General features: G+C 57.7%; 8 protein-coding genes and 3 long non-coding RNA genes across 19 annotated transcripts in view; 6 read left to right on the top strand and 5 right to left on the bottom strand.

Moving 5' to 3' along the window:
- Positions 1–4472: 4472 nt before the first annotated feature.
- Positions 4473–82725, top strand: ZFPM1 (zinc finger protein, FOG family member 1). The gene is made up of 10 exons (XM_030925492.1): positions 4473–4850; positions 36377–36481; positions 39248–39370; positions 62889–63022; positions 72510–72612; positions 73705–73911; positions 77752–77985; positions 78380–78475; positions 78554–78700; positions 78913–82725. Exons 1-10 carry the CDS (start codon positions 4811–4813, stop codon positions 80730–80732), a joined length of 3009 nt encoding a protein of 1002 aa, XP_030781352.1. The 5' UTR covers positions 4473–4810; the 3' UTR covers positions 80733–82725.
- Positions 82726–99098: 16373 nt separating this feature from the next.
- On the bottom strand, positions 99099–101818 carry LOC104656050. Its single transcript, XR_004055311.1, has 2 exons — positions 101652–101818; positions 99099–99427 (listed from the first exon to the last, which is right to left on the bottom strand). It is a non-coding gene; the product is annotated as an uncharacterized LOC104656050 (long non-coding RNA).
- A 1418-nt stretch (positions 101819–103236) lies between these two features.
- Positions 103237–106238, top strand: LOC115895253. The gene is made up of 3 exons (XR_004055461.1): positions 103237–103293; positions 103918–104100; positions 104972–106238. It is a non-coding gene; the product is annotated as an uncharacterized LOC115895253 (long non-coding RNA).
- Positions 106239–118058: 11820 nt separating this feature from the next.
- ZC3H18 (zinc finger CCCH-type containing 18) lies at positions 118059–186600 on the top strand. Its single transcript, XM_010355570.2, is given in 19 exon segments — positions 118059–118258; positions 125425–126038; positions 135744–135828; positions 149087–149235; positions 149528–149620; positions 150702–150859; positions 160176–160293; positions 162514–162782; positions 176299–176490; positions 177618–177743; positions 178363–178467; positions 178997–179140; positions 179608–179673; positions 181954–182114; positions 182252–182382; positions 182384–182452; positions 183062–183158; positions 185121–185217; positions 185735–186600. Coding segments are annotated over 18 exon segments (2859 nt in total). The 5' UTR covers positions 118059–118258; positions 125425–125438; the 3' UTR covers positions 185934–186600.
- An 11057-nt stretch (positions 186601–197657) lies between these two features.
- IL17C (interleukin 17C) lies at positions 197658–199538 on the top strand. The gene is made up of 3 exons (XM_010355565.1): positions 197658–197715; positions 198072–198400; positions 198890–199538. Exons 1-3 carry the CDS (start codon positions 197710–197712, stop codon positions 199146–199148), a joined length of 594 nt encoding a protein of 197 aa, XP_010353867.1. The 5' UTR covers positions 197658–197709; the 3' UTR covers positions 199149–199538.
- Positions 199539–201999: 2461 nt separating this feature from the next.
- Positions 202000–210017, bottom strand: LOC104655986 (cytochrome b-245 light chain). The gene is made up of 6 exons (XM_010355564.2): positions 209861–210017; positions 206936–207005; positions 205997–206071; positions 205648–205731; positions 204952–205033; positions 202000–202284 (listed from the first exon to the last, which is right to left on the bottom strand). Exons 1-6 carry the CDS (start codon positions 209916–209918, stop codon positions 202069–202071), a joined length of 585 nt encoding a protein of 194 aa, XP_010353866.1. The 5' UTR covers positions 209919–210017; the 3' UTR covers positions 202000–202068.
- Positions 210018–210796: 779 nt separating this feature from the next.
- Positions 210797–222724, bottom strand: MVD (mevalonate diphosphate decarboxylase). The gene is made up of 10 exons (XM_010355562.2): positions 222596–222724; positions 217676–217746; positions 216946–217060; positions 216467–216613; positions 215127–215326; positions 214683–214757; positions 214226–214444; positions 213725–213840; positions 212121–212232; positions 210797–211416 (listed from the first exon to the last, which is right to left on the bottom strand). Exons 1-10 carry the CDS (start codon positions 222663–222665, stop codon positions 211336–211338), a joined length of 1206 nt encoding a protein of 401 aa, XP_010353864.1. The 5' UTR covers positions 222666–222724; the 3' UTR covers positions 210797–211335.
- A 188-nt stretch (positions 222725–222912) lies between these two features.
- On the top strand, positions 222913–235552 carry LOC115895244. Of its 2 annotated transcripts, XR_004055446.1 has the most exons (3): positions 222913–222983; positions 233529–233766; positions 234960–235552. It is a non-coding gene; the product is annotated as an uncharacterized LOC115895244 (long non-coding RNA). The 2 variants fall into 2 exon arrangements; XR_004055445.1 differs by having other exon boundaries at positions 233529–235425.
- Positions 235553–237905: 2353 nt separating this feature from the next.
- Positions 237906–246524, bottom strand: SNAI3 (snail family transcriptional repressor 3). 3 transcript variants are annotated; one of them, XM_010355561.2, is made up of 4 exons: positions 246368–246524; positions 240960–241580; positions 238631–238832; positions 237906–238512 (listed from the first exon to the last, which is right to left on the bottom strand). In XM_010355561.2, the coding sequence occupies exons 1-3, from the start codon at positions 246441–246443 to the stop codon at positions 238651–238653; spliced, it is 879 nt and encodes a 292-aa protein (XP_010353863.1). In that variant the 5' UTR covers positions 246444–246524; the 3' UTR covers positions 237906–238512; positions 238631–238650. The 3 variants fall into 3 exon arrangements, with proteins under 3 accessions (XP_010353863.1, XP_030781027.1, XP_010353862.1); XM_030925167.1 differs by having other exon boundaries at positions 238648–238832; XM_010355560.2 differs by having other exon boundaries at positions 237906–238832.
- A 10292-nt stretch (positions 246525–256816) lies between these two features.
- On the bottom strand, positions 256817–266858 carry RNF166 (ring finger protein 166). Of its 3 annotated transcripts, XM_030924333.1 has the most exons (7): positions 266614–266855; positions 261582–261738; positions 260879–261247; positions 259925–260037; positions 259275–259389; positions 258809–258916; positions 256817–257937 (listed from the first exon to the last, which is right to left on the bottom strand). In XM_030924333.1, the coding sequence occupies exons 4-7, from the start codon at positions 260020–260022 to the stop codon at positions 257872–257874; spliced, it is 387 nt and encodes a 128-aa protein (XP_030780193.1). In that variant the 5' UTR covers positions 260023–260037; positions 260879–261247; positions 261582–261738; positions 266614–266855; the 3' UTR covers positions 256817–257871. The 3 variants fall into 3 exon arrangements, with proteins under 3 accessions (XP_030780193.1, XP_030780192.1, XP_030780191.1); XM_030924331.1 differs by lacking the exon at positions 260879–261247 and having other exon boundaries at positions 256818–257937; positions 266614–266858; XM_030924332.1 differs by lacking the exons at positions 260879–261247; positions 261582–261738 and having other exon boundaries at positions 266614–266849.
- A 47-nt stretch (positions 266859–266905) lies between these two features.
- The window catches only part of CTU2 (cytosolic thiouridylase subunit 2), a 9441-nt gene continuing 1125 nt past the window's right edge, over positions 266906–275221 (top strand). For 2 of the 4 annotated variants that reach the window (XR_004055322.1, XM_010355554.2), the window contains exons 1-10: positions 266906–267035; positions 267580–267654; positions 270884–270962; positions 271169–271228; positions 272705–272765; positions 273320–273429; positions 273742–274025; positions 274304–274439; positions 274647–274778; positions 275158–275221. The exon at positions 275158–275221 is cut by the window's right edge and continues 28 nt beyond it. Coding sequence is in view for 3 of the 4 variants with exons in the window: in XM_010355554.2 (XP_010353856.2) it covers positions 266968–267035; positions 267580–267654; positions 270884–270962; positions 271169–271228; positions 272705–272765; positions 273320–273429; positions 273742–274025; positions 274304–274439; positions 274647–274778; positions 275158–275221 (1069 nt within the window). In the remaining variant the exon portion in view is untranslated. Of the gene's footprint in view, positions 267036–267579; positions 267724–270208; positions 270848–270883; positions 270963–271168; positions 271229–272704; positions 272766–273319; positions 273430–273741; positions 274026–274303; positions 274440–274646; positions 274779–275157 lie in introns of those variants that run through there. The other 2 variants (XM_030924329.1, XM_030924330.1) reach the window with 2 other exon arrangements.

Below are 275221 nucleotides of genomic sequence, written 5' to 3'. Positions count from 1 at the left end.
CTCAGGGGATTCCCTCAGGAGGGGTGGGCAGGCCAGTCTAGGCAACAGAGGGAAGGGTGCACCCAGCAGCTTGTGCCAAAAGGGACCCCTGGACCCACATAGAGGGAGGCTCCAGGATGAAGGAAGGGCAGAGCCTGAGGCTATCACACATGGCTCTTAGGAGGCCCCACTGGCTTCAGCCTTCCATCAGGGACCAGCCAGGGTTGGGGAGAGTGGGCAAGATGAGGCTGATGAAGGTTTGGAGCAGGGTGGGAGGGGCCTCTCAGAGCCATAAGGAAGTGAAGTCACCGATCCTGGTGATGGGCCAGCTGTGGGGAGTGGTGGGGAGCAGAGGAGTTGGGCACAGCCTGGTTCCGAGGCCCTCACATGGCCTGACCTCCAGGCGCACCAGCCCTGCAGCTGCTGGGGCCCCAGGTCCACCTTCTCCAGCCTCCAGCTTCTGCCCCTGCACCCTCTCTGCCAGAAATGCCCTTCTCTCTCCCATCACTCTTTTTTGAGCATCCTCCTCATCCTCATCCTTCAAGGTCCAGCTTAAGTTTCTAGAACATTCTGTGGCTCCTTGAGTCACAGCTTAACAGTCGGCCTGGCACATAGGTGGTGCCACAATTAGCCCCTCACCCATCCACAGCTGCTGCCCAGCCCCCGGCAGCCCTCCTGGGCTGGGGCAGCTAGGCACTGGCCTGTCAGAGGAGCCAGGTCCATGGCTGATAGCCCACAGGTCGGAGGGAAAGTGGCAGAGCCAGGACTCAAACCCAGTTTTCCCAACGTCCCATTCAGGGTGAAGAACATGGGCTCTGGAGTGAGAGTTCCTGGGCTCCCTCCCAGTTCCAGCACTTCCAAGCCGTAGGACCCCGGAAAAGCAACTGGCCCACTCCAAGCCTCGGTTTCTACATCTGTAATATGGGAATAACTTGAGCCCCCACCCCAGTCAGTTGTGCAAAGGTGGCACGGACCTGGCACAGCCTGGAAGCACAAAGTCAGTGCTGTGCTGGTGATGCTGACACAGGTCCCGGAAAGGGGAGGGGAGGCTGGGAAGTGGGGAACCCTTAGGCCATCTCAGAGTGCCTCCTCCCTTACCTCCAAATGTACAGGGTCAGCAACGCACAGGAGAACTCCCCCCAAAATCAACCCAGCATGAGGGACAGGGCTGAGGCAGAGTAGAGGCATAGTAAGGCATTTGCCTCCTCACACCCCTCTACCGCAATGGAAGGCTGGACTTCCATGTCCACTGGCGCGGCCCACCCCGGCACACCCTCACTGCTCAAACCCCCAAAATGTCTTCTTTGGGCTGAGGTTGTTTTCGGAGGGGAGGTGGTCTCCAGGCCACTGCCAGACAGCACTTCCTATGTGTTCCAGGCCCTGCTCTCCCTGGGAGCCAGCAGGGGAGAACCCCATGCGGCCTGAATGCAGTTCCAATGTCCCCACCAGTGACTGGATGTGAATCTCAACACATCCCGAGAACACGCAGGGGCAGATGGAAACTAGGGTTCACAATGGGCAGCAGGTGGGGGGCGGAGGTCCTAGGTGGGCTCAGCCTAGGCAGTCTCAGCAACCCCACACCCTGTTCCTCTCCCACCTGATCAGGGACCCCTGAAAGCCCCCCTTGTATGTTACCTCCTCCAGAAAGCCTTCCCTGATTTCCCCAGGCAGAGATGGCCGCTCCTGCTCTGGGCTCCCCCAGGCCATCATCTAGACAGCATGTCTTGTTGCTCTTCCTCAGCGTATGGCTATCGTCATGACCTCCCTGAGGGTTTAGTGGTGTGTGCAAGGTCCTGCGGCTTTACCACTCGACATCAGCAGGCAGCCTCCCCTCTCGGCTGTGGTTTTCTCATCTCTAATAATGCCTCCCTCCGGGGCAGGTAGAGGGACAGCGTGTAGAAGGAATGTGCTACAAAAGCAGCTCTGGCAGGGTTAGGAGGCCTGTGACCAGTGCAGGGCCACAGGGCCTGAGCTGCGAAGGGCACCACACTGGGCTCAACATCCTGCCCTTGATGCCCTGGGGTTTTGGGGTTTTGATCCAGGCGGCACCACATTTTCATATTTTCATTTTGCATGGGGCCTTGCAAGTGACGAGCTAGGGCAGCAGGCTGTGGTCTGGACCTGCCGCCAGCCCCCTTTGCTGGCTGCCCTGGGAGTGTCCCTCCATGTTTTCATCTATATATGGGCTCATAGAAATCTCAGCTCAGGCAAAGAAGCAGCCAAAATGATCCCATCATCTCCTCCTGCAGCCTAGACAGACATCAGTCATGGATGATCATGGCTGTCTCCTGCTGACCCTCAGAATCCACCCCAACACAGATCTCCACCCGCTCCAGCAGCGCCAGCCTGGGTGCCACTTGCTGTGCGTGGAGTTTCAGACCCAGCCCAGGTGCCAGCCCATGGCCACCTCCTCCAGGAACTGCCCTAATTCCCAGGTCCACATACTCTAAAGTGGCCTCCTTTTGGGAAGGAGGTGAGGTCCAGTGGGAAACCCAGACAGGTAGGGGCTCCATCCAGTTGACAAACATTGGGTGGGGTGGGGGCGTGGGCAGAGGTCCTGGGTTGAGTGAACCAATCAGACATGGGCCCCACCCCTTCCAGAGAGCAGCTGTGGGAAAGCTGTGCCCACTGGACCCTGGCAGAGAGCAGGAAGGGCTGGAGGACCTGTATGCCCCTGGGCAGCTCTCTTGGCCTCCTGGTCTCAGTGTTCCTGTCTGTCTATGGTGGTGCGGCGGGAGAGAGGGGGGGCGACGCGTATCCAGTGACGTACCTTTTTTTTTTTTTTTTTTGAGACGGAGTCTCGCTCTGTCGCCCAGGCTGGAGTGCAGTGGCCGGATCTCAGCTCACTGCAAGCTCCGCCTCCCGGGTTGACGCTATTCTCCTGCCTCAGCCTCCCGAGTAGCTGGGACTACAGGCGCCCGCCACCTCGCCCGGCTAGTTTTTTGTATTTTTTAGTAGAGACGGGGTTTCGCCGTGTTAGCCAGGATGGTCTCGATCTCCTGACCTCGTGATCTGCCCGTCTCGGCCTCCCAAAGTGCTGGGATTACAGGCTTGAGCCACCGCGCCCGGCCTGCCCTTGTCTTTCCTACCCACCCGCCACTCTCCTGTGCTAGGGAGAGAGACCACTTCTCCCGTTCCTTGGAGCCAGGGAATAGGTCACAGAAGTTGGCATGAGATGGGGTCTCAGGAGCTCCTAGCAGGCTGGCGGGTGGTGTGACAGACCTGCTGTGCCATGGTCTCATCGCCACATGGGAGGGGTCCTTCCTGTCTGCCTCTGGGCCCACTCACCCCCGTTTCTAATGAGTATGGGGATGGGGAAACAGGCAGCAAGTGCAGGCCGAGAACATTAAAAGGAAATTACACAACTCAGCTGGGAGTGGGGGACAACCCCCCAGTGCGTGACCTTGAGCAAGTCCCCGAGCCTCCATGAGGTGGGGCTCTTGGGCGCCATGAACACACCCCAGAGGGCAACAGCCCGGTTCTCCATTTCCAGGCCTGAGCTGACAGTACCGCGCCCACAAACCTCGCTGACCTCTGACTGCTCCGAGAGGGGGCTGTGGCCCGGGCGCTGTGGGCACCTCCTTCGTGGGTCTCCTGCGGGGCGCCCTGGAGAGGCTCGGTGAGGAAAGAGGCCCCAAGGGGCAACGCCCAGGGCTGCCGGCTCCCGCACCCCCTCCTCGATTTCCAGCCTGGTCTGAGCTCAGAGGGGAAGACCCGAGATCCCGCTCTCCTGGCTGTCCTGAAGGTGCGGACTAACACCATTTGGGGCTATGGCAGGTGGCGGACCCCGTGCTGCTTTCACCGCAGTCTGGGACGGAAGCCCCTCCCCGGCCCGAATCCGCTCCACACCCCAAGTCTGGCCCAAGACAAACGTGAGCGTCAAGGCCTCGGGCTTCCCGAGCCGGTCATCACTGCCCCACTGCGCACGTGGAGCGGGCGGCGGAGCTCAAGGGTCTGGGAAGGGACCAAGGGCTGGGGGCGGAGTTACAGGGCGGGGGCGGAGCCTCGACGTCTCAGGGCCCAACCAGGTCGGGTCAGGTTTGGGGGCGGAGCTGGCGCCAAGAGGCGGGGCGCAGGATGTCGTGCCGCGGGGCAGAAGAACAGAACATAACAGAACCGAATAGGTCTCAGAGTCCCAGTCGGGCCTGGGACATGGCCTCCGGGCAAAGGAGGAGTCGTGGCGGGGAGGCTAGAGGTCTCCCGGGGACTGGGGCAGGGCCGAACCAGGAAGGGGCGGGGCCTAGAGCGGGGCGGGGCCAGTGCCTTGAAGGCCCAGACGGACAGGGGCGGGGCTGCAGCGCTGGGGGCGGAGACAGTGCCATCAAGAGCCTGGCGGGCTGGGGCGTGGTCGCGGCGCTGGGGGCGGAGCCGGAGCGGTGCAGGGCCCAGCAGGCGGAGCGGGGCGGGGCCAGAGCTCCGGGGGCGGGGCGGGGCGGGAGGTGCGGCGGCCGACAACGCTCAGGCCCCGCCCCGCCCCGCCGCGCTCCGGAGCGCCCTCGCAGTGGCCGCCTGCTCCGCCGCTCGCCGCCCGCGGGTTCCATTGAGAAAAGCTGAGCGGCGGCGGCGGCGAGTGCGCGGGAGCGGAGGAGCCGGCACCCGCCCGCCGGGCAGTCCGCGCACCCGCAGCGCAGGACCGTGGCCTCTCGGGCCTCCGCGGCGGCGCCAGCGGCTCCGGGGCTGGACGTGCGGGCTGGGGGCGCGGGCCGGGGCGGCCGCGGAGACCGGGGGCCGGGGGCATGAGCGGCCCCGCGGCCCCTCCGCGCCCCCGCCGCCCGCCGCCGCCCGCCCGGGGCTAGAGGCGGCCGCCGGGAGGGCGCGCGGCGCCGGAGACATGTCCAGGAGGAAACAGAGCAACCCCCGGCAGATCAAGCGTGAGTCAAACTTTGCCGTCGTCCCCGCCGTCCCCGCCGCGCGCCCGACCCCCGCCGGGGCCCCGCCGCCAGCACCGCCCCCGCCCGTCCCCGCTCTGCCCCAGGCGCAGGCGACCTTCACCCCGCGCCGCGCCCCCCGCGCTGTGCCAAGCGCGCCGTAATCTAATCTCCGCCGGCGGCCTGGGCCCCCGCGTCTCGGCTTGGGCACCAGGGGGTCCAGCCCAGGAGGGGAGCCGCCCGGAGGCCGAGAGGAGGGTTGTTGGGGGCGCGGCCCGGGCAGCGCTTGGCCCCTCGCGGCCTGCCCCTCCCCCGCATCTGCGAGATGGTGCGGCGATAGGGCGGCCCCGATCTGGGCTCAGATAAAGTTTAAAATATTCCATTCTGCAAGTCCCGTCCTGATAAGATCGTTCTGTCGGGACGGGCTGAAATTGTGATCTTATCTCGCGCGGTTGACTCTCCCAGGCTTTGTATCTAGAAGCGGAGAGAGACCTGGGAGGGAGAGGGGACACCCCGGACCGCATGGAGATGCCTGGCCAAGTGGCAAGGACCCGCCCGCGCCCACCCCCACCGGTGCCGTCGCAGAGCCGCAGGGCAGGGGAGTGGGGAGCGCGCAGCTGCTGCAACCTAGGCACTTGGCTCCAGACCCCCAGACATCCCCACCCCATGCCCTAGTGCTGGGGTCCTGAATCCAGCCCCTGCCTGCCTGGTGACACCTCCTGGACCCTGCAAATGTCCCAGCCAAGGCGGCATGGGCAACGAATGGTGCCCTCGGATGCCCGCGGGTACCCCCTGGCATCCCAGGGGGCTGCTCTGAGTCAGAGAAGGGCCTCCCAGGACGCAGCCCCAGGCCGGGGTCGCCCCTGCACGCAACCAAGTTTCTTGCTGGTCCGGCTCCCTGCCGGGTCAGAGGTTGCGGCCTCGCCGCCACATTGCCAGTGTCCCCAGGAGAACTGCGCTCTCGGGGCCACTGTCTGGCCTGGGCCTCTGGGCTGTGCCAGGAGGGAGCAAGAGCACAGGAAGCTCCCATCCCCACCCTACGCCAATAATAACTTTGCGCCTCATGGTTAGGGCCCAGGCGCAGGTCTTCCTCCCTGGAGCGCCTCCCCGGAGCCTGACGGGCAGGTCGTCTGAGCCCTACCAGGAGGCCACGACGAAACCGGCCCACTGCCCAGCCGCAGGCGCCCGGGCACTGCCTCCTTTGTCCACACAACCACTGCCACCAGGACCCCTTGCGCGGGGCCTGTGGGAGCTTCCCTACTCAGGAGGTCTCCTGAGGCGGGGGTCACAGGCGTGAACCAGTTCCCGTAACCCAACTCCCTCAGTGCAAACGGGACCTGTTTTCCGAAAGTCGCCTTCTATCGTGTCAACTCAAGTATTAAAAACCACCCACAGGTCCCGATCCGCGCTTATGCTCTGGTTTCTTTTTCCTTCCTCCCCTGAGCGCCTGTGTTCGGTTCTGGGGTGTGTGTGTGTGTGTGTGTGTGTGTGTGTGTGTGTGTGTTTCGCTGTGATGAGAAATGCAGATAGCTCGGGCAGGGAGATCGCAGGTTGGGAACCGATTTCCAGCGCCGATAAGGCAGCCAGCGCCAGCGAGAGCCCGTAGCCCAGCCCAGGGGGGCGGGCAGAGCGCGCGCACTTTGGGAACTGGGACCGCGGCGGGTGCACCGTGAGCCCTAGCGGCCCATCCTCGTTGCGGCCTGGGACCGGGGCAGAGGAAGGGCCCGGACGAGGGAGGCGGGGCCGCGGACCCTCCCTGTCGCTCGCGGCCCGGGGCTCCTCCTCCCCCTGGCAGATCTCAGCACGTTAAGATGCGAAGGCTGATTGTCACCCAGCGGAGGCGCCCGCCCGCCCTCTGCCAGCGCCTGTGCGTGCCCGCTGCCCTGGCCTCACCTGCGGCCCGGCCGCGAGTGCAGAGCGGAGGGGGCCGAGCGCTTCGGGCCGCCCACCCCCCACCCGCGCCCCCATCAAAGCCCTGGCGCAGCTGCCCGCGCCTCTGTGCGCCTTTTGTTCCGTGCGGAGATAGATGTGCCGCGCTGATAAGGCGCGCAACCGATGGTGGCAGCGATAGGCGCTTCCATTTATTAACTTCAAACGTGGGAGCGGGGGCAGGGCGAGGCGGGAGCGCGGCCTTGGCCGGCCAGATGGCGGAGGCGATAGGCCGGGCCGCCGACGGGGAGCGCGGGGCCGGGGCAGCTCGGGACCCCCGGCGCCCCCAGCCCGCTGGGCTTTCCTCCCGCCCGAGTCGATGTGAGCTCTGATAAGCGCCTGGCCGGTCGGCTCGATGGCGATCGCCAAGAGCGATAAGAGGCCTTATCTTTGGCCACCAGGCCCGGCCGGGTTGGAGAACAGCGCGGGGGCGTCGCGACCGGGGCGAGTGGGGGCTTGGAACCGGCCTGGTTGGGGCCGGGGAGCCGGCGTCCCTGCGCTGGTCTGTCTGGGGGAGTTTTCTCCCCAAACACACTTAATTGCCAAGAAGTTGATCCTCCCCTGTGGCCGGTGGTACAGTCCGTCAAAATGAAAGAAAACTGACTTCGCCCGGCCAGGAGGGGGAAGGGGGAGGACACTCCGCCCCGATTCCTCATAGACGGTGCGAGAGGTGGGTTTGACACCTCCAGAGGGAGAGGGTGTTTTCCCCTTGAATCCTGATGGTGTTGCTGGTAGTTCCTGGCAAGAACCAAGTGTACACTGCTTGGAGTTTTCTTGAAAAAAAAAAAAAAAAATCAGGGTGGTTTCCATGGCCCAGGCTGCTTTGGGGGAGGCCAGTGTGCCCTGGTGAGGAGGCACCGCAGACCTGCCTGGGCTGAGCACTGTTTGCTGAGCACTACTGCATACAGGCCCTGGGTCCCAGTGGCAAATGAGAGGGGCAGAGGGGGCAGCCAAGGGGAGCAGGGGGCACGTCCGGTGGCCAGAGACACTTCTTGGAAGGGGGTGAGCTTTGGCATTGTAGGCCTGGCCTCAGTTTTCCACTGCTGTCGGGGGAGAGCAAGGGCTGAGAGGCGCCTGGGGCTGGGGGCCAGCATGTGCCAGCAGGTGTGAGTGAGGTCAGGAGTCTGGGGCTGGGGGCCAGCATGTGCCAGCAGGTGTGAGTGAGGTCAGGAGTGGTGGAGTCAGGCAGGACCTTGGCCTCCCACTCTGAAAAATGGAGTCAAGAATAGGTCCCCAGGGCTGTGGGGGTCCCTGGGTCAGTCTGGAGATACTGAGGGTCCACAGGGGCATTTTGCAGTGGAAGGGCCCATGGATCCCACAGGCCAGACAGAACCCCGGGCCGGCTGGTTAGGGCCTTCCGGAAGGAGCCCGGGTGTGGGGCAGGGCAGGGCGTCCCTGAGCCCCTCCTGTCCCAGCCCAGGCAGCTGCTGCAGCTCAGAGGAAGGTGCTTTTCACACACTCTCAGACTTTGATTAAACAAATTATTGGTAGCCACAGGATGACTAATTCACTCCAAGCTTCAAAGTCACCCACCTGCTCTCCCCAGCAGCCCAACGCCCACCCATGGGGCTGGCAGTGCCATCTGGCAAGGGCCAGTTCCAGTTCCAGAGAGGGCTGGGTTAGGCCCAGAGGGCGATGGGGTTTCTGTGATGTGTTACGAACATGAGTGGGATGTCTACACAGAGCCATCCACGGTGGCCTTCCATGCGTGGGAGGCGCCTGCGTGTCGAGGCTCTCAGAGGCCACCTTACCATGCCCATGACCCAGGGTGGTAGCAGAGCATCCAGGAAAGAAGGAGCTTTGGCAGCCTGGCTGATCCTGGTGCCGAACCACAGGAGACAAGTTACTGTGCCTTCCATAGCTCTCAGTTTCCCCCTGTTGGAAAAACGGGTATGATAGTGTCTGCCATCCAGGGACTGCAGGTCCTGCCCTCAGCTTACTTGGTCCTTGGCCCAGTTGCCCCATTGCCAGTCACCACCCTGAGGGAAATGGTGCCTGCAGCTGGCTTGGTGCTTAGGCTGCAAAGCCATCACTGTCATCTCAGAGTCCTGATCCCAGCCACGTTTTTCTCCCTTTCTCTTTTTCTTTTTAGTTAATTTTCTTTTAAAAAAATAGACATGGAGTCTCACTATGTTGCCGAGGCTGGTCTTGAACTCCTGGGTACAAGCTATACTCCCAGCTCAGTCTCCCAAAGCACTGGGGTGCCAGACATGAGGCACCGCACCTGCCCTCAAGCCACATTTAGCAGAGGGAATTAGAGATCGGGAGGTACTCTCGAGGCCCCCCACCCCTAAACCTGGACTCCAGCAGGATCTGGCGGACCCCGGAGCCCACACCATTACCCACCTCTGAGCCGGTTGTGGTTTGCCCGAGTTCCTGGGCCTCAGGGAAGGCAGACAGCTCATGTTCATTTGATAGTAAGAATAATATTCATAACAGCCAATGCTTAAGAGCCCTCTCTATGCCAGGCTGTGTATTAACTTAAAGCAGGTCCTCTTCTGATCACTATTTTACATCTGGGGAAACTGAAGCACAGAGAAGTTTCTTGCCCAAGCAAGTGATGGAGCCAGAGTTGGAACCCAGGTGGCTGGGCCTGCTCTCCTTAAGGGTGTGTCCGTGAACACCACACTGCCTTCTCTCCATCCTCTGGCTTCTGTCTGCCCTGCCGCCTGGGCCTCTCTCAGCCTCAGTCTCCACATCTGTGAAATGGGCCTTTGGGACCAGAGGCCCTCTGAGGTCTTTCCCCAGCCCCGCCCTGGCTGACCCCCAGATGGCCTCCTTCCTAAGACATTACTGCCCCAAGGGGGAGTCCCCTGGGAGGCTTATCCGGGCCCTCCCTGGGCCTGGGACTGCCGTCAGCCCTGCCAGCCTCTCCCCGGAGGTCACCAGGAACCCAGCGTGGCATCCAGCACCGCTGGGGATTTAAATGGGTCAGTTGGGGAAGAAAGGAGGAGGGAATGTGATGCCATTAATTGTGCCCCTTATCTCCTGTTTCTATGCCAACCAGACGTTCCTGGGCTTGACGGGCTTGTGAATAATACTCCCGCTGGCCTATCTGCCATCGACAGCCTCCTCCTGGAGGCAGCTGTTGCCTGGCCGATTGGTATCGCCAACCCCATGGACCTGGCCCGGCCACACTTGGGGCCCTGGTGGGGCTCCTGCCCACCCGGCCACCATACCCCTGGGTATTCCTGGAGGTGCCCAGTGGCTCCTGACCCCATTTCACAGAGGGGGAAACTGAGGCTACAGCCACAGGTCTGCTCTCCACACCTCGTTTGCCACCCTACACTCAGGCAAGAGTGGCCCAGACTGAAGGGAAGGGGGTTCGAGAACCTGCAGAGGGGGTCGCCTGCACCCCGCCTGGCTGCGCAATCTTCATGAGTCCCACCGCTCTGGATGCGCTGTCTTTGCTTGTGTCATTAGGAGGCAGATGACCCCATGGGTGAGGGATCAGCCACCTACAAGCTGCAGGCAATGCGTGTGGCCTTATGGACCAGGGGAGAGCCGGTACCCGTCGGGGGTGAGCCCCTCGTTAGGGCCTGTGTGCAAGTCGAGACTTGGGTGGCTCCTCGCTGGCTCCTTTTGGTCTCTGGAATTCGCCTGTATGCAGGCGGCCCCCATGCAGCTCAGTGCTCCTTCGGAGGCCCCGTCCACACCTGCCTGATGGCCTTGCCAGCCCGTCCCATCACCCGCTCCCCACTCAGGCCCGCAAGCTCCCTGAGAGCAGGACTGGGTCAGTCCTGTCCCCACAGAGTGGGCCTGCCGGAACTCTCTGTCGGATAAATGACCAGATGGACGCTCGGCTCAAAATAGACATGGCCTGCACACACCACAGCTCTGCCACTTACTGGCCATGGAACTATGGGCAAGGCCCATGTGAGCCTCCGTTTTCCCATCTGCAAAGTGAGCGTAATGATAGTACCTGCCCACTGAGCACTGTTGTGAGAATGGAAGGAAAATGCCTGTTACCCACGACAGCTGCTACTAACCCTCTCCCCCTCCTCCCTTTCCCCTTCCCCTTCCTCCCCTTCCTCCTCCCCTTCATTCCCCCGCCCGCTCCTCTTCTTCCTCCTCCCCCTCCTCCTCTTTCTCCTCCCCCTCCTCTCCCTCCTCCCCAGCAGCCTAACGCCCACCCATGGGACTGGCAGTGCCTTCTGGCAAGGGCCTTCCTCCTCCCCCTCCTCCCCTTCCCCTCTTCCCCTTCCTCCTCCTCCTCCTCTTTGCCTTCCTCCTCTCCCTCCCCCTCCTCCTCCCCTTCTTCCCCTTCATGGTCAATCACTTGGGTCAGATCTATGATTTCCAGCTTATCTGAGATGGAGAAATCCCTCTTCCCAAGCTGTCTCCCAGGACAGTCCAGCATATGAAACACAGGGGCAGCCCCTGACACCCACCCTCTAGCTGGCTGCCCTTCCCTCCAGTGTAGCCCGACTCCCGAGTCTGTGTGGCCCTCTCTGGGCTGGGGCTTCCCTTTGGCGAGGGCAGCATGGAGGGGCTGAGATGATGCTCCTGCGCGTGCCTCTCCACCTCCCCGCCCGGCTCTAGGAGGGTCTGGACCAAGCCAAGCCAGAAGGGCTATGGGGCCAGGCAGCCAAGTGAGAGGTCCAGGGCTTATCAAGGGTCCCCAGCCCACTGTTGGCAGGGCCAGGAGAGAAGGTGGGTCGGGAGGAGTGGGGGTCCTCGCAGGAAGGCACACTGGCAGTTCCTGGGAAGCTGCCATCTTTCTGGGCCCAGGCGACGTCATGGTGGTGGCCCTCCCTGCCTCGGTTGGTTCAATGGGCACACCCATTTTTCAAGTGAGGATGAGAATGTCCTATGAGGGCAAGACTCGAGTCCTGCCCCCCGTGCGAGGAGGAAACGGGGGAGGTGGTCTGGTCCTGCCCTCTGCCTAACACCAGCTTTCATGTTTAGCATGTGGCCCTGACTTATGGACCCCAGAGTGAGGACAGGGGGTGTGGCTCTCAACCAGGTGGCCTCAGCCAGTGTCTCCCATATGCCCGCCTTGGAGACTCCTCTTTAGAGTGGGAATAACAGGGTCCCTCCTATCCGAGGTGTGTTGGGTAGTCTTAACAGGGCTGGTATACAGTAGGTGCTTAAATAGCAGCTGTTTGGAGCAGACCCAGGGTCCCGGGTCAGGAAGGGGACCTGAGTTGCTCATGCCAAGTGACATGCTGCTCCTACCCCCATGGGCCTCGGCCTCCCTGTTCATGGGGCCACTGGGTGGGCTGAGGACAGAGGGGTGGGAGGCCCGGTGAGGACCAGGATGCTCGCTGGGGAGGCCCCAGGTTCCCACCCCATCCCCACTGCAGGGGCTTTGCCCCACCACCTGGGCTGCACCCTCAGGGCTCCGGGCTGATGCTGGTCTTTGACTCTGGAGAGGGAGGTGACCAGTCTGGGGACCACTTTGGACAACAGTGCAACCTCATGTCCTGGCCTGGCCTTGCTGTGACCCTGTGGACAGTGGCTGTGTCTGGGGCCTCTGTTTCTCTCTTGATGGAGGAGCTTAATAGGAACACCTCCTTCCCGGCTGTTGTGTGGGGCGCAGGCTAGGAAGGGCTGTCCTACGGGCACGTCTGTGAGGGACTTTGCTGCCTCTGGAGCTGCTGGTTGCATCATTGATATTTTGCCAAAAGCCCTGAGGGCTGGACATTTAGCAGAGCCCCCTGGCCCTCCCCTCCTTCAGGTGTTAGGTTTTGAAGGGAGGAGGGACTCTGCCTGAGTGTGCCACACCCTGGGCTGGGCCGGCCTCACATCCCAGCCCCAGCCGTCCTCTTCTTGCCTGCTGCTAAGATCTGGCCCGCTGCTAAGATCATCGTTGGCATTGGCCAACCCATTTTACCGGCAAGAAACGGAGGCCCTGGAGGCGTGACATGAGTGAGGTTACGTGACATGGGAGCTGGGGCCATGGACCCCGGGAGTGGGCCCAGGTGTCTCTGGGCAGTGCCCACTCAGCCCCCTCAGGCCACCAGCCCCAGTGCAGCCTGCAGCCCGGAGAGGCCCAGGTTCCTCCCCATCTCCTCCTCCCTCCCCAGCTGCCTTGTGTTTTGGGGGAAGGCAGTGGCCCTGCTGGGGCAGGAATGTGGCAGCTGACCTTGGGCAGAGCTGGGTTAGCAGATAAGCAGGCCCCTCCCCTCAGCCTCCTGTGCCTCCGTCTGCTTCCCCAGCTTCCCCTGGGCCACTGGCTGTGCTCTTGCGAGCCTCAGCTTCCCCAGCTCTGAAATGGGTGTTGGGGGCTGGAGGGCAGCTTCCGAGAGCCCAGGCCCTGGCTCTCCTGGTTCCCTCAATTCCCCACCTGGGGCTGGAGTGAGTCCGGTGTGCTGAGGGCTCCTGTCTGCTAAGCGACTTATGGGCATCCCCGTCCTGCCCTTCTCCAGACACCACTTAGCTTTGGGTTCTCCACCCATTTCGCACATGAGAAACTCGGGGGTCAGAGAGGGTGGGTGGCTGTACTAGAGTCTCGCAGCACACAGTGGTGCTCTGGCTGTGGAGGCAGGGGCCGGGCAGGGTGGCTCTGCCCTAGCTCCCGGACCGGCTGCCTGTGCCTAGGACCTCCTGGACTGTCAGGGGTGTGGCTTCCTGAGAAGGAGGGGGCGGCCACTGCGGGCTTCCGGGTTCCTCCGGGAGCTTCCCTGTGAGCAGCCATGTTTGGAATCCTGGAGTGGAGAGTCCTAGATTCTCTGTCATTCTAGGGAGGTTACCTTGCTTCTCCAAGCCTCAGTCTCCATCTCTGCAAAATGGGGGTATTGTGGAGCACCAGGCTGGGTTCCAGGGTTGCCCGGTCCTCGTGCAAGTCACTCAGCCACCCTCAGTTTTCCCACTATAAAATGGAGCAGTGATGCTCACCTCACGGGGCTGTGAGGAGGATGCCACCCAACACGGGAGGTGCAGCCTGGGCCAGGGCCCCGTGTGGTCTGTGCTGTGTAACAAAATCCACACACACAGGGCAGGGGCCCCCCTCCCCTCCCCAGGTTGCTGACGTCCCTCAGGTGTCTCTGTCACGGCCGGCCTCGCGTGGGCCCGCTCCTTCCCACTTCCTCCTGGGCACTTGTGCCCATCACTGTCCCCTGCCCCAACTTCCCTTTCTTCCATCAAGCCCCAGCTCCCCAAGTCAGACCGAGGGAGCAGGAGCAGAGGAGGCCCCAGGGCCGGGTGGTCGTGGCTCCTTCCTGAAGTGGTGCATGAGGAAAGACCTGCTGGGGAGTCCTCCGGGGACAGGGGACGGGGCCTCACGGTTGTTGGTGCGTCTGTCCTGGACATTGTCAGCCCCCAGTGAGGGACCAGGTGCCTGCAGCTGCCCCCTCAGCCTCTCTTGGGGTTCCTCTGGCATCAGGCGCCCAGACCCTGGTGATGGGAGGGGAAACCGAGACTCAGAGCCATCGGTGGCCACAGGGCCCTCCCCCGATGTGATCCCAGGGCCTAAGCCCCTCTCCACACTCAGCCCCCAGCTCACCGGCGTCACAGCACTTACTGGGCATTTACTAGGCCCCTGACTCGCACTCGGCCACCGCACCCAGGATTTGATAGATGTGGCTTCATGTCCTCCCGGCAGCCTTTGAAGGAGGCCCAGTGTGCAGATGGGGAAAATGAGACTTAGAGAGTTTCAAGGTCAGCCCCAGCCCTGGAGCTTGAGCTCCTAGATCTGGGCGGGGAAACCACCCAGCAAACATTTTGAGGAGGGAGCGAGAGGAGGGCAGCAGTGGTGGTTTTTATAGGAGAACTTTCCCTGCTCCCTCTGGGCCAGGGGACGCCCATCTTCCGGCTGAGGAAACTGAGGCCTTCCTGTGTCTCCAGGCAGATCCAGCTCTGGCCTCAATATTGTGTCCTCTGGCTGTGTGACCCTGAGCAAGTGCCTTCCTCGCTCTGGGCCAAGGTGGCCACTGCAGAGCCTTAGAGATGTAGGAAAGAGATCAGAGCCACGACTAGACCTGGCCCACGTAGGGCAGGGCCAGCCCTGGGCATTTCCAGCCAGCCAGGAGCCCTTGATCAAGGCTGTTGTTCTGCACCCTGTGGTCCATCAGTCAATCCTTGGGGGCTGGAAGGAGTGGATTGGAGGCTCCTTCTTCCCAATGGACAGAGGTGCTCTGTTTAGAGCCTGGGTGCCCCGTCTCAAGGAGGGGCCCTGAGGACAGGCGAGCAACCCCTCAACATTTAGGGGTTCGCTGAGCACACCTGGGCCCGAGGGGCCGAAGCGTGTGAGCCGTGCCTCAGGTTGGGACCCACAGGGGCAGGGCCCCCAGGTGCCCCCAGGCTGCCTGTTTATGATTAATAGTTCCCGATCCCGGGCCTGGGCCCTGGATATGCTCCCGGAGGGGACGGGACACCCTGCAAGTTCCAAGGCGGGAGGATGGGGTGTTTGCACCTCAGTCCTGCTGCTGTCCCCAACACCACCTACCCTCTTTCCACTTCATGGGCTTGGAACAGCTCAGGAAGGCTTGGGACTACCCCAGCCTTCTTGGGACCCTGAGGCAGTTGGCCTCAGTTCCCCCATTGCTCATAGGCCCACACCCAGCTCCACCCAAACATTTTCCCAGAGAGCAGAGAGATCCCCTACCCCCGCCGTGGCAATGGTCAGTGGGCACCCAGGCCCTCTGGGGCCCGGGCTCAAGCCGACCATCCCCATGCCCTTCTAGCTCTGCGGGCTGTGGCCTGGTCCGCCCTGCACTGTCTCCTGCTCCGGGCCTCTGGCGGGCACAGGTTTCAGCTCCTGTGATAACTGGGAAAGCTGAACTGGCCCCATTACTGCGCCAAGATGGTGGGAGAGATACAGCCTTGATAATGGAGGAGATACCAGCCTCTCGGTGGCCAATAGCCCAGCCTCTCCACCCATTAACATTCCCCACCAGCGATCCGCCGCCTATCTCCTCCATTTCCACTCCTCCCAAAGATAAGAATGGAAATTCTGACTTCATAGCTCACTGATTAAAGTGTCTGGATTTCTTGATAATACACAGATAAATTATGTTTTTGAAAAAGAAGGTAGGGAGGAGGCTGAGGAGGATGGGGGCCTGGGGTGGGTGGGAGCCCTTGGGCGTCTCTCCCAGTCTCTTTTGGCCTCTGGGCCAGGCCGTGAACCACAGAGTGTCCGGCCTACACCGCTGCGGCCTCTGCACAGACCCCGTGTCCAGAGGCGCAGAGTGAGCTCACAGCAGGGCCCAGGCTGGGGAGGCACAGGCAGGGTGCAGAGTCTGCTCAGAAGAGAGACAGCAGGAACACGTCGGAATGCTGGAAACTCGGGAAACTTGGGAGCTAGTAACCATGGGCCACAGGACTGTGAGGAAGCCGTCTGTCGGAGAAGTGCTCCTCCCAGCAGCCTGGTGGTGGGCAGAAGGTGGACGAAAAGCCAGAAGTCTGGGCCTGGCTGGCTGCGCCATGTCTTGGGCCATGTCTCCGTGCCTCAGTTTCTCCACCTGTCAAATGAGTGGGAGCACGGGGCCCTCCTCACAGCCTTGCGGGCCATGCAATGCCCCAGAGTGGGCATTTCACCTGTTTGGATCCCTGGTATCCCCCTGGTGCCTAGAACAGTGCCGGTTATACAGTAGGTACTTAATAAATGTGAAGGGCCCAGGCAGAGCCCCACTGGCCAGCTAGGGAGGGGGAGGGGCTTGCCTGCATTGAGAAGCCCTGTGTGCTCCCCAGACGGGCTCCCACCCTGTCCCCAGCCATCTCTGGCCCTGCTGCTGCACCTGACAGCTGCGCCCAGATGGGACTCAGGTGCCATCGCAGCGTCTGTCTGGATAAAGCCGCCTCCTTCAGCTGATCCGAGATCCGGCGCTGATGGAGCGATTAGCGGCGATTAGAGCCCGGCGTGCAGCTAATCCTCCTGCTGAGGGACAGGTGAGGCAGCCATAGGGGTGGAGGGGGCCAAGGGTCCCGCGGTGCAGGGGGGAAACCGAGGCCCCGCAGCTACGATGTCTCCTTGAGGCGGTGGCCCAGCCGCTCTCTCCCTGGCAGAAAGCCTTCCTGTGGAGCTGCCTGAGGTCCCAGTGGGTGCAGGCCAGTTTGCCATTTCCCGCTTCCTGGATTTTATTTTTTAAGTGACTCTTGAAAAATGAGATCCGGCCAGGTGCGGTGGCTCAAGCCTGTAATCCCAGCACTTTGGGAGGCCGAGACGGGCGGATCACGAGGTCAGCAGATCGAGACCATCCTGGCTAACACGGTGAAACCCCGTCTCTACTAAAAATACAAAAACTAGCTGGGAGAGGTGGCGGGCGCCTGTAGTCCCAGCTACTCGGGAGGCTGAGGCAGGAGAATGGCGTAAACCTGGGAGGCAGAGCTTGCAGTGAGCTGAGATCCGGCCACTGCACTCCAGTCCGGGCGACAGAGCGAGACTCCGCCTCAAAAAAAAAAAAAAGAAAAAGAAAAAAAAAGAAAAATGAGATCCTCTGGGATCCCAAAGGCAGGATCCCTGGGGCGGTGTGGATGGTGACTGTTCTGGGTGGTTCTGGGACCCCCAGTTGTAATAATCCTAACGGTGGCCGTGGTTAGGCAACAGCTCCGTTACCCAACCCTGGCAGTTCTGGCATGGAGTACTCTGCAGCCCTGGGAGGGGTGCCTATGACCTCATTCTCCTTGGAGAACTGTAGGCTCAGCGAGGTGAGTAACTCACCCGAGATCACACAGCATGAGGAGAACAGAAGGGACCCTGGCTTCTGGCTTAGAGTCTAGCCGAGGTCAGAGTCTCCATCCTGGCTGGAGGTTCTGGGGTGTTTGCAGTGGGGGGCAGCCCACGAGCCTCCCAGGGGGCTCATCCCTCCCCTTCAGGGAGAAAGGTCAAGCACAGAGAGGACAGGACAGGGGACGGCTGAGGGCCACACAGCCTGTCCTGGCAGTGGGAGGGGATGGGTGGAGGCTGGCCTGCCTCTATTCTTGTTTCTTGGGTTCATCTGTCCCCAGAAAATAAGCTCCTCTGGTGAGAAAGTTGGTTTCTTTCTAACTTTTGGGTTTGGTTTTGTTTCAATATTCTAAAAGGAAGTCAGCTATTTCCAGTACAGTGGGGTGTGTATGTGAGGGAAGGGGGTAAACGTCAGCTCCAGTGACCAGCGTTTAAATCCTGCCCCCTGGCCGGCAGCCTCTCAGTTTCCTCACCTGTATCACGGGCATGATCACAGTTTCAGCCTCCTTGGCCTTTGAGGAATTAGACAGGGCAGAAGTGGGAAAGCATCTGGAGCCCTTGTACAGTGGGTCTCAGTAAACCCTGAAACAGCGGTGGTATTAATGGGGGGACACATGCCAGGGCAAGGGTCCCTGGGGTTGGGCCACCTCTCCAAAGCCCTCTCTGCCCGCAGCCCACCCTCTCTGAATCCTGCTGGCATTCTTCCTGCACGGTTTTCGGCCAGTGGCTCCAGTGTGCAGATGACCTCAGTGATGTCACCTAGGGCCTCATCACATCACACAGCGGCCAAAATGGCTCCAGAACATTTGTCCCTGTGATCCAAGAGTCCACCCCTTATCAGTCCCCCATAGTTGCCACAGTCACCCAGACCGGGGGCCACAGCAAACAAGCAGGGGGTACAGCATTTGCCCCCATGGCCCTGGTTCTCACACACATCCCAGAGGCTCAGGCCTCAGTTTCCACATCTGTCAAATAGGGCCGATGCCGCTAAGCCTGCCCTGCAGGCCATGGCCGACGCCCCTGAGGTCTCCCCGCCCCTCCCAGCTGTTGCCACCAGGGCTTCTCGAGAAAGGAGCTCAGCACCCGCCCCAGTGACACTTCACTTCTCTGGGCCTTGCTGTCCTTTTCTATAAAATGGGAGGCTGGTCCCCCCTCAGAGTCCTTTCTTTTTCTTTTTTTTTTTTTTTTTTTTTGAGACGGAGTCTCGCTCTGTTGCCCAGGCTGGAGTGCAGTGGCCGGATCTCAGCTCACTGCAAGCTCCGCCTCCCGGGTTTACGCCATTCTCCTGCCTCAGCCTCCCGAGTAGCTGGGACTACAGACGCCCGCCACCTCGCCCGGCTAGTTTTTTGTATTTTTTAGTAGAGACGGGGTTTCACCGTGTTAGCCAGGATGATCTCGATCTCCTGACCTCATGATCCACCCATCTTGGCCTCCCAAAGTGCTGGGATTACAGGCTTGAGCCACCGTGCCCAGCCTCGGAGTCCTTTCAAGGAGCTGATGGTGTAGACCGTGAGACCTGCCCTACAGGGCACGTGTGCGGCTGCTCCTGTCATCCTGTGACCTTCAGACCCCGGGCCTCGCAACCACCTTGGATCCCCTCCCTCCTCCCATCATGGGCTCTGGGCTGCCTGCTGGTGTGTTGGGCACGCCGGGCCCTGAGCTGACCCGCGCCCTTTGTGGCTGGGGCCTGAGAGGGAGAGGCCCCCATCCCTAGTTCCATGGCTTTGGAGGTGGGGATGGGGTGTTTTCTACCCTACCACCCCCCAACGAAAAAGAAAAAAGGGGAACTTGATGAAAAGGGCGATGCGTGCTGTGTGGTAGAGGAGGTGCCATCGCCGTTATCAGTCTGCCTGCTCGCGCTGAGTGGCCCCCTTCCCCTTATCTCACCCCACCCAAATGCCAGGAACAGAAGCGAGAACACACTTTCACCCGCACACCCACCCGCGAGCCCACTGACCCTGACACACCCGCGAGCCCACTGCCTACAACACACACAGCCTAGAGGGAGAGCTGAGCACTCAGGGTGCTCTGAAAGTATCATCATCATCGTTTTGCAAAGAAAGCCCCCAAATAGCCCTCCCTGAGATAAGGCAGCCAAAAATAAGAAGTTGCCCTAAACAGACCCCCCCAGGAGAAAAGAGGCCAGCCTTGGAGAGGGGCCGGGACTTGGGGCCAGGTCCCAGCTATGCTGGCCTCTTGGCTGTACGACCTTGGGCCAGCATCTTTCCTGCTCCGAGTCATTCCTGAATGGGTGTCAGGGAGCCTTCGAGGAAAGGGGAGAGCCTACACTGTAACTAAAGCCCCCCAACGCCCCCATGGCAGCTTTCTGACCCTAGACTTGGGGCTGGGAGGAGTCACCCAGAATCTGATACCCCCAGGGCCCCGCCCCCCAGGGCCCCACCCCCATGGCCAGGGCACCACTGTCCTAACCAATGGACAGCTGGCAGCCAATGGAAATGGAGTATGCAAATGACCAGGGGTGAGGCTCAAGGATTGGCTGAGCTGCTGTGTGGAGGCGGGGCCTCCTCCAGAGGCTGCCCTTGACCTGGGGGAGTAGTTCCCACCCCGGACCCTGCCCCAGGAGGGACCACCACCACTGGCTCTGGAAGGGCCGGCCTTTTAGGGGCCTCACTGCCTGGGCACAGGTGGATGGACAGGCTGGCCTCTGGAGGACCTGCCAACCCTCAGAGCCCAGATCCACATGGCCTGAGTTGGGGGCCAGGACCCAGGAGTTCCCGAGAGTAGTGCAGGCAGCAGCCACTCCCAGGTGGGAACAGCGAGTTTCACAAACCGGTAGGGACGGCCCGGGGCCAGCCAGCCTCCCTCCCGCCCCCATGTCTGGGCCCACTGCAGATCCTCCTGTAGGCCGCACCCCACCACTCCACCCTCTCCCCGCCCTGACTTCCGTCCGGAACCTCATTCTGCCAGACTTCTGAAGTGCTGGCTGGGCTGGGAACGTGGCACCATCTTAATGAATGACAGTCCCAACCCCTTTGCCCACCTCAGCTTCCCGCTCTGTAAAATGGGAAGGCGATCTAGTAAGTCTGCCTCCCAGGATAGTTTCTGAGCTCTTCAGCAAGTCCCTTGCCAGCCTGGGCCTCAGTTTCCCCTTCCACACCATGAGGCTGAGGTGGCAGGTTCTCTGGGGGTCCTCCTTCTGTCTGTGGCTGTGACATAGCCTGGAAACATGGGGTCTTCCAGATTTCCCATTGTCAGAAATTCACATGCCAGGAGACCATGTCTATAGGGGGGCTCAGGATACCTTGGGGGCATGCGCCTGTGTTCTGAAACCACCTGTACTGCACGGTGGGTCTTGTTGGCAAGACCAGGCTGAGGTAGGCTCCACCGGCCTGAGACCTGACTGGAGGCCCTGTCAGCTCCCACAGCACCTGAAAATCAGCCACAGGTGTGGGTGTTTGTGGAAAATGTGTAAGTGGAAAATAGTGGCGGGGCGAGGAGGGAAAGAGTCTGGGCTGAGATCTAAGGAGAGGAAGTAGGGAGGGGCTGTCCGACCAGAACCAGACATCACTTTGGCCAGGGCCCCACCCCCTAATATGGGGTGTGGTGCCTCTCACGTGGTGAGGGTCAGAGGTGCGTGCCCAGCCCAGAGGATCTCCCCATCAGCCCTCCCAGTCTGCAGGGGGGTCTCCACGCATGCGGGCAGCTCTGTCCTCCCCAAGGACAGTTTGGGGCATACAGTAGGTGCTCCATAAATACTCCCCCGCTGATTTCTGGATCTGCTCCCTGTGCCTGGCCCTGTCCCCAGAGGCCGAGCAAGCAGAAGGAAAAAGGAAATGGAGAAAAAGCCAGGGTCTCCAGAGCCAGCGTTGTGGGCAAAGGCCCCTCCAGTGTGGGGGCATCACCTGTGGAGAGCCAGGGTCCTTGTCCCTGTGCCGGGGCTGTGACTCACTCCTTCGGGGTCCTTGCTGTCAGGGCCACCCCACATGTCCTGGGGAAGGGGCTGCTGGACGGGCCGGGGCGGGCAGCCCCTGGATGCCCACGGGTGTCCCCTGTACTCTCCAAACCTGTACTGAGTGCCTGCTGTGTACTGGGCATGGACCAGGGACCCCAGGTGACCTCATGGAGCCCCAGCCTGATGGGGGAGAGTGACCACAGGGGTCTGTGTGCTCTGTGGCAGAGCCACTGGGGAGGCTGTTGTTGGGGGACTGGTGGTGTGGAAGACCGGGTGGTGACACTGAGTGACAGGTGAGGATGTGGCATGGGGAACACGTCCTCGCCGAGCACACAGTGGGAGCTCCAAGCAGGGAATGAGGTCACCCAGGAAAGGGCGGGAGACGCAGCGCGACGCACTGACCCAGGGCCCAGCTCAGATGCCAGCACCTCTCCCGGCGGGGTCCAGCCTCTGCGACAGGCATTCCCTTCCCTGTGTGCCCTTGCCAACTACATAGTGGGCTGCCCAGAGGCTGCCTTCTGAAGGAGCAAGGGGGCCGGGAAGAGGAAAGCCCAGCTCCCCTGCAGCCATGGTAGACCAGACTTTTCCTCTCTACTTACTCTGCCCTGACTGCGATGGGTGCTGGGAATTCAGACAAGAACCGGACTCCCTGAGCTCCCAACCAGCTGACCCTCCAGGGCTCCAGCTGTGTGTGACCTCCTCCCTCACTCCCAAAGGCCAGCAGCCGCAGGGTCTGACTCGGGCTGTAGCATCTAGGCTCTGAGATGACCATGGTTGCGGTGGCTCCCGCTCACAGTTCAGGACCCTGAGATGACCGTGGCTGTAGCAGCTCCCACTCACAGAGGTGGGGTCAGGGGCCCAAGATGACCGTGGTCGCAGTGGCTCCCGCACACAGCGGAGGGGTTGGGACCCCCAAGATGGCCGTGGCCATGGTGGCTCCAGCACACAGTGGAGGGGTCAGGGCTCCCGGCTCTGAAGCCAAGTGGCCTGGGCGTGAATCTCTGCCTACCACTTACTCACAGTCGGATCTGCCACAGACACCTGAGCCTGTGACTACGACTAAGGCTGCGTCTCCATCTCTGTGAATGGGGGTGCGCACGGGCTGGGAGGGCTCTGAGCCTTGGGCTGGCTCTGCACCCCGTTTCAGTGGGTTATTCTTGAGGGGAACTGCAGGTCCACAAGAGCCTTGGGTGGGCTGGGGCAGGAGCCGTGTGGGCTGCAGGGAGTGGAGCCAGAAGCTAGGGCCTCCCTGGTAGGAGCCCGGCAGGGCCAAACCCTGATGGGTATCGCAAGTTTGTTGGGACCACTCTCAGGACAGGTTACCTTATCTGGGCTCCCACCACGCATGGCCACCGACAACCCCACCCTATATGCGGACCCACAGTTCACAGAAGGGGGTGCAGGACTGAACCCCAGCGAGCCCCAGCCTCAGTGTCCACATCCACAAGTGGCTGGAGGCACGGTGGTGGGCAGGGCAGGTGCCCGCAGGGTGGGGCGCACAGGCAGGGATGTGCCGGCTCTGTGCCTCGGTCCTAGTAGAAAGGGAAGAGGCACCCGGAGCGCCTGCTGCACCCACAGCACAGAGAGGGTGGTATTTCCTGCTTTTTTGTTTGAATTTTCTTTTTTTTTTTTTTTTTTTTTTTTTGAGACAGAGTCTCTCTGTGTCGCCAGGCTAGAGTACAGTGGTGCGATCTGGGCTCACTGCAACCTCTGCATCCTGGGTTCAAGCGATTCTCCTGCCTCAGCCTCCCGAGTAGCTGAGACTACAGGCGCCCACCACCATGCACAGCTAATTTTTGTAGTTTTAATAGAGACAGGGTTTCACCATGTTGGCCAGGAAGGTCTTGATCTCCTGACCTCGTGATCTGCCCGTGTCAGCCTCCCAAAGTGCTGGGATTACAAGTGTGAGCCACCGCACCCGGCCTGAATTTTCTGTTTTTTATTGTGGTAAAGTGTACATCACATTTGCAATATTAACACTTTCCAGTGTGCATTCGGTGCTGAGAACCCAGCAGCAGTGGGTCCCCAGAACTCCACACGCTCCTGGCACAGGCTCCGCCTGATGGTGACTCCCACCCTTGCTGCAGCCCCACTCCGGCATCCTAGGCTCCGCCCCCATGGGTTGGCGGCTGATGTGTTAACTCCTGGTTTCAGGCAGGGAAGCAGGCCCAGGGCAGGCCTGCATCACAGAGCTCAGAGCTCTAGTGTCCCACAAGCTTCCAGGATGCCGCAGCCCTGGGCCCCACCGGGACGAGGGGTCAGCTGGGCAGGAGGTTTGGGCGCAGGCCCTGCAGCTCTGCCATCCCCCCATGGGACCAGGAAGCCTCTGTTTCTGCAGCTGTGCGGTGGGAGCAGTTGATTTGCTGCCTGGGACCCTGGAACAAGGAAAAGGCTGAACCGAGTCAGAGGGCGTGACTTCCTCCTTTCTGAAAGGCATCTGAGGGTCTGGACACTAGAGTCCCTGGGTCTGGGGTGAATCCTGCTCCTGGCCCCTGGGAGTCTCCGGGATGGCCCACTGGGAAGAGGATGGCAGGAACCACCCACCCTCGGGCTGTGGTTCAGTTCTGTGAATGAAAGCCTGAAGTCTTCTGGGCTCGTGAGCTCACCCGCTGCCCCTCAGGCCTCAGCCCAGCTGTACAGCCGTTGATGAGGGGCCCCTCTCACCGTGGCCTTGAAGGGCGGAGTGAGGTGAACCCACAGGCATGGCCTTGAGGACCCCAGGGCAGGAGGAGGGTCTGCTGCTAGGAAGGTCCATAACCCCCCGCCGCCCCGGGGTCTGGGCGCTGCGCCCCACCTCTCCCATGGCCGGGCCGTCCTGCTGGAGCCCTGCCCCCTTCCAGGGAGCCAGCTGCCTCCACCCGTCTGACACAGGCTGTGACAGCTCCATGAGTTGCGGCCCCCGCCCCGTCTGTCAGCCCTTATCACTCATCGGAGGATGGGTTCGCTCCCCAGCCCAGATACTCGGGGCCCTGCTGGGACCTCTCCTCCTCCCTGGGCCTCTGGCGGGCTTGCAGCTGTGTGCAAGGCCTCAGCCACCCTGCCACACATATGGCCTGACCCCACCCTCACCTCCACCCTGTACCGTGGTCTTTGTCCCCCACGGCCCCACGCGGCCTCGCCCATACCCCCACATCCCATCCCTGGGCACCCCCTCGGCGCTTCCCCAAGGGGGTTAGGAATCGGTTCTCCGGAGTGAAGCAATCTTATGTAATCTATCAGTGGCTATCAGGCCCATCGGAGGGCCGGGAGTGGCCGGGCCCAGAGATGGCGCCAACCTTCAGCGTCGATAAAGTTTCCGAGTTCAGCGGTGATGAATGTTGAGTAAACGCAGGCCGCACCGATAGGATGTGGACTTGGCAGGCCGCTGCTCCGGCTGAAACCAATCTCTCCCCTATCAGCCGGGCTGGGCTTTCTCAGGCCCCGGCTCTTTCTTCCCTCCTCCTCCGCCTCCCTTTCTCTCTGCCTTGCCCCGCCCGGGCCCCTGCCCCTGGGGACACGGGTGGGAGACAAGCCCACTGGCCCTGGCCCCAGAGAAGGGGCAGGCTCAGGGCAGGGGGAGGATCCAAGGGAGCCCAAAGAGATGGCCAGAAGCTGGTGGGCTGCCTGGAGGTGGTGGCAGATACAGCAGCTGCCGGGCCAGGGCTCCCCCCAGCAGCCCAGTGACCCTAACACAGTCTGACAGATTTTGGCATTCTGCTCAGTGTCTGATGGTGGCTTCCCATGGTGCCCAGAATGAAACCCCAGCTCCCTCTGAGGCCTCCAGCCCCCTGCCTCCCCACCACCCACCTCCTCCCATTCCTGGGCTGTGCAGGGCTCCTTCCCACTTCAGGGTGGGGGCTCTGTCTTCAGCGCTCTCTGCCCAGGGCTGTTCTCAGCCGCAGGTAAAGGTCACCTTCTGAGAAGCCCTGGTGACCACCTCGTCTGAAGACAGCCCTCCACGCCAGCCCACTCTTCTCTGTCCCGAACACTGTTCGAGCCTCCTCGGTGTCCTCCATCCCCACACACAGGACGTTCATTTGCTCCCCTCTTACCGCCCCTGCTGCAGAACCCCCAGGGCTGTTGGGAACCCGCATCTGGGGCCCCTCTGCCTCCTGCAGAGCCTCCCATCCTCTGTTCACAGCAGCTCTTCGAGACTGATGAGTCCATCCCCATCGGCCAGATGTGTAAACCAGGACCTGGGCAGCCCCTATGCCCAGAGCCAGGCACCGGCTAGATTCCACTTGTCCCTGAATGGCAGCTGGCCTGAGGCCCGTGTTGGGACCATGCAGGGACAGGTCTGGCTGTTCTCTGCCTCAGTTTCCCTACAGGCCTGTGCTTGATCCTGGCAGAGCTTCATAAACTCTGAAGAGCTGTGCACCCATGTTGATGGGGATCTGGTCAGAGGCAGTCACAGCTCTGGGAGGAGACGTGCCCGGTGCCAGCCCTGCACCACAGCAGGCGAGGCAGGTGGACGCTCCCATGGGGTGTCAGGGTGCCCTGGCTTCAGCCACGCAGCGGGCACCTGGCAGGGCCCAGGCCTTGGGGAGCTGTCAGAGGGGAGGGTGGGCAGTTGCACAGGGACCATGGTGAGGGCAGGAGCGCACATGATGGGAGGGAAGGTGTGGGACCAGGAAGGGCCTTGCTGAGCTGTGATCCGCCTATGACACAGAGCCAGGAGGGGAAACTGAGGCCAGCAAGGGGAGAGACCAGACCTCGGGCCTGGGAGCTGCATGGACCTGTGTCCCAATTCCACCCAAGTAACCCTGAGCAGGGGCAGGCGTCGGGGGCACGGCCAAGAAAAAGGGAAGTGGAGGAGGAAGGGAGAGCGAGTTGGGCCTGAGAAAGCCCAGGTTCTCTCTCCTGGCTGTGAGGACCCCAAGGACAACGCCAGGTACAGGGCAGAGCTCGGGAAAAGGGTGCAGGCAGTCTGCTGGGTCTGGACACCTGGATCTGTGCTATCTGTGTGGCCACCTCAAGGCTTGCTGGCCACTGCCTACTGTCCGCTGCCCACCACTGTTACTTCCTCTGCCCAGGGAGGGGCCGGGCTCAGAGGAGCCCCATCAGCCTGCAGCGGATGCTGCCTGGGACACACAGGTCCAGGAGTGCCTGGGCCCACCCTTGGCCCTGCAGACGGCTGCTCAGCCTGGACACCATGCGGCCAGAGGCCGGGCGTGGCTGTGGGCCCAGGGCAGTTAAACCCACCAGGTCCACCCCTCAGTTACTGGGTCGGCCACAGGAGGAAGGAGTGGGGCTGAGGGGGTGTAGGTGCAGGATCCCCTCCCAATGTTGGTGCCCTATGACGCTGAGTCTCATCCCTTTCCTCGTAGTGCCCCCACACCTACCCAGGCCTCAGACCCCACAGGGGCAGGCAGCCAGGCAGGACTCAGTTTGGCTCACCCACTCCAGGGTGAGCAGGCTGAGACCCAAAAGCCCCTCGCTAGAACCAACCAAGCCCCCATCCCTCTGCACAGCCTCCCTGCTGGGGGAGCCCAGGATGACCTAGCCACACCCCCTCCAAGCCAGCCACACCCCACCAGCCTGTTTCCAGCCCTGACCCTTCCTGTGTCCACCAGCATTTGCTGGCTGCCTACTGTGTGCCAGGCACCGTTCTAGATGCTGGGGGTGCGGCTGTGAGCAGAGGTGAAGGGAAGGAAGGAGGGCCGCTAAGTGGCAGGGCAGCCATCGTGGGAACTGGGGAGGGCTGAGAGAGGGAGCGGGGAGGGCCGAGCAGGTGCCTGCTGGAAGTTCTGGCAGAGGGGGCAGCCGGGGCAGGGCCATTTTCAGAAACCAGGCAGGAGCTAGGTAGGGGTTTGGCTTTTGCTCTGAGATCCCTGGGGGCCCATGGGAGGTGTTTGAGCAGAGGAGGTGAGGGGTTGGGGACTGCTTAGTGAACATGACCACACGGCCAAGCGTGGCTGGGGAGACCGGGTGACAGTCCTTCACACAGCAAGTGTGTCGTGGAATCCAGGCTGTTGGCACCGAGGGAGGGAGCTGGACTCAACTCGAACATACAACGGGCCAGGGAGGGCTTCCCAGAGGGGCAGGGAAAGGCAGGGCGTTTGAGGGCCCAAGATGGTCAGAAGCTAAGCCGGTGGCCTGAGGTCTCCCCACTCCTGGCCGGGGACCGCTTTTGGCTGCAAGACCCCAGCCCCTTAAGGCAGTGCTTACGCTAAACACCCAGCATGAAAAGGATGGAGAGAAGATTTGGACATGTGCACGCCCACATGCCGGGTCCCTTCTCCACACCATCTGCAGACCGGGGCCATGCAGAGCTTCCCCACAGCCCTGAAAGTGAGTTCTGGTCTCTGCCAGCCCGGCATCCCTGCGTTCCATGAGGGAGTCGGAACATGGACATAGAGGGAACCACAGGAGAGGAGAGGAGGCAGAGAAGTGGGCACAGTTCACGTGAGTGCCGGGAAGGGAGAGCTGCGCAGCCACGTGGGCTGGGCATGTGAGCTTCAGCCAGTGAGGGCCCCGGGTCAGCGGAGAAGGGCACGGGAAGGCGGCTGATGTTGGAAGGAGTAAGATTTTCAGTGGCTCCTTTAATACTCTTGAAGAGAAACAAGCGCACCTTTGGGGCACTTTGGTGTGTTTCTTTGCATGAGACTGGGCCAGGTGGGGCCTTTTTTGTGTTTAGGTTGCATGTTACCACCATCCCCATTTTCCAGCAAACTTTCCTGCCTTTAAAAGCCAAACACGGCTGGGTGCAGTGGCTCATGCCTGCAATCCCAACACTTTGGGAGGCTGAGGTAGAAGGATTGCTACAGTCCACATGGTGGCATGCACCTGTGGTCCCAGCTCCTCAGGAGGCTTAGGCCAGAGGATCGCTTGAGTCTAGGGGTTTGAGGATACAGTGAACTGTGATTGCACAGGCGTACTCTAGCCAGGGCAACAAAGCAAGACCCCAACTCAAAGAAGAAAAGCCAAGAGGATGCTTTTGGGGATGCAGTTGATTGTGTGTGAATTCCATCTCCATTGAAAATTTATAAGACTCTCACTGGGGGTGAGTCAGGGCTCAGGGCCCCTGTACAGCAGCCACCTCCTTGAGCCTGGGGACATTCGGTTCAGCAGCAGCACCCCAGGCATGGCCTGCAGGGCGTGTTGGGCTCTGAGACTACCTGAATTGGCTTGGCCCTCCTGGAGCCCACAGCCTGAGGCCGACCTCGGAGGGGAGAGCAGGGAGAACAGACCTGCGGGCGGGTGGGTCTGGGACTCAGAAGAGGCAGGAGCTCCCCATGGCAGGGTGTGTGCAAACTCCGTCTGTTCTCTTGGTGGAGCCACTCAACCCCCATGTCTCCCCTGATCCCGGCCTGCTGGCACAGTTGAGGGGCAGGATCCATGGGGGAGGGTGTCTGGGCCCAGAAGGCACAGCCCAGGTGGTGGGCTCAGGTCACGTCCTCAGCCTGCTATGACCCTCTGGGACCCTGGAGGTTCAGCCGCATGCTCCCGAGCTGGTTAGAGCGCTGCTCTAGTAAGCCGCACTCTCTCACCAGCATCCGCTTTTGTGGTTGCCCTGGCTGACACTGAGTGCCGATCCCGAACTGATGGAGCTGCTGGTGGGCCAGGGGTGGGGCTGCTGTGGGGCACCCTCCCAGCCTGGGCTTCTCATAGCCCCCAAGAGCCTCTTCATTCTGCATCTCCATCAGCGTCTGCGTCTACACAGCCATTCCTGTGTTCTTTCTTTAGCGTCTCGCACCGGCATCCCTGTAAGGGGGGTCGCTGTCAGGGTTGCCCATCCTGCCTCCCGCAGGGCTCACTGAGCTGCTGTGCTGGGCCCACGGGGGCACACATGCCCCCTCCCAGTCCAGCAGGTGAACCAGTGTGACCTGCAAATAAACGCGAGGCTCCAGCTGAGCTGGGGCGCTGGAAGGGAGGCCTGGACCACGGCGGACGGACCTAGACTGGGAGAAAGAGCCTCCACCGGAGGAATGAGGAGGCCTCAACTGCAGAGAGGGGTGAGGGTTCCCGTAGAGGGGGCAAGGGGTGCTGAGGCCCTGAGGCAGGGGCAGCAGGGGAAGGAATTGGGGGCCAACCTGAGGACCTGTGGGTTTAAGCAGTCAGGTGACAAATGCTACCTGAGGGAAACAGGGGCGGGGACTTGCCCAGGGGCCTGGACCCCACATGGCAATGGCGGCTCCAGGCCACACCGGGGTGATGTGTTGGATGTGAAGGAAGCATGAGAGTCCAGGGGTGTGTGCTGAGCCTGGGCTCCCTGGTGGGTAGGTGGGTAGACACAGAAGGCGCCGTCTGCTCTGGGCTCTCCCAGGCTCTGCCGCCCACTCCCTCAGCTGCCCTTGTGCCTGGAAGTCAGCCTGGCTGCTCGATGGATTGCGTATGAGGTACTGGCCACTTTTTCCTGAGGGTGTGGGCGGTGAGTCCTGAGTCCCTGCCACGGGGCTGGGTTCCCCACACAGGTGGTAATGGGCTGTCGTTGCCAGCAGACCCCACTTTTACGGCGGGGCTGGGCTGCTGCTACTGCTGCTCTCTGTGCCTCGGTTTCCCTGCTTGGCGAGATTCATGGGATGAGAAATGCTCCTAGCTGGGCTGGGGGATGTGGAGAGCATCAGCCACTCACCAGAGACCCGGGAGGGGGCCATTCGGCCAGAGGTCAGCTGCCTGCCGGCCAAGAGGTCGAGCTGTAGACTCAACTCGGGTCAGCTTGGGGGACCCAGGCCCTCTGTGATGGCTCACCATGGCCCCCAGACCCAGCCTGGGCCCCAGTCACCCTGCACTCCCATAGTGTGGCCTCCATAGAGCGAGCGGGGCTGTCCCGGTCTCCTCTCTGTCCCCACCGTGGCCCGAACTGCCCAGCTGGTGGGAAAGTCTGAATCTGTTGCCGTTTTCTCTCTGTTATCAGGGCCTTATCTGGCCGCTGTGTGCCGCCAGAGGCCAGGGTCTCTCTCCTGGCAATGCTGTGACCCCCGCCCCCCCGCCGCCGACCTGCTGCCCAGGGCCAGCAAGACCAGGAGGCCAGCCCTGGGGGTCTGTCTCTTCCGCCTCCCCAGCCCCACTCCTCTTCCATCTCCCCGTCCCATCCTCTGCCCTGACCTGTGCCCCTCGCCGCTCCCCTCCCCTTCCCTCCCTCCCCCACGCGGCCCCCCCACAGCACTCCCTCCCCCAGCCCTGGTCTTCACCCACTCACACCCTCTGCCGAAGGGGGAAGATGCGGCACGTCCCTGCAGAGTAGAAACAGTAACAGCAGCTGTGGTGACAACCTCACATCTGCGCCCAGCGCCCGCTGCCAACACCTGTCTGAGTCCTGACACCAGCCTTTGGCAAGACAGTTTCATCCCCTGAAACCAGGCTCAGGGAGAAGCTGCCTGCCCTGTGCCAGCCTCAGCTCCTGCTGTTCCCTCCTTCCAGAGTGCTTTTCCCTGGACCTGGTGCTGGCAGCCTCCTCCTCTCCCCATCCAGATTGCCACCCACTTGCTACTTCCTCCAGGAAGCCTTCTTGGATGGCACCTCTGACTCTTTCCTGTGGTGCCCACACTGGCATCTTCCACTTTTTCGGGGGGGTGGGGCCGGTCACTGCAGGATCTCCAGCACCTCGTGAGGGTGGGGCACGCCAAGGGCTCAGGAAGGGGAAAGGAGCCAGCAAAAGCGAAGGAGGAAGAATTGAGTGCGTGAGGGGGCGGGCGAGGGAGGGAGCCCATGAATGAGTGAAGGAAAGAGCCGTGGTTCTGGTCGGGGAGGAGCGGGGCTATGTGGCCGCCAGTGGCCACCCACCCCACCAGCTGCTCGCATGGGGCCTGGGCAGGCACCTATACTTCCACTTCCTCCCCCCAGACCGAGAATGAGAGGACCCCCAAGAGAGGCCAGCATAGGCACCTGTGTCCCCTGCAGGCACCCACTGGGGACTTAGGCTGCTCTTGAACCCTGAGCTGGGGCAGGGTGCTCCCTGGGCCAGGACCCTGGTTTTCAGGAGGCTTGCGCAAGGCCACAGAGCCAGGGACACCTCAGGGGCCTCCCCAGGGTCCTCAGACTCCTCATCCACAGCCCCCATCTGCGTCCCACCTGGCATGGCCACCCTGGGGCCCACAGTCTGAGGGGTGTCTCCCCTCTCCTCAGCGACTGGCTCTGGCTTTCTGTAAGGCAATCGTTCAAAGGAGCCCCCCAGTGCCTCGCCATCAAAGCTGGGAGGGGCCACCTTAATCGTCAGCACCGGGACTTGGAAGGGAGCTGGGATCATCCTGCTGCACAGAGCCAGCTCCATAATTCAGTTTTAAAGCATGAAAAAAGGGAGTTGATGAAATTCCGCTATCAGCGCCAAGCCAATATGCAAAATATCTCACCCCCAATCAAATAGCTATTATGTTTTCATTTCCATTTTGGCGTCCGGCTTAATGAGCAGTAGACGGACGGGCGCGCGGGTGTCTGCTAGTTGTGATAACCAAGGGGCTCCGGGCACCACAGGGGCTGAGCCCAGCGCTGCCCTGGCCACCGGTGACCACCACTATGGCCTGTGGACACCCCCAGGCAGGTGCGGCCTTGGCCACTGACCTCTGCCAGGCCATGCCATGGGGCTGGCATCACCCTCACTGCAGGTGGGCCCGGGGTGAGGGAGGTGAGGGGGCTGTGTCTGGCCTGGGGAAGGGCTGTGTGCTGGGTGCAGGTCTGAAATCTAGCCCCAAGTTCCTATCCCACTGCCCCCACCACTGCCTCCTCACCAGGGGCCCTGGACAGGGCAGCTCACAAGTTGGCCTTGCTGGGCCTTGGTTTACTCACCTGTAAAGTAGGCATGACTTGGCTTCCCGCTGTGGGTATTGAGATGTGGCTGGAGAGTGGGATTTCCACGATGGCTGCCCCCAAGGTCCTGCTTACCCCACTCCACTCCACCCTGCCACAGCCATCACCAAGTCCCTGTCCTGGTACCCCCTCCTCCATGCACCCTGTCCCCATGCACTTTCCTGACCGCCCCTACTTGCTGAGGTCTGAGTGGGCCACCACCCTCCACACCCCAGGTTCCCCATCCGAAATGAAATTGGAAGACCACCTCGCTGGGCTACGTGGGTGGGGGCAGTTAAGGGTGGGCATTTGTAAAGTGCTGAGCGCCGCCCGTCCGGTCTTAACCATTCACACCCTCGCCCGTTTCCCAAAATCTGTACTAGCCACGGTTCATGTTCACTGAGCACCTGCCCTGTGTCGGGCTCTGAGGATGCCGGCAGGCTGCACGTTTCATCTCCTGAAGTGGGAGCTGCTGTGGCTTCATCTGTAGACCAGGAAACAGCACAGAGAGTGGAGTGACTTGCTCAAGGTCACACTGCAAGGACGCAGCAGCTGTCAGCCTGCCTGGCCATGGGTTGGCCTGCTCCGGCTGTTGGCACAGAGAGAGGGTCCCCAAAAAGGCTAGGGGGAGTCTTTGCTAGCCCAGGGGGGAAAGCAGCAGAGAGAAGATGTGGCTCACAGATGCCCCCAGCCAGTGGGGGCCCAAGTGCTCTGTCGCCCATCTGGACAGTCCCCACGGACCCCCAGTGGGCCACAGATGGGACCAGTGCTGACTCGGGCTCGGCAGGGACCAGGCAGCTGCTCTCAGACACCGAGGCAGGCCCAGGGCAGCATCCGCCTCGACACACCCTATTTGTGGGCTGACAATTGTCTCCTGCATTATCAGAGCTGTTTTAATTGTGCTGGAACTGAAATTACCCTGGCAGCCTCTTTCTCCACGCTCGTCATCATGGCTTTGTGTAGAGCAGGCGCCTTTGTTCTCCTGTAAATAGGAGAACCCATCACCAGCCCAGCGCCCCTCTGGGTGTCTGAGGCCCACCTGGGTGGGGCATGGAGAGCCAGCCTGCCTTCCTGGAGCTGCGGCAGCTATGCACAGGGCTGCGTCTCCTGTGGACCCCAACCCCAGTGCTCTGGTCCCCAAAGTCCTTGAAAGCAGGTGGCCTCGAGCCCATTTGCCAGAGCAGGCGACTGAGGCCCTGAGGCCCTACAGCTGCTCAGCAGGAGGGACCTCAGCTCCTGGGCAGCCCCTCTGAGCTCCATGACAGCCATGGAAAGCACAGGCCTCTAGAACGGGGAGGAGCCGGGCTGAGCTGAGTGCTTCACATGCTGTCGCCAAGGTGGGGACGGCTGAGCACCTCCTGGCCTTGTGGATGGCACTGCCTGTTCAGGGCCGACCCCAGAGGTGGGGAGGTGGGGCCGTCATGGCTGCTTTTCTGCCCTGGCGTGTGCTGAGGGAGAGCACTCGGGTTGGGCCTCCTGTCCCAGGGGCAGGAGTTGGACCAGTCAGGCGTGTGCCCAGCCCGCCCTGGAGCCTGCCCGTGTGGGTGCTTTGATGGGAGGCTGCGAGTCCTCGCCTGGGGCTGGCTCCTGTGTGGTCTGAGCCCAGCCCCCTCCTGTAATTACAGCTCTGAGGTGCTCTAAGGAGGCCAGGACTTGTGGGTCCCAGGTAGAACCCCGAAGGCTGCAGTTGGGAAAGTCCAGCCTGTCCCTCCTGTCCAGGACTCCCCCATGGCTCCCCAGTGGCCCCAGGATGAGGGTCGCCTCCTCCCCGTGGTCTCTGAGGTCAGCACGGCCAGGACCCTGCCTGCCCTCAGCCTTAGCTGCCAGCACACCCTGGCCCCCAACCTCCCCTTCCTCCACCACCTCTGTCCCCACCAGGGGCCTTTGCCCCTGCGGCCCCCTCTGCCAGAGCTGTCTTCTCAGGGGCTGGTCTCGCAACAATCACACTGTTCCCTCCGAGATCTGCTGGTGGCAGCCCCTCCCCTCCCTGTGTTTTTTTCTCTTTCTCTCATGGCTCCTTCCCTCACTGTGCTTCTAGAACTTGCCATTGTTTTTGGTCGGGGCCCATCTGTTGTTCTCTGACTGTCCCCACAGTGGCCTGGACGCCCCGGGCAGTGTTCAGCGGTCTGGTGCACCCCTGCATCCTGGAGCGGCACCTGGCCCTCGGGTGTCAGCAGAAGGCAGAAAAGGCGTCTGCCCGTCTACGAGCAGTTTGGTTTGATGGCATCAGCCAGCCACAGCCTGCTGATGATCAGAGAGGGGGCTGGAGTCCAAACACAGAAAATCCACCTTCCCACCTCCCTGCTGCGTGGAACAGCAGGGTCAGCCTTGGACATCAACCTGAAACTCAGTCACAGCATTTCTCATTCTCTCGCATCTTTGGGGGTCTCTGACATGAGGCAGCCTCTGCACCCGGCGTTGGACGCTGGCGGGTGGCACGTTTGTTACTGGCTGGGCAGGTGTTTCAGGCGTCAGCAGGCTCCACCTCTGACCTGCCCTTCTCTCTCCCATCTTCCGCCTTTCCCTGGAGACACGGAGCAGAGCGGGGAGCATGAGGGGCTGTGAAGGAGGGTGGCAGGGATTCGGAGAGAAGCTCCTGAAGCTGGGCCCGTGTGGGCGCCTCAGTGTTTTTCTGGGGAGGAGTCACCGGGTTTCATCAGATTCCCAGAGGGGCCATGAGGCAAGAAAAACCAGGAACCACCAAGCCAGAGGCACACACGCCGAACAGTTCTCCATCCATGCGGCTTGCTCGCCTCCAGGGACGGGGAGCTCAGCCCTCAGGAGGTGGTGGCTCCAGCCTGCAACGCTTAGGCCTTCCTTCTGGTGTCTTCTGTTCTGCCCCACCCCACCCCCCGGCCAGAGAAGCCCACTCTGTCCCCTTCAGCTCCCCTGACACATGAACTCACAGAAACTGATGCGGTTTCTAGACTTTTCTTGTTCGTATTCTGCTGTGACTTGGGAGCTGCAGGACGTGGGGCCTGGGCTCAGGAGGGCCTCGGCCCCTCCCACTCCTGAGTGGGTCCGGAGGCTCTGCCCCCATCGTGCCTCACACAGGACAGTAGAAGGCTGGGCAGGCCAGGCCTTGCGGAGGGGGCAGTCCCAGCACGCCGACTGAGTCAGGGCCTGGGGGCCCAGGGAGCAGTCAGGCAGGATACGGAAGGACACCTCTGTCCTTTGTTCACACTGGACACCATCACCCATCACCAGCCCCGCGGGCAGACATCAGCACGCACGCCTGCACTCAGCGCCACTCCACAGCCACTGTGGGGTCCGGGGCAGCTGCCCCCACACTTGGGCCACATGGCCTTGTCTCAGTCTGCCTTGTCACCTGTAAGGTGGGCTCCTGGAGTCCCCCACCCTGATGTGTGAGTCTCTGAGGGGCCCAGGCCCTGAGGCCCTCCACCCACCGGTGCTGCAGACACCTGTGCCCTGCTCAGTTTGTTCGCTCAACAAGTCCGTGAGCGCCTGCTTTGTGCAGGGCCTGTGCTGGGTGAGGGCATCACCCCAGGGAGTTCCCAGACTGAGGGAATAAGTGTGAGGGAAGTGCACAGGGACTGGGCCGCTGGGCGGGGCATTGGAGGGTGATGCCGGGCGGAGGCCGTGGTGATGGCGACCCTCGGGGCCTGGATGGGCGCTGGGCCTACGGGACAGGGAGGGCCCCATTGCTGCTCCACGGCTGCCAGAGCGGGTGGGGACCTGTCCCCTGGTGCTGGGGGGAGTAGGTGGGAAAGAGACACAGGGGTTGCGACTCTTCTCTGGCAAGAGTGGAATCCGTGGGCCCAGCGGAGGCCAGGGGTCAGGGCAGGTGAGGGTGGGTGGAGGTGATCCTGCAGCTTTGGAATTGTTGCAGAGGATGGGGGTTCGTCAAGGATCATCAGGTCGTTTTTTTTTGAGACAGAAGTCTCACTCTGTCACCCAGGCTGGAGTGCAGTGGTGCAATCGAGGCTCACTGCAGCCTCCAACTCCCAGGCTCAAGTGATCCTCCCACCTCAGCCCTCCTAGTAGCTGGGACTAGAGGCGTGCACCACCACACCCAGCTAATTTTTGTATTTTTTATAGAGACAGAGTCTTGCCATGTTGCCCAGGCTGCTCTCAAACTCCTGGACTCAAAGCAATCCTCCCACCTCGGTCTCCCAAACTGCTGGGATCACAGGTGTGAGCCACCATGCCCAAATGTCAAGTCTTGAGGGACCTAGAGGGAGCCCTCGGCTAACAGCCACCTGGTCTCTGACCTCATAGGGGTGGATGACCTCACCCCTGCCCAGCTGCCAACTCCACCTGGGCACCAGGGCTGTGCCTATGCCAGGAGGGGTCAGGAGGCAGAAACTGTCTCCCCAGAGCTCCTCCCGAACCGCCTTTGTCTTGTGTCCACAGGTTCCCTTGGAGACATGGAGGCCGGAGAGGAGGTGCAATTGGTAGGCACCAGCCACACGGAGCAAAAGGCCACGGCGCCTGAAGCCCCAAGCCCTCCCAGTACAGGTGAGTCAGACTGAGCCCTCTCACCATGCCTCCAGCTGGGGCCTCCACTGCTTACCCGTACCATGCACTCAGAATTCAGTGGTGTCCGAGTGGTGTGGGCCAACCATATGCGAGAGTCCAGGACAGGCGTCTTCCAGCCGGAGGCCTGTTGCCCAGAGGCCCTGGGTGGGGCTGGGGGGGTCTCCGGGGAAAGGGAGATGTGCACACCTACCGCATATGCGGCCTGAAATCCTGCCCTCATACAGATGAGCAGACCGAGGCCCAGATGGGGCAGGTCTGGCCCAGGGTTGGACAGGAATCCATGCCCCTCCCAGCCTCAGTAAACCCTCTGTGAAGTGGGGACCACGAGGCCCCCTCCGTGGGGCTTGGTGAGCTGTGGCCCCTGCTGGCATGCTGCTTGGGCTGAGTGCACAGTGGGTGCTGGGTGCAAGTGAGTGCTGGGTGCATAGTGGGTGCTAGGTGCACAGTGGATGGGTGCTGGGTGCACAGTGGTTACTGGGTGCAAGTGGATGCTGGGTGCACAGCAGATGGGTGCTGGATGCATAGTGGATGCTGGGTGCAAGTGGGTGCTCGGTGCACAGTGGTGTCTCCTGCTAAGGCACCACACCCCACTCACAGACCAGAGAAGTTTGGTGACTTGCCAGGGTCATTCAGCTGGCAAGTGCCCTAGTGGGGTGTCCCACCCAGGTCTGGGTTTAGCCTGATTTCCTCCACTCTCACCGGCACCTCCACACTCCCTGGCCCCTCCTGGTGGCCAATTCCATGGGGCAGGGCATTTTGCAAGCCGAGAAGAGGGCCTGCCCTCCCGGGAGAGAGTTAACCTGCCGTAAGGAGGTCTGCTGGAGACAGCTGTACCCCAGACACACCCAGAGACCCTGGGAGAAGGGGCCTCCCCGGGACAGAGGTGCCAGGAGAGGTCAGCATGCTCACCCCCTTTTTCCAAGGTCTGAGAGAGACAGCAGCAGGTTGTGGGGTGGGCTCTGCCCAGCTCCCCCACACTCCACTTGCAGCCCCAGGCACCAATCTCATACCATGCCATGAAACCCTTTGCACACAGACTGTGAATTACCCCCACTCCAACGTGGAGGAGATGTGGCCATACCCGGACCGTTTGGGAGGGTGCTAGGTGGGTGACGTGAGCTGGGGTGGAGGAGAGATGGATGTGTGGGACTGTCCCTGATGGGCGGAGGGATGCCAGGAGGCAGTGACAGCAGGTCCAAAGGCTCCAAGGCCAACGGGGGTGGGGGAGAGGTTACAGAGCGGTCTGCAGCCGAGGGGCTGGGGTGGAGATCCCAGGCAGACCTTGGTCCCTCGCTTGGGAGGGGGACTTCTCAGTGGGGACCCCCACCCTAGCATTTCCCAGTCTGAGTGTTAGAGTCCCCTCTGGGTGGGCCACAGCCCCAGGAGCCCAGCAGGCCTCATCACCCCATCTGCACACGCCCAGCCAGCTATGCCTGGGCCCCTTTTTCTGGCAGCAGGCCCCGGGGTCACCAGAGCCAGTGGGACTTGACCCCAGGGCTGGGTCCGCCATCTCCCCCAGCTCACCCAGGGACATCCCTGCCCCAGGACGGCCAGGCTGGGTGCAGGTGTCCAGCCCAGCCTCTGGTGAGGCCTGGGACCCACTGGCTGCCACTCCTCCCTGCCCTTGCTCCCATCACCATTGGCAAACACTGCTTGTGGTGCAGTCAGAACTCTCCCTGGCCGGTCCCGGGGCTGGGCCCTTAACCCTTTTGGAGCCTCAGTTCCTGCACATGTGAGCCGGGTGCCAGTCCCTCAGTGGCTATGGGGAGCGAGCACGTGTGGCACATGTGGACCCCATGGCCCTTGGCTGTCACTGCCGCCAGCCTTAGTGCTGCACACAGGTGCTGCCAGCCAGCTGCAGGAGCCCTGATGGAGGGGCCACAACAAAGGGCAAGTGGTGGACTTTGACCCAGGCCAGCTTCCCGGGGAGCCAGGCTCCTTATCTGATCTAGGAGCCAGGGCTGCATGGGGGTGGGGGTGGGGGTAGGGGTGGGGGTGGGGGTGGGGGTGGGGCCCGGGAAGGAGCTGGAAAAAACAACCAGGGCTGCACCTGGCACAGGCCTTAGTGATAGCGTGGCGATGGGCACGATAAGACAGCAGCGCGGGAGCTGTGTCTGCCGCTTGGCGGGTCCAGTGAGGCTCCCTCACAGTGGCTGGAGCTCAGATGCCAGCCACTTTGATTTATAGCCAAAAATAATAGGACTTTTATACTGTGTGATTGACTTATTTGATGTTAATCACAGCCCTTATCGCGGGTATTAATAATCTGTGGGCATGTGACGTCACAGGGTGGGGGGGCTTTATGGGATCGCATCGATCGGGGCCAAGGTGGTTATCAGGCCAGCTGGGAAGGCAAACATGCCCTTTGGGCTGGAATCAGTGCAGAACCTGGTGGAGGGGCCCCCAGCTGCCAGCAGAGGGGACAGGGGAGCTGGCGGCCGCGTGTGTGCCTGCTGGCTGGGGCAGGCCGGTCGGGTCGGCCATCCTGTGCCCTAATTATCAACAGCAGCTGGAATAACAATTATCATTGCAACAATTAATGAGGGATGAGGGGTTTTAAAAGACCAAGAGGAAAACTTGGATGTCTGTCTTACCCCAGTGAGAGTGAGTCAGGAGGTGGGTGTGGCTCTGGGCCCGAGCTCCCCAAGCCGATGCCCAGTGCCTCAGCATCCCTCCTGGCCACAGGGAGGGGCAGCTCAGGGCCTGGCGCTCAGGAGGGATGTGACGGTGTTTTCCTCTCTGCAGATGTTAGCTCACCCCCACCGCCGCTGACCCCCACATCCCTAGGAGGCCCCAAGGAGCTGGAAGGACAGGAACCGGAACCCAGGCCCACGGAGGAAGAGCCGGGCAGTCCTTGGAGCGGGCCAGGTAACCATGTGGGCAGTGGAGGCAGCAATATCGCCTCCCGGGCAGCCTGGCCCGGCCCCTGGGAACAGGGCCACGTGGGTGCTGGGGCGGGTGCGTAGGTTGCTGGAGACCCACCAGGCCCAGGCCTGTGCCTAGTCCAAAGCTCAGCCAACCTGTGCAGCTGGTGGTATCGCTGCAGCTTGGCACCCTCGGGCCAATCTCTGGGCCTCACGTGGTGTACAAGGAAGCTCTGGGGGGTTCCCTGGATCAGAGCCTGGCCTGGGCCGCAGAAGAGGAGCTAGTGTGATGGCCAGGAAGGAGTCCTCAGAGGTGGGAAAGGCAGCGAGGTGGGAACAGGAGGCTGCATCTCAGCTGCCTGGGCCCGTGGCCTTCCCAGCTGGGCCCAGATTCAGAGCTGTGCTGAGGTGCCCAGGCAGGCACTCAGGCCTGAAGGGCAGGAGAGGACCCCACCCCACTCCAGAGTGGCTGTAGGCTGTGGGGGACGGAGTCCGAGCCACACTGCCCCGCGGGGCCTGGGCCACAGGGTGTGTCCTAGAGGGTGATTTGGTGACTGCTCCGTGATTTGCAGCTGGAGTTCTGACCCCAGAAGTCCCACGAACGGCTTCTCCCTGTGGCCCCTTCGGGGACTGCGAATTCCATCCATTTATGAACGCAGGGAACACCGGCAGTCAGATTGTGTCTATTGTTCCTAATAAATCCCGTGGCCCGAGGAACCAGAGGAGCGTCTGGGGGTCTGGGGTGGCTTCCCAGGGTTGCCCGACCGAGGCCGTCATGGGAGCTGGTGGGTGAGGGAGGGAGGAGGCCCAGCAGAGGTGGAGTGGGGGTCGCAAGGTCCCCGTGGAGGAGGGACGGCGTGAGGAGGGGCAGGTGCTCAAGCCAGACGCATGTGCAGATGCAGCAAACATTTATTGAGTGCCTGCTGTGTGCCAGGCATACAGCCGGGAGAGATGGCCGTCGCAGAGTGCGCAATCGGCCGTAATGACACCAGCAGGGCCCCCATCTGTGGAGAGAAGCGTGGTGAGGCGCTCGCCGTCCTGGGGAGCAGGGAAGGCTTCGCTGAGGCGGAGGGACCCCATTCCTTCCCGGGGGCCAAGATGGAAAGGGGTCAGCGAGGTCCCAGCAGCAAGGGAGCGTGAAAGATGGGTCCACGGGCCCGCTGGTGCAAGTAGGCAGCGGCACGTGCGTGGAGAGGCCTCTTGTTCAACAAGGCCCCTTCCCACAACGGGACAGCCGGGACCACAGAGAGAGGGGTGGGTCTGGGCAGCCACAGCCAGGATGACCCGGCCCCAAGGGGAAGCCGAGTCACACCTGCACGGGCTGTGGGGCTGCCCGAGGCAATGCTGGGGCCTCGTGGCCACCGGTCCTCATGGGCTCCTCCTGCTGTGCCCCAGGAAGGGGGGACCAGGCATCCAGCACAGCAGACGATGTGGCTTACCCACCTGGGACCCAAAGATGGTGGGGGGCCCAGGTGCCATGGCAGAAACTTGCTGGCTGCGTGCCTTCTCCTCAGGGACACCAGGTGGGGGGCAGGCCCAGGACACACCTGTCAGGGGTCGGTCAGGCTCTGGTGTCTTCAGGGGTCTTGGTCAGGTGCTGGTGCCTCAGGCCCTCGCTGCAGGGTCAGCCTGACAGGCCTTTTCACCTGCAGCGCTGTGGGGTTGGGAGGGGCCGCCCTGACTGCCTCAATGTCCCCAGCTGTAGAATAGGGTAGCGGGGAAGGTGCACACAGGCCCCCTTGGGCCCTCAGAGCTCCCACACTCTCTCAGTGGAGACCACCCACACAGTGGCAGGGACCATTGTGTACCTGTGGGACCCAGTTAGCCACTGGGCAGACGGGGTGCTGGGCGGTCCTCACGCCAGCCCCAAGAGGGGCCAAGATGGTGACCCCAGTCTCTGGAGGAGGAGGCCCAGCCCGGGGATGCAGCACACGTCCACCATCATGCGGCTGGGAGGTGGTGGAGCTGGGTTTGGGCCTGGGGTTCACAGACACTAGTTTGATCGTCACCCCACGGGTCCCTGTCCACCCCTGCAGTGTTGAGAGGGGTTAGATCATCCTCCTGTTCTCCAGACGGAGGAGGCCCTGGGGGATGGAGCCTGGCGCCGGGAAGGGCTGGGCCACTGAGGCCGGCCGTGGTTTGGGGCTGGGGCGCACCCCCGAGCTTCCTGTGCTGTGTGCATCCTCTGGACCGGGCGGTGCCCTATCGGCTCCCGCAGATACGAATTTCTGTGCAGCGGGCGGTGATGAGCTGATACGCGGCTGCTGGCCAACCGCTGCAGTGGCCACGGCCTATCAAGCCCACACAGGCCGAGCTATCACCCACGAGGAAGCCAAGGAGGCTCTGTGGGCTCTTATCTCTCGGGGCGGCCCGTGCGTCGATGGCCAGCAGGGTCAGTGGCCCCAAGGGTAGTGCCCGGCCAGGTGACCGGTCCAGTGGTTGGGGAGCAATAGGGGATTGGCCACATTTGCCCTGCTCGGCCTGAGTGTCTCTCCCTTCTGTCTCCAGACCCTCTCTCTGATGCTCTGTCTTGTGTGAGCGCCTCTCTCTCCCCTCTCCCTCCCCGCCTTCTCCCTCTCTCCCTTCCTCTCTCCCTCTCTCTTTGCCGTTCTTCTCTCTTCCTCCCTCCCTGCCTCTCTTTCTCTCTCTCTCTCTGTCTCTCTCCATGCCTCTCTCCCTCACCCCTGTCTCTGCCCCTGTCTCTCCCAATTTCTGTTTCATGGTCTCTGACCCATGGCTGCTCCCTACCCCACCCATCCCCAAGTATGGGAAACAGTGCAGGCCCCAGCCCCTCTGAACCTGCCCCAGCCCCTCTGAACCTGCCCCAGCCCCTCTGAACCTGCCCCAGCCCCTCTGAAGCTGGCCTGGGGCCCTGTTCTCCAGGCGGCCTGGGAGGCACCATCCTCCTTTCCTATCTGGGGTGGAGGGAGCCCCAGCTTGGACCAAGGTGCACTCTGCACCCTGTGGCTTTGGGGAAGTGACTGGGCCCTGAGCCTGTTTCCCATCTGTCCTGCCTGTGGGTGGAACCCGGTGGCGCTGCAGAGCCTGGAGCCCAGGGCCCTCATCTGCTGGCTGGACCCAGGCTCACAGGTGTCCTGGGAAACCCCCCAACCCCAACCCCGGTTAGACCCATTTCCCAGGGAAAGTGATGGGGAATTGTGGACGTCCAGAAGGTGGACAGGGTTAGCCTGGAGGAGAGACCCGGCCTCGGCGCCTCCCCCAACTGCTCCACCATGGGTCTAGCCAGGCTGCCCTATCCCTGGTGGTCAGGGACTCCCTGGAGGCACCATGTAACACTAGGCAGAGGGGAGGCCTCCCAGCCCCTCCCCTCCTCCCAGGGGATACCCAAGAGGCCCCCAACACCTACTGCAAATGTAAGTGAGGTTCTGGGCGCACAAGGACTTTGTAAGCACCAGAGAGCTGTCCCAAGCTGTGGGGAGCTGTCCCGGGGTACAGAGAGCTGTCCCGGGGTATGGGGAGCTGTCCTGGGGTGTGGGGAGCTGTCCTGGGGTGCGGAGAACTGTCCCGGGGTACAGAGAGCTGTCCCGGGGTACGGGGAGCTGTCCCGGGGTACAGAGAGCTGTCCCGGGCTGCGGAGAACTGTCCTGGTGTGCAGGGAGCTGTCCCGGGGTGCGGTAGAGCTGTCCCGGGGTATGGGGAGCTGTCCCGGGGTGCGGAGAGCTGTCCCGGGGTGCAGGGAGCTGTTCTGGCGTGTGGGGAGCTGTCCCGAGATGTGGAGAACTGTCCTGGTGTACAGGGAGCTGTCCTGGGGTGCGGGGAACTGTCCCTGGGTGGGGAGAGCTGTCCCGGTGTGCACGTGGCCATTGTCTTGACTTCCTATGATCTCCTGGCCCTGTTACTGCCCCCACCTCAGCCCCCTCCTGGCCCTACCTGATACCTGGTGCTCCCAGAGCCCTAAAAAGAGATCAGGGAGGCACTCAGTGGGTGCTGGTTTTTGTTTTCAAAAGTTCTGAGCTCTGTCTGCTGCAAGCGGCTTGGCTCTGGAGCGCCACGGCTTCAAATGGGGGCGCCTGGAGCTGTTCTGAGATGGGAGCACGGGCTCTACAGCCCAGCCTCGCTGAGTGACAGCAGGCAGGCCGCCTGACCTCTCCAGGTCCCAGTTTCCCCATCTACAAAATGGATGTAAGGAGAGCCACAGCTGCAGCCGCAGGAAGCCTCCATGAGGAGGAGGACTGAGGAGTGTGTAGCGCAGAGTGTGGCTGGAGCCGCTTCCCAGACCTCGGCTGTGGGCCTTGAGCTTGTCAGCCACCCCGGGGCGGCCTAGGTTCTCTTGGATTAGGGGGTGCAGGTAGGTTCTGCGGGGAGAAGCCACCATCTGCAACCTGGAACTCCCCTTTTTGCGGCCAAGAGAGGCGGCCAAGCAGGGGCCTGGAGCAGCCACCTTGCGCTCCCCTGTCAGTGGCGGTCACCATGGCCTCATGGCAGGAGAAGCTCACCCCCCAAACCCCGTTACCCGCCCGGTACCAGGGAGGCTTCCAGGCGGGAGCCGGGACCCACCAGTGGGGTCGTTGCCTCGATGTCCAAAGCAGGACACCCGCCGGGGTGAGAGGCTGCCTGCAGGCAGAGCCTCCCGTCACAGGGACCAGTCACACCTCACCAAACCCTGCTGTCACCACCCAAACCAAACCCGGAAGCAAGGGGGAAGCGGAGAGAGGAGCTGATTCCAGGAAGGGTGTCCGCAGGCCTCCAGGGCGAGTCGGGGCCCTGCAGTAGGGAGCAGAGGCAGCGGGAGAGGGCACAGCCCTGCATGGGTAGGAGGCTGCAGGGCCTGAGTGGGGGGCGAGGCAGACGTGGACAGGCAGGAGTGCAGCCTGGTCACTGGGCCTGTGGTCTTGGACTCCAGTGAGGCAGCAGGAGGTGCCGGCAGGAGGAGAGAAGGGCCAGGGTCTGAGCGCGATCCCAGGAGTGGCCACAGAGAAGGGACCTCGGGTGGAGGCAGAGCAGGGGCCACCAGAGCCTGGACTCCCTCTTCCTCCCTGGAGCCACCAGTCCGGATGCAAAGGGAAGGATGGGCGGCAGGAGGCGGAGAGCTCCTATTTTATCTTTGAAATGACCTTGTTTGCCGGAGGGGCAGCTGCTTAAGATTCTACTATGCAAATGGCTAAGCCATAATCTATAATCCTTGCACGTGCTCAGGAGCAGCTCGGCCATGGCGCATCCTGCAGGACTGTCCCACTGTGGGATGTGGGGCTGAGTCCTGGAACTCCTGGGCATCCCACTCCTGCCTTGGAAAATGGAGGCGCTCAGACATGCCATCCCACTAGGACTTGGAGGGGTGGAGCCGGGGTCCCATTCGACTCCCTGGGTCCTGGGCTGGCCCATTTCACGGGCCCTGTGTGGCCGTCTGCCCGGAGAGTAATCGTGCAGGCTGGGCCACAAGGAAACAGGTGCAGGAAGAAGCTGAAGAGCATGGGAGCTGGACCCTGGAGTGTGGAGTCCCCTCCCCCTGGAACAGACCTCCCCCACCTCCCTCTGTGAGGCTGGGCAGAACTGAGGGGAACTGGGCTCAGAGGAAAGCTTCTTGCCCAGGGCCACCTGCAGCACCAAGGAGGCCTCACTTCTCCATCCTGGGGCACCGAGGGGGCCTCATTTCTCTGTCCTTCCTCTGGCCCCATACCTGCCCACCTGTGCCAGTGCAGAGGAGGTGTCTGGTCTGCTGGGTGGGCAGAGAGTGAGTCTCCCCTAGCTCTGCCTGTGTCTGTCTGGGAAACAGTGTGGTGCAGGCACCAAGGGTGGGAAGGATGGCCTAAGACCTGATGCTAAAGGCAGGACCGTGCCAAGGGTGCCATGCTAGCTGGGGAACGAGGAGGCGGCCTCAGAGGCCCATGGGGCTTTCCCACCACTCTGTGTGTGAAGTAACATGAGGACAGCCTGGGCTCTATGGCCCCAGACGGAAGGTGAGCAGCCAAGAGCCCACTTGGGGGCCAGGGTGGTGGGGTCCCCTTCACCAGGAAGCATCTCGGGGCCTAGAGCTTTTTCCTGGTAACCAAATGTGTGAAAAAAAATGCCACTGGGCCATGGGGAGGGGCTAAGGCAAGAGGAGCACAGGGGTCCGCCTATGAGATGGGAGCTGGGGTTGTCTAGGGCAGAGCGTGGCCGCACTGCACATAGGCTCCGGGGCAGGCTCCCAGCAGTGACACCCACAGCTCCCGCCTGAGCCTGGGCTCCATGTGGCCCCACGGCCATCCTCGGGCAGGGCGGGATGCTCCATCCCAGAGTCCTCTGGAGCCAAGGGAGGAGGCTTCTGGAGGCCACCCGGCAGTGGCGTCCACTGCCCTTGGGGGTCAGCGAGAACTTTCCCAGTGGGCTCAGCACACATCCCCTGCCTGGCCTCCTGGAAGGGTTTTCCATGAGGAGGTACCAGCCTGGGCAGAGGTGAGAGGCCCAGGATGTGACAGCAGCGGGGCTGGCTTTATCCTGAGAGCACAGAGCTGGGGGTTCCAGGCTGGAGCCCAGCCTTGGAGACAGGCTGGATCGGAGAGGGAGGGCAGAGTGGGGTTGGGTTGGTGCTTGGGAACCCGACCCAACCTTGGCCCTGGCCTGTGCGGTTCCCGGGTGAGCAATCGCCATGAAGCCCAGACCCCGCCCCACTTCACTGACTCCAGGGGCAAAGCGGGGCCTGGGAAGCCGGGCCTTTGATGGGGGAGAGGCCTGGGGTACCCTGGGGCTGAGACTGAACAGGGGGCTCCCCTGGACCCTGAACCCCCCATATGGGGGCTTCAGGCTGTGGAACAAAAGTCCCCACCTGCCCTGGCCCAGGGTGTGCCACAGGGGAGAGAAAGCAACAGAGAGGGGGCTTGGGGTGGGGACAGGGACCCTCACCCACACACTGCTGGGCATAAGAGCACATCAGCATGGGTCATGTACAAGGGACTTGAGGAGATCACCTCTCACTGGGCATTTCCTGTGAGGGGAGCTCTCGACTCCTGGCACATAGGGCCTCTTGTGTCCAGCAGCCAGTCCTGCAGGGGAGGTCTGAGTTGGGTCCCTGCTCTACAGTTAGGGAAACGGAGGCTCAGCGAGGTGAGGCGGCTTGGCCACGGTGGTCCAACCCTGAGTGGACATGGGGCTGGGACTTGAGCAGCGCTGCCTGTGGGCGGGGGGCTGGCAGGCCTGCCCTTGCCCAGGATCCGCAAACACCTGCTCCTGGCTCGCTCCACCTGTAAGTGCCTCAGGGCCTGGAGCTCTTTCCCGGGACCACTATGGACAAGGTGAATTCCAGCTGATCATACAAGTCATGACTTTTCCATCCCCACTCTGTCCTGGGCCGCCCTGGTGGCAGAGATGGGAAGGCTGGCCATGTCTCCAGGGCACTGCTGGCCAGCAGAAGGGACACTCAAGTGTCAGGCTGAGTGTGAGAGATGGGAGGGGCAGCAGGTGGACAGCCCCGGCCCCAGCCCCACGCTGAGCCATGACGGACACAGTAGAATGGGGTTGGGTGTACACAGGCAGCTAGCTCAGGGCCTGAGGTTCAAGTGGTCAGTCGTGGCTGGAGCATTAGGGCCCAGGTGTGGATGGGGTTCAGAGGGGTCAGGGCAGGGGCTCAGTGCCAGGGACTGCAAGGAGCCGTCTCGGTTTTCTTGGCTGTAAAATGGGTATCCTGAAGGGTTTTTGGGGGGCGTTCGTCCAGATGCTGTGCCGTGAGCAATCTGGTACAGCATCCCGGCGCTGGGAGCAGGCGGCTGCTGTGAGTCCGGAGGAGGGCTCTGTCCGCTATTTCCTGCCTGAGGCCCACAAAGGGCCCCCCACCCAAGGGTCCTGACAGGGCCTGCCTGAGGCTGGGAATCCTCACCCAAGTGTGTGAGGGCGTCGGGCTGGTTATCTGGGCTGAGCTCCATCTGACTAATCTCGCTGGCCGAGCGTCTACGCAAACCTCAAGGCCTGCTATCGGGAGGAGGCTGAGGCGGGGGCCCAGCCTGATGGACAGCGGGGAGATGGGCCGATAGGCGGCGGCGCTCCCTCCCCACCCGGCGTGCGTGGGTGGGAAATCATTCCAGCTATTCTGCCTTATCAGCAGCCCGGCGCTGCCCCCGATAGCACTATTAGTCTTAGATTAACGGGGGGGAAGGGACCCTGGCGGATGGCAGGGGTCAGCCTGGGGTCAGCTCCATAGACCAGACCCAGTGCTGGGTCAGGAGCCACCACCTCTGGCTGTCCTAGGGAACAGGGGCCCACCTGAGGGGTCGCCAGAGGGAGCCCCAGACCCTGCCCCACTTCACAGCGGGGCAGAGGGGGCCATGGGGAGCTGGAGCCAGAACCCGAGGAGGGGCTGTGTGTCTCGCAGCCACACCACTTCCCTGGAGGTTTGCTGAGCACGTTGGGGCCGGGCGTGTATCAGGTGCTGGGAATAGACAGGGATGGGCCTACCCTGGACGTGTGTGGTGGAGGGACATGGGCCCTGGAACCAGAAAGAACATGGGTGTCCCGCCTGGAAGCAGTCAAGAGAAGGAAGTGGTGTGTTCATTCAACCAGCGTGTGTATAAGGGACATGCTCAGGCCAGCACAGCCCAGGCCCTCCAGGATCTGCTCTCTGGTGAGGGAGACACCCCAAATCATGACGTGGTAGGAACGCCATGTTTCCGAGGGGCAGGCAGAGCTGGCCTCGCTGAGCCGACATTTGAGTCCCAAATGAGTGACGGGCATCTGGAAACGGTGTCCCAGGCTGAGGGCGCAGTCCCTGAGCCGGGGGCACCCCGCCGATCTGGAGTGAGCGCAGGGATGAGGCAGCAGTGAGCTCAGAGTCAGACCTGCAGTGGCAGAGGGTAGTTATCTTGGAAACAAGTTCAGAGGTCGCAGGCTCTGGCCGGCGTGACCCTGGGTGGTTGGCGTGGACACCTTGGCTGCCCCTGGCCCTGAGCTTTCCCATGACACCCTTCCCTCCCCTCTCCCAAGCACTGGCCCCAGGCCAGGGTGGGGGCCGCACCCGGGTCCTGCCTGCACCACCAGACCCCAGGCCTGCCTCTCTACGCAAGGCCCTGTGGGCAGAGCCCCTGGTCAGGGTTGAGGTTGGGGCTAGAGCCATCTGCAGCCCCTGAGACTGGCTCCCCTTCCTTCATCCCCAGCTCCCCCATGGGCCCTGTGGCTTCCCCATGGCCAGATTGCCAGCACCCTGAGGCCTGGCTGACCTCCCGCACCCACCCCAGCCCTGGCCATACAGAAGCTGCCTCCTGAACCTGGCCCTGACTTCAGCCTTCACCCCAGGAAAGTCACCTGGGCCTCGAGGTCCTGAAACTGCAGGCAGAGCCCGCATTCACTCACTCTCTTGTACTTCCATTTATTGAGCACCAACTGTGTGCCAGCCCTGCCATAGACAGGGCGATGCAGCGTGAGCAAAACAGACCCTGATGCGGCCTCCAGAGCAGCCGCCGAGGAGGAGAGAGCAGTCGTGGGGGTGACGCTGGAGATGCGGGCTGGTGCAGAGGAAGCCGGGTGCAGAGGCCTGGGGTGGGGCCGGCCCAGCTGACTTTGGGAGCAGCGAAGGGGCCAAGGGGCAGGCAGGACCGGGCACGTGGACAGGGCGGAGTCTGGTGCCTAACAGGCTGGGCACGGGGCAGGTCTGTGCACAGTGTGGGGGACCCCACCTGGGTGGCCCCTGAATCCCGCTGGCTGGGTGGAGGACAGTTCAGGGGCAGACGGAGGGAGATCCAGGAAAGTGCTTGGCTGAAGTGGGCACTGTGTCCCCTTCACAGATGGGAAACTGAGCCAGGAGAGGTCAGGTAGCCACCCCACCCCCATGCTAGGGAGGGTCCGAGTGGGCACAGAGTCCACAGGCCTGCCTCCCAGGGAAGGGCCCAGGCCCACCCGTCCAGGCTCTCCAGGCCCAGCCCCCAGGGTCCTGTGGGCTCCCCAGGCCCCTCCTCGGCCCCATGGCAGCAGAGGGTGAGGGACAGTGGATGCCCCATGAGGAGCACAGCTGGAGCCATGGGTCTCCAGCCGTCCCCATGGTTGGGGGGTGGGGGCCGGGCCTGGCTGCCTGCCGTGCTGCCCACTGGCCTCACCACCTTCCGGGAGCGGCTATCTGTGGCCAGGGCAGCCTATCTCGGCCGCAGGCGCTAATCAAGCTGGCTTCCTCCTCCGCCCTCCCACCCAGCTTCCTGCCCCGGCCATCCCCCACCACCAGCCCCCGCCCGGGCCCCCGCCGTTGCCCTACCAGCCCCTCCCAGACATCTCAGGGGCAGGCCCACCAGTATCACCTGGGCGAGCCCCTGGAGGCCCGGCTGCTGCCCAGAAGCGTCCCTCCCTGCCCCTCCTGGGCCTGCCGCATGGCCGGGGACACAGTCAGCTCCCCGCCTGAGCTGGTGGCCTCCTCAGGAAGATGGCCACAAGGCGCTCTTGGGAGGACCCTTGGGACAGTGGGCAGGCGCTGGGCAGGCCACAAGCATGTCGCTGGCAGCTGCTGCCCCAGCTGCCCTCGTTCCCACCACTATGCCCCGTGTTGCCACCAGTGTGGGCACCGTGACCGTCACTAGCACAGGAACAGTGCTGTTAGGAAGAGCTGCTGCTGGCCTGGCTGCTGTCACTTTGCTGGTGCTGTCACTGTCACTCTGGGTCGTGCTGTCACCCCGCTAGGACTGTTGCTGTTACTGGCACCAGCCCTCCCACTGGCACAACGGCAGACCCAGCTTCCAGGTGTCACCTCTCTCACCACAGACCTGGGGCCTGTTGCACCCTGTTCTGGGCTCAGGGTCCTCATCTGTGAGACGGAGACAGGACAATTCAGGCTGCCTGGAGCTGCTGGGGCAGGGCAGGGCCCACAGTTTCTCTTTCCCAGCATGTCTGCACTGGTCAGCTCAGATCTTGGCCACCCTGGGCTAAGCTGGGTCCTGGGCACAGTGCTGGGTCCCTAGACCACACCTTGGTGTCCTCACCTGACCAACAGGTACAGCAGGCCCTCCCTGTGGGGTACAGCCTCAGCTAGGGACATGTCAGGGTCTCTAAGGCCGGCCCCTCCCCACACTGGCCTGACTTCTCCACCTCCTCCTGCCCAGGAGGGAAACTGAGACACCACTGCTGGTGATGGAGATAGCAGGCGTGGATGCGGGGCCCTCCTGCCGGTGCTGGTGATGATGGAGGTGGCGGGCGTGGATGATGGAGGTAGCGGGTGTGGATGATGGAGATGGCGGGTGTGGGTGTGAGGCCCTCCTGCCGGTGCTGGTGATGATGGAGGTGGCGGGCGTGGGTGCGGGGCTCTCCTGCCGGTGCTGGTGATGATGGAGATGGCGGGCGTGGACGATGGAGATGGCGGGTGTGGGTGTGAGGCCCTCCTGCCGGTGCTGGTGATGATGGAGGTGGCGGGCGTGGGTGCGGGGCTCTCCTGCCGGTGCTGGTGATGATGGAGATGGCGGGCATGGATGATGGAGATGGCGGGCGTGGATGATGGAGGTAGCGGGTGTGGATGATGGAGGTGGTGGGTGTGGGTGCGGGGCCCTCCTGCCACTGCTGTTTGCCATGGGGTCAACCCCAGACTGGGAGGGCTCCTGGGCCGATGAGCAAACTGAGACGCAGTGAGTTCACATGGCTCGTCCGAGGTGGGGACTAGGCCGGTGAGCCCTGACCTCCTGACCCCAGCCCTGCAAGCGCCCCACCCGTGGTTTAACCCTCCTAGCAGCTCCTCCACCCCTCAGGCGGCTGCACCCGTCCCCTATTTATTTATTTATTTATTTATTTATTAATTTATTTATTTATTTATTTATCTCTCCTCCGTCTCTGCGTGTAACTTTTTATTTCCTCACCGCGCTTTTCCATTACAGCGGCCGTGGACGCAGCCGATAAGATCGGTCCCCGGAGATGGGACAAAGAGGCCGCCATCGGCTCGAGGGCTGGTCATATCCTGCCCGAAAGGGCCGCGCAGGCCCTGAGATGCGGCAAGATGCTATCTCGGGGTTTATTGTGTCTCGTGAGGGTGCCTCCCACCCCAGCCCCCCGCCCTCTCCCACCCTGCCCAGGGCCCGGGCACCAGGCACTCAGGACCTGCCTCTGCCCCATAGGCATGATGCTTCTGTGCATGCCCCTCCATGTCCCCCAACGTGGTCCCTGTGCCCTGTGGGCGGCCTGGGGCCATGGACAGGGGCTTTGGCCCCAGGTTTCCGTTTGGATCCACCCTGGAGTCACTGGGGGTCTTGGGCTTGTCCCCAGCCTCCCAGAGCCCCATTGTCCCTCCCCAGCCAGTGCTGCTGGAGGCAGTGGCCTTGGCGACCCCGTCCCAGCCGAGGGTCCCCACCTCGCAGGTCGGAGCCACCTGGTCCTGGCTGCCCCAGCACCACCAGCTGCTGCCTCCCTTGACTCAGCAGTTGGTTCCTGGGAATTTATCCCAGAAAAATCATCCCGGCATGGACAGGCTCAGGGCAGCATATCGAAAACAGTAAGCCATTTGTTTTTTAAATGTTTGCTGTCCTGCCACGTTTCCTCCAGAGAAGGAAGATGGTTCTAAGGGCAGTGGAGGCCACGTGGGGGCCCATTTGTGGGTTGCTCTGCACACACAGTGGCCGGATGGCAGATCTGGGGCTGCCCTCAGAGTGGTCACCACCCCCACCCACCTTTAGCTGTTGTTCCCCCAACCCCACGGGACTGGAAGGCTGTGTGCCGCTTCCTCTGCAGGTGGGGGCTGGTGCTGCTCAGTGGGGCAGGGTGGGTGGATGAGCACGCGCCCCTGGGACAGGAACCCCCATTGTAACACAGTGCTTGATTCAGGGGCCAGTGGAGACTCCCGTGGTTCCTGAGCAGAGGCACAGGGGAGGGAGCTGTGTCTGGGGGGCCCCCGGTTCTTGAGTGGAGGGGTCTGTGTCTGAGGAGGAGCTGGCCTGTTCTGCCTCCAGAGCTCCTCCTGCTTCCTGGTCTTCCCCACCCTCCCCAGCCCCTGCCTGGCCTCCATCTGACTGACAGCCAGCTGCCTCTCTGCGGGGCCAGGTCCGCTCTGTGGGGCCAGGTCCTCTCTGTGGGGCCAGGTCCTCTCTGCGGGGCCAGGTCCACTCTGTGGGGCCAGGTCCTCTCTGACCTCGGTCTTCTCATCTGTGTTGGGGTGATCGGGGCCATGGCAGCACTCTCTGTGGCTGCCCATGAAACCCCACATAGCTTTTAGAAGAGGAGACACATTCACAGTTCACAGAAGCACTCTTCTGCCTCTGGGACTCACATGGGGCTGGGCTCACCCCGGGGCACAGGCTCCATATCCCGGTTAGAGCCTCGGGGTGCCAGACAGACCCTGGGCTCCCGAGGCCTGTCTTCCCCTGGTTAGCACCTCCTCTGTGGAGGTGACAAGACCGAAGGATCAGTGAGGGCTCAGGGCAGCAGCCTTTTCTGGAAGGGACTTTTCCATTCTCGGGGGGGGCAGTGTCCTGACGCTCTCGGTGGGCACCAGCGTCTCATCAGCACCTGCCTAGGTGTCCACAGCTGCCCCCGGTGGGGGTGGGTGCCTGCCAGGCTGGGTAGGATGGTCTCACCCAAGGCTGGGGCAGCACCCCGGGCCCTCACTCGCCCTCTCCCATCTATGGAGCACAGACGGAGCCCCCAGAGGGCAAATGCACAGGCTGAGCAGGGGCCTGGTGGGAAGGAAGGGCCTTCAGGGCCATCTAGACCCTGGAAAAACGGGCAGAGGCTGGGCGCCCGGGCCGATAGAACACAGACAAGGTAAAGAAAACACGTCCTGTGTGAACAGCTTATCTAACGTCCTGTTTCCAGCCACTGATAGGATGGGGCAGGGCTGGGGAGAGCCAGGGACCCCCACCCCAGTTCTCAGGCCTCAGGGTCCCCGAAGACCAGACTACTAGGGCCTGGGGGTAAATCGGCTCCCTCACCCCACTTCCCAGGCAGGAAGACCAAGGCCCAGGACCCAGGGTGTTTAGCCTTCCAGAAGCCCGGAGAGGCCGCCAGTCTCCCTGCTTGGAGGTAACATGAGGCTGTGGCTCTCGGACTCCTCAGCCCTGGGGAGGCGCTGCAGAGTGGCAGAGACGCCGCCCAGGGTGCGGGGAGAAAGAGCCCCTCGCTGGGCCCCGTGCACAGACCCCTCGGGGGCACATGGAGGGACACGGGCCCCCCTGTGCACCATGGGGCTCTGCCTGCCAGTCCAGCTGCCCTAGAGGGGGCCAAGGTGGTGGTGGGTGAGACCACAGCCCCCAGGAGAGCACCATGGAAGGAGTTCAGACAGGCAAGACCTGGCTCCGAGCTGCCCTCGAGGCCTCTGAAAGGGCAGTTCTGGGCCTGAGCACTGCCCCACTGCCCCCGTAGGGTCAGGTCCTTGCCCCTCCCCTTAGAGACACCCCTCCCCAGGACAGGCCACTGGGCTTGCAGGTACGAGGGCCCCCAGGTACCTGCAGGGGAGTTCGGCCTCACCCTGCCTTCCTTGCTATTCCCAGGCGGTCCCAGCTCTGCCATTAGCTGGGGCCAGGGTTCAGCCCGATAAAGATGGGCTGTTGTTCTGTGTCAAAAAATCAATAATCGCAGCGATGTTCCAGGCGATAGGAAGAGAAGTTCACAGGCACCAGCTGGCGGGTGGGCAGGGCAGAGCCGGGGGCTGCAGCACCTGGGGCCGGCCCTTCCTGCCACTCCCTCGCCCGGTGGCTGACGCAGCTGCTCCACAGTGGACGCCAGGCCCAGGCTGGGCCAAGCCAAGCCGTGGCCCTTGTGCCTGCTGCTCCTTACTGCCTGTTTGTAGCCCAGAGCCGGGCAGGGCCTTGGCGAGGAGGCCAGTCCCTCCCCAGGGTGCGCTGGCTGCGTCTTCTCCTAGGAAGTGGTGCCGTCCTCCTCCAAACACAGGCACTCAGGTCCCCAGTGTTCCAGTGCCTTCGGGACACAGCCGTCAAAAGCCGTCCCTGAGGGGCTGACAGTCTAGCAGGAAGACAAAGTTAATGAAATCAAGACCTCTGCCCCTTGGTGCTCCCAGGAGGTGGTGAATACTCTGGGGACCTGGGAGACAGGGAGGAGGTGGGAGGGGCTGGCATCACCCTCCACACGGATGGCTTCCTGGGGTCCTGGCACCGTGCCATGTGGGCTGGCCCTGAGGCAGCACTGTGCCTGGCACCTACCATTCCCCGGAGCCAGCACCCCCTGCTGTCAGCTCCCAGGAACGATGCCCATGCCACCTGTCTGCTGATCCCACCCAGGCCTCCTGCGATGTAAGCACAACTTGGCAAGGAGACCACCATGCTGGGTGGGCGGGCGCTCGGAGGGTGGGTACACAGGGTGTGAGGCCCACCTCTAGCAGAGAGAGAGCCTCAGCAGGTGCAGCTGCTGGCAGGGCCTCCACAGGGCTTTCCGGCCACGTGCCTCACCCCAAAGGAAGGCACCCCCCACAGCCCCAGCCCCCCGAAGCCCTCCACCATGAGTGCAGGGTCTGAGGGAAACATCTCAGGAAGGCAGGTTCTGGCGTTCAAAGCCCTTTGTTAACCTCTGGCCTGGGGTGAGAAGAAAACCGTTGTCCAGGAGGCCTGGGGCTCTGGGCCAACCCCACCCTGGGCTCTCCACTGGCCTCCAGGGTGCTCTGAGGTTTGTGGCCCAGCAGAGGCCAGGCACCATGGCCAGGAGGTCAACAAGGGCCATGCCAGGCAGAAAGCAGAGGAGACCAGGGCAGGAGGCAGGGAGGCCACAGCAGGGGGTGGGGAGACTAGGGGAGGGGTGGGGGGCACCAGGGCAGGAGGTAGTGGGCCTGGGGTCTCCCAGGGTGGGGTGCTGGGAGGCCTTGAGCAGGCCCCTCCTCTGTTTCCCCTCAGTGAAATGGACCTGGGTCTTGTGCTGGGGCTTGGCCCCACTGCTGGGCACACAATAACACAGAATAATCCAGAAACGACTGAATGGGGGCTGGCCAAGAGGCTGCCCCAGAGTGGGTGCGCAGGGCAGGCTGTGCACTGAGTGTGTGTCCACAGGGCGGTAGCCATCACTGGGTGTGCACGGGGCACAGCTCTGAGGAGCAGAGCCATATCCCCAGCGTGGCCGGAGGGCCCAGACGTCTGTGACATCTGGTTTTGCAGCAGCAAAGCTGATCCATTTTTCTACCCATCCTGGGCATGCAGCTCCCAGGCTCCTCTGTTGCCTCTCCCAGACTCAGCCCTGCTGCAGGGACCTGGACCCTCTGAGGGGTGCTGGGGGGACCCAGGGAGAGGCAGGGCGGGAACCCTCATCAGGCCCCCAAGAGCTGGGCTAATCTGCAGAGCCCTGAGTGGCTTTGCCTCCAAGCTTTGGTGCATCCATTGATCCCATCACCCACGTCTCATCCGCCTGCGGCTCCGTCTCTGTGTCTCATCCGGCGGCTCCGTCTCCCTTCTCGCTAGCCCATGTCACGTTGTTCCTTCCATCTCGGCTGTCCCGAGTGCCACAGCCAGGGCCACCGCCACGAGTGAGGGCTGTGGTCCTGCTGACCTTTCCAGGTGGCCTTCTGCCCACCCTGCTCCGTGGCTCCTGTCTGTGAACGGGGAATGGACTTCATGGAGAGCCCGCTGCCCAGTGGGTGGGACTCACTGCAGGTGGGGGTATGGCCTGGGCTACAGTCATGGATTTGCGATCAGAAGAACCTGGGCTCGACTCTCTCATGCCACTTGCTGGCTGTGTAACCTCCCACGTGGCCCCCAGCTTCTCGGGCCTTGCTTTTCACAGACAAGAACAGGAGAAACAGCCCCCATCATCCCCCGAGCTCTTGGCCTCGTCCCCTCAGCACCATGTCCCAGCCTCCAGAGCTCAGAGATGGGGAGCTGAGGCCTGCCCAGAGGTGCCATGGCCATCAGTGACCCAGCCAGGGCTGGAGTCAAGCCTGGGCCCCTTTGTGTTTCTTGACTTGGCATTCAGGTGTGGCTTGATCCAGGGAACACACTGACTGACTGGTACCGCATAGATCTGGTCTCCTGGTCCCAGACCTGGGTGTGTCAGCGTTCTCCATGCCCTGGCAGGATGGCTGAATGGGGTACGGCTCAGAGGACGATGCCCACCCACTGTCCAAAGGGTGGGTTGGGTCTTGTGGGTTCTACAGGCCTGGGAACACCAGCCCCCATGGGAGATGCCATCTAGCTCTGGCAGATGTGGGCCTTGGGGAGAAGTGGCAGCCCTGTGGGGCCCACATGGCTGTGGGAAAGGCCCCCTGCAGACAGCCAGCTGCCCACAGTGCACCTTGACCTTGCCCATGCACCCAGGCGTTCGGACGCTCACAAGGGACCCTTGTGAGGCCCCTCTGCAGATGGGCCAGCCCCACAGCCCGCCTGGGAGGACACCCTTGCCCAGCCCATCCTCGGGGGCCTCCAGCAGCCACTCCCTCCTCTGGGCCTTGGTTGCCCCATCTGTAAGCAGAAACCTAAAAAGGGGGCCACAGTAAGGGGCCCAGTGGGTCGAGGATGTGTCAAGAAGTTGCTGGTGGGCCGGCCACGGTGGCTCACACCTGTAAGCCCAGTACTTTGGGAGGCTGAGGTGGGCAGATCATTTGAGGTCAGGAGTTCAAGACAAACCTAGCCAACATGGCAAAACCCCTTCTTTACTAAAAATACAAAAATTAGCCGGGTGTGGTGGCAAGCACCTGTACTCCCAGCTACTCAGGACGCTGAGATGAGAGAATCGCTTGAACCTGGGAGGTGGAGGCTGCAGTGAGCCAAGATCGCACCACTGCACTCCAGGCTGGGTGACAGAGCAAGACTCTGTCTCAAAAAAAAAAAAAAGAAAAAGGAAAGGAAAGAAGTTGTTGGACTCCCAGCCTTGTCCCCCATCCATTTCTCACCAGGCCCGCGTTTGTTCCCAGCCAGATCTTGGGAGGATCACATGTGAGGGAGGCCATGATATCCACACAGGACCACACTTTCCACTGCCCAAGAGGCTTCTGTGGCCACAGAGAAGGCCAGGCCTTCGGCTCCACGTGGGCTTCCCTGGTCTCTCCTTGGCACAGGCCCATCCCAATGCTCACTCAGAACCTCTCCCAGACGTGGCCTTTGGTGCCTGCCATGGGCCGTGGTTGGTGAATCCTGGGAACCAGGGCTCTGCCTCCTGTAGGCAGCTGCAGCACACAGGGCCAGGGCCTGCCACTGAGGCTGCAGAGGGGACACAGACCCTGCGTGGAGGTCACAGGGCGGGGGAGGAGCTGCTTAGCCTTCACTCCCCTTCTGTCACCTGTCTCTTGTCCTGGGGCCTCAGCTGCCACCCGGATCACGGGCTTTTCCATCCAGGAGGGTCTGACTTTGGAGATGGTGACCGTGGGCAGGTCCCCTCGTCCCTGTTAAATGGGCTCTGCAGGGTTGGCCTGCCTGGGAGCCAAACACGTGACCAGCAAGCGGATCCGAACACGGCGCGTTGTGGCGGACAGAGGGGCCGGCTTGCCCCACCCTGCGCGGTCGACCCCTGGCCACCCCCCGGTCTGCCTCCAGTGTGACCTTGGGGAGCCGCTCGCCTCTTTGGCCTTGGTTTCTGTGTCTGTGCGGGATGTGTTCTCAGGACCCACATGGTCTGTGCACCAGCCTCACCTGCTGACCCACAGAGATTTCCGGAACTCCGCCAGCCTGGGGTCGTCCTTCCCTCCCCCTGCTCCTTTTTCTTTCCTTTTTTGTGACTTTTATCAAAAACAAACAGCATGATCCCTGACACAGGGCCGCTCCCAACAAAGCCGGGCCCAGCTGGCCTGCGGGAGCCACAGGGCAGGGCCGGGCGGAGCGATGGGGTTGATTAGATAAGTGGGTGCTGGGGTGACCCCACGGTGGGCACCAACCACAGAGCCCACCATCGGGGGTGGCTGGACTTTGCGCTCCAGAGGCTACCAGCCATTAGGCACAAACAGAAGCTGGCCCCTGGAAGGCGGGAAGGCCAGCTGTGTGCAGGAGGGGCCCCGGTTCCCAGACGTCCTCAGACCCACAGGGTGACGCCTTCACCTGCCTCCTCAAGTCAGAGCTGTGAGCCAGCCTGCCGGGGCCGTGGTTCAGGTGGAGAAACAGGCCTGGGGAGGCGGGTGGCTGAGCCGAGTCGGTTCAGGAGGCAGATGATCCTGGGTGGAGCCCTGGATCCTCTGCCAGAGAGCAGCTTTGGGGTCTGGTCTCGGGAGCAACTGCCCTCCCTGCTGTGTGACCCCCAGCTGGTTGCTGGAGTCTCTGGGCCTGCGGGATGGGAGCAGATGCTCCTCCACAGGCTTGCTGCCACACGTGTGTCAGGAGGGGGCCGCGGTGCCTGTGCTGGGCATGTTGGCCACGTTGTTGAGGGAGGCCACAGGGCCCTCTAGGGCCTTTGGGGCAGAGCCAGAGCCCAGGGGTGGAGGCCAAATCCCAGGGGCAGCCCTGGGCTGGGCCCCAGGCCTTCGGGTGCCCACCTGGTGCAGCTTCTCAGCCCATCGGGGCAGCTGGGAGAGAGAACAGTGCTGGCTACACCGGCAGACACACCCCTACCCTCATGGCACGAGCCCAGGGGAACGTCATGGGGGCACCCCCTTCTCCGTATGGGTAAACTGAGACTCAGAGCACACACAACCACTGGCAAGCTGGGCAGAAGCAGGATTAGCCCCAGGCCTGTGGATTCCGCACCCCAGCTCTCCCTCCCCAGGCACCCCCAAAAGGCCCTAGACCCTGGCCAGATCCACTGGGCTCCCCTCAGCCAGGCTCCCCACTCTGTGGGGTTGGCCCAGCCGGCAGCGCTGAGCTCTGCCTGGTCCTCGGCCCCCCACTGCTTCCATCCCCGCGGAGTATCACCGGAGGGTTTTAAGACCCATGTGGATGTTTCAATCATATAAATATGCAATGGCTGGAACTTCTCATTTGGTTCCTCGCAGATGCTTGGGGGTGAAATTGAATCCCAGCACGGCGTGTTTGTTCTGGAGATGGCGTGTGCAGTTCTGTTTGCCTGAATAAATTAATCCTTGTCCCAGTGCTGTGCCTATAGTGGTGGCCCCACGCCCCCTGCGGGGCTTACCTATGTGGCTTCGGGCCCTCCCCCTCCTCAGGAGACCCGTCTAGAGATGGGGAAACTGAGGCCAGAGCTGGAAGTGTCAGCCATGGGGCCACCAGCCGCTCCCTCCCACCTCAGCTCAGAAGAGCCCTGGGGCTCTGGTTCTAACCCACCCACCCGCTGCCTACCCTTGGGCCAGAGACAGAACCTCTTGGATCTGTCTCCCCCACGAATGTTGGGAGGAGTAACTTCAGAGCAGCTGGGAAGATTCCCCGCAAGTCCTGCTGGGCCCGGCTGAGGCTCGGTCCATGGGGCAGGCACTCATGTTGGGTCCATGGGGATTTGGGAGCCGCAGCTGGCGTCCCCATTCTTCATCTGCAGAGACGACCTGGCTGGAGCTGGCATCTCTGCTGGGCTCAACCCAGTTGCTCTGGAGCTGGGGAAGAGGAAGCAGAGAGACCGGTCACAGGAGGCTGGCAGGGAGGGACACCTCCCCCTGGAAGCCCACCCTGACTGGCCTCCGCCCTCAGAGCTGTTGGTGCCATGGGGGTGTCTGACCACTGCCTGTGTTTTCTGGGAGCCCCAAGGCCAAGACTGTGGCTTGCCTGTTGCTGCCCCGGGTTCCCCACAGGGTTTTGTGGTGGGACAAGCACAGAGCTCACCATGGGTTCTGGTCCTACCTCCAGCCAGAGCTCCCAGTGTGACTTGGGCACTCCTCAGCCTCACTGGGCCCTGGGCTTCCTGGTGGTGGGGTTGGGTGCTGGCCATCTCCATGGGTGCCACTGTCTGGATCCCCCAGCCATTTTACAGACCATTTAAAAAAACATCTGCCTTTGTCTTCCCGCCCATTCCCACCCAGCTCAGCATCCCCTGGCCCCCAGTCTCAGGCCTCTCACCTTCACTCACGGACATTTCCATCCATTCTCAGCCTTGAGTCAAGACCTCAGGAGGCACCCCATCTGCCAGGAGTAGGAGCCTCACCCACCCCCACTTTCCAATGTGATTTTGTTTCTGGTTGGGAAAGGGTCTCTGCAGGAACAGGGGGCTGGAAATAGGTTACGTGAGCAGATGAGTGTTGAGAACCACCACGGCCTCCATGTTCAGTTGCACAGGTTGTATGCTGCACAAGGGCAACTGGGGTGAGCTGGGGCTAAAATCAGCCATGCTCCCCTTACCAATCCAGGCACCTTTGTGGCCCTGCATCCACCCCCAAGAGGCACCTTTCCCATGCACAGCCCCTTGGAGACACAACCTGAACCCTGGTCCAGGGAGATGGGCTGTCGTGGTGACCATCGCCCTGGTCCCCAGCCCCACACCCCTCCGATCCCTGGACTCCCTGGAGGCCCCTCGCCCAGCCCCCGGCCATCCCTGAGTGGTGGGTTCTGCCCCTGGGCGAGTGGAACGGCCACCTTTATCGGAGCCAGCCCTCTCTGGCGGTGCGTGATACCCCGAAGGGGCGGCCGCCACGGGAAATGCTAGCCACGCTCTTATCTGGGAGGCTCGGCCGGCTGGCCCTGGAGCTCCGATTAGGGAGCAGGACCGTTTGCCTGTGCGTGCAGCGTGGACCGGGTAGGGTGGGCACCAGTGCTGCCCTCCCCCTTCCCCATGAGGGCAGGGGGCAAGCAAGAGCCGAGGGCCACCAGGACAGGGACCTCGACACCCTTGAGGTGTGACATGTGGCAGGTGTGGACACTGCAGGCCCAAGCTCCTCCTACCCCTGGAAAGGTGGGCACCAGCTCCAGGTGCACAGCAGTGTCTCAGGAACAGCAGGGGCTCCCACTGGGGGCTCCGTGCCCAGCAGGCCCAGAGACTGTGGTCAGGAATGTTCTGGAACCTGAGGGGAAGGCATGCAACCCCTTCCCTCTCTGAAAGGAAGTCATAGCACTCATGGGTCCAGACATGTCCTCAGGGGCTTCTCAGACAAGGGTCCTCTGCCCCCCACCCTGCCCACCCACAAAGCTCTGGGTGTTTCTGACGGTCCGGATGGGACTCCACATGCTTCCCTGTGGCCCCAGCCCTGACTGAGGGGTGACACATAGGCTCACTTGATGGTGGCACTCAGGACCCACCAGAGACTGGACAGAGGGACGGATGAACACACACTGGGAGCTCCCCTTTGGGGAGTCTCTTCTCTCCCATGTCCACCCCTGAGGCCTGACCAGGTGGAGGCCAGAGACGCAGGTGCAGCCGGGACATGAGGGACCAGGCCCCCACCGCTGTCACATACAGGGTGCCCCTGGAGCCAGGCCTAGGGCTTTGGACCCCAGTGCCCTGCTGCTAGCCCCATAGCCTCTAGGGGCCTTGATGTCCTCGTCTGTACAAGGGGACGACCCCATAGGGCCATGTGGTGCTGGCTGGCCCGTGTGAATGGGATGCTGGGACCCAGCTCACACTGGTCACCCTCTTGGTGTCAAACCCTGCAGGGGCAGGGGCAGGGGAGGAGGGAGGCCCGGTGGTCAGAGCCCTGGGCCGGGACCCAGGCATTCTGGGTGGGCTGGCAGCCATGAAGCTGAGACAGCAGAGCCGCTCCTGCTGCCCCCAGTCCATTCGTCCCCTCCTGGGGGCTGATGAAGGGACACAGGCCTCCTCGGCCTCTCATTCCTGGTTCGCTGCCATCTTATCTGCCCTGGGGAAGACAAAGACCCAGTTAAAACGTTTTAGCAGGGCCTCCCGGCGTATTTACATGTTATCTCTGCCATTAGGCAAGCAGCTATCTGATCATCAGGCCCATTAAGGCCACAGCCTGCCCAATCGGGGCTCCAGGAAGTGGGGCCGCCACAGCACTGTGGCCAGGGGACCAGGCTAGGCCACGTGAGGCCTCCGTGGGCCCAGGCAGCCCTGGCCACGGGAGAGGTAAAGATGACCCGGCCTTGCTGGGCAGAGGGTGTATGGCCCGGAAGGAGCCACGTCCCTGTTGTCCACCCAGGAGGCTGAGACTCCAGGAGGCGGGTGAGGGCCAGGTGTGTGTGTGTCCTGGGCTGCGTGCTAAGTTCAGACGGCGGACGTGTGCCCTCTCCCAGTCTGGAGGCTCCGAGTCCCAAGTCCAAGTGTCGGCAGGGCCAGCCTCCTTCCAGAGGCTCCCTCCTGGCACTCTCAGCTTCTGGGGGCTTCAGGCGACCCTCATGGCTGCCTCCCATCTCCACCTCCATCTTCTCATGGTCTTTTCTGTCTCCTTTTCTGTGTCTCTTAGAAAGATACTTGTCATTGGTTTTAGGACCCACCTGATAATCCCATTGATCTCAAGAGCCTTAATCTAATTACATTTGCAAAGACCCTTTTTCTAAATATGAGCATGTTCATAGACTGCAGGATGGTGTATCTTTTGGGGGCCACTTGTCAGCCATGACACAAACTCACGCCAGCTTTGCACCGTGCGGCTGGGCTCTGTGGGCCCTGTCTAACCTGCAGCCCTTGCCCTGGAGAACGACCATCGCAGGGCTCACAACCAGCCGCAAGCATCCTCCCGGCTGCGTCGCTATACCCCACAGTGCCATAGAGATCATGCTGCAGGGCTGCCCAGGCCCCTGGGATCCAGCACCTGCCAGCCCCTGCCACTCAGCCCAGGCCCCCAGGACTGCCACGCTCCACTGCCCCTTGGGCCGACCCTGGCGGGAGGTGGGCTGGACAGGCCCAGACCAGGCACACCTCATGCCTGCGATGTCTCTCTGCAGACGAGCTGGAGCCGGTGGTGCAGGATGGGCAGAGGCGTGTACGGGCCCGACTCAGCCTCGCCATGGGCCTGTCCTGGGGCCCGTTCCATGGGAGTGTCCAGACCGGAGCCTCGTCCCCCGGGCAGGTGGAGCCGGTAAGCAGCCCCCACCCCCACCCCTGCCCGCCCACCCGATACAGGGCAACACTGACCCAGGGGACAGGCCCAGCTTAGACGCCAGGCCAGGAGCTCTGGCCACTTTGTGTGGAGCCTGTGGGAAGATTTGGGCCTGAGACACTGGGACCTGGAGGGTGGGGAGGGATTCACTGCCTGGGGGCCCACGGAGGGCTTCCTGTAGGAGGTGATATTGGGCCTTTGGTGCCTCAGGGAGGACTTCCTGGAGGAGGGGTTCTTTAAGCAGGACCTTGACAGATGACTGGGCACTGGGGCAGGGGAGAAGAGCATTCAAGGGGAGGAAGGAGCAAAGCAGTGGCCCAGGCCTTGGGGGCACTGGGGCGGTTAGGACGCTGCAGCAGAGGACAGTGGCCCAGGCCTTGGGGGTACTGGGGCGGTTAGGACGCTGCAGCAGAGGGCAGTGGCCCAGGCCTTGGGGGCACTGGGGCGGTTAGGACGCTGCAGCAGAGGGCAGTGGCCCAGGCCTTGGGGGCACTGGGGCGGTTAGGACGCTGCAGCAGAGGGCAGTGGCCCAGGCCTTGGGGGCACTGGGGCGGTTAGGACGCTGCAGCAGAGGGCAGTGGCCCAGGCCTTGGGGGCACTGGGGCGGTTAGGACGCTGCAGCAGAGGGCAGTGGCCCAGGCCTTGGGGGTACTGGGGCGGTTAGGACGCTGCAGCAGAGGGCAGTGGCCCAGGCCTTGGGGGTACTGGGGCGGTTAGGACGCTGCAGCAGAGGGCAAGAGGGTAGTTCTGCGTCTGTCCCCGCAGACCCTTCTGACAATAGGCGTGGCCGTCAGGCCCGTGGTCTCCATGGCCTTGGCACGAGTGCTCACCTCCTTGGTGATAGCCCCTGCCTGGCAGAGCCTTCCAAGGCAGCCCCTTGCTGCTAGACACGAATGCCTGTGTGGTTTGTCTTGGATGCACTTCTGGGGCCACCTCCGACTTATGACAAGTCAGTACGGTTTCCTCCGAAGAGGGTATAACAGTTTCTTTTAAAACACGTCTCAGCTAAGAAAGGGCACTGATATACAGAAACCTGTGAGTACGCATGGGGCCACGTCATGGGCGGCATAGGGTCTGGGGCCTCCTGGGTCGTTCACACAGCCTTTTGCCACTGAGCGGGCAGATGCGTGTCCCAGGCCGCTCAGGGATTCCTTGGGAAGCTGGCCCAGGACAGAGGGCGTCCCCCTTCGCTAGGCCCTGGAGTCTCCTGCCTTTATGCCATTTCCTTGCAGGCAGGCCCCTGCCCGCTGTGAGCCTCCACTGCCTCAGCCTTTGGGACCTTGGGTGAGACACAGGGGCGCCTAAAGCTTCCTTTTACGTCTGAGCCTGCAGACCCTGAGAAGGTGCATAGGCAGGGCTGCAAGCTTGTCTGTGAAGCAGGGAGGCCCATGGTACCCCTGCCTGCGAGGGCAGCTGGGCAGGTCACGTGAGATGTTCAGAAGTGGTGTTTGACATGGGGCATGGCTCAGTGGGCGCTGCGGCCAGCAGCCCTGCAGGAGGGGTGGCTCCCTGGCCCCATGGCCTGGAGCAGGGAGGTGGAAGAATAGGAGTGGAAGTTCAGTGGTGGTCAGTTTTCTCCGTGGAAGAAGCCACATTTCAGCTGCACCACAGGAAGGAAGCCATGGTGTTTAGAGCTGGCTCTGTGGGGCGTGAGCTCCCCATCACTGTATGTGTGCAAGTGGCAGTTGATCCTTCCGGAGTGCTGGGATGTGGGGATGTTGGCAGGCATTTATGGTTGCCAGGAGGAATGAATGGATGGGCTGGGAGCTCCGTGGCTCTCATCTCTGAACTCTCAAAGTGTCAAGAAAACCCATAGGTAGAGACCAGGGGTAAGTCCGTAGGGGCTGAGATTAGAGGGCTCTGTGAGTTCCAGACACACCACAGGCCCATCCTCACTTCCTCCTCCCTGTATCCTACGAGGTGGGTCCTGCCACTCCATTTGACAGATGAGAAAACTGAGGCTCCAAGACATTAAGTGAATTGCCCAAGTACCCAGGATCAAACAGCAGAGGGAGAACTAGAACCCACGTCTGCCCATCCCCGGAGACCCTCGCAGACTCCTTAATGACGGAGCTGAGGGGCTGGCACCGGCCTGGGAGTCATCCCCACGGGCTGCCCTTTGCCCTGGCTGCAGTCACCCCTCCCTGCCTGCCTGCCTCCGCATTTAGTCCTGCTCTGGCCTGGGGCACAGGCCATCCTGGGGAGACAGGCGCAGGGTTAGAAACCCTCCCAAGTGGGGAGATAATGTCTGGGGGCACAAGGGGAGCGAAGGCCAGAGGAGCTGCTGAGGCTCTGCAGGGAGCCCGGGGAGGAAGGAGCCCCCGCTCCACTCTTTCCTCCTCTGCTTTATCTCCTGCAGAATTAAATCCTTGATTAACCCTTATCTCCCCAGCGAGGCACTATCTCCGCCTTGGCGCCGAGTGTCCAGACACACCGTACAAGATGATTGATTTCTTCAAGATATGCACGCCTTTCCGATACTTCATTTATTGTCTAAATATTTTTGCGTTTCAGTGGGCCCCTGTGGCTCTTGGCTGATAGGTCCCAGTTCTCTCCCTGACCCCTCCCTGAGGAGGACGTCGCCTCTTGCCCGGATCACCCCAGCTGCTGCCGGCTTTTCTTCTCTCTTTGTAGAAGGAGAAGGGGGAGGGGTGCAGATGCGATGCTGTGACCCTCCCCGCAGCCTCCACAGGCCTGGGGCTCGCTCACAGGCAGGGGTGAATGGGGCCAGGGTGGCTTCCCCCTCAGTCCTCCACCTCTGGACAGTGGGGGGTGAGCACCCAGTGAGGAAACTGAGTGCCCGAGTCCCCGGCCGAGTCAGGAGTGTGGACTCTGGCACTGACTTGCTGTGTGACCTGGGGCAGGTCGCTTCCCTGATGTAGCAACTGCTCCCACCTCTGCCACACCCGGGGCTGCAGGAAGGGACCCGAGGGGCCCAGCCAGCTTCAGAATTTATAGTCAGATACAGAAACACTCATGGTGGAGGGGTAGGTGGACGGATGGATGGGTAGATGGATGGATGGATGGATGTGTGGCTGGAGGGGTGGGTGGATGAGTGGGTGGATGGACAGATGGATGAGTGGGTAGGTGGGTGGGTGGATGGATGGATGGATGGGTGGGGGGATAATGGGTGGATGATGGGTGGATGGGTGGATGCGTGGATAGATGGATGAGTGAGTGGATGGATGGATGGATGGATGGATGGATGAATGGATAGGTGGGTGGATGGATGAGTGGGAGAGTAGGTGAAGGTGGAGTGGGTAGATGGATGAGTGGATAGATTAATGGATGGATAGATGGATAGGTGGATGGATAGATGAGTGGGTGAATGGGTGGATAGGTGGATGGATGGGTGGGTAGATGGATGGTGGATAAGTGGATGGATGGGAGGATAACCAGGTGGATGACTGGATAGATGTATGGGTGGATGGATGAGTGGGTGGGTGGATAGATGGATGGATTAATGAATGGGTGGGTGGCTGAGAGGATGGATGGATGGATGGATGGATGGATGGATGGATGGATGGATGATAGCTGGATGGGTGGATGGGTGGATGCATGGTTAGATGGATGGGTGGGTGGATGGGTGGGTACATGGGTAGATGGACAGAAGTGTAGGTAGATGGACTGACGGCTGGGTGGATGGATAGATGATGGCTGGATGGGTGGATGGGTGGATGCATGGTTAGATGGATGGGTGGGTGGATGGGTGGATGATGGGTAGGTGGATGGATGGATGGGTGGATGGATGGGAGGGTGGATGGGAGGGTGGGGGAGTGGATGGATGGATGGGTGGGTGGGTGGGTGGATGGATGGATGATTAGGTGGGTGAGTGGATGATGGATAGGTGGATGGATGGATGGATGGATGGATCGATGGATGGATCGATGGATGGATCGATGGATGGGAGGGTGGGTGGGGGTGGATGTATGGATGATTAGGTGTGTGAGTGGATGATGGATAGGTAGGTGGGTGGGTGGATGGATGGATGGGTGGGTGGGTGGATGGGTGGATGGATGGATGATTAGGTGGGTGGGTGGATGATGGACAGGTGGGTGGGTGGATGGATGGATGGATGGATAGACGGATGGATGGGTGGGTGGATGGATGGATGGATAGACGGATATATGGCCTGAGGCCAACCCCATTGTCCCCCCCGCCGCTGTTACCCCCTGCTCCATGCTGTTCCCCCACCCCCATGCTGTTCCCTCCTCTGTGCTGTGAAAACTAAAGGGAGAGTAGCCTGACTCAGCTCCCCAAGCCCAGCCTTCCCCTGCTATGAGATCAGGTTCTGCCATGACGATGACCCCTGACGCCAGGCTCTGGGGCTCCCTGCATGGTTTCAGAGGACTGCTCAGACCCTGTGGTGTTTCCAGGGCTCCCCATCGCCAGGTGAGAAAGCCTCAGGCCATCATGGGTCAGGGACCTCCTGCTAAGGTCTCCTGAGCACAAACACTGTGTTTCCTCCCCCATGCTGTTCCCTGCCCCCGTGATGTTCCCCTCCCCCGTGCTGCTCCCCCACCCCGTGCTGTTCTCCCACCCTGTGCTGTTCCCTCCCACATGCTGATCCCCCTCCCCCGTGCTGTTCCCCCTCCCCCATGCTGTTCCCCCCACCGTGCTGTTCCCCTTTTCCCCCTGGGTGCTATTCCCCCCATGCTGTTCCCCAACCCCATGCTGTACCCTCCCCTGTGCTGTTCCCTCCTCTCTGTTCCCTCCCCATGCTGTTCCTTGGCCCCCTCATATCCACACCCTCCCTTCCTCACCCTCCAGGCCTCAGCCAACATCCTGGCACAGCCACCCCCACTTCCTGTCTCAGCCTGTTCTGTGTCTCTGTCACCGCCCCCTCCAGACACCTACCTGCTGTTTCTGGCCAGCTCCACACTCCAGCATCCACGGGAGACACAGTTCTGTTCACTGTGTTCCCCACACCTGGCAACAGCTGATGCACAAGCCCTGCCTGTCGGATAAGGGAGGGAGGGAGGGAGGGAGTGAGTGAGTGAGTGAGTGACTGAGTGACTGAGTGGATGAAGTGGCAGCAGCGAGGTGGCAGGGGTCTCACAGACCTGGCTTTAGTCATGCAGGCCTCAGGCCCTCACCTGGGAAATGTACTTCTTGCATGGTCGAGGGAGACAGAGGCACTGAGGGACCAGCTGGTGTCTCTGGTAAGGTGATGGGGAGGTGGAGGTCTTCTCAGGATGGGCTCAGCAGCCTCAGCCTCAGCCCCCACTCTCCCGTGAACCCGCTGCTGGCCTGCTACCCTGCAGTGACCTGCAGATGGCCGAGCAGGACATCTGCAGGGCCTTCTAGGGGGCTTCTGCAGGACCAGCTGTTTGGCTCCCTGGGCCAGGCCACCTCAGCAGCCCTGCAAGCTGCACAGCGAGGTTTGGGAACGGCCTCAGATAAAGTTGTCACAGCGGATGCGGCGCAGATAGGGTTTCCGATGGCTATCGGTGCCACCGCAGAATCGAGACACTGACCTCTTTGTTGGAGGAAACAAGGAGTATTCTCAGGTCCACCCGGGGAATTTAAAGTGGCCGCCGCTGGTGGGGCCGGCCAGGGCCCAGAGGAGGGACAAGGCAACCCCGAGGGGCGGCAAGCAGGGTGGACTCTAGGGTCCTCCGCAGACCCTGGATACACCTGCCTGACCAGGATGGGTGCCGAGCCTGTGGCACCCTGGGAGCCATCGCCCACATCTCTGAGAGTCTTGGCAGAAGGGTCTGGTTGGGAAGTTAAAAATAGGCCCCCTCCAAGGCCAGGTGCACTGGCTCACACCTGTAATCCCAGCACTTTGGGAGGCCAAGGCGGGCGGATCACCTGAGGTCAGGAGTTCGAGACCAGCCTGGCCAACATGATGAAACCCCATGTCTACTTAAACTACAAAAATTAGCTGGGTGTGGTGGTGGGTGCCTGTAATCCCAGCTATTTGGGAGACTGAGGCAGGAGAATCGCTTGAACCCAGGAGGTGGAGGTTGCAGTGAGCCAAGATCCCGCCATTGCACTCCAGCCTGGGGGACAAGAGCGAGATTTTGTCTCAAAAAAAAGAAAAAAATTGGCCCCTTCCCCACTTGCTCCCCACTGCCCACAGGCAGAGCAGGGTCAGGAAGGGCCTGCAGCACCAGAGAAAGGGCTTCTGTTGCAGGCCTGATCAGAGGTGGTGAAAAAAGAAGAGACAGAAAAAAATCAACAGACAGACCTGTGCCCAGCCAGCCCCTCCGCAAGGGAAGCAGGAGCTGCAATGGGCTTCCTGCCCCAGCGTCTCCTGGCCCCGGCCCCAGCAGTGGCTCCCAGGGTGGGCAGGTGGCCCCAGGCTGGCTTCAGGGGTCCTGTCACTCGGCACTGGGCAAGACACTGGCTCAGGGCTGGCTGTGTCTACGCCACCTCCAGGCTGGGGACCCTGGTGGCCCCGGGTGAGGCTGTGCTCCCCTCTCCCCCTGGGAGGTGTTGGGGGTGGTCCCTGCATCCCCAGAAGACACAGCAGACTGGCAGGGATGCCCTCACCCCTTCCCAGCCCGTGGTCACAGAAGTGGGAGTGGCAGGTCCCTCTGAGAGTGTTTGGCAGGGGGGACTGTGGCAGGGCGGCCCGAGCTTCTTGTCTTGCACCCCTAGTTCTCCCACCTGTTCCCTCCTGGGTCGGGGGCGAGTGTCAGATGTGAGCCTTGCCCTCCTTCTCCGTGCCCCTCCCCACCTGCACACCCAGGGCAGGTGCCCCATCATGCCCCACAAACACAGGGTACACTCGGCGGGGCCGGGCGGGAACATGGCGCCTTCCCTCCACTCAGGACTACCACAGAAAAATCGGGGGGTTGTGCAGCGTCAGCAAAGTTGCGGCGCGTGTTTTTATCATGCTGCGAACACGCTGCTCCTGGGAGTGATAAGCATTAAACCGACCGGGAGGCTGTCAGTCTCAGTTTGAGGGTTTAGAAATATTGGGACGAATAATTAGATTTCATATCGTTACCGCAGCACCCATCAGAGGATCAAGCAGATTAATTTTTTTCACCCTCCTCTACTCATTAATATTCATTAGAGGCTCGGGAAGGCCAGAGTGGGGAGGGCCAGGCCCCAGCAGCCTCTCCGAGCACTGACTGCCTGACCTGGGCGCAGCCGGGACACAGTAGCCGCTGGTCACCCACCTTTGTGCCAGGAGCGTGCCTGCCTATTGCCCCTGGGGTTTGCCCCCGGGCTGCCCCAGCAGAAGGCCCTGTCCAAGCTGGCCAAGCCCCACAGCTTGCATGCAGCTCCTGAGCCCTGCCCTGCGGCCCTGGGAATCACTGGGGTGTCCTTTAAAAGGGGGGCACCCACCCGATGCCAGCCTGCGCAAAGCAGCTTCTTCAGGGGAGCCGCTCACCCCAGTGGACACCCAGCATGTGCTGCCCCAGATGTGCCCCGTGGACAGCATCCCCTGGGGCCTGGAGGCACCCCCTGCCCACTTTGTCCTGCCAGGTCAACCCAAAGCAACAGCCAGGGCTGGAGCTAATACGCATCCTGTGTTGGCAACCTACTAGGCTGGCAACCTGCTAGGCAGGCAAAAGGCTTCACACAGATCACGGCCTCCCAACATACTGGGAGTAAACTGAGTCAAGGGAGATGGGACTGACCCCCCTGAGGCTGCCCCAAAGGCTAGTGGTGGGCTTGGGGTGGGTCCAGAGTGAGCAGGGGCTCGGCCTCCCCTCCATCCCCCTAACAGCCATGTGGGGAGAGGGCAGAGCCCCGTCTGCAGAGAAGGTGAGCCAGGAATTGGGATGGCTGCTGGGAATGGCTTCACACTGGGACTGCAGGGTTGCACCCACCCCGGCCAGGGCCAGCCCACTGGCCAGCTTAGCTCTGCTCACCTGTTCTGTGGCTGGGCCGTGTGGAAGTCACCTGCTCTGCCGGCCAGCCTGCCCCAACCTTGCCTGAGTAGTCACTCAGCATCCCAGCCCAAAGGCTGTATCTTGTTAGATTCCTGAGTGCCCTGCAGATGGGCCGAGAGGCAGGGGTGGCCCAGAGGGGTCCCTGCATACGGGTCTGGCCGTGCCCTGTCCATGGTCACAGCAGGGAGGCTGAGCCTGGCTGGGACCCCGCTGCCCAGCTCTGCGGCCCACAGGGTCCCACGTGTGGCTGGCAAAGGCCAGGAAAGCTCATGGGCTGGCACCTGGTGGGGAGGTACCCCAGACCTACGGGGGACACCCCTGCACTGTCACCAGCCCGGCCCCTTCTACCATGGCAGGGTTGGGCCGACTGCCGTCCTCACCACCGGGCTGCACAAACCTGTCCGGTGCCAACAGCAGCATTTGTAGGTGACACTGGCTTTTCAGTCAAAGGTCATGATGTAGGAAGTTTCTGATTAAAAGGCATTTATTTGTATAGAAAAAGTGAGTGTGTTTACAGGAAGTGCTGGAGCATGTGCATGTGCTGTGCCTCCGGATTGGGCACCCAGGTGGCTGAGCCTGGGGACTACCAGTGCAGTCAGCAGCACAGGGCCGAGGGTCAGGGCGCTGAGGCTGAGTCAGCCTTGCAGGAGGGACCAAGGCCTGAGGGGCAACAGTGGTCACCCCTTCCTCCACCACCACTTTCTCCCCTTGATGGCTGACCAGTGTTGGGCACCACAGAGCGAGGCCACGGACTGCCTGCCCCACCTCGTCCTGTCCCAGCCCCAGACTGCACTGGGATGGGGCCCCTCACATTTCCTGTGCCATTCGGCTGGGGGCCGGGGCGCAAGGGACACAGGAAATGAGGCGGCCTCCACGGGCTCCGCTGGCAGCCACCTCGAGGGCTGAGTCCAGAGTGTTTTCCTTCCAGACTTAGCCTAAGCCACCGCCGACAGCACAGCATGGCCCGAGGCACTGGCATGAGCTCTGTCCCTCCCCTTCCCGGGCCTGTTTCCTCACCCATGAGATAGAGGGCACTACCTGCTTTCCAGGGTGATGGTGAGGCCAGGTGGGCCAGGGCTGATCCAACACAGTGCTGGTGTCTCAGGCCCGCAGGAAGGGGGCTGACCAGCCTCAGGGTGGGGACAGACCCACTGAGTCCAGTGGGTGCTCCCTGGCGTCCACTGTGTGCTGGCCCCGGGAGAGAGCAGGAACGCAAGTGGCCCTGCCACACCCTGTGGCAGGTAGGGGAGAACACTGATACACAGATATGCAGACACGAGTGTGAGTTCAGGCTCTGCTGCTTACTGGCTGTGTGACCTGGGGCATGTTGCTTGACCTCTCTGGGCCTCAGTCTCCACAAGAACCCCGTGCCCAACCCTGGAAGGTACCACTCCCTGCCAAGTCTCCCAGCCCCAGCATGGTGTAGCCATGCTGGCCAGCTATGGCACAGATGGCCCATGCCACAGCTCTGCAGGCTGTTGGGCCAGTGACTGTCCACAGCTTGGCCTAGCAGCCAAGCCGGGAGGCAGATCCATGTCACGGATGCCCCACATACCCGCGGGCACCCCCAGGCAGGCTGACGGACCCCTCCCCACGTGTTCCTGCCCCCCCAGAGCCCAGCCCTGACCCTGCTGCTGGTGGACGAAGCCTGCTGGCTGAGAACGCTGCCCCAGGCCCTGACCGAGGCCGAGGCCAACACAGAGATCCACAGGAAGGGTCAGTATGACGCGGCGCCTCCGTCCCAAGCCTTCCGGGAGGTGGGGGTCACTCGGCTGTCCCTGGGCTGGGCTCTTAAAGGGAAACCAGCCTGCTAGAGCCGGGGATGGGGGCCGGGGAACTGCTGGCCTCGGGCACTGCAGCGTGCAGCAGACACTCCACTGGGACCAGTCAGCCCAGACCATGAGTTCCTGTATGAAGATCTCGCCTGGCAGGCTGAGCCACGACAGGTGTCTGTGGCAGGGGGAATGGGGGCGGCTTCTGCCCCTCGGGGGGACACCATGATCCCTGTATCTCCTCCCTACCTTGGCTGCACCTCTGGGAACCCACCAAGGGCAGCAGCAGGGACCCCAAAGCCAGGCTGGCTGGCAGGTGCCACTGGACCAGGGCTCCACATCATCAGGCTGGCTCCAGGAAAGGTCAAGGTGGCCATCCAGGAAGGACAAGGGGCCTTGCCATGCTGCTGCTACTGAGGGTGGCACGTCTGGGCGGCCTGCGCCTCTGGGCGCCCGGCGATGAAGCGAGAGGCCCTCTGGGCTTAGGCGGGTCCACTGGCCAGTGGAGTCCCTGGCCCCAGCACAGGGTGGGGACAGGCTGTGGTGTGTGTAGGCAGGGCCGGCTCAGGCCTGAGGCCAACACCGCAGAGAACGTACAGCCCGGGCACCCCAGGTGAACAAGCCAGCCCCACGCAGCCTGGGCTTTGTGGGCTAAGGCTGCCCCCTTCGGGCCACTGCAGGAAGAACCGCCCTTGGACGGTTTCCCAGAGAGCGGGGTCCACTCTAGGGCCCCACCTCTGGCTGCCTTCCCTGAATGGCCGCCCACCCTCCATGACATCCCTTTCCTGGGAGACTTCCCCAGGGCCCTCCCACTAGGATGGGCGTAGGGCAGGGAGAACTGGAGACAGGCAGACTGTGAGCACCCACAGGGGACCACCCAGCCTCGCCCCTGAGGCAGGATGGCCCTGGCAGCCAGCCAGCCACAGCTGTGAACACGGGATGGCCGCCCTCCTGACCCCATCCTCCACCCTTCGTTTAGGATGGGACAGGGCAGTGGGGCACAAGGTCCTAGGTTTGGACACCTGTCTCCCTCCAGATGACGCGCTCTGGTGTAGGGTCACCAAGCCGGTGCCCGCAGGGGGACTCTTAAGCGTGCTCCTCACAGCCGAGCCCCGCAGCACCCCCAGCCACCCTGTGAAGAAGGAGCCAGCAGAGCCCACGTGCCTGGCCCCTGCACACGACCTCCAGCTCCTGCCCCAGCAGGCCGGGATGGCCTCCATCCTTGCCACCGCAGTGATCAACAGTGAGTGCTGGGCTCCCCAGGCCCGGGGCGGCTGCTCGACCAAGGAGGGGCAGGCAGGGCAGGAGAGGGTGGGAGTTGAGGGTGGGAAGCTCGAGGGCCCCAGGCTGCCGACAGAGTGAGAGGGAAGGTGGGGAAGGAGGTGATGTGGGTGGTCCCAAGTTTACAACACACAGGGACAGGAGGGTCCCCAGAGCCCAGGGCCACCACAGGGAAAGCCCTGCCAGTAGGCAAGCGGGCTTAGGCACAGACCCAGCTCTGCCCTGCATACCACACCAGAAGCCTGTGCTTTCCCTGGGGGCAGCCCTGCCTGTGGGACCCTCACCTCGGCCCTCCTGGTGTTTGGGGCCAGGTCATTCCCCAGTGGAGGTCTCCTGGGCACCATGGGTGGTGAGCAGCAGCCCTGGCTCCAGCCCAGTAGGTGCTGCCACCACCTCCACCTCCAAGTTGTGACAACCAAGACACCTGTTGGTTTTTGTTGTTTTTCGAGACAAGGTCTCCTTTTGTTACCCAGGATGGTCATGAAGTCCTAGTCTCATGCCATCCTCCTGCCTCAGCCTCCTGAGTAGCTGGGCCTTCAGGCACCTGCCACCAAAATCTCTCTACACGTGGCCGCATGTCCCTGGGGACAGAGCCACCCCTGGGGACACCTGAAGTGGACAGACATCACTCTTGCAGTGACTCTCTCGGAAACTCTGAGGGTGGCTGTGGGAATCAGGAGTCACTCACCCCCAGCCAGGTGCAGGAGCCACACCTGTGATCCCAGCACTGTGGGAGGCCGAGGCAGGAGGACCGTTTGAGCCCAGGAGTTCAAGACCAGACTGGGCAACACAGCAAGACCCCGTGTCAGCTAAAACTTTTAAAACTTAGCCAAGAGTGATGGTGCGCCCCGTGCACCTGTGTGGCCAAGGACAGCGTGTGGCCACCGTGGATAGGTACAAGGCATGCAGGGGACACATGGCAAGTCTGGCTCTGGCCAGCAGCTGGGGCTTCCCAGGGGGATGAGGACTGCACCAGAGAGCATTTGGAGGGGACGGTAAGACTCGGGTTTAGCTTTGGTGACCAAGGAGTTACAAAACTGGAAGAAAAGCGACCCTTGTGAGCAAGTCAGATGTGAAGACAGCTTGAGGTAGGTGGAGACAGCCAGTGGTTAGGGCCAAAGGGACCTGCAGGGCCAAGTGTGTGGCTTTGGTGTGGCCACTGGGGGGATGGCGGCCCATACGGTCGTCTGGAGAGCAGATCCCCACTCTTTGAGTGTCCTGACCTCAAGACACCTGCTAGATGCACAAGAGAAGTCACAGAGTCTGTCGAGGGACAATGATGAGGCTCAGAGAGCCCTGGGGCCTGTGGACCCTGGAGTCAGGGGACAGAGGACATCTTCCAAGGGACAGAGAGTGAGTTGAGATAGGTTAGAGGGGGCCCTGGAGGGCGGCAGGTGGTCTGCCACATGCAGGCTGTGGCGAGACCAACAGCAGAGAAATGACTGCTGGTCCTGACAGTGCAGAGGTCGCCATGACCCTGATGGAGGCCGCTCCGGTGAGGGTCAGAGAGGAGGCCTGAGCAGGGGCCAGCTGGCCAGAGGGGGGCTGGGCTTGTGTGCCTGGTACCCAGGACATAATGACCCATGTTATGTGCTGGTGGGAACGGTTGGTGACACTGGAGAGAAGGGGCCGAGCGGCCAGGTCAACACCCAAGCCCAGGTTGGGGGCTGGGTCTGGGCAGGGCAAGCCACTGCCCCAGGGAGCCAGGAGGGCAAAAGAGAACATGGGCCACAGGTGACTGAAAGGAGCCGGGAGCAAAGGGGGTCCCCATCTGCCTTCGTCTCTTCCCTGGAAGGAGAAGGCACGGAGGGAATGGGAGGCCAGAGCGACACTCCACCAGGATGGGGAGGGGTTGCCCCTGTAGTGTCTCGGGGTGTCTGGGAGACCCAACTCCAGGGGAGTGCCCCGCTGATAGACAGTGAGACAGTGGGGACAGTAGGCTGGTGAGGGTCCCATCCTCCAGCCCGGTCCTTGCCCACACAGCCTGCGGAGACCACCTCCCGATCTCTGAGAGGCAGCTGCGGGTGCCCCAGGCTCAGCCTCTGCCTCGGTTTCCCCCTCGTGGGTCTGACATGCTTTATCCCCAGGCAGCAGTGTCCTGGGAACGCTGCTTTGGAAGGTCGCCACCGAGGGCAAGACATCTTGTTGACATTCCTAAATCCTGCTCTAGCACTTCTGCAGATGCCAGGGCACAGCCGCTGCTTGGCTGCTGCTCTGGAAGAGCCGTAGGAACCAATTCCAGAGTCAGATCCAGTTTAATTCTTGAGCCTCCAGCACTCTAGGCCCGTCTCACCTGTGAGGCGGGATGCAGAGGCACCTGCCCTCCTGGAGGCCCCTCCACAGGCCACTGGACTTGGCCTGTGGTCATTAGCAGGCGGGCAGCCTTTCTAAACTGCACGGCCATAACCCCTCTCCCCACATCCCTGCAGCAACAGTCCCCCACAATAACCTTGGAGATGCAGAAACAAACCCACCCGGTGGCCTCCCAGATCTGGGACCCAGCTCAAGGCCTCAGCTGAGAGAGGACAGAGCTGCCTGCAGCCCCCAAGTAAAAGGAACCTGAGAAACATTAATCAAGAGCACAGGAGGGAGACGTGAGCCAGAAAAGTCGCCAGAACAACTAGGTGCAGGAAGAAGAGCCACCTCACCCAGGCAGGCACTGAAATTCCTCCCAAGAGGCGAGAGGTGGCAAGCAGGCCGCAGGGGGGAGGGCGCGGGGGCAGGGGCCACCCCTGTGTGCTAACTGCAGACTCAGGATAAACGTCGGAGAAGCCGGGTGAGAAACCAGCACTAACCTGCAGAGGCAGAAACCAGATATCACATCGGGCTCTAAGTGGAACGGGCTTGAAAGCCAGATAAGGAATCCCAGGGCCCCTGGGTTCCACACGGAGGCCAAGGCCAAGCTGAACAGGCCCTCCCTCTCCGTGTCTTCAGCCAAGGGGCCACGGGCAGATGGCGGGGCAGGGCTCTGGGGCAGAGAACATTCCTTAAACTGCTATAAAGACAAACTGAGAACATGCCAGAGAAGTCCTCCCCCGCTAGCAAAACCACCCTAAGCAGAGTGCAAGCCCCCAAAACTCTCAACAGTTATAAGCAGAGTCCAAGCCCCCAAAAACTCTCAAGTTATAAGCAGAGTCCAAGCCCCCAAAACTCTCAACAGTTATAAGCAGAGTCCAAGCCCCCAAAACTCTCAACAGTTATAAGCAGCCCATGTGGGGTCAGTGTGGTGAATTTGGCAAATCTGAGCAGCCAGGCAGTCGCTGACATGGAGCCACCCAGGTGTGTGGGTGCATGGGGGCTTCCTAACTTCTGCACTCCTAGTCTCACGCCCCACATCCCCGAACTCCAGTCAGCAGCCATCGTGTGACTGAGTGCTCAGACTGTGCACATGGGTCTTCTTTGCAGCCTGGCACTCCCACGCACCTGCACGCACATCTGTACACGTTTCCTCTTCCACGGCCTCCCGGGTCCACACGGTCACCCCAGTATGTCATAGATGCTAGCCTCGCCCAGCAGTGTCCACTTCTTCCTTCTGCCCCCATGAGGCCAAAGCGTCTCCTTATGGGGCTCACCACTGGAAGGGGACCCATGGGGCTTCACTCAGACCCCACGCCCCACAGGTCCCAGGGCTTCTGGGATCTACGGAAGGGAGTGGGGCTGTCACAGGACCATCCACGAGGCTTATGGTTACAGGGAGGGGTCAAAGCCTCAGCTCCAGGGGTGGGGAGGATGGTGGGGTCCGTAAGGGCCAGGCCCTCCCTCCGCCCTCAGCCTGGCCCCCCGCCTGCTTCCCACCCCACAGAAGACGTCTTCCCCTGCAAGGACTGTGGCATCTGGTACCGCAGCGAGCGCAACCTGCAGGCGCACTTGCTCTACTACTGTGCCAGCCGCCAAGGCGCTGGCTCCCCGGCCGCAGCTGCTACGGACGAGAAGCCCAAGGAGACCTACCCCAACGAACGCGTCTGCCCCTTCCCCCAGTGCCGCAAGAGCTGCCCCAGCGCCAGCTCCCTGGAGATCCATATGCGCAGCCACAGCGGTGAGCCCCCACAGCGGTGAGCCCCCACCCCGGACGCGGGTCCTCAGGATGCCGGCTGCTTCCCCACCCAGTCCTGCAGGCCACCCAGGAAAACCCACATGCAGCACCCACAGTGCCACGATTCACCTGTGTGGTCTCCAGCACACCCAAGACCCCCGCAGGGGCCCAGAGCAGGCAGGCCAGCCTGTGGGCTATCTGGGTAGTCAGCTGAGGGCTGGGCCCACTGCAGTCCCGAGAGACAAAGGGCCGAGGGGGGGAGGGGTTTAAAGAGCCTTCAGCACAGGGTCCCCCCCTCCGGCACAGATCACGGCCCTTGGCCCAGTTGCCTTCCTCGTCCCTGGAGTCCCAAGGTCAAGCTGGCCCGGGCACCGCTCTTATGCGCCCTGTGTTCCAGGAGAGCGGCCCTTCGTGTGCCTGATCTGCCTGTCGGCCTTCACCACCAAGGCCAACTGCGAGCGGCACCTCAAAGTGCACACGGACACGCTGAGCGGTAGGCACCGCAGGGGCCGGGGGATGTGTGGGGCCCGCCCTCCGCCCTGGGCCCTGACCAACTCGTCATGGCCCACAGGTGTCTGCCACAGCTGTGGCTTCATCTCCACCACAAGGGACATCCTCTACAGCCACCTGGTCACCAACCACATGGTCTGCCAGCCAGGCTCCAAGGGTGAGATCTACTCGCCAGGGGCCGGACACCCAGCAACCAAGCTGCCCCCAGGTGAGCAGCCCTGTGGGGGCCGCCCCCGCCCCTTGGGCCCCCTGAGCAGAGGAAAGGGAGCGGGCTTGTCGCCCAAGACAGGTGGGGGTCCATTTCAGCCTTGGCTCTAAACCACTTCCGCCCACCCCTCCCATCCCGGAGCTCGCCCTTCAGCTCTGACCCGCCAAGTCCTGCCCCAGGCCTGAGGTGCCACCCCTGCGGTCTCTCTGCAGACAGTCTGGGTAGCTTCCAGCAGCAGCATACGGCCCTGCACGGCCCCCTGGCCTCCGCGGACCTGGGTCTGGCGCCCACCCCATCGCCAGGACTGGACAGAAAGGCCCTGGCAGAGGCCACCAACGGAGAGGCCAGAGCGGCCCCCCAGAATGGAGGCAGCAGCGAGCCCCCGGCGGCCCCCAGGAGCATCAAGGTGGAGGCGGTGGAGGAGCCGGAGGCCGCCCGTGCCCCGGGCACCGGAGAGCCTGGGACCCAGGCCCCGTCGCGGACGCCGTCGCCGCGCAGCCCCGCCCCGGCCAAGGTGAAGGCTGAGCTGTCCAGCCCCACGCCGGGCTCCAGCCCGGTGCCAGGGGAGCTGGGCCTGGCCGGGGCCCTGTTCCTGCCGCAGTACGTGTTCGGGCCCGATGCGGCGCCCCCAGCCTCGGAGATCCTGGCCAAGATGTCCGAGCTGGTGCACAGCAGGCTGCAGCAAGGCGCGGGCGCGGGAGCCGGCGGCGCGCAGACCGGGCTCTTCGCGGGGGCCCCCAAGGGCGCTACGTGCTTCGAGTGCGAGATCACCTTTAGCAACGTCAACAACTACTACGTGCACAAGCGCCTCTACTGCTCGGGCCGCCGCGCGCCCGAGGACGCGCCCGCCGCGCGCAGGCCCAAGGCGCCTCCCGGCCCGGCCCGCGCGCCCCCTGGCCCGCCCGCCGAGCCCGAAGCGCCGCGCTCGTCCCCGGGCCCCGGAGTGCGCGAGGACGGGGCCGGGGGTGCGGCCACGCCCGAGGACGGCGCGGGCGGCCGGGGCAGCGAGGGCAGCCAGAGCCCGGGTAGCTCTGTGGACGACGCGGAGGACGACCCCAGCCGCACGCTGTGCGAGGCCTGCAACATCCGCTTCAGCCGCCACGAGACCTACAGCGTGCACAAGCGCTACTACTGCGCCTCGCGCCACGACCCGCCGCCGCGCCGCCCGGCCGCGCCCCCGGGAACCCCCGGGCCGGCCGCGCCCCCGGTCCCCGCCCCAGTCGCGCCCGTGCGCACGCGCAGACGCCGCAAGCTCTACGAGCTGCACGCGGCCGGCGCCCCGCCCCCCCCGCCGCCTGGCCACGCCCCCGCGCCCGAGTCGCCGCGGCCCGGAAGCGGAAGCGGCCCCGGCACCGCTCCTGCACGCTCGCCAGGCCCAGCGGCTGACGGTCCCATCGACCTAAGCAAGAAGCCGCGGCGCCCGCCCCCCGGAGCCTCGGCACCAGCGCTGGCCGACTACCACGAGTGCACGGCCTGCCGCGTGAGCTTCCACAGCCTCGAGGCCTACCTGGCGCACAAGAAGTACTCGTGCCCCGCTGCGCCACCGCCCGGCGCGCTCGGCCTCCCCGCCGCCGCCTGCCCCTACTGCCCCCCGAACGGCCCGGTGCGCGGGGACCTGCTGGAGCATTTCCGCCTGGCGCACGGCCTGCTGCTCGGCGCACCCCTGGCCGGCCCGGGGGTCGAGGCCCGGACGCCGGCCGACCGCGGCCCCTCGCCCGCACCTGCGCCCGCCGCCTCCCCGCAGCCTGAGCCTCGCGGCCCCCGGGAAGGCCTCGGCCCGGAGCTCCAGGAGCCGCCGCCGGGCCCGCCCCCGTCTCCGGCCGCCGCGCCCGAGGCCGTGCGCCCCCCGCCGGCGCCCCCCTCCTACTCGGACAAGGGCGTCCAGACCCCCAGCAAGGGCACGCCGGCGCCCCTACCCAACGGCAACCACCGGTACTGCCGCCTTTGCAACATCAAGTTCAGCAGCCTGTCCACCTTCATCGCCCACAAGAAGTATTACTGCTCCTCGCACGCCGCCGAGCACGTGAAGTGAGCGCCCACACTACAGCCGCAGACGCTTTGCACGCCCCCCGGCGAGGCGGGGGAGGGTCCGACCCCAGGCCGTATGGACTCTCGCTCCTGGGAACCCCGCCGCGCACAGCCCTCGGCGGAGGGGCTCGCAAGGGACAGCGCCCGCCTGGACCCTTGGCACTTAATAAAGAAGTACAGTTTGATGAGCATGGTGGTGGACCAGCCTAGTTCTCTGAGCCGGCGGGCACACGCAGCCAGCGTCACCTCCACCCCCGGTTTGTACACAGGCCCCTGCGGCCCAGAGTGGCTGGGCCCCTGCCGGAGTCACACCGCAGGTGGTGCTAAGAGCTAGACCGAGCCTCAGGTTGGAGACCACAGCACACACTGAACCACTGCAGGTCCAGCTGCTCTGGGCCCACTCAACCCCACCCCTGTCCATGAACCCCTAGGGAGGGCAGCCTCCGCACTGCTGACCCTCTCCGCGGCCTACTTGGCCACCAGACACAGAAGGGAAGGGCACTGTCCTGGCTGACCATCCCCCAACCCTGCATGGTCCTGGGGGTCCGATGTCCCCCATCCAGTCACAGACCACCAGGGATGGCAGGGGTGGGGGCGCCCTCGGGAGGATGAAGCCCTGTGGTCGCCAAGGAGGGGTAGAACGGGCGAGTAGGTGGACAGGAGAGGAAAAGCAAGGGCAAAGCGTTCCCTGGCCTTGAGGGGGTCCTGATGCTCACTGGAGGGTGCCCCTCTCCCTCAGAACCAGGGCTGGGGACAGCTGTGTGGTGGTGGAGTGGGTGCAAGGGCCGGGGCACCCTACCCTGTCTTCCCTGCCGTGCTGGGCTGACCACACTGAGGGAATACGTGGCTGACCACAGTGAGCCAGGGCATCGCCTTGCCATTTGCAGCTGGGCGGCTGTGGGCAGCCTCCAGCGTGCTTTCTCACTGGAGAACAAAAACATTCCTCCATTCCCAACGTCACTTTATTTTTTTATTTTTGGAAACAGGGTCTCACTCTCTTGGCCAGGCTGGAGTGCAGTGGCACACTCACAGCTCACTGCAGCCTTGACCTCGTGGCCTCAAGTGATCCTCCCACCTCAGCCTCCTGAGTAGCTGGGGCTCCAGGTGTACACTACCATCCCCAGCTAATTTTCATGTTTTTTGTAGAAATGGTGTCTTGCTATGTTGCCCAGGCTGGCCAACCCTATTTTTTTTTTTAGAGCTGAGGTCATGCTCTGTTCCCCAGGCTGGAGTTCAGTGGCATGATCATAAGTCACCTGCAGCCTCAAACTCCTGGGCCGAAACCATCTTCCTGCCTCAGCCTCCCGACTAGCTGGGACTACAGGCTTGACCCACCACACCTGGCTAACTTAACAAATTTTTATAGAGACAAGGTCTTGCCCAAGATGGTCTCAAACTCCTGACCGCCAGTGCTCCTCCAGCCTCAGCCTCCCAAAGCATTAGGGCTACAGGCGTGAGCCACCATTCCCAGCCCATTTCCAGCTCTGCTTGAACTAGCTGCAGTTTTTTTAGCTTTGCCCAGCAGCCCTGGTGAGTGCAAGCAAACGAGGCAGTGGTCTCGCCTCAGAAGCCCGAGGCACTTCCCAGCCGGTCCAGGGCTCACTCTCCTGCCCGCAGCTCCTGGGCCTGGGTCTGCAATGCTTTCAGTGGTCTCTGATGCCTTTGTCCACCTGCCCACTAGGGTGTCTGGCCAGATGGGGCCTGTGGCCAAGGCCACTGGACAGACAGGGCTCCCACTGCCTCCCAGGGGCCTGAGCTTCTTTTCCTCACAGACACCCCTTTTGTTGAAGGCCAGGTGATAATGGGGACGGGAGGCACGGACCCCTCAGCCTGCTCATATTTGCATTGTTCTGCATGAATTTGCATGGAGGGTTCAGGAGGCTCTGCTCCCAGGTCCTCCCCAGGTGCAGGCAGAGGGTACAAGATGTTCTAAGAAATAGAAACCTTGGTGGGAGATGTCACTGTGTGTTCATTTAAAAGTAAACTTCTTAAAGGTGCCTAGAAACTTGAAGGATACAGTCTGGTGAGCGACAGGTGCTCAAAGGGGAAGAAAACTCCAGCGTCCTCACCCACCTTGAGCCCCACCCACCCCAAACCTGACCAAGTGAGGCCCCGTAATGGAAGACACAGAGGAGAGGCTGGAAGACAGAGCCCAGCAGCGCTGCACAAACCCACCCTGCACCACAGGAGTGGGAGTTCCTGGGCCCTGCAGCCCTTTCTGAGCTCACCTCAGGCAACAAGGACCGTGTGACCGGGACCCAGACCTGAAGTCACCCTGGAGAGGGCCCCGCCATGGCCTGGACTGGAAAGCAAGGACCCTGTGACTGGGACCCAGACCTGCAGTCACCCCAGAGAGCCCCACCATGGCCCGGACGCGAAGCGTTAGGGCAGCACACTGAGCCTCGTGAAGGGCCCTGCACCTTTCCTGGCTTGCATGACCCCCCACTGCCCCTACCGTGCAGGGCTGGGTACCGCTGCCCTCGCCCATCCCAGGTAGTTCGCGTGCGGCCAGAGTCCGTCCCCACTGCTCCCAGGACTCGCTTCTGGCTCACGCCTTCTGCACAGACCCTGGGACCCCCACACCTGGCAGACGCCATCAGTCACCCCTACTCCCTCAAGCCATCACCCCAGTCCCCCCCGACCAGACCCCCACCTGGACCTCCACCCTATGCCTCCCCTGCAGCCACTGACTCGGTGGTGGCCCAGGCCTTCTCCCGACTCTTCCCCAGGAAGCTGCCAGCACTGCTCGCAGATTCCCCCTCACCCCCCCCCTCCAGCTGGTTTTCTGCTGAGCCAGGTTCAAGGCTCTGAGTCTGCCCCAGTCTCCCCTTGAAGTTCTCCCTCCACACTCCTGGGGTGGGCTCATGGTCTTCTCTCCACTAACTCTCTAGTCCAGCCACCTGACTCTCAGCCCTACACCTGCAGACCTACAGCCCCGGTGTCCCTCCAGGCCCTTGATGTACCAGGAGTGACTGCACCCCCCACACACCTGTGACTTCTGCCCACACCTGTGCAGGCTCCCCCCCCCCCGCCAGCCCACCTGTCTCCCCACACCTGCACAGGCATCCCCCCCCCGCCAGCCCACCTGTCTCCCCACACCTGTACAGGTGTCCTCTCAGCCCACCTGTCTCCCCTTACCTGTGCAAGCATGCCCCTGGCTCACTATCTCCTCCCCTCACCTGCACAGGCGTCCTCACTGGCCCCCGCCCCTCAAGGTGGAGAGCACCAGCCTTGCCTACTCACTCTTCATTGTCAAAGCAATGCTTGATTTGTCCAAAACCCACCGCTTCCCAAACCCATCCATCACCGACTCCCAGGCCTGGGACTTCACGCTTGGGTCTCTCTGAACAGCCGCTTCCAAATCTGGAGGGTCCACTCCCCACACAGCTGCCACCACTCCCCTCTCCCCTGCTCTGAGGCCCGGCCCCGCCCCCGGGTACCTGTGCTTCACATGTGAAACCCCTTCGTTACTGGCCCCACCTTCAAAGATCCAGAAGTCCCCCTTCTCTGCCTCAGCACAGAGGAGAGGAGCCTCCCAACGGTGGCCTCTCCTTACAGCAGCCCCCGACCCCGCTAAGTCCACTGCCCTCTGGACCCCCGCTGCAGCTGGCCGCTCCCGGCAGTGCCTCCTAATGCCCTCTTTCCTCCTCCGAGGCTGCCCTTGTCATCCGGCTTTCAGCTTATCTGGCCCTCAGACCTGTCCGCGGCTCACTTCCCATGTAGGAACGGTCACTGCATCTCTGTGCCCGGCTCACTCCGTGTGGGAAACGGTCACTCTGCATCTCTGTCCCCAGCTCACTCCGTGTAGGAACGGTCACTCTGCATCTCTGTCCTCTTGCCCATTGCCTACTGACCTGTCTCCTGTGAAAGCTGGGGCTGCGCCTGCTGGACCTCTGCCTCCCAGGCACCCACAAGTGGCCGGCACCGAGGAGGGGCCTGCATCCATTGAAGTCACAAGGGTGTGTGTGGACCACAGACAAAACAGCCAACCCCTCCCCACGCCCAGCAGTCAGTCCCACTGTCACAGCCACACGGTCCACTAGTGGCACATGGTGCACAGCCACCATCACAGCCCACTCTCCAGTCACACTGTCCACTGAGTCCCATGTGTGACCTGAGCTGCTCGGACCCCTGCGTTCCAAGCTGCTCCCTCCCCCCTCCCCCCCTCCTCCCTCCCCCCTCCCCCTCCCCCCTCCCCCCTCCCCCCACCTTTACCTGTGAAACTCCTTCTTCCCTCAAGACTGGCTTAAAAGTTCCCCCTTGGGGCTCCCCAGCCAGGCTGTGCCTCTCCCCTGCCCTGCACAGGATCGGCCTCCCACCTCCACCCTCCTCCTTCCAGGAGGGCTCCTGCCTCCTTCTATCTGAGCTTCGTACCGCGTGCAGGCTGGCAACCCCTAGGCAGGGTCCGCCCAGCCTGCCGGGAGTCCCTCACACCACTTGGGACTCAACGTCCCCGAGACAGTGCAGGGCAGCCCTGCCCTCCTGAGGCCGCTTTTTCTGCTAGGCACAGCGTCTGGCCTCTCAGCCACACCATGGGCTGGGTGCCCTGACTGCACGAGGGCACCAAGGTTCCATCGGGACACGCCTCCTGCCCAGGCACCTGGTGGGCACAGCTGGGCCGGGGCACGTCCCGCTGCCGGCTTTCAGCACCCAAGCGTTCTCGACCACCAGCCACACCGCTGGGTTCTGGCTCCCAGCCAGGCCCTGGCTGACAGAAAGCTCAGGCCTAGCAGAAGCCCGCCCCAGCCTGAGGAAGGGTGGGAATTGGACAGGGCCCCGGCTGCTGGCCCCGCCTCCCACACCAGGACACCAACAGGCAGAGCAGGACATCATCTGTGGCTGGGGGGCTGCATGAGCCGACAGCCATCGGATGGGTCTGCTCTGAAAACCCGTCCCCACCTGCTCCTCCCCCAGCCCACCCCTGGGAGAGCCCAGCTTTGGAGTCTCAGGCGGAGCCTCAGGACACCAGGAGGCATCTGCAGGGGCATTGCAGGGGGGAGGGAGGAAGGGTGGGAGGAGGCAGCCCCACCCCGTCAACACCCAACCCCCTCCTTCTTGGAGGCACCTGGGAGAGGTGAAGAGAACAGCAAACCGTGTGACTGTGGACAAAACTCTCCTCGGGACCTCGGGCTGGGAGTGTCTCAAAGGTGAGCCAGGCAGGGGCAGGGAGGGTCGGGAGCTCCAGGCTGGGGTTAGGGTTAGGGCAGGACGCATGGAGGAGGGAGGTGCAGAGCAGGAGGCCTCACAGCATCCATTTCCACGGTGAGGGAAGGGCAGGGGAGGGGACTGGCCATCCGGGAGGAGCTTGGCCACCAGACGGCCAGGTGGCCCGGACCTGGAGAGAGTGGCGAACCCGGCAGAATCCCAACCTCACGGGGCTGTTCCAGGCTGCTTCCAACACGACCCTGGAGGCACATCCTCTGATGCTGACCTTGGGCAGGGAGCAGGGGGCTCACAGGCACGGCGACTTGCCCAGGGTCACAGGAGTGACCATCAAGATGCAAGGGAAACACACAGCGCAAGCCCTGCCCTGCACGTGGTGGCGTGGCCTCCCCGTCTGGCCCCAGGGTCCCCTCAGAGCCCCCGGCCTCCGCAGCACTGACCAAAGTGTAGTTCTGTCTGGCTGCTTCCCTCCCTGCCAGCCAGGGCCTGGGAATCTGCATTTAACCAGCTCCCAGCAGATTGCTCTCTGGCAGATGTGGGAACTGCACACACAGCAGGTGCCCAGACTGTGGGCGCCGACCTCACTAGCTCACCAGCAGGAGCAGACACAGCCCTGCTCGCCAGGCCTTCGTCAGCTGAGGCAGGGACAGGGCAGGGAGAGAGCCGGACCCAGATCTCTGCCCAGGGGCCATGTCCTGCCCTGCGCAGAGTGCATGCTTGGCCCTCCCCTTCTCTGACGCTCCTGGTGAACAGGGTGGCGCGGGCAGTAGCCCCACCCTCAAACGCAGGGCACAGGCTGAGGCTGAAGGAATGCCTAGGAGAATGTGGTATATGCAGGCAGGAGGTGCAAAGGGGCAGGGAAGGGTGAAGAGGGCCTTGGTGTCCTGGCCAATCCTAGTCCTCCATGTTGAACCACAAGCCCCAAGCAGCCGGGAGAAGCTGGAGCAGGCATGGCACACACCCTAACTCCAGTCTGAAATTCTGGGCTCCTCCTGCAGAGTCCAGCTCCCCCCAGGAGGCCACTGATGGCTCAGAGAAGGTCTCATATGCTCTCATGGGCATCTGCCACCAGCCTGAGGCAGAGACCCAAGCCCCACATGCCCTGTTATTGCCATGAGCCGGCAGCACGTGGCCTTGATTCCCTTCTTGATGCAGGACAGGTGGGCCACGCAATGGAAGCTTAGCCAGGAAAGAATTCAAGGGCAGGCTGGGGTGTCAGATGGCAGCAGTCTGTTACTGAACAGTTTCACTCATCGCAGAGCAAGGCTAACTCCCTGGCAGTGCACCCAGAGCCCACCGTGCTCTTGGCAACTGTATTTATAACCACTTAAACCCACTTTCAATTACATGCAAATTAAAGGATGGGTTAATGCAAATTGAGGAGCAGGTTACTTAGGACTTTTTTTTTTTTTTTTTTTTTTTTTGAGACAGAGTCTTCCTCTGTCACCCAGGCTGGAGTGCAGTGGCATGATCTTGGCTCACTGCAAGCTCCACCTCCCGGGTTCAAGCGATTCTCCTGCCTCAGCCTCCCAAGTAGCTGGGATTACAGGAGCCTATCACCACGCCCGGCTAAGTTTTGTATTTTAAGTAGAGACAGGGTTTCACCATGTTGGTCAGGCTGGTCTCGAACTACGGACCTCAGGTGATCCACCTGCCTTGGCCTCCCACAGTGCTGGCATTACAGGCACAAGCACCGCACCCGGCTGTTACTTAGAACTTTCTAGGCAAGGGACAATAACTTCCCTGTCATTGCCATGTAGAGCGGTGGTAACTTCCAGGCCGTTGCCATGGTATTTGGAAACTGTCATGGTGCTGGTGGGACTGTGTTATGCCAGAGAACCAGGCAGCTAGGGATCACCTTACTCGCCATCTGCTGGTTCCTGCTGCTTTCCTTACTTTATCCTTTCTGGACCAGATCACGTTTTGGTCAGCAAGGTTGTGACTGGAAAAGTCCTGCTGGTTTCCGACCTCAGAACAGCTCGGAGGCTGCGTGTAGGTGGCCCGCCCTTGGCCCTAACAGGGTCTCTGGCTATGGAAAGCAGGCATGGGCCTCTCAAGAGGCTGGGGGCCCTCCCCATGGGCTGTGCTCTCATGCCCCCTGCAACGCATCTCCCCCACCAGCCTGCCTGGCCTGGGCACATGGGTTGTTGGGCAACTGTCACTCTGGCTGCTGTCACCTCCCCCCAGGTTCTCCCCATTAACCAGCTGGCTGCACTACTCGTTAGACCCTGCCAACTGGGGGCTCCGAAGGGGCACAGAGCCAGCAAGTCTCCCTCCTGCCATCTAGTGGGAAGGGCCAGAGAGCCGGCCCCTCCTACTTTCCAGAATCAAACATGGAGGTGGCAAGGAAGTCTCCACAGCCTGGGCTTGAAGTTTCGAGTCCTGGCTTGGGATCCGGTGTCTGCACATCCCACAAGAAGGCCAGAGATGGGGAGGAGCCTGGTGGGAAGACGTTGTCAGGGGAGGGTGAATTATAAATGAAGAGATGTGGCTCGCACCCACTGGATGGGTGGTGCGGGAATGGGAGGCACCAGGTGCCAGCAGCAGGTGGATAGATAGCTCCAGCGCACCTGGCAGGCAGGTGCAGCCCCCTCAAATGCCGCCTGGTGACGGATGGTGGGGCTGGGTCACAAGCCATCCCAGCACAACTTCCTGGCTTTGCATTCTTTCTTCCTTAATAGCATTCTGTCGATGTTCCATTAATGAGGGTCTGGCTGTGCAAAACTATACTCCTGTTTTATCTGAAAAGCCTTTATTGTGCCATAATTCTTGAATGAGAAGTTGATGGGACACTACTCCATCCAGCTTGACGGCTCACTTTTCTCATTCTTCGAAGATGGGCTAGGCCGGGCACGGTGGCTCACACCTGTAATCCCAGCATTTTGGGAGACCGAGGCAGGCAGATCACAAGGTCAGGAGATCGAGACCAGCCTGGCCAATATGGTGAAACCCCATCTCTACTAAAAATACAAAAATCAGCCAGCTGTGGTGGCAGGCGCCTGTAGTACCAGCTGCTCGGGAGGCGGAGGTGGGAGAGTCACTTGAATCTGGGAGGCGGAGGTTGCAGTGAGCCAAGATCGCACCACTGTGCTCCAGCTTGGACAACAGAGCGAGACTCTGTCTAAAAAAAACAAAAAACAGGCCGGGCGTGGTGGCTCATACCCATAATCCCAGCACTTTGGGAGGCCGAGACGGGCGGATCACGAGGTCAGGAGATCGAGACCATCCTGGCTAACACGGTGAAACCCTGTCTCTACTAAAAATACAAAAAATTAGCCGGGCGTGGTGGCGGGTGCCTGAGTCCCACTACTCAGGAGGCTGAGACAGGAGAATGGCGTGAACCCGGGTGGTGGAGCTTGCAGTGAGCCGAGATCGTGCCACTGCACTCCAGCCTGAGCGACAGAGCCAGACTCCATCTCAAAAAACAAAACAAAACAAAACAAAACAAAACAAAACAAACAACAAACAACAAACAACACTGCCAAAGATCCATCATTGTGGGCTGCACTTGTGGCTTCGTGCAGGTAGCCTTGGTGAGTCCGTTCACACCCCATGATCATTGGAGCTGAGATTTGCAAACTGCTCAGTGCAGCCCTGAGTCCCTGTGAGTCAAAAGCCACATTTCACACCATCAGGAGCTGTGGTGTTTGTTGGGTGTCCGTGTACGACTTTAGTTGTTGTTATTTTAAAGTTCTACTGTGTGTTTTTTTAAAGGACCAGTGAAATTTGAAAATAGCCGAGGAAAAGGAAACTGGTTCCCACAATCACAGACACCACCACAGAACACACCAAGGCAATTTCTTTATTATAAAAATTTTATTAATACCCAGCACTTTGGAAGGCCGAGGCAGGCGGATCACAAGGTCAGGAGATCGAGACCATCCTGGCTAACACGGTGAAACCCCGTCTCTACTGAAAATACAAAAAACTAGCCAGGCGAGGTGGCGGGCGCCTGTAGTCCCAGCTACTGGTAAAGTCCCAGAGGCTGAGGCAGGAGAATGGCGTGAACCCAGGAGGCGGAGCTTGCAGTGAGCCGAGATCACGCCACTGCACTCCAGCCTAGGTGACAAAGCCAGACTCGGTCTGAAAAATAAATAAATAAATAAAATAAAAGACTATACTCACTATAGTGCCCAGGCTGGTCTGCGAACTCCTGTGCTCAATCTGTCCTCCCACCTCAGCCTTCCAAAGTGCTTGGATTACAGGCATGAGCCACCGCGCCTGGCCAACACTGAGGCAATTTTTGATGCAATGTCTGCAGTGGCTGGAGGAACCTGTGCTCCTGCTCACATCATGCTTTGTGCTTCAGTGGCTCCCGCTTCAGGGCTGCACTCACCCTCCCTCACCAAACCTCAGACTTGGAAGAGGCTGCCATGAGGGTGTGTGGCTTGGTTTAGACCTTGTTGACAAAGAAGTCAGTTAATCCCAAGTTCAGTAACTAATAAACATCAGCACATGATAACACACAGTCTAACTGCTTAGTTTTTGGGGGGTTTGTTTTGTTTTGTTTTGTTTTGTTTTGTTTTGTTTTGTTTTTTTTTGAGGCGGAGTCTCGCTCTGTCGCCCGGACTGGAGTGCAGTGGCCCGATCTCAGCTCACTGCAAGCTCCGCCTCCCGGGTTTACGCCATTCTCCCGCCTCAGCCTCCCGAGTAGCTGGGACTACAGGCGCCCGCCACCTCGCCCAGCTAGTTTTTGTATGTTTAGTAGAGACGGGGTTTCACTGCGTTAGCCAGGATGATCTCGATCTCCTGACCTCGTGATCCGCCCGTCTCAGCCTCCCAAAGTGCTGGGATTACAGGCTTGAGCCACCGCGCCCGGCCTTGTTTTGTTTTTTGAGATGGAGTCTCGTTCTGTCGCCAGGCTGGAGTGCAGTGGCTCAATCTTGGCTCACTACAACCTCTGCCTCCCAGGTTCAAGCGATTCTCCAGCTTCAGCCTCCTGAGCAGCTGGGATTACGGGCCTGCGCTACCACGCCTGGCTCTGTGAGTTAGCACAAGGAATCTTAGCATGGATGCTGCGAGGAGATGCAGGCCCACTCAGGTGCACACATGCACTGGCTTCAAATCCAGGCAGCAGACATAGACAACGATGCCGGGGAGGGGTGGCCGGCAGAAGAACGGCCCCAAAGATGCCTGTGTTTTCATCCCCAGGGTGAACCTGTGAAGGCTGCAGCCTCACGCAGCAGAGGGGAATTAAGGCTGCAGGGTAAGTTGGGGTTGCTCATCAGCTGACCCGAGATACGGAGATCACCCTGGATCATCCCGGCGGGCACAGTGGAATCACAAGGTTCTTATCAGTGGAAGAGGGGTCAGGACAGAACAGCAGAGAGGTGGGATGGGAGGACTCAATGGGCTTTGAAGATGGGGGAGGGGCCGTGAGCCAAGGAACGGGGAGGCTTCCAGAACAAGGAGCTGGTTCTCCTCAGGAGCTCCCAGCTGGGGCCAGCCCTGCTCACATCTTGACCTCAGCCAGTGAGACCCGCGTCAGCGAGACCCACGTCAGTGCCACCCTCAGAGCGTGAGGGAATCAGTGTGTTTGTTGCAAGCCACAAACTTTGTGGATTTGTTGCGGCCACAGGAGGCTCCTGGAGGCTGCTGCACCCGACTCAGGACAGCAGGGACTTGGAGTAGGGTGGGACACAGGACAGAGAGGACAGAGAGGCCCTCCCAGGGCTGCAAAAAGATCCCAGTGGCACCTCATAAGCTGGGGGGAGGGGTCCTGTGCCCGACTATCTTGCATCTATTTTTGTTTATACCCTTGCAATAATAATAATACAAGTAAAGTCAGATAAAAGTTCAGAAAGCATGAACATGGGATGCTCCGGTCTCCAACCAGCATGAGGAAATCATCTCTCTCCAATCAAAGGAAGAGGGAGTACAGTGGTGCCAACACGGCGCACAGCAGCCTCAACCTCCTGAGCTCAAGGGGTCCTCCCACCTCAGCCTTCTGGGTGCCGATGACCACAGGCGCCAATGACCACAAATGCGCACCACCATTCCCAGCTAATTTTTTTTACTTTTTGTAGAGACAGCATCTCACTATGTTGCCCAATCTGGTCTCCACCTCCCTACTTAAGCAATCTTCCCACCTCCCAAAGTGCTGGGATTACAGGCATGAGCCACCGCACCCAGGCCTGAGGTTTAGCTTTTGAGGCGCTGTCACCCGGCTTTCCACACCAGCCACAGTGTTTGCTGTTCCCACCAGCAGTGCTTGCCAGGTCTCCACATCCCACCAACCCACGCTGGGGCACTGTCTGACTTCAGCCTCCCAAATGCATGTGAGGGGCATCTCAACTGGGGCTGTGATCTGCATTCTCCAGTGACGGGCAGCGCCATGCAGCCTTCCCCGTGCTCACCGGCCACCGTGTGTCTTTGGAGAAACGCCTGTCCAGACCCATTGCCCATCCCTGCACCGTTCTGCTCATTTTGAAGGTGAGAAAACAGAGGGTGAGGAAGGTGAGGGAACAGAGGGCGAGGAAGGTGAGGGGACAGAGCGTGAGGAAGGTGGGGGACAGAGCATGAGGAAGGTGAGGGGACACAGGGCGAGGAAGGTGAGGGGACAGAGCATGAGGAAGGTGGGGGACAGAGCGTGAGGAAGGTGTGGGACAGAGCGTGAGGAAGGTGAGGGGACAGAGGGCGAGGAAGGTGAGGGGACAGAGGGCGAGGAAGGTGAGGGGACAGAGGGCGAGGAAGGTGAGGGGACAGAGGGCGAGGAAGGTGAGGGGACAGAGCGTGAGGAAGGTGAGGGGACAGAGCGTGAGGAAGGTGAGGGGACAGAGGGCGAGGAAGGTGAGGGGACAGAGGGCGAGGAAGGTGAGGGGACAGAGGGTGAGGAAGGTGAGGGGACAGAGGGCGAGGAAGGTGAGGGGACAGAGCATGAGGAAGGTGAGGGGACAGAGTGTGAGGAAGGTGGGGGACAGAGCGTGAGGAAGGTGGGGGACAGAGCGTGAGGAAGGTGGGGGACAGAGCATGAAGAAGGTGAGGGGACAGAGGGCGAGGAAGATGAGGGGACAGAGCGTGAGGAAGGTGAGGGGACAGAGGGCGAGGAAGGTGAGGGGACAGAGGGCGAGGAAGGTGGGGGACAGAGGGCGAGGAAGATGAGGGGACAGAGCGTGAGGAAGGTGGGGGACAGAGCATGAGGAAGGTGAGGGGACAAAGGGCGAGGAAGGTGAGGGGACAGAGGGCGAGGAAGGTGAGGGGACAGAGGGCGAGGAAGGTGAGGGGACAGAGCATGAGGAAGGTGGGGGACAGAGGGCGAGGAAGATGAGGGGACAGAGGGCGAGGAAGGTGAGGGGACGGAGTGTGAGGAAGGTGATGGGACGGAGGGTGAGGAAGTTGAGGGGATGGAGGGTGAGGAAGGTGGGGGGACGGAGGGTGAGGAGTGCCCAAGCATGAAGCTTATGTGTATGTGCTCGGGCTGCAGACACCCTGGCCTCACCCCACCTTGGCCCTTTTGAGCCGTGAGACTGCACAGTTCCCCTCCAGGACCCTTGGTTCCCCCGAGACCCAGGAGGCATAGAAGAGGCAGGACATCCTGTGGCCAGAAGGATGACTGGGGGTCTCAAGGGCACCGAGCCCCCACCCACCCACCGCAGTAGGGATTGACTGCAGCCTGACCGCCACCACCCTTTCCCCCCATAAGGTGGGGTTCCCAGTGGATGGCCAGAGGATCCCAACCCAGTGGTTCCAATCCCCACCCTCCACGTCAGCACCAGCCAGATGGTCACCGTCAGTGACCCTGTCACCCTCCCAGGGGAAAGGGCTTCCAGGTCCCCAGCCTGGCAGGTTTATGTGGCGGAGCACTGGGCCTCTTCCTGCCCCCACACCCCACCAGCCCTATGGGCTGGGCGCCTGACTCACACCTCCCTTCCTCCCATGCACACCAGCCACAGGCTCCAGGGTCTCAAAGGAACCCCTGGGACATCCCTTTATCTGGGACCAAGTCTGGGGCAGGGCCTGCATGTTGACCGACTGCCTTCTCTGCTCTGGCTGGACTGCACAGCTGGGCCCAGCTCCCTCCCAGGGACCCTGCCCCCGGCCAGGGTTCACCTGAAGGCACCAGTGAGGCAATGCCACCCAGAACAGGTGTCCCCAGACTTTGGAAAAATCACAAACCAGAAAACTGTCAACAGTCACTTCCGGGTTTGCATGTGACTCTAACCTTACTTTTTCCCAGATACTGACATTAATTTTTTAAACTATTGCTTAATAGTCTCAACATTTCATCAAAGCACCTTTTTGGCACCAAGTACAGTGGGATGGCATAATATCTGAACAAAAAGCCTTTTACATGAAAGTTTTTTTTTTTTTTAATAGAGACAGGATCTCCCTATGTTGCCCAGGCTGGTCTCAAACTCCTGGGCTCAAGCGATCCGCCCGCCTTGGCTTCCCAAAGTGCTGGGATCACAGGTGTGAGCCACCGCGCCCAGCCCACATGAAATGGTTTATTCCACTTGGCACTCCTTTTCCTCATTTCACTGCACACCGATGAAAACATTGGCACCAACGCACAGTTCCACGGATCAGAGTTGAGGAAAGTCTGTTCCAATCTTAACCCTTCTGGTGCCAGCTTTGTCTTACTGAGGAGGAAACAGAGGGTCCAAGTTGTTAAATCCCGAGCGCCGGCAGTGGCTGCGTGGGGCAGGACTGCCTCCAGCTCTCACTGTAGTGCACTTGCGCCCGCCAGCCAGGGTCCACCACTTTCAGCCAGAATCCATGGACAATTCACATGGCAAAGAGAGGAGACCACGGTTGGGTTTCAAAATGAGCTGCAATACCAAAGCAGAATAAAGTTACTTCTTTAAAGGTGGGGCCATTTCAGAGCTAATTTCACAAAAGGAAACATGGTGTTGCTTCAGCTGCAGCACAAACATCAGAGCGACTCTGATTATTTAAGTCTCAGTCAGAAACACTGGCAGTCACTTCTGATCTGTGTTAGACTGTAAGTGATTTAGTTCTCAGGCAAATCCTCCTCTAAATAGCAACAAGAGGCTGGGCCCAGTGGCTCATGCCTGTAATCCCAACACTTTGGGAGGCTGAGGCAGGCAGATCACAAGGTCAAGAGATCAAGACCATCCTGACCAACATGGTGAAACCCCATCTCTACTAAAAATACAGAACTTAGTTGGGCGTGCTGATGCACGCCTAGAATACCAGCTACGCGGGAGGCCGAGGCAGAAAAATCACTTAAACCTGGGAGGCAAAGGTTGCAGTGAACTGAGAACGCACCGCTGTATTCCAGCCTGAGGACAGAGCGAAATTCCATCTCAAAAACAAAACAAAACAAAATAACAAGAAACGCTGAAGTCAGTCTGATGCCTGGGAGGGACAAGGGTGTTTTGCAGGTTCCTGCAGCTCAGGCACCCAGCAGGGCTCACTCGAGAGGGTTAAGAGGGTGAGCGCCTAGGAGGAGCCTTCAATGAAAACTTAGTTGTGGCTAAGCCCAACTGTGCGGGCGCCTCCCTGGCACAGCCCTCTGACCTGGGAACAGGCCCAGAGAACACAGAGGGAGTGAAAGTTGGTTGTCTCCCCCTGAGATCTGCGCTCCTACCCCTGGCTCCTGATCCGAGCCCCTGCTGTCAAGGAAGACAGGAACCTCATGCTTCCTGAACACGCACAATGCCCCTACGTCTCCCCAAAACACGGGAGGTGCAGGCAGGCCTTTGGTCTCCTTCTGCTCCGTGCTCATTGCCATCTTCCGGAAGTCACACATGCCTGTTCCCTCCTTCCAGGCCAGGCCAGGGGAGAGGGTGGCCCCCACCCCAACCCCAACTCTGCTCCAACAGCAGGAGCCTCCTCCTGTGCACACCCCCACCCCCGGCACGGTGCAGCTCTACCACCGAACAGGCAAAGCACAGCCAGCTCTGACTGACCCAGGGAGGTCGGGGACCTCGCCCTCTGGAGCAGCCCACGTGGCCCACCGATGGCACAGTGGCCCCCAGGCAGAAGGTTGGCCTTGGGCTCCTTTCCGGAGCAGTGTGTCCGGGAGGAAGTGGCCAGGCAGCAAGGCCAGGCTACAGTGAGCCTGGTGGAAAGAAGAGGAAATGGGTGTGAACACCATCTCCTCCTTTCTGCTGGACTCAGAGCCCCGGGGACTCAGGCAGTCTGACGGCAAACTTGGCCCATGAAAACACAGAGCCTGAGGAGCTCCCGGGAGAGGACAGTCTGGGCTCCGGGCCCAGCTCAGATGAGAGACTGCCCGGGGATAATGACCTTCAGAGGGCTCTGCTCATCATTGCCTGAAATTATGCAAATGAAACTCTCTTTTATTTATTTATTTAAGAGTCTCTGTCACCCAGGCTGGAGTGCAGTGGTGCAATCTGGGCTTATTGCAACCTCCACCTCCCAGGTTCAAGTAATTCTCCTGCCTCAGCCTCCCAAGTAGATGAGATTACAGGCGTGAGCCACTCTGCCTGGCCCAGACTCTTTCAAAATGCACATTCAGGCCAGGCACAGCGGCTCAGGCCTGTAACTCCAGCACTTTGGGAGGCCAAGGCAGGTGGATCCCCTGAGGTCAGGAGTTTGAGACCAGCCTGGCCAACGTGGTGAAACCCCACCTCTACTAAAAATACAAAAATTAGGTGGGTGTGGTAGTGCAGGCCTATAATCCCAGCTACTTGGGAGGCTGAGGCAGGAGAATCGCCTGGACCCAGGAGGTGGAGGTTGCCGTGAGCTGAGATCGCGCCACTGCACTCCAGCTTGGGCGACAGAGTGAGACTCCGTCTCAAAAAAAAAAAAAAAAAAAACCCGCCCCATTAGCAGCCACCTGCCTCTCCCCCTCCCCAGCCCAGACACCCGCAGTCCTCCTCCCTGCTGTGGGTTTGCCTGTTGTCCTGTTGTGGGTGTTCCAGAGACACTGGGCACACGCGTGCAGCCTCTTGTGACCAGCTTCTTTCCCTCTGCAGAAGCGTCTCAAGGTTCGTCCCTATGTAGCCTGTGTCAGGCTCCGCTCCTTTTTTTTTTTTTTTTTGGAGATGGAGTCTGGCTCAGTCGCCCAGGCTGGAGTGCAGTGGTGCGATCTCGGCTCACTGCAAGCTCTGCCTCCCGGGTTCCTGCCATTCTCCTGCCTCAGCCTCCTGAGTAACTGGGACTACAGGTGCCCGCCACCTCGCCCGGCTAATCTTTTGTACTTTTTAGTAGAGACGGGGTTTCACCGTGTTAGCCAGGATGGTCTCGATCTCCTGACCTCATGATCCGCCCGCCTCGGCTCCCAAAGTGCTGGGATTGCAGGCGTGAGCCACCGCGCCCGGCCTCTGCTCCTCTTTATGGCTGAAGAATTTTCCAGCCACAGATGGACCCCGTTTCGTTTTTCCGTTCACTCATCAGTGGACACCTGGTCTCGCCACATTTTTATTTTTCATTTACTCATTTATTTACTTTTTGAGACAGGGCCTCACCCTGTCACCCTGGAGTGAGGGTGGAGTGCAGTGGTGTGATCTCAGCTCACTGCCACCTCAAATTCCTGGACTCAAGCCATCCTCCCGCCTCAACCTCCTGAGTAGCTGGGACTACAGGTGTGCACCACCAAACCCAGCTAATCGCTCTGTCACCCAGGCTGGAGTGCAGTGGCACAGTCTTGGCTCACTGCAACCTCCGCCTCCCAGGTTCTCCTGCCTCAGCCTCCTGAGTAGCTGGGATTACAGTCACGCATCACCATGCCTGGGTAATTTTTTTTTTTTTTTTTTTTTTAGTTGAAATGAGTTTTCACCACGTTGGTCAGGCTGATCTTGAACTTCTAACCTCAAGTAATTCACCTGCTTTGGCCTCGCAAATTGCTGGGATTACAGGCATGAGCCACCATGCCGGGCCTCATTTTTTTTATTTTTATTTTTTGCAGAGATGGGTGTCTCACTGTGTTGTCCAGGCTGGTCTTGAATTCCTGACTTCAAGCAATACTCCCACCTCAGTCTCCCAAAGTGCTGTGTTTACAGGTATGAGCCACCACCCGGCCTCAGCACGTTTTTTAATGTGCTCCTTGGCTGCTGACAGGTGCCAGCTCTGGACTGGGTTTGGTAGAACTGAACCCCGGGCTCAAGCCCAGCTCCTTCTGCTCCTGGCTGAGCTCCTCCTTCTCAGGGCTTTGTATCATTGTTCCTGAAATGAAGGCAGGAAAAGCCCTCTGCCTCCCACAGGGATACAACCTTAACCAGGGGCCCCACCGCTGGGAAGCCTGGCCTCGCTGATCCTCCAGGCCTGTCTCCCCCCGCAACACGCTTGTCCCTGGTCACACTTGCCTGCCACAGGCTCTGTGGCTCCCAGCCCCACACTCCTGAGCCCTCTGGAAGACACACTGTCCCACACATGACCTTCTACGCCCACTGGGTCCACAGGGCCCTGCTCCTCCTGACGCATGCCTCCACCTGTGGGCTGTTCCAAGCAGCTGCAATGCCCTTCCCATACTCCTCCACATCCAAACCCTGCTCAGGACAGAGGGGCTGGGGCAATCTTCCTCTGAAACCCCCTCATTTAGAAGCTGTTGCAGCTTGAGCTGTGTCCCTAGCCCCAGGACCTGTGAGTGTGGAACCACGGTCTTTGCAGAGGTGATGAAGGTAAGATGAAGGGTCACAGCCCTGGGCCACTATGGCTTATGTCCTTACAAGGAGAGGGAAACAGAGACACAGAGGAGGGGCTATGTGAAAATGGAGAGCAAGGAAGCCATCAGCCAGAAGCTGGAGAGGCAGGAAGGGGCCTCCCTGAGCCCTGCAGGAAGGGGGGCCCTGAGACCCCTTGGTTTCAGATGTGTGGCCTCCAGAGCTGTGAGAGAATAAATTTCTGTTGTTTTAAGCCTCCCACCTCCCGGCTGGTGGTCATTTGTGACAGCAGGGGCAGAAACTGAGCTCCGGGCCTCACAGCTTTGCACCGAGGTTCTTTCTGCTTAAGCACACACTGCACCTCTGACAGCAGCGGGGAGGCTCCTCCAAGACCCAGCTGCACGGTGGCCCTTTCTCCCATGACACAGTGTGGCCAGAGGCCCACAGGACGCCACAGAGGTGGTGCCAGCCGGGCTCCCTGGGCTCTTCACAGACCTGGCACCACAGGTGCCACTAAGAGGAAACATTTTGCCAAGTCCTTCATTCAGATAGTGCTCCCCAGAGCCACGGTCGTTGCTACTTTATTTTTCTCAAAGCCACGGTTTCAGGTGAGAGAAGAGTTTTCTCTGCCTCCCTCAAACCTGCCATGAAGAGTGAGTTAATTTCACACTCAGGAGTGACAGCACTGGTCATTTAATAAAGCTGCAGGAACTTGCCTCACTTCAGTGCAGTAACCAAAATTAACACGTTTATACACTTTCCGCTAAAAGACACTTCATGTGAACGTGGAGGGGACACGTGCCGAGTGGAGATCCACTGTTGTTCTGTGGGATCTGGGGAGGAAGGAGTCAGCCCTGGTGGGTTCCTGCAGGGCTGCCGTCTACAAGCTCCAGCCGGGGCTGAACGCACTCAGCGCAGAGCTGGGACGGATGCCCAGCTGGAATTCCAGCACTGTGACCTCCTCTCTCTCTAACTTGAGCCTGGGGCAGGGGATCTTCAGTGAGGTCTGGAAAAAAATGACAGAGATGTTATTGCTTCCGTGAACACCCCAGTTGCCTGGGGACATCGACCCAGGCTCATCGCTGGGCCACCGCCAGAGGAAGGCCTCCGTGTTTGCTGGTGGCCTCGTCACAAGTATAAAATGTTTACAAGCCCCAGCTAGCGGAGAGGTGGGAGCCCGGGCAGGTCACCAGGGAGCCCCGGTCAGGCTGGGGTGCTGGTCCCTGGATGAGGGTCCTGTGGCTGCTGGAACAGAAGACCCCAGAGTTAGTGGCTTGAAACCACACAGCTTCATCCTCTCATGGTTCTGCAGGCCAAAAGCTGACACAGGTTTCTCAGGGCTAAAATGGAGGTGTGGACAGGGCTGCTTCCTCCTGGAAGGGCTCCGGGGAGAATCTGTTCCTCCCCTTTCCCAGCTTCCAGAGGCCACCTGTGTTCCTTGGCTCTCAGCCCCTCCTCCGTCTTCAGAGCCAGCAGGGCAGCCTCTCCACTCCTGTCTGACCTGCTGCCCGCCTCTTACGAGGACCCTTGTGGTTCAGGGGGACCCGCCCGGATAATCCAGTGTCATCTCCCCTCTCCTGATCCTTAACTCACTCATATCTGCAAAGTCCCTTTTGCCAGTGGGGTCCCAAGGGAAGAACAAGGGTCAGGTCTGGAGCACCCAGGAGGAGAGACTCGAACCTGGAGGTTACGGGTGAGTTCACACCAGGCCCCTGCCCTTGCCTTGTATCTTCGGAACCTAGTCTCTGTCCCCAACCCTCCTTCCTACTCCTCCTGCTAGTCCCACCGCCTCAGTCAGGCCCCTGGGAGCATCCGCATCCTCATCTGAAGACTTGCAGCAGCAGCAGCCTCGGCCCCACCCCCAGCCCAGCTGGGCCTCCCTGACTTAGCCTTCCCGCCTCCTCTCTTGAGCAGGGATGGGCAGTGGGCAGCTGGGAGCCAGGGAGGGAGAGACAAACGACTCCCCTTCCAGGGCTGGCCCGAGCCCCTCCATGCTGGTGCCAAAGGCCTGGAGGGAGGGCCCACAGCTCCCGGCCTCCCCGCTCCCTCCCCCAGCCTCCAACCCTCCACCAGGGAACCCTTGTCTGAGCCACGGGCCACCCCCCTTTCCCACGGCCCCAATCTTCCAGCCTTGTCAAGGACCCCCAGTCATCTTTCCAGAGGCATCTCTCTCCCTTGGGCTTCGTCCTCCCGCACACCTGACCTTTCCCATCCCAGGTGATACCATAACCTTTTAGCAGAATTTTGCCTTAATTCCCAGCATTTTCGGCTTTTTTTTTTTTTAAGATGAAGTTTCACTCTTGTCACCCAGGCTGGAGTGCAGTGCAGTGAGGCAATCTTGGCTTACTTCAACCTCTGCCTCCAAGGTTCAAGCGATCCTCCTGCCTCAGCCTCCCAAGTAGCTGGGATTACAGGCGCGCACCACCATGCCCGGCTAATTTTTTGTTTTTGAGTTTTGCCATGTTGGCCAGGCTGGTCTTGAACTCCTGACCTCAAGTGATCCTCCTGCCTCAGCCTCCCAAAGTGCTGGGATTACAGGCGTGAGCCACTGCACCCAGCCCGCATGCCAGTGTGTTACCATAAACTTTTAGCAGAATTTCACCTTAATTCCCAGTATTTTCGGCTTCGAGTCTTAACACCTCCCCTCTATCTTAATCTGGCTCCAGTGGCCCTTCGTCTGTCCCCTGCCCCTTCCATGCCTCCTACCCCATCCCCACCCCCTCTGCCCACCCCATGGCCCCTCCCCACCCCTGGCCCCTCCACAGCTCTTTGGCTCCACCTCTAAGACTGGGGCTCCTGGAAGCCACTGATCCTCATCTTATTATCATCCTGGTGTCCACAGAGCCCAGGACGGAGACTCACACAGCTCAGTGGAAGGTCCTCAAGCTCTGAGGGCACGCGGCGCGGCACAGCACAGCACAGCACAGCACAGCACAGCACAGCACAGCACAGCACAGCACAGCACAGCACAGCACAGCACTCCAGCGGCACCTGCAGTGGCCCCTGTACTCGCTCTCAGAGGGAAGGAGATGATGGCCCCAGCTCAGGGCCCGGAATTCACGCCTGACTGTGCCCCCGTCCGGACCTAAGGAACGCCCTCCGCGGTGCTGGGGCTGCCTCTGCCCAGACAGAGCGGGGCTCACTCCCCCACACAGGCTTCCCCAGAGTGTGGCCCCATCCCCAAGGTCCTGCCGCCCCCGCTGAAAACGCGCCCAGCCCATGGTGAGTACCGCAGAGTTCACAGAGCGCTTCCCGCAGACACTTTCTCCCAAGGGGGCCGTGCCTGCATCGCTCCTCACGTCTCCTGAAAGCCACTGATGTGGTCCGGGTCTGGGTCGCCCATCTCCTGTTGAACTGTCATTCCCACGGTTGGGGGCGGGGCCTGGCGGGAGGTGACTGATCTCGGGGCGGTTTCCGCCTCGCTGGTCTCGCGACAGTGAGTTCTCGCGAGATCTGACGGTTTTCAAGTACATGGCGCCTCCCGCCTCGTGCTCTTTCTCTCTCTCTGGCCGCCGTGTGAGGACATGCCTGCTTCACCTTCCCCTTCTACCATGACTGTGAGTTTCCTGAGGACTCCCAGCCATGCTTCCTACACAGCCTGTGGAACTGTGAGCCAATTAAGCCTTTCTTCATAAATGACCCATTCTCCAGTAGTTCTTTCGAGCAGTGTGAGCCTGGACTCATGCAGTCACCCATTTCCAGGAGCCTTACCACCAGGCCAGGCAGCCGCCAGTCACTTTACACACAGCATCTCGTTTCCTAGCACCTGGGTGAAAGCTGTTTTCAGCCCTACTTACAGGCAAGGATGGAGAAACCCAGAGGGCTCTGCCAGCCTCACCTGCTTGGGAGGGCACAGCTGGGCTGCCCGTGCTGCCTTAGAGGGAGAAAAAGAGACACGGAAACAGGTTCCACGCTGGGGGCCACTATTCTTTTTTTTTTTTTTTTTTTTTGAGACAGAGTCTTGCTTTGTTGCCCAGGCCAGAGTGCAGTGGCGTGATCTCGGCTCACTGGAAGCTCCGCCTCCCGGGTTCACACCATTCTACTGCCCTCCTGCCTCAGCCTCCTGCGTAGCTTGGACTACAGGCGCCCACCACCGCGCCGGCTAATTTTTTGTACTTTTAGTAGAGACAGAGTTTCACTGTGGTCTCGATCTCCTGACCTCATGATCCGCCCGCCTCGGCCTCCCAAAGTGCTGGGATTACAGGCGTGAGCCACCGCGCCTGGCCATGGGGGCAACTATTCTTACCTCACCTATAACCTCATAGGGACTGAGCACACCACAGGGGCTCAGAAACCAGGGCCTGGTCCCCTCACTCACACTTGCTGTGGCCACTGAAAATGGCCCCTAAAAGACATCCACGTCCCTAACCCTAACCCTGTGAATGTGACTGCGTGTGAAAAGTCTTTGCAGACATGATTGAGATTAAAGATGGAGAGAAGGGGAGCATGTGGACAGACCCGACGTGACCATGAGTTCTCCTAAGAGGGAGGCAGAGGGAGATTGGACACAGATGGGAGAGGCATGGGACCGCAGAGGCAGAGCGGGAGCAATGCAGCCTCAGGAACGGGAGCCATGGATGCCTGGGGCCTGGGAAGCTGGAAGAGGCAGTGGGGAGCCTCCCCTGCAGCCTGTGGCCCTGCCCAAGCCTTGATTTCCACTTCGTGACTCTGCTATCAGACATCTGGCCTACGGAACTGTGAGGCGGTATGTTTCTGGGTGTTTTGGTTGTCATTATTGTTGTTGTTTGAGACAAGCTGTCACTCTCTTGCCCAGGTTGGAGTGCAGTGGCGCAATCACGGCTCACTATAGCCTCACCTTCCTGGACTGAAGCAAGCCTCCCTTCTCAGCCTCCAGAGTAGCTGGAACTACAGGTGTGCACCATCTTTTTTTAGAGGTGGGGAGGGGTATCACTATGCTGCCCAGCCAGGACTTGAACTCCTGGCTTCAAGCGATCCTCCCGCCTTGGCCTCACAAGTGCTGGGATTGCAGGTGCAGCCACTGGGCCCAGCCAGCTTCTATTGCTTTAAGCCGCCCATTGGTGGTCGCTTATTACAGCAGACCCGGGACAAGCCACTCAGCTGAATGAGTTGAGAGTCTGATTTTACCCTTTCTGGGCCAGGAATGCCCTGTGGGGGCAGGTGGCTGCAGCTGAGCCTTCTAGGCCTCTCTACTAAAAATACAAAAAGAGGCGGAGGTTGAAGTGAGCGGAGATCGTACCACTGCATTCTAGCCCTCCATCTCAAAAAAAAAAAAAAAAAAGGAGAAAAACCAAAGTAGCCGTGGAGTAAAGGGAAATGACCGAAGAGTCTCGCTCTGTCACCCAGGCTGGAGGGCAGGGGAACGATCTCAGCTCACTGCAACCTCTGCCTCCCAGATTCAAACGATTCTCCTGCCTCAGCCTCCCAAGTAGCTGGGATTAGGAGTTAAAGATGTGCTGTGAGTCCCCTGTCCGCCATGCTTCGGAGGTGTGAGTCCCGCGTCCCCTCATTTTCCAGGGGTGTGAGTCCCATGTCCCCCCGTGCTCCGGGGGTGTGAGTCCTGCATCCTCCTGTGCTCCGGTGCTGTGAGTCCCCTGTCCCCTCATGCTTTGGTGCTGTGAGTCCCGTGCCCTCCTGTGCTCTGGTGGTGCAATGCTGAGTTTGGCGCTGAAACTCTCTGAGCTTCATTTCTTACCATCAGTAAGTACCCTGCTTCCCAGAGCCTTTGGGAGGAGTGAAGGAGAAAGTTGGGCCAAGGCCCTGGCAAGAGGCTGGCCCTTGACAGGTGTTAGCTGGACTTTGCTTCTATCCTGAGACAATGCAACTTCTGAACCACACAGAGCGCTGTTGGCCAGAAACTCAGAATCAGATGGGTCCCCACATCTATGTTTTAAAAGTCACTCCAGACTTCTCCAGGGGACAACCCTGTGCTTCCAGGGCCTGCAGGTAGAGGAAGAGGGGAGGAGAGGTGGGCTGCTGGGGACACTCACAGGCAGGCACCTTGACTCCCCTGGGCCCCTGCTGTTCCCTACCTTTTCTTTCTTTCTCTCCCCTTCCTGTCTTCTTTTTATTGAGTGAAATTCATGTAACATAAAATTAACCATTCTGGGCTGGGTGCGGTGGCTTATGCCTGTAATCCCAGCCTTTTGGGAGGCCAAGGTGGGCAGATCACCTAAGGTCAGGAGTTCGAGACCAGCCTGACCAACATAGCGAAACCCTGTCTCTACTAAAAATATGAAAAATTAGCCAGGCATGGTGGCAGGCACATGTAATTTGAGCTACTCGGGAGGCTGAGGCAGGAGAATTGCTTGAACCGGGAAGTGGAGGTTGCAGTGAGCTGAGGTCCCACCACTGCACTCCAGCCTGGGCCACACAGTGATTCTCCATCTCAAAAAAAAAAAAAAAAAAAAGAAGAAGAATTTTTTCAGCATCCCAGAGGCCCCTGGCCTCCCAGCTGCTGTCCCTCCCTTCCTGGAGGCCAGCCACCATTGTGATGAAGAGAACCCCTTCTCTCCCTTAACATCCACCCGCAAACACCATCCTTTATGTTGCCTGTTTGTGATCCACACAGGATCACACAGAATCGAGCCTGGCCACTTCTGTTCAATGTGATTGAGAGAGGCATCCGTGCTATGCATAACTGCAATTCGCCTGTCTTCACTGCTGTGTAAGAGTCAAGTGATGGGATAGCTGTCTTCACTGCTGCGTAAGAGTCCGGTGATGGGACACTGTCTTCACTGCTGTGTAAGAGTCAAGTGATGGAATAGACTGCAATACATTTTCCCATGAATCTGTTAATGGGCTCCTGGGCTGTTTCTGGTTTGGGGGTGTCATGAATGAGGCTGGCATGAGCACACGAATTCTGGCTGAGTGGTATTTTCAGCAGCTTGGCCAAAAGGTGTGACTTTTCAGGACCTGGCTGAAGAAGGACTCTAGGGAAAAGGGCTGATGGGCAGGAAAGCAGTGGCAGAGGGGCTGGCCAAGCCACAGCTGGCAGGTTATTGTTCCTAGTGCCCCAATCAACACACCTCAGTTCCCAACTGGGGCACGGAAAAGGCTGACTCCATGAGCTCTCATGGCATGGAAGACCCAGTTGTGCCCAGTGGATGCAAGCTCCCTCCATTTCTGGCCATCCCCTGCTGCTTCCCTCACACCCCCACCTTCAGCCCCACCCCACCTTCTCCACCAGGTGCCCTCCGGTGACTTCAGCTCCATGGACAGCTCCCAGACTGCTGTCCTCCCTGTGGTACTGAAATCACCCCAACAGGGAAGCCAAGGCACGGAGAAGCTAAAGAAGAGAATGGAATGAAATGGCACGGGTGGAGCTAATGAAATGGCATGGGATGGGGCTACAAAGCCATCTGTCCTGAGCCTGCCACCACGTGGAAGTGGACACGGGTCCAGAGAGGGAAGTCATTTGACCAAAGGGGTCATGAAGTGCTCGGTGGTAAGAAATGGAAACTTCTATGACGACCAAGATTTATGGAATCCTGTCTGCATGCCAGGCACCATGCTGAGTGTTTGTATGTGGACTGCCACAGTCAACCCACACGGCAAGCTCAAGAGTAGGGCCTACGACTGTACCTGCTCAACGGAGGAGAAGCCTCATCTGACAGCAGCAGGGCCGGGCCTGGAACCTGTGTCTTCAGCCCCACCCCGGGCCTTTCCTCCCCTGCCCTTTGTCTCAGTGGGTCCACTGTTTCTCTAGAACAAGAAAATGACAGTCACAGCAGCGTTGACATCACCCCAGTGTATGAGTCAGGGTTCTCTAGAGGGACAGCACTAATAAGATAGATGTATACATGGAGGGGAGTTTACTGGGAGTATTGACTCACCGATCATGAGGTGAAGTCCCGCAATAGGCCGTCTGCAAGCTGAGGAGCCTGGAAGCTGGTCCGAGTCCCAAAACCTCAAAAATAGGGAAGCAACAGTGCAGCCTTCAGTCTGTGGCCGAACAGCCCTTGAGAAACCACTGGTGTAGGCCCTAGAGCCCCTGGGAAACCACTGGTGTAGGTCCCAGAACCCAAAAGCTGAAGCACTTTGAGTCTGATGTTTGAGGGCAGGAAGCGCCCAGCACGGGAGAAAGATGGAGTCTGGAAGACTCAGCCAGTCCAGTCCTTCCGAGTTCCTCTGCCTGCTTAATTCTAGCTAGATGGGATGGGATGTCCTCCTGGAAGCACAGGCGATAGTTTCCTGAAAGAAGACGGGCAGAGGTCTGAAGTTGTCAGTGTGGAGATGCAGGGACAGGCTGGTTTGCATAGAGCTGTATTCAGGGGGTGACTCATTAGCAGAGGCTGGGTCAGGGTGTGAGTGAGCTCTGGGGCCAAAGGCACCACTGTTTGCTGTGGTTTTGCTGCTGCATTTCCAACCCCCTTGAAATACAGTGGCTCAAAACAGCTGCAGTTCTCTCCTCTCTCATGTTTCTGGCTGGGCTCAGCTGGATGGTTCTTCTCCATGGAATGAGGTCCTGGATGCCTGGGTCTCTTGCTCTCCATGCAGCCTCAGGACCTCAAGGCCTTGGTCTCTCCAGCACTGTGGCCAGACTTTCACATGGCAAAGAGAACTTCCCAGGAGCAGAAGCAACACACAGAAGCCTCATTAAGGTGCGGCTCCATTTCCCCAGCATTCTGTTACCTCCAGCGATCACAGGGCCGGCCCCCATTGAAGGGGCGTGAATCCCCGCCAGCCAGCTCACTGGGGCCAGCTCAGGGATGGGCTGCCACCATTTCCTGGTTTTACAGGAGGGGCTTCGCCAGTGGCCAGCCGGGAGAGGCCGCTGGCTGAACCACAGTTTGGCACTCTGGTCCATGTGGGCTCTGTGGGTGACCAGGGCAGAGCTTCAGGGTACAGAAGGGTACTTAAATTGTGACCATGGGGCGGGTTCATGCCTGTAATCCCAGCACTGTGGGAGGCTGAGGCAGGCAGTCACTTGAGGTCAGGAGTTTGAGACCAGCCTGGCCAACACGGTGAAACCCTGTCTGTACTAAAAATACAAAAATTAGCTGGGCATGGTGGCACACACCTGTAATCCCAGCTACTCCGGAGACAGAGGCACAAGAATCACTTGAACCTGGGAGGCAGAAGTTGCAATGAGTCAAGATTGTACCACTGCACTCCAGCCTAGGCATCAGAGCAAGACTACATCTCAAAAAAAAAAAATTGTGGCCATGGGACCGGGCATGTGGCTCATGCCTGTAATCCGAGCACTTTGGGAGGTCAAAGACTCTGTCTGTACAAAAAATTAAACTTAAAATAAAATTAGCCAGGTATGGTGGTACACACCTGTAGCCCAGCTACTCAGGAAGCTAAGGCAGGAAGATCACCTGAGCCTGGGAGTTGAAGGCTTCAGTGAGCAGAGATTGCACCACTGCACTCCAGCCTGGGCAACAGAGCGAGACCCTGTTTTTAAAAAAAATTATATATACACACACAGAGAGAGAGAGAGAGAGAGAGAGAGAGGTGGAAAGAAATTCCAGGCCCCTAGTAAATTCCAGGCGGTGAAATAGGAGCTGAACTGACATTCATTCATTCATTCATCAATCATTCATTCACCCCAACCAGCCTGCAGAAGTCCCACGGTGTCAGGCCCTGGGGCTGCGGAAACAACAGAAAAGCCCCCAGCCTCAGGCTCAGCTGCCCCAGGAATCCTTTCCCCGGCCTCCTTGGGGTGTCTGAGACCTCGTTAAAGAGTTGGGGGCCCATGGACATCTCGAGGGAAAGGCAGGGGGCCAGAAGGGGTCAGAGCCGGCACCCCTCCAGAGGCTGGGACGGAGACTGGAGTGGACTCGCTGTATCTGTGGTGGGGGCCACGATGGAAGTGAGGGTCCCACACAGAACAGGCAGGGCTTCCTGCAGGTTTCACCTGCCGTCCAGGGCCCGGGACCACCCCTACCCCCGCCCCACACCCCCCACACCCTCCATCCCCTCTTCCCCCGGGAACAGCGGCCGGGCTGAGTGGGAGTGCCCTCTGGTGGCCCTTTGAGGAAATAGCAAGGGCTATCCGTAAAACGCTTTCAGACAGAACTGCTGGTACCACGCTTGCCCTCATGCTGAAGACATGGATACAGGCTGGACACACAGGCTGTGATACACGCATGTAATGGGGCCTGTGGGGAGTAACCAGAGCTGGCAGGGCCCGGAGCTATGACCCTCAAGCGAACGTAAACAAGAAAGGGAGCCCACGTTCACCCTGGTTTTCCTCGTGGAGCATCTTCCCACATTGGCATCAAGGTCTGAAAGCAGAAAGCACAGCCTTGCCGAGCTGAGAAACAGGGATTAGAGTTTGAGGCTCCAAACCTGCTGGGGCCTGAGGGAACTTGGAGAAAGAGCCCAAAGCCCTGAGTGCAAATCCCCTTCAGGCCATGGCCACCCCCTAAGCTGAACATGTCCTAAGAAACTGCAAGAAACCCAACAGAAAAGGCTCCCGGGAGGATGGAGAGCCGAGCAGAGGTGTTGGCAGCTGCCGCAGGCGGGAGACCAAACCCTGTGGGGGGCGGGGGCTGGTGACCCTCACAGGCTTTCCCTTGGGAGCACAGACGTTCCACTCCCTGGGAACAAGGGCTGTAACCCCAAATCAAGTCTGGAAAGGGCCAACCTGGGCGCGATGGCTCATGCCTGTAATCGCAGCACATACACCCACAAAGTTGCAAGGTGTCTTAGTCTGTTTTCTGTTGCTATATCTAAGAGTGGGTAATTTATAGAGAAGAGAGGTTTGTTTCTTACAGTTCTGGAGGCTGGAAGTCCAAGAGCATAGTGCTGGCATCTGGAGAGCTTCTCCTCGCGTCGTAACACAACAGAGGGCATCACATGGTGACAGGGCAAGAGCACACCAGCTCAAGTCTCTCTTTCTCTTTTTTTTTTTTTTTTTGAGACGGAGTCTTGCTCTGTCACCCGGGCTGGAGTGCAGTGACGCCATGTTGGGTCACTGCAACCTCTGCCTCCCGGGTTCAAGTGATTCTCCTGCTTCAGCCTCCCAAGTAGCTGGGATTACAGGCACCAGCCACCACACTCAGCTAATTTTTGTATTTTTAGTACAGACAGGTTTTTGTCATATTGGCCAGGCTGGTCTCGAACTCCTGACCTCATGATCCACCTACCTCAGCCTCCCAAAGTGCTGGGATTACAGGCGTGAGCCACCATGCCTGGCCTGTTCCTCTTGTTATGAGGCCACTAGTCCCATCATGGGTGCCCACTCTGATGACCTCATCCAATCCTAATTACCTCCAAAAGCATATAATTGTGGAGGTTAAGTTCCCAACACATAAAGTCTGGGAGAAACATTCAAACCATAGCACAAGGCATGCTCTATTATTTGTTTTTTTTTTTGGTCGGGGGGGAAGTGGAGTCTCGCTCTGTCGCCCAGGCTGGAATGCAGTGGCGTGATCTCGGCTCACTGCAAGCTCCGCCTCTCGTGTTCAACCGATTCTCCTGCCTCAGCCTCCCGAGTAGCTGGGACTACAGGTGCCCGCCACCACACCCAGCTAATTTTTGTGTGTGTTTGTTTGTTTGTTTGTTTGTTTGTTTGTTTTGAGGCAGAGTCTCGCTCTGTCGCCCAGGCTGGAGTGCAGTGGCCGGATCTCAGCTCACTGCAAGCTCCGCCTCCCGGGTTTATGCCATTCTCCTGCCTCAGCCTCCCGAGTAGCTGGGACTACAGGCGCCCACCACCTCGCCCGGCTAGTTTTTGTATTTTTAGTAGACACGGGGTTTCACCGTGTTAGCCAGGATGGTCTCTATCTCCTGACCTCATGATTCACCCGTCTCGGCCTCCCAAAGTGCTGGGATTACAGGCTTGAGCCACCGCACCCGGCCCTTCTTTTTTTTTTTTTAGTAGAGACGGGTTTCACCATGTTGGCCAGAATGGTCTCGATATCTTGACCTCGTGATCCGCCCACCTCGGCCTCCCGAAGTGCTGGGATGACCGGCGTGAGCCACCGTGCCCGGCCAAGGCATGCTCTTAAAAGGTATCAGAAGCCAGGAGTGCTGGTGCATGCCTGTAGTCCCAGGTACGAGGAAGGCTGAGGTGGGAGGATCACTTGAGCTCAGGGGGTTGAGGCTGCAGTGAACCCTGCTCATGCCACTGCACTCCAGCTTGGGCAACAAAGTGAGACCTTGTCTCAAAAAAGAATAAAATAAAAATAAGGCCGGGCGCGGTGGCTCAAGCCTGTAATCCCAGCACTTTGGGAGGCCGAGACGGGTGGATCACGAGGTCAGGAGATCGAGACCATCCTGGCTAACATGGTGAAACCCCGTCTCTACTAAAAATACAAAAAAAAAAAAAACTAGCCGGGCGAGGTGGTGGGCGCCTGTAGTCCCAGCTACTCGGGAGGGTGAGGCAGGAGAATGGTGTGAACCCGGGAGGCGGAGCTTGCAGTGAGCTGAGATCTGGCCACTGCACTCCAGCCTGGGTGACAGAGCGAGACTCCGTCTCAAAAAAAAAAAAAAATAAATAAAATAAAATAAAATAAAATAAAATAAAATAAAATATAAAATAAATAAAAATAAAATAATAAAATTAAAAAATAAAATAAAATAAAATAAAATAAAAGGGACCAGATCACCAGACATGGTGGCTAATGCCCATAATCCCAGCACTTTAGGAGGCCAGAGTGGGAAAATCATTTGAGGGCAAGAGTTCGAGACCAGCTTGGGTAACACAGTGGGAACCCATCTCTACAAAGAATGAAAACAATAGCTGGGCATGGCGGTGCACACCTGTACTCCCAGCTGCTCTGAAGGCCGAGGTGGGAGAAGCGTTGGAGCCCAAGAGTTTGAGGCTGCAGTGAACCATGATCACGCCACTGCACTCCAGCCTGGACAACACATGCAAGACCCCGTCTCAAAAATGTGGGAAGGGCAGGGCGCGGCGGCTCACACCTGTAATCGCAGCACATTCGGAGGCCAAATCTGGTGGATCACCTGAGGATGGGAGTTGGAGACCAGCCTAGCCAACATGATGAAACCCTGTCTTTACTAAAAATACAAAAATTAGCCAGGTGTGGTGGCACATGCCTGTATTCTGTGCTACTCGGGAGGCTGAGACAGGAGAATCGCCTGAACCCGGGAGGTGGAGGTTGCAGTGAGCCAAGGTCGTGCAGTGAGCCAAGATCGTGCCACTGCACTCCAGCCTGGGGGATAGAGTAAGACTCGGTCTCCAAAAAAAAAAAAAAAAAAAGATGGAGGGACTAGATCACTGAAAACCAAGAGAAAAAGCACTTAATAGCAACAGAATCAGAGGTGGTTCAGATATAGGAGGCCTTCAAAATGATAACATGCTACTTCATGTTGCTCCCCTGCTCAAAAGCCTGCACTGCTTCCCCTTGCTCTTCAATGGGGCAGTCACTACCTTCTTTGCAAGTAAGTGACTTTGCACAATGACAAGAAAACAGCTGAGAACGCTGAGTTTCAGTGTGGACTCTGGCTAAGCCAGGGGTGGTCTTGGACGAGTGATCTCTGGGCCTCAGCCTCCTCCTCTGCAAATAAGGCAACTGTACAAGTTCCTGCCTCTAACTCTTCTCTCCCGGCAGGTGCCCTAAGGGCTGAGTCACTGTCACAGGGTTCTGCTAGTGAGATGGGCCTGTGTGGATGCACACTTTGTGAAAACTCATCAAACTGCACACTTAAAAGTGTGCATTTTGGGCCGGGCGTGGTGGCTCACGCCTGTAATCCCAGCACTTTGGGAGGCCAAGGCAGGCGGATCATGAGCTCAGGAGTTCGAGACCAGCCTGGCCGATATGGTGAAACCCCGTCTCTACTAAAAAATACAAAAATTAGCCGGGCGTGGTGGTGCACACTTGTAGTCCCAGTTACTGGGGAGGCTGAGGCAGGAGAATCGATGGAACCCAGGAGGCGGAGATTGCAGTGAGCCGAGATGGCACCGCTGCACTCCAGCCCGGGCGACAGTGCAAGACTCCGTCTCAAAAAAAATAAAAAAAGTGTTCGTTTTGGCAAATGTAAACTAGATCTCAATAAAGTTGGGTGTTGTTGTTTGTTGTTGTTTTGAGAGAGAGTTTTGCTCTTGTCGCCCAGGCTGGAGGGCAGTGGTGCCATCTTGGCTCACTGCAACCTCTGCCTTCGGGTTCAAGTGATTCCCCTGCCTCAGCCTCCTGAGTAGCTGGGATTACAGATGCCCACCACCACGCCCGGCTAATTTTTGTATTTTTAGTAGAGACGAGGTTTCACCATGTTGACTAGGCTGGTCTCAAACTCCTGACCTCGGCCTCCCAAAGTATTGGGATTACAGGCGTGAGCCACCACACCCGGCCTAAAGTTGATTTTTAAAACTAGCTTCCTGCCTCTTCCCTCCCAATTTCCACCCCCAATTGGCAACAATTTTTAACTCTTTTCATGGTCTCTTCCGGCATTTTCCCAATCTCCAGTAATATTCATACCGATGTTTCTTGACTTTTAATAGGGGCACTATTTACACTCCCAGCAGCAGAGTATGTGGTTCCAGTTGTCCCACATTCTCGTGAAAAAAAAATATGAAATTAATTTTTTAGACCAGTTTTAGGTTTAAAGAAAAATGGGAGGCCAGGCGTGATGGCTCACACCTGTAATCCCAGCACTTTGGGAGGCCAAGGCGGGCGGATCACGAGGTCAGGAGATCAAAACCATCCTGGCTAACACAGTGAAACCCCCCTCTCCACTAAAAAATACAAAAAAATTAGCCAGGCAAGGTGGCGGGCGCCTGTAGTCCCAGCTACTCGGGAGGCTGAGGCAGGAGAATGGCGTGAACCCAGGAGGCAGAGCTTGCTGTGAGCCAACATCTCGCCACTGCACTCCAGCCTGGGTGACAGAGAAAGACTCTGTCTCAAAAAAAAAAAAAAGAAAAGAAAATAATAGAAAAATGAGCAGAGTTCCCCTGTACCCCCAGCACCCCCGCCCATCTCCCCTCTTATTAACACCCTGCACTGGTGCAGCATATTTGTTATAATTGAGATAGGAGGCAGGACTCAGCTCCAGAGGTGGGGCTTAGAGCTGGGACTAAACAGGACTGGCTAAAGCAGGGAGGAGCAGAAGCAACTTTTTTTTTTTTTTTTGAGATGGAGTCTCGCTTTGTCTGTCACCCAGGCTAGAGTGCGGTGGTGCGATCTCCGCTCACTGCAAGCTCCACATCCTGGGTTCACACCATTCTCCTGCCTCAGCCTCCCGGGTAGCTGGGACTACAGGCGCCTGCCACCACGCCCAGCTAATTTTTTGTATTTTTTTTTAGTAGAGATGAGGTTTCACTGTGTTAGCCAGGATGGTCTTGATCTCCTGACCTCGTGATCCGCCTGCCTCGGCCTCCCAAAGTGCTGGGATTACAGGCGTGAGCCACCGCGCCCGGCCAGAAGCAGCTTTTTATAAGACACACCAGGCTGGGCACCGTGGCTCACGCCTGTAATCCCAGCACTTTGGGAGGCCCAGGCGGGCAGATCACCAGAGGTCAGGAGTTTTGAGACCAGCCTGGCCAACGTAGTGAAACCGCGTCTCTACTAAAAATACAAAAATTAGCCCGGCGTGATGTCCCATGCCTGCAGCCCCAGCTACTCGGGAGATTGAAGCAGGAGAATTGCTTGAGCCCAGGAGACAGAGGTTGCGGCGAGCCGAGATCAGGTCACTGCACTCCAATGTGGGTGACAGAGGGAGACTCCGTCTCAGGACAAAAAAAAAAAAAAAAAGACACACCCACCAGTGTTGTGTCAGTTTACCGTCATTATGGCAACACTCCCACCCCTTTCCATGGCAATGACTCAGTGACCCAGAAGTGACTACTCCTTCCCTAGAAATTTCTGCATATAATCTGCATGCAATTAGAAGTGGGTATCATGGGACTGCAGAAGTGCCCTGAGCGGCTGCTCTCTGCCTTCCGGGGAGCCCAGCTCTGCGGGAGCCATCACGGAGCTGTCACACTGCCTCTTCAATCAAGTTGTTCTCTTCTACCTCCAGCTTGTCCTTGAATTCTTTCTCAGGCAAAGCCAAGAACGCTCACAGGCTAAGCTCCGCTTTGGGCCTCACCTGCCCTGCATCACAACCAACCAGCCCATGTCGGGACATGATCATTTACTGAAGTCCACAGTTTACATTACAGTTCACTCTTGGCGTTGTACGTTATGTGGATTTTGGCAAATATGTAATGTCCCATAGCTGCCATTATGGGACATTACATATTTGTACTTCTTCATACAGAAGAGTTTTACCACCCCGGAAATTGGGCTTAAAAGTCATTTATCCACTTTCTGCTCTGGAAGAGGACGGTCAGTTCTCTCACCGCCCGGCACGCCATGTTCTGTCCAGCCTCTGTTCTCCAAATGAAGTGTTTCTAGGCTAAATAAAATGTTTACTAAATATTTTTAAGCACTAATAACAATAATGGCCCCATACAGTGGCTCAGGCCTGTAATCCCAGCACTTTGGGAGGCCGAGGTGGGAGGATCGCTTGAGGCTCAGAGTTTGAGACCAGCCTGGGCAACACAGTGAGACCTCCACCTCTACAAGATAAACAAATAAACAAACATAATGGACTCCAACTTAAAGACTGAACATTCCAACCAGGTCAAGCTACTGACTATCAGCCCCCACCGCAGGCTCCCTGGCACTGCCTCCTGGTCACTGCTCCTGAGACCCCCATCACTGGAGATTCGGAGTCATACTAACATGAGCCGAAGCATTTGTGTCTGGCTTCTTTTGTGCAACATCCTGCCTCTGAGATCCATGTTGCATGTAGGGGTAGCGTGTCCTTTTTGTTCCTGTACAATATTCCATTGCGTGGGGGTCACACTACAGCTGGTTCATCGTTCTATCATTGAAGCACCTCAGGGTTCCTTCTAGTCCGGAGTGTAACAAGTCACACTGGGGTGAACGATCTTGGATGTGCCTTTTGCTGGACATTGAAGCTCATCTCTCCCGGGAAGTCACGGAGGAGTAGCACGGCCCAGTTCCGGCCGCACACAGGCTTACGGTTCGGTGAGCGCTATGGCAAGCTTCTGGAGCGGCCACCACTTTCACTCCCAGCACAGCCCACAGGCTTTGGGTGCCCTACACCCTCAACAAAACCGCTCATGATTTTAATCTTATAGAAACGTGGGCCAGGCGCAGTAGCTCACGCCTGTAATCCCAACACTATGGAAGGCCGAGGGAGGAGGATCATGAGGTCAGAAGATCCAGACCACCCTGGCTAACACAGTGACACTCTGTCTCTACTGAAAATACAAAAAATTAGCCGGGCTTGGTGGCGGGCGCCTGTAGTCCCAGCTTCTCAGGAGGCTGAGGCAGGAGAATCACTTGAACCCGGGAGGCGGAGGTTGTGGTGAGCTGAGATCCGGCCACTGCACTCCAGCCTGGGCAACACAGCGAGACTCTATCGCAAAAAGAAAAAAGGAAAAGAAATGTGCCCACCCTATCTGCTTCTGCACTTGCCTTTATCATTCAACATCACAGATGGTCTTCACCTTTTTATTTATATACGTGTATACACACTGGAGGTTCATGTATCAGCATTTTTAACAACCACAATGTTGCCAATGTTGTACCAGATTACTATTACAATATTACAATCGCCAGGCGTGGTGAGCGGTGGCTCACGCCTGTAATCCCAGCACTTTGGGAGGCCGAGGCGGGCAGATGACGAGGTCAGGAGATCTAGGCCATCCTGGCTAACACGGTGAAACCCCGTCCCTACTAAAAATACAAAAAATTAGCCGGGCATGGTGACAGGCGCCTAGAGTCCCAGCTACTCGGGAGGCTGAGGCAGGAGAACGGTGTGAACCCGGGAGGCGGAGCTTGCAGTGAGCAGAGATCGCGCCACTGCACTCCGGCCTGGACGACAGAGCGAGACTCTGTCTCAAAAAATAAAAAACTTACAATCATCTGTTGATCAAGATCTGGGTGGTTTTCCGGTTTTTCCCTTTGTTCTTTTAGTTATGACTAACAGACTTGCTATGTCCTTCTTCATATCTCATGCCTATGGGCAGATGACAGTCCAGTGGCCCACCTGTGCCATCGGGCATCAGAATCCCCTGAGAGCTCTTCATGGACCACAGGGCCCCAGGGCCCCACTCCCAGTCGCTGGTGCAGCCATTCTGGGGCAGAGCCCAGGAAAGCACATTCCTAACATGATACTGTTATCAGTGATAACTGAGGCTCGTGATACTGAGGCTGCTTGCCCGGGCCCCACTTGAAGAACCCTGTTGAGGGTGGCACGGCTGGTCACAGGGCACTTCTTCTTTTAAACTGACATTGTTTTCCAAAGAGGCTGTGATCAACAGAGTTTACTGTTCATGAAACTCAGATCGCAGCCAGGCACGTGTCAGTCACAGCCGGTGCCGGCTGCTCCTTTGCATGGACGGTAATGCCCGTGCAGGTTTATGTTCGTCAACTGGCCCTTGCTGGGTGGGACTCTGTCTTATCGACACATAAAGCCTACAGAAGGTGCCAACTCGCGTTACGGGGCTGCTCCTGACACGACCAAAATCACCAGGGTGGAATTCACACTCCTCTTACGTAACCATAACAAGTTGGTGGGATCACAGGCACGTACCACCATGCCCTGTTCATTTTTTTGTAGAGACAGGGGTCTTGCTTTGTTGCCCAGGCTGGCCTCAAACTCCTGGAGGAGGTGGTACTCTCACCTTGGCCTCCCAAAGTGCTAGGATTACAGGCGTGAGCCACAGGGCCACGTCTGTGGTATGTCTTCCAAGGACACTAACCCTATCAGATCAGGACCCCACCCTTATCATCTCATTTAACCCTAATTCTCTAAAGGCCCTTTCTGCACACACAGTCACATTGGGGATTAAAGCTTCACATACAAATGTTAGGGGACAGAACTCGGTCCATAGCATGGAGTGGCACAGTATTTGTCCTTTTGTGATTGGCTTGCTTTACTTAATATGTTTCCAAGGTTCACCCACGTTGTGGCATGGGTCTGAACTTCACTCTTCTTGATGGCTGACTCACACTCCACTGCATGGACAGCCCGCATTTTGTCTGTTCATCAGTTTGTGCACATCTCGCCCCCTTGTTTCCACCCTGGGGATATGGAGGAAGATGGGGTGGGCGAAGTTCTGTGACCCCCCAGGACCAGCCACATCGTTGGCAGGGGCCAGTGCAGGATGAAACCGTGGGCCCCTGGTCTTGGGCCCTCCGTCTCTAGAGCAGCTCGCACCGCTGCAGCCCCTGGACGCCCCGGGCTGTGGACGCGCCCGGGGGACGCCGCGCTGAGCAAGACACGGGACAGGTCCCCTTGCTGGCGCTGCTCGGGTTGAACCGCGCGGGGAGCCAGGCAGCCCACGGGAAAGGTAAGAATTGTTAGGCTTTTAATCTAAAGTCGATACCTGAAAAAATAATTCCGGAGCTAAGCATTTAATATCAACATTCAATAAAGCAGGAGATATCAGCCCGACGAAAACCGCTTTAAGTTTTCCGCGTTGATGAACTTGAGCATCCACCAGGGATGAAGAACCAGCCAGCCGAGCCGGAGCCCCGTCACGTGACCCGGCGGCCACGAGGAGCCCTGTGCGCAGGCGCGGAGCCGGACTCCCGCTCCGGAGGAGCGAACTCCCTGTGGCGCCTGCGCTGTAGCGGGGTCTCGGCGGGCGCGCGCGCGTCCGGGCGCGCGCCGCGGGGGAGGAGCCGCGCGGAGTCCGGAAGGAAGCTGGAGGGGGCGGGGCGAGGGAGGGAAGCCCGCCGGCCGTAGGACGACCGTCGCGGCCTGATGACGTCGCACAATGGCCGGCCCCCGCGGGTAGTGGAGCCCGTTTGTTCCGCCCGCGTCGAGCCTGGAGCCGGAGCCTGTGAGGAACGGAAGGGCCAAGGGACGTCTTCTCCACGCCGCTCCGACTCCAGCGGAGCCGTGGCCCCCTCTCCGTCCTAGCGCTGAGGTTAGCGGGGGCCGGGCGGGCGGCGGGAGGCCGGGCCGGCGGCGGCGGGAGGAGGAGGCCGCCGAGGCGGCGGCGGCGGCGGCGGGAGTGAGGCCCGGGACCCTGGCGCGCCTCCGGCCGTGCGGACCCGCCGACCGAAGACTGGCCCTCGGGCCCAGGGAGGGGGACCTTGAGACAGGCACCACCCCGCGTTCCGTCCGTAAGCGGCCCCGCGGTCCTGGGGCGCCCTCGGTGCCTGAGCTCCTCGCGCGCTGCCTCCGCGCCCCGCGGCGGAGTTTATTTTCCTGAAGCTGTCATTTCTCTTCCGGGCCACTCGCGTGGCACATGTGTGCCGCCCGCTAAGGGGCGGTGAGAGGCGTCCAGGTTAACCTCCGGAGTAGGTCAGCCCTTGCTGTTTCTGGGCTCTTCGGAGAACTTTGAGCTCTTCATGAGCCTCCTGGAACTTGCTCCGCAGCTTCAAAGTGTGCACAGGTTGGACGTGGTGATTGCCCCAAGACGCGCGCCGGTCTCTTAGGAGTATGTAACTTCTTTGCCCCTTGGATCAGGAGATCAGAGGTCCTGGGTCCTTTATATGAATTAGCTGCAGCTATAATGCTGGAAGAACCGAAACTTACAGCCTTACTCCTGCCAAAAATTAAGTTTTCCTGACTACTTTATGACAGCTGAGTTTGCCGGTTAGAGTGGCCGTTTTAAATGAGCTTTGTTCCGCTAACTCATTTGCAAGAGTAGGTCATTCTTCAGACCCATTTGGGAAAATGGAAGAAGAGAGTGTTTGGCATCTGAAGTACCGTTTGGGGTGTAGCAAGGCGCTCGTCATTTCTCCTGTGAGACTCACCTCCAGCCTGTTGTCTGTAGAGTAGTCCTTTCCCATTCAGTTGTTGAGATTCTCCTGGTGAGCCTTGACCTCGGCTGAATCCCGCTTCCCAGCCTTGGGAGGAGAGTCTTTGCCTGATAATTTTACTATCTAAGGGCAGTGTGGAGCCCAGCCAGCCCTGGAACCAGTCAAATATGTTATGTCCCAAAGCCGGAAACTCCTCTCCCGTTTTAGGTGGGACATGCTGAAATGTTATAAGAAAGCTTTGTGGAGTCACTCCAGAAAGCAAACAGGTAAGTTAACCTGTGGCCTAGATCGTGTTTAAAGAGATTTGTATTTTGTCACGGCTACAGAGCATCTCAAGGTGAGTACCTCCTTATCAAGCAGTTTAGTGGTCAAGCTTGGTCATTTTGCGAGTGGGGTCGGTCACCAACCTTGATAACTCTCATTTAGATATTGTAAGCCCATGAGGTTATGAGTCAGAATTTTAACCAGATGTTCCAGAACTTGGGTATTCAAATAGGGACTGCTCTGTTGAAAGTAACTGTCCCAAAATGTTGTGCTTGTATTTCATCGGTGGTGCTTCGCCAAAACCTCTTTAGAACTCCTGTTTTGGTAGTAAAAATGTAATTATATGGGAAAATCAGTTTTATTCAGTAGTCACCCTCCAGGTTTGACCAAAAGTTGACTTATGTGGTTGGTAACTTACCTTATCAGGTGAGACTCTGACTTGCAGCACTTATCAGAGACTAGCTTGAGAGGAAGAAGATTTGCCACCACGGAGAACACCAGAAGACTTCTTCAGGCTTGGAAGGTCATTCGAAATGAGAAGGTCCCCAAATGCTCTGCACTTCAGCAGTGCCATTGGAGTCTATGCATCCTCCCAGAGGAACTGCTTGGAAGGGAGGTAGCACCTAGTCTTTATTATTACTATTATTTTTTGAGACGGAGTCTCACTCTGTTGCCCAGGCTGGAGTGCAGTAGCACAATCTCAGCTCACTGCAGCCTCCTCCTCCTGGGCACTTATTTTAAATTCCTTTCTGGTAGGCAACAGGTAGTTCCTCAAGTAATGAGATTTTTGTCATGTATTCAACAAATATTTATCAAGTATCATCTGCCAAATGCAGAAAGCAACAGAGTTGGGATGACGGTCACTTGTTACTTCATTCCTTAGGCAAGCTTACCCATCTGGTAGATCGGAGGACTAAGGATTTAGTTCTAAATCATGCTGAGAATCTTCAGTTATAGAGTGATAGTGTAAGAAGACCAAACTGAGCATGAATTGCAAACGTAGGTGTCAGTTGAGACTTGTCTGCTGACACCCCTGTCTACGCTCTTCATTTCATTGTCTACGCTTACGAGGCTACGTTTCCTTTCCTGGCACCTTATTATTATTTTTTGAAAGGGAGTCTCACTCTGTTGCCCAGGCTGGACTGCAGTGGCACAATCTGGGCTCCCCTGTAACCTCCTCCTCCTGGATTTGAGTGATTCTCCTGCCTCAACCTCCTGAGTAGCTGGGACTACAGGCACGTGCCACCATGCCCAGCTAATTTTTGTATTTTTAGTAGAGACGGGATTTCACTGTGTTTTGGCCAAGCTGGTCTCGAACTTCCGACCTCGTGATCCACCCGCCTCAGCCTCCCAAAGTGCTGGGATTACAGGCATGAGCCACCACACCCAGCCAATTGTGTGATTTTTTAAAACTAGTTTGAGGGGACGTTTAGTTTTGCATAAAAGTCAATTTATTTAAGAGATCACTTTATTTGCAAGGTTGACATTAGACTATAAAACATGAGAATCAGAATTTGTCACATTTCAGGTCTGGGTTCAGCTTGGGACATCCTACTGGGTACCAGGTGCTCCACTTCGGCAGCTGGGGAGATGTAAACTACCTGCCCTTCTTATGAGGAAGATGTTTATACATTGTCATAAACATTGTACAAAGAGGCCGGGCACGGTGGCCCAAGCCTGTAATCCCAGCACTTTAGGAGGCCGAGACGGGCGGATCACAAGGTCAGAAGATCGAGACCATCCTGGCTAACACAGTGAAAGCCTGTCTCTACTAAAAAATACAAAAAACTAGCCGGACGAGGTGGTGGGTGCCTGTAGTCCCAGCTACTCGGGAGGCTGAGGCAGGAGAATGGCGTAAACCCAGGAGGTGGAACTTAACAGTGAGCTGAGATCCGGCCACTGCACTCCAGCCTGGGCGACAGAGCGAGACTCTGTCTCAAAAAAAAAAAAATTGTACAAAGATAGTATAGGATGTTACTAATGTCATTAGCTAGGCAAGAGAGAGAATTGCCAGTTTGCCACTGGTGGCTTACTGCTACAACCCCACATGCACTCTGATTCTTGAACAGTGAGAACGTAGAGGCCTTAGCGACCCTGGTGCTTTTCATCCTTGCTTTTGTTGCCTTGGACTGCAGAAATGCTCTGTGCAGCAAGCGCTCCTGTGATACTGTTTGGGGAGCGACTCCTTGACTTTTCCTTTTTTGGCAGTGTATACCAGTTTAGGACCACCTTTGATTAAAAAAAAGACGGTCTCGGCCGGGCGCGGTGGCTCAAGCCTGTAATCCCAGCACTTTGGGAGGCCGAGACGGGCGGATCACGAGGTCAGGAGATCGAGACCATCCTAGCGAACACGGTGAAACCCCGTCTCTACTAAAAAATACAAAAAACTAGCCGGGCGAGGTGACGGGCGCCTGTAGTCCCAGCTACTCGGGAGGCTGAGGCAGGAGAATGGCGTGAACCCGAGAGGCGGAGCTTGCAGTGAACTGAGATCCGGCCACTGCACTCCAGCCCGGGCGACAGAGCGAGACTCCGTCTCAAAAAAAAAAAAAAAAAGACGGTCTCACCATGTTATCCAGGCTGGACTCGAACTCTTGGGTTCAACTGATCCTCCCACCTCAGCCACCCAAGTAGCTGGGATTACAGGCACTTGCCACCACTCCTGGCTTAGGACTGACTTTTTAATAATTCCTCCCAGTTGTCCTGCCTGTGTATAGTAACTGAATAGTGTAGTTAGAAAACCGAAAAGTGAATCATTTTCAGAACTGTCTGCTTTCAAGTGACTTAGAATAGATTGGTTCGTTTGTAAATCTATGTTATTGCTAATCATTTAGGGTTTTTTTGAGAGGAAGTCTTGCTCTGTTGCCCAGGCTGGAGTGCAATGGCGTGATCTCGGCTCACTGCAGCCTCCGCCCCCGGAGTTCAAACAATTCTGCCTCAGCCTCCTGAGTAGCTGGGATTACAGGTGCCCGCCACCACGCCTGGCTGTTGTTTTGTATTTTTAGTAGAGACAAGGTTTCACCATGTTGACCAGGCTTGTCCTGAACTCCTGACCCCAGGTGATCCACCCGCCTCAGCCTTCCAAAGTGCTGGAATTACAGCCGTGAGCCACCACCCCTGGCCCATTTAGTTTTTATGAAGTGATGAATGATTTGGGTTTTCTTTTGAGATGGAGTCTCGCTTAGCACCAACTAGGCTGGAGTGCAGTGGTGTGATCTCGGCTCACTGCAACCACTGTCTTCCCAAGTTCAGGCAATTCTGCCGTCTCAGCCTCCCAAGTAGCTTGAATTACAGGCACCTACCATCATAACCGGCTAATTTTTATATTTTAGTAGAGACCGGGTTTTACCATGTTGGCCAGGCTGGTCTTGAACTCCTGACCTCAGGTGATCCACCTGCCTTGGCCTCCCAAAGTGCTAGTATTACAGGCGTGAGCCACCACGCCTGGCCAGATTTGGGGTTTTTTTGGCGTTTTGGTTTTTGAGACAGGGTCTTGTGTCACCCAGGCTGAAGTGCAGCCTCAGCCTCCTAGGCTCAAGTGATCCTCCCTCCTCAGCCTTCTATGTTAAGCTGGGATGACAGGTGCCCTACCACGCCCAGCTAATTTTTGTATTTTTTGTAGAGACCAGGTTTTGTTATGTTGCCCAAGCTGGTCTAGAACTCCTGGACTCAAGTAATCCGCCCACCTCAGCTTCCCAAAGTGCTGGGATTACAGGCATGAGCTACCGCACCTGGCCAATTTGTTCTAATGTGTCTCTCTCTCTCTCTTTTTTTTTTTTTTTTTTTTTTTTTTTTTTTTTTTTTTTGGCAGAATCTCGCTCTGTCACCCAGGCTGGAGTTCAGTGGCACGATCTCGGCTCACTGCAAGCTCTGCCTCCTGGGTTCACGCCATTCTCCCGCTTCAACCTCCCAAGTAGTTGGGACTACAGGCACCCGCCACCATGCCTGGCTAATTTTGTTTTTGTATTTTTAGTGGAGACGGGGTTTCACTGTGTTAGCCAGGATGGTCTCAGTCTCCTGACCTCGTGATCTGCCCACCTCAGCCCCGCAAAGGGCTGGAATTATAGGCATGAGCCACCGCGCCCGGCATCTAATGTGTACTTAATCTTAATGATTTCCACTAACAGCAAAAAAAAAAAAAAAAAAAGTTTAACTGTGGGTTTAGATAGCGACTCTTGATACTGTGTATCTTTAAAGAGGTTGTCATATTAAAAGTATAAAATTTAAAAGATGCATATTTTTATCTTTAGTGTATATAGTTCTTTGAGACACAAGACATATAAATGTGTATGTGTATGACTTGCTGCCTCCGTGGTTATCTTGAGATGAGTAATCTGTTTCCAGGCCATGCTGAGATGCCAAGCAGTGTGACTGTGACATGCGTTATTTTAACAGCCTCACAGACTGAAGAGTCGGGTGGCCACTGACCTGGCGCTGTCCCTGCCACTCCACACACACTCGGTGGTGACCGGCTGCCCTGGGGGTGGTGGTGTGGCAAGTGTTTGCCAGGCTAGTGTTGCTGTTCGACACCTTCCTGCCCGTCTTACACTGTCCACTTTTAAGCGTTGGTAGCAGTGTACTTTCTACGAGTTTTTAAGGTGGGAAACTAGAAAATATTCACTTTGTAATTAAATCTGGATTAGTAAAAATAGGAATGAAATCTGAAATGACCCCGTCTTTTTTTTTTTTTTTTTTTTTTTTGATACAGAGTCTCGCTCTGTTGCCTAGGCTAGAGTGCAGTGGCGCGATCTCGGCTCACTGCAAGCTCCACCTCCCGGGTTCACGCCATTCTTCTGCCTCAGCCTCCTGAGTAGCTGGGACTACAGGTGCCTGCCACCACGCCCAGCTAATTTTTTTTGTATTTTTAGTAGAGACGGGGTTTCACCATGTTAGCCAGGATGGTCTCGATCTCCTGACCTCGTGATCCACCCGTCTCGGCCTCCCAAAGTGCTGGGATTACAGGCGTGAGCCACCGTGCCTGGCCCTTTTTTTTGTTTTTTGAGTTTTTTTGGAGATTGGTCTCACTCTGCTGCGCAGGCTGAAGCGCAGTGGCACAGTCTTAGCTCACTGCAGCCTCCACCTCCTGGGCTTAAGCGATCCTCCTGCGTCAGACTCCCAAGTAGCTGGAAATACAGGCATGTACCACCACACCCTGTAAATTTTAGTATGTTTTTTATAGAGATAGGGTCTCACCATGTTGCCCAGGCTGGTCTCGAACTCCTGGGCTCACATGATCTTCCCGTTGCAACCTCCCAAAGTGCTGGGATTATAGATGCGAGCCACCGTACCTGACCAGCCTCGTCTTTTGCATATACACAGTATGTAAAAGTGTAAAGTTTCCTGGCACAGTTCATTTCTACAACAGCTACCCGTATGGGAAGAGGGGTTCTCACCTTAGGTGTGTGAGTTGCTGAGCAGGTGAACACAGCCCTCTCAACACGTGCTGGAGGGTGCCAGTGAACACGCAGGCAGGGCTCTGAGCCTGCATTGCTAAGGGCAGCCAAGGGATTCTGGGAGTCCATCAGAGGCCGGCCTTTGAGAAATGTGTTCAGTAACAGAAAAGGCTCCAGACTTGGAAACTGCCAAAGAGTGGCCCAGGTTCCTGCTTCAGGATGACTCCAGAAAAATGGTGAGACCTGGGCCTGCAGTTTTGCTGCCTCGTTCTATGATACAGTTTATCTTGAATTTCAAAAGTTAATACTCTTAAGAATTGAAACAGCTGTCCTTTGCAGTCCGTATCTTGTTGCTCACTTTCTGTTAACTTGTGTGGGCTGCCCTTGAATGGGGAACGACTAGGCCGGGCTGTGTCCTATTCTGCCACATCTCATTTTGCCCAATTGCTGAAAACGGGAGGCACTTAACGCCCAGCTTAGCTGAGCAGAGTCTAGCCTTGTGGAGTGGAGTTATGGCTTGTCTTTCTCTGCAGAGTGGAGTATGGGATTTGGGGCAGAGCCGTGTGGGGCCAAGCAAGGTGGAAGTCCTGCTTCTTCAGGCCGGGAAAGTGGGGACAAGGTTTGTTTTCCATTTTGCTAAAGGCTGTCAATCTGTATTCTCTCTTTTGCAGAACCGTGGGTACCGATGGATGTGGCCGAGAGCCCTGAACGGGATCCTCGCTCTCCAGAGGATGAAGAGCAGCCACAGGGGCTCTCGGACGATGACATTCTGAGGGACAGCGGGTCCGATCAGGATTTGGACGGGGCGGGGGTGAGGGCTTCTGATCTGGAGGATGAGGAGAGTGCAGCCAGGGGGCTGAGCCAGGAGGAGGAAGATAACCACTCCGACGAGGACCGGGCGAGTGAGCCTAAATCCCAAGAGCAGGACTCGGAGGTGAATGAGCTGAGCCGGGGCCCGACCAGCCCCCCCTGCGAGGAGGAGGGGGACGACGGGGAGGAAGACAGGACAAGCGACCTTAGGGACGAGGCCTCCTCAGTCACCAGGGAGCTGGACGAGCATGAGCTAGACTACGACGAGGAGGTCCCCGAGGAGCCAGCTCCCGCCGTCCAGGAGGACGAGGCCGAGAAAGCGGGGGCTGAGGATGAGGAGGAGAAGGGCGAAGGCGCTCCCAGGGAGGAGGGGAAGGCTGGTGTTCAGAGTGTGGGAGAAAAGGAATCCCCAGAGGCTGCCAAGGAGAAAAAGAAAGAGGACGATGATGGAGAGATCGATGACGGGGAAATAGACGTGAGTATGATGGGGCAGAGCGTCGCAGGGCGTCCTCCCCAATTCCTGACAGAGGCCAGTGCCGGGAAGGAGAGACTCTGTGTGGGACTGACTTAGTGATTTTGTTACTTGGGATGGTGCAGGAGAATGAGAGGCTTGTTTTGGGGTCACTCCCATAGTGATTGGAAAGGAAAAATGAAAATCGAGAAAGAATTGGAAATCAAGAATGAAAATAGGCAGCTCCAGAAGCTGCCAGCAGGGTTTCCATGGCCCTTGGCCGGCCAGCTGGTGGGATTGTTTGGGTTGTAGTAAAAGACCTAGCACCCAGTTTTTTTTTAGGTTCTAGGAGTGAAGGGATAATGTCTTCCCTTGTCTTCGCCATCTTCAAGTGATACTCGAGTTAGCACTCATCCAGAAACCGCGTGGGTTTCCACTCTTGTCAGGTTTTTGGAGTGAAAAGAATGAGGAAAGTTTCCATCTGGTTTTGGATGTTCTTCTAGGCATTCTTACGCTGGCCCTAGAGCCTGACCTCTGGAGGGGGCACCAGCTGGGCCAGGCCTCTTTGGAGGTATCCCTGAAAAGACCTTGGTGGGCACCTCAACTTCTGACAAAGTCAGCACACTTTTTTGTATGTTAAATTAATGTGGCCTTCAGGTTGAGGGGAAGGTAGTACTATCTGTGATCCTAGATCTGGGTAGGTGGGGTTTTCTTGGCAGTTGATGCCATTGGAAAAATTATGAGTGTTTCCGGAGAAGCAGCCCAAAGTCCTCCTGAGTGATACTTTCCAGAGCTATTGAACTCAAAGGAGCTGAGCAAGGGACAGAGCAGTTGAACTGAATTGGGCTGTGGTGTTGTTGTTGTTGTTGTTGTTGTTGTTGTTGTTGTTTTTGAAGGATCCCAGGGAAGGGGGTTCTGCTTATTGGGAGTCATTACAGTGAAAAGGTGTCTGCAGAGAGTGTCTCTCTGATCTCATGGTCTGGGTTGAGGCAGGTAAAGGTTGCCAGTTAGATGTGTAACCACCAGTTTGCCTTGAGTGCAATGCTGCTTTTCTTTTTTTTTTTTTTTTTTTTTTTTTTGAGACAGAGTCTACTCTGTAACCCAGGCTGGAGTGCAGTGATGCCATCTCAGCTCAGTATACCCTCTGCCCCCGAGGTTCAGGCAATTATCCTGCCTCACTCTGCTGAGTAGCTGGGATTGCAGGCACCTGCCACCACTGGCTAATTTTTGTATTTTTGGTAGAGATGGGGTGTCGCCATGTTGGCTAGGCTTGTTTCAAACTCCTGACCTCAGGTGATCCGGCCGTCCCAGCCTCCCACAGTGCTGGGATCACAGGTGTGAGGCACCGCGCCCGGCAAACGCTTCTCCAGTAGCATGTTGGTGTGCGTGCTCTCAGTCCACGTTTGGATGTGACTTTTTGGCCATAGCTGATAGCTGTGACAGTGCTCAGTATTGCTCGTCTAACTTTATGGGACGCGTGTGTGCCTACAAGCTTATTAGAGTTTAGATGTTTCATTTTTGCACAACTAAGTGTAGAAGGTGGTCTACTCAGCTAGTGCTTTTTTTTTTTTTTTTTTTTCAAGAGGAGAGCTACCCGAGGGCTGGCAGAGGAAAAGGAGACACAGTGAGATTCAAGTTCATCAATTTGGGTAAACTGGTTAGGTTGAGGATGCCCATGAGTTTGAGTTTTTGGTGTCCTGGGTAATAGCCCTGTCTGCACACCACCACTGGGAGTGCAGCAGGCCCTGCACCCAGGGCTCTGGCATGCTCCAATTCCTCTTAAGAAGACTGGCTGTGGATCCTTAAGTCTTGGGGGAGATTCATCAGACAGGTCAAGGGTCCCCGTAGTGGTCCTGAAACGCCATGTCTGCGGGGCATGCTGTGACTTCTCAATAGTGCACCATGTGTGCGGGCGGTGCGGTAGATGGGCTGAGCCCAGCTGGCCTAGAGAAGGGCCCTGGCTGCCAAGGGCCTGGATGTGCTGGTTTTCCCTAGATACAGCGCATGGAAGAAAAACGCCGTTTGCCATTTTTGCCCACCTAGACCCTGCCTGCCCTGCTTGGCAGCATCTTGTGAGGGGACCCACAGTTGAAAACGGGGTGCTGCTACGGAAACTCCAGCACAGCTCCCTCAGCAACTAGGGAGGCAGGTTTCTTCCCACAGCACAGACTGCCTCCAGGGCCCCGCATTCCCCACAGGTCTGTGCTCCTGGACACCAGCACAAGTGGACCTTGCTGTGCCACATGCTGAGTGTGACTGGGCAGAGCAGAGTGCGCTCCTGCTGTGGGGGCAGCAGGCCTCTAACCAACATGGGCAGTGCTGCGAATGCTGGTTCAGCCCCCGTGAGAGCACATTTGGCTTCAGGTCCCTGGGTTGCTTGCCCCAGGGGCTCCTGTAGCCTCCTCTTGTTCCCACGCCCAGCGGTGTCTCAGGCTCCTCCATCCTTTGTGTGTCAGCCTCAGCATTTGAGTAGGCTGTTTCTCTGTTGCCCCTGCCTGTCCTTCGTGGCACAGGTTCGTGTGTGCATGTGTGTGTGTGTGTGTGTATCTATCTACCTGCTGCTTCCCCTACTCCCAAGAACATGTTTCCTAAGACTGGGGGCTACCTGGCTAGTTCCCCTGTCTCCCTGGGGCCTTAGTTAGCAGCTAGTCAGTGGAGGAATCCCACTTGCCCGGGGCACATTGAAGGTGAGAGCCTTTGTAATGTGAAGTGGCAGTGAGTGGAAAGTCACTCTCAGGAGCCCGTCACAGATGGAGTTCACGTGAGCAGCATCAGCCTCCCCGCTGCGGGAAGGACCCAGCAGAGGTACGCGCCACACCATCCTGTGCATGAAGAGCTGCCACTCCGGCTCCTTCCAGCTTTTTCCTCCTCTTGGGCCCAGTTCCAAGCCTGTCATCCACTCTTGTATCTCTTTTGCTTCTCCACCAAGCACACCTCCTGTGCCTGCCTCTCTTTCTCGGAGGCCCTGCTGCATTCCTGCACCGCGTCCTCCTCCCCTCCCTGTCTCTGGCTGCGTTTCTCTAATGGACTGGGAGCCCTGGGGTGCGCTGTCGGCTTCCCACCAGGCCTTTGGCTACGTCCCCTTTCCTTTCAGTCCCTGGAAAGCAGCCTCTGTGTGTGGTGGAAAGTGTCCTTTCTAGAAGGCGTTTTTCTCGTTGCCTTCAAGCAGAGCCCTGGTGTCAGGTCAACTACCCGGATGTTTCTCTGTGGAAGAGGTGTGCTCTTTGGCCTGTACGTTCACAAATGGATGTTTCGGAGGCCTTATAGCGTTCCAGATCCCAGCAGGATCTTACCGGCCCAGTTGGGAGAGGGGCTGCTCTGCCCAGAGGCTCTCGTGGCCTGCCCCTTGGCACCCTGGTTTACTGGATGCCAGGAACAACTGAGTGGCAAAGTCTAGAGAGCCATTTGATTTAGCATTCTCTTCCTTTTTTCTTAATTTTGTAATTTAATTTTTATTGCTTTTAATTTAAAAAATAGAGATGGGATCTCACTCTGTTGCCCAGGCTGGTCTTGAACTCTTGACCTCAAGTGATCCGCCCACCTGGGCCTCCCAAAGTGCCAAGCCACTGCCCTGGCCTGATTTATCATTCTTTTTCAGAAGCGCTTTCTCTTCTCTTGGCACATGTCCCTTTTAGATTTTGGGTCACTGGAACAGGTGAACTGATTCTGGGGTACACTTTCCTTGATTGGGACATCAATTTGTACAGTAAGCCCTTGAAATTCATTGTCTAAACCACATAGCTTGTGCCTAAGGCCTTGAATCTGTGTTTGGTGTGCTGCCAGAACACCCTCAGATACAAGTATCTTCTAGAAGTGCCGCGGCCCACGTCGTGGGGGAAAGGGTTCTAGGACCAGCTGTTTGCGGCACCTGGCTCGTTTGTGGTGTGGTGAGGGTGTCCCTGACGCCAGCTTACCTTCAGTCACTGATCTCTTACCTGTTTGCAGCACCTAGGCTAGGTTGTTGGTGTGGTGAGGGGTCCCTTGAGAAAGCTTACCTTCAGTCAATGAATCCTACCTGTTTGCAAGCACCTGGCCGTTGTGGTGTGGTGAGGGTGCCCTGAACGCCAGCTTACATTCAGTCACTGATCTTTACCGTTTGCCAGCCCTGGCTCGTTGTGGTGTGGTGAGGGTGTCCCTGACGCCAGCTTACCTTCAGTCACTGATCTCTTACCTGTTTGCAGCACCTGGCTCGTTTGTGGTGTGGTGAGGGTGTCCCTGGCGCCAGCTTACCTTCAGTCACTGATCTCTTACCTGTTTGCAGCACCTGGCTCGTTTGTGGGTGTGCGTGAGGTGTCCTGACGCCCCAGTTACCTTCAGTCACTGATCTCTTACCTGTTTGCAGCACCTGGCTCGTTTGTGGTGTGTGAGGGTGTCCCTGACGCCAGCTTACCTTCAGTCACTGATCTCTTACCTGTTGAGGAAGCGGCATGGAAGACAGCCGGGTGCGGCAGGCCTTGTGTTTCTGCTCCTGCCATCCCCCTGAAGAGTGTGTGGAGCCCACCCTGACACACTTACGCCATGTGGCAGCCTCTCTTTTCTTTCTCCTGCACGTCTAGTCCCTCCCCAGAACCACCTTTCCTGCTGGGAGATGACAAGCTCCTTCCAGCCTGGGGGGCTCTCATTTGCCGTTACAGTTTAGAGGCCTGGCCTGGGTCTGTCCACCCGCTCTTGTGCTCACTCCGTGCTCTGTGTTTATACCTGACTTATCATTTGGTTAGAGACGTTCCGTCACCTGGAGCACACTGGCCCTTGGAAAGGGTAGGGTGCCCATTTTATTCCATTCTCCTCTTATTGAGGACCCCCTACATTTGTAGGGTGGCCTCCCAGCCAGCCAGCAGCACAGTGGACTGCGTCCCGAGTGGTGGGCCACGTGACTCCTGTCATCATTGGTAGCTCTCAGTCCACCTTTTGGAGCATTTTCTGTGCACATGGTCTTTAGTATTTTATCCTGTTCGAATAATCCACCTTTCCTTTTTTTTTTTTTTTTTTTTTCCGAGACAGAGTCTTGCTCTGTTGCCCAGGCTAGAGTGTAGTATTTTATCCTGTTCGAATAATCCACCTTTCCTTTTTTTTTTTTTTTTTTTTTTCGAGACAGAGTCTTGCTCTGTTGCCCAGGCTAGAGTGTAGTATTTTATCCTGTTCGAATAATCCACCTTTCCTTTTTTTTTTTTTTTTTTTTCGAGACAGAGTCTTGCTCTGTTGCCCAGGCTAGAGTGTAGTATTTTATCCTGTTCAAATAATCCACCTTTCCTTTTTTTTTTTTTTTTCCGAGACAGAGTCTTGCTCTGTTGCCCAGGCTAGAGTGCAGTGGTGCAATCTTGGCTCACTGCAACCTCCGCCTCCCGGGTTCAAGCAATTCACCTGCCTCAGCCTCACAAGTAGCTGGGATCACAGGCACCTGCCACCACGCCCAGCTGATTTTTGTATTTTTAGTAGAGACAGGGTTTCACCGTCTTGGCCAGGCTGGTCTTGACCTCCTGACCTTGTGATCCACCTGCCTTTTATGTCTGGATCCATGAGCTCTTCTGCAGAAGAGCTGCTCCAGCGAGCCTCATGGCTGTGGGTTTCCACTCCAAGTGGGGTTCTCTTCTGTGTCACTGATAAGGTGCCAAGCGCACCCATTCTATTGCCAAAGCCCAGGAAGCAGTGGCCTGTACCACACTTGGGACAAGGGCCCTGTAGCATCAGTAGTAGGCTCAGAGGCCTTCTGTGCCTCTTAGTGTGGTTAGTGTTCTGCATAGAAACATGAAAACGCGCAGGCCACCGTTCTTACAGCGCTGAGGCCTCAGAAGCTCTGAGAACTGAAACCTTTTCCTCACCTGGTAGCAGACCTGACCCAAGCTGACGTGAGGCTGCTCATAGCTTCGTGCCTCCCCTCTTGTGGGAGGGGTCCCGAGACTTCTGCACGGAATTGCTGTGTACCTCCCAGGCTACTGTTTTAGACCCAGAAATATTAGCCAGAGTATTTCTGAATTCTCAGAAGACACCTGACCCCACAGGTTTCAGATAAGGAATGATAGACCTGTATTTTCACCCCCATCCTACAGACGAGACGCCCAGGATTCAGGAGGTTATAGTTGGCCTGAGTGGCCGTGCCAGGTTGTGCCCGGGGCCCGCTGCTCGGCTTCCTCTGGCACAGCAGCTCCACGCAGTGGTCCCCTTTCCTTATCTGCCTTTGTGCAGAAGCTCCAGTGTGAAATAACTGTTTTCTTGTTGTGTAAGTAATACATGTTCACAGGGTTCTTTTCTTTCTATCTAAGAAAGGAAAAGAAAAGGCTGCACAAAGAAGAAAGCAAAAATCACCTGTGTCATTGCTCCAAGTTAATCCTGTTGAGCACATTACCAGTGAGGTGTTTCCTTTGAAATGGAGGACTCATGCGCACTTGCAGAGCGCTTGTTGCTCATGCTTTCAGCACGGTGCGCGTGGCCTCTCGCTGCAGCATTTTCCTTCAGCCCACAGCAGCCTGCTCTGGGGCACCTGCCCCATTGTGTGGAGGGAATGCGAGCTTTGCAGATCAGGCGACCTGTCCACACTCACAGTCACGACAGCCTGGACCTAGGATTTGAATCTGGGCCTTCTCCCCCACTGCATGTAAATTTTATAAAGGCTTTTAAAATTGGAGTGGATGATACACTCAGCCCGGTGTCCTTTATCCACATGTGTATTTCCCCTGCGATGAGGAAGCACCAGCAGGAGTGTGCCAGTATGGAGACCCAACCTCAGATGGGTGCACTGAGGCCTGTGTGCCTCCTTACTCTCACCCTCAGCGTCCACGTCAGCTTGGCCTGTCCCAGGTGGTATGTGCTGAGAGCCCCACAGCTAGCTGGTCCACTCAGGCCCCTCCTTGTCCTCTGCTTCCTACTTTCTGTGGCTCGGGTCACATGAGCAGAAAGCCATCAGCATGAGGCTGATGGCCTGCATGCCACACACTCAGTGTGACAGTCTCAGATAACTTAAGCTCTGAGTCCCTGTCTTGAGTTTTCTTTGCATGATACTTATAACTTGTTTTGATTATCCATTATTTAGTCATTTCTTTATTTATTTTGGGAGGTTGAGTATTTTGTTATTTACACATGTAGAGTAAGAATAAAAATTGGGCACGGAGGCCAGATGTGTTGGCTCACACCTTTAATCCCAGCACTTTGGGAGGCCAAGGTGGGCAGATCACCTGACGTCAGGAGTTCAAGACCAGCCTGGCCAACGTGGCAAAACCCAGTCTCTACTAAAAATAACAAAAATAGCCAGGCGTGATGTCGGGCACCTGTAATCCCAGCTACTCAGGAGGCTGAGGCAGAATCGCTTGAACCTGGGAGGTAGATGTTGCAGTGAGCCGAGATCATGCCACTGCACTGCACTCCAGCCTGGGTGACAGAGCAGGACTCTGTCTCCAAAAAAAAAAAAAAAAAAAAAAAGGCATGGTAATCATCCATTTTTTTTTTTTTTTTTTTTTTTGAGGCGGAGTCTCGCTCTGTCGCCCAGACTGGAGTGCAGTGGCCAGATCTCAGCTCACTGCAAGCTCCGCCTCCCGGGTTTACGCCATTCTCCTGCCTCAGCCTCCCGAGTAGCTGGGACTACAGGCGCCCGCCACCTCGCCCAGCTAGTTTTTGTATTTTTAGTAGAGACGGGGTTTCACCGTGTTAGCCAGGATGGTCTCGATCTCCTGACCTCGTGATCCGCCCGTCTCGGCCTCCCAAAGTGCTGGGATTACAGGCTTGAGCCACCGCGCCCGGCCCATCCATTATTTAAAAGACCATTGTGTTAATGGTGGTTAGTTGAAAATTCACAATTATTATATTGCTGAGTGATTGATGGATTATTTTTGTTTGTTTAAATAAAAGAGGGGCCATAAGCCCAGCACACCAGTATGTACAGCCCCTGGTTCTTGCAGGTGTAGAGGCTGGATGACTGGGGTCAGTGTGTAGACGCTAGTCTGTGTTCCTTGGGTTGAAATGATGTCTTGTGCCTTCACTATGCAACTGTAGTCTGTTTCCTGATCACTTGTAGTAGCTACAGGGTCCTTCCTCCAATCTTAAGGTGGTTACATTGTTCTCCTTTTTTGCTTCTGTGAATGTTAATGGTTACATCTTTGCAGAAACACATCTGGTCTAGTTTGTTTGCTATTCATCCTGATGCAGGAAAGCCCTTCTCACTGCCTCTTGACTCCTACACACTCACTTCCAAGTGAGGCAGGAAGATTAGAATGGATTTGAACTTTCCAAACGAGTTTTGTTTTTCTCATGAGAACAAAGAATGTGTTCTAAACTTAGATTTGATCTTATGTAGAATACCACGTTAAGATTTCAAGGCAGTGCTCATTACTGTAAGAATAGTAGTAAAAAGAAGACACAGGCCAGGCGCAGTGGCTCAAGCCTGTAATCCCAGCACTTTGGGAGGCCTAGACGGGCGGATCACGAGGTCAGGAGATCGAGACCATCCTGGCTAACACGGTGAAACCCCGTCTCTACTAAAATATACAAAAAACTAGCCGGGCGAGGTGGCGGGCGCCTGTAGTCCCAGCTACTCGGGAGGCTGAGGCGGAAGAATGGTGTAAACCCGGGAGGCGGAGCTTGCAGTGAGCCGAGATCCGGCCACTGCACTCCAGCCTGGGTGACAGAGCGAGACTCCGTCTCAAAAAAAAAAAAAAAAAAAAAAAAAAAAACACAAAAGACTGCAGAAGAGAGAAATCCTGACACTTGGCATACATTAAACATGCCTTCTCTGATAATTTCTTTTTTTAAATTGGTTATATTTGATCATTTCTTTAAAAAATGATTCTCCTGGATCACTTAAGGGATATAACCCTCAGGAATCTGTTCTTTTCCTTATAAAATACTTTTTAATAACCAAGTATCTTTGAGCCAAAAAATGTTGCAAATATTTCAGCTAGTAAAAGTTTGAGTTATCATAGAGTGCAGGAGACAGGGAGGGGACCAAGGGGCGCCACATGGGACCAGGGAGATTGGTTACGCTAGGGCTGGCTGAAAGAGGCCCAGGTCGGGGTGAGGAGTACTTCCATCCTGGATGGTCCTGTGTCAGGGATGTCAGGTGGGCAGCTGGTGCCCACAGTGGGCTGGGGTGGTGTCAGGAGGGGTCTCAGCTGCACGTCTGTGGGAACAGGCCCTGGGACAGTAGGTGGCTTGGGGAGAGCACCAAACAAGGATCAGGTTTGGCTGTGCATCCGAGTCCCTGCGAGTGAGGCCCAGCTTAGAGCTCCTGGGGTGTTCTAAGACTTGACAGCCAGGGTGAGGAGCTGGCTGAGGATGAGCCTCCAGGCGGGCCACTCCTGGCTGCCGGCATCACTGTCCCGAGGCACCCAACTCCTCCCCTCCCCAAGAATTGTAAGAGGAAGTTTGTGTTTAAGGGACATAAAATATTTTGTTCTCCAAATTTTATTTAAATGTTAAAAGTTTTAAAACCCCGAAGTGTTACTATTTCCTGCCCAGAGTTGATAGTTAAGAGAAATGTCGTAGAGCGCACTCTATAAAGTGCCCTGTGTGCTGCACAGTGTTTCTCCCTGGTGTTGCAGCAGGACGCTTGGAGCTGCTGGGCATGCTCTGATCATCCCTGCTATGCAGATCTGGGACCTAAGATTTGGAAAATTGACGTGATTTCAATTCCTGTCACAATATCCAGGTCCCACACCCGGCTTCCTGCCCCTTCTGGTTTGGAGAAAGCAGTGCTGAGTGATAGATGCCTCCCCCACGCTCAGATGGCATTCTCTGTTTCAGGATGATGACCTGGAAGAAGGTGAAGTGAAGGACCCCAGTGACAGGAAGGTGAGACCTCGTCCCACCTGCCGGTTCTTCATGAAAGGTAACTGTCTGCGTGTGGGGCCTTCTCGCAGTCAGCTGGGGCCCCAGCTTCTGGGGCTGTGGTGCTGGCTCACCTTGGCAGGCCCTGAGCTGCTCAAGGCAGTTCTCTGGGCAAGACTGGCTAGGTGGTGGTGGTGGTGGTGGCAGTGGCAATATTGATGGTAAACAATAGGCCCTTGTATTGATGCTTTCATCACTTTAATGACTGCCTTGGTGGGAGCAGCCTGGTCATTCTCATTCTCACACTGGTGGCCCCAGACCCTTCCGATCGCAGCAGACCCGTAACTGTAATGCAGATGGCATCAGTCATTTTTCAAAGTGGTCCTTTTCATAAGGCCGAATGTTCTAGACACCAGAATTAGCATTTTCCCCACCTCTGTAGAGATGGCCCCTTTTCCTGTAAGATGTGTCGGAAGTGTTTGTTCGTGTGGAATCGATTTCGAAATGGCCAGAGATGGCCGCTGAAGGCAGCAGGGCTCTCTCCTGTAGAAGTAATGGTGTGAGTTGAGGAGCTGCAGCAGGGGGCAGTGTAAGAAAATCTTGTCAGAAAAATCTGGGCTAACCCATTTTAAAATGTGGCGGAACTCTTTAGCCTGATGATGTTAGGGCTTTTTGTTTCGCTGCTTCATGTCTTGGGGGATTCGGAAATGGAAATGAGAATTTCCAGCTTTAAGGGTATCTGATGTGCAGCAGTAGTTCAGGTGTTTCGTGTAACTGAGCGTTCCCCTTGGAGAGGTGGGAAGATGTTTTTCTCTCTCTCTGTTTTGCTGTAAGCCCGTAGATGACTTTGTCACTGCCAGCCTGTGTGTGCCGTCTAAAGCTCACAAGAGCTTCCTGTACTTCTTTTCCAGATGTTGTGACACCATTATCCACTCTTCTTCCACCAATATCCAATTCCATACCATTCAGAGGCCAGGTTAAAGGTACAAAATACGCTATATTCGCTCTCTTCAGTACCTTAAAGTCCCCCTACTCCAGAGGCCAGACTTCCTTCTCCTGGATCCAGAACACAGCTGTGAAGCCAGAAGGAAAGGGGGTCTTTGAGGGGCAGAGAGCTGTTCGCAACCTCCTTAGAGGCACGTGAGCCAATCGAGCATCGGGGACAGACAGGGCACACCCTTGAGGTGTGGCAGAGTCCCATCATTCAGAGGCAGGCTGTGCTCTTAGAGCAGCCGTGAACGCCCCTGTCCAAGAGATGACCTGATGATGTGGGGCTCATGGGAACCCCGGGTCAGGCTCGCTCCTGTGGGTGTGGGCTTGCTTGGTTTTGCCAAGCAAAAACAGTTGACTCGCCCAAGTCACACGTGCACATGAGGGGCCCCCACTGGGGAGAGCCTGTGTGGGCAGTAGACTTAGAGCCATAGATTGTCACAGACACTGCTAAGAATACAGAGAAATGTGCAGTACATTTTGGAAAGTAAACTTACAATTTTTTAAAAGCTTTGGTATTTGCAGTGTCGGTATTTCAGAAAATTTAAATTTAAGCAGACGACCTCTTTTTTATAATAGTGTGGGAATTAATGACATCAGTGTCGCACATTTCTGTGTCGCACATTTCTGTGTGAAAGTGATGGAGAAAAACCTGTGCACATGTCTGCACATTTGCAGTCATTTTGAGTCAGCACCCATCACAGTGCCGTGCTCGGGTCTCTGGGTGGCCGTGTGACTCAGAAGCTTGGCCAGCCAGTCGGCATTGGCCTTACGGTTCCGACAGCAAGAGACTGCAGCATCCTCCAGGGCAGGGAGACTCTGGACCAGGAGCTCAGGGCTCACTGCTGAGCTAGTTCCAGAATTTAACAACAGAAGCACAAAACAGATGAAGAAAGATCGTTACTGGGACTCTTCATTCCCTTCACTGGGAGATGCCTGGATGGACACAGACAGGATCCTGTCTCCCTGCGCATCACGTGGGTTGGTCAGAATTGGAAGGTGGTGACCCCAAAGTTAGACTAAGTACTGAGTTTGGGTTTCAGTGAGTGAGACCATGTGGAAGGTTTCTACAGTCAAGAAATCAGTTTGAGACCAGCCTGGGCAACATAGTGAGACCTTGTCTCTACAAGAAATGAAAAATTAGCAGGGCCTGGTAGCACACACGTGTAGTCCCAGCTACGTGGGGAGTGGCGGGTGGGTGCTGAGGGGGGCAGGTCACTTGAACCTGGGAGGTTGAGGCTGCAGTTGCGCCATGATCGTGCCACTGTTCTCCAGGCTGGGCAACAGTGAGACTGTCTCTTAAAAAAAAAAAAAGAAAGCAGAAGCTAGATAAGGCAGCATTTTTGCGGCTTAATCAGGCATTATCAGTAACTCATTTCAGAAGTATTTATGTTCTGGAGAGCGAGGTGATACGATACAGAGGAAGTGGCTGATTCTTATCGTTTTCTAGATCATGTCTCCTGCTGCTTCTTTGTTGTGAGAAATTTGGACTTAAATGTTTCTGCCTACCTGCAGTTTTTATGAAATTGAAATTCATCAGTTTATGATCCCTCCAATAACAACAAGTTATTTTAAAAACAAAATGAAGTTTGTGGTGTTGGCAAGGATATGGAGAGGTTGGAGCCCTCCTTCACTGCAGGTGAGAAGGTAAAATGGTGCAGCTGCTTCAGAAGATAGTTCCTCAGAAGCTGCTGGCTACTCACTGAGTGACCCAGCAGTTCAACTCCAGGTATGCATCCAAGAGAAACGGACACGTGCATTTATGTGAAAGCTTGTGCGCAAATGTTCACAGCAGCATGACATGCAGTAACCAAAAAGAAACAACGCAGGCACCCGGCAGCTGAGGAATGGATGAACAAGTGTGGCCTGTCCATGCAGTGGAATGCTGCTTGGCCATAAAGGGAATGAAGCACTGGCTCACGCCACAATGTGGACAAACCTTGAAGACGTGCTGAGTGACAAAAGGGAGCACAGAAGGCCACAGGTCCACAGAGACAGAAAGCAGATTGTGACTCACGCCACAATGTGGACAAGCTTTGAAGACATATGCTGAGTGACAGAAGGGAGCATAGGAGCCAAACAGATCCACAGAGACAGAAAGTAGATTGATTCATCATTGCCTGGGCTAGGTGTGGAGAGTAATAGCTAGTGAGGACAAGATTTCCTCTTTAGGGTGATGGAATGTTCTAGAACTAGCTAGTGGTGATGCTTACACAACTTTGTGAATATACAGCAAACCAGTGAATCGTACATGTTAACTGGGAGTATTTTATGTTATATGAATTGTATCAAAATTAGAAAATTCTTATCTTAGAAAAAAGTTGGTGGCTGGGTGTGGTAGCTCATACCTGTAATCCTAGCACTTTGGGAAGCTGAGTTGGGAAGATCACTTGAGCCCAGGAGTTCGAGACCAGCCTGGGCAACATAACAAGAGCCCATCTTTCTTTTTTAAATTATTTGTAAAGACGGGGTCTCAGTATATTGCTCAGGCTGGTCTCAAATACTAGGCTCAAGCAGTCCTTCCACCTCAGCCTCCCCAGGTATGGGAACGACAGGCATGAGCCACTACCCCGGCCTCTCTTAGCTTTATCTCTGTGACACGTTGTGATATAATCGCTTAGTGGACACGTTGAGATTTGTGACCAGTTGGCAACAGAATGCACTGGGAACACAACTTGCTCACATTTTAGAGATCAGGGCTTTGTTTGCACCTGCCCAGCTCCACGGCACGTACACAACAACTGGAGCTGTACTTCTTCATGGGCTGTTTTTACCTCTCATGGGCCTGGGTTGGATCATTGGACACAAAGTTGTGTCCACAGAGGAATAAGTAGCACCTTCTTTAAACTGTGTCCCACTTTGGATTTCTTTCTTTCTTTTTTTCTTTTTTTTTTTTTTTTTTTTGAGACGGAGTCTCACTCTGTCACCCAGGCTGGAGCTGGAGTGCGATGGTGGGATCTCGGCTCATTGGAACCTCCACCTCCAGGGTTCAGACGATTGTCTCGTCTCAGCCTGCCAAATAGCTGCGATTACAGGCGTCTGCCACCACCCCCAACCAATTTTTGTATTTTTAGCAGACATGGGGTTTCATCATGTTGGGCCAGGCTGGTCTTGAACTTCAACCCTGACCTCAGGTGATCCCCTCGCCTCAGCCTCCGAAAGTGCTGGGATTGCAGGTGTGAGCCACCGCACCCAGCCCCTACTTTGGGTTTCTGATTTATCCCTCAGTGAACAAGCATCCCAGTCCATTTTTTGGGTCTGATCTCCTTGGCTCTGCTCCTCCCAGTTTTTTTAAATTGTGGTGGAATACCTTTTTTTTGTTTTTTTGTTTTTGAGAAGGAGTCTCGCTCTGTTGCCCAGGCTGGAGTGCAGTGGCGCCATCTCGGCTCACTGCAACCTCCACCTCCAGGGTTCAAGTGATTCTCCTGCCTCAGTCTCTTGAGTAGTTGGGACTACAGGCACCTGCCACCATGCCCAGCTAATTTTTTTGTAGTTTTGATGAAGATGGGGTTTCACCATGTTAGCCAGGATGGTCTCAATCTTCTGACCTTGTGATCCACCTGCCTCAGCCTCCCAAAGTGCTGGGATTACAGGCGTGAGCCACCACACCTGGCTGGAATACCATTTTTTAAGTGTACAGTTCAGTGTTAATACATTCATGTTGCTGTGTCATAACCATCACCACCATCCATCTCCAGGACTTTTTCAGCTTACAGAACTCAAACTCTGTACCTATGAAACGACTTCTCATTCCTCCCACCAGCCTCCCGGCACCTGCCATGGTGTTATCTCTGAATGCTGACTAAGTACCACATACAAGTGGAATCATACAGTATTTGTCCTTTTGTGACTGGTTTATTTTACTTAGCATAATGTCCTCAAGGTTCATCTGTCATCAGGATTTTTTTTCTTTTTTTGGACAGGATCTCACTGTCACCCAGGCTGGAGTACAGTGACATGATCATGGCTCACTGCAGCCTTGACTTCCTGGGCTCAAGCTGTCCTCCTGCCTCAGCTTTCCACGTGACTGGGATTACAGGCATGCCACTTTGCCCAGCTAACTTTATTATTTGTAGAGACAGGGTCCCACTGTGTTATCCAAGCTGATCTTAAACTCCTGGGCTTAAGGAATCCTTCTGCCTCTGCCTCCCAAAGTGCTGGGATTAGAGGTGTGAGCCACCATGCCTGGCCTTCTTCCTTTTTAAGATTGAATAATAAGTACGGTTGGCTGATGCCTGTAATCACAGCACATTGGGAGGCCGAGGCGGTTGGATCACTCGAGGAGTTGGAGACCAGCCTGCTCAACATGGTGAAACCCTATCTCTACTAAAAATACAAAATTAGCTGGACGTGGTAGAGCACGCCTGTAATTCCAGCTGCTCGGGAGGCCAAGGCAGGAGAATCGCTTGAGCCCAGGAGGTGAAGGTTGCAGTGAGCTGAGATCACACCACTGCACTCCAGCCTGGGTGTCGGTACGAGACTTGGTTTCACACAAAAAAAAGAAAAAAAAAACTGACTACTCTTTCTCAGTGTGGAGTGGCCGCGTTGGGTGTATCCCTCATCTGTGGATGGACACTTGGGTGGCTTCCACCGCCAGGCAGTTGTGAATAGAGTTGCTGTGAACAGGGGCGTAAAAGTCTCTCCAGACCCTGCTTGCAGTTCGTTCGCAAGTAGCCTGGCAGTGGAGTTGCTGACAACGTGGTGGTTGTGTGTTTCATCTTTCAAGGAGCCGCCAGGCTGTTTTCCACAGTGGCTCTGCCGTTTGACTTTCCCGCCAGCAGCATGGAGGCTCCGGTCTCTCCGCGTCCTCACCAGTGCTCTGTTCTGTTTGACTTTCCCGCCAGCAGCATGGAGGCTCCGGTCTCTCCGCGTCCTCACCAGTGCTCTGTTCTGTTTGACTTTCCCGCCAGCAGCATGGAGGCTCCGGTCTCTCCGCGTCCTCACCAGTGCTCTGTTCTGTTTGACTTTCCCGCCAGCAGCATGGAGGCTCCGGTCTCTCCGCGTCCTCACCAGTGCTCTGTTGTTTGACTTTCCCGCCAGCAGCATGGAGGCTCCGGTCTCTCCGCGTCCTCACCAGTGCTCTGTTCTGTTTGACTTTCCCGCCAGCAGCATGGAGGCTCCGGTCTCTCCGCGTCCTCACCAGTGCTCTGTTCCGTTTTTTTGGTAGTAGTCATTCCAGTGGGTGGGAGGTAACATCTTCCTGGCTTTTAATCTGCCTTCCCTGAAGGTTCGTGCCGGGCTGTCTTTTTTCATGTGCTCAGTAGCTCATTTGTCCTGGGTCTGCCTTGAAGAAACGTCTTTTGCTCAGTTTTGAATCCTTGCAAAACTGCGTTTAAAGCGGCAAGTCTGAGTGTTGTCTGTGAACCCCTGGGAGTCCTTGAGACCCTTTCAGGGGACCCTGAGGTCAAAACTATATTTATTTAATTTTTTTTTATTTTATTTTACTTTTTTGAGACAGTCTCCCTCTGTTGCCCAGGCTGGAGTGCAGTGGTATGACTGCTCACTGCAGCCTCCGCCTCCCGGGTTCAAGCGATTCTCCTGCCTCAACCTCCTGAGTAGCTGAGATTATAGGCACAGGCCACCATGCCCAACTAATTTTTGTAATTTAGTAGTGACTAAATTTTGTGTTTCAGTTGGTCAGGCAGATCTCGAACTCCTGACCTCAGATGATCCACCCACCTTGGCCTCCCATGCCACTTTACTTCATGTCTGTGCTGTAGTAGTAAGAATTATAATTTAATTAAATCTTACACTTGAGTACAGGTGTTTTATTTATTATTATTTATAAGATCTTTTTGTTTTTTTTTTTTTTTGAGGCGGAGTCTTGCTCTGTCACCCAGACTGGAGTGCAGTGGCCGAATCTCGGCTCACTGCAAGCTCCGCCTCCCGGGTTCACGCCATTCTCCTGCCTCAGCCTCCCGAGTAGCTGGGACTACAGGCGCCCGCCACCTCGCCTGGCTAGTTTTTTGTATTTTTAGTAGAGACGGGGTTTCACCGTGTTAGCCAGGATGGTCTCGATCTCCTGACCTCGTGATCCGCCCGTCTCGGCCTCCCAAAGTGCTGGGATTACAGGCTTGAGCCACCGCGCCCGGCCTATAAGATCTTTTAAAAAAACTTTATTAAAGTCATATTTATGTGCCATGAAATTGACCCATTTTAAGCATACAGTTCCATGATTTTATAAGTACATCCTTATGATAAAATTGAATTTATAAATTAGGCACAGTAAGAGATTAACAGCAATAGCCAATCATAAAATAGAGCAGTTGTAATAAAAATGTGAATGTAGTCTCTCAAAAGAGCTCACTTTACTGCACTCAGCCATCTGATGACATAAGATGAAATGCTCCCTTGATGACACGGAAGCCCTGCCACGTGGCATTGGGCCCCTCGTGACCTCCTGCTGATGCATCAGCAGGAAGGTCATCTGCCCCCAGTGATCCTGGGTCACAGCCACAGTGAGCACAGCACCGCCGTGCTCCCAACGGTTGTTGGTGGCCAAGAGGGCTGCTAGATGACTAGTGGGCAGTTAGCGTCGTGGACAGCGTGGATCTGCTGGACAAAGGGATGATTCGTGTCCCAGGTGGGACAGAGGACGGCACAAGATTTCATCATGCTGCTCAACACAGAACATCATTTAAAACTTAGGAATTATTTTTGGAATTGTCTATTTAATATTTTCAGACCACAGGTAACTGAAATTGTGGAAAGCCAGAAAGCAGAGGAGGGGTCCTACTGTGCATGTCTCTTAGTACTCAGCATGGCGGAGTGGCAGCGCGAGTAGAGCCCCTGCCAACACTCAAGTCCAGCGGCCTCGAAGGGCAGCACGTGCAAGGCTTGAGCTGCAGCTGACCCTGCGCACTCTCCGTGGAGCACACATTCGTGACAGACTGGCAGACATGCCAGGGCATGCAGGTCCGGGTCCTTGCAGGAGCAAAGTAAGCCTGTGGCTTCAAGGGGAACAACGGACAGTGTTAGCAGTAGTAAAATTGAAGCTTTCCGTTGAAAATTGGTTTGTGTGCTCACCACCTTCTCCGTGTGTCAGGACTTTCTCAGGTGACCATTGCTGGATGTCACAGAATCATGCCTTTGTAAAAGACCCATTCAAAGTTCAAGACAGACTAATGGATTTTAGAGAAGCCAAGCTGGGAAAGGGTGATGATAGGATTCGATTGCAGCTCACTGTAAGGAGCTTTCCCGTGCTGAGTGCGGTGTCAGGAAGAAGCTCTCAGCACATCTGAAAAGGCTTTTAGATGCTCCTCCCTTTCTAGCTGAGTCTCTAAGTGGGTCTGTAATGTCCTCTCCTGCTTCAGCCACAGCAGCCCTTCATGGCCGATCGCACACAGATGGGAGGCCAGGGGTTTTCCAGGGTCAGCATTCAAGGGATTCGCAAAAAGGCAAAGAATGCCGCTCCTCTCACCAAGTGTTTTAAACTAGTTTCATAAATATTGGTTACTATCTATCAGATACCTTGTTGTTACTCAATAATGAGTTATCTTTAAAGGCCTTTCTCGGGGCCAGGCGCGGTGGCTCAAGCATGTAATCCCAGCACTTTGGGAGGCCGAGACGGGTGGATCACGAGGTCAGGAGATCGAGACCATCCTGGCTAACACCGTGAAACGCCGTCTCTACTAAAAAATACAAAAAACTAGCCGGGCGAGGTGGCGAGCGTCTGTAGTCCCAGCTACTCGGAAGGCTGAGGCAGGAGAATGGCGTAAACCCAGGAGGCGGAGCTTGCAGTGAGCTGAGATCCGGCCACTGCACTCCAGCCCGGGCGACAGAGCGAGACTCCATCTCAAAAAAAAAAAAGGCCTTTCTCAATTTCTGTTACCATTATACGTGTCAATAGAAATGACCCATGTGAACCAAGGAAACAGTGAATGGATATTTACTGTATTCAAAATCAGAAGAGACATTTAAAGATTTTTCATGTGGGCTGTACTGGAGCATGAGCTGAGCCTCACTTCCTGCCGTCTCTGTTTAGTTTTGGATTTTCCACGTTTCCTGTCTGTTTCCTGTCTGTTTCCCTGATCCAGTTTGGGTTTGTTGCTGCTGAGCATGCAGGTTCCCTTTCTGTAGTTACATTGTTCAGTGAAAAAAAGCGAGGTTCAACACAGAGCATGATATATATTGTCAGGTAAAAGGGGGAATGATTGATGGATGGAGCCCCAGTACATTCATAACTGCCTCTGGCAATGGCCATGGGGTAGGAGGTCGACTTCACAGTGTACCTTTTAGAGTGGGTGGATATTTTTTATTTACAAGTATTTCATTTTATTATGAAATATTTCATATATGTAAAATAACACTATGTTTACACAGGCATGAAGATTAATAAGATAATAAAATAGTTGGCTGGGCGTGGTGACTCACGCCTGTAATCCCAGCACTTTGGGAGACCGAGGTAGGCGGATCACCTGAGGTCGCAGGCTCAACACCAGCCTGACCAACATGGAGAAACTCATCTCTACTAAAAATGCAAAATTAGCCAGACGTGGTGGTGCATGCCTGTAATTCCAGCTACTCGGGAGGCTGAGGCAGGAGAATCACTTGAACCTGGGAGGTGGAGGTTGCAGTGAGCTGAGATCATGCCATTGCACTCCAGCCTGGGCAACAAGAACAAAACTCCATCTCAAAAAAAACAAAAACAAACAGTTGCTACTGTGCTGACATTCTAGTTAAGAAAAAGACCATCATCCTGCCTCGAAGCCAGAAATAGTATTAGACATTTCAGCAGTGAAGGAGCTGCCTCCACCCCGCTCCCGCGGCCTCTGTCTCTCCTTGTCCTCTCTGGCCTGAGGCCATGTCTTTGTACGCAGTATCTGCAGGACTCTCTTTATGCTGTTAGAATCACAATCCACATACATTTTAGGTTTGAAGTCCCAGTTAGAAACAGAAGAGTATACAGTTTGTATACCAGAAGATCTTTATTTTTGCTTCCATTTTCGGATATATATATATATTTTTTTTTTTTTTTTTTTTGAGGCGGAGTCTCGCTCTGTCGCCCAGGCTGGAGTGCAGTGGCTGGATCTCAGCTCACTGCAAGCTCCGCCTCCCAGGGTTTACGCCATTCTCCTGCCTCAGCCTCCCAAGCAGCTGGGACTACAAGCGCTCGCCGTCACGCCCGGCTAATTTTTTTGCATTTTTAGTAGAGACAGGGTTTCACCGTGTTAGCCAGGACGGTCTCGATCTCCTGACCTTGTGATCCGCCCGTCTCGGCCTCCCAAAGTGCTGGGATTACAGGCTTGAGCCACCGCGCCCGGCCGGATAATTTTTTTTTAAACAAATTGCTTTTTAAATTGTGAAAGTAAGGCTGGGGATGGTGGCTGACACCTGTAATCCCAGCTCTTTGGGAGGCCGAGGCGGGCAGATCACCTGAGGTCAGGTGTTTGAGACCAGCCTGGCCAGTATGGCAAAACCCCATCTCTACTAAAAATACAAACATTAGCTGGGCGTGGGGGTATCCACGTGTGATCCCAGCTACTCGGGAGGCTGAGGCAGGAGAACTGCTCGAACCCACGAGGCAGAAGTTGCAATGAGCCGAGATCGCTCCACTGCACTCTAGCCTGGGCGACAGAGCAAGACTGTCTCAAAAAAAAAAAAAAAGGAAATAAAGTAATATGGACTGGCAGAAGTCAAGAAAATAAAATCTAAAGCCCCTTCCCACATTCTCAACAGTTGGGTGTGTTCCTACACAGATAAAAGTTCACATTTTAAAAAGGTGGATGGGACAGCAGTGTTCTTTTTGCCTGACATCTGCTTTAGGTGTGTTCCAGCTAGAGGTGCAGGCCAACTGTGCTGCTTTCCAGAGCCATCTTCCCCTTTACTCTGGCCAGGGGCAGGGCAGTGCTCAGCACCCCCGGGCAGGTGGCCCCCAAGAGCTGAACACTGTCACCCACTAGCGTCTGGTGTCTGGCGGCAGCCCCACGCTCACCTTCTCGGCTTGCTGTTCGGTGCTTGCTGCTTTGTTCTCTTCTGCCTTGTTCCTCTTTTCTCCCCCTGCCAGTATCAGTGAGAAAGGATCTTTTTTGACAGCAGGTTCGTAGGTGATGTCCTAAAAATTTTTGTAAATAGAAGAACAATAACATTTAGCCACCACCCAGATATATATTCTAGATGAAAAAGTAGTACAGAGGCCGAGTGCAGTGGCTCATGCCTATAATCCCAGCACTTTGGGAGGCTGAGGCGGGCACATCACAAGGTCAGGAGTTCAAGACCATCCTGGCCAACATGGTAAAGCCCTGTCTCTACTAAAAATATAAAAATTAGCCGGGCATGGTGGTGTCCACCTGTAATCCTAGCTACTCAGGAGGCTGAGGCAGGAGAATCGCTGAAACTCAGGAGGTGCAGGTTGCAGTGAGCCAGGATTGTGTCATTTCTCTCCAGCCTGGGTGACAGAGCAAGACTCCATCTGCAAAACAAGAAAAAGGAGTACAGAAAAGCTGTGGTTTCTGTTGTCAGCACTTTTCTGTACTTGGACATTTTTTACAATGAGCTTTTGTTACTTGTTTAGTTACACACGTGATTTGGAATACTGCATGAGTATTTTCTTTTTTTTTTTTTTTTTTTTTTTTTTTTTGAGACGAAGTCTCGGTCTGTCACCCGGGCTGGAGTGCAGTGGCCGGATCTCAGCTCACAGCAAGCTCCGCCTCCCGCGTTCACGCCATTCTCCTGCCTCAGCCTCCCGAGTAGCTGGGACTACAGGCGCCCGCCACCTCGCCTGGCTAGTTTTTTGTATTTTTAGTAGAGACGGGGTTTCACCATGTTAGCCAGGATGGTCTCGATCTCCTGACCTCGTGATCTGCCCGTCTTGGCCTCCCAAAGTGCTGGGATTACAGGCTTGAGACACCGCGCCCGGCCTGCATGAGTATTTTCAGAGGCAAATCATGAAGAGCTCTGTGGTGTGTTGAGTCTCTCTTAGTTGTATGACTGCGTAGTCGGTTTTTCTTTCAATCTCTCTGAGGCTCTGGATTTTTGAACCCCCTGTAGAATAACATTTCCCAACCTCTTTTGTTTTGTTTTGTTTTGTTTTGAGATGGAGTCTCGCTCTGTCACCCAGGCTGGAGTGCAGTGGCGCAGTCTTGGCTCACTGCAAGCTCCACCTCCCGGGTTCACGCCATTATCCTGCTTCAGCCTCCCGAGTAGCTGGGACTACAGGCGCCTCCCACCATGCCAGGCTAATTTTTTGTTTTTTTTTTTTTTAGTAGAGGTGGGGGTTTCACTGTTAGCCAGGATGTCCTCGATCTCCTGACCTCACGATCCTCCCGCCTCGGCCTCCCAAAGTGCTGGGATTACAGGCGTGAGCCACTGTGCCTGGCCTCCCAACCTCTTTTGACTTATGTGTGATCTCTGAAATGCTTTTAGAAATTTTAAAAATTACTTTGTCATTTTTGCATTTCCAGATAAGCAATTTTAAGTTTACTTCCTTTCATGTTTAATTTGGATTGATATTGTTATTATGTTGTGTTGAGTTGGTTTTAATGCAAGCTTAAGTATTCATGATGTTTAAGATTAAAATTTTAAATGATTTAAAGTCTAACTGTATGTTAACCCATTGAAAAAATTTCTAAAATCACTTAGATACTGTATGCCATATTTGGTTTTAAACAATGTGTACATATTATTTATTCAAAAAAGTACATTTTTAAAAAGTGATTCAGTAATTAAACACTTAGATGTCTTACATTCTGCACTGAAAAGTCGAGGTTTCCTTTACTAACCCTGATGTTCTGGTGAAGATGAAGGATTGTGATTGTTATTTATGAGCAAAGTGTAAAAGCTCTGTTTAAATTCCAGAAATATCTTGAAATGCTCTGTGAGAATTTTCATAAGAGAAATGCAGATGTGCAGAGGTGGCCAAGGGCACCCTGAGCACACCTGCAGGCTTCTGATCGTTGTTAATGCTTCTCACTGATGTCTATTTCAGCACAAATACAGTTAACATCCAGTTGTACCTAGATGAGCCTGGGCCAGGGCTGGAAGCAAAGCTCTGGGGCTTTTCTGGTTTAAGGGGAAAATTAGTACTCAGACAGTTGGTATGCATGAACTCTCCACAAAGTGACATTGAAACGGGCGGTTTCCTGTGACCAAGGCGCCATGGGTTCCTGGCAGCCTCTGGGGAACTGCTGTGCCTGGGCAGGTGCAGCTGCCTGGCTCAGCCTCTCCAGGCTTATCCCACCCACCTCCCCGTTCAGTCCCCACTGCTGTGTGGCTCACCATCAGGCCTGGGTAAACATGGCCACTGCCCTCTCCCACCCCCAACCCCAGCAGCTGCCCTTGTGCAGTTAGGCTCTTGTGGACCCTTTCTGATCTCACTTTTGTTTCCGTAGGGAACTGTACCTGGGGAATGAATTGTAGGTTTATACACCCTGGAGTGAACGACAAGGGGAACTACTCCCTAATCACCAAAGCCGACCCCTTCCCGCCTAATGGCGCCCCGCCTCTCGGACCTCACCCGCTGATGCCCGCCAACCCTTGGGTGCGTGATGCCTCTTCTTTCATTGTTAGCACATCAGCCAGCTGAGCTCTGTCTGAATCTCAAGCTTAAGACAAGTCGCTGTGCCTTAGCGCAGGCTCAGTGCCCCCTTTCAGCTGCTTCTGTTGTCCCGAGTGGAAGCAGGCCTCGGCTTTCTGGGGATGGAGTGAGGCTTGGTGGAAGGAGAGCGGCCACACACGGCCAGCTTGTGTTGTTTTGATGTTTTTACTGTCTGGTTTCTCTGTACACTTGAAAGTTTTACTTTCTCACCTTCTCCCTTCTCATTTTTCAACAGGGTGGGCCGGTAGTTGATGAAATTTTGCCTCCACCCCCTCCAGAGCCCCCAACAGAGAGTGCCTGGGAACGAGGACTCCGGCATGCAAAGGAGGTAACAGAATTCGGCAGAAATCCTTACAAGAAAGATGCTATTACAGGCGTGGTTCTTGACAAAACTGGGATTTCCTCAGTCCAGAGACAGCCATGGAAAGCCCCAGAAAAAAAGCTCTGAAGTTAGGGGTCGGTTTCTGTGGTGTCTTTTTGTGTGTGTGTGTGTGTGTGTGTGAGACAGGTGTTTCACTCTTGTTGCCCAGGCTGGAGTGCAATAGCCCATCTCGACTCATTGCGGCCTCCACGTCCCAGGTTCATGCGATTCTCTTGCCTCGGCCTCCCAAATAGCTGGGATTACAGGCATGCGCCACCAGGCCCAGAAGGATGGAGAATTATATCTAACTGTCTCAGGCAGCAGCCCAGTAGGCCAGGAATTTCAGTCCAGGGCACACCCACTGTCTTCATGGGGCTGGATCAGCACTGGGCCCCCGTCTGGCGCTGCCCAGGAGCACAGGGTGCCGTCTCCAGCCACTCACAGAAAGCCTGGTGAGGCTGCCCTCACCGCACCGCCGGGATCTGCGCCTCATGTTCCTGAGACTCGGTGCTGCTCTTCTGGAGAGAGCTTGGGGCTTTCTGGCCCCGTCACTGCACACTCCCTCCCTCTAGGCCCATGTTGGCCCCAGTGTATGAACTTAAGCTCTGGGAACCACTCTGCCGGCACCCAGCCCCGCTTCCTCATTTTCCTGGTCAGCCTCTCTGCTGGGAAATGATGGACAAGATGTTCCTCCTCTCTCCCTCGGCATGTCACCTCCTTCCCTCTGAGACTCCAGCCACTCCACGTGCTGCTTGTCACTGAATAACTGAACCGTGGGTTCAGTTCCAAGGGTAGTTGAAGGAAGTGATGAATGCCTCACGTGGGCACACGGAGGCTGGGGGCAGCTGTTCATGCAGGGACGGGCGCAGACTGCCCTCCCCAGAGAGATGCCTGTGCTGTGTCCGCCCCTCACCCTCGAGCACTTGCAGCCTGCGGCTCCTGCTCCTGGGGGGCTGCTGCAGTCGGGTGGGGCGGCCCCTTTTGTGTTTCCTACCAGCGACGCCCAGCATTCCCCTCCGTGTTGACTTCTTTCTTCTTACAATGGTAGGTTTTAAAAAAAGCAACTATCCGAAAAGAACAGGAGCCTGATTTTGAAGAGAAAAGGTTTACGGTGACCATTGGCGAAGACGAACGGGAATTTGACAAAGAAAATGAAGCTTTTCGAGATTGGAATTCTCGGATCCCGAGAGATGTCAGAGACACAGTGTAAGGAATGGCCCCGCCTGCCCCTCCGTTTCCTCCCTGCCTGCGGCCATGTCCGGTGCCCCAGGGTGCCCTCGGCTGGGGCCCAGCCCCACTTGCTGGAGTCGCAGTGACATGCCTGGGAGCATTCAGCCATGGTCCTCACAGCTCATCTCAGCTTTTTGCTTCTGGGAAGGAAGCGTTGCGGCTCTGTGCTGTGGGTCTCGACGGGCAGTGCTCACACCATTGTGGTTCCTGAGCTCTGAGAGTTTTCGCAACTGTCCTCCAGGCCTCTAGAGCCTCACAAGTCTGTGTTTCTGGCTCCTTACCCCTCCCCACATTACCCAGGAGCCAGGAAATGTGTGGAGGTTGCCACAAGCCAGGAGCATAACAGCTGCAGCCTCTTCGCTGTCAGTGCTGTTTTGTCTTCACTGCTTGGCTCCTTCAGGGCATTGATGGCTGGTCTTTTTTTTTTTTTTTCTGGGACGGATTCTCACTCTGTCGCCCAGGCTGGAGTGCAGTGGTGCAATCTCGGCTCACTGCAACCTTCGCCTCTGTGGGTTCAAGCGATTCTCCTGCTTCAGCCTCCCAAGTAGCTGGGACTACAGGTGTGCACCACCACACCCAGCTCATTTTTGTATTTTTAGTAGAGATGGGATTTCGCCATGTTGGCCAGGATGTTCTTGAACTCCTGACCTCAAGTGATCCGCCCACCTCGGCCTCCCAGAGTGCTGGGATTACAGGTGTGAACCATTGTGCCTGGCCCATGTATGCCTGGTGTTTAAAAATCCTGTCTTACAGAAGAAGTGCCTAGGTTGAAGGGTGGAAGTCAGACCTTGGGAGGATTGCGTGGCATGCAAAGTGCTGTTTACAAAACTCTGTCTGTGGGTGGCACAGTGAGGTTCAGGGCGAGGAAGTGGATTATAATTCTCTCAGATCTGAATTGGCGCTCCATTATGCTGAGACTTTAGCAGCCCTGTACATTTCTGGTAGCTATTAGGGAATCATAATCACTATGATTTCTGTCTGGAGTGATAATAAACGGCGCACAGAAAAGGAAGGCGTGCAGTGCGTGCACTCCAGGATTCGGTCCTGTTGACTTGGCCCTGCAAGGCCCTTCTCAAGGCCTTCTTGCTGCGAGCAGGCTCCCCTGGGCTTTCTGCCTGCAGGAGTTAGGGAAGGAAGCCCCAGTGGCCCACACCTGCCCCAGAAGGTGACAGCTTAGAGGTTGAAGGGATAGGTATTTAAAGACTTGGTTAAAACGTGTACATTTTCTCATGAAATTTCGTGTGGAATGTCAGATCACAGAAAGATGCATTCGAGTCAGAACTCTGCAGGATCCCCGGGGGTGTCTCCTGAAGCCCTGGAGGCCTTTGTGTTTTGTTTTGTTTTTTTTTTGTTAGATGTACCTATCGTGTTTCCTGCCCCAGAGCTCGTGCGCACGGAGGACTCTATAAATATGTGTGGGGAGTGATGGGATGATGGATTTTAGAACCTGGGTATGATCCTTGACCCTCTATTTCCAGTTTCCCTGACTGGAGCAGGGACCTGAAAACTGCCTGCTTGGAAGCGGGTCGGCAGGTCTCTGAGGTTTTTTGGAGTGCCCTCTGTGTGTGTTTTGTGTATCAGTGTTGGTTACAGAAACAGGTGTCTCCCGTCCTGGCACCAGGTGACAGAAGCTGGCTCCTGGCTCCCTAGCTTCTCTCCCAGGAGCCGGTGTCTACACTGCAGGACCCCCAAATGCTAAAGCCTCGGCAGTCAGGGCTGAAAGGTTTTCATTGGTGTCTGAGAGCCAGGTTTTTCCGTATGTTTGTATTTTGTTTGTTTTTATAGTGTGGCCTCTGCATGTTACAGTTAATCTGCGGCCTTTTGTGCCAGGCCTCCCCTGAGACCTGGTGAGTCAGGACCTCTGGGAACAGGGTCAGGGTGCATGTGTCACAGTGACGAGGTGCCCTGGCTGTTTCTGATAGACACAGTGGGAAGAACTGTCAGTCAACGTCCTGCCAGGAGGGTGGAGACCACCCTATGATTGTCACAAAGAGCACCTAAGGGAAAGTTGGGTCCACCCGATGGCTGCAGAGGAAAACAGTAAGTGGAGGGAGCCAGTGTGGCTGGGCTGCTGAGACCCAGAGGGAGGGAGGGAGCTGCGCTACAAGCTCAGGCGTCCTGGTGCGTGCTCTTGGCATGAGTGGCTCCCCTTGTCACCCAGCCTTCTCAGTCCTACCCGTGCCTGCTGCAGGCTGGGCCTCACCTGGAACAGCTGGCAAAGCAGGCCACAGCTTGTAGGGTGTGCAGGAGGGTGGCTGGCAGCCCAGTTGGCCATCAGGCTCCAGGGCCCTAATGGCACAGAAGAGGCCAAGCCAGCAGCACTCACATGCTGGAATCCGGCTGCATGACAGGCTTTGCATCCGGTGCCCCTGGCCTGTTTTGGGTCACAGCAGGCCGAGGTCAGGGCCATGTCCCTGCTGCACAGGTGAGGAGAATGCAGCCTGGATTGATAGCTGTGACCTCCTGGCGTGGCGCCTCAACCTCAGCCACGTCTGTCCCGGCAGTATGTGAGAGGTCAGGTTCTCAGCCCCACCCCAGACAGACTGTGTCTGAAACTCCAGGGAGAGCCCAGCCAGTGGTTTGTTAAAAACAAACCCTCCAGGTAATTATGATGCATATTAAAGTCTGAGAATCATTGATTTTAAGTAATTCCAGGGACATAAACCCTCTAAAGATACCACGTCATTTTATTTCCTAATGTTGAGGGTTTTCTGTTGGCGTTTTGAGATGAGGTCTTGCTATGTTGCTCAGGCTGGTCTCCAACTCCTGGACTCAAGCCGTCTTCGTGCCTGAGCCTTCTAAGTTGCTGGGAATATAGACGTTAGCCATCTGATGTTGAGTTTTGCAACTAATTGTCACATAGAAGCACCTTCATGCAGGCAGGCTTTGCTTACTATAGGATGGAGCTCTAGGTACGTCATTGTAGAACCAGTGGACTATGATGCCTGTTCGAGAAGTCTTCAGGAAATAGTCTGGTACTGTATAAAGGACAAGAAAATTGTTTTTCCTTTTGTTGTTGTTGTTGTTTTCCTTTTGTTTTTTTTGTTTGTTTGTTTTTTTGAGACAGAGTCTCGCTCTGTCGCCCAGGCTGGAGTGCAGGGGCGCCATCTTGGCTCACTGTAGGCTCCCGGGTTCACACCATTCTCCTGCCCCCGTCTCCCGAGTAGCTGGGACTACAGGCACCCGCCACCACACCCAGCTAAATTTTTGTATTTTTTTTTTTTAGTAGAGACAGGGTTTCACCGTGTTAGCCAGGATGGTCTCGATCTCCTGACCTCGTGATCCGCCCACCTCAGCCTCCCAAAGTGCTGGGATTACAGGCGTGAGCCACCGCGCCCGGCCTGTTTTTTCTTTATATCTCTTTTGGAATTAAAAATTCACCTAGCAGGATCACTTAGTAAAAATAATACTTTGCAGCCGGGTGCGGTGGCTCACGCTGTAATCCCAGCACTCGGGGAGGCCGAGGTGGGCGGATTGCCTGAGCTCAGGAGTTCGAGACCAGCCTGGGCAACATGGTAAAACTCTGTCTCTACTAAAATACAGAAGAAATTAGCAGGGCATGGTAGTATGCTCCTGTAATCCCAGTTACTCGGGAGGCTGAGGCAGGAGAATTGCTTGAACCTGGGAGGCGGAGGTTGCAGTGAGCCAAGATTGTGCCGCTGCCCTCCAGCCTGGGCGACAGAGTGAGACTCCATATCTTCTTTATTTTATTTTATTTATTTGTTTTTTTTTGTTTTTTTTTTTTTGTTTTTTTTTTTTTGAGACGTGGCAATGTGCGCCTGTAATCCCAGCTACTCAAGAGGCTGAGGTGGGAGAATCTCTTGAACCCGAGAGGTGGAGGTTGCAGCAACTGAGATGGTGCCACTGCACTCCAGCCTGGGTGACAGAGTGAGACTCTCAAAAAACAAAGCAAAAAACTCTCACATATGTAAGACTAAGAAATGACAGCCAGGCGCGGTGGCTCACATCTGTAATCCCATCACTTTGGGAGGCTGAGGCGGGCAGATCACAAGGTCAGGAGATTGAGACCATCCTGGCGAACACCATGAAACCCCATCTCTACTAAAAAAAAATACAAAAAAATTAGCCGGGCATGGTGGCGGGCGCCTGTAGTCCCAGCTACTCGAGAGACTGAGGCATGAGAATGGCGTGAACCCGGGAGGCAGAACTTGCAGTGAGCCAAGATCGTGCCACTGCACTCCAGTCTGGGCAACTGAGTGAGACTCTGTCTTAAAAAAAAAAAGGAGAAATGTCATCTTTTCATAGGGCTGCTGGGGATGCTATACCCAGAATGTTCTACAAGTCCAATAGGGACATGTGACCCAAAGACACGGGGGGCCTCTAGTGTGCACAGGATGTCACCTGTGAGAAATGCGGTTGTCAGTAGTAGCCCCACCGTGAACAGAGTTTCTGGTTAAATCAGCGTCAGGCTGTCAGGCCATGTCCAGGGCCACGGACTGGGCCCTGCCAACTTCCCATACGCCCCCAGCACAGGAAGTGGTGCGGTGCCAGTGTATTAGAGATGGGAGTGCAGGCTGCTGTTCTTTGGAGTAGGATGTCAGGCTGGGATACAGAGAAACCAGAACAGTAATTTTCAAAAAGCATACTCCCTTTCCTCAGGTAACAGGTCTACCAGATGCTGGTCGAGCACCTCCTTTGTCCCAGATGCTTACCTGAGAGAGTACAAGTGGATTTACCTGGGATTTGCTGGTGCTCTGTAGGGAAGCCCCTGAGTGAGCAGGGAGGGAGGGTTGGGCTACCTGGAGAGTGAGACAGGCTTGCTCCACATGGGCAAGCCCACAGTCCCACAGACTCTGAGGGCAGATGGGTGTATGGGTGCCCAGGCATTGCCTGTGGCCTCTTCATGCCTTCGGGGACCTCATCCCCTGCCTTCACTTTCAGTAGCCAACATTGCAACAGGAAGGTGGGCAACAGGCAGGTGGGCACCACCCAGACCATGCTGGGTGGGGTGAGGGACAAGAGGCAGCAGGGGGCTGCATCACTGCTCCCTTTGTGAACTGCCTGGGACCCTCCTTTTCACCTTGGGTCTCTGCAGCAGGCAGGGGCATGTGAGCACCTGACTCCCACCCTTTGCAGAGCACAGCCTCCCTCCACCTGGGTTGAGGTCAGCACAATTTCAACCTGAATTGTACAAATGCAAGCTGTGTTTCATTGTGTAATATTGCATAACCCTTAGATTAAAAGTGGGTCATGTTCGACATTTTAGAACTTTTTCTAGTACTTTTTGAGCTCCAGTTTCCTTGTCATTGAAATGAAATGGTTAAACAAAGTGATCTCCAAGCTCCAAACGTCTGATTGTTACACGTTCTCTAATTGCTCAACTTTTCACCTGCCATGCCTCTCCCTGGGCAGGGCTGTGGGCAGAAACCACCTGCCTCTGGTAGGCGTGTCCAGTGGTTCCTCTTGACCAGGACCTCGGGTTCTCCCCTCCAGCGAGGAGTAGTCCACTCCACGTGCCAGTGCTGAGCCTGACACTGCCCAGACCTCTGGGGACGCGGGGTCTCTGGAGTGCAGAATGCATGTGTGTGCACAGGACACTGTTGGTGCTGGCTGGTTAAGTGCTGACTGCAGAATGAGGCGCGAGCCTCCCATTTGCTGCGACCCAGCTTTGCCCAACCTTGCTTGATCACAGAACCCTTTTCTCAAAAGGCCCATTAGCATTTTGGATTCCCTAAAACAGTTTGGGAAGTGTTTGTGCAGACCATGATACTGCCCAGTAGCATTTATTTTTAAGTTGAATTAAATACCCTTCCAAATTCATTTCAAGAGTGTTTCAGAATTTTTCACGATGGTACTGAGGAGTCCGTTGTTGGCATGGTTGCAATTCCCGGTGGCGTGCTGTGGTGACACGCTCTCTAGAACGCGGTTGCGGTTCCCGGTGGCGTGCTGTGGTGACACGCTCTCTAGAACGCGGTTGCGGTTCCCGGTGGCGTGCTGTGGTGACACGCTCTCTAGAACGCGGTTGCGGTTCCCGGTGGCGTGCTGTGGTGACACGCTCTCTAGAACGCGGGTGCGGTTCCCGGTGGCGTGCTGTGGTGGCACGCTCTCTAGAACGCGGGTGCGGTTCCCGGTGGCGTGCTGTGGTGGCACGCTCTCTAGAACGCGGGTGCGGTTCCCGGTGGCGTGCTGTGGTGGCACGCTCTCTAGAACGCGGGTGCGGTTCCCGGTGGCGTGCTGTGGTGGCACGCTCTCTAGAACGCGGGTGCGGTTCCCGGTGGCGTGCTGTGGTGGCACGCTCTCTAGAACGCGGGTGCGGTTCCCGGTGGCGTGCTGTGGTGGCACGCTCTCTAGAACGCGGGTGCGGTTCCCGGTGGCGTGCTGTGGTGCACGCTCTCTAGAACGCGGGTGCGGTTCCCGGTGGCGTGCTGTGGTGGCACGCTCTCTAGAACGCGGGTGCGGTTCCCGGTGGCGTGCTGTGGTGGCACGCTCTCTAGAACGCGGGTGCGGTTCCCGGTGGCGTGCTGTGGTGCCACGCTCTCTAGAACGCGGGTGCGGTTCCCGGTGGCGTGCTGTGGTGGCACGCTCTCTAGAACGCGGGTGCGGTTCCCGGTGGCGTGCTGTGGTGGCACGCTCTCTAGAACGCGGGTGCGGTTCCCGGTGGCGTGCTGTGGTGGCACGCTCTCTAGAACGCGGGTGCGGTTCCCGGTGGCGTGCTGTGGTGCCACGCTCTCTAGAACGCGGGTGCGGTTCCCGGTGGCGTGCTGTGGTGGCACGCTCTCTAGAACGCGGGTGCGGTTCCCGGTGGCGTGCTGTGGTGGCACGCTCTCTAGAACGCGGGTGCGGTTCCCGGTGGCGTGCTGTGGTGGCACGCTCTCTAGAACGCGGGTGCGGTTCCCGGTGGCGTGCTGTGGTGGCACGCTCTCTAGAACGCGGTTGCGGTTCTTGGTGGTGTTTGTGTTGACACGTTCTCTAGAGCGCATGCTGCGGAGCAGATGGTTCTGAGGCAGCCTCGCTGAGGAAATGCTGTGTGCCTCATTCCTATCCACTCACCCACGACTTCCAGAAAGCCTGTAGGAAAGAGGCCTTTTCGTTTTGCTTAAGTGCAGTTTCCCAAAAACAAATTTGCCAGCACAGCCCTCTTGTCAGAGAACACACACCCTCACACTCATTTTGGGAAAGGCTTTTCTGCCCTCCTGGGCTCATGTAGTCCTCCTGCCTCAGCCCGCCAAGTAGTTGGGGGCCACAGCCGTACGTCTCCAGACCTAGCTAATTTTGTATTTTTGTAGAGACGAGCTGTCTCTACATGCTGTACCTCGCATGCTGTCCAGGCTTCCTCTTCTTTTTTGTGTAGCATGATGTCATGTCACCACAGGTCTCTACAGATGTTTACTGAGTATCGTAATTCAGTGTGATTTGAGTAGTTGCACATTCGATTGAATGATGTCGGACTGATTGGAACGAACTGAAGCTGTGTCCTTGGGGAGAGCCAGTCCTAGGCCATGTGGAGAGTTGAGGAGATGACCTCGAGGGTGTTAGTGGCCACCCATAGCTGGAGCCACCGCAAGCCATGATGCCTCAGGTTCCCACCCAGTCTACCCAAAGCAGAGGGTTGACCTGGGGCTGAGGCATACCCTGGAGGGGTGTCCAGGGACCTCCTCTTGCTAGTGTACACTTTGTTTCCTCTGCTCTGCAGGAAGGGAGGTGCAGAGTTGTGGGCCCCACCAGGAGTTTAGAGCAGACCCCACCACCCTGTGCGCAGTGGGGAAGACAGCCTGACCTTCCCAGCAGCTGGACAGTTGACCCTCCCTGTTCGAGGAAGAATCCCCTCTGTCCCTGAGACGCCACCTCTCTGGGCGTGCCTGGGTCTGTGTCTGGACCTCCTGCCTGCTGCTTCTGGCCGCCGGTTTTCATGTGCTGCGATGGCACTGGCTTAATTATACGGGCTTTTTAGGATGTTTAATGTCTCAGAGGTCGTGTCTGGCATGTCTTCATTTCCAGGGTTTTCTTGGCTGGTCTTGGGGTCTGATGTTTCACGTGAACTTGGGTGTCAGCTTGTCTGGCTCCGGAAAGAAGCTCATTGGTGTTTTTGCTGGGATTGTGTCACATTTATAAGTCAGCACAGGAAGGACTGACTTGTGGGCGATTCCGAGCTGTCCTGTCCCAGTGCAAGAGGCGTCTCCCCGTTTATTCACACACACTTCATGTCAGGTGTCTCCATTTATTCACAAAGGTGTCTCTCCACTTATTCACACACTCTTCGTGTCTCTCAGGCATCTCCCCATTTATTCACGCACGCTTCGTATCTCTCAGGAATGAGCTCTGCACATTTCTGGTGAAATATGTTAATATTTTATTCCTCAGTATTTTTTTCTTCTTTGTTGCTATTGTAAATGTGATTTTCTCCACTCTGCCTTCTAACTGGTTATAATCTGTGTCTATGAAGACACTGATTTCTATGTTAATTTTTTTAATCCTCTGCCTTTCCAAGTTTCTTTTTTGTTTATTTGAATTGGCCATCAAGTCTCTGGGTTTTCATGTGTAGTATCATATCATTTTGCAAATCTGAGCTCGTTTTGCTCCTTGTTTTTGTGTTCTTGTGCCTCTAGTGGGCTCCCCTTGTCCAGTCAGGTGGTGCCTCCACACAGGGACAGGTGGTTGCGGAGACTCCTGGGGGAGCTCCTCCTGTTCTCCAGTGAGTAAGGTGCTGGCTTTAGTTCCAAAGTGTGTCAGTATATTTTTATCATGCTAAAGTATCACTTCCTTGTTTGTTTGTTTAATTTTTGAGACGGAGTTTCACTCTTGATGCCCAGGCCGGAGTGCAATGGCACGATCTCGGCTCACAGCAACCTCCGCCTCCCGGGTTCCAGTGATTCTCCAGCCTCAGCCCTGTGGGTAGCTGGGATGACAGGCATGAGCCACCACACCCAGCTAATTTTGTATTTTCAGTAGAAACGGGGTTTCTCCGTGTTGGTCGGGCTGGTCTCAAACTCCCGACCTCAGGTGATCCGCCCGCCTCGGCCTCCCAAAGTGCTGGGATGACAGGCATGAGCCACCGCGCCCGGCCCTCACTTCCTATTTTCTTGAGTATTTTTGTCACAAAGACTATTGAATTTTGTCAGACGTTTTGTCATCTGCGAAAAGAACCCTTTGGCTTTTGGCCTGCTCTTCTGTGTGGTTTGTGGATGGATTTCCTGACCTTGATCTAACCCCGCACTCCTGGAGTAAACCCCACTGCGCCACGGCCTGTTCCTTTCTGTCCCTAATGTTAATGTGGTCTTTTGATACCAGTGTTCCTAAGTGATGAGAGTTCTTTTTCATTGGCCCTTTTCAGACTCGAGCCTTATGCGGACCCTTATTATGACTATGAAATTGAGCGGTTTTGGCGTGGCGGACAGTATGAGAATTTCAGGGTGCAGTATACAGAAACAGAGCCGTACCATAATTACCGAGTAAGTATGACTTAAATATCCAGATATGAACTTCATGATCTGTTCATTAAAGTCATCCCTTTTTATTTATAGTAAAAAATATAGGGCTTTATATGAGCTTATAGAATCAGCACAGTGTACCAATTTCAAAACCAAATTGATTGTTATGGAGAACTAATTCAGAGCCAGCGATTAAATCAATGGTCATTTGAACAAGGACTTGCCTGAAAACTGGTTCTTGCTATAGTTTTGGGGGGTTTTTTTGGTTTTTGTTTTTTGTTTTTTGAGATGGGATCTCACTGTCACCCAGGCTGGAGTGCACTGATGCAATCGTGGCTCACTGCAGCCTCTACCTTCTGGGTTCAAGCGATTCTCCTGCCTCAGCCTCCTGGAACCACACGCATGCACCACCATGCCCAGCTAATTTTTTGTATTTTTTTGTAAAGATGGGGTTTTACCATGTTTCCCAGGATGGTTTTGAACTCCTGAGCTCAAGCAATCCACTTGTCTCGACCTCCCAGAGTGCTGGGATTACAGATATGAGCCACTGTGCCTGTCCTGGTTTTTTCTTTTTCTTTCTTTCTTTTTTTTTTTTTTTTTTTGGAGATGGAGTTAACTCTGTTGCCCAGGCTGGAGTCCAATGGCATGATCTCAGCTCACTGCAACCTCCGTCTCCCAGGTTCAAGTGATTCTCCTGCCTCAGCCTCCTGAGTTGCTGGGATTACAGGTGCCCACCATCACACCTGGCTAATTTTTTGTATTTTTAATAGAGATGGGGTTTTGCCATGTTGGTCAGGCCGGTCTCAAACTCCCTACCTCAGGTGATCTGCCTGCCTCAGCCTCCCAAAGTGCTGGGATTACAGGTGTGAGCCCCGGAACCCAGCTCGGCCTGGTTTTGAAAATGAGATTTGCCAGTATACTTAATGATGCCTGTGTCCAGGGGTGCCTGTGTCCCCCGATCGGGTGTGTCACTCTTCCCTGCCCCTCAGTGATCCCGTTTAGGATGTGGCGCCTGTTCTCATCTACTTCAGCCAGCTTGTTAAGTGTGTTCCTGCGGGCCTGCTGCACCTCACTGCTCTCATGGAAGACTGGTCTATACTGAGATTTCCTCCCTGGAAATCTCCCTGGTCTGAGCCTCAGTTTAGCGTATTGATGAATTAAGTGCTTCAGACTGTGAGTTCCTCATCTTAGCTGTTAGGGTGATTTGACGAAGTGCTCTAGGGAAGGGTCAGTTAGAAGCTGCCGTGTAGTTCCTGCTCTGTGACTGCGGGGACAGTCATGAGCTTTGAGGACCAGGTGCAGCTGTCTCCTCAGGAGCCCATCAGGGTGAGCTCACCGAGAGGAGAGGGCCCTGTTGTGCCGGAGAAGTCCCCCTGCTCGATCCTCTCGTGCCCCGTCTCTCCGTAGAGCAGCTTCCTCGTTGCAGGTGGGCTGCAGGGTCCTGCTCCCTACCCCTGGGCAGGGTACCCTGGAACGTGGGAGAAAGCCCCAGGAATCCCTTTCCACTGTGTTCCTCTCTGCTGTGTCCGAGGGAGGGGCAGCAGGGAGGCTGGGGGTACACCCCACATCTCCCCAGCAGAGGCCTCAAGCCTGAAACCCGTCAGGTGCACTGTAATTGGACTTTATTCAGTTTTAACATTGAATATTAGAGCAAATGAATGAGTAAGAGCAGAGAGACAGTTGGAAAGGGCATCTGAGGATTGTACTAGAAGAACAGGAGCAGCCTTTTGGATGCCCACTCTGCTCCAGAGGCAGGGCATGTGCACTGCCGTGGCTGCACCCACCTGGGACAAGCCTGGAACTCCCGTCTCTGGATGGACGAATGGATTTGCCCAGGCCACACAGCAGAAGGCCATCTGTCCCAGCAGCATTGGGCTGTGACTGCAGAACTGCTGCCTTGAGTTAGTCTAGAATTGGCGGTTGGGATGATTTCACTCCTAGTTCGTGTTCGCTCTAATTTGGCATCTGACCCGGTTTTTGACGTTGTGTTTTAAGGAGAGAGTTGGGAATTAGATCTCCACTGGAGGGTGCTCCCTCATCCTGCCTCTCTCTTGCCATCTCCTCTGTACTCCACCACAGAGTTCAGTCATAGTCGTGTGCACTTGGCGTTTTGTGTGTAGGTTTGTGGGGTTTAGGTGTGATTTTGTGACACAGATTGCGTGGTGTTGGAGCCAGGGCTTTCAGTGCCTCAGTCACCCAAATAACGCACTGTATCCCCATGTGTTTGGCTTTTTAACAAAGGAAAGGGAGCGGGAGCGAGAGAGAGAGAACAGACAGCGCGAGCGCGAGCGGGAGCGGGAGCGGGACCGAGAGCGGGAGCGCCGGCAGAGGGAGCGTGAGCGAGAGCGGGAGCGTGAGCGCGACAAGGAGCGGCAGCGGAGGAAGGAGGAGTGGGAGCGTGAGCGAGCCAAGCGGGACGAGAAGGACCGGCAGCACCGTGACCGCGACCGGGAGAAGGAGCGGGAGAAGGAGAAGGGGAAACCCAAGCCCCGCTCCCCGCAGCCACCAAGGTAGACCCTGGTTCCTGAAGCCCCGGGGTGTGGGGGAGGTCCGGCATGCAGCTCTGTCCCTAGCCCCTCGACCTGCGCTTCCACTCTGCTGCCCACAGCTCTGGAGCCCACGGAACAAGTGCAGGCCCATGGTCGGAACCCATAGTTCCAAACCCAAAGCTCTCCGACACTGGGCCTTTCTGTAAAACTCCCAAGGTGGTGACATCTGCCCTGAGCTCCTGGGAGGCTGTTCTTGTTCTAGGGGATCTCACTGATGTGAAAGTGCTTACAGTCCACATGCAAACATCAGTGTGCTTTAACAGACACTGCCCTTGTGTACCACGCATGGTGTGTAACTCACACCCTGGGCACCATGTTACTGTTCTCAGGAGAGTTCTGAATTCCAAAGTACGCCTGGCCCCAGAGCTTGGGACTGGGCTCAGGTGCTGTGGGCTGTCCGTGTTGCTGGCCAGGGTGAGGCACTCCAGCAGCCGGCATGCAGGGGAGGGCTGGGGGGCTGCCGTTTCCTGCTTGCCACTTCCTTTGTGGAGTGGGTGCCTTGGATGCAGAATGATCCTTACTGCCAGCTGCTGGGGGAACAGCCAAGACCCATGAGACAGGCAGGCGCTGGGGCTCAGGACAGCTGTTTTTTTCCTTCAAATATACTTGACTATTAGAGCAGAATGGATGGGCCTCAGTGGATATTAGAGTACTGGATGATGTTTTTTGTGGGTGTTTCTTACAACTTTATTGAAATATAATTCATGTACCATGCAACATATACCCATTTAAAGTGTACAATTCATTGGTTTCTAGAATATTCAGAGTTGTGCAGCCATTATCACAATCAATATGAGAACACTTTTATCTCCCAAAGTGAAACCTTGCGGTGGCTCACACTTGTATTCCTGCACTTTAGGAGGTTGAGGCAAGTGGATTGCTTGAAGCCGGGAGTTTGAGATCAGCCTGGGTAGCAAAGCAAGACCCCATCTCTATTAAAAAAAAAAAAAAATTAAAATTAGCCGGCCGAGGTGGCATGAGCCTGTGGTCCCAGCTACTCAGGAGGCCAAGGCAGGAGGATTACAGGATCGCCCAGGTGTTGGAGGCTGCCATGAGCTACCCTTGCACGGCTGCACTCCAGCCTGGGTGACAGAGCGAGACCCTGTGTCTTTTAAAAAAAAAAAAAATTGTTTTAAAAAAATCTAGGCTGGGCACGGTGGCTCATGTTTGTAATCCCAACACTTTGGGCAGCCAAGGTGGACAGATTGCTTGAGCTCAGGAGTTGGAGATCAGCCTGGGCAACATGGCAAAATCCCGTCTCTACAAAAAAATACAAAACATTAGGGCGTGGTAGTGCGCCACTGTGGTCCCAGCTACTCAGGAGGCTAATACAGGAGGATTGCTTAAGCCCAGAAGGTTGAGTTGAGGTTGCAGTGAGCCAAGATTGTGCCATGGCACTCCAGCGTGGGTGACAGAGTACGACTCTGTCAAAAAAAAAAAAAAGAAGAAACCTTGTACCCATTAGCAGTCACTCTCCACTTTCCCCACACTTCCCAGTCTCTTTTTTTTTTTTTTTTTTTTTTTTGAGACGGAGTCTTGCTCTGTCGCCCAGACTGGAGTGCAGAGTGCAGTGGCCGGATCTCAGCTCACTGCAAGCTCCGCCTCCCGGGTTCACGCCATTCTCCTGCCTCAGCCTCCCGAGTAGCTGGGACTACAGGCGCCGCCACCTCGCCCGGCTAGTTTTTTGTATTTTTAGTAGAGACGGGGTTTCACGGTGTTAGCCAGGATGGTCTCGATCTCCTGACCTCGTGATCCACCCGTCTTGGCCTCCCAAAGTGCTGGGATTACAGGCTTGAGCCACCGCACCCGGCCACTTCCCAGTCTCTTAACAGCTTTGTGTCTCTAGGGATCTGCCCGTTCAGAACATTTTGTAGAAACAAGTGTGCGATATACATGGCCTTTTGTAACTGACCTCTTTCACTTTGAGCGTTTTTCACATGTGTCCACGCTGTAGCGTGGGTCAGTGCTTTACTCCTCCATGGATACGCCACGTTGCGTCCCTCCCTTTGTTGATGGACATTGGGTTGTTTCCACGTCTTGGCTGTTGTGAACATGAATTTGTGTGCAGGTTTTTGTGTGGACCTAGGTTTTCATTTTTCTTGGGCATATACCTCAGTGTGGAATTGCTAGATCACGTGGTCACTCTATGTTTAGCTATTTGAGAAACCCCCAGACTGTTGTGTGCAGCAGCTGCACCTTTTACATTCCCGCTGGCCGCGTAGGAGGGCGCCATCTCTCCACATCCTTGTCTGCACTTGCTGTTGTCCGTCTTGTTGATGACAGCTGTCTTGGTGGGTGTGACGTCTCCCTGCTGTTGAGATTTGTATTTCTCTGATGGCAGATGATAACGAGAGCGTCTTTTTCTGTGCTCGTCGACCGTTTGTGTATCTTCTTTGGAGAAATGCTTATTCAGCTCCTTTGCTCGTTTTTTAATTTGTTTTTATTGTTGAGTGGTAATAGTCCTTTACGTATTCCAGACACAAGTCCCTTATCAGGTATATGATATGCAATTCCAATTAATGTTTTCTTTTTGTTGCTTATGGTTTTGGTGTCATGTAGGATACTGTTGTCTAATACAGGGTCATAAAGATTTACTGCCATGTTCTCTTCTAAGAGTTTCATGGTTTTAGCTCTTATACATAGGTCTTTTTGATCCAGCCTGGGTGACAGAGAAGAGACCCTGTCTCAAAAAGGGGGGGTTCGATGAGATCATAAACATTGCTCCGTCTCAGGGGTGGTTTGTGTCAGCGTCCCTGTGGCAGTGAAATGCAAGGAGGGATCAAGGCATTTCCTTGTTGGGAAACAGCCCAAGACTCTTCCAGGGTCATGGGCTGCAAGACTTCCCAGTCAGGAGTCTGTGCTTCCAACTCGGGGATGTTGTTTGACTTGGTCTCATAAAATCCACATTTGGACCTAACCTACACCTTCCAATAACGCTGGACTCTGCCAGACCTGCAGGCGTGGGCAGCAGCCATCAGGACCTGCGACTGTGGCTCTGGAAGCATTTGCATTCCCCCACGGGACAGAAACAAGCCCCTCGTCCACATCATCTTGTCCGTGTGGCTGGACGACACCCATTCTTGTGTACAGTGGAACACAAGTCGTCTACTCTTTTCTGAAAGTCAGCTTTCAGGCAGGACTTCACAGGCCTTTGTTTCAGGGTCACTCATGGCTGTTGCTGCTGCTTAGCTGGTGGCCCAGTTTTGACTGTTTTCATTCTCCAGCTCACAATGAGTGGACTTCCCTAAATGTGCTGTATTTTATCATACTCTCCTAACATTAGGCAAAGTAATCTTTTTAAAGAACATTGAGGGCCGGGCGCAGTGGCTCACGCCTTTAATCCCAGCACTTTGGGAGGCCGACGTGGGCAGATCACGAGGTCAGGAGATCGAGACCATCCTGGTTAACACGGTGAAACCCCGTCTCTACTAAAAATACAAAAAATTAGCCAGGCGTGGTGGCGGGCACCTATAGTCCCAGCTACTCGGGAGGCTGAGGCAGGAGAATGGCGTGAACCTGGGAGGCGTAGCTTGCAGTGAGCTGAGTTCCGGCCACTGCACTCCAGCCTGGGCGACAGAGCAAGACTCCGTCTCAAAAAAAAAAAAAAGAACATTCAGAATAAGTGACATACTTCAGCTGTTTTTAATCCTTTTATGTTATAGTTATTTTGAAGTTTATATGGTCATCCAAACGGGGAAACTAGCATTGACCTTGATATTGTGCTGTCTTCTTCAGCCTTTCAAGCCCTTTTTGGATAGAAGCCCTTTCCCTACAGCACACAGCATTTTCAGTGTGGACTCAGCCTAAGGCTGTGTTCTCCACTGGAACCCCACTGCAAAGGTGAGATCCAGCACCCCATGCACCCACCCCCAGCCGCTCACTCTTGCCTTTGACGGACTGCCCCCACCTCCTCCGTTCCCTCTGCCTGGAGGGACTGCCCCCACTTCCTCTGTTCCCTCTGCCTGGATGGACGGGCTGCCTCCACCTCCTCCAGGGTTTTGCTCAGATTCCTCTGCACAGGGGAGTTCTCCCCATCCCCTCCTGCTTGCCAGCCTGCTTTCTTGTTCCTCATGGCCCTCAGTGCCCATCTGGAGCCCTCGCAGCAGGTGGTCCTGGGGCATCACCGTCTGCCCTGCTCCCCGCTGCAGCCTCCTTGCGTCTCCCAGAGTCCCACACAGGTTGGTGTTCATCCACATTTGGGGGTGCTCACTCATATTTGGAGGTGCTGTCAATGAGTTTTAGATTTGGTAGCAGCCTGCATTTTTGCCTGCATGTCATAATTGATCGTTACAAGTTGACAAAATTGCAGATTGATTTCTACAAAAAGAACCAGCTCAGTCTGCTTTCTAGATTCGTAAAATGGGGGTTTTCACGCAGCCCAGATCCTTGGTTTTAGAAGCAGAGACATAGAAAGGCAATGATATCCACGTGGAAGGTCACTGTGCTGTGTGGTTCTGGGTTTGTGAGTCCTTCAGCGTGTCCACTTCGGTGGCTTGTGGGCACACGTTCCTGGCCTGTACAGACCTTCCCCAGCCCCTAGTCATGGATTCTGCCTGTTTCCGAGAAGCTGGGGCTCTTCCCAGTCAGGAGTCTGTGCTTCCAACTCAGGGATGTTTTCTGTGTACAAGAGTGTACTTTTGGGGTATGTATTAGAGGGCGGTTGTGCCTAAGGTCTCTGTGTTCCTCTGCTGTGGCCCTCTCAAGTTAGTGACTCGTGGGATGGGAGGGTAGATTCCCAACTGCCGAGCCCCTCTGTCCAGTGTGCTCAGCCTCCCCAGAGGAAAGCAGGTGACGGATCCCAGGAGGCTTGGAGAGGGTAACTCTGCCAGCATGGCCACCCGGCAGCAGGTTGCCGTCGCCAGCCCCCGAGCCCTTAGCCTCACGGAGTCTCACATTCGGGAGGGGACTGGGAGGCGCCCAGACGTTCTTTAGCCTGATCTGGGCTCACAGCTAGGGCTCAGGAAATCCTGTACTAAATGAGTTTTTCTTAAAATCAGAAACAGCTTCTCTCACCAAACTGGGCCGAGCCGCTTTTCCCACCTGTTTCTGAGCTGGTTTATTCCCCTTCTGCGAGGCTCACGTCCGTTTCTTTCCTTCCTCAATCACTTGCTTGTGCTCCTGGGGCTGCCCTCAGCGCCTTCCCCAGGCTGCCAGCAGCAGGGCTGACGTTCTCTGCTCTGCATCGCTTGTCTGGATTCAGCCAGCTTCCGGGTGCTGGGGAGTCCCCAGTCTTGGCTTCACTCACCTTCGTGGGAACCCTGCCAGGCCCGCTACCTGCCTGGAGGACAAGGGTTTCCCCAGCGCAGAATTTCCAGCCAGTGCTCCTGCTTCCTTCTCACTTATCAGCCAGAACTAGCCTGGCTGCCTTTTCAGGAGCAGCCGAATTCCCCTTGCAGTGAGACACATATTGAATGGGTGGGCCTTTGGCAGGTTGGGAGTTTTTAATCATCAGATGAATAGAAAGAATTTTTCTCACCTAAACTGGAGGAAAATGACACAGTTTTGCCCAGGGAGATCCATTTGGGAAGATTCTGCCTTCAGCTACCGAGCAGAACACGAATGAGGGGCTCTGCAGTGTGCAGCACATTGCGCTGGGAATAGGCCGTCGGGGGCTACATCCTAATGAAGCGCAGTCACTTTTTGTTTCGTCGCCAGCGCAGCCCAAGCTCATTATAGCAGGCACTTCACCACCCCAGGCTTCACAAGGGGCAGCAGGAGGAGCAAGAGTTGGCCACCGTTGGGTGCCGTGGGTGTCCTGAGTAGAGTTGAGGGCCTCCCCCAGGAAGGAGAATGCTGAGCCCCGATAGGAAACGCTGCCCTGAGCCGTCTGAGGCTGTCCATGGGGGAGCCCTTTCTTTTCCTTATCTCTAGCCTAATACCCCTCTTTCCTGAGGTTCTCTCTTACTGCCTAAGCTGTTTGACTCTGGGACTGGCTAGCTTGTCCCCGTCGGGATCTCATCCCCATTGGGATCTCTGGCAGGAGTTCCTGACCAGCTCCCCCTGGACCTGCGGCTGGAGGCGGAGTTGTGCCGTTGTCTTCGACCTGGTTTGCCTTTTGAGGCTTACCCGCTCCTCCATCTGGGCTATTTTAAAATGATTAGAGCAGAACCTTTCGATCAATTCTATCAAATGCATCTGTAGAGCTAGCGGGGGTGGGGAGGTGGGGAAGGGGGGGGGCGATCCCTTTTGTGACACCTACTTCTAATCTTTATAGCTAGGCCAGTGGGTGTGCTCACAGCCGAGGCACCTCATTAGGTCATTATGTCATTAGGATGCTCTTTGACCAGTCATTGTCATTAGAAATGTAAACACTGATTGGGGACCTTCCGGGAGCTGTCTGGGCTGCCTGCTGTCTCCAAGCTGTTCAGCTTCCAGGTTTACCTTTGTGGCTTTGGGTGCCCCTTCAGGGCTTGAGCTAGGCAGGCTCCTGCAGTGGGATTGTGGGGTGGACCCCTGAGACGGGAAGCACTTGCCCCCCAGCACCTACTCACCCGGGGCTCTTCATTCTCACACTTCCCTGGTAAGTTCCAGACACCACAGTGTCCGCACTCCTTTTGTGGCCCATCCGGTGAGCGCCTACTTCCGGGGCCGCCGCTTCATCCTGAGTTATTTGGGCTGAGCCCTCTCATCTGCCAGTTTAAGGCACCCCAGGAGTCTCAAGATCTCTGCTGGGAGTGGACCAGTCTACACAGTCTTCTTCAGAGGGATTTGTGACTTCCCCAAAAAGGTTAAGAAACCCTGTTTTAGACCAACCTTCTGGGTAAGGGACTGGTGGGGTCAGGGATTTTCATGTGCAGTTTAACGCACAGAAGGCGCAGTTGCTGGTGTTTGTATCTGCTCTGCGCTGAGACTGGCTCTCGCGGGTGTGCATGAGGCCGCGTGGCCTTCTGCGCAAGTTACAGAGAAGGTGACGGCCACTCAGGCCTGTTCTGGCCTGTCCGTTGGACTCCACTTTTTTTTGTTGTTGTTTTTTTTTTTTGCAAAAAGTAAAGACATGGGTCTGGCACTCCAGATCTGCTTTGGGCTTTTTCTGTTACGTTTTAAGGGAAGTGGGCAGAGCATGTGGACTGTAGCTGAATGCTCCACAGAGCAGACACAGGAACGAGCCGGGAGAGAAGCTTCGCTGTGGAGGTGCTCCCGGAGCTGCCTCTGAGCTGGCTCAGCCGGGGGAGGCCTGTAGGCTCCCATCTCCCTTTTCCCGTGTTGATTCAGATGCTTAGCTCTTTTGATTGAGGAAAGAACCTTCTTGCATTTTTATCCTTTTTTACCTTTGACCCCAAACTTGGCAGCTGCTTGGGTTGGAGTTTCTGGACACATGGGGCCTGTAGCAGCCTTGCGTTCCCGCTGGTGTCGGTGAGGCATGAGCTGTGAGTGTGCCAGCCTCCGGCCCTTGGTTTTGTCTCTGGCATGTTTGCATTGGTGGTAGAGCTGACCGTTGCCCCTTAGAGAGTCTTCTGTGGCCTTGAACGGGGAGTGGGGGCCAGATGACAGCACAGGCCCTGTGCTGCGGGAATGGCCGCTTCCTCAGTCAGAGGTCGTCTGGAGGGTTTTTCCCTCCGGTGGGAAGTGTTCATGCAAATTCCAGATCTGTCCTGGCCCAGCTTGGAGGCGGACCTTCCTGACTGGGCCATCCCTTGCAAGCGTTCTCAGCCCACACTGGCTCCCTCCCAGCAGGCCCCTACTTGTGAAGGAGCTGAGCCGCTCGTGGTGGGCTCTCCTGGGGCACCCATGTTGTGTGTTTTGCTTTTGTTTGTTTTGTATCTGCTTGGTTTTTCCAAGTCTAATCAGGATGTCCCCTGGAGTGACATCCTTTGCTGAGAGAAGGGCACATGCCTCGGTCCCAGTGCTCAGCCTTGCTTTCTGCCGCAGCCTTGGGGCCTGGAGACTCACAATCAAAGCACAGTGGAGACAATGCCCAGTGGTCCCAGCCCCATTGCCCCAGGTACAACCTGTTAGCCACCATAGGACCAAGGTTACAAGCACCGTGGTCAGAGGCGCAGGCCTGCAGTAGGACTCCAGGGCACCATGGCCTGAGCCCAGCTCTCTCGTCCTGGTTCCCATCCCAGCCCACCATCCCAGCCGTGTCCTGTGGCTTCCTGGTGCACACAGGGCTGTTCCTTGCACCTCCCAGCTGGGTCTTGACACCATAAGCTCTTCCCTCCAACCTGGGATCAGCCAGGCCTTTCCTAGGAGATGAGAATGTACCATAAAAACAATTACAAGACTGGGCGCTGTAGCTCATGCCTGTCATCCCAGCACTTTGGTAGGCTGAGGTGGGTGGATCACCTGAGGTTGGGAGTTCAAGACCAGCCTGGCCGACACAGTGAAACCTAGTCTCTACTTAAAATACAAAACTTAGCTGAGCGTGGTGGCATGTGCCTGTCGTCCCAGCTACTCAGGAGGCTGAAGCAGGAGAATCATTTGAGCCCAGGAGGCGGAGGTTGCAGGGAGCTGACACTGTGCTCCAGCCTGGGTGACAGCAAGACTCTGTCTCAAAGAAAAACAAAAAAAACTGTTAGAAGATTCCTGAGAGCATGTAGGAGTTAACAACATTGAATGGTTTTCTTCACAGAAATAGAAAAATCCTTAAATAACATTTGAGATGTTTTCTGTGATAAATAAATGTGAGACACAACGATTTTGTAAAGTTTGGGAAACTGTAAGCAGTGGAGGGAGCATGAGGAAGATGGCCCGGCTGGAGCAGCTTCCTGGCACTGGCTCTGCGCCTCGGACCGGCCAGGCCTGGCCCTGCCTCCCCCACAGCATCACGTGACCATTTCGCATGTGGTGCTTTCTTGATGAGCAGTGGCTCAGCCTCCCAAGACACCTGCCGCTGGAACTGACCGCCGGAGCTGTGCACACCCGACCGAAGCCATCTTCATGGTTTGGGCCCCCACCCCAGGTCTGAGGAAAGACACTAGCTGGGGCACAGTTCATTTATATTTGGTTCTCGGAGTCCATAGATGTGACTTAACAACACAGATCAATTCCCAGACTCACCCAATTCTTGTGCCACTGGCATAATTTTTCTTTTCTTTTCTTTTTTTTTTTTTTTTTTTTTTTTTTTTGAGACAGAGTCTCTCTCTGTTGCCCAGGCTGGAGTGCAATGGTGCGATCTTGGGCTCACTGCAAGCTCCACCTCCCAGGTTCACGCCATTCTCCTACCTCAGCCTCCCGAGTGGCTGGGACTACAGGCACCTGCCACCTCACCCGGCTAGTTTTTTTTTTTAATATACTTAGTAGAGACAGGATTTCACCGTGTTAGCCAGGATGGTTTTGATCTCCTGACCTCGTGATCCGTCTGCCTCGGCCTCCCAAAGTGCTGGGATTATAGGGGTGAGCCACCGCGCCCGGCCTCAAAGTTGAAGCAGTTCTTCTGCCTCAGCCTCTCGAGCAGCTGGAATTACAGGCAGCACCAGGCCCGGCTAATTTTTGTATTTTTAGTAGAGACAGGGTTTCACCATGTTGTCCAGGTTGGTCTCAAACTCCTGGCCTCGAGTGATCTGCCTGCCTCGGCCTCCCAAAGTGTTGGGATCACGGGCATGAGCCACCGTGCCTAGCCCCCACTTGCATAATTTTCTGTATCCAGATACTGCTTGTTATGTATTTGCATATTTTAAATACTTTCACTGTTTTTTTTTTCTTTTGGAGACAGGGTCTTCTTGCCCTTTCGCCTAGGCTGGAGTACAGGGGCACAATCACGGCTCACTGCAGTCTTGACCTCCCAGGCTGAAGTGATTCTCCTGCCTCAGCCCCGACTGACCACGGGTGCACAACACCGTGCCTGGATAATTCTTGTATTTTTTGTAGAGATGGGGTTTTGCCATGTTGCCCAGGCTGGTCTCAAACCCCTGGCCTCAAGCGACCCTCCCACCTCAGCCTGTCACAGTGCTAGGATTACAGGCATGATGAGCCAGTGCATCTGGTCCACTTTTTAAACTCAAACACCTTTTAAAAGGAAATTTTGCCTCATTACTGTAAAGCTGATCCCAAATCATGTCATTATTACTGTAGTAATAAAGTCAAAAGTAAAAATGGTTATCTGGGCTGAGGTGGGTGGATCACTTGAGGTCAGGAGTTTGAGACCAGCCTGGCCAGCTTGGTAAAACCTCCTCTCTATGAGAAATACAAAAACTAGTTGATCATGGTGGCGGGTGCCTGTACTCTCAGCTACTCAGGAGGCTGAGGTGGAAGAATCACTTGAACCTGGGAGGCGGAGGTTGCAGTGAGCTGAGATTGCGCCACTGCACTCTAGCCTGGGTGACAGAGCGAGACTGTCTCAAAAACAAAAATGGCCTGGGCACGGTGGCTCATACCTGTAATCCCAGCACTTTGGGAGGCCGAGGTGGGCAGATGACGAGGTCAGGAGTTCGAGATCATGCTGGCTAACACAGTGAAACCCAGTCTCTACTAAAAATACAAAAATTAGCCAGGTGTGGTGGTGGGTACCTGTAGTCCTAGCTACTCGAGAGGCTGAGGCAGGAGAATGGCGTGAACCTGGGAGGCGGAGCTTGTAGTGAGCCGAGATCACACCACTGTACTCCAGCCTAGGCAACAGAGCAAGACTCCATCTAAAAAAAAGAAAAGAGAGAAGAAAGAAAAAAACTGGTTATCTGCATCCTGGTTACAATCAGTACCACCGTGTCCCACACATGGGAACATGGACTTGCTGGATAGGACTTCCTTGCTTCCTGGGCCTGGAAGCAGCTACTTCAGAAGGAAAGTGGTGCGGCCGGTGGCAGCGGAGGGCACACTGTGCAGTGACGAGACAGTGCAGGCCCATCCACAGCCCTGGCCCAGAGAAGGAGAGACCTCACTGACCCCTGCAGGGCCTGCCTCTGGCCATCTTCATTTGGAAATTCGGTGTCATTGTCCCCGGAGGGAATGAGCAGTTCTTCCTGGGGGGCAGGCACCAGCTGCCCTGAGATTGTGGAGTCTGCACCGCCCGCCTCTCTGGACCTCAGCTGGTTTTATTTCCATGCCATGGCAGGGGACAAGCAGATGCTGTTTTCCTTCCCCCTCACCACAGCAAGGACTCCACATGCTGTTACAGCTTCACCCGAAGACGAGGTGGTCTCGACCATGCCTTGACTTCTGCCGTTCCCTCTCCCTGTGTTGGAAGGGCCACCGTCCCTGTGGCTCACCAGTGCTCCGTTTTCTCTTGGGTTTTTAGGATGAGAGTATACAGGAAGTATAAAGGTGAAAGTAGCTCTCCAGTAGCTTGTGACAAGGAGGATCATCAGACAGGCGTTGACTTCTTCCTGGATTACTTTTCCAGGAGACTCCCAGATGTGGCAATAGCTCTTGGGGTTTTGGGCTGATATACAGGAGCTGAAGCTGTGATGTCGTGTGTCCGTGTCCTTAGGTCAGTGTTAAGTGGGAAGCTGCCCCCATCCTGCGTTCTCAGCAGATAGCAGGCATGTTTGCTGGCCAGTTGGTTGATTAAACAAGCTCTGAAAATATAAACACCGATGGTTTTGATGGTTTCATGTGTTGTCATGTGACGTAAACAGATGCTACCACAGCAGAGCCGGAGGTGAGCAAGACATAGGGCAGAGAATCTACTCAACAGTAACACAGGAGCTAAAACAGCCTTTTAAAATGTGTTTGCAGGCCAGGCATGACGGCTCAAGCTTATAACCCCAGCACTTTCGGAGGCCAGGGTGGGAGGATCGCTTGAGGCCTGGAATTCGAGACCAGCCTGGGCAACATAGGGAGACCTTAAAGCAGTGTTTGATGACTTGGGTGTGGTGGTGCACACCAGCAGTCCTGGCTACTCAAAGAGGCTGAGGTGGGAGGATCCCTTCAGCCTGGAAGCTCAAGGCTGCCGTGATCATGCCACCACATTCCAGCGTGGGCAACAGAGCAAGACCCTGTCTCTTAAAGAAAAAAAAAAAAAAAAACCATGTTCTGCTTATACAATTGCCAGGATTTTGGGTTGGTTTGTGTCTAGGTGGTGGTTGTGGTTGTTAGAGGTGACACCAAGCTCAGGTTTGGCACCGCACACTGCTGGCTAAATGAGGAAAAAATATTTGATAACCTACCAAGAACCTGTAAAATATATATCTCCTTTGACCCATTAATTCCATTTCTCAGGAGTTTGCCCTTTAAGAAATCAGATAAAGATTTATATATAGGGGGTCACTTTAATATCATTTGTGTTGGGTTTTTTATTTGTTTTCTGAGATGGAGTCTCACTCTGTTGCCCAGACTGGAGTGCAGTAGTGCAGTCTCAGCTCACTGCAACCTGTGCCTCCTGGGTTCAAACGATTTTCCTGCTTCAGGCTCCCGAGTAGCTGGGATTATAGGCACGTATTCCACGCCCAGTTAATTTTTGTTTTGTTTTGTTTTGTTTTGTTTGAGATGGAGTCTGGCTCTGTCACCCAGATTGGAGTGTAGTGGCATGATCTCAGCTCACAACAACCTCTGCCTCCCAGGTTCAAGCAATTCTCCTGCCTCAGCTTCCCAAGTAGCTGGGATTATGGGTGCCCGCCACCACGCCCAACTAATTTTTTTTTTTTTTTTTTTTTTTTTGAGATGGAGTCTCACTCTGTGGCCCAGGCTGGAGTGCAGTGACGTGATTTCGGCTCACTGCAAGCTCCGCCTCCCGGGTTCACACCATTCTCCTGCCTCAGCCTCCCAAGTAGCTTTGACTACAAGCACCTGCCACCACGCCTGGCTAACTTTTTATATTTTTAGTAGAGATGGGGTTTCACTGTGTTAGCCAGAATAGTCTGGATCTCTTGACCTCGTGATTCGGCCTCCCACAGTGCTGGGATTACAGGCGTAAACCACCATACCAGCCTAATTTTTGTATTTTTAGTAGACATGGAGTTTCACCGTGTTGGCCAGGCTGGTCTCGAACCCCTGACCTCATGATCCACCCACCTCAGCCTCCCAAAGTGCTGAGATAATAGGCATGAGCCATTGTGCCCAGTCTAATTTTTGTGTTTTTAATAGAGACGGGGTTTCACCATGTTGGCCAGGCTGGTCTGGAACTCCCGACCTCAACTTCTCCGCCTGCCTCGGCCTCACAAAGTGCTGGGATTGCAGGCGTAAGCCACCGTGCCCGGGCTTATTTCATAAATATTTATTATGAACCTACTAGTATGTCAGCACTACAGATAGTATTAGACACCATCCCTGTCCCTCCCAGAGCTGACAGCGTAGTTGGGAAGATGGAAATTAAGTAAGTAATGACACCCACAAAAAGTAACTGCCATTCTGGCTCAGGAGAAACCTGGGTGTCCCTGAGTAACAGACACTGGCGCCAAGACGGTTTGTGGAGAGAGCGCTGCTCGTCTTGTCCCTGTGATACGGGTTTTGTGAGTGATCCGTTTTCCCTGTAGGACCCTTTGTTTCTCGGGTGATCCTGAGCCAGGTACGAGATCAGTATCTCCCCCACTGCTGTCACCCACACGGCATTGCTGTGAAGCGGAAGGTGGCCCGAGAGTTGCTAATATCTCTGTGATTTCAGCCGCCAAGCTGAGCCACCAAAGAAGGAGGCCGCCACTGCGGGGCCACAGGTGAAGCGAGCAGATGAGTGGAAGGACCCTTGGCGCCGATCCAAGTCTCCCAAGAAGAAACTCGGGGTGTCGGTCTCCCCGAGCCGGGCTCGAAGGCGTCGGAAAACATCAGCCTCGTCAGCCTCTGCCTCTAATTCCTCCAGGTAAGGAGGGCTTCTGGGACGGCTGGGGTGTCAGCACCTCAGAGCCGTCAGCTGAACACCATGTACCTCCCTGGGTCAGGTGGGGAACACCACAGCCCCACTGTTTGCTGTGGGATCATTGCCTGAAGGCCAGTCAGTGGGACTAACCCAGCGTTTATACATTCAGCAAAGAGCATCAATGCCAAGCAGGACTGATGCAGTGACCCCAAATGGGGCACAGACACCGGCAACTGAGCCCGACTGCTCCCAGGGAGTCCCAGGCCACACTGGAGGGAGGGGCATCTGGATGCGGGAGGATGCACAGACCTGGGGCCCAGTGAGTCCATCTGTTCCTCCAGAGTGGACCTGAAGCTGTTCCCCTCCACGTACAGTGCTGGTCTCAGCACACAGGAGCCTGGCTCCTGAGGGAGGGATGACAGAAAGCAGGGGACTGGGGTGGACCCCACGGTGCTCGGCAGGAACAGGAGGTGTGGGTGGGAGGCCAGGCTTCACAGTGGGTGCAGAGGGACAGATAGACACACACACAGACGCACGTGAGCTGGGTCAGCGCACACATCCTGGCTCTGTCCACTCAGGCAGCGACGCCCAGTAACAGCAGGCACACCCCAGGCCCACGTCTTGATTTCTAAATGCTGTTCTCCACTGAGGAGGGGTGGGAGTGTCTGGGGGAGGCTGTATGCGTCTGTGCGCATGTGGGTAGCTGTGTGTCTGCGCGTGTATGGCTGTGCGTCTGTGCACGTGTGTAGCTGTGCGTCTGTGTGTCTGCGCATGTGCAGCTGTGCACGTGTGTAGCTGTGCATCTGCGCCTGTGTAGCTGTGTGTGTGTGCACGTATGCAACTTGCACATGTATAGCTGTGCGTCTGTGCATGTGTGCATCTGTGCATCTGTGGGTGTGTAGCTGTGCATGTATACGTCTGTGCGCATGTGTGCGTCTGTGTGCATATGTAGCTGTGCATCTGTGGGTGTATAGCTGCGCATGTGTACATCTGTGCGCATGTGTGCATCTGTGCACGTGTGTGTAGCTGTGCATTCAGGTCTGTGCCAAAGAACAGCAGGTCAGCAGAGGGTGTGCGGGGCAGGGAGGGTCCTTCTCACTTCTCGCCACTCTCCCTCCCGCCCACCCCAGGTCATCTTCGCGGTCATCGTCCTACTCCGGCTCCGGCTCCTCCCGGTCACGATCGCGGTCTTCATCCTACAGCTCCTACTCCAGCCGCTCTTCCAGACACAGCTCGTTCTCAGGAAGCCGGTCCAGGTACGTCCCTGGGACCCATGCAGGGCCCTCGGCAGGTGCAGGGAGCATGGGCACCTGTGGATGTGGCTTTAGTTGTGGCACCAATAAGCCCCTTGGGGTATTGAAAGTCCCTGCTGGCAGCTGAACTAGGATGGCCAGGGGGTCATGTCCTGTGTCCCCCGCCAAACACCAGCCTTGTGGGCCCTCGTCCTTGTGTAGATGTGTGCTGTCACTGAGGGCCACAGCCTGAGATCCTTGAGTTGAGGCACTCCAGTCCTCCGGGGACAGTCCTCCGGGAAGGGGCCAGACCCAGCCCTGTCCTGCGGTGTTTCTGTGGGAGCTGTTCTGCTGCCCCACTGCCAAGGAACCTGTCCCCTCCCATCCTGCACACACGTGAACGTGGCACCTGCCTCCCGGAGGGCCCACCAGGGGCTGCTGACACCTTCCACACTCCACGGTCTACTCTGGGCCTGTGTATTTAGCAGATGCCAGAACAGTCCAGAACTGAAGTTAAACCTGAGGCACATAAATGGAAATTCGTGGCCTTCTCCGTGGGTCTGGGTGGGTCAGTCCTCAGTGGGCTTGGGCTGGTGAAGAAACACCCCCAGGCCCCTTCTCACAGCTTTGTTCACTCCCCCAGGTCCCGGTCCTTCTCTTCGTCCCCGTCCCCATCCCCAACACCTTCCCCGCATCGACCTTCCATCAGAACCAAGGGGGAGCCGGCCCCGCTGCCCGGGAAAGCAGGGTGAGTGCCCAGCCTGTGGGCAAGTCCTGGCCGGCCAGGCCTCCAGAGGCTGCAGCCTCCTCCCTCGGTCTCTATCTCTCATTTGTGTTTGGGACCAAAGAGGTGAGGATGTCTCGGGGGGGGCCTGTTCCCGGAGGGTGACTGGGCTGGGGGGCACTGGGCACAGCCCCTGTTCTCCCGGGCCGCCCTTACACTGCAGCGCTCCCCCGGGAGCCCTGGGGACGGAGCACAGCCCTGGGGACATGGCAGCAGCCGGGTGTTCTCAAGGGGTCTTCGTATTAGCCTGCTCTCCCCATTGTCTGGCGGTGTCTGTAGCTCTTGCCTGTTAGAGGGGCTGCTGGGGCCTTCGAAGCCATTCCCAGGTGCTCTGACGCTGACAGGTGGGAACTGTGTCCAGGCACGAGCGTGCTCACTTAGCGTCACAAGCATGCAGTGTCGCTCCCCGAGGTGTGGGTACCTTTAAAGAGGACGTAGGCCAGCGGGGCCTCATCCACCAGCCCTGCCCTGCTCGAGCCTCCCTGTCTCACAGAGAGAAGTCAGTGAAGAAGCCGGCCCTGCCTCAAGCCCCACCACAGGCCACCAAAACTACTGCTCCTGTCCCCGAGCCCACCAAGCCAGGAGACCCTCGGGAAGCCAGGAGGAAGGAGCGGCCAGCCAGGACCCCCCCCAGGAGGTGAGCATTTCAGTGTCCATGGGCCTTCGGGCTTTCCATGTTCTTGGTGCCCTGTGATGCTGGCACTGCTGGAAATCCAGAGTGCCAGGTCGAGAGCCAGGTGGTGGGAGGCACCCCCCAGCCGAGCAGCAGCACCCAGTGAGCCCTTACCCGGGAACCTGTCCTGTCCCTTCCCTGAGTCTGTGTTTCTGGAGCATGAAGGGGAAAGGACAGCTTGGCAGGGAGCACAGGCCTTCCCCTCACCGCCCCTGTCTACACTGGGAGGTGCTTGCCCTGAGAGACTGCACTTTTTATCCTGACGAAACACTGTGCCTAAAGGAAGACAGGCCCAGGCCCTGTTCCAAGGCAGTGGCAAGGCCAGTCTGGAGCCTCACCTCACAGGGCTGCTGGGCTGCTGGTGGGGAGGGGAGGCCGTGAGGGGCTGCGGAGGCCACACCCCCTGAGCCGAGCTGTTGCTTGTATTACAGGCGGACGCTCAGCGGCAGCGGCAGCGGCAGTGGCAGCAGCTATAGTGGTTCCAGCTCCCGATCCAGGTCGTCCCCATCACCCTGTGCCTCTGTTTCTCCCTCCCCTTTGGGGCCAGGAAGTCCCCCGAAGAAGCCAGCTTGTGGGTTGGGCTGTCTCCCGCATGCAGGCTTGGGGCCCTTCTGTGTCTGAGTCACCTTGGGGCCATGGAAGGCTGTGGTCGAAACTTTGAAAACTTTGAGAAAATGGGCCAGGACTCATGTGATAGGGAGACCCCTCCCTTCCCCCACAAAACAGCCTCACCAACTCGAGGGCACTCGGGCCGGGAGGAGGCGCCTCTGCCCTGCTGACTTGATGCCGCAGCACCTGGGAGAGCACCTGCACCTGGGGAGGAGCCACAGGGGCCGGGCCTGCACGGCCTGTCACAGCTATCAAGGGAACCAGCCAGAGGGGTGGGGAAGCTGATAAAAAACATCTCAGAAGAGAATACATGGAAAAGCTTTGTGGGCCAGGCGCGGGGGCTCACACCTGTGATCCCAGCACTGTGGGAGGCCAAGGCAGGAGGATTGCTTAAGCCCAGGACTTGAGACCAGCCTGAGCAACATAGACCCCATCTCCACAGAAAAAGTAATATATATATATATATATATTTTTTTTTTTTTTTTTTGATACAGTTTTGTTCTTGTTGCCCAGGTTGGAGTGCAATGGCGCAGTCTCGCAATCTCCGCCTCCCGAGTAGCTGGGACTACAGGCACATGCTGTCACACCCAGCTAATTTTTTGTATTTTAGTAGAGACAGGGTTTCACCACGTTGCCCAGGTGGTCTCAAAACTCCTGAGCTCAGGCAATCCACCCACCTCAGCCTCCCAAAGTGCTGGGATTATAGGCGTGAGCCACTGCACCCAGCCTGATTTTGTATTTTTAGTAGAGACTGGGTTTCACCATGTTAGTCAGGCTGATCTTGAACTGACCTCAGGTGATCCATCCATCTTGGCCTCCCAAAGTGCTAGGATTACACGTATGAGCCACCATGCCCAGCCCAGAAATTTTTTTCAATTAGCTGGGTATAGTGGTGTGTGCAGTGGTCCCTACGCCACTGCATTCCAGCCTGGACAACAGAGATCCTGTCTCAAAAAAAAGATTTCTGCTGTTTACTTGTTTTGAAAGAAAGTATTAAATCAGTCCTTAGATTCCTCACACAGAACTCTTTCATTTACAGGCAGCAGGTGGTTTATATGTTTGTCAAACTATTTTTTCTGTTGTTTGTTTTGTTTCTGGAGAGACACGGTCTTGCTATGTTGCCCAGGCTGGTCTCAAAACTCCTGGGCTCAAGTGATCCTCCCACCGTGGTCTCCCAAACTCCTGGGATTATAGGCGTGAGCCACCGCACCTGGCCTAAAATGTTTCTTGATAGGTCTGAAATGTTTTAAAAGACCTGACTTTTGAAAAAAAAAAAAAATGGTTCTCTTACCTTCCCCCGTTCCCTGCTCCGGTACCCAACGTGCCTGGGGGATGTGATTGGTGTTCTCCCGAGCAGGATATGGGCGAGGCGGACTCAGATGCCAGTCCTGTGCTCTGTGTCCATGTTGAGTGCAAGCCAGTGGAGCTGCAGACCTGCTGTTTCCAGTCTGTCTGCTGCATGTTCCTCAGGCATTCCCCGAGACTGTGCGGAACAGCTCGTTGTGTTTTTAATTTCCCTGTGGGCTGAGGCTATCGCCCTTTTGTCACGGGTGTCTAAGCCAGGGACTCTGCTTAAATTCCATCCTTGCCACTGTTGGCTCCGGCTCAGTCCTGTTTCCCTTCCCAACAAGCAACCTGACATTCGTTTCGTTTGTGTTTGTTTTGAGACGGAGTTTCACTCTTGTTGCCCAGGCTAGAGTGCAGTGGCACTGTCTTGGCTCACTGCAACCTCCACCTCCCGGGTTCAAGCAATTATTTTGCCTCAGCCTCTCCAGTAGCTGGGATTACTGGCGCCCGTGACCATGCCCGGCTAATTTCTGCATTTTTAGTAGAAACGGGGTTTCACCATGTTGGCCAGGCTGGTCCCGAACTCCTGACCTTAGGTGATCTGCCCATCTCAGTCTCCCAGAGTGCTGGGATGACAGGCGCGAGCCACCGTGCCCAGCCGCAACCTGACATTCGTTAGTGAAATGGGGCCCTGGCCCAGCCATGGAGATGTCCCTTACTGTGTAACCCTGGAACTGCCCAGTGTCCCCCCAAAATCACACATTCCGTGGGTACATGATCCATAAATGGACACTGGATAAACGTGGACCATGGAGCACCCCCCGCCGGCCCCTCCCTCCAGTCTGTGGTTGGACTGTGGTGAGATGTTCTCATGTGTCCAGGTCCCTGAGCGTGAGCAGTGTCTCCTCAGTGTCCAGTGCTACGTCGAGCAGCAGCTCTGCACACAGCGTGGACTCGGAGGACATGTACGCAGACCTGGCTAGCCCCGTGTCCTCAGCCAGCTCTCGATCCCCAGCCCCAGCCCAGACCAGGAAGGAGAAAGGTACTTGGGAGCCCTGGTACCTTTAAGGAGTAGCTCCAGGGGGAGGAGGGTGGCATCAGCACAGACGTTGCCTGGCTGCTGGTGTGGCCACGGGAAACTCACCAGTACCCCCGTGACTGCAGACCTGTCATTGGTAGGAAAACCTAAGAAAGAAGATGGTGCTAAAGAGGAAAAGCGGAAAAGGGATTCGTCCACGCAGCCACCCAAACCTGCAAAAGCTCCAGCGGCGGGGAAGTCCTCCCAGCAGCCCTCAACCCCCCAGCAAGCACCCCCCTGGGCAGCCCCAGCAGGGCACGTTTGTAGCCCACAAGGAGATCAAGTTGACACTGTTGAATAAGGTGAGGGCAAGGGCCCTGCTGGTGGCCACCCCAGCGTCTGGGCCTGGGTCCATGTGCTTCCTGAGACAGCTTCCTCCTGGGGGACAGAACCTGAGTGAGGGCCGGTGGGGCCTTGCAGGTGTCGGCAGAGCCTGGGCGACAGAGCGAGACTCCATCTTCCCGGCCTGGGCCGGGAAGTGTGAGCATCTGGGGAGGTTCGGGTGCTGCCAGCCTCTCTCTGAACAGAGAGGGTGTTCTCTCTGTGCCTGTGGCCACCATTCCCTGCCAGTCAGTCTCAACACAATACAGGAAGCCTCGGGCCCTGTCCTCTGCTGGAAGGTTAAGAGGCCTGGTTTCAGGGGTCCCAGGTCCTCCTAGAGTGGCCCCCATGGGGAGCAGGAAGGCCTTCAGGGTGCTTCCCATGGAACATGAAGGGCCCCAAGTGCACAGTGGAGGTGCTCTTGGTCCGGGTCATGGAGGCCTCACTTGGGGCTACAGGGTTTCATGGGCATGTGGTGGGACCTTTGAGAGCAGAGCAGGTTGCTGGCAAGGAACCCATGTTGTCTGGGGTGAGGACACAGCTGCTGTCTCCTGGCCCTGCCATCCTCACCAGCCTCTCGGTTGTCCCAGGCGGCTGATAAAGGAAGCAGGAAGCGCTATGAACCATCAGACAAGGACAGGCAGAGCCCTCCTCCAGCCAAGCGGGCGAACACATCCCCAGACCGAGGTGAGCCTCCCAACCGGGGGCAGGGCCGGGGGTGGGAGCCTGGGGATGCGGAGCAGCTGGACTCAGACCCCATCACTCTTAATAAGCAGGAGGGCCCAGAAAACATCTGACTTGCAGATTATGCCTGTCAGTATTACAGTATTGAAAACTAAAACTAAAAAGTTTTTAAATGTTTGTTTAAAAATAACAGGACCAGGCGCGGTGGCTCACGCCTGTAATCCCAGCACTTTGGGAGGCCGGGGCGGGCAGCTCACGAGGTCAGGAGATTGAGACCATCCTGGCTAAGAAGGTGAAATCCCGTCTCAACTAAAAATATAAAAAGTTAGCCGGGCGTGGTAGCAGAGGCCTGTAGTCCCAGCTACTCGGGAGGCTGAGGCAGGAGAATGGCGTAAACCCGGGAGGCGGAGCTTGCAGTGAGCTGAGATCCGGCCACTGCACTCCAGTTTGGGCTACAGAGCGAGACTCCATCTCAAAAAAAAAAAAAAAAAAAAAAATTAGCCAAGCATGGTGGCGGGCACCTGTAATCCCAGCTACTCAGGAGGCTGAGGCAGGAGAATCACTTGAACCGGAAGGCGGAGGTTGCAGTGAGCTAAGATCACACCACTGCACTCCAGTCTGGCCACAGAGCAAGACTCTGTCTCAAAAATAAATAAATAAAAATAACAGTAATAGGCCGGGCATGGTGGCTCACACCTGTAATCTCAGCACTTTAGGAGGCCAAGGTGGGCAGATCATCTGAGGTCAGGAGTTCGAGACCAGCCTGGCTAACATGGTGAAACCCCGTTTCTACTAAAACTACAAAAAATTAGTTGGGCATAGTGGCACGCATCCGTAGTCCCAGCTACTCAGGAGGCTGAGGCAGGAGAATCGCTTGAACCCGGGAGGTGGAGGTTGTAGTTAGCTGAGATTGTGCCATTACACTCCAGCTTGGGCAACAAGAGCAACTGTATTTTTCTTACACGTGTCATTTTTGCAAAATATAATTATATTTTCCAAAACAAATGAGCAGGAATGGCATTGGTTTTTCCATTTTTGCAAATCTCTTCAGTCTGACTGACAGAAGACAGCTGGACCCACATGCCTCGTGCCCTCTGGAGACCCTCCTGGGCTCCTGTGAACTGAGTGACAGGGCAGACAGTGTCTGTGTTACTGCTGAGCCACATAGACCTGAAAGGGCCTCGGGGACCCCCAGCCGTCCTGACCACACCCCAAGAGCTGGGGCCCAGATGGAAAGACAGGGAGGTTGTCCTGGCTGGCTTTGATGGGTGGAGCTTAAACCAAACAGAGGACAAGGGGGCCTGGCCACCCGCACAGCCACTCCCAGACACAGAGAACACGCAGGGGGCTTCAGACCCCTTCCCAAGTAGTTCTCTGAGTTTGTCGGGCACAGGAAGAGGAAGCTGCTCACCTTTGTCCCTAAGCCCAGGGCTGTGTCCTGTGTGGCTGGTCTGGAACAGCCTTGCTGTCCTTGCCTGGGGTTGGAGCCAGGGCCACTGGGGTCCCACAGAGCTTTGTTCACACATGAGCCTTGGGCCTGCGCTGGGCAGTGGACCCTGTCTAGGCTGCCTCGCCTCCTTCCTAACATTGCCCGAGTGAAACACGCCTGTCTCTTGGCTCTGCTTGTGTGTCTTGACTGCCATGTCTTTTTTGTTGTTCCATATTTGAAGCCCCGTGTGATAAATTTCTTCAAAGCTAGGAAGGAGTTTTGTCTTTCTGCACAAGATACTGGCTGCTTGGTGGAACCTGGAGCCCAGGTTTGGCCTCAGCCTCATTTCTGGACGCCTTGGTGTCCACATCTCTCTTCTCTTCTCCTTGGCTCCCTTTTTATTTCTTTATAAAAATGAAGGAGGTGAACTAAGCAGCCTCAGACTTTAGAAGTGAGTCCCTGGCATTGGTGAGGCCACCCGCACTGCCATCCCCTATAAACCAGGAGGGTGGTCTCACTCTGTACCTATCACCCAGGTTCTCGGGACCGGAAGTCAGGTGGGAGACTGGGCTCCCCGAAGCCAGAGCGACAGAGAGGCCAGAACTCCAAAGCCACTGCAGCCCCGGCTGACAGGTGAGTGGACCCAGCATGTGCCCTGGGCACACTGAGGGTGGTAGCCTGAGCCTCTTTCCCAGGGAGGCCAGCAGCAGCAGGGCTAGCACTGGGCCAGGTTGGAGGTGCTCCAGCTCCTGCAGCTCCTGCTGGGCTGATGTGGTGAGGGACAGGGACAAGGAAGGGCAACCCCACCCCCGCACACACACTCCTGCCCTGGTCGAGGCTGGAGGCTGCCCTCTGCTCCCCATGTCCTTGGGCAAAGAGCTCTGGGCACGGAGGTGGGAAGAAGAGCAGGAGGTTGTGCGGGGCCAGCCCAGGACCCTCCCAGTCTCTGCTCCACAAAGCCCGGGAGCCAGTGGCTAGGACCAGGCCTGCCTGTGGCAATGGGAGCCTGGCCATCCCGGGAGCCCCTTGCCTGTCCTGGTGGCCACTGAGCACTCAGTGGAAGTTCCCCTCCAGGGAGGGCACCCGCGCTGCTGCTTACACCTCAGACGTGGCTTCTGGGGGCTCAAGGTCTTCCCCCACCCCCTTGTAGGAAGCGCCAGCTGTCACCACAGTCCAAGAGCTCCAGCAAGGTCACGAGCGTGCCCGGCAAAGCCTCGGATCCCGGCGCCGCCAGCACCAAATCAGGGAAGGCCAGCACGCTGTCGCGGCGGGAGGAGCTGCTGAAACAGCTGAAGGCCGTGGAGGACGCTATTGCGCGCAAGCGGGCCAAGATCCCCGGGAAAGCATAAGCCGTGCCCCTGACCGGACTGGACGCATTTTTATACATAGGGTAAGCGCAGCCATTTTGGATTTTGCAGTTAATGTCTTATTTTGGCTGTGATTCTTTTTAAAAAGTAAAAAAGAAAAAAAAGTTCCTCTGCTGGAAAAGAAGCCACACAGGAGATGACGACGACGCTGAGTCCCAGCCTCCCTCCCCAGAGCAGAAGTCCCGCAGGACAGACACAGACAGCGCTAGTGACCAGCACAGTTCTCATGTAAATTACAAGCCCCAGTCGCCAGCCCCGCCTTCTCTTCCTCCTCCACCGTCTTCTTCCCTGGCCCTGGTCAGGCCTGGGCCTGTGGAGCCCCAGCTCTGCATCCCTAGCCCGGGTCCAGGCAGCCAGGCTCCCTCCTGAGCTGAGAAATGAAACTTCGCGAACCACTGGTGGCACCTCCTTCTCCTCCCCTGCCCCCGATCACCCGCCCCCGGATCAGAAATATATCTATATTCTCGACTAAAGTCTCATCAGGAAATATTTCCTGTCTTTTATTTTAAGCATCAAATTGTTTTAGTTGATTTAAACAGGAAAAAATACAGAAAAGACCAAAAAAAGGCCGAGAGTATTGTCGGGGCGTCTGTCTAATGTGGAGGGTCTTTTTTGAGGGGTCTCCTAAAATAAAATATTTTGATAAGCAGCTGTTCTTGCCCTTGTGGTGTGTGCGCCCTCTGCCCATGTGTGGCCAGGTCTGCCTCTGTGTGGTGCACTGCACTTGGCCCAGCACTCGGGAGCTGCTGGGGGGCGAGGGTGTGGCTGCTCCTCACTCCCCTTGGGAGGACCGGCCGTGGAGCAGTTCCTGCCTTCAGACCCCAGCCCAGGGAAGCACTGCACCTCAGTTTCTCCATTTGTGGGGCTGGGTTGGGCGTTCCTTGGTTCATGAGGTGGAGGTACCTTCCCTGCAGGGGCCATGGAGCTGCTGGAGGGGAAGAGGTCCAGGGCTGACTCCCAGCCCTGAGCCCAGCTGCCACCTCTGCAGTGACCACCACCGGCTCCATGTGCAGGCCCCAGACCTGCTGAGCCAGGCCCCGTGTGTGATGCCACGTTCCACAGCAGGGGCCACCGGCAGAGCCCCCCAGGAGCCCCCACTGCTGCTCCCTTCTCTCCACCTTGAAAGCCACAGGCCTGCACCTGGGCAGAGGCCTCCCAGGTACACGCTCCAGGGCCTCCAGTGCCTCCTTTAATCAGATGCAAGTAGCTGCAGTGTGGTGCCCACGCCTGTGGCCCACCCGTGTCTCTCATCTGCTGCCTGACACGAGGTTTGGGATGAGACCCCCGAGAGAGCTCCCTCCCCCAGGGCTGGGAGCGGAGCCCCAGGGAGGCAGCAACCCGCGCTTCTGCTCCCAGCATGACCTGCGTCCATGCCACTCTTCTGGATTAAATGACACTTAGAGTGTGGGCAGAGGAGCTGGGCATGAGTGAGCACTGCAGCTGGACCACCTGTTCACTCCTGAGGGAACTGTTTACCATTTTATGTCCACGTCCCTCCCACAGAGCAGGCCACACAGTTCATGTTGTGTCGCAGTGGCTGGATCATGTGTCTCAGCAATGGGTTTTTTTTTTTTTTTTTTTTTTGAGATGGAGTCTGGCTCTGTCGCCCAGGCTGGAGTGCAGTGGCCGGATCTCAGCTCACTGCAAGCTCTGCCTCCCAGGTTCATGCCATTCTCCTGCCTCAGCCTCCTGAGTGGCTGGGACTACAGGCACCCACCACCTTGCCCGGCTAGTTTTTTGTATTTTTTAGTAGAGACGGGGTTTCACCGTGTTAGCCAGGATGATCTCGATCTCCTGACCTCGTGATCCGCCCGTCTCGGCCTCCCAAAGTGCTGGGATTACAGGCTTGAGCTACCGCGCCCGGCCGGTTTTTTTTTTTTTTTTTTTTTTGAGACAGAGTCTCACTCTGTCGCCCAGACTGGAGTGCAGTGGCGCGACCTGGGCTCACTGCAACCTCTGCCTCCCGGGTTCCCGCCATTCTCCTGCCTCAGCCTCCTGAGTAGCTGGGACTACAGGCGCCATCACCGCACCCGGCTAGTTTTTTGTATTTTAAGTAGAGACAGGGTTTCCTCGTGTTAGCCAGGATGGTCTCGATCTCCTGACCTCGTGATCCGCCCGCCTCAGCCTCGTAAAGTGCTGGGATGACAGGCGTCAGCCGCGGCGCCCGGCCACCATTTTTTGAGGCTTATCAGATTTGCCATCAGGTCAAAGCCAAGTGCAAAGGAAATTCCCATTCTCTGGAAAGGGTGGCCTTCAAGGCCACGGAGCTGGAGTCCAGGCCACTCTGGGTGCCAGCCTGCAGCCTGTCATTTGTGGGCTGTACCGTGAGGCTGGAGGCCAGGAAATGGTGCTCTGTGCCTGCAGTGTGGGCACCTCAAACTGGCGCCTGCAGTGCCTGTCTCTTTACGGCCAGGAGCGGGCAGGTGAGCCCACCGCAGCTCACATGTGGACTGGGACCAGACGTGGCCCCCTCTGCAGCGGATCAGCCCCCAGCCACAGCCCTGAGCACCGCAGTCTGGAGCTGGGTTTGAACTCGCACCAGGTGGCAGTGGACCCCAGGTGTGGCTACCCATCCCTGTGGCTCTCAGACATCGGTGCAGAGGGGCCTGTCCTAGGAGGGTGACTGCCTGCATGTGGTCGAGGGGAGAGGATGTTCAGTCAGGCAGCTGGGAAGGGTGGCCTTGCTGTGTGACGGGCATCCACGGGTGTCCACGCCCTCCAGGGACGTCCTGCTCCGGGCGGTTAGCGCGCACGTCCTCCTTGCTCCCCGTGCAGTGACTAGAAAGCCTGTGTGGGGTTCTGGCAGTGGCACCCGCCTGCCAGCCCCTCCCAGGGCCTCTGCCCTCGGCCTGCAGCCCCTCCCCCACAGCCACGCTCCTACCCACCCGTTTGGGCTTTGGGTGGGCAGGCGGATGTAGACGCTGCTTGGAGGCGGTGGCCCTAGAGGGATCCACAGAAGGGGAAAAGGCCGAGACACAGGAGACCACTCCTGCCGGGGAAAACCCATGGGGGGTGTGGGGTGGTGGCACCTCAGGGAGGGACCCTCTGCTGTCCCAGCCAACGTCTCATGACGATTCTGCACCCCCGCCCGCAGTGCCCCCGCCCTGCCCACCCGGCTGGACACACTGTGTTGTGGGCGGCTGGCTGCGCGTGACCCGCTGTGCACCTGCGCCTTGATGTGGGGGAGACCCTGCAGAGAGGGTCTCCTTCAGCCCTGCCCAGTGCCCTCCCTGCCTCACCCCTCCTCCCGCAGCCCCGCTCAGGGCGCCAAAGGGCTCCTGGCTGTGGGTCTGTCCGTCCTTGCGTCTGGGGGACGACCCCGCGCCGCCTCTGACCCGCCCGGCTCTGCGTTTGTCTGAGACCCCTGGTTCCGCACCAGGGTCCTCGTTCTCCACCAGGGTCCGCGGACCCCACCAGGGTCCTCGTTCCCCACCAGGGTCCGGCCACGCGGTCTGCTGGGGGCGGGCCCGGGTTGTGGTTTGAGAGCCGGCCTGTCCGGACCTCCGCCTCCGGGCCGCCCTCCAGCCTTCCTGCCGCCGCCTTTCCAGTCTTGCCCAACCCGGTATTTCTGCGCTTGCCTCAGCCACCCGCGGAGCGCAGCCTCCTCCCGGCCTCTGCGCCGCGGGACCTGGACCCCGCCCAGTCCGCAGGTCCCGCAGGTGCCCCCGGGCGTGTCTTCCTGGCCTGCGACCCCCGGGACAGCGCTGGGAGCGCGCGGCCCTGGCCGGGTCCCTGGTCCCTGGCCCCGTTCTCGGGGTGCAGCCTGTGCCGGGGGCTCCGGCCGTCACACCTCAGACCCAGAGCTGAGCGGAAGCCGGGGCAGCGGCCGCTGGGAAGAAGGCAGCCCCGGGTCGGGGAGGAAGGCGGCGGGGGCGGAGTGGAGTCCACGGTGGGGCTGCTGCTTCCATCCTCCCCTGGGCGGGACACCGGATGCGTCGGGGAGCGGGAGGGAGCAGACGGCGGTCGGGGGCCAGGGAGAACACTCCTGTGCCTGGGGGCTCCGGCTCCCTCTGCTCACTCCCTCCTGCCGAACTTTTCCACTCAGCCATTTACCTCCTCAGGCACGGGCTGCCCTCATCGGCTGACCAGGTCCCGCCCCAGAGAACTGCGTGTGGCCCACGTGTGGACACACCTGTTCCCCATGCCAGGAGGGAGGGTCACTGGCTCTATCTGGGGATGGGGGATGGGGGCGAGGGCACCAGGCCGAGGGTGGAGAGCTTCTCGCTCTCCCCCTCTTTTCCTGGCCTTTTCCTCCATTCCCTCTGGCTCCTATTGTCCCCTCCTCCTTCCTCTTCCTCGGGTATGGTTGAGCAGGTCGTGCACTGCACAAGGACTCCCAGCAGAGGATGAGGACTGACATCAACCTGTCCTTCCCTCCCAACACTGTGCGTTCCCTAACCCTGCACGAAGGCACCCTACTCCCCTCCTCAAGATTCCCCACCCAGCATGGCTGGCAGTCCCAGCCCCAAGCCGCAGCTGGGCAGGTTGGGCAGAAGCACTGGGGAGGCCAGGCCTGGCCATGCTGAGTGTGGTGACTCGTCAGGGTTTGCACAAAACATCTTGGGCACCCAGCTGCAGGCCCCTCGGGACGTTTCCAATGAGGCTTCCCCAGGCCCCTCCCTGTGGCAGAAGAAGGGGCCCCCGGGCTGCTTTGTAGGTCTCAGCCTAGGGGAGGCCCCCAGAGATGCCCGAGCCAGGGAGGGGCCCAGCCCCCTCCCCCGGGCTGTGCTTGGCATGCAGAGGTTGTGGAGGGTCTTGAGTTTTTGTCCCCAGAAGAATGGCTGAGTGGACTCTGGAGAAAAGACAAACCCCCGCCCCGCTGCCGCTGCCCTGTCTCACACCAGTAAGAGTGCTCGTCAGCCTCCTGGCGGCAGGTGCTGCGGACTGCGACCACCTGAGCCAGGCAGTGACACTAATGCGCCTCAGGGCAGCCTTGGCACTGGAGCTGCTGTCATCCCACTTTACCCACAGGGAGAGCCACTCTCCTCCCTCCTTTTTCCATTCTGTATTATTTACAAATCACCCTCCCGTGTGCCCCGCACCACTCTCAGCCCTAGTACACAGAGGGGGCTGCCACAGACGTGGCCCTCAAGGCGCTCAGGCCACCTTTAGGGGAGGGCTGCGAGGGGCTGCAATTTTTCTGAAACAGCCAAGCACCCCTGCAGAGAGACCTGTATCAGCCCAGCCTAAGGCAGAGACAACCCACATAGGAGCACCTGTCCTGCTGGGGATGCGGCGGGTTCTGCAGTGTCCTGGAAAAGGCTCTCCCCACAGCCTGACCCGACCTGTGAACGTGCGCTCATTTGGGAAAGGGGCTTTTGCTTTGATGTAATTAAGGAAAGGATCTTGAGATGCCCCATCCTGGGTTAAGACAGGTCCCACGTCCTGAGAAGGTGGGAGGGATTATCATTTAGACTGGACCCTAAATCCAACAACCCATGTCCTTATAAACCACAGAAGAGGATAAGACGGATACAGCAGAGAGGCCATGGGAGGAGCCGCAAGCCTGGGAAACCGAGGGCTAGAAGAGCCTCCAGGAGGACCCAACCTTGAACACACCTTGATATCAGACTCCCAGCTCCACGGCCTGGTGGAATAAACTTCTGCCATTTCACACTCCCCAGTTTGTGGTGCATGGTTAGCACAGCCCTAGGAAACCAGCACAGATAGTGAGCTCCCCGTCATAGGAGGTATGCAAGCAGAGGGTGGGTGGGCAGAGGCACTATAGGGAGGAGCAGCCCCGGGGACTCCAGCAATCTGTCTTTGATTCTTCCCAGACTGTTAACCCTGGAGCACGGCCTCCTCCACCTGCAGAGGCCCACGGCAGATAAGCCGAGAGCCACACAGTGGCCAAGAGCAGGTACTGGAGGGCCCAGGGGTCCCAGTGCTGCCTCAGCCCCACTCCACTTGGGGGCTTTTGTGTTCAGAGAGACTGAGGTTTTAAGCTTAGAGGACGCCTCTGTGGAACACATCTGCACTGCGGCAGGGGAGGAAAGGCTGGGGACACAGAAGCACCCTCCCTCCCGCCCTCACCCCGAAGCTGAGGGGACCAGGGTGGACAGATTCCCCCACCTTTGGTGTGGCCAGGGGCCCTGGGGACCCCAGGGGAACCCTCCTCAGGATGACATAAAACCCCCGGCATTCAAAACTTCCCGAGCTCTGGCCCCAGCTGTCCCCTTTCCAGGGAAACAAAGGCACCTCCAGCACCCCCACCCCAGCCAGCCTCACCGAGCAAGGAGGCCAAAGGCAGCTCCTGGCCCCACTTACATAAAGCTTCCTATGTGCGCTGTTCACACTTCACACCTCACACCTCACTTCTCACACCTCACTCCTCACACCTCACACCTCACTCCTCACACCTCACACTTCACTCCTCACACCTCACACTCCTTACACCTCACACCTCACACTTCACACCTCACTCCTCACACCTCACACCTCACTCCTCACTCCTCACCCCTCAAACCTCCTCACTCCTCCTCACACCTCACCCCTCGCTCCTCACACCTCACTCCTCACTCCCACACCTCCTAATACCTAACTCCTCACCCCTCACACCTCACACCTCACATCTCAGTCCTCACATCTCCTCACCCCTCAAACCTCCTCACTCCTCACTCCTCACACCTCACACTTCACTCCTCACACCTCACATCTCCTTACACCTCACACCTCACACTTCACACCTCACTCCTCACACCTCACCCCTCACTCCTCACACCTCACTCTCACCACCTCACTCGCTCACAACCTCCTCACACCTCCCACCTCCTCATACCTCACTCCTCACACCTCACACTTCATTCCTCACTCCTCACACCTCACACCTCCTCCCTCACACCTTCTCACACCTCACTCCTCACTCCTCACATCTCACTCCTCACACCTCACTCCTCACACTTCACACCTCACTCCTCACTCCTCACACCTCACTCCTCACCCCTCACACCTCACACCTCACATCTCACTCCTCACATCTCCTCACACCTCAAACCTCCTCACACCTCACTCCTCACACTTCACCCCTCGCTCCTCACACCTCACTCCTCACTCCCACACCTCCTCACACCTCACTCCTCACACCTCACACCTCCTCACACCTCACACCTCCTCACACCTCACACCTCCTCACACCTCAACCCTCACACCTCACCCCTTGCTCCTCACCCCTCACTCCTCACTCCTCACACCTCACACCTCATTCCTCACACCTCACTCCTCACACCTCATTCCTCACTCCTCACACCTCACTCCTCACTCCTCACACCTCACACCTCACTCCTCACACCTCCTCACACCTCCCACCTCCTCACACCTTACACCTCACTCCTCACTCTTCACACCTCCCACCTCACACCTCACTCCTCAGACCTCACACCTTAGACCTTACACCTCACTCCTCACACCTCCTCACACCTCACTCCTCACACCTCACTCCTGACAACTCACACCTCACACCTCCTCACACCTCATATCTCACTCCTGACACTTCACACCTCACTCCTCACACCGCACTCCTCATACTTCACTCTTTACACCTCCTCACACCTCCCATCTCCTACCTCACTCCTCACACCTCACTCCTCACCTCACCCCTCCTCACACCTCACTCCTCACTCCTCACACCTCACACCTCACTCCTCACACCTCCTCACACCTCACTCCTCACTCCTCACACCTCCTCACACCTCACTCCTCACACCTCACTCCTCACTCATCACATCTCACTCCTCACACCTCCTCACACCTCACTCCTCACACCTCCTCACACCTCACTCCTCACTCCTCACACCTCCTCACACCTCACTCCTCACTCCTCCTCACACCTCACTCCTCACTCATCACATCTCACTCCTCACACCTCCTCACACCTCACTCCTCACACCTCCTCACACCTCACTCCTCACTCCTCACACCTCCTTACACCTCACACCTCCTCACACCTCACTCCTCACTCATCACATCTCACTCCTCACACCTCACTCTTCCTCACACCTCACTCCTCACACCTCACTCCTCACTCCTCACACCTCAATCCTCACTCCTCACACCTCCCACCTCCTCACACCTCACTCCTCAGACCTCACACCTCAGACCTTACCCCCCTCACTCCTCATACCTCCTCACACCTCACTCCTCACACCTCACACCTCACTCCTGACAACTCACACCTCACACCTCCTCACACCTCATATCTCACTCCTGACACCTCACACCTCACTCCTCACACCTCACTCCTCACACTTCACTCTTCACACCTCCTCACACCTCCCACCTCCTCATACCTCACTCCTCACACCTCACTCCTCACACCTCACTCCTCCTCACATCTCAGTCCTCACACCTCACTCCTCACTCCTCACATCTCACACCTCACTCCTCAAACCTCACTCCTCACACCTCACCTCTCCTCACACCTCACTCCTCACACCTCCTCACACCTCACTCTTCCCTCCTCACATCTCACTCCTCATACCTCACTCCTCATACCTCACTCCTCACTCCTCACACCTCATTCCTCACACTTCACTCTTCACACCTCTTCACACCTCCCACCTCCTCATACCTCACTCCTCACACCTCACTCCTCCTCACATCTCACTCCTCACTCCTCACTCCTCACTCCTCACACTTCATTCTTCACACCTCCTCACACCTCCCACCTCCTCATACCTCACTCCTCACACCTCGCTCCTCCTCACATCTCACTCCTCACACCTCACTCCTCACTCCTCACATCTCACACCTCACTCCTCAAACCTCACTCCTCACACCTCACCCCTCCTCACACCTCACTCCTCACACCTCACCCCTCCTCACACCTCACTCCTCACACCTCCTCACACCTCACTTTTCCCTCCTCACATCTCACTCCTCACACCTCACTCCTCACTCCTCATACCTCACTCCTCACACCTCACTCATCACACCTCACTCCTCCCACCTCACACCTCACTCCTCACTCCTCACACCCTCCACCTCCTCATACCTCACTCCTCATACCTTACACCTCATTCCTCACTCCTCACACCTCACACCTCACTCCTCACACCTCACTCCTCAAACTTCACTCCTCCTCACACCTCCCACCTCCTCATACCTGACTCCTCACACCTCGCTCCTCCTCACATCTCACTCCTCACACCTCACTCCTCACTCCTCACATCTCACACCTCACTCCTCAAACCTCACTCCTCACACCTCACCCCCTCCTCACACCTCACTCCTCACACCTCACCCCTCCTCACACCTCACTCCTCACACCTCCTCACACCTCACTTTTCCCTCCTCACATCTCACTCCTCACACCTCACTCCTCACTCCTCATACCTCACTCCTCACTCCTCACACCTCACTCATCACACCTCACTCCTCCCACCTCACACCTCACTCCTCACTCCTCACACCCTCCACCTCCTCATACCTCACTCCTCATACCTTACACCTCATTCCTCACTCCTCACACCTCACACCTCACTCCTCACACCTCACTCCTCAAACTTCACTCCTCCTCACACCTCCTCACACCTCACTCCTCACTCCTCGCATCTCACTCCTCACACCTCACTCCTCACACCTCACACCTCACTCCTGACACCTCACTCCTCAAACTTCACTCCTCCTCACACCTCCTCACACCTCACTCCTCACTCCTCACATCTCACTCCTCACACCTCAATTCTCACTCCTCACACCTCACACCTCACTCCTCACTCCTCACATCTCACACCTCACTCCTCACCCCTCACACCTCACACCTCACTCCTCACATCTTCTCACACCTCACACCTCCTCACACCTCACTCCTCCCACCTCACCCCTCTCTCCTGACATCTCACTCCTGACTCCTCACACCTCACTCCTCACACCTTACACCTCACTCCCCACCCCTCACACCTCCTCACACCTCACTTCTCACTCCTCACACCTCAAACCTCACTCCTCACACCTCACATCTCCTCACACCTCCTCACACCTCACACCTCCTCACACCTCACTCCTCACACCTCACCCCTCGCTCCTCACACCTCACTCTTCACTCCTCACACCTCACTCACTCCTCACACCTCACACCTCACACCTCACTCCTCACTCCTCTCTCCTCACACCTCACTCCTCACATGTCCCATCTCCTCATACCTCACTCCTCACACCTCACTCCTCACTCCTCACACCTCACACCTCACTCCTCATACCTCACACCTCACTCCTCACACCACACTCCTCACTCTTCACACTTCACTGCTCCTCACACCTCCCACCTCCTCACACCTCACTCCTCAGACCTCACACCTCACTCCTGACACCTCACACCTCCTCACACCTCATATCTCACACCTCACTCCTCACACCTCACATCTCCTCACACCTCACTCCTGACTCCTCACACCTCCTCACACCTCATATCTCACACCTCACTCCTCACACCTCACTCCTCACACCTCACATCTCCTCACACCTCACTCCTGACTCCTCACACCTCACTCCTCACACCTCCTCACACCTCCAACTCAGACTTTTTAGCTTGAACTTTTTCTCAATAAAACCACAGAAGCTTGGGCCAGGCACAGTGACTCACGCCTGTAATCCCAGCATTTTGGGAGGCCAAGGCGGGCAGATCACAAGGTCAGGAGATTGAGACCATCTCGGCTAATACGGTGAAACCCTGTCTCTACTAAATTTACAAAAAATTAGCCAGGTGGGCACCTGTAGTCCCAGCTACTCGAGAGGCTGAGGCAGGAGAATGGTGTGAACCCGAGAAGCCAAGCTTGTAGTGAGCCGAGATTGCGCCACTGCACTCCAGACTGGGCAACAGAGCGAGACACTACCTCAGAAAACAACAACAACAACAACAACAAAAACCACAGAAGTCCAACAGAGACCTGAAGACCTGCTTCCCCATCTCCTCTGGGACCTCTCCCACCTGGGTGAAGAGGGCACATGAGCCTCACCTGATCTTGATCATCTCAGCTAAAACACTGAACCACCTTCAGCACCCACCAGCAGGGGACGGAGCAGAACTGTATAGGGTACAAAAGCGCCCTGCCACTATCAGGTCCAGATGAAAACCTACAAGTTGAATCAGCAAGGTGCGGACAGATACGCAAGCAGAAACCCTCTTATAGGAGGTTCAAGTCTGGTCACAATGGCTCACTCCTATAATCCCAGCACTTTGGGAGGCCAAGTCAAGCAGATCACTTGAGGTCAGGAGCCGCAGACCAGCCTGGCCAATATGGCAAAACCCCGTCTGTACTAAAAGTACAAAAATTAGCCACGCATGGTGGTGGGTGCCTGTAATCCCAGCTACTCGGGAGGCTGAGACAGGAGAATCGCTTGAACCTGGGAGGTGGAGGTTCCAGTAAGCTGAGATGGTGCCATTGTACTCCAGCTTGGGTGACAGCGACACCCTGTCTCAAAAAAAAAAAAAAAAGTTTGAGAATGTCAGACAAGGCAGCACCCTGGGCAGGTGCTCAGGTTGGGCAGAGTCTCTCTCGGGGGAGGGGAGTAACAGGACGGAGCTCCCCGAGGGCTCCTTGCGTGTCTGTGTCCTGATGCACAGGAGGTGGGGGCTGTGGGGACCAGAGAAGGAAGTGCCCCAGCTGGGCACTTCCCGAGAAGGAAGTGGTGCCGGAATTTCCCTCAGGTGTGGCCTCAGGTATAAGAGCGGCTGCTGCCAGGTTCATGGCCAGGTGCAACTGTGGGATTGCCGCCAGGTGTGCAGGCCGCTCCAAGCCCGGCCTGCCCTGCTGCCACCACCATGACAGTGAGCCTCTCCACATGCCACTTGGATGGTTGCCACTTGGATGGTTGCCACTTGGATGGCACAGCCTGGCCTGGAAGGGCTGGGGTGGGGTTCTCTGAACCCTGGGATGAGGGTGTTGGGATGGGCTCTGGGAAACCCCTCAGTCTGGGGGTAGGGGGAGGCAGTTACAGATCCTTGGAGCCCTGGCATGCTGGGTGTCTTGGGCTAAAGGGCTAGCCTCTCTGGGCTTCAGTTTCCCCATCTATAGAGGAAGGGCTGTACTCCATCTTTCCCCTGGGAACAAGGAAAGCTGAGGTGGAAGTGAGGTGCCCCCTGCCCTGGGCACCCCCTAACCACCCACCTGCCTGTTTCACCAGCTCCTCCCTGGCCTCCTGTTTCTGACCTGGTTGCATGCATGCCTGGCCCACCATGACCCCTTCCTCAGGGGGCACCCCCACACTCATGGGACCCCACGCTGCTACTCAGCTGAGGAACTGCCCCTTGGCCAGGCACCCCCACACCTGCTGGCTCGAGGTGCCAAGTGGGGGCAGGCTTTGCCTGTAGCCCTGGTGTCCAGCCTGGAGGCAGCAAGCCACAGGAGGAGGCATGAGAGGCCCTCAGCTGCGACCCAGTGCCCGGTGCTGCAGCCAGAGGAGGTGTTGGAGGCAGACACCCACCAGCGCTCCATCTCACCCTGGAGATACCGGTGAGGACCTGGGGATCCTGCTGTGGCGCGGGCTGCCCCTCCCCTGGCAGGGCCCTGCCTGGAGAGCTCCCTGGGCCTTGGTGGTTCGCCCCTGTCAAGTGGGCGTGGCCACCGGAGCTCCGTCCCTCCGGCCCTGCTGACCTGGGTGGCTGAGCTGCTTCTTACGGTCGTGCCCTGCCTGCCACTGTCCTTGGTAGCCAGGGTCCCCTGGGGAAATTCTGGGCCCCTCACCTGAGCTCCTGCAGAAGCGGGGCTGGGTGGTGAAGTGGGAGGAAGGCTTTAGAGGCCTCCGGCCCCTGCTCTGTGCTCTTGGAGCACCCTGGGGACACATGGATTACTACCACTTACAAGCCCGACTGCACGCCAAGCCTGTGTGGTATGGCCCTCACTGCCTCAGGTCCCATCCTGAGCACTCGGGGAGGGAACCTGAGGGGAGAGGAGCCTCAAGGAGGCAAGGGCCAGAGACTCACTGTGCGCCCCGTCCCGCAGTGTGGACACAGACGAGGACCGCTATCCACAAAAGCTGGCCTTCGCCGAGTGCCTGTGCAGAGGCTGCATCGACCCACGGACAGGCCGCGAGACAGCCGCGCTCAACTCCGTGCGGCTGCTCCAGAGCCTGCTGGTGTTGCGCCGCCGGCCCTGCTCCCGCGACGGCTCAGGACTCCCCACGCCTGGGGCCTTCGCCTTCCACACCGAGTTCATTCGCGTGCCTGTCGGCTGCACCTGCGTGCTGCCCCGGTCAGTGTGACCGCCGAGGCCGTGGAGCCCCTAGACTGGACACATGGGCTCCCCAGAGGGCACCCCCTATTTATGTGTATTTATTGTTATTTATATGCCTACCCCAACACTACCCTTGGGGTCCAGGCATCCCCCGTGTCTGGAGGACGGCCCCCCACTGTTCTTTCCATCTCCAGCCTCAGTAGTTGGGGGTAGAAGGAGCTCAGCACCTCTTCCAGCCCTTAAAGCCACAGAAAAGGCGTCACACGGCCACCTGTACCTTGGCTCCCCGCCCCGCTCCCGGCTTCCCTCACCCTATCACTGACCTCAGGACCCCCAGGCTCCAACCTCCTTGGAAGTACCTGTTTCTTCAACAATTATTTTAGCGTACGTTTGTTATTAAACTGATGAACACATCCCCGAGGCCAACATTCACTGCGACCTTCTCCTGCTCAGCCCTGGCCCAGGCCACCCACGGACCCAATTCTGGGGCATCCTTCCAGAAAGGTCTATGCAGCAGCGAGCAGTGCATGCAGGTGGGACTGAGCTCTAGCATGGGGGAGCACAGGTGTCCCTGCTCTGCCCACGGTGTCTCCCTGGAGGATACCCCTGGGAACAGGAGTGAGCCGACTTCCCCAGGCAGAGCCTTGAGCCCTGTGCTTTGTAACGATGTGAGCGCCTGGGGCACCATCTCGGCCCCCAGGCGAAAGTCTCCGAGGATGAACTGCAGGGCTGTCAGCTCAAGGCAGGGCCCCAGCCTCTGTGGGTCGGATCAACAGCCAAGACCCAGGCGCCCTCCCTAAAGGTGAACTAGTCAGGCTCTGGGGCCCAGGCTCTGCTGGAGATTTTAGTTAAGGGACCCTGGGGTGAGCAGCCTCAGTCGTGGAAAAGGGGCCCAGGCCTGTGACAGTCTCAGGGTCTCAGTCTCTCGGCCCCCAGCCCTGAGGGCCGACATTGCCATGGGGCTGCTGTGCAGTTGTTAGCCCCTCCTCTGCCTGGCCCCCTGGCTCACCCACCTACCATGTCCAGGTGCCTGGAAATGGGGGTGGGGGACTCCACTCAGACCCCCAGAGGAGGAGGTCTCAGGGAAGACTTCCTGGAGGTGGTGGCCTTTGTCCAGGAGGTAGAATTTTCATTCAACACATTTCTTTTCTTTTTTGAGAAAGGGTCTCGCTCTGTTGCCCAGGCTGGAGTGTAGTGGCGTGACTTCAGCGCACTGCAACCCCCACCTTCTAGGTTCAAGCGATTCTCCCAGCTCAGCTTCCCAGTACAGGCGTGCGCCACTACACCCAACTAATATTTGTATTTTTAGTAGAGGCGGGGTTTCGCCATGTTGGCCAGGTTGGTCTCGAACTCCTCAGCTCAAGTGATCCTCCCACCTCGGCCTCCCAGACTGCTGAGATTATAGGCATGAGCCACCACACCCAGCCATATTGAGTTTCTACTAGGCGCCTGGCACTGGGAACAGGCTGAGAACAAAATGGTCAAAATCCCTCCTGCCCCCATGGTGACTGATGGAACAAGTGGTGTTTAGTCTGTGAATGAGTCCAGGACAGAGGCTGTGGGTGAGGGGCTGCGGTTCTAAGCAGAGGGTCAGGGAGGCCTCGAAGACCTGAAGGGGAGGAGGAAGGAGCCAGGCAGCCATGCAGGGAATAGCTCCGGGCAGCAGGAAGAGCCCATGCAAAGGCCCTGAGAAGACACACGCTGGGTGTGTCCAAGGGTCAGAGAGTGGCCTGTGTGGCTGACACCAAGTGAGAGGGGGACGGCGGGGGCGGGGCAGGGCAGGGCGCTGGGTGCAGATTGTGTCTGCCATGGGGCCATCAGAAGCTTGTGGCTGTCACTGAAGGGAGCTGAGCCTGTGGGTTCGGAGCTGGAGGCACTGGGGTGGGGCTTTGGGTTTCAATGGCAGCGACAGGAATGTTTCTGGGGTGAGGGAAGAGCGGGAGATGGCAGGTGGCCTGGCTGGGGATGGCCCATGTAGCTGGGGTCTGGATTTGGGCCAGGATTGGGCGTGGGGATGTGGGGGTTTCAAGGGTGACCTGAAGCTTGGTGATCTGGGGGGATAGCTGAGACGAGGCTGGATTGAGATGTCTGCATGGTGCTGAGTGTTGGCTGGTGGGGGGCGGATTCTGAAAGCCCCGGGAACAGAAGTCCCTGGCTCTGAAGTGTGAGTTGCTGGGAGAGCAGGTGGGCAAGCAGCAGGCAAGGGCTTCTCCAGCCTCAGGAGAGTGGGTGCCTTGGTGAGAGCCCAGCGGCGGGGGATGTGGCTGATGCACGGCAAAGCTTTGAGGGCACCCGGCTGGGGTGGTGGTGAGGACCTGTGGGCAGGTGCATGTGCAGCCAGCCACAGCCTCCATACAAGTGAGGAGCAGGAGTGTCCAGAAGCCCCCTACAACTTGGCCTGAGTGTCCTGGGCAGCTGGAGAGCCCTCTAGCATCAGTGTGGGGGGAAAACAAGGGTGCATCCGCCACCAGCCTCACCCCAGTTTCTACAGAAAAGAGGCGCAAGGTAGAGGCTCACCACATGGCTCCCGCCCTGTTCCCTTTTCACTTAATGCCTCTGGAATCCAAGCCCCTTAGGGAGGCGCTAGGTGTGGAGGGCCTGCAGGGCCTGGGAGAGCTATCAAGGGAGGACTCCGTTACCTCCTCCAGGCCCGGGAGGACCTTTCTAGGGAGGCACACACCTGGAATTTCCAGGTACTATATTTCGTGGAATATATGGTACCTGGGATTTCATGTGCTGCTGACAAGGAAGGCGATGCTGATGCTAATGAAACTGGAATGCGACCCGGCCGGCAGGAAACGGGGTGCCTGCCCAGGCCTCGGGAACCATCGCTACCCCGGACCCACCCACCGGCCCCAGGCAGAGGCTCAGGCTCACGCTCAGGCTCCGGGCTTTGCTGTGTTTATTGCGGGCGGGCGCCCGGGCGGGAGGGCAGGTCTGGGGTGAAGTCACACGACCTCGTCGGTCACCGGGATGGGGTTGGCCTGGGGACCTCCCGGGGGTCCCCCCGCCGCCGCCGCCTCCTCGTCGCTGGGCTTCTTGCGGGCCTCGGCCGGGGGCCGCGGCGGGGGGTTGGTGGGCGGCTGCTTGATGGTGCCTCCGATCTGCGGCCGCTCCCGGGGCTTGGGCTCGATCGGTGTCCACTGCTCACCACGCACGGCCGCCTGCGGGGCACGGAGGGGTTGGGCCCCGCGCCCCAAAGCCGGCCCTCCCTCCCTGGAGGCCCACCCCGCCAGGGGCCCCGGGACAGGCTCAAATCTGAATCCCACGCGGGATGGTGTGACTGCCGCTCAGAGAAGTGACGGCCGGAGGCCACACAGCCAGGACCTGGGTTGGCCTGACACCAACCCAAGCTATTTCTTCATGCCAGGAGTAGGGCAGGAACCCCTGGGCTTCTGGAAGATCCCCTGGTGGACACTCCCAGATGCAAATTTCAGCACCTAAATTCTCCTCCCAAGGCGCCAAGGCAGGGAGCCAAGGGCAGGGAGGACGCCTGAGGTCCAGCAGGAGGGGTGGCCCAGGACAGTAGCAGGCCCGGCTCCGTCTGGTGGGTGCCATTCACCCACCTTGGCCGGCAGCCCCCCAAGGATGCCCAGGCATTTCTGCACATGGGGGTCAGGGGCAGAGCTTGAAGAACGCAGGATTCCACTGGCTGACTAAAAATACAGACTCCTGGGCCCATGCCCGGAGGTTCCACTGCAACAGGTCAAGTGGACCCGGGAGTGTGTGCTTTTCATCTTCTATTCCACAATATCCGGTAGAAAAATATGTCACATCATATCCGTCATGAAGCAGAAAGAGAAATGGGACATCTGTGATCCTACCTAACTCCAAAACGGAAATATTCCATCCTGAAGAGCAAAACTATAATAAGGGTGATAGAAGAAAATGCAGGAACGTGAACACAGGACCTAGGGCCAGGGAAAGGTGTTTTTACAAAGCACAGACCACAGAGCAAGTAAACAGGGAAACTTCTGTTCTTCCGTGCAGTGAAGGGCCTCACGGACCAAGTTAACAGACCCTTAGCAGAAAGCAGGAAGGCATTCACAGTGTCGAAAGGTTGCGAAGGCTCAGTAGCTAAAATGATACGTGAAATTCCTGCAACTTAAGAAAAAGACAAAAACCACAAGAGAAAAATGGGCAAAGGGTATGAACAGGCACCTCAAGGGAGAAGAAGCTCCAGCAGCGCAAATCCACAGCCAGAGAAGAGCGAGTCCAAGCTCCGCACAGCCGGCCTCGTGCTGTGGAACTGCCAAGCGTGGGAGAAAGCGCTGTGCGCCAGGTGGGGGCGATGGGGCCGGCACGGCTGGTGGTAGGTTGTCTGCTGGGGAGCAGCTGAGCCCAGCAGGGTCAACGGTACAGAGGCTGATGCCTGACCCAGCAATTCCTCTCTGGGTTCAGCACAAGGAATTCCTACTGAGGTCTCCAGGAGCGGCTAGCTGTATGTGGTAGCAGGGAGCCAGGGGGCATGTGGTGGCTCCCGGAGAACAAAGCAACAGCCCAGATGAGCGCTTGGCAAGAGGAAAGGATTCTAAAGGAGAGCCCTGAGAGGCTGGTGGCAGATCAATGAGCCTTGAAACAGAACTCCACTTACATACATGGAAGGCACTTACATACATGGAAGGCACTTACATACATGGAAGGCACTTACATACATGGAAGGCACACACAGAAAGCACTGCACATTTAACACTGCACACACACTCTGCGCTGATTCGTGGGTGGTGCCAGGATGCACGCAGTCATGCAGACATTTTATTTTCTTTTATTTTCTTTTTTTTGAGACGGAGTCTCGCTGTGTTACCCAGGCTGGAGTGCAGTGGCGCGATCTTGGCTCACTGCAAGCTCCGCCTCCCGGGTTCACGCCATTCTCCTGCCTCAGCCTCCAAGTAGCTGGGACTACAGGCGCGCACCACCACGCCCGGCTAATTTTTGGTATTTTTAGTAGAGACGGGGTTTCACCGTGTTAGCCAGGATGGTCTCGATCTCCTGACCTTGTGATCCGCCCGCCTCGGCCTCCCAAAGTGCTGGGATTACAGGCTTGAGCCACCGCGCCCGGCCGCAGACATTTTCTTAAACTGCCGACGCCTGGGTTTGGTTTAGTGTGCGTTTGCCTCTGTGGGCAGGAGGCACTTGCCTCTAGGGACAAAAGGATTTAAACAAGCAAAGTCTGAGGGCTCTGTCCACTCAGAGACCCCTGCAGTAAGAGGTGGCCTGCAGCCGTCTGTTCCGGAGCCCAGGGTAGGCAGAAGGCATTTCACCCAAGGCCTGGCCAGGCTGCGCCCTGTCCTCCCACCCATCCCTGGCCTCTCAGAAAGATCACTGTATCCCGTGGGATGGGCAGCCCTCTAACAGGCTGCTGTGTTCCTAAACCAAACCCAGGTGTCAGCAGTTTAAGAAAATGTCTGCGCGACTGCGTGAATCCTGGCACCGCCCACGAATCAGCGCAAATAGGGTGGAGGTGAGAAAAGCCTGATAACTGGACCCAAGCCCAGGCACAGCCTTCCGCCGGCTGCATGACCCCAGGCCAGCCACGGCACCTCCCTGAGCCTCCGCCTCTTCGTCTGTAAAGTGGGGGCACCAGTACGCCTCCCAGGGCCGTGGTGCAGGTTGATGAGGAAATGCAGGGAAATGACCCAACACACGAGACGCGTCAAAAACGGCAGCGGCAACTGCTGCGTCCCTGCTGTGCTGTGAGCACACGCCCGGGCTCACGCTTGCTCCCAGCCTCGGCTCGGCCTACAGAGCTGGCTTCAAGGGCCACGTATGTCCGAGGGTGTCAGGGCAGGGGGTGGGGGTGGCTGGGGCTGACCTCAGAGGGCGCCACTCACCAACAGGTAGATGCCGCTCGCGATGGCCAGGCAGGCAGTCCCGAGGATGGTGGCCAGCAGGAAGCCGGCGGGCACCGAGAGCCTGGGGGAGTGGGGGGTGGGAGGCAGGGACACAGAAGGGCACTCAGAAAGGGGAATGGAGCCCCAGGTCTGGGGGCCAAGGCCACAAAGTCTCAGGACAAGGCAGACCCAGGGACCTGCGTGGCCCAGGGCTGCAAAGTCTCAGAACAAGGCAGACCACAGACCCAGGGGATGTGCAGGGCCCAGGGCTTGTTTCAGTCCTGGGTATTCTCGGCCTTGACGTGGACGCGAGTGGCTCTAGGGCACTTGCTCAGAGGAACCGCCAGCAGCTGCAGGGCAGCCCCTGGCTTCGGCCGCAGCAACCACCAGACACACAGCGCAGAACCCTCCACCCTGCCAGGAAGCCCAGGCGAGACCCCCCAGTAGGACCTGCTGGCTCCAGACAGGATCGGAGCTACTCAGGTTTGGGGAGGATCCTTACAAATCCTGCATACTAGACAGCAGACACAGGATCGGGGGGCCCCCCAGAGCCGGGGACCCGAATTTTTGTTTGGAAAAACATTGAAGTAAGTTGAGGGGTGGCTTCTGTCCAGGCAGTCCGGCCGGTGGGACAGTGGGGGAGGGTAGGCTCCAAGCCCCCCTGAGCCCTAGATGGGGTGCAGGGTGGGGACTCACAAGAGGTGCAGGACAGCCCGAACGTAATAATTCCTGGTGAGGGGCCCGAACAGCTTCACCACGGAGGTCATGTACTTCTGGCCCCTGCGGGAGGGAGGAAGGGGAGACAGCGCGGCTGGGCCTCTCCCACTCAGGACTCCCCTGCTGCCCTGCCAACGACCCCAGGGCGCCCAGGCCTCTTTCCTCCCAGAAAACACACCGGGCAGGCACCGGCCTTGGTTTGCCCACAAGCACCAAAGAATTGGTTCCGGAGCCTCTGAGTGAGGAACTAGGCTCCACATACCGACCCTGTGAGCCCTGCCTGGCCCCGCAGCCCCGGGAGAGACCCCAGAGCAGGAGGGAGACTCACCAGCGCTCCATGGTGGAGCCCTTCTTCCTCTTCCCCCGGGGATATTCCAGCAGGCAGACAAACACGCCCGCCACGCTGAAGCCATGTGGTTAAGGAACAGCCCAGCTCAGCCTGAGCGGCCACAGGGAACCCTCTTTACTGAAGACAACACAGAGAGGCCGGAGCACAGCGGCTCACATCTGGAATCCCAGCACTGTGGGAGGCTGAGGCGGGAGGATCACTGGAGCCCAGGAGTTTGAGACCAGCCAGCGCAACACAGTGAGACCCTCATCTCTACAAAAAATTTAAAAGTTAGCCAGGGGTGGTGGTGTGTGCCTGTGGTCCCAGCTACTCCAGAGGCTGAGGTAAGAGGGTGGCCTGAGCCCAGGTGGAGGCTGCCATGAGTCATGACTACATCACTGCACTCCAGCCTGGGGGAGAGAGCGAGATCTTCTCCCCAAAATAAAAGGGGGGGCAGCCACTGCCTGAGGTCACAGAGCCAGGAGGCAGCCACAGGAGGTTCCAACACGTCCGGCACTCGGGGTTGCCCACGCCCGCCCTCCCACCACCCTGCCCAATGCTGCTTGTCGCAAGGTACGGCTGGGCTGAGATGGGGCAAAGGAGGTGGAGGGGCCGGGCAAGGGGACTGACTGACAGGAGGGGGCAGACAGGATCCCAGCAGTCCAACCGGGAGGCCTCAGTGCTGGCCCTGGCCCTCTGGTGACACCTCCTGCCCACCCCTCACCAGGACTCAGACTGGGGGTCTGCCGCTGACCACCACATGGCCCAGGCGAGGAGCCTGGCTGCTGGGGCCTAGGCTGCCCAACCCGTGGACAGCCCACCCTGTGTCCCAGCCTGGCTGCGGTGGCGGGGAGCAGAGGCAAACAGCTCACTGTGAAGTGGTTCCCTGGCTCTGCCCTGGGCGTTCCCCGCCCGCCCCAGCCTCAGATGGAAGGATACATGGAGTAGGCGCCGAAGTACCACTGGGTGAAGCGGCCAGCTGTGGCCACGATGCCCCCGGTGATGAGGACTGCGGGGAGAAGTGGGTCAGGCACTGTGGGACTCCCGTCCTGGGGGCCTGGGCCACTCCCCTTCTCTACCTACTGTGGGCCACCAGGCCACCCAGAGCTGCCCCCTCCCCATCCCCATCCCCACAGCACAGTGACAGGGTCGGGGACACCCCCAGGAGGCACCCCTCTGCGCTGGTGAAGAGCAGAGCCTGTGGTGCACAGGCTGGTGGAGGGGGTGCTGGACATGCCCAGGCTGTAGGTCCCAGGAGTGGCCAGGGACGGCCCGACCTGCAGGCCCCCGTGGGCCTGTGCCCCTGGGCTCTGGGACCCCCGAATGGACCCCTTGTCACCATGAGTCTTTGATGCACTGAAAGCCAATAGGCCGGGTGTGGTTTCTGCATCTTCTTGGTGGGGTGTCTCTCCTCCTGATACGGAGTTCCTCCTAACCCGTCAGCTGTTTCGCCTTAATTTCGGTTTCGTCTGATATGGCTATTTCTGCACCTTTTTTGGGGGCGGGGGGGGGGTATTGTCCAATATTCCCCCTTACTATTTTTTTTTTTTCCTTTTTCTTGTTTTTGAGACGGAGTCTCCTTCTGTCACCCAGGCTGGAGTGCAGTGGCGCAATCTTGACTCACTGCAACCTCTGCCTCCCGGATTCAAGCGATTCTCCTGCCTCATTCTCCCGAGTAGCTGGGATTACTGGCGGCCGCCACCAAGCCCAGCTAATTTTTATATTTTTATTAGACACAGAGTTTCACCACATTGGCCAGGCTGGTCTCGAACTCCTGACCTCAGGGAATGCTGCACCCGCCTTGGCCTCCCAAAGTATATTAGGATTACAGGCGTGAGCCACGGCGCCTGGTCCTTCCTACTATTTTATTTATTTTTCTTTCTTTCTTTCTTTTGTGGAGATGAAGTCTTGCCCTGTTGCCTAGGCTAGAATTCCATGGCGTGATCTCGGCTCACTACAACCTCCGCCTCCCAGGTTCAAGTGATTCTCCTGCCTCAGCCTCCCAAGTAGCTGGGACTATAGGTGCCCGCCACCATACCCAGCTAATTTTTTTTATTTTTAGTAGAGACGGGTTTCACCATGTTAGCCAGGATGGTCTCGATCTCCTGACCTCGTGATCCGCCCGCCTCGGCCTCCCAAAGTGCTGGGATTACAGGCATGAGCCACCTTGCCCTGCCAGCCATTCTGTTTTTGTCTCCACATGGTCTTGTTTGAAGATTTCCTATCCTTGGTTTGAGCCCAGCTACACATTAACTCTCTGGGTTTGCCTGTGTTGGAGAAGGGGAGGGCAGTGTCCTTGGGTCTACTCAGTCTACTGTCCGTGCATCTTTGGGGGACTGTCCTGGTCCCGAGCCTGCCATCTGAAAGAGGGTGCAAAGCTGCCGCTGGTGCCACCAGAGAGGGCTGACGCCCAGCCACATTTACAGAGCACCTGCTGTGTACGGGGCGGGGCGGGGGACTCTTTGTCAAGGCCCCACTCTCTCTGGGTCAGCTGCCTCCCGGGGCTGCACGCTCTGGAAAGACCTCCCGGAGCAGGTGACATTTGAATTGAGAAATGAGACAGCCATGAGCCTCTGCAGAAGCAGCAGCTTGTGCAGAGGCCCTGGGGCAAGCTCAGGAGCTCTAGGAACAGAAAGGAAGCCCGGCAGCTGGAGGAGGGGGCCAGAGAGCTGGGAGGCCAGGGCAGGCAGCGCAGGGCGTCCAGTCCCGCTCTAATTCTTTGGGCCAGGAGCCCTTGGAGGGTTTCAGCAGGAGGCCAGACTAGAGCCCAGCTCTCCTGGCTCCCAGCTGGGTGCCCTCAGACCCTCTACTTCCTGTAGGGAGTGCGGGGCAGGCAGGGTCACAGTCTCAAGGGGCGGCTCTGGGGAGAGCTGTCTGAACTGACCTACTGAGTTCTTGGCCGCTGACTCGAAGCAGGCGGTGGGACAGGCTGCAGGGCCCCGTGCTCCAGGCCTCCCACCCTGAGGTCTCTGCTCCTGCTCCGCTGCCACGCACTCCAGACAACGGGGAGGGCGCTCAGAGCCCCAGGGCAGTGGTGGCAGCAGGCCCCTCCTCCTCACCCTCAGCCCCCAGGCCCTTCCCAGGCACTCCTCCCCACCCGGTGCAGGTCCTTCCTGGAGCTGCCGCACTGGTGCCTCTGCCCTCAGACCCCGCCTGAACCCAGCCTCACGCGGCCTGGGCCCCACACTCCCCGGCTCTGGTCCTGAGAGGGTCCATTTCCAAGTGGAGTCTGCTGCCCTCACCACAACCTCTGAGCAAATGCGCAGCAGGGTGACTGGGGTCCGTGCCATCCCACCCCACGAGCAAGGCGCCTGTGCAGCTGGGCTGGGCTGGGCAGGGCCGTCACTGGGTGGTTTCAGCGCCTTGTGTAATCCCAGGCCGCCTCCAGCGCAGATTCCAGATGGGGAGGGCTGAGCCCCGGGGCATGAAGAGCCCACTCTCCACCCCAAGCCCAGGGAGAGCGACTCGCAGCCCAGCTGGCTACCGAGGGACAGGGGAGCTGCTCCCGACGCCCAGGCCGGAGCCCCCATTTGGAGGTTGGGGCGGCGACCCCGGAAACCACCCGGGCTGAGCCGCCTCTTCCCCTGCGCTGCAACTTCCTCCTCCGCGGAGTCGGGGGACCGGGGAAGGGAATGGGGGAGGGGCGCCGCGCTCCGCAGGGTCCGCAAGGGGACTGCTGGGGTTCTCAGAACCCCTTCCAGCCCGCGCCCCGAGGGTCCCGCCCCTGGTCCCCGCACCCTCCTGGCCTGACCCTGGCCCGCCTGGCGCCCCACTTCCCCGCCCTGTACGTAGCCCGAGGTCCCGGCCGGGGTCTTGGGATACTCCTCCAGGCTGCAGCCTCCACCGTCCCTGCCGCGCACTCACTCAGGCCGGACGCCAGCGCCTGCTCGTTGGCCCACATGGCCCACTCGATCTGCCCCATGGCGGCACGGACCCTGCGGGGGACACTGGTAGGCGCGTACTGCCGCCCCTGCGCTCCGGCCGAACCCCGTTCCGCCCAGGCCCCGCCCCGAAACCCCCAGGTGACCGCGGCTGGGCGGAGACCCGCGTCTGTCGGGTGCCGGGCTGCCCCGGAGCCTTCTGTCCCCGCCCTCTCTACCCCCGCCGAGGCGTAGGAGGGGCCCTGCTCGGCAGCCCCAGCCCAGGCGGGGAGTGCGCTTCCCCAGGGCTGCCCAAACTTCAGCGCTCAAGAACTGACAAATACCCCTGCCCAACGCCCGGGACCCAACTGAGGGTCCCGTGTCAATAAGGCTTCTATGAATAGCAGAAAAAGGTGTGAAGGTCCGCTTCCTGAGCAAATCGGCCTCTCCAGAGCCTTGGGGGTGGAGGGGTCACCCCTACAGCCCGGGGACACCTCTGCACCCTGATGCTACCAAGGACGAGGGTGGCCTCCCCATGGGGACCAAAGGCCCAGCCCCCATTTCCTCCCCCTGGCTCTGGGCTGGCACAGGCGTGGCCTGGGTCAGACACTGCGGGGGGCCTCCCCACACCATGTCACTGGACTGTGACTGATACTCGAGGGAGGGGACAGGATGTGCACAACTGGGAAAGCACAGAATGCAGGGACGGCCCCGTCACGTCTGGCCTGGGGACAGGAGGCTAGGGGTTGGCGTGGGGGTGGTGAGCCCAGCGCCCATGGGAAGACTTTAGACCGGGGGCTGCTCCTGTGGGTCCCACCTGAGCCAATGTGGGGTGTGAGGGGAGCCCCTCTGTGGCTCTGCCCAGCCTGCCCCTCTCCTAGGCCCTCATGGGGCACACGGGGACTCCCTGGCAGGTCCCAGGGTCACTCAGAGCAGGAACTCCAGAATGCTGGTTTATTCCCCACGGCCACCAGGGCCACACTGGTGCCCACTCCTACCACCATTCCAGCCACAGCTAGGCCTGGGGCAGGGTCTCAGCAGAAGTGCTGTGGGCAGCCACCATCCAAGGCACTTGGTGGTTTCCTGAGGCCCGAGGAGGCTGCTCCCAGCACAGTGACCCCTTCCCTGGTCCGCTGGAGGCACACCACCTCCCCGCTGAGCTCCCATCTCAGAGAACTGGGAGCAGCTGGAGCTGGGGTGAGAAGCCCTTCAGCCCTGCTGCGCCGAGGCTCTGCCAGCTCCCATACCCACCCCATCCCATCTTGGCAAAGCGCTGGGGCAGCTGAAGCACTCGGCAGGGACCTCTCCTGACACCTGGGCAGCTGCAGGGCTCCCTGCACGGCCCCACAGCAAGCTGTCCATGGGCCCCGGGACAAGCCACTGCCCACACGTCCCAGTAGTCCGGAGCCCACCACACCCGCTCCCTAGCTCTGGCGAGGCCACCCCTTCTCCACGCGGCGTGCGGTCCTGCTGAGGCGGTCAGGCGGCTGGCTTCGGCAGGCCGTCAGGACCCAGGAGGTGGGCGCAGGGGTTGTCCAGGATTTGAGGTCCTGGCCCCACCTGGGGGTAGAGATCCGTGTCAGGTCACCAGGAATGGCAGCACCTCATCCTGTGCCCAGCATCTGTAGGGGGCCGCACACAAGAGGGTAGCGGTGTGCCCCTACTTTTCCAGTGGGTCCTGGTCAGAAGCTAAACCACCCACACGCAGCTCCCTCAGGCACAGCCGCCCCGCCAGCTGCCAGCCCCCGCCCGGGGCACTGCCTCCGTCACAGGGTGGACAGAGAACCACAGAGCCTGGAAACAGGCAGCCTGTGCATGTGGGCCCTGAGAGGAAGGCGGAGGCAACGGCTCGGGCGGCCGTGATCGCTGGATGCAGGCTTGGCTCTCGGGGCAGGTCGGAGAGCGGGAACCCTGGTCTGCTGGGGTGGGGGCGGTTGGGGTGGGGGGCCCAGGGGCCCCAGAAGCACCCACCCCAAGCGCTCCCTATTCAGGGGCCTGATGCTCCCCACCTGTCTCCCTGGGAGCTTGTGTCAGACTCACCCTTCCACCCCCAGCCCAGCCCTGCTGCTCTGAGTATTGCCAGTGGCCTGTAATGTCCACTTTGAGAGCAAATGAAGGAACAAAGGTTTTCTGGCTTCCTGCCTGAGACACGGTAGGGATACGGACAGGGAGCCGGGCTGAGCCTGCAAGGGCCCTGGGGGCTGGGCAGGCCCCTCTGGCAGGAAAGGAAACCCCGAGGGTACCAGCCGAGCCCCAGGCCTCACCTGAGTGGCAATGATGTATTTGACCCCACCGGGGGTCGTCGGCTCCATGGCCAGCGCAGCCTGGAGCTCAGCTGAGAGAGGGGACGGCCTCACCTGCAGCCCCTTCAGAAACCTGGAAAAGCAGGGCAGGAGCATGGTGAACACATCCATTTCCTTTTTTTTTTTTTTGAGACGGAGTCTCCCTCTGTTGCCCAGGCTGGAGTGCAGTGGCGTGATCTCGGCTCACTGCAAGCTCCGCCTCCTGGGTTCACGCCATTCTCCTGCCTCAGCCTCCTGAGTAGCTGGGACTACAGGCGCCGCCACCTCGCCCGGCTAGTTTTTTTGTATTTTTAGTAGAGACGGTTTCATCGTGTTGGCCAGGATGGTCTCAATCTCCTGACCTCGTGATCCGCCTGCCTCGGCCTCCCAAAGTGCTGGGATTACAGGCGTGAGCCACCGCACCCAGCCAACATCCATTTCTCTAAGCATCTAGAACAGGCAAGTCCAGAGATGGGAAGTGCATTGCTGGCTGTCAGGCTCAGGGAGTGGGAGATGGCAGGTGGCCGCTGTGGTGACAGGTTTCTTTTAGGGGCGATGAGAAAGTGAAGGAGGTGGCTTGAGGTGGTGGCTACACAACCCTGTGAGTGTCCTCAACACCACAGGATTGTATGCTCTCGAATGGCTGAGACAGTGAATTTTAGGTTATGTGGTGAACAGCTATGCCCAGGCTGGACCCACATCTGGCCAAGGCTGCTGCCACGCCCCATGGGGTAACAGCTTAGGGAAGTGCCCAGTTCAAGCTGGTGCGTTCGTCTCTGTGTTCTGCAGAACAACGGAAGCCTGCAAGCCCCACCCGGAGCAGAAGCCACGGGCCTGGTGCTTTCCAGGAGGGCAGTCCTGGGGTGTGGGTCCGAGTCCATCCCACAGGGCAGGCCCCTGACCATTAGAAGGTATTATTGCTCCCACCCAGGACAGATGCCCATCCCCACACGCTTCCAGACACCCTTAAACAGGAGGCGCCCCTCACATTGAGAATAAGACTCCATTAAAACAACGGGAGGGAAGAAATCAACAGCCCCGGAGCGAAAGGAGGCCGGGCCAAGCTGTGCACCAAGGAGAGTGTACATGGGGGCTCTGCGGTGCCAGGATGCAGCTGCCAGACAACCCCACCCCGGAAAAGACACCCAACTGCAGGGCGGGGTCAACACCCAGCCACCTTGACTGCCTCTAACTCACTTCGGTAAGAAGGCAATCAGGGGCTTTGACTCCTTTCCTTCAAAATGTCAGACACTTGTACACGCTCCTGGGAATGCACATGTGTTTCCTAAGAAGCCACTGTTCCATAGGATAAGGGCCTGCGGGCTTCTGAGCTGCAGGGGATGCCGTCTCTCAGGAGGTGGGTGCGTCTCACACTCGCCTGCACGGCCTCTCTTTTTTCCCTGTGGACGTGGGCTGTGGGATGGCTCTGTGGGAACACCCTACCCGTGGCTCCCACACTTGGGGAACTGCCACCTGCCCTGGGACTCCCCGTCTCAGTGTCACAGCCTTCAGGTGCCTCCGTCTCTTCCGACCAGGATTCCTGGCACTGTCTCCCAAAACGGAGGAGGGGAAGGGTCCACACTCACGCGTCTCCGTTCGAGCCCGGGGGAAAGCTGTGCCTCACAGCAGCCACAAACTCAGCCACAGTGTCGTCCAGGGTGAAGATCACGGCATTGGGGCCCGCGTCAAAGGTGTACGCCACCTGGAACCCACAGCAGTCACCCTGGCTGTTCACGTGGTGCCTGGCCCTTGTCACCTCAACCCTCTGGTCTGCCAGGGGCTCTCCAAGAGCTCAGTCTAGGCCCTCAGGGCCACACTGGAGTGGAGCTGTGACCCCAAGTGCCTGGTACTTGACACCTCTGCCTGTGAACCCAGGAAAAAGGTGGTAGGGCTGTGACCCAAGCAAGTCAAGAAACAAAACGAAGCAGAAGAACCCGGATGGTCAGTGAGCTCCGCACACAGCAGGGCCGGGCTTTCAGACACAGATCACCCTGCACGCGGCTCCCGGGGCCGGCTCCACGGCAGCGTAAGCCTAGACACGCAACACAGTGCGAGAGCGCAGCCTCTGCCCTCCCAGCCCGCGTCACCTTGGTGTCCCCATGGTGGGCGTTGAAGCGGTGCACCAGGTGGATGATGCGCCAGGAGACGGCATTGAGGTAAGAGATGGGCGGGAAGGTGTCGAGGCAGGTGGCGTGGAACTGGTTGCTGTCCTTCATGGTCAGCTGGGCGAAGCCGGGGAAGTCTCGCTCCTGGATGCAGCGGGCCATCTCCGCCATGCGCGCCGGCACCACGGACTCGGCCCGGAACTGCAAGGCACGGGGTGTGTCCCATGGAGCCGCTGGAGGTCTCCGCAGCAGAGGGTTCGAGGAGGGTCTCCGGGGTTGGAAGCCCGGCTCAAGCCCCACCTCTGCATGTGGCTCCTCCACCTGGTCTTGGCAGGGCTGCCGCAGGTGTGAGAACATTTGGGCCCAGACAGAGGCTGAGGGCAGCGTCGGGCACAAGCATGACTCCCAGGGCCCCCGGGCCACCCGCTCCTGGCCTCACCCGCAGCAGGGGGCTGGTCTCCACGCTGGCCCGCATGCCCGCAGTACTGCCCGTCAGCTTCTTCTCAGCGCTCACCTGCACGAGGGAGAGACAGCCTGGGCCACACCCTGCAGGGGGAGAGCCCCAGGGACCTCAGCCCCAAACACTCGGCCCTCCCTCAGCCAATGCAGCAGCGGGGGTGGGAGTCAGTGCCACCTGCCTGACCACAGAGGCCTCCCGGCCACAGCAGGGGCGACATAGGGGCAACTTCTAGATCCCAGTGGGTGGTGGCGCCCGCCACGCGGGAGCACTTCCTGAGCACTCAACCACACGTCTGTTTCTTTAGCACCCACTGACCCCAGGAGCCAAGCAAAGCCTGGATGGGATGCCTTTGCTCCTGCTCCCAGCAGCAGCCCTGACTAGGGACAGAAGCCACCCGGCTGCTGCTCCACCCGCCCCACTCACCACAAGGATGAGGACGCGGAGTTCAGGCCAGTGTGACTCGGGGGCCACTTGCCGGGCGATGCTGTCCTTCCCATCAGTCTGCTCTCCCATCTGCCACTCCACAAAGCCCCCATACAGGCTCCGGCAGGCACTGCCTGAGCCCTGGCGAGCCACTTCTGAGAGGTCACTCTCCACGCCATAGACACGGGCCAGGGTGTAGGCTGTAGGCATGGGGATTCCGGGGAGGGTCCTCAGAGCTGCCTGGGCTGTGCTCCCTGACAGCTCACTGCCCCGGGAATGTCACACATCCCACTGCAAACGGGGATTTCCAGATGACAGGGCTTCTGGGCCATCAGCCTTTGAGGGCAGCATTCACCAACCCAGCCATCCATCCCCGCCCTCCACTACGAGCGCCCTCCGCTCTTGGACACTCTCTGTTCACAGCCTGCAGAGCTTGCGGCCTGAGACAAAGGTGATAAAAGGTACCTGCGGCAGAGCGGGAAGCCCCCTGGGGGATGTGGAGAGAGGGTCCCCTGGGGGACACCGAAGCTGGGCTTTGAGGGTGGGAAGGAATTTTAAGGTTGTGTGGGGCAGGGACTGATGCCAGGACAGAGCTGGGCTCCCCAAGATGTGCCCCTGCCCACCCAGCACAGGAGCCACCTTCTCCCCTCGGTCCACAGGGCTCCAGCAGGGCGACCCCATCTCCAGGTCTGGTCACCCACGGCCCTGGTCACTGAGGGTGGTTCAGGAAAGGCACTGGAGCCCAGGTGAGCCAGGAAGCATCACCCCTGGAGTTGAGGGGTGAAGATACTGTGAGACCACCACCATGGGAACGGGCTCTGACACTGGGTGGGAAGCTGTCAGAAAGTAGCCTGGGGGCAGCAGAGAGCTGGGTCTGGTGGGGCCTGTAACCAGCTGTGCCCATTGGAATCCTCAGTTATGTGAGCCACAAAACCATGGCTATTTTAGGTCTGAGCCAGTCTGAAGTGGTTTCTATCACTGACGACCTAGAGGGGCTCCACATGGAGCAACTGGAAGATGTTTCTATTTTTTGTAGCGATGGGGTCTCACTATGTTGCCAAGGCTGGTCTTGAACTCCTGGACTAAACTGATTCTCCCCCATCAGCCTCTTAAGTACTGGGATCACAGGCTAGAGCCCCACGCCAGCTGCAACTGGAAGATGAAAATGTTCAGATATGCTCTGGGAAGAGACTGAACAACTCCAGAGAGGCCAGGGAGGCTTGGGGTGGTGGGATGCTCGTTCAGCCACGCCCGGCAGTGGGCTCCCTGACCCGGGAAGAGTGTGAAGCGGCTCCTATGCTCACAGCCCAGAACCCCTGCGTGTCTCTGTGGGCACCCACCTAGGCAGGCATAGCCCGCCGCCGAGGAGGCCAGGCCCGCAGCCGTGGGGAAGTTGTTCACCGATGCCACGTGCACCTTGCAGCTGAGGCTGGAGGGCAGTGGGTCCCCATCCCACGCGTTCCTCCGCTTCTGGGCCAGGCGGCGGACTGCAGAGACGACGAGACTGCGTGTGGCCCAGCCGTCAGCACCCTGCCCGCCCTGCTCCTGCCCACCTGCCCGGGTCACAGCTGAACACCAGCCCTCTGCCTGCCAGACTCCTCATGGAGAGTTTCTTCCCCAGGAAAACCCTAGACTGACCCAAGCCCAGCGGGAATTGAGGTGGGGCCACTGCCCTGGAGCTGGGGGTCCAGTGGGCATGTCTGGTTCCCAGCCACGTCGCCTGCTGCCCCAGGAGGGGCCCAGAGGCAGAAGCACTTTCTGGATCCTCGGACCCTGCTGACAACAGGGAGGGATGGGCTTCGCGGGGACCCTAACTCACTCTCCCGCAGGCAGGCCTGGAGCCGCGGCTGCCCCACGTCCTCCTCCCGGCCATTCAGCCAAATCCGGTCCTCGGTGAAGTCCTTGCTGATGACGGCTGTTGTGGTGGTTTTTAACTGAAAAGGAAACCCAGGGCCACCTCAGAGGGCAGCACTGAGGACCGATGCCAGCCAGGTATCCCTTTCTACTGAGAGAGCTTCCTGGCTGCCCACTCGAGCAAGGCCCCCCTGCTGAGGGCGGGCGGGGGGAAAAGGCCAGCCTTAGCTGGGCAGTGGGGAAGCCTGTGGGGGATGAAAGCGTGGGCCACACCTTGTGGAGCAACCAGGCCTTGTCCTGAATAAAGAGACAGGGACTGGCACGGTGTGCACATGTGTGATGAGACCTGGGGGCACGTGTGTGCTGTGCTGAGCTCTCCTGACACTGGGAGATGGAACAGACACTGCGCGCTGACAGGAGTCGTCGCTAAGCCATCTCATTCTAGCCTTGAGGTAAAAAAGTACCAATTTTTTTTTGGTTTCAGAGACAGGGTCTCACTGTCACCCAGGCTGGAGTGCAGTGGCGTGATCATGGTTCACTGTGGTCTCCAACTCCTGGGCTCAAGAGATCCTCCCATGTCAGCCTCCCAAAGTGCTGGGATTGCAGATGTGAGCCACCGCACCCAGCCGCTACCAACTGTTCTACAAACGTTCTGGAAATGGCACTGTGGTGTTTTGTCGTCACTTCACACGTACCTGGTCCTGGTGCAGAGTGACGCTCAGGGAGGAGTTGATGGGCAGAACCAGCTCTTCATCGCGCTTGCCCCCTGTAATGAACAGCCAGGGCCAGGCCGGTGGGCTTCCCGGCCCACCCTCTCCCAGTGTTCCCCACAGGTGCCCCCACCCCCCACCCACAGCCCCCACCCGCCTTGGTCCTGTCTCTCACCACACATGTGTGGCCGTCCTCCTGCTAGACCCCTGCCTGCAAGAAATGCTCCCTGCCCCATTGAGCTCAGGCTCCCACCACAGAGCTGGAGGCCAGCCAGCCTCCCTCCCCGCTCACTCCATGCTCCTTCATCATCATCTGTGAGTGCCCAGGTGCAGAGCGCTCTGACCGCGGCCAGCCTCCTCTCCACCTTCCCAAACAAGAGGAGCCCAGCTCTGAGAACTCCTCAAATCTCACTGCTCATATTCCCCAGGAACATCCGGGATAAACTCCTTTCTGCCCAGCACGGCCATGGGACAGCAAGAGAAATCAACCTTCCGGAAAGTCTGAAATGAAACGTTTGCCTGGGGAGCACTGCGCAGTGCTTCAGCTGAAGTCTTATTTCACGGCGTCTTTGCTAAGCACACAGTCTGCTCGGTTTTGTGAGAGGGGAGGTCTCTGGGGATGGCGGACAGCTCCAGGGGTGATAAATGCAGACACCTGGCAAAGAACCACGCTCTGCAGTTGGCAAGGCTCTTTCACACACAGCACTGAGTGGCCCTTGTAGGCGGACACGGCTGCCCTGAGAGGCCGGGCAAACCTCTGCTTTCAGGAAGGTGGGCCGGCGGACTTCTCCCTCTTCCTCCCACTGAGGACAACTAAGACCCTGGACATCACAGGTGAGACTCTCATGGGTGACAGAGGACAGCTGTGGGACAGGGCAGGAGGAGCCCCGGGGCTTTCTTTTCTGTCCTGCCTGCCCTAGACCTAGCCCTGCAGAAGCTGGAACTGCCAACCAAAGCCAGCCTTCCCTAGGACCAGGAAGGATAGCCTAGCAACACAGAAACAGACTCCCGGCCGGGCACAGTGCAGTGGCTTGCACCTGTAATCCCAGCACTCTGGGAGGCCGGGCGTGGTGGCTCACACCTGTAATCCCAGCACTTTGGCAGGTCGAGTTGGGCAGATCACCTGAGGTCACGAGTTTGAGACTAACCTGACCAATATGGTGAAACCCCGTCTCTACGAAAAATACAAAAATTAGCCAGGCTGTGGTGATGTGTGCCTGTTATCCCAGCAACTCAGGAGGCTGAGGTGGGAAAATCGCTTGAACCTGGGAGGTGGAGGTTGCACTGAGTCAAGATGGCACCACTGCACTCCAGCCTTACTTACTCCAGCCTGGTGACAGAGGCAGACCCTCTCTCAAAAAAAAAAAAAAGAAAAAAAGAAAAAGAAAAGGAAAAAAAAAGAAACAGATTCCTCCCACACTCCAGGCTGGAACGGTGTCCTGTCCCCTTTCCCTCCCTGAAGGACTGGGGCCTTTCACCTCTCCAGGAGTCAGTGGAGAGCACACAGGAGCCTGGACTCCCCTGACCTGCAGTCTCTTATCAGAGGCCAAGTAGACACTCAGGAATTCCTGAGGGCCTGGTGGGGATGGGGCAGCGTTGGTGGGGAGGGAACCTGGACTTCTGCCTCCTTGTCATGAGCCAGCACCTCCTTCTCCACCAGCGTGCTATCAAAAACCAGCTCAAATGTAAGGTTTAAAGAAGACCAGAGTCTCTGAACATTACAAGAAAATGGACAAGTTTCCATAAAAATCACTGGCGGCCAGCCGCAGTGGCTCACATCTATGATCCCAGCACTTTGGGAGGCCGAAACCGGCGGATCACTTGAGGTCAGGAGTTTGAGACCAGCCTGGCAATATGGCAAAACCCTGTCTCTACTAAAAATACAAAAATTAGCTGGGTGTGGCGGTGCACACCTATAGTCCCAGCTACTTGGGAGGCTGAGGCAGGAGAATCGGTTGAACCCAGGAAGCGGATGTTGTGGTGAGCCAAGATCGTGCCATTGCACTCCAGCCTGGGTGTCACAGTGAGAGTCCATCTCAAAAAAATAAATAAAAGGCCAGGTGCAGTGGCTCACGCCTGTAATCCCAGCACTTTGGGAGGCCAAGGTGGGCAGATCACAAGATCAGGAGCTCGAGACCAGCCTGGCCAACATGGTGAAACCCCATTTTTACTAAAAATACAAAAATTAGCCGGGTGTGGTCGCGCATGCATGTAGTCCCAACTACTCGGAAGGCTAAGGCAGGAGAATCGCTTGAACCTGGGAGGCGGAGGTTACAGTGAGCCAAGATTGTGCCACTGCACTACAGCCTGGGTAACAGAGCAAGACTGTCTCAAAAAAGAAAAAAAAAAAGGAGAAAACCCAGAAACAGACCCAAACAAGCCCAGCTGATTTTTTTTTTTTTTTTTACAAAAGTGCAAAAGCAATTCAACGGAGGAAGGATAGCCTTTCTGGGCTAAATGGACAACCTTGGATCACAGACTTAAATATAAAAGGCAATCCTGTACAACTCGGAGAAAAGCAGAAAATCTTCAGGACGTAGGGCTAAGCAAAGAGGTCTTAGACTTGACATCAAAACTGATACGCTGAACTTCTTTAAAATGAAAAACTGGCTCTTTGTTAAGGGGATGAAAACATTAGCTAGTTTGGGAGACAGTATCTGCAAACCACATGTCCAACAGGAGGCTAATATCTAGAACACATATTTTATTTTTTTTCAGTAGAGACGGGGTTTCACCATGTTGGCCAAGCTGGTCTCAAACTGCTGACCCCAGGTGATCCACCCACCTCAGCCTCCCCAAGTGCTGGGATTACAGGCTTGAGCCTGCGCACCCAGCCTATAATGTATAATGAACTCTCAAAACTCATAGTGAAAAAGCAAACCATCCAGTGAGAGCATGGACACAGGACATGAAGAGACATTTCACCGAGAAAACACACAGATGGCAAATAAGCACAAAGAAAGATGCTCCACACCACTGGCCAACAGGGAAATGCGAATGAGGACCACAGCACCCTGTCAGCACATCCCTGCCAGGACGGGCTAAAATGAAAAACAGCAACTCCACCAAATGCTGGCGAGGATCTGGAAAAACTGCATCATGGTAGGGATGCAAAATGGCCCAGCCACTCTGAAAAACAATTTGACAGTTTCTTTTAAGAAAAAGCATGGCCGGGCGCGGTGGCTCAAGCCTGTAATCCCAGCACTTTGGGAGGCCGAGGCGGGCGGATCGCGAGGTCAGGAGATCGAGACCATCCTGGCTAACACGGTGAAACCCCGTCTCTACTAAAAAATACAAAAAACTAGCCGGGCGAGGTGGCGGGCGCCTGTAGTCCCAGCTACTCGGGAGGCTGAGGCAGGAGAATGGCGTGAACCCGGGAGGCGGAGCTTGCAGTGAGCTGAGATCTGGCCACTGCACTCCAGCCTGGGCGACAGAGCGAGACTCTGTCTCAAAAAAAAAAAAAGAAAAAGAAAAAGCATATATACACACACACACACATCTATATAGGTATATACACACACATACATGTATATATATCTCTACCATCTGACCCAGCAACCGCACTCCTGGGCATTTATCCCAGAAGAATGAAAATGTATGTTCACACAAAAACCTGTACACAGGCCGGGCGCGGTGGCTCAAGCCTGTAATCGCCATCACTTTGGGAGGCCGAGACGGGCGGATCACGAGGTCAGGAGATCGAGACCATCCTGGCTACATGGTGAAACCCCGTCGCTACTAAAAATAAAAAACTAAGCCGGGGCGAGGTGGCGGGCCGCCTGTAGTCCTCATGCTACTCTCGTAGAGGCTGAGGCGGGAATGGCGTAAACCCGGGAGGCGGAGCTTGCAAGTGAGCTGAGATCGGCCATGCACTCCAGCCTTGCGACAATAGCGAGACCCGTCTCAAAAAAAAAAAAAAAAAAAAAAAACCTGTACACAACATTTTATGGCAGCTTTATTGGTAAGGGAAATACAAAAAAATTAGCCAGGCGTGGTGGCGGTGCCTGTAAAAAAAAAAAAAAAGAAAAGAAAAGAAAAGAAAAAGAAAAGAAACAAAGGAAGAAAACCTCGGATGCTCTTTACGGGGTGAGTGAGGCCTTGGCTAGAGGGTGGTCCATGGAGTCCACGGACTGACTCAGCAACAGAGGGGCCAAGCACTGATACAATCGGGGGCACGTCCACATTCTATGCGGAATGAAATAAGCCAAACTCAAAAGATACTGGGTGGGCCACATACTGTGATTCCAGTTTCAGAACATTCTGAAACGACGTTACAGAAATGCGTGGTCAGTGGCGGCCAGGTAACCCCGGCGGGAGGGGAGGGGCGTGGCTACGAACGCGCAGGTGCGGACCGGCCTCCCCCGCAAGGATGTGGGCTGCGGACCTCTGTTCCCGCTCCTTGGAGGTTACCACTGGGAGAAGCGGGGCGAGGGAGGGGCACCGGGCCTCGGGCTGGGGGACAGTGGCGCGATCTCGGCTCACTGCAGCCTCGACCTCCCGGGCTCAGGCCATCCTCCCGCCTCGGCCTCCCGAGTAGCTGGAGCCATAGACGCGCACCACCACGGCGGATTCTGCGGATTCTTACGATTCGTGGGAATCGCTGATTAATGATTTCGATAAACTTCGGTAATCGCTAATGGGCAGGCGCCGGGCGACCCTGCAGGGGCGGCAGCCGTGGCGGGGGAACAGGTGGCGCCGAGCCCGTCACGCGGAGAAGGAGCGCGCGGCCCCGCCCGACCACCGCCGCCCCCTTCCCTGAGCCTCAGTTTCCCCGAGCCTCAGTTTCCCCGTCTGTCGAGGCCCTGGGAGAGCAGGACGGAGCGCGCCGCCGAGTCAGCGCGCGACCCCCATGGACCTGGCCTCGCTCCCGGCCATCCCCGTCCCAGGCCGGCCCGCGACACTCACAGTACTTGATGACCGCGATGTTGACCGGCGCGGTACAGGTGACTGCCGCCAGCGGCTTCTCCGAGGCCATGGTCCCACCGCGCGGCGCCCCCAGCTCCGCAGACACTGACGGCCGGCGATCCCACCCCAGAGGGCGCCACCGCCTCACGCGCTGCCACAGGATTGGCCCGTGAGAGCCCGGCAGCTCGCGCGCCGACCAATCAGCGGCGAGTCTGGCGCATGCATTTCCTCTCAGCCAATGGACGGGATCGGACGATGGGCCGCTGACGTGAGTCCGCCCCACCTCCTGAGCGTGGTCGCCAGGCCTGACGGGGTGGTGTCTGCGCAGGCGCGGTGTGCGCAGGTGCGTGGTGTCGGCGTCGGCGCTCCAGGGTCTGGGCGCTGCGAGGTGGGCGCTGTTGCCTTTGGGGGTTCGCGACTGTCTGCTGGTGCTGTGCGGGGTGTGCGGCAGCTGTGCGGGGGCCGTGGGGGGCTGTGCGAGGCGCTGTGCGGGGGCCGTGCGGGGGCCGTGGGGCGCTGTGCGGTTCTGAGGGGTGGGCGGGTCGCGCTGTGCCCTCCATGAAGCTCTCGGATGGCCCCGCTGGGTGTGGGGGTGCACACAGGCCGGAGGTCAGGCGCTGGAAGATGTGTCCCGAGATCCACTCTGAACCCTGCAGCCAAGGGCACCCTGTCCCGCGCCCACAGCCTTTTCCGCGGCCGTAGCCTGGGCCAGGGTCCCCGCATGGGACTCGCACGAAAGACCCCGGGGCGGGAAAGCCCTGCAGCCCAGAGCTGGATGCAGCCTGCATTGAGGTGGGCGTCTCAGGTACCCCCGCTAAGGCCCTGCAGGAGCAAAGCCTGGGACTGGGTTGTGGCGCTTGTGTGTGCATTGACTGCTCTTGTAAAACATACGTGAAACACTGAAGCGTGCGTTTCCCTGCCATTCAGTCCAATCATGTGCCACACCCCCACTATTTCTAGAGTTTTCTCATCCCAAACAGAAACTCTGTCCCCTTTAAACAGTAACTTCCCATTTTCCCCTTCCCCTTTTCCCCTTCCCCTTTTAAAATTTTACTTTCAGTTTTTAAATAGCCCAGATTGGCGGGGCGCGGTGGCTCACACCTGTAATTCCAGCACTTTGGGAGGCCGAGTTGGGCGGATCACGAGGTCAGGAGTTTGAGACCAGCCTGGCCAACATGGTGAAACCCCGTCTCTACTAAAAATACAGTAATTAGGTGGGCGTGGTGGTGCACGCCTGTAATCCCAGCTAGTGGGGAGGCTGAGGCAGGACAATTGCTTGAACCCAGGAGGTGGAAGTTGCAGTGAGCCGAGGTGGTGCTACTGTACTCCAGCCAGGGCGACAGATGTCAGAAAATACGGGACAGTGCAGTGTGAAATGTCCCCTTTGCCTGGCCACCTAGTTCTATGACCAGAACCACCATACTTCTTTCTTTATTTATTCCTTATTTTTTTCTAGAAATAGGGTCTCTGTTGCCCAGGCTGGAGGGCAGTGGTACGATCAAAGCTTCATGTAGCCTCGACCTTCTGGCTTAAGGGATCCTCCCACCTCTGCTTCCTCAGTAGTTGGGACTGTGGGTACACACCACCATGCCTGGCTAATTTTTTTCTTAATTTTTTGTAGAGATGTTGGGGGGGGTCTTGCTATGTGGTCAAGACTGATTTGAACTCCTGGCCTCAGGGGACCCTCCCATCTCAGTCTCCCAAAGTAGTGGGATTAGGGTTGAGCCACTCCACCTGGCCTGTCAATTCTTGGTGTATTTTTTCCTTGACGTGCATAGTACAAGCACATAGCGTGTTCTCCCACCTTGCTTTTTCTACTTACGTGCTTCTTAGAGATCATCCCAATTTAGTAAAAAGCTTCCTTGTTGTTGTCTAAATATACCTGGTCTGTCCTGATGGACAGTTGGGTTGTTACTGTAAACGGTGCTTTCCCACATTGTTTGCACACATGTATTTCTGCAGGAGAAATTCCTGGGAAGTGGAATTGCTGGGCCAAGTAGGATGTGCCTGAGTACTTTTGATAGCTGTTGGCAAGTCGCCCTTTGTGGAAGTCAATTGATTACTCAGGTCTCTCTGTGGAAGTCTGAGAGTGCCTGCACGCCTGCACCGGCACAGTGGGTCATCTGTCAGAGTGAGACACTGGTGTCTCACTGTTTTCTATTTGCATTTCAGATGGTGGTTATTTTTAATTTCTCTTGCAATCACAGCCACTTTTCTGTTTTATGCAAAGCCACTAAATCCTGTTGAAGAGCTGATGTGGACTGTTTGGACCTATGGTCAGGGTGTATTCACTCAGCTACTCAGAGAGAGTGGGGCTTCCGGTCACCTCCTTCCTTGTGTCACAGCTATGATGAAAAAGAAGACACAGGCCTGGTGCTTTGGGAGGCCAAGGAGGGAAGATTGCTTAAGTCCAGTAGAAAAAAACAGTTTATTTTTGTTTAGAAACAGGGTCTCACTCTGTTGTCCAGGCTGGAGTGCGGTGGCACCATCAGCTTACAGTAGCCTCAGCCTCCTGGGCTCAGGTGATCCTCCCACTTGAGCCTCCCGAGTGGCTGTGATACAGGCGCATGCCACCACTCCTGACTGATGTTTATTTTTTATTTTGTAGAGATGGAAGTGTTACTCTATTGCCCAGGCTGCTCTTTTTTTTTTTTTGAGACAGAGTCTCACAGTGTCACCCAGGCTGGAGTGCAGTGGGGCAGTCACAGCTCCCTCCTCCTCCTGCCTCCTGGTTTCAAGTGATTCTCGTGCCTCAGCCTCCGAGTAGCTGGGATTACAAGTGTGCACCAGCAGACCCGGCAAATTTATGTATTTTTAGTAGAGACAGGGTTTCGCCATGTTTTCCAGGCTGGTCTCAAACTCCTGGCCTCAAGTGATATGCCTGCCTTGGCCTCCCAAAGCACTGGGATTACAGGCATGAGCCACCACACCTGGCAGTTTTGTTCTTTTTTTTTAAATTATTATTTTTTATTTTTTGAGACGGAGTCTTGCTCTGTCAGTCACCCAGGCTGGAGTGCAGTGGCGCGATCTCAGCTCACTGCAACCTCCACCTCCAGGGTTCACGCCATTCTCCTGCCTTAGCCTCCCGAGTAGCTGGGACTACAGGCGCCCACCACCACGACCGGCTACTTTTTTTTTGTATTTTTAGTAGAGACGGGGTTTCACCGTGTTAGCCAGGATGGTCTCTATCTGACCTTGTGATCCGCCTGCCTTGGTCTCCCAAAGTGCCGGGATTACCTTCTTATTCTATTGCTCCCTCAGCATTGCTTGTTTTCATTATTAAAATTATCTAAGTCCTACTCACAGTTGAGCCGTATAGCGATGGGTGCCGACAGTGTGCTTGTGGGCAGACTCCCTTATTTAGCTGAGAACCTAGGATGAATGACCTCACTGAAAGATGTCAGACATAGATCCCCACACTGACTCCTGGATCAGGAGATCCAGGCTCTCCTGAACCTCAACCTATATGTGTGTCAAAAATAGGCCAGGCATGATGGTTCATGCCTGTAAGCCCAGCAGCACTTGGGATTTGGGAGGACTGCTTGAGGCCAGGAGTTCAAGACCAGTCTGGGCGACATAGTGAGACTCCACCATCTCTACAAAAAGGAATTTTTTTTTTTTTTTTTTTTGAGACAGAGTCTTATTCCGTTGCCCAGGCTGGAGTGCAGTGGCGCGATCTCGACTCACTGCAACCTCTGCCTCCCGGGCTCAAGTGATTCTCCTGCCTCAGCCTCCCAAGTGGCTGGGACTACAGGTGTGTACCACCACGCCTGGCTAATTTTTTTTTATTTTTAGTAGAGACGGGGTTTCACCATGTTAGCCAGGATGGTCATGGTCTTCATCTCCTGATCTCATGATCCACCTGCCTCGGCCTCCCAAAGTGCTGAGATTACAGATGTGAGCCACTGTGCCTGGCGTACAAAAAATTTTTTTGAAAATGACCTGGCTGTAGTGGTGCACACCTGTAGTCCCAGCTACTAGAGAGGCTAAAGCAACATGATCACTTGAGCCCAGGAGTTCAAAGCTTCAGTGAGCTCTGATCACACCACTGCATTTTAGCCACAGGACATGGGTGCTCTGCTAAATATGGTATGAGTAGGCTGTGTGTGACCCTGATTCATAAGGAGAGGGTCTGGGAGGTGGATGAGAAGCCATGCAACTGGAGGGGAAGCCCAGCCAGGCCTGAGCATGCCCTGCCTGGCTCCAGGCCTGCAGCCCTGGGGGTTTGGCCTGGACAGGCCAGCAGAGGGGCCCCGAGCGCAGCCTGCACAGTGTCCTACTGCTGATCCCCTGGGCATCCTGCTTCCTGGCGCTTCCTGTCCTTTCCCTGAGCCCAGGCATCTGGGACTTTAAAAAGTCAGAAAGTGACTGGAAAGGAAGGCGTGTGTCTAGCTCGCTCTGTATCTGCCTTGCATTTGGGAGGTCTTCAGTGGAAACGTTTTTCTGGAAGCAGCAAATGTGAAACAGCATCAAGCCAGGCGATTGGAGAGGTGAAAAAGAAGTGAGGACTCGGGGAATAAGGGCATTTTAAAAATAAAAATTTAAATAAATAAAAAAAAGACAAGGAAATGTTTATTCCAGAGGGGTTTACAATACGATACTTTTTTTTTTTTTTTTTTTAACTTTTATTTTAGGTTTTGGGTACATTTGAAGGTTTGCTACATAAATAAACACATGTCACGGGGGCTGGTTGTAAAGATTATTTCATCACTCAGGTACAAAGCCCAGTACCCAAAAGTTGTCTTTTCTGCTCCTCTCCCTCCTCCTGCCCTCGCCCCTCAAGTGGACCCCTGTGTCTGTTGTTTCCTTGTGTTCATAAGTTCTTATCATTTAGCTCCCACTTATAAGTGAGAAGATACAGTATTTGATTTTCCATTCCTGTGTTAGATACTTACTTTTATTTTTCATTTATTTGTTTTGAGACAGGGTCTCACTCTGTTGCCCAGACTAGAATGCAGCGGCAAGATCACAGCTCACTGCAAACTTGACCTCCTGCGTTCAAGCTATCCTCCTGCCTTTGCCTACTAAAGTACTGGGATTATAGACTTAGCCACCACACCCAACTAATTGTTTAATTTTTTGTTTTTTGTAGAAACAGGGTCTTACCATGTGGCCCAGGCTTGTCTTAAACTCCTGGGCTCAAGTCATCCTCCCACCTCGGCCTCCCAAAGTGCTGGGATTACAGGCATGAGCCACCACGCCCAGCCTTCTCTTCTCCTCTAAACAGGAGTCATTAGAGAAACCTGGCTTCCCCACAGGACTGCTTGAGTCCAGATCTCAGTCCACTATCTTCCTGCAGCTCCTCCCACCAGATCACCCCACACACGGGCCCCAATATAAAAAGCAGTGCCATATTTGCTGTCCTGGTCAGATACTCTACTCTGACTTCAAAGTCAAAGGGGCCGGTCGCGTTGGCTCACGCCTGTAATCTCAGCACTTCGGGAGGCTGAGGGGGGCGAATCACTTGAGTTCAGGAGTTCAAAACCAGCCTGGCCAACATGGTGAAACCCTGCCTCGACTAAAAGCACAAAAATTAGCTGGGTGTGTTGACATGCACCTGTAGTCCTAGGTACTCGGGAGGCTGAGGCAGGAGAATGGCCTGAACCTGGGAGACAGAGGCTGCAGTGAGCTGAGATTGCTCCACTGTACTCCAGCCTGGGTGACAGAGGGAGACTCCATCTCAAAAGAAAAAAAAAAGAAGCCAGTTGCGGTGGCTCACACTTATAATCCCAGCACTTTGGGAGGCTGAAGCGTGCAAATCACCTGAGGTCAGGAGTTCAAGACCAGCCTAGCCAACATGGCAAAACCCCATCTCTACTAAAAAAATACAAAAATTAGCTGGGTGTGGTGGCATGTATCTGTAATCCCAGCTACTTGGGAGGCTGAGGCAGGAGAATCGCTTGAACCCAGAGGTGGAGGTTGCAGTAAGCCGAGATTGCACCACCGCACTCCAGCCTGGGCAACAGAGCGAGACTCTGTCTCACAAAACAAAAAAAAGTGAAAGGAAATCTCAGAATATCTTACCGAGTGACAATGTAGAGACAAAAATGACAGACTCTGGCTGGGTGCGGTGGCTCTTGTCTGTAATCCCAGCACTTTGGGAGGCCAAGGAGCACAGATCACTTGAGGTCAGGAGTTCGAGAGCAGCCTGGCCAACATGGCAAAACCCCATCTCTGGCCAGGCGCGGTGGCTCAAGCCTGTAATCCCAGCACTTTGGGAGGCCGAGACGGGCGGATCACGAGGTCAGGAGATCGAGACCATCCTGGCTAACACAGTGAAACTCCGTCTCTACTAAAAAAAACACACAAAAAAACTAGCCGGGCGTGGTGGTGGGCGCCTGTAGTCCCAGCTACTCGGGAGGCTGAGGCAGGAGAATGGCGTAAACCCGGGAGGCGGAGCTTGCAGTGAGCTGAGATCCGGCCACTGCACTCCAGCCTGGGCGACAGAGCGAGACTCTGTCTCAAAAAAACAAACAAACAAAAAAAACCATCTCTACTAAAAATGCAAAAATTAGCCATGTATAGCGGTACATGCCTGCAGTCTCAGCTACTTGGGAGACTGAGGCAGGAGAGTCAGTTGAACCTGGGAGGTGGACTTTGCGGTGAGCCGAGATCACACTACTGCACTCCAACCTGGGCAACAGAATGAGACTCCATCTTTAAATAAATAAATAAATAAATAATAAAATTACAGACTCTGGGTCTAAATTGCCTGAGTTTAAAGAACAGCTCTGCTACAGATTCACTGCGTGAGTTCAGGCAAGCTACTTAACCTCTCTGTGCCCGTTTCCTTACCTGTGGGGATAAGGATGGTTTCTTGTAGATGGTAAAGCCCTTTGAAGGAGCCGACCCATGTTTATCTGCAGGGAGTGGTGTTATTGGCCCCCCAGAGAAGCTCTTGGGTGAGTGTGGTCATCTTTCAGAAGAAACAGAATGTGTATTTGGTTAAATCAGTGAGTAAATACAGATTCTTCTGTAGCTTCCAGTTTTCCAAACCAGGAGCTGCACATACACCCTCGTTTACTGTATGCATGTGGCCGGAAACCTGGCCAGCTGGACTGGTGGCTCAAATGGCCCTGCCGTCCTTGTGCTCGAGCCACTCACCTTGGAAAGTATTTCCCTTCAGGGACACAAGCATCCAGCTCACTCGTTTTCCAGCTTGCTTTTCTGCACCATGGTGATCCTGGGTGGGAGTATCTGGGGCTTGATTTGTGCTGCCTGGGTGGACAGAGAGGCAGCATCACCCAAGCCTCCCGAGGCTGATAATGGGATTAAATTGGTTGCAAAAGAACAAACAGATCCATTTCCAGAGCAGGGGAACAAATCGTTATTGACCCTCCTTGGAAATTAGTATTAGCCAAAATCAGCCAGGCGTGGTGGCGGGCACCTGTGGTCGCAGCTACTCGGGAGGCTGAGGCAGGAGAATGACATGAACCCAGGAGGCGGAGCTTGCAATGAGCCGAGATCCGGCCACTGCACTCCAGCCTGGGCGACAGAGCAAGACTCCATCTCAGAAAATATATATAAAGAAATAAATAGAAATTAGTATTGGCTGGGTGCTCACACCTGTAATCCCAGTACTTGGGAGGCCAAGGTGGGCGGATCACGAGGTCAGGAGTTCGAGACCAGCCTGGCCAACATGGTGAAACCCCGTCTCTACTAAAAATACAAAAATTAGCTGGGCATGGTGGTGGGTGGCTGTAGTCCCAGCTACTCGGGAGGCTGAGGCAGGAGAATCGCTTTAACCCAGGAGTCGGAGATTACAGTGAGCTGGGATTGTACCACTGCCCTCCAGCCTGGGTGACAGAGAGAGACTCTGTCTCAAAAAAAATGAAAATTAAAAAATAGTATCAGCCAGGGACAGGGGCACACATCTGTGATCCCAGCACTTGGGAAGGCCAAGGCAGGAGGATTGCTTGAACTCAGGAGTTCAAGACCAGCCTGGACAACATAGTGAGACCCTGTCTCTATAAAAAATTATCTAGGGGTGTGACACACACCCAACTACTTACGAGGCTGAGGCAGGAGGATTGCTTGAGCCCAGGAGGTTGAGGCTTCAGTGAGCCCTGATTGCACCACTGCTCTGCAGCCTGGGCAACAGAGCATAATCCTGTCTCAAAAGAAAAAGGAGAGAAGAAAATACAAGAAATGAAATTAGACTAGGGGTATGGTGTAGCGCACACCTGTAATCCTTGCACTTTGGGAGGCCGAGGCCAGCAGAATCCTTGCGCTCAGGAGTTTGAGACCAGCCTGGGCAACAAGATGAGACCCAGTATCTACAAAAAAAAAAAACAAGATATTAGCTGGGCCGGGTGGTGTGCATCTGTAGTCCCAGCTACTCGGGAGGCTGTGGGAGGATCCCTTGAGCCTGGGAGATCAAGGCTACAGTGAGCCAAGATTGTGCCACTGCACTCCAGCCGGGGTGACAGAAAGACCCTGTCTCATAAAAGCAAAAACTTGTTTAAAAGTTTGTCTGAATCTTTTTCACATCTGGTGTGGCAGGTGTGGATAGTTGGGCCCTCCTGGGGGCCTCTGCGTGATGTCGTTTGGTTGATGCATTTGGAGAGAATCTGCTCTCCAGACCTGCAGGGGCAACATGCTTTCCTGGCCTCTTCAGATCAGGGTGGCTTTTCTTGGGTGCTGCACCAAAACTCCCGCACTGGTCTTTGTTCAAGGTGAGCCGCAAGGTGGAATCCGAGGCCCACCCATTAGTAAGAGTTTCCTCCTGATATCCCTGGAATCTACTGGTCTGTCTCACTTTGGCCTTTGACCCAGGCAGGGGATCCTGACATCCACATCGGTCATTCGGACGGCTTTGGGTTCAGTTCACTGCCTCACCCGGGGCTTCCAGATATTGACCTGCTTCATTTGACAGTATCAGGAAATCACTTTCCCCTGAGAAAGTGAGCATGGGAAGCTGTCAGGCTTTTAGTGGAAGATGAAAGTTTCCAAATTTTCTTTTTCATTAGACTGTGTAAGTTTTACCATTGGCGGTAAGTTCTGTCCGTTGTTCCCTTTGAAGTGGTGGGCTCACCTCGTTCCTGCCAAGACCCAGGGCCATGTTCTCACAGTGCTGCCATCTTTCCTCTGTGTGAGCGTGTGCTCTGCGGAGAGCGGACCTCGGCATGTGTGGGGCTGTGTGCACTGCCATTGGGTCCCTCCACACAAGCCGCCGTGGACCCAGGGCTGAGCTGTGACCATGAGGGCCATCCCAGAACTGTGATTGTTTCCTGAGATGTGGGGGATGTGCCAGCACTCACATGGCTGTGGCTGCTTTTGCACCATTGGTGCCTGTGCCAAACAGGAGAGCAGCTCTGCCCAGCAGAAGCCACTTAGAGGGTCTCAAGGGGTCTGCAGACCACCTGTCAGAACAACTTGTTCTGCGACGAGGAGACTCCACCGTGCCGAGCAGAGCCCAGCTGGGATGCGGTGGGTAGAGGGGGCACCATGTCCACAACAGCTCAGAATTGATGCTCGGTGGACGGACGGCAACAGGACCAGGACCTGCTGGCTGGGCTGTGTCTCCATTTCAGCCCGTCTTTTGACCAACATAGAACAGCTGAGTTTCACAAGGGCCTTGTGCAGATGAGAAGTCCCTGTGACCTCAGTGCCCACCTTCTCTCGCCTCTCAGCTTCGTTTCTGAAGTTTCCTGGGTCTCCCCGCTGCCTGTTCCCAGGGGAAGGGAAAAGGAGCTGGTATTTGGGGCTGGATAAGCAACACTGCAGTGATCTGCATCTTCCTACGGATGTCTCACAGGCTCACCCTCACGCAGAGAACAAGCGCAGAGAAGGGGAGGGGAAGGGAGGGAGGGAGAAGCAGGGCAGCTGCTGAAGAGAAGGGCCTGCTTTAAGATTCCCAGATTCCCAGGCGCGGTGGCTCAAGCCTGTAATCCCAGCACTTTGGGAGGCCGAGACGGGCGGATCACGAGGTCAGGAGATCGAGACCATCCTGGCGAACACGGTGAAACCCCGTCTCTACTAAAAATAGAAAAAACTAGCCGGGCAACGTGGCGGGCGCCTGTAGTCCCAGCTACTCGGGAGGCTGAGGCAGGAGAATGGCGTGAACCCGGGAGGTGGAGCTTGCAGTAAGCTGAGATCCAGCCACTGCACTCCAGCCTGGGCCGCAGACTCCGCCTCAAAAAAAAAAAAAATTCCCGGATTTGGCCTTGGGGGGTTTCTGGGAAGGAGCTGGGGGTGGCAGTGCTGACTGACATCCTGTGGGAAGGTGGCCCGACGTTTCCTTGGGATTCCCAGAGATGGCATATGACCCCTGGCAAGATGGGAGGCATCTATCTACCCTCTTAGGCTGGGCCCTGGGTCTGAAACTCTGCCACCTTTGCCCATTCGCGTGATACAGCTCTACCCAACCCCGGGGCAGGTGCTAAGCAGCTCTCAGGCAGTGCCGTGGGCTGGGCCAGGGATGGCTGCGAAGACAGACTCACTGCAGCCAGAACCTGGCGTCCAGAAATAGAGATCCTAAGAGGAGTCAAAGCTGAGGGTGTTCCTTAGGTTGGCAGTTTTATTTTGGGTGTCCTAAATGTCTTTGGTTTTTCTTTTTCTTTCTTTTTTTTTTTTTTTAGACAGGGTCTCGCTCTGTCACCCAGGCTGGTATGCAGTGGGGCGATCTCAGCTCACTGTAACCTCCGCCTCCCAGGTTCAAGTGATCCTCCTGCCTCAGCCTCCTGAGTAGCTGGGATTGCAGGCACCCGCCACGCCTGGCTAATTTTTGTATTTGTAGTAGAGATGGGGTTTCACCATGTTGGCCAGGCTAGTCTGAAACTCCTGGCCTCAGATGATCCACCCACCTCAGCCTCCCAAAATGCTGAGATTACAGATATGAGCCGCCACACCCACCCAGCCTTTGGTTTTTTATGGTTTACTTGGAGTTCTCTTTAATTCTGACATAGAAGTTCGCATGATCCCTCTTTCATAGATGAAGAAACCAAGGCTTTGTGACTAACTCAACCCTGCAAGAACAAAACTGGCATCAGAGCACCTTGCTCCTGGGTCTGGCAAGAATGCCTCTTGCTTGCTGAGAGGCCCACAGATTGATCTGGCTCAAGAGTGGGAGATGGGAGGTGACCAGGTCTGTGCCAGCCTCTCTCTGAGCTCCTCCGAGTCGTGGCAGCTGAGGTGCTCCTCCGGGAATGTTCTGCCATCCACGAGGTCGGGTAGGCCTGGAAGCTTTTGTTCCATTGAACTCTGCCAGGGAGCTATACTTAGCCACGAGAGTGGAGCCGGGAGTGGGTTCTCTGAATATACATAGTAACAAGCAGGCTATTTTCAAACACCTAGAGAACCCCCCTGATTATTCTGGGCCAAAATGATATTTATAGGATGCTCTGGGCTCTTGGACATGAAGAAAATAACCTTAGCGCCTTTTGGCGTTCGGGATAAATTTCTTTCAACAGGGAGTGGGGAGAGGGACCCAGTCACCCAGAGGCCCGCTGTCCCTCAACACCTGTTTCTAGGAGGCCAGGCGTCCTCTTTGCTTTTACACTATGAGTCAGAGAACAGCGAGAGGCACGCAGGGCCACTAATTTTCCTTCCTGCACACCCTGGTGTGGGTCCTGTCTGAGGCCTGCCGTGTGCTGTCAGGGGAGACGTCATCAGGGGACTTTTCCTGCTGTGAGGAGGGTGCAGCCCCCACCTTTCAGAGCTTGGGACACCCTCTTCCTCTTGTCCAGGATCCTCAGGGATTTCCTAGGCTTGCAGTCTCACCCAGGCATCTCTGGGCCGTAACTGAAACACCCGCTTCCAGTGTGCTCAGGTCCTGCAGCCTCCTGTCCATCCTTGCCCCGCCTCCCGCCCGGGAGAAAGACTCTGACGGTACCCCTGGAAGAGGGAGGAGAGTGGATGTGACGAGTGAAGGTTCGGGTGGGGAAAGGAAGGCCTGAGTCCTGGGAGGAATAACTCGCCAGGCCCCGAGCCCCCGGAGACTGTGAGCAAGGCCGAGACGCCCCCTTCCTGCTGCTCAAGCTGCAGGTGTTGGAGAGGGCTCTAGAAGCTCAGATTTTAAGTGACCACCCCAGGTTAACCTGGGCATGGTCAGGCAGAACAAGGAGGAGAGGCCAGCAGTGAAGGGCGGGACTGGTGGGCAGTGGCTGGGGGTGTCCTGGTGGGGCTGCCTCGGACTTGGGCCGGACCTGTCCTAAGTGGAGTGGCTCCTCCATTCTTTACACCCCAGGCCCCCAGCAGGTGCCCTGCCTTTCCTCTGCCCCTCTCTCTGCCAACCTGTTCTCTCCCTCCCAGCCCCTGCCCGCCCAGATATAAATATAAGAGCATTTTCCATGGGCTGAGACAGAAGGGAAAACATTCAGCTTTATTTTCGGCTTCTGAAATTCCTGTCCTTCATTCCCAACAGGTGCAGTCGCCTCATTTAGATATTGGGACCCAGAAATAGAACACGATTTACAATATAGCTTCCTTTAGGGATCTGGATGCTAAAAAAAAAAAAAAAAAAAAAAAAAAAAAAAAGGCCTCCTATGAGATGTCGAGACCTAACAGCTTAACAGAAACCGTGGTTGGAGCTCTTGTCTTTTTCCAGGCCGGTGGAGACCCTCACCCCTGGCAGCCTGACCGTGAAGCAGAGGAGGCAAGAGCTCCGGGAGACGGGAGGGAGGGAGGGGGCCCTGGAAGACAGGCTTCTAACCCTACTCCTCCTCAAGACCCAGGTGCTGGCCTGTCCCCTGCCTTTGCCCTGATGGGGATGAGGGAGGGGAGATGGGTCAGGAAACAGCCGTGACCGTTGGGGAAGGTGACTTGGATGCAACCTTTGAAGGAGATGCTTCTAGTAAACCCCATCGGTTAAGACCAGCTGCCCCCCGTGATCCTTTGTGTGTGTTTTTGGTTTTGCACAGGGTCTCGGTCTGTCATCCAAGCTGAGTGCAGTGGTATGATCTTGGCTCACTGCAACCTCTACCTCTTGGGCACAAGCAGTCCTCCTGCCTCAGCCTCCGGAATAGCTCAGACTACAGGGGTGTGCCACCACACCCAGCTCATTTTTTGTATTTTTAGTAGAGACAGACTTTTGCCATGTTGCCCAGGCTGGTCTCAAACTCCTGGGCTCAAGTGATCCACCTGCCTTCGCCTCCCACAGGGCTGGGATTACAGGTGTGAACCCCCATGCCCTGCCCTCATGATCCTTTGTAGACTGAGGGAAAGAAGAAGAGGGTGAGGCCCCCCTCTCCTCAGCACTGAGTGCAGGGACTCTCAAGGCAACTCTTGGCAAAGCCCTGTGTTCCCATTGGCTGTTTAGGTGGAATGGCGTCCCCCACTTCCATACGTTGAAGTCCTAATTCTCAGGCCCCCCGAATGTGACTGTATTTGGAAATAGAGGCTTTGCAGATGTCATGAGTTGAGATGGGGGCCTCCTGGAGCAGGGCAACATGACTGTGTCCTCATAAGAGGAGAGACAGAAACGCACACACACCAGGGAGATGCCATGGGAAGCCAAAGCCACCAGAAAGCCTGGAACAGCCCCGCCCTCACAGCCTCCGAAGGAACCAGCCGTGCCGACACCTGGATCTGGGACTTCCAGCCTCCAGAACCGGGGCAGAATGAAACTCTGTTGTTTCAGCCACTCAGGCTGGGGGCCTTTGTTATGGCAGCTGAGTGGGTGCCTCCCTCTCTGGGGACGGCCAATCCCTGTGGGGGAGGCAGTAGTCCTGGTCCAGGAATGTGAGAGAGGCTTTCTCAGTGTCTTCACTCCTTCAGCTCACATGGAGGCTGGCAGCAGCTGCAGCCCGAGCTCTCCTGGGGAGTCTGTTTATTCAGGGTCACCCTTGGTCCAGAGGAGCCCAAAGTCTAAGTCAAGTTTCCTCTGGGATGTGCCCAAGGCTCCTCAAACAGGTGTCGTCAAACCATCTGCCCAAGGGCCTGTTAGCACCTGGCAAGTGTTAGCCAGGCTGATCTGCCACGGGCTGCCCTGAGTGGGGCTCTCGCTGCCCAGGTTGGGACTGGAGCAGCTAAGTGGCTGAGCAACAAGGTGCTTTGTGTGTAGTCCCTGTGAGCCCTCCTGAATATTCTCACGGACAGATGGATGGACAGGAGGCTCAGCGGACTCTGGGGAGCAAGGGGAGCCGTTGCCGCTCTCCAGTTGGCTCCATTCCAGGACCAGATCAATGATGCCTTCCTGGCTGGAGCCAGAAGCAGAGCAGCTGACAACGGGCCAACCCTCCTGAGGAACAGGTATCCCCCAGAAACCTCCTCCACTGTCCTCATCAGTGAAGGCGTCAGGGACTAGGAGCGGCCTCCTCGCTCCTTCCTGGACGCTGCCCCTGGGGTTGAGCTGACAACAGGCCAACCCTCCTGAGGAACAGGTGTCCCCTCCAGAAACCTCCACTGTCCTCGTCAGCGGGTGTACCCCCCAGAAACCTCCTCCACTGTCCTCGTCAGCAGGTGTCCCCCTCCCAGAAACCTCCATCCACTGTCCTCGTCAGTGAAGGCATCAGGGACTAGGAGCAGCCTCCTCACTCCTTCCTGGACGCTGCCCCTGGGGTTGAGCTGGAGAGGTTGAGACATGCTGGGAAGAGGAGGACCAGCCCAGTGGGTGGCCACCCAGCAGCTTGGCGGTGAGAAGAGGCCATGTGTAAGAAGGAAATGCCACCATCCCACTGTACGGTGGAAGCAGGATTCTGGGGATGGGGGTGTTGGGTGTAGACAACCATGCCAATTTGGCACAGTGTCTCAGCAGAGCAGGGCAAGGATCTGGGACTTGACAGATGCCCCAGGTACCACGGGTGGACAGAGGCTCAGACCTTGTGCAAGATAGCAGTAATCACGTCAGACCCTCGAAGCGTGTGAGGGCTGCAGCAGGAGCCCTGAGTCCTCTCTTCTGACCAGGCAGCAGGGAGGACTCACTGCCCCCAGCCGCACAACACCTGCCCTGGCCTTGGTCTTGGCCCGAGCTAGAGCCTCTCGGCCGTTCCTCTGTGCCATGGGATAGGCAGCTGGGAGGACTCGCTGCCCCCAGCTGCACACCACCTGCCCTGGCCTTGGTCTCGGCCTTCTACCCAGCACAAGCTGGAGCCTCTCGGCCGTTCCTCTGTGCCATGGGATGCTCTCCCACTTCTGTGCTGGCTTCTGCCCACGACAGCACTCCTGCTCACCCAATGGCAGCATCCCCACCTCTCAGAAGAGTTTTTCACAGTGGCAGGCCCTGACCCAGAGTCTCCTGCCTACTTGGTGGCTGAAGGCCCCAGGTGGTCCCCGAATTCTGCTGTCTCAGAGAGTTTCTCAGAGTCCCACCTCCTCCACAGAACCAGGGGATTGGCCAAGACTCAAAGCTTCGAAGAATGGAACATGCAGGTGTGCAGAGACCGTTTATTACCCCATGGCTGTTCTTGCCTGGGAAGTTGAGTGCCCTGAGATCCCAGCCGCTTGAGGCTCTGAACAGGACAAATCCCAGAGGCGCCCCGTCTCATCCCAACGCATCCGAACCACCAATTGTGGGCTCCCCCAGTCCTGCCCCATCTTCTGGAGAGTCTGGTGAGGGGGAGGGCATGTGTACATGTTTGTGCACATGCGCATAGATGTGTGACACGGGACAGCTTGTCCCAGACCCCAAACCAAAGGCTGGCAGGGGCCAGCTGAGAGGTAGTTGTGCCTACTGAGGAAGGACCATACGGCCGTGCTCACTGTAAGTGCGAACTGTTCATTTCTGCTGCAAGGGAACGAGGCATCCTTGCAAGTCATCTGGCAGCAGTGCTGGCCCATGCTGGTGACCACCTCCCCAAGGCTCTGACTCCTGGAAGGGCAGACCCAGAGACCTGACCACATTGAAATGGAACCATGGCTCTTGTTCTGATGAAAGTCTTCGCTGGGAGAGGAGTCTCCTCTGAGTGGGCTCCGTGAGGTGGGAGGCCTGGGTGAGTGTCCTCTGCCCCGGTGGCCCCGCTGGATGTCTTTGGTTCTGACTGGACACAGATATGGAGGATGCACCAAGTGTGAAGCCAGGCCCTGCCCTCCCAGACTCCCAGCTCCTCTGGCGGTAGGAGGGACACCAGCTCTCAGGGCGAGGACCATCCCTCCTACCTGCACCGACTACGTGCCTCTCAGGGGCCTGGGCAGCAGCCAGACTCCTCGTGCCGCGCCAGGAGGGACATGCGGGAGAAGGTCTTGGCACAGCGCTGGCACTGGTACTTCTTGGTGTCCGAGTGCGTTTGCAGATGGGCCCGAAGGTTGGAGCGGTCGGCAAAGGCCCTGCTGCAGTGCGAGCAGGCATAGGGTTTCTCCCCTGGGGGAGGAAGAAGGGGGCCGGTGACACCATGGAAGGTGGCCTGAAGGCTAAAACACCCACTGTGACCATCAGTGGATACTCCCATCCCTTCCCTACAAATGCTCACAGCCTGAGCACTCAGGGTTGAGCTGTGTGGGGACGGGGTGGCACGTCACACCTGGGTGAGACACACCTGAAGACCCTCTGAGAAGCACAGGCGGCCACAGGCTTTAGATCTCCTAATGTTGCTGCAATAGCCCTCCCGGGGGCCTCAGCCACTGGAAGAGGACGGGGGAAGCACTGGGGGCCTCTGGCAGCTGTTCCTGGCCACTGACAGGCAAGTGGGGAGGGTCTGGCCAGCTCCAGCAGAATCCAGAGCAGGGGTAGAGCTGGGGACTTCGAGGAGGCAGCATTTAGGAGCCACCTCCCATCAGGACAACATGGGGTCTGGACAAAGTCCTGTTTGAACCTTGGCCCAACACCTGTAAAGGGAAGGGCGACTGGGAATCGTGTCCATTCCTGTAGCCCCATAGAGTCCTGAGAGACCCCAGCCTGCAGCCCCTGAAGGGCCCAGAGCACCTGCATTCCTGCTGGAGGGACACCAGGCATGCTCCTAGCCAGGCCAGCCTCCTGCAGGGCCTCCCCACACTCCTCACTCCCAGGCTGAGGGCACCAAACCCCAGGGCCCTTTGGCCTGGAAAGGGGGTGTGGGGGGTCTCCTCATCAAAGGGTTGAGAAAAACCGGAAAGGATTTCCTGGAGACCTGGAAAAGGCCTTCCCTCTGTCCTGCATCCAGGTGTGACTCAGAAGGTCCCAGTCACGAGTCATGATTTAGGGGGTAGGGAACCTCCAGTTAGAAAAAGTGTGAACTAGCTGGGCACAGTGGTTCATACCTATAATCCCAGCACTTTGGGAGGCCAAGGTGAGAACACAGATTGAGCCCAGAAGTTCAAGACCAGCCTGGGCAACATAGCGAGACCCCCGTTTCTACAAATAATTTAAAAATTGGTTGGGCATGGTGATGCATGTCTATGGTCCCAGCTACTCAGGAGGCTGAGGCATGAGAATCACTTGAACCCAGGCAGTCAAAGCTGCAGTGAGCTGCGATCAAACCACTGCACTCCAGCCTGAGCAAAAGAGTGAGACCCTGCCTCAGACCAAAATAAAAACAAAAGTGTGAACCTCTGGGCCTGATGTGGAGACTGAAGCTTATTCCTGGGGCCCTTTCTTCCTTTCTGTTTTTATTCTTTGCATGCTGAGGTTGACAGAAAGCCTGGGCAGAGGCTGCCGGCTGGCTCTTGGAAAGAGCAGGCCACTTTTGTATTTTAATGGCATTATTTTTTTGATTTTTTTTTTTTTTTTTTTTTTTTTTTTGAGACAGAGTCTCGCTCTGTCACCAGGCTGGAGTGTAGTGGCACCATCTTGGCTCAATGCAACCTCCACCTCCTGGGTTCAAGTGATTCCCCTGCCTCAGCCTCCCGAATAGCTGGGATTACAGGTGTGCAGTGCCACGCCCGGCTAATTTTTGTATTTTTAGTAGAGACAGGGTTTCACTATGTTGGCAGGCTGGTCTCGAACTCATGACCTCAGGTGATCCACCCACCTCAGCCTCCTAAAATGCTGGGATTATAGGTGTGAGCCACCATGCCTGGCCGGTTTTTTGTTTTGTTTTGTTTTGAGTTGAGTTGGGGTCTTGCTCTGTTGCTCAGGCTGGAGTACAGTGGCATGACCACAGCTCACTGCAGCCTCAACCTCCTGGGCTCAAGTGATCCTCCTGCCTCAGCCTCCTAAGTAGCTGGGCCTACCAGCAGGTGCCACCACACTCAGCTAAGTTTCTATTTTTAGTAGAAACTGGAGTCTTGCTGTGTTGGCCAGGCTGGTCCTGAACCCCTGACCTGAAGTGATCCTCCCGCCTCAATCTCCCAAAGTGCTGGGATTACAGGCGTGGCTCCTACAATGGCCCCTACTGACACCTGGACTTTGGACTTTTGGCCTCTAGTCTGTGGTCTGTGGGACTCTGTACAGATAAGTCAGGAGGCAGAAGCTGAATTGTTTATAAAATCACCCCTCCTCCTTTTCTAACTCCCACAGCCCTCCCTCTTTCCCCAGCCCAGACCATCCTTGCAGACCTTCACCCTGTCCTACCTGTGTGGGTGCGGACGTGGCCCTGCAGCAGCCAGGGCCTGGAGAAGGCCTTTCCACAGATCTTACAGGTGCAGGGCAGCGTGTGGGTGCGGATGTGCATCTTGAGGGCGCCCAGGCTGGTGTACTCCTTGTCGCAGTACTTGCAGGTGAAGACGCGCCCCGCCTGCAGGTGGCAGTGCAGCTGCTGGTGCCTGGCCAGCCCGGCCAGGGTGTGGTAGGGTTTGTAGCAGTGGAAGCATTGGAAGCCGCCGGGGGCTTGGGGCGTCTGCTCAGCCCCAAGCAGTTTTTCTGGAGCCCCGTGCCCGTCTGGGCCCAGGATTGGGCACCACTGTGTGGGCAGCACCAGCAGTGGGGACAGGTTGAGGTGGTTCAGGCTGTCTTTGAGGGGTACAGTGGGGGCCCGGCTGGCCCAAGGGTCGACCCGGCTGACTTCCAAGGCGTCCGGCCCAGAGGCCCCCAGAGCTTCCTCGATCCGTGGAAGGAGGGGCAGGGAGATGCAGGCGATGGCTGAGGAGCCATCCCAGGGCTGGGGAAGGTCACCGGGCACAGAAGGGGCCTCCTTGTCTTGGGGGAGGAAGGGCACCACCAGCCCCCCACAGGCAGAGCAGGCACCATTGATTTCTAGAGGGGTGGAGGGGAGAGAATACACAGATGAAGACTGAGTCCCCAGCGCTTTGTGTTTCCAACTCTGATTCGTGGGCCCAATTCCAGCCCATCAGCAGCCTGGCATGGGAGGTGTAGCTGGGAGCCCGCATGCAGACCCAGCTTGCAAGGGAGCTGGCGGTGCTGTGCAGGGAAGTGACAGCATGGCCAGGAGTGGAGTCATGTAGAAGAAGGCCCCGCGGTCTAGAGAGTGAATCTTACTTCCTCTTTAAACACAAAGAAACATCTGACAGGACCGTTCGTGGTCAGGAACATGAAACAGGCCTCGTGGGTAAAGGAGGGCCCTTTACGCCTTGGCTGGGCGGGTCCCTCTGATGAGTGTCCCCCCCGCCGCCCCCGCAGAGGGGTACGAGCCTGGGCCGGCATCCTCCAGGCGCCCACGCAGCACCCAGTAAGTCAGACGCTTGGCAGCAAGGAGCTGGCTGAGTGTAAAATCAGCCCCCTCGTAACTAATCACCCTCCACTCACCCAACAATTACCCCTCGGGCATCTCCTTTTGTGGATAATGAGGCAGTGAGCTCAGAAGCCTCCCTGACCGCTGACCAGTGCCCACTCTGCTGTGCTCTCAAGGCAGCCGAGCCACATGGCTGGGGTGCTCTGGCCCAGGCTTTCAGAATTGCCCCTGGCTGGGCTCCTCCCCAGGACAGTGGTTCCCGAATTTGGGGGCCGGCACACCACACACCACATGGTTGGTCCACTTAAGGGTAGCAGCCCCCAAATAAACAGGTTAGTCTGCAGGCAAGAGTTAAATTCTGTATTTCCCCAAAGCCAAAACCTCCCAACAGCCCTCAATCCCTTTCTTACTCTAGATGTGTTAAAATAGATCTCTGGCTCTGTTTCTACCTCCATGCTGAGGCTTTGGGTAGAGAAAGATGGCCCATAGAATGGGAGAAAATATTTGCAAATCAGACTTTTGGATCAGGAATTGCATCTAGAACACTAGAACATATAAAGGATGTTAGCAAGTCAACAATAAAAAGACAACTAATACAATTTCAATATGGGCAAGGGATTCTTTTTTTTAAGATGGAGTCTCACTCTGTCGCTAGGCTGGGGTGCAGTGGCGCGATCTCTGCTCACTGCAACCTCCGCCTCCTGGGTTCAAGAGATTCTCCTGCATAACTGGGACTACAGGCACCCTCCACCACACCCGGCTAATTTTTTGTATTTTTTAGTAGAGACAGAGTTTCACCGTGTTAGCCAGAGTGGTCGCAATCTCCTGACCTCGTGATCCACCCGCCTCAGCCTCCCAGAGTGCTGGAATTACAGGCATGAGCCACCGCACCTGGCCTTTTTTTTTTTTTTTTTTTTTTTGAGACAGAGTCTTGCTCTGTCACCCAGGCTGGAGTGCAGTGGCATGAATTCGGCTCACTGCAAACTGCAACCTCCACCTCCCAGATCCAAATGATTCTCCTGCCTCAGCCTCCCAAGTAGCTGGGACTACAGGTGTGCACCACCATGCCTGGCTATTTTTTTCCCCAGATGGAGTCTTGCTCTGTCACCCAGGCTGGAGTGCAGTGGCACTATCTTGGCTCATTGCAACCTCTGCCTCCCAGGTTCAAGCAATTTTCCTGCCTCAGCCTCCTGAGTACCTAGGATTACAGGCACGTGCCATCACGCCTGGCTTATTTTTGTATTCTTAGTAGAGACAGGGTTTTACCATGTTGGCCAGGCTGGTCTCGAACTCTTGAACTTGTAGATCTGCCTGCCTCAGCCTCCCAAAGTACTGGGATTACAGGCATGAGCCACTGCGCCTGCCCCACCCCACCTTTTTTTTTTTCTTTTTGAGATGGAGTCTCACTCTCGTCGCCCAGGCTGGAGTGCAGTGGCGCGATCTCAGCTCACTGCAACCTCTGCCTCCTGGGTTCAAACGATTCTCCTGCCTCAGCCTCCTGATAGCTGGGATTACAGGCACCTGCCACCATGCCTAGCTAATTTTTGTATCTTTAGTAGACACGGGTTTTTGCCACATTGGCTAGACTGGTCTCAAACTCCTGGCCTCAAGTGATCTGCCCATCTCAGCCTCCCAAAGTGCTGAGATTACAAGCGTAAGCTACTGCACCTGGCCTGGGCAAGGAATTTGAATAACTGTTTCTCCAAACACAATACACAAATGGCCAATGAACACATGCAAAGATGCTCAATGCCATTAGCCGTCAGGGAAGAGGTGGGGGAGGGAGGCCGGCTCCGGGAGGAGGCTCACCTGAACTGAATGCAGGAGGGGCAGTGCCTTTGCACGGGAAAGAGCCCATTAGTCCTCCTAATTACCCCACCCAGAAGTAAGGGCAGTGACAGGATAAGAGGCAGCGTCCAAGAGAGTTCTGGGGAGACAGCACAGGGGAGCCCCGGGTTTCCCGGCTTTGCTGGGGCCAGTCACCATTTCTTGTCTCCATCTCTAAGACATGGCTACCTTTCTGCCTCCAGGCATTGTCACAGAGCCAGGACCCTGTTTGTGGGCCCAGTGGCTGAGCCCAGAGGCAGGACAGGGCAAGAGACAGTCTCGCCCATCAGGCTGACCATGTGTTTCTGCTGGGATTTTTAAATGCTTTCCCAATACTCTCTGGGTTTTGTTTGCTTTTTTTTTCATTCTGCAGTCCAGATCCTGGGGAGAAGAAACTGTTTTGTTTTGAGACAGAGTCTCACTCTGTCACCCAGGCTGGAGTGCAGGGTGTGATCGCGGCTCACTGCAACCTCCATCTCCCGGGTTCAAGCGATTCTCCTACCTTAGCCTCCCGAGTATCTGGGATTACAGGCACCCGCCAGCACACCTGGGTAACTTCTGTATTTTTAGGAGGGATGGGGTTTCGCCATGTTGGCCAGGCGAGTTTTGAACTCCTGACCTCACGTGATCTGCCTGCCTTGGCCTCCCAAAGTGCTGAGATTGCAGGCTTGAGCCACCACACCCAGTTGAAGAGACTGTTAAGTACCTTGCTGGCTTCAGGGGTTCCCTGGGGAGCCATAGAAGGAGAGATTGAGAGGCCCCAAACCCCAGCACCTCAGGTCTATCCTGGGGTAACATCTTGGCAGAAAGTCGCCCAGGGCTCCCTGGCTGTCAGAAAGCCATGCAGCTGGGGCTACAGTGAGGAGGGAAGCAGGGGCAGGAAGCAGAGAGCACTGTGGGCAACAAGGCTACTCATGACAGTTGGCCGCTGGGCCCAGCACAGCTACCCAGATTTGCACACTCGGATGGACCCTAAACAACACTTTGAAACTTGCAACTATGACCCATGTAAATTCCATTTTCCATCACATCTGTAGTTACATGTGCATCACATACACATAACTGAAGCCAGTGTCCTTCACCATGAGCCAGGCACTCCAACAGTTTCTGCTCTATTTTATTTTACAAAATTGTTGGTGGTGACTCATGGAACTGATTTCTTTTTTTTTTTTTTTTTTTTTTTCTGAGACGGAGTCTGGCTCTGTCGCCCAGGCTGGAGTGCAGTGGCCGGATCTCAGCTCACTGCAAGCTCCACCTCCCGGGTTTACGCCATTCTCCTGCCTCAGCCTTCCAGGTAGCTGGGACTCCAGGCACCCACCACCTCGCCCAGCTAGTTTTTTTTTTTTTTGTATTTTTTAGTAGAGACGGGGTTTCACCATGTTAGCCAGGATGGTCTAGATCTCCTGACCTCGTGATCCGCCCGTCTCAGCCTCCCAAAGTGCTGGGATTACAGGCTTGAGCCACCGCGCCCAGCAGAACTGATTTCAAAATGCACATTTGAAAAGCATGGTCTTAGCTGGCACCTCCTGGTGGCAGCCTGGGCCTCGGGTGTGGGTCCTGGTGGGATCCCCCCCTGCACCCAACTCTGGGTTCTGAGCTGGGATAAAGGCCTCTTGGGGGTGTTGCTGGGGGCCCCTGCCCCAGCAGTGCCCTTCCTGCTCTCTCCCACCGGCCACAGAGCGTGAGTCCTGACCACTGCATCCGCCGGCGCCCCTCAGTGGGTCTTTGTCCCAAGAAGCTGCCAAGCCAGGTGGGGACTGCTCTCACCGCCCGTGTGGCAGGCTGTCCTCTGAAGGACACAGTCCTCTTCTCTCGTGTCCCTAAGCCTAGCAGGCAATGGGAATGAACGGACAGCCCAGTTGCTGGGTACCCATCTCCCCAGGCGAGCCAGTGTGTGGAGGATTGCAGCCCTTTAGCCCAGCCTGCCCAGGCAAGGATGAGCAAGAGGGCTTCTGGGGTGAGGGGAGGTGGGGGAGGGAGGCCGGCTCCGGGAGGAGGCTCACCTGAACTGAATGCAGGAGGGGCAGTGCCTTTGCACCGGAAAGAGCCCATTAGTCCTCCTCCTCCCCATCCCCTGTGCTCACACCCTCAGTCAGCATGCGCTGGGGGTCCCTCAGCCGGGCCACCCCAGACGGCCCTCCCTCCCTCCCACTACCCCGCGACCCCTCCCAAACGTGTGTGCCAGGAAGATGACTGCAGGGTCCCTTCAGCTGGGGCTGCAGTGGCGGGGACAGGCGGCCGCATTGAAGAGGTGAGTTCCAGGGAGACTTCGGGGCTTAGAAAGCTTCTCCAAGTTGGGAGAGAACCCCCCGCCCTGCCGGAGGCGGGGCTCAGTGCCCTGAAGTGGAGGCGCCCGTGGGCCACCTACCTTCCTGCAGCCGCAGCCGCTGCGCAGAGGCGCTGGCTCCTTCTCCTCCCACCTGGGACAGGGGTCCCCCCACCCCCCGCTCCCAGGGGCCTCTCTCTCTCCCCCGACCCGCAGGGTCGAGTCCCGGGAGGGGCTCGGGGATCAGGTAGCCGGTACCTCTCTGCGTCTCCAGCCGCCGGTAGTTGGGGACCCTGTGGCTGGAGTGCGTTTTCACCAGGAAGGAGCGCGGCATGTTCCCCTCCCGGGCGGCAGGGGCGAGCCCGGGTCCCGACTGCTGAGTCCGCGGGCGCTTGCGGGCAGCGCCCGGCCCGGGCAGGTGCGGAAGGGGTCAGGCTCATTAGCATAGCGCGCCGCCTCCGCCAACCAGCGCCCGGCACGAGTGGGGCGGGGCCACGGGGCGGAGCTGAGGGCGGGGCGGGGCCGCGGGCAACACGCCCAGGACAGGTGCGCGGGCGGGCGGGGCGGGGAGCGCGTGGCCACCGGTGTCCTCCCCACGGGACTTCTCTGGCGCGCGCGCCGCCGAGTCACACACCGACCCCTCGGGCCTGGCCGCCCCCTCGCCGTGAATGAAAGGGCAGAGTTCAAAGCTGAGTGGAAACCGAACTGGGCTCCAGTTCACACAGCGTGGAAGCATCGGCCGAGCCTAATCCTCGGAAAACCCTTGCTCCGGGGGATGACGCCCTCTCCACGGCCTCACCTCCCCATCCCTTCTGCAGAAGCACACGGCAGGATTGATGGGCAGAGCCCAGGAAGTCCGAAGCTGACCCCACTGACCAGCTCTAGTGGCGGCCCAGGGTCAGTGCCCTGGAACAGGCCAGGGACCCGTGGCCTGGGGACAGTGGCCCTTTCTGGGTGGGCTGCAGTCTCCGAAGCCTCCCCCGCTGGAGACAGCCCTTTAGGAGTTTGCCCAGTGCCTCCAGAAAGCTCTTTTTTGGGGTGACAGAGGACTTGGCCTGCAATTCTGGAATTCCCAGGGGGTCAGACATGGTTACGGGAAGGTTAGTAAAACTGGCTAATCACATGAATTCTGCAACAGCTGCACGTGTGACCTGGGCAAGCCGTTTCCCTCCTTTGTGGTCCTGTAGAACCCTCCGGGCCATAAAGATCTGGGAGCCGCTGTGTCCACTGTCTGGGTCTCTTTCGATGTGGACATCTCATAACGTTGGGGGCTAGGTGGGGCCATCTCAGGGCTGGCGTGCACATAGGGTGTTCATGGCTGTGCCGCCGGCCTGCCTCCCCAGCAGGGCCTCCCACCTCAGAACTGGGTGCCCTTTGCCCGCTGTGAGCTGGGGGTGGGGAAGGTGGTGGGTGGTGAGTCCATGGACGCTCTGAGGGAGAGACAGCAGGGAGGAAGGCCATGCCACAGCAGCGTCCCATGTCCCACATCCCACATCCAGGATGTGAAAATCTGGGATAGTATCAGACCCGCTTTCCCAATGAAAAAAAACAAGGCTGTGAGGCTGGGCTCAGCAGCTCACGGCTGTAATCCCAGGACTGTGGGAGGCTGAGACGAGAGAGTGCTTGAACCCAGGAGTTTGAGACCAGCCTGACAAACAAGATGAGACCCCGTCTCTACAAAAAAAAAAAAATTGTTTTAATTAGCTAGGCGTGGCAACACCCATCTTCAGTCCCAGCTACTCAGGAGGCTGAGGAGGGAGGATTGCTTGTTGCAGTAGCCTCCAGGAGGTGGAGGCTGCAGTGGGCTATGATCACCCCACCGCACTCCAGTCTGGACAACAGAGCAAGACCCTGTCTCAAAAAATTAAAAAAAAAAAAAAAAAAAAAAAAAAAAAAAAAAAAAAAAAGACCAAGGCCGTAGGAGGTTAGGATGCAGTGGGATTGGGACCCAACCACATTCCAGCTTGTCTGCCACTTGGTAAGGGGGAGTGGAAGGACAGGTGGGGGTGCCCCTGGAAGAAGGTGCCCGCCTCTCCTGCAACCACGGCCTGGCACCACCCTGCCGGGAGTGTGGATTTCAGAGGACACATGCCTGCCTTCTGCTTATTCACCTGTTCCTCGCCTGCAAAGTCTTCTATTTATAGCCTCCCTTCCTTCTCTCTCCCCCTCGCAGACACAGATAACGCGCGCAGACACCTGAGCCAAGCCTCCACCCACAACGTCCCTCCCCACCCACCTACCCATTGTGTGGCCACCGGCCAAGCCCCAGCAAGTTTATTTCCTAATCCCAGCTAGAGCCTTGTGTTATTCAGGGCTGCTGTAGCCCTCCTGTGGAGAATGGCTGATCTCACCCTGGAAACGCCCCAGAGGGCCCACGAGCACCTTTGGGGTAGGGTCCTGGGGCTGCCACAACAACTTGCCCCCCAGGGACACTCCAGGTGGCCGCAGACTCACTCTTCAGCTGCGATACACAGGGCGGTGTCCAGGCTGGACCCAAGAAGGCCCCACAGAGGGAAAAATCAGTGTCGCCTTCCCACATGTGCAGCCTCGGGGCGGGGGTAGGGGCAGGGCAGCCGTCTCCATCCCTTCTGTGTCCTCTGTTCCTCAGTACTGGCAGCTTGGCTCTGGGGGTTGAACTTACGCACCCCTGCGGTGGGAAACCCACGGCCCACAGCCTGCTAGAGCCGCCCCCCCTGAACTGCAGCAGGTGACCCAGGTCCTCGCCCCCTTCCCTGGACGTCTAGGACATCGGGATGATGACTTGTGCTGGGTCCAGCAGCCCGGCCCCTCCCATCTGCCTCCATCAGACACCCAGGAGCGGTTTTCCAGTGAGGAGCCCACCCCAGGAACTGCTGGTCAGGGCAGAAATGGTTACAGTTCCATTTATATTGACATTTCCATCCTTCCTGTGCATGTCTTCCTGCTTTTCTGGTTTTACAGTGAATGTAACCACAGTGCCTGGAGATGTGCACACAGGTATCCATCGAGGGAGACATCTCTGTCACCATTGACTGCTGTTTTGAGACGGAGTCTCACTCCAACCTCCGCCTCCCGGGTTCAAGCAATTCTCCTGCCTCGGCCTCCCAAGCAGCTGGGATTACAGGTGTGCACCACCATGCCCAGCTAATTTTTGTATTTTTAGTAGAGACTGGGTTTCACCATGTTGGTCAGGCTGGTCTTGAACTCCTGATCTCAAGTGATCGGCCCACCTCGGCCTCCCAAAGTGCTGGGATGACAGGCGGGAGCCACTGCTCGTTTTTTACTGATAGGGCTTCATGACCCAAACCTTGGAAACCCTGACTCCAAGTTAGAACATGGTCTCTGAGAGCTAGACCAGGAGGGGCTCAGCCCTTGCTACCTGCACAATGCCCGCCTGGGGTCAGGTGCATGCTGGGGGTTTAGCAGGGCTTGTTGAACTGGATGGAAGAGAAGCAGGAGCTTGCAGACAGCGTGGCCTTTCTAGAGGCCCTGCCCCATGCTCTGGGGGCACGTAGGGCCTGTCTGTCTCGAGTGGAGGCACTCGGGTGAAGACCCAGGCCCCCAAAGGACAGCCTGGCAGCTGGGCCTTGGTTGTCCTCAGACTCAGAGAGATGGCCCCTCCTGTAGGAGCAGAGGCAGTTCATTGAGGCAGACATCCTGACTCGGGACAATCCCATGCGGCCCAAGGTCATGGGCCCATGGAAACGTGAACCCAATGCTTGAAATCTCAACATCAGCCAGACTAGGCGCCACGTGTGCTTGGTCACCCTCTGTGAAGGGGAACTCACTACTGTTTATGGCTGCTCACACCAGCAGCTGAGAAGGGAGGGTGGTTCCTTTTTTTTTTTTTTTTTTTTTTTGAGACGGAGTCTCACTCTGTCGCCCAGGCTGGAGTGCAGTGGCATGATCTCGGTTCACTGCAACCTCCACCTCCTGGGTTCAAGCAATTTTCCTGCCACAGCCTCCCAAGTAGCTGGGATTACAGGCATGTGCCAACATGCCTGGCTAATTTTTGTATTTTTAATAGAGACGCGGTTTCACCATGTTGACCAGGCTGGTCTCCAACTCCTGACTTCAGGTGATCCACCCGCCTCAGCCTCCCAAAGTGCTGGGATTACATAAGCCACCGCACCTGGCCAGGAAGGGTGGTTCTTAAGCTGGGGTTCAATAGACACATCCTGTGTGATATGGGGGTCCTGAGAGGCAGACATGGTTGTTTTCAGAGCCCCCAGCGAAACTGCCTTCCAGTGCCAGTGCCAGGTGGCTGGCAGGCAGCCCTGTGCTCTTGGGAGATGAAGGGGATGGACATGGTATTTGCCTTGTGCCTTTCCTGGGATATGTCTTTTGCCTGGCACATGGCCTGATGCCTAGTTGTCTGACCTGCAACCAGAAGTCCCTCCAGGAAACTTGCTTACACTGGCAGACGTCCCATGGCTCCTGTCTGATTTACGTCCAGGTTATGCCTGCCTGACCATCGCTCTGGTGCTGGGGCCTGTCCTGTGTCCCCTGCATCCCCAAGAAAACCCAGCCTGGGCAGCCCCTGGTTCTTCCTTGTGGAAGGTGCAAATTCAGTCCCCACCATGATAGGAAACACATTCAAAGACTTACTACTCACAAATCCTGGGCAGGGAGGGCGCCAGGAGTGGGGAGGGCCATCCTCCACCCCCAGATCCCATGAGGCAGAAGTGAAGGGTCAGGCAGAGGGAAGAGAGAGCATGTGGTAACGAGCCATACACACAGGGAATGGGGAGTGGTCAGTGCAGTTCACAGTCAAATGCCAGAATGGTCTGATTAAAGGAAGTGCAGGGAGCACGGGGAGCCCAGGCTCCTGGGTGGAGAGATGCCCCTAAGTCCCCATCTCTGGCCACTGGCATGGGCGGTTGAGCGTGGTGTCCTCCTGGTGCCCAGGCTGCAGGCTTGGCTGTGCTGCCTGTTAGAACAGTCCTTACTCACACCACCTATAAGACACATGAGACTGCACAAAGCCTCAGCACAGGCCGGGGAGTGACACAGGCCAGGGGGTGACCAGTGCTGAGAGGCCCTTGGGCATGGGGCAGATGAGGTGAGAATTGAGCCATCAAGCAGCGAAGCAGCGTGCATGTGAGTCTGCAGGCCGCAGGTGTGTTCATGCGTGTGTCTGTGGGCGTATGTGTGTGGGAAGTCGCAGTAGCTGCTCTGAGGTGACATGGAGGCTGGGCACCAGCGGGTAAGTCCCGAGCACCAGGAGAGGGATCTGTGGGGTCCCCAGCATGGTCCTGCAGAGTTGGATACCTGAGCTCGGTTCCAGCTCAGCCGCCCGCTCTCTGCCAGGGTCCTTTGAGCTTCCCACCTGCCGTGGGAGGGAGCTGACACCTTTCTGGCAGCAGGTGGTGGGGAGGCTGTGGGGCCACATTCTGCAGCTGGGGGAAGGAGGAACTCAGGGCGCTGAGTGTGTTCTCTCATCGAGCCACAAAGGGAACATCGCCTGCCAGGCAAGGGGCTGGGGCCGCATCACGCCTGGGACCCGGATGAGCACTGTTCAGGGCTCCTGCGAACAGGGGTGTGCCTGGGGCAGGGGCACCTGGGTGGGAGACATGGGAGAGGCGGCCCCTGGGGGAGAGGGCCTTGGCATCCCTTCCAGATGCAGGCCAGCAGCGGGTTCGACAGGCGTGAAGGTGCTTTCTCTGTGGCCCGCACCCTGGGTTACCACATCAGCAGGGTCCTTGGAGCCCCAGTGCCTCCAGAAATGCCAGGGGCAGTATCGACAGTGCACTGACGGATGGCACCATGGATTGAACTGTGCCCCCTAAAAGATGATGGGGTCCCCCCACCTCTGGGCATGGGGCCTTATTGAAAATAGAGTCTTCGGCCGGGCGCGGTGGCTCAAGCCTGTAATCCCAGCACTTTGGGAGGCCGAGACGGGCGGATCACGAGGTCAGGAGATCGAGACCATCCTGGCTAACACGGTGAAACCCCATCTCTACTAAAAAAAATACAAAAAACTAGCCGGGTGAGGTGGCGGCGCCTGTAGTCCCAGCTACTTGGGAGGCTGAGGCAGGAGAATGGCGTAAACCCGGGAGGCGGAGCTTGCAGTGAGCGGAGATCCGGCCACTGCACTCCAGCCTGGGTGACAGAGCGAAGACTCCGTCTCAAAAGAAAATAGAGTCTTCACAGGTGCCATCAAGTCAAGGTCAGGCCATTAGGGTGGGCCCTAATCCAAGGACTGGTGCAGGGGGGAGGGTGGCGTGCGGGTGCAGAGGAGTTGTGTGTTGACCACAGGAGCGATGCCCCTGCCAGCCAAGAAGCACCAGGCTGCTGCGGCCGCCCCTGGCCCCCGCCCCCGCCCCACGGCACAGCCTGTCCACACCTAGGTGCTGGATTTCCTCCTGAGCTGGAGACACTCCGACTCCTGTTGTGTTTGGCACCCCAGGTTGTGGCCCCTTGATGCAGCAGCCCAGGAGACCCACAGTCCGGACCGGGACAAGGCCTCAGGCCCTGGCTCGCCCCTGATTCGAGGGACTTGTGGGAATAGGCCACTGCTGTCCATGCCGACCACACCCCAGTCCCTGCATACCCAGAGCAGGTGCACTGAGGGTTCCGAGAAAAGCACTGCGTGGGTGCCACTCCCATTATCCGGGGCTGGCGCCACAGCCGCTCCTCTCCAGAGGCTCTGGGAAGCTCACATGGCAGACTCTGCAGGGGTTGCACTGGCTCCGGGTTCAGCCTCCCACCCTCTGCTAGAAGAGCCCAAACCGTGGCCAAGACCAGGACTGCACATCAGAGGAGCCGGGTCGGCTTCCAGCCAGGCTTCTACCCACCGAGGCCTGAGTTCTGAGTGGGTGCCATGCGGAGTCTCCCCTTGCCCTGCAAAAATGTATCTCCGGTGGGGTACAGTGGCTCACGCCTGTAATCCCAGCACTTTGGGAGGCCGAGCCAGGTGGATCGCTTGAGGTCAGGCGTTCAAGACCAGCCTGGCCAACGTGGTGGAACCCCTTCTCTATTCAAGATACAAAAATTAGTCAGGCGTGATGGCGTGTGCCTGTAATCCCAGCTGCTCGAGAGGCTGAGGCAGGGGAATTGCTTGAACCTGGGAGACTCCTTCTCCGAAGTCTCTGTACTCCCGCCCAAAGCGCACTGTTAGAGACGCATTCCTTAGGCTATTTTTGTTAAAGTGCCTTTGACCTTGTGATGCCTTCTGAGTGAATTTAGGCCTCTTTTTCCTACAGTGAGTTGAGAGAGCAGCGAATCCTGGGGATGTGGTTATAGAAGGAAGGGCGGCGGAGGCAGCAATACCGGAGACGGCTTTTTCAGGCCACCGCTCGATGGGGCCGGGTCCTCCCAGCTGTTTCGGATTGGGGGAGGCTGACTGTAGCTGAGGGCGTCCTCTCTCCCCACCTTCTTCCTCCCTGCATCACATCCTAGGCAGAGGGTTAGGGGTCTCCCATGGAGGCCTCTGGGGTTTTCCTCGTGGGCTGCCAAGTAGGTTCCCCGGGCTGGGCCACACGGTGGAATATCAGCCCGGTTTGTCTCTTGTTAGCAGGGGAGTTGGGGCAGGTTTCCTGAATAGCTCTTTTCATCTATGAAACAGGAGCAGAGGCTTCTGCCTCCTTCCCTAGGGCCTCAGGAGCCTAAAACCAGGTGGGCCCAAATTAGAGGAATCCTAGGGCACCACCTAGATGCACCCAGAGGATCCTGGGAGGGTGAGGCTGCTGCGGTGGGTGTGCTGGGCCCCGGGGTAGAGCAGCTGCAGCTGGGAGGCCCCTTAGTGGAGGCAGCCCCCTGCCCCTGCGCACACCTGCAGTTCTGGAAAGGCCTGGGCTGAGTCTTGCGAACCACACCCTGCTGCCGCCGTCTCCGAGTGCCCAAAATGCTGTTTGTGGCTCCTGAGACCCAGGTATAAGAATTACTGGCAGTTTCTTGGGGGCCCAGCCTGGGGCCGGGGGATCGCCGTTCCCACCTGACCCCTTTCTAATGGAGAAGTTCCCTGGTCCCTGGGACCTGGAGGCGCTTTCTGGGGAGCAGGGTTCATGCTCCCCACGTTGTTACATAATGTGAAACCAAGGGCGTGCTGCTGCAAGTCTGCGACGGGCCTGGACCCTGCAGGGTAGGAGCCCCAGCTCCTCCAGGGTGAGCCCCATCTGGCTTTGTGCCTTGCCGCCAGGCCCTGGTATACTCCAGGGTGGGAGGGAGATGGAGACCCAGGCTTCTAGGACTCTGCCTAAGAGCAGTGGGTCCATATCCGGGCCGCCACGGCCCATGTGGTCGGAGTGGGCGGCCCTTTGGCACACCCCCAACCCCCGACGTGAGGGGCTTCGGCCCACTTTCCTCATGTGGCTGTAGGAGGGGTCCCGGGCTCCCCACTGTCACTGGGACAGCCCCCATGGGTATCGGGGTGCAGACATTTGGCTCTACCCAGGGCTTTGTTAACAAGAAAAATGGAGCAGGGGGTCTTGCTCCGCGCCTGAGGCCTCCTCCCGCCATGGCAGGGTCTGCTGGGCTCCAACAGACCTGAGTTCCCCACTTTGCTGGGGTTCGTTCTGAAGTCTTCCCCTGGGCAGACCCTCCCAGACACCAGGTCACCAGAGAGGCGGCCAGGCCCATGAGGAAAGCTGAGGCCGCACCTTCACCCAGACGCTGGCCTGTGGCTCTCAGCTCTCCTGTGGCCTCCACGAGGGGACCTGGAGGGGACAGGCCTGCTCCCTCCAGAATTGTGTGCAGGGACAGGGCGTCCTGAGGAGGGGGTCCTGGGCTTCCTCTGACAGCCCCCTGGGAGCGGCAGCAGTGGGAGGCCTTGGTTCAGCCAGGAGGGGCCAGGGTTCTGCTTCCTCGGCATTCGGAAGTAGCCCAGCGCTTGGGAGTGGGTGCTCGGCGGGGCGGAGAGCTCGGAGGTGGCCCAGCGTTTGGGAGTGGAGGAGGCCAAATGTGATGGGGATGGCTGCTTGTCCGGGCTCCACTCTGTCCCCTCACTCTGGGCACTGCTGGCTTGTAAGGCTTGTGGCTGTGGTTCAGTCAGGGAGGGAGGGAGGGCAGTCGCATCGTCTGAGGCCAGCGGGACAAGCACACAGGGACACGCTTCTGCCCCTTTCAGAGGCCACAGTCTGTTAAAACCACTCCATCCGTAGCATGAGCGTCATGGGCCCCCGGGGAGTCTTTCTCCTACCCGCCCTAGGCCCGGTGCCTGCCCCGGCCTTGCTGAGTCCTCAGCACAGTGGTCACAGTGCGGTGCCAAGAGGGGGCCTCAGAGCTGAGGGTGACACAGAGCAGGGGGCCTCAGACCGGCCCAAGTCAGGATTTGCCCCCTGAGGTACCTGCCATGGAATTGGGGGCCTGGGGCAGAGCAGAGCAAGGGAGGCCAGGCAGTTCCCAGGCCCAGCCCGTCCATGCCTCCCACAACATGCCGGCTCCTCTTCCTTCCCCGAGGCGGCGAGAAGCCGCTCAGTGACTTGAAGGTGCTTTGTCTTCCCCAGGTGAGGCGCAGAGACTCAGGCGTCACCTCCCCGAGGGCTGCTGTTGAGGCCATGGCCTGCCCAGACAGGGCCCAGAGCTGTCTCCAGGCTTCCTGGGCACCCAGGGTCATGGCCTCGTGACTGCTCCGTGTCACCCTCTGGTCAGACGTGGAGCAGGCTTGGACGTGGAGAGCTGCCCCCATCGCTGCTCCTGCTGGGAGGTGGGTGGCGGGTGGGCTGCCCAAGAGGTGAGACAGGCTTGGCCAGTGGCCAGGTGGTGAACACATGGCCGGGACCGTCGGCCTCACTGGGCACCAGTCAGAGGCCCACATGGCTCCAGGGGACACTGTGTCTCAAGCCTCCTCCTGGAAGGCCACAGGGAAGGGCAGGCTGGCAGGTGGCTCTGCTGTTTCCTGGAGTTTGCTGCTGCCTGGTGAGGGCCTCCCAGACACAGGATCATGTCATCAAGGGTCGAAGAGTAGTGGGAAGGGGAGGTGGGGACTCCAGTGGCCCTTGGCGAGGGCAATCGGAAGTCAGCCCTGCTCCCTAGGGGGTAAGCGTCTCCCCTCAAGTGACAACTGGTGGAGGCTCCTGTGTGTCCAGCCCAAGCTGTGGCCTTCAGGGTGAGGACAGCCACCTCCCCTGCAAGTAAACAATCCAGAACAGAGCCTGGAAACACTCCTTAACTGAGAGGGGGAGGGAGACGGCAGGAAACAGTGACTGGTCTATGATGGCCACAGCCGCCCTGGGGCTGGCGAGCAGGTAATCCTTGTTGGCCTGAGGCCCTGGGAGACTGGAGAACAGGGGATCCCATGGCCCTGACAGTGACCCCTCAGAGAGCTACAGGCAGTTGGCGTAACCCTCAGTATGCTCAGAAGCCAATCCAGGGGTCGCTGAGGTGGTGGTGCACACCTGTGGTCCCAGTGACACAGGAGGTCAAGGCGAGTGGATCACTTGAGCCCAGGAGATAGAGGCTGTGGTGAGCCGCAGCACTGCACTCCAGCCTGGGCATCAGAGAGTGACCCCACCTCTAAGAAAAAGAAAGTCAGCCTAGGAGTCCGAACCCCAGCAGCCCTGCGGGTGCAGGAACTGGGTGGTCCTCTCAGAGGGAGGAGGACCCAGTGCCGACGTCTAAATGGCTCTGTGGAACCCTCCATGGCTGAGTGAGGCTCAGGCCCAGGGCACACACGGGCTGCAGGCTGCACCCCCAGCATGAGCGGCCTGGGGAGGACACAGCCGACCTCCAAGACAGACACAGCTGGTGATTCCACACCGTGGAGCATAAAACCCAGTGGAGGCTGCTAGATGCTCTGAGACGTTTTATTTAAACTTTTTTTTAAAAAAAGACAGCAATAATTAATGCCAAGAACAGAACAGAGTGTTGACGCGTTGCTCAGCCCGCCAAGCGGGTCCCTGCCCAGGCCAAGCTCTGCCACCGCTGGGTGCCGTCCCCTCCCGCAGCGGGGCACAGTCAGCTTTGAAGGTGACAGGGGGCCAAGGCCAGGACTCTGGGTGGAGGAGGTCCCTGCTCTGCCGACCCTGCCTCTGCTGGGAGCAGCCACAGCCTGTGGCCGGGGTGCTGGGATTTCTTCCTAGTCATCAAAGAGAAACGCACAAACCTCAAGGACCCAGACACACAGTGAGTGGCCCAGGGCAGGTGCCACGGCTCGCCTGAGCTCTGGCAGCTGCCCCACTGCTCCTTCCCTGCTTGCCCCAATCCCCCAATACTTGTCTTGATTGTGTTTTTAAAAAATATAATTTTGTAAATGTTCCATAAAAATACTATTATTCCTAGTCAAACACAGATATTGCAATATGAAGAGTAACTGCTGTGTCTTTGCTCTATAAAACGTGAAAAGATTATCACACTGGATCATATAGAAAAGATGCCAGGATTCCTAAGTATCACAAAAGCCAGTACCGAATGCGCAAGGTGGAAGCGGGGTCGGGCTGGGCAGGGCGGCAGCCTGGGTTCCTCCTGGCTCGACTGCAGAGCATGGCTCGCGCACCGCCGGTCCCTTCTTCCCACGAGAGGGCATCATGGCTTTGAAGAGACAGCGGCGGCTCTAGGTCCCAGTGGCCAGCCCTGCCCAAGGAGGCCGCCTGCTCGGCCAGAAGCACCGAAGAACCCAGCGACGCCGGTGGGACCAGGCGGTCCTGCTCTGGCGGCCTCAGCGGCTGGTCCATCTTCAGGCCCGGAGGCTTGGCCCCAGCTCCTCTCCTGTGCAGGTGCAGGCTCTTCCTGGTTCGGTGGGGCGTGCTCCCGAGCAGGTGCCAGGTGCGACACAGGAGCCCAGGCCTGACCCTCAAGCGGGGACATCCCTGACCCCAGATGCAGGCGAGTGGCTGCGTTTCCCTTCAGTTCTCTGAGAGAGACAGGGCCAGGGCGGCCTGGAAGGCGGCCTCCTCATCAATGCTGTAGTCCTGGCAACAGGAAGGAGAGACGCACCGGGCTTGAGGGCAACAGGAAGGAGAGGCCCCTCTGCCCATTACCCACACAGGCGTGTCCACCCTTCCTGCCTCCCTCCAGCAGGACACAGGAAGGACCCAGCTCTGTTGTTCCCACAGGCACGGCGCCTGCACAGTCCTCCCGGGGGTGGGAAGGTGCCGACTAGAAGGCGTAGCCATCACCCGCTGGGTAGGGGGCACTCGGACAGCTGCTGGTTCAGCTCGGACTCTAAGCCCTGGGGTTTCCGAGGTGAGCAGGCCGGCCAGGGTTCCCTGATCTCTAACAATTTCCATTCTCAGGCAGGTGGAGCATGGGTCCTGGACGGCTGGCAGGGGGAGTGAGAGCCATCGTCAGGACTGTTAGCCAGGGCCAGGAATGAACAGGGCTGGGCACGGTAGGGGCTGCACCAGGAGTAAAGAGTTTGTGCGAGTATCTGCAGGCCTGGGGGCCAGGTGCGTGCCTGACCTGCGGCGGGTAGGAAAAGGAGACAGGGCTGGAGTGTTCAATGTTGATGGAAGTCCTTCCAGCTCTCTCCAGAAAGCTTCCAGAAGGAAGCCTGGCTCACCCTCGAGGGGTTCTGTCGGGTGGACAGGCAGGGACCTGCCCTGTGTGGTCCACATCCCCGAGAGGCCCGGGCACCCTCTAGTGGCCACTCGAACTCAGCTGCCATCACTCCCCATCTGCAGGCAGCCGCCACAGAACCTGGGGGAATGTGGTCACCTGAAACGAGGCTTCTGTTTCTGGCTTCCTCTGAACCCTGCGGACCCTGAGGCTGGCGAGGGGCCCGAGCAGGAGGAGGGTGGATGAGGAGGAGGTGGGGGAGGACAGTGCCAGTGGGACGCCTACCACAAAGGTGTCATAGGAGAACTTGTGTCGGTGAAGCAGGTGCTGCAGGAAGTTGGCGCTCTTGTAGCTGGGGTCCCCCCAGGGCATTGCTGAGCAGATGGGGCACACCTAGAACAGGCACTGGGGTCAAGCCGAGCTGGACCGGGGAGAGGCGCGGTGGCCGCAGTGGGACTGGGGGACCTCCCGAGCCCTGTCAGTGCTGCCTCCGCCTGGGAAGGCACCCCAGACCTGGAGGCGTGTGCCCCGATGACAAGTGAGTTATTCAGTGCGCGTCACCCTGAAGGACTTATGGACACTCCCTGGTTTCCAGCAGGTGCTGCTGGGGCAGCCAAGTCCCCACCCTGGGTCCCAGGAGGCTTTGTGGCCTGGGCACCCCCGGACTCGCTGGGAGCAGGCTCCTGGGCCTTGCACTGTCCCCCACAGGCCTCCCCTAGTGCAGGCGTCTCCTGGGGCAGGCGCTGCTCACCACGCGGTTGGGGTCGCTGCGGTGGCTTTCCACACAGTGCTTCACCAGCTCCTGCTGGTCCAGGTTGCGGGCGCCGCAGTACGGGCAGGCGAAGGTGGACCTGTTGGGGATGTTGCTGGCAGGGCAGGGGTAGAGTGAGTGGCACGGCTAGGGGTCTAGGGGCCCTGCCTCCCCACTTCTCTCAAACACAGGTGTGGCCCCAGGCCTGCCCTCTATAGGCTGCAGGAGTGTGGCAATGGCTGGGTGCCCCCCTGTGCCTCTGCACACCGTGGCCTCCTGAGGACACACCCAGGACCCTCGTCCACCCCACACAACCAGGCCAGCCAAACGGCAGAGCTGCTGCTGGTGCTGCCCTGGGAGGGACCATCTCTCGGCCCATCCACCTGCTGGGAGGTGATGTGTGGGCCTGGCCTGTGCCCTCCTCTTGTTCCCCACACCTTAGGTGTCCCTACCGCAGGGGGCCTGGTGGGTATGCCAGGGAGGGCAGCACAGGTGCCTTCCTGCAGGGTGGCAAAGAAGGTCCACTTCCCCAGAGTAGACCCGGCCCCGGGTGACTCCCCAAGCCTCTCTGGGATGGGGCACTGCACTTGCTCCCAGAACGAGGAAACCGCTGAGGACGGTTCCTCTCCCCTGTACTGCAGGGCGCCTACCTGGGGATAGGCTGGGATGTGGGCACCACGGGGACGAACTTGGGGCAGTTGGCCATCTGCTCCTGGACCTTTAGGCAGGACGAAATGTGGACTCTCATCTTTGCCAGGGTCACCTAGGAGACAGGGCAGGGAGGGCAAGGCGGTCCTGAGAATCTGGAAGGGCCGTCCTGGGGAGGCCGAGACCTCAGGTGTCCAGGACCAGAGAACTGTAAGCAAGTGTCTGTGTCGCCAGCAGCAAAGGGATCTGGTCCCTTCTGCTGCTAAAACAATCACAGGCACTGGGCAGCCACCACTCCATGGCCAAAAGCAAATCACTGCAGGATGATCTGGCCGAGGGCAGAAACCCGGCTGGAGAAGGGTGGTGGGAAACAGGTAAGGAGACCTCGGGCGCCCACGGGAGTTCAAATACTTGCTCCAGAAAAAGGAAGAGGCCAAGTGGAGGCCACTCAGAAACGCCCCAGGCTGGGGACAGATGCTCCGTGGGACTGAGGGGCAAGCTGGGGATGCTTCCATGGGGGCAGGGCGCCATCCGCCACCCACAGCACACCCACTGTCCAGGGCAATAGGTCACAAGACCGCAGGTGCCTGAGATCCTCCTGGACACAAGCCTAGCACCCAGCTCTGCCCAGGGCTGCTGGACTCCAAGGGACGCGCCACATCCCAGCAAGGTGCTGGGAGACAGTCGCATCTGAAGACACACATCAGAGAACCGTGCCGCTGTGGTGTGGGGGAGGCGCTCTGCATGTGACCCATTCTGATCCTTTCTGTCTGCCCAGGAGAGAGGAACTCTGAGCATGGGAGAGACGGGAGGTGCCCAAGCACCCGAGGCCACAGCCTGCTCAGCCGCACCACTCTGCAGTCCAGGGCGGCCCCCGGGCATCTGGACCTCTGACCTCGAGGACACACCACCGAGGAGCCACGCACCAGAGTGAGTGCATCACGGAACTTACTAACCTGGGATGCGGCAATGCCGGGAAATGCAAATGCAAATGCAAAATCAATTCTAGCTGCTCAGTCCTCCAGAAGGCACTGAAAGAAATGGGCACTGGCTGGGCCCTCTCCACCCTGAAGTGGATGTACCGGGGAGGGCCGTGGGGCGCAGGCCAGGCTCCAGGACAGGATGGAGATGGGGGCCAGCAAGGCCTATGACAAGCTGCAGGCCCTTAGGCTGCTCTGATGTGGGCGTGTCAGCGCCCATCAGCCCGGCTCTGGCACTCCTGGCAGCTGGAGGGTGCTTGGCCCTTAGATGTCCTTGACTCGGCCTGTGGCCCTCGTGACCTTGGAGTCCCCAGCGCTGTCCCCAGTATCGCTGGCAGGGGAAGGCTGCATTGGGAAGGTTTCAGCTCAGGCCCCTGATGCCTACACTGGCCACAACCCACATGGGTTCCCCTGGCCTGGGCTAGGCGGCTCTGACAGTGCTGCCCCCATCGGGCTGGCCCCTCAGCTGTCGCCATGGGAAGTGAGAGATGAAAACGGGAGGGGAGCGGAGGGGAGGGAGGCGCCGGGGCCGGCTTCCTGGTGCAGAAGCAGAGACTGCGATTACTCAACAGGAAAGAGAGACGGCCCCGGGCCCGGCCCCCGCCCTCTGTGGAACCCGTGGGCTGAGGCTGCCCATCAAGTGACCCCCGGCTCCAGGACGGCCCGAGCAGGCGGGTACCTTTTTGTTGCAGCCTCGACAGGGCGCTTTGTAGGACGAGAGCTGCTTCTCCACGTGGGTGGCCTTGTCCACCTTCTTGGGGTCGAAGGGCAGGCGGCAGAGTGGGCACAGTGGGGACGGCACCTGCAGGCAGGGCTGGAGGCACTCCCCGCAGAACCTGCAGGGCACAGGGGCCTGAGTGCCAGCCCGCCGCTCGGGTCTCCCGAACCGCACTGCAGGCCTCTCTCGGGGCCCTTCTTAGGACCCAGCATTTGTGGGGTCCACAGGGGCAGCCCCCCTACTGCTATCGTCGTCTCTGGAAATGGTCACTCCTATGTCCAAGGCCCACCAGCTGGATGGGCCCCATCTGGCTAAAGGGTGGCCCCGGTCCCTCCTGACAGTAGGGCCCTGGGGTTTTCTGGCTAGGGGCAGAGCCGTAGCTATGGCTGTCCCCACACGTGGGCCAGAGGAGCTCCCATAGGCAGGAGCCTCCCGCTCGGCCTACCAGGTTCACCCTCACATGACAGCAACAACTGGGTGGGCTGTGGGGCACAGGGACAGCCCGGGAACTCTGGAAACTCTCCCAGTTCCACACTCTGGAGGATAAAACCTCACACAACCGTGGGAAAGGAAACCGCCAGGCCCCAGGGGCTCCAGACGCACTGGACAGGGAGGGGCCAAAGCCAGCCAAGTGGCAGCGCACCCTGAGGCGGCAGTCACCAGGCTGGGGACAGCTTTGCAGGCAGGAGGGGTCCTGCTCCATCTAGGTGGAGGCTCGGGTCCTGGGCACCGTTGGGGTACCTGAGGCTCCCATGGGCCCTGGCTCTTGGCACTGCCCCTGGAGACACCACATCATGAGGACAGACTGAGAGTCCCGCAGCCCCATGTGCACTCCAGGCTCCGGCAGCAGGGGCTTCCTTGGGCTCACACACCCTCCTGCTGGTATCTACAACAGCCTCCCACTCTGCAGATGCACACACCCCTTGGAGGGGAGCACCACCAGCCAGCGGGAGCACCACCAGCCAGCGGGAGCACCACCAGCCAGCGGGAGCACCACCAGCCAGCGGGAGCACCACCAGCCAGCGGGAGCACCACCAGCCAACGGGAGCACCACCAGCCAACGAGAGCACCAGGCGCGAGAGTCTCCAGCGCAAGCACAGAGAAGGAGCTTAATACCAGGGCAGCCATATCCGGCCTCATGAGGAGCACTGTGGGGACAGCTGAGCTGCAGCAAGGAGCTGGAACTGAGGCGGAGCCCCTCAGCCTCAGGAAGGCTGCAGGACCAGGGGCGTGCAGGGCTGGTGCAGGAGCCCCACTGGACAGAGGGGCTGTGGGCAGGCCCTGAGTTCACAAACGACTCAGTTGAACTCAGGGCCAGAGTCCTCTTTGCTGTCAAGAGATTTCCACATCCCTCTCAAGAAAAGGCCCTTCCTGCAAGGAGGAAGGCTGAGGGCCTCAGGCAAAGGCGGCCAAGTGGGCATCTTAAGTCCCTCCTGCTGTCCCCCAGGCCCTCTTTCCCACCACTGGATTCGCACGGAGCCACCACCTAGCTGGTGGCTCCCACATTAAACTTCGTGTGAGAGAAAGTGGGACTCTGCTTGAGACCTGTCAGAAAGTGAACAAGCCTTTTCCTGCAGAGAGGTTGCTCACTTTACCCACCTTACCCGAGGCCTCACCAGGCGCCCCTGGCAGGTCTGCGGAGGAGACACCCACACCAGGCGCCCCAGCAGGTATTTCCAGGGTCATCCCTGGCACTGACCCCTGGATTCCAGCCAGGGGCGCCGCCTACTTGGCCCGATCACGGGAGGAAGGTGCTGGCAAGATGGACCACATGGGGAGGCCTCAGGGAGACCCTCCTACTCAGGCATTCATGGCAGGGAGAAGTGGAAGCAGCCCAGGTGCCTCTCGGTAAACGCATGAAGAGACGAAGTGTGGCATGCACACGCACGGAAAGGGGGTTCAGCTGGGAAGAGGCGCCACGCACCGGGAGGCCTGGAAAACAGTGCAGGGCAGACAGCGAGCACGGCCCGCCCGTGTCGTAGGAGTCCACTCACACTCAGCGTCCAGCAGAGACAAACCCAGCGGCCGGAAAGCAGAGGAGCGGTTGGCAGGTGAGGGGGAGGGCCTGGGTTTCTTTCTGTGGTGGTAAGAATCTTCTAGAATTGCGTGGATTGTTGCATAACTGCAAACACACTGGAAACGACTGGATGGTGCACCTCCCAAGTGAACCCTGAGCTGCCAGAGACCGGGGGAGTCTCAGCTGCCCGGCACGGCCATGGGCTGAGGGGAAGGAAAAGGGTCCCGGGCAGAGCTTGGGAAGACAGGAAAGGTGCCCAGAAGGTTGGCTGAGAGGAAGACAGCCTCGTCCTCCCCAGAACGACTCAGAGAAGACACAAGAGGGAACCCAGCCCGGCCGGCAGGGCAGCTGGGCCCGAGGAGCAGGAGGCAGAACGAGGCACCCGCAGGGTGGATGCACTATCAGCCTAGTTTCCAGTGACGGCCAGCCTGGTGTTCAGACAGCCAGCGGCCGGGAGCAGTGCCCGCCTCCCCCACAGGAAGTTCCTGTCTGTGCCCACCCAGGGGCTTGTGCTGAGCAGCTTCTCAGCTGAAGGAAGTGGCTGAGGGTGATGGGTGTGGGGACATCAACAGCCTTGCAAAGGGAGGGGCGATCACCACTGGCCCTCCCAGCAGGCACCCGGGACTGCTGATGTGTCTCCTACACTGGCCGCTGCACGAGCTGAAGAGCTAGGATGGCCCGTGCTTCAGGGATCTGCCTGGCTGGCAGGCCAGCACCCTCAGCAAGCCCCACAGCTGTCTTGCACGGGTGGAGGCTGCTCTCACAGCCCTTCCAGACAGGTTCATGATCATGCGTGTCCTGGCCCACAGGCTTCTGGTTACAGAGGTGGCTCACTGCTAGGACTGTCCCCTGAATGACAACAGCTCCTGCTGGGCCCCAGGGGGCCTCCTGCCCGAGGGCTAAGCAGGGTGCATGCCCCCACACGGGGATACTCTTGCATAAGAGATCTACCCTGGAGGAGGAAGCTGCTCTGGTTTGGGGGCTTGCAGAGGGGACAGAACCAGAACAACAACAAACTCCGAAGGGAACCCGAAGAGCCTTTAAACTTTCTGTGGTCATTTGCATGCATGCCTTAGCAACACCAACAAGAAACAAAGTTAGAAGCAGAGAGAGAACAGCCAGAAAACAAAAGCCAGCAGGAAAAGTCAGGGAGAAAAATCTTGGAAAGGCAAAGGCTGTGTGAAAAGCTCTCGCAGTGAGACTAGGAAGGTTATCAAATTCTACCAAGAGAAGCGTGGCGGAGGGGAGTTTGTAGCAAAGATGCTCCACAATTCCATGTAGCTCTGGATTCTGTGCTATGGAAACCACATTTTAGGAAAAGACGTATTTGAAAAGGGCAAATACCAATTTGTGCAGGCTAGGAAAGGGGAGGTGCCGTGGGCAGCCACAGCAGGGGGCAGGTGTCAACACCCAAAGCCTATGGGAGGCTTTTCTAAAACGAGGCCTAAGTCAAGCCTCAGCGCTCAGTAACAGATGAGAAGGTGCAGAACGCACCTTCAAACACCCGGTACTACCTGCTCCCAAGAAGGAAGTCCCACCAGGCGCGGCGGCTCACGCCTGTCATCCCAGCACTTTGGGAGGCCGAGGCGGGCAGGTCACCAGAGGTCAGGAGTTCAAGAGCAGCCTGGCCAACATGGTGAAACCCCGTGTTTACTAAAAATACAACAATTAGCCAGGCATGGTGGCGGGTGCCTGTAATCCCAGCTACTCAGGAGGCTGCGGCAGAAGGATCACTTGAACCCAAGAGGTGGAGGTTGTGGTGAGCCGAGATGGCGCCACTGCACTCCAGCCTGGGTGACAAGGGCAAGACTCTGTCTCAAAAAGCCCGTTGAGAGGCTGCCCCACCAAAATGTCACAGCTAAGTGAGATGGAGGAGCAAGGGCAGAGCCTTTAGCAGCCTCACAAGAGAAATAGGTAGAGCTGTCCCAGTGTGGGCAGGCGCCTGTGCCGCCTGACACAGGTAATGAAGGCAGCTCTGCATCCTGACACTGGCCCAGCCACCTCCGTGGGTGACCAGCGCACACCCACCTAGCAGTCCCAGCTCCCTCTGTACCAGGAGCCTCTGAAGTCAGCTGCCTTTGCTTGCAAAATGTTCTAGAGCCTCCTACCAGCCTGGGTGCACCCCCCTCCACTCCACCACCTCAGCAGCTTGGATGTCTGCGGGGAAGCCCTCCTGCTCTCTCTGTACCCTGCCACTGCTAATTGTGCTCAAGAGCTGTATTATTCAGCACTTAGGAGAGAGAAGACACTCTGATCTCGGCTTCCTCCCAACGGGGCTGGCAGTTCCAGAATACTTGAACACAGCTCCCCACCAGGAGAGCCACGTCCTCGAGTTTCTGTTCCTGAAACACCCTGGAGGAGCCGGCTGTGAGCCCTGGTGCAGCTGGAAACCCCAGCAAGGTGGTCAGGGTCTGCTCCTCTGTGGACAAGCCTGCCTGGCTACTCAGTGATCGGTGTGACCCAAGTTCTCCTTCACACAAAACATAAGAACATCAGACTCCAAACAAGCCCCTCTAAACTTTGGGGAACTCCTTTCCTCTGTAGTCAAAACAGGCAGACAGCGGGTCCAAACAAGAGTTGATAGCAAAAGCCACAATCATTTATTTACAGCTGCCCATTCCAGCCCCACAAGCCCAAATCCACCACCACTAGCGGAGCGGTGGTACCTGCTGCCCTCTGAGTACCCGAGCGCCCGCCGCAGCCCCCGGGGACCCCAGGGTTGGGCAGGGCCGCAGGTCGCCCCGTGAACCGAAGCAGCAGTCGGACCGGGCGCCTGCGGCTGGCGCGAAGGAGGTTGGGCGGAGGGTGAATGCGCCCTGAAGGGCAGCGGCGGCGCCGCACAGGGGAACCCGGACCCCACGCGCCCCGAGGCCCCGCGCGCCAGTCCGGGGCTGCACCGGGACGGCCGCCGGCCTCATGACCCCTCCCGCGGCGGGGCACGGCCCCTCCCCACGGCCCCCGGGCGGGCGCGCTCACGTGTGGCCGCAGCTGCCGATGGCCACGGGCCGGTGATAGACCTCCAGGCAGATGGGGCAGGTGTACTGCGCCTCCAGGCCGCTGTCGCCGCCCGCCGGCCCGGCCGGTGGCTGCCGCTGCTGAGCCGAGGCCACCAGGCTGCGGAACATCGCCATCCCGGGGCCAGGCCCGCGCCGCCCGCCTCCCGCTGTCCTGGCCCGGCCCGCTCGTCACGGTCGCTACTGCGCCGCGTGACGTCATCGGAGGGCGCCGCCCCCAGCCGCGCTTCGCGGCCGTCACGGCGCCGCGCTGGCGTCATCAGGGCGCGCCCTCGCGCTGTCGCCACCGCAGTCTGCGACGGTATCCGTCGTGCCCATGTGTCAGGTGGGCGAGGACTACGCGGAGCCGGCGCCTGGGGAGCCCTCCCCGGCGCCACGGCCTAGGTAAGAGCTGGCGGCTGGACCCGCCAGGCCGCCCCTCGCCTTCCCGTCTCACTCCTGCCCCGAAGGGTCCCGGCTGGGCTTTGCCGTTGCTTCGGGAAACCCCGCGTGGAGGGCGGGACCTGGCTCCCTAGCACTTGGGGAATGCCTGTCAAGCGGTGAGGAGCACCTAGAAGGGGGCTTACTCCACTGGTTCGCACCTCTCATCCTGACAGCCACGGGGAGCGGCTCTGCCGCCGACAGTGCTGTCCTTATGCGGAGAGAACTGGTTCCGTGAAGCTGTGTCTCCTCCCCGTGTCAGCCTTGGGAGACTGAAAAGCCGTCTTTATGTGCCCCCTGAGCCGGCTTTTCTAGGCTAAACATCCCCTTAGAGCCTTTGTTTTTCTTGAAGTTTGGACAAAACACAAGCGTGGGTTTTTGTGTGTACCGAGGTGCCTTCCTCTGACCCAACTCAGGGTGAGAAACAGGAGCTGTCTCCCCAGAGACCACTAGGAGTGGGGGAGATGTGATCTGTGTTCCTCTCTTCTCCCCCCTCCCATCTCCAAAGCCGTGAGCAGAAGTGTGTGAAGTGCAAGGAAGCCCAACCCGTTGTGATGATACGAGCTGGAGATGCCTTCTGCAGGTGAGGCCTGGAGGTGGCTGAGACCCAGGCAAACGTGGCCTCGCTGAACAGGCAGGATAGCCCCAACTTGTGAGGCTTTATTTCTTCCTTTTAAAAACATTTACTTACTTTATGCCTGCTTCTGATGTGGCCCCCTGTGCCCCTGGTGTTGGAGTGGAGGCGAAAACGTTGGTTTACTGCTTGGGAAACAATTTCCCATGATCTAGCCACAGATCCGCTGATGAGGTTTCTGATGGAGCTTATGGGGACGGTTGGAAGTGGGGCTGTGATGTCTAGATTGGAATAAGGTGTAGGAGGAGTGGGCATTTGGGGGCAGCTGGAATACATCTAGGGGCGGATGGTCTGGGTGAAAGTTTTTCATCTGATGTAAGATGCTTGTTTCACCTGTGGTGGGATAGAGGCTTGGAAGACCTCCAGCTTCCCCCCAGGCGCTTGTCGTGTCTTTCTTGGCTTGTAGCCATTGTACTGTTCGGTTGTTTCCACTAGACTCATAGCTCCCTGAAGGGAGGACCAGGTCTCTCTCCATTTAGCCCTCTTAATTCCCAGTGGTTTTGTGTATTTGTTTGTTTGAGATGGAGGCTCGCTCTGTCGCCCAGGCTGGAGTGCAGTGGTGTGAGCTCAGCTCACTACAACCTCCACCTCCCGGATTCAAGTGATTCTCCTGCCTCAGCCTCCCGAGTAGCTGGGATGACAGATGCCTGCCACCATGCCCGGCTAATTGTTTTTGTATTTTTAGTGGAGACGGGGTTTCACCTTGTTGGCCAGGCTGGTTTTAAACTCCTGACCTCAAGTGATCCGGCTGCCTCGGCCTCCCACAGTGCTAGGATTACAGGCACGAGCCACCACACCTGGCCAAGGTAGGTACTTCTTTAACCACCCAGGAGCACCTGAAATTGCCAAGCACACCAGGCTGTCGGGAGAATTCACTGAGGAGAGGCTGCTGTGGCTGCGTGCGAGGCCCCTGTGGCCAGCAGGGCTCCTGCTGAGGCCGGAGCTTTTGCTCTGCTGTGCTTGCTGGTCCTAAGGAACAGTGGGGAGCCGGCTCCCCAGGGGAAGGTCTTAGGAGTCTAAGTCGAGCTGGGCTCCCCAGGGATCATTCAGATCAGCACGTGAGAGAAACCTTGGCCTTCCCTGACCCACAGGGGACGGTGTGGTTTCAGGAGCCCAGACGCAGCATGTCCCCATGGACCCACCATGCTTGAATCCCAGCTGGTGGTGTAGGGCGCGCAGGCTCTCCTGGTCCACAGTGAGGAGGTGAAGCCCAGCACCCGTGTCTCCTTGTGTGAGACTCCCCATGCCCAAAGCTCTGTCCTGGGGGTCACTTCCCATGTTCCAGCCTTGACACTTGCCAGTTACCTGCAGTCGTTCGCCTGGCATCTTGCTGTTAAACACAGACTTGCTTTACTGTCTGTAAAGGAACCACAGGGGTATCATTCGGCCTCGTGGACGTGGTACCCATTCAACGTGGGGAGGGACTGCTGTGGACGTTGAGTGTGTCTGACAGGAAGGGACTTGGAGCCCCAGGTGCAGGGTGACTCTTGCAGTGGCATTGCCTGCTCTGTACCAGGTGCTGCTCTTCACCCTGCCTGCCAGGATTGCAGGGAGCTTTAAAATGTCGATTCCTAGGCCTCACCCCTAGACATTTTGACTTAATTGGTTTATGTGATTCTAATATATAGCTAGGGCCAAGAACCTCTGACCTAGTGAGCCAGAGTCAGATGTTTGGAAAGTTTATTATGAACAAAGATTATAGCTGGGTGGCCGAGCGTGGTGGCTCACGCCTGTAATCCCAGCACTTTTGTGAGACCGAGGCGGGCGGATCACGAGGTCAGGAGATCGAGACCATCCTGGCTAATAGGGTGAAACCCCGTCTCTACTAAATATACAAAAAATTAGCCGGGCGTGGTGGCGGGCGCCTGTAGTCCCAGCTACTCGGGAGGCTGAGGCAGGAGAATGGCGTGAACCTGGGAGGTGGAGCTTGCAGTGAGCTGAGATCGCGCCACTGCACTCCAGCCTGGGCGACAGAGCAAGACTCCGTCTCAAAAAAAAAAAAAAAAGTTTACAACTGGGCGCAGTGGCTCACACCTGTAATCTCAGCACTTTGGGAGGCCCAGGCAGGAGGATCACTTAAGGCCAGGAGTTCGAGACCAGTCTGGGCAACATGATGAGACCTTGTCTCTACAAAAAATACAGAAATTAGCCAGGCATGGTGGAATGTCCCTGTAACCTGTAGTCCTATCTACCTGGGTGGCCGAGGCAGAAGGATCACTTGAATCCAAGAGTTTGAGGTTGCAGTGAGCTATGACTGTGCCACTGCACTCCAGCCTGGGTGACAGATCAAGACCCTCTTTTTTTTTTTTTTTTTTTGAGATGGAGTCTCGCTCTGTCGCCCAGGCTGGAGTGCAGTGGCCGGATCTCAGCTCACTGCAAGCTCCGCCTCCTGGGTTCACGCCATTCTCTTGCCTCAGCCTCCCGAGTAGCTGGGACTACAGGCGCCCGCCACCTCGCCTGGCTAGTTTTTTGTATTTTTAGTAGAGATGGGGTTTCACCGTGTTAGCCAGGATGGTCTTGATCTCTTGACCTCGCGATCCACTCTCCTTGGCCTCCCAAAGTCTGGGATTACAGGTGTGAGCCACTGCGCCCGGCCAAGACTCTGTCTCTTAAAAATGCAGTTCCCAGGCCTGGAAGTTCTGATTCTGTGGGATTAGGGGAGGAGCCAGGCCACTCTGTGAGTGAGCCTCTCAGCCACTCCAGGCCCAGTTGAGCCCAGCACACTAAAGATGCCAGCTCTGAGGCCCAGGAGCTGTGGCCCGCTCCATTTCTGCGGTTCACCACAAAGAGTTGGTGGCTTTATGTGGTGGATCTTTTTTATGGGGTCTGGGTTGGCCTTGCCCTGTGCGTGCCTAAGTCCGTCCCCTCTACCAGCTGGGCTATTCTGAGCACCTGTAGGGAGGGGATGCCTGGGCTCTGGCCTCTCATTGGTTGGATGCAGCCTCCGTGGCTGTGCAGTTTGTACCTGTGGGGTTGTGGGAGGGACCAGTGAACCTCATGTACGCCGCCAGAGGGGCCCCAGCCCCGCCCCTTTCACTAGTCTCGGGGCAGAGCCTGGGTGCAAAGATGCTGCCTTTGAAGATGGAAATCGGTAAAGGACGTCGCCACCCGGCAGCGCCTCCGGATGCCGCCCACCGTGCAGGTACCCGCTGCCCCTCATCCCGGGTCTGTGTTTCAGGGACTGTTTCAAGGCCTTCTACGTCCACAAGTTCAGAGCCATGCTGGGCAAGAACCGGCTCATCTTTCCAGGCGAGAAGGTAGTGTCTGGGCCCCGGGGGTCTGACTGAGCAGCCTGGCCCCTCGAGGTCCCCACTTGTCCCTCCCACAGGTAGCCTGGCCTGCTGCAGCCCGCCAGCTCCTCCCTGGCCTTTGAGGGCAGACTCGATGTCCTGGATGTCCATGAGGTGGGGTGTCTGCCCATGTTGGAGGTGCGGTGCCCTGAGTGATGTTTTTTCTCCCCTAGGTCCTCTTGGCGTGGTCTGGGGGGCCTTCGTCCAGTTCCATGGTCTGGCAAGTCCTTGAGGTGCGTGTTCACCACCCCCTGGGCCCGGGCTGCTGGGCTGAGCTTCGGGCTGGGGCCCTCCCTTCTCAGCCTGCTGAGGGGCTCTTGGTTGGGGCTAGAGAGCAGCCACCCCATGGCCTGGACACCTGGAAGGTTCTCAGATGTGTTTACAGCAGGTGCACAAATCAGAAGCTGTGTCCAGAGTGCGTGTGTGCAGCCCACTTGACTTTTTTTTTTTTTTTTTTTGAGGCAGTGTCTCGCTCTGTCACCCAGGCTGGAGTGCAGTGGCGCGATCTCGGCTCACTGCAAGCTCTGCCTCCTGGGTTCACTCCATTCTCCTGCCTCAGCCTCCCAAGTAGCTGGGACTACAGGCGCCCACCACAACGCCCGGCTAATTTTTTGTATTTTTAGTAGAGATGGGGTTTCACCATGTTAGCCAGGATGGTCTCGATCTCCTGACCTCATGATCCGCCCGTCTCGGCCTCCCAAAATGCTGGGATTGCAGGTGTGAGCCACCGCGCCCGGCCTAGCCCACTTGACTTCTATCCATTTGCTCAACCGGCATAGAAACGCAGTCAGTGGAAAGCGGCATCTTGGCTCAGCCTTGTGTGACCAGAGGGAAGATCAGGAAGGGAGCAGGGGGGTTGCCAGGAGAAGCAAAGGGAGCAGCATTTGAGGTGGAGGGGACGGCAGGTGCAGGGAGGCAGAGGTGGGCTCAGGCTGCACACAGGGCTCAGCTGGGGGTGGTGGGGCTGTGCGTGTGGCGCGTCAAGGGGCAGCTTGGGCAGCTCAGGAAGTCCGAGGCGGGTCGGGCTTCTCAGGAGGGCACAGGAGTGGGATGTGCTTGGTTTCTCTGCACTCCCAGTGAGAGGTGCAGACCGGAGGAGGCTGTTTCTATGGGGCGGGTGGCTGAGAGGGGAGCGGTTGGCTCTGCTGGGGTGAGAGGTGGGTGTTGGTCTGAGGATGGGCGCACTGCACGGCGCTGCTGAAATCAGTTTTCTGTTTTCTGAGGTCCGCTGAACCTGCCAGGAGGGTGTTAAAAGGGAGCTGGCCCAGCCCTCTGTGTAACAGTGCTGCTGCCCTTCCTGTACCCGGCGGCGCCCCTGCCTCTCACAGGCTGTTGCTTTCTGCTCGTGAGAGCGAGTGCTTCCTTAGTGATCAGAAGTGTGTGGGATGGTGACTCAGTGGCCCTGTAACCCCAGCCCCCTCTCCTGGGGTGTTGTTGGGACATCCAGGACCAGCTGGTGGGGGGCGTGTTTTACCAGGGGGGTGAAGACCCCCAGGCTACTCTTTAAAACAAGTCAGGTGTACAGTCTTTGCCTATTAGACCTGCCTGGCACCTGAGTCCGAATGGCTTATGTCCACTAAACGCAATGGCAGGGGAAGGCCACTTCACCTTCCAGGACGGCATTAAATCCAGATGAAGAGTGTTCTGAGCTGGAAAAGTGTTCTGTGGCTTATGGCTGGGGGCTGAGTCCCTGCCGCTTCTCTCTCCAGGGCCTGAGCCAAGATTCTGCCAAAAGACTGCGCTTTGTGCCGGGGGTCATCTTTGTTGATGGTATGTGGGGTCATTGCTCCTGCTAATCCCTGGCCGCTTGGGGTATGCCTTGCGGACGCTCCCTCTGGTGTGGACCCTCCCTGTGGTAGGACGTGTCGAGCTGCTGGTGCGGCCCCTGCACTGAGGCCCTGGTGGGTACATTTCCCTGAAGGAGGCAGTAGATGTGTCCATCGTTAGGTGTCACCACTGTTCCTGGAGTCTGAGAACATCTTTAGAAAGTTGGGGGGTGGGAGCAGGAGCGGCGGCTGCCCAGCCCCTATCATGGAGTCTGGGGACAGAGAAGGGGAGTTAAATGCTGGTGGTGAGGGGGGTCCAAGGGCCGACTCCCGACCCTTGCTCCTGCAGAACGAGCTCCTGGGTGTTCCCTGTAGCGCTGAGGTCAGCCACAAGGGAGAACCCCCTGCCCAAAGGAAGATGGCCGACACCCCACAACTCTGCCAGGAAGCACTGCCGTGCAGAGCAAGGCCTTTAGGGGTTTCCGCAGGGGGAGGTGGCCCCGTGCCCTGCCCTGCCTGGCTCTGTGAGCCCTGACTCTTTCTGCCTGCGTTTTTCAGAGGGAGCAGCCTTTGGCAAGAGTCTAGAGGAGAGATCAAAGACCCTGGCCGAAGTGAAACCCATTCTGCAAGCAACTGGGTTACCATGGCATGTGGTGGCCTTAGAGGAGGTGGGAGGGCTGTCCCTGGAAAGGGGTCCTGGAGGTGACCTCCGGGGGGCACCTGCCCATGTCCCGGGCCTCCCTGCCCTCTCCCTTGTCCCAGAAGGTGGGGCTGTCGCTGGGGGGTGAGGGCACCTGCCCGTGTGCCAGCCTCATTGCCCTCTCCCACATCCTGGAAGGTGGGGCTGTCTGTGGGGGGCACCTGCCCATGTCTCTGGCCTCCCTGCCCTCTCCTTTGTCCCAGAAGGTGGGGCTGTTGGTGGGGGGTGGGGGGCACCTGCCCGTGTCCCAGCCTCACTGCCCTCTCCCGCATCCTGGAAGGTGTTCAGCCTGCCCCCGTCGGTGCTTCGGTGTTCTGCCCAGGAGCCAGCGGGATCCGAGGGGGCCTACAAGGCGGCTGTGGACAGCTTCCTCCAGCAGCAGCATGTGCTGGGGGCCGGGGGTGGTCCTGGCCCGACTCAAGGGAAGGAACAGCCACCCCAACCCCGACTGGACCCCCAGAGCCTGGCAAGACCTCCTGCCGCTGCCCAGACCGAGGCTCTTTCCCAGCTGTTCTGCTCGGTGAGGACACTGACGGCCAAGGAGGAGCTTCTGCAGACACTGCGGTGAGGTCCTGAGAGCCCCCCTTCCCTGGGCCCTATATCCCCCAGGCCCCTAAGAGCACCCCTTTCCCGGGTCCTGACCCCCCCAGATCCCTGAGAGCCCCCCTTCCCTGGGTCCTGGCTCCCCAGACCCCTGAGAGTCCCCCTTCCCTGGGCCCTATACCTCCTCCCAGGCCCCTAAGAGCACCCCTTTCCCGGGTCTTGACCCCCTCCCCGACCCCTGAGAGCCCCCGTTCCCCAGCTCCTGGCCCCCCAGGCCCCTGAGATGCTCTGTGCTTTAGGACCCACCTGATCCTGCACATGGCCCGAGCCCACGGCTACTCTAAGGTCATGACTGGGGACAGCTGCACACGCCTGGCCATCAAGCTCATGACCAACCTGGCGCTGGGTCGAGGGGCCTTCCTGGCCTGGGACACGGTAGGCAGGGACCTGGGTGTTCAGGAGGCCTATCCCCACCTTCACCCCTTCGACCACCTTCACTGGAGAGTAGCCTCTCGTGTATCAATCCTGCGGCCTCTCGGATGGTTGTGGGATGGAGGTCTGTGACCTCCCCCACCTGGCAGGGGAGGAGGGGCGAGCACATTCGGGCCTTGACCTCGACCACACAGCCCCGGCCTCCCCCAGGGCTTCTCGGATGAGCGGCACGGGGACGTGGTGGTGGTGCGGCCCATGCGGGACCACACCCTGAAGGAGGTCGCTTTCTACAACCGCCTGTTCTCCGTCCCTTCTGTTTTCACACCAGCCGTCGACACCAAGGTGGGCCATGTGGACAGAGCAGCTTCTCACCACTGACACCAGGGTGGGCCATGTGGGCTGGGCAGCCTCTCACAGGCTCGGGTCACCTTCAGTGACTCCTCTCGGGTCACCAGCATACCTTCAGTGACTCCTGCTGTACCCCCAGCAGTGCTGCATCCTCTCACCCGCCCTGGGCCCTGAGGGTGTGGGGTTGACGGGAGGACCCCACAGTGGGTGCACTGCTGAAGCCGGTTCTCTGGCTGCCGTGAGGCGTCACAGCAAAGCTAGATCCATGTGGGCCAGCAGTGTGGAACCCACGGCACCTGCCCTGGGGACTGTCTGCCCCAGCCTGGGGCTGGCCTCTGGGCGTTCCCATAGCCCCCACTCTGATTGTCTCTAGGCCCCTGAAAAGGCCAGCATCCACCGGCTGATGGAGGCCTTCATCCTCAGGCTGCAGACCCAGT

Source organism: Rhinopithecus roxellana, chromosome 20 (assembly GCF_007565055.1).
Source record: "Rhinopithecus roxellana isolate Shanxi Qingling chromosome 20, ASM756505v1, whole genome shotgun sequence".
Classification (NCBI taxonomy): Eukaryota; Metazoa; Chordata; class Mammalia; order Primates; family Cercopithecidae; genus Rhinopithecus; species Rhinopithecus roxellana.
Note: the sequence above shows the minus strand (reverse complement) of the source record. Positions and strands in the feature narration are given on the sequence as shown.

What these genes read in the sequence shown, in the direction of transcription:
- ZFPM1 (XM_030925492.1), top strand. Translation starts at nt 4,811, where the DNA reads ATGTCCAGGAGGAAACAGAGCAACCCCCGGCAGATCAAGC. An exon ending in CACAGAGATCCACAGGAAGG is followed by an intron (nt 72,613 to 73,704) that starts GTCAGTATGACG and finishes GTCTCCCTCCAG; the next exon opens with ATGACGCGCTCTGGTGTAGG. An exon ending in CCATATGCGCAGCCACAGCG is followed by an intron (nt 77,986 to 78,379) that starts GTGAGCCCCCAC and finishes CCTGTGTTCCAG; the next exon opens with GAGAGCGGCCCTTCGTGTGC.
- IL17C (XM_010355565.1), top strand. An exon ending in ATCTCACCCTGGAGATACCG is followed by an intron (nt 198,401 to 198,889) that starts GTGAGGACCTGG and finishes CCCGTCCCGCAG; the next exon opens with TGTGGACACAGACGAGGACC.
- LOC104655986 (XM_010355564.2), bottom strand. Translation starts at nt 209,918, where the DNA reads ATGGGGCAGATCGAGTGGGCCATGTGGGCCAACGAGCAGGCGCTGGCG. An exon ending in TACTTCGGCGCCTACTCCAT is followed by an intron (nt 206,072 to 206,935) that starts GTATCCTTCCAT and finishes ACATGGCTTCAG; the next exon opens with CGTGGCGGGCGTGTTTGTCT. An exon ending in CGGGCTGTCCTGCACCTCTT is followed by an intron (nt 205,034 to 205,647) that starts GTGAGTCCCCAC and finishes CCACTCCCCCAG; the next exon opens with GCTCTCGGTGCCCGCCGGCT.
- MVD (XM_010355562.2), bottom strand. Translation starts at nt 222,665, where the DNA reads ATGGCCTCGGAGAAGCCGCTGGCGGCAGTCACCTGTACCGCGCCGGTC. An exon ending in CCGGGCTCGAACGGAGACGC is followed by an intron (nt 212,233 to 213,724) that starts GTGAGTGTGGAC and finishes CTGCTTTTCCAG; the next exon opens with GTTTCTGAAGGGGCTGCAGG. An exon ending in AATACATCATTGCCACTCAG is followed by an intron (nt 211,417 to 212,120) that starts GTGAGGCCTGGG and finishes CTCTACCCCCAG; the next exon opens with GTGGGGCCAGGACCTCAAAT.
- SNAI3 (XM_010355560.2), bottom strand. Translation starts at nt 246,443, where the DNA reads ATGCCGCGCTCCTTCCTGGTGAAAACGCACTCCAGCCACAGGGTCCCC. An exon ending in GCGGCTGGAGACGCAGAGAG is followed by an intron (nt 241,581 to 246,367) that starts GTACCGGCTACC and finishes CCACCCCTCTAG; the next exon opens with AAATCAATGGTGCCTGCTCT. An exon ending in CCACGTCCGCACCCACACAG is followed by an intron (nt 238,833 to 240,959) that starts GTAGGACAGGGT and finishes TTCCTCCCCCAG; the next exon opens with GGGAGAAACCCTATGCCTGC.
- RNF166 (XM_030924331.1), bottom strand. Translation starts at nt 266,768, where the DNA reads ATGGCGATGTTCCGCAGCCTGGTGGCCTCGGCTCAGCAGCGGCAGCCA. An exon ending in ATCGGCAGCTGCGGCCACAC is followed by an intron (nt 261,739 to 266,613) that starts GTGAGCGCGCCC and finishes TGTGCCCTGCAG; the next exon opens with GTTCTGCGGGGAGTGCCTCC. An exon ending in ACATCCCAGCCTATCCCCAG is followed by an intron (nt 259,390 to 259,924) that starts GTAGGCGCCCTG and finishes CTGCCCTGCCAG; the next exon opens with CAACATCCCCAACAGGTCCA.